The sequence below is a fragment of the Lissotriton helveticus genome, chromosome 12 (assembly GCF_964261635.1).
Source record: "Lissotriton helveticus chromosome 12, aLisHel1.1, whole genome shotgun sequence".
In the NCBI taxonomy this organism is placed as follows: domain Eukaryota; kingdom Metazoa; phylum Chordata; class Amphibia; order Caudata; family Salamandridae; genus Lissotriton; species Lissotriton helveticus.
Genome location: NC_136073.1, coordinates 586464448 through 586752805, shown reverse-complemented (window position 1 = coordinate 586752805; position 288358 = coordinate 586464448). Strand labels below are relative to the sequence as shown.

The following is a 288358-nucleotide window of genomic DNA, read 5'->3' as shown; positions in this document are numbered from 1 at the left end:
TGTGTATAAGTGGCTGCATGGGTTGGTGAGTAGCTACATGTGTATGTATATGGGTTATTAGATGTTTTTCTTAGTATCAGTATGAGTGTTTGTATGGTTTGGTGGGGGTATTACTTAGCACATAGATGCATGAATGACTGACTCTCTCTTTGTATGTGTTTTGAAGACAGCATATGTGCAGGACTGTATGGGTGGATGAGTGTGTATATGTGTGTGTTAGTGAGTGAATGACTGTCTCACTAGTGTCTTTATCAGTAACTACATATGTTTTAATCTAGTATATGTGAATATTGATGTATATAAGTGAGTATATGTGAGAGTGAAGAATTGTAAGAGTTCCTGTTTAAATTAGTATGTGTTTCTATAAGTGATTGTTTAAGAGAGTAAGTATGTGTAAGTTTCATTAGAAGTAAAGTGGTAGTGTGTGTATAGCTGTATATGCAAATAAATGGATGTTCAATAGTTTATTTGCATGTCTGAGTATGTGTGAGAGTATCTTTTGGATGACTGTCGGTGTGTAAGAGGATGTATAGGTGTATCACTACATATGATGAGTAAGTATATGTATGAGTGACTATATAGAACTGTTGGTGAATGAGTGGATGTGTATATAGATGGTGGAATTACTGAATTGGTTGTTGTAACTGGTATGGTATCTCCATTTTTTTAAAAATTTTAGTTTCTATTTTTGAATATGTGTTTCAAGGGTTACATTACAGTGAAAGGAGGTCTGTCACTCTGTCACAAGGATGGTGTCATCAGTGATGTCATGAGTGATGTCACTGACCATGTCATGAGTGATGTAATATGTGACGTCATCAGCAGTGCATTGCACGCGCAAGTTATAGTGAGTCCAACTAACTATAACGTGGGAATTTCATTGGTTTTATGCGAGTAAAATTTCCAGCTAACTATAACTGGTGTGAAGCCTATGGTTTTTTCAGTGAATTTAATAGGTTTTTTAAATGCTAAATCCTAACTATAACTGGTGTGAAACCTATGGTTTTTTCAGTGAATTTCATAGGTTTTTTAATAGCAAATTTCTATTGCTATCAAAAATATATTTTTTTTCAATGAATCCTATATTGTATATTTATGTAATACTATTTTTTAAATGTATATTCTTCTTTTTTTTTTTTTCCCTGGTGCGCTCCCGGGGCGCGTACCCGGGAGCGCCCCGGTCAGCGCAATTTTGCGGCGCGTACCGGGGAGCGTCCCGTTAGCGCTGTTGCCGCGAACGAAAACATCATTGTCACGTATCGCGAAGCCGCATCCGCGTGATACGCATGGCGTAAGCGCGCCCGGAAGCATCCACGCGCATACGAACGCGCTACGTAAGCGCCCCGTCGCGTAGCATAAGCGCGTCGGGTCATGTGACCTGAAATTAACATTTTTTATTAGTTCAGAACAGTTTTGGTTTCCAAATGATGAAGGCCCGAGTCATGTGACCTGAAAATAACACTTTTCATTGGTTCAGGACAGTTTTGTTTTCCAAAGGATGAAAGCCCCCACCTTTTTTCCTTCTTCTCACTTTGTCCTTTGACTGAGGAAGACCTGTTTGGAGAGCTATTCCCAATTTCTATTTTAAAATGGCTTCAGTAGTAGCAGCAGCAGGAGCATCTCAGCCACCACCACCACCACCACCACCAAGAGGACCTCCACAACACCACAGTGGTGGAGCTGAAGAAGAGGAGGAGGAGGAGGAGGAGGAGGAGGGGAGGAGCAGCTTCCTGCCAGAAGATAATACCCCATATAGGCCAAAGCAGCACATTGTTTGGGAGTTTTTTTCCATCCCAAAGGATAAGAAGAAAGTAAATGCGCCAAGGGTTACTTGCCTAATCTGTGGCACTGAACTTTCAAGGGGGAACCCTAACAAAAAATACTCTTTTGGCAACAACACAATGATTAGGCACATGCAACGCCGGCACCCTAATAACTATGCTAGGGCAGAGGTCAGGGAACTGGCCAGAAACCCTGCACAATCTTCTGCCAGCACCTCCCAAAGTAATCAACCCACCCCATCGGGTCCAGAGGCAAGGGAGATGATCCCGAGCATTCAATCAAAATTTTCTAATTTTAAAATCGTTTGCATATTTTGTGGAGTGACAATATGCTATGGTGAACAAAGCATTACACTTATCACCCATGCTTGGGATAACCACAAGTGCCCAAAGCACCCTTAATTTTTCCAGATTTTTTTTTTTGCTCCAGTTGAGCCCTTTACAATTCCCTGTTTTTTGTTTCTCCCCATAAAAAATACAAAAAAAATATAAAAGTGTTCAGAAAAGCCAAAAAAAAGTAAAAAATGTTCAAAAAATCAAAAAAAATATAAAACAACAAAAAGAATAAAAAAACTGTTCTTTTTAGAACTACCTCTAATTTATAAAAAAATGCTACATTTTTAAAAAACTGTCATTCTTTTTTCCCCATGGTACGCTCCCGGGTACGCTCCCCGGTGCGCGTACCGGGCGCTCCCCCCGCGAAAATCGAAAAAAAACCTACATTTTTTTTTTGCCCCGCGGGGCCCTTTTATGGCCCCCACATCAAACCTAGGGGGTCAGAGGGAGTCTACCCTGCCCCCTTATGGTCATTTCCCCCTTTGTTTTTGCCACCTCTTGTGTATCGATCCTACCGAGACACAAGGTGGCGGCCGCTCCGGACAGTTTGGAATGTTGACAGACACCCGAGAGCCAATCAGCATTCCGCGCGCGAACTCGCGTTACGCGCCGGGTGCGCTCCCCGGTACGCGTACCGGGCGCGCTTATATTTTTTTTAACCTAAATTACTCAAAATCCACTGGAGCACATATCTTGAGACATAGCAAAGGCACATCGGGCTACCAGTCCCTACAATTTTGCCAAGTTTGGTGGAAATCCATTCAACCGTTCGGGCTAAAAGTGAGTCCAACCGCCCTATGGAAATTAACATGGGGAAAACACGTTTTGGGACCCACCTTTTATCTCGGCCCCCGCTTGACGAATCCCCCCGAAACTTTCAGGAAAGGAGCGGAGTGCAGCGAGGCAAATTTAAGGAAAATTACAGGCAGATCCCTCAATCTGCGCCAAAGTTATTCCCAATAGAATGTTGCGGATTTCCTATGGAAAACAATCCTAACTATAACTAACTACTGGCGACCGTCAGTAGGTAATATATATATATATATATATATATATATATATATATATATATATATATATATATATATATATATATATATATTTATTTATTGAAGGTACCAGTAGTATAATAAATACATATATTATATATGAATATAGAATTTGAAACATATACATACTAATTTTTCCAATTGTTTTAGTTTCAAACCTCCTTCCCAGCAGTCCCTTCCCCTCACCTGGCATCTTAGAAGTTCATTGTTTGTTTAGTTGAGGAACAAAGGGGTGCCTGGAGGTGGGTCCCATTTTAGCATTGTGTCAATCCTGAGAAGTGTCAGAATCTTTCTTGACAGACTGGACAACAAAGGCCGAAAAAACAAGGCACAAGAAATCTTTCTCCTACTTAATCTGGAAATAGGAAGCCCTTACTTTGGAAGAGGGCATAAGTTATAAAGATCAATATTGATTACAGAGTTTATAGATTCTCACCATGTTAAGAATGGTTATGCCCTGGTCAGGGATACATGAGACTGACACAGTAATAAAGAAATTGTATGGGGAATCCCACCCTAGACCAAAAATGCTGAAACTGTATGCTGCATTCAGAGTCAAAACGAAACACCTTCTGCACATACACTCAAATTATCATTCCCACAGATTAGCACACTTAGCACAAGTCTTCCACGACACCACACTTAGCAATTAATTGCTTCAGCAATGCAGCACCTCCAATCCTGCCAAACACAGTGAAACATTTTTCTGAAAGGAATGGTCTGGAATGAGCACTGGGAATATTCAAAACAAACAAAGTTCAGATGGACACCTCAAATCTTTTGAAGGTTTTCATTGTGAATTTTGTGTGTGCATATCACAGAGGTGGCGCTGTGCCAACCCCATTGTCGGAACTAGGCAATGAAGCAGGGTCTAGTTTTGCCATATAGTGCCCCAGGCCCATTCTCTCCACATCTGAAGCATGAGAGTCTCAAATTTACCTGCCAGCCCATAGACAGGGTAGTGGTAAATTGTCCATACTGCCTTAAGCATTCACTGAGGCAGTAGGCCTCATGCCCTCCTGTAACCTCAGATGTACCTAGCCTATGAAGGCCAATAACCTCAGGTCACTGTCTTTCTGATGAACAAGTCTCTGAGCCCCTGTCCTCTGCATGTTCATTTTTCTAAACATCGAGAAGAGGTAGCAATAACAGGATGCATTTGTCATCTAGAAGAACAAGATGGGCTAAGAGTAGATGTGGGGGCCAACTGGGACTTTCCACAGCTTCTCACCTGATGCTTTGCTAGCTTTGGAAACTAAGTCAGCGACATGGCTTAAAATAAACAATAACCTTTTGATGACCTATGTAACTTATAAGGAGCTTCTGCTTTAAAGCATCAGAGAAGTGACGCAAATTGTTTTCGATAAAATGTTCAGCTTTTGTTATGTTCTGCGGTCAAACACCTGCTAATGTTAGACTTTGCAGTCAACTGTTCCTCATTAAAAATGTATACAAGTCCTGTTCACTGAGCAGCTCATTGATCACGTCTCACAGTGTAAATTCACGATGAGGTGCTCCCAGCTAGCTGGTTTATTTAACATTAGATACGCCCTCATTGTATTTTGATATTCAGTTTCACCCTCTCTCACTCTCTCTTTGAATTTCCGTGATTTCAAACTTGCCAGACTGCATGTTTTTACTCTTGATCATGATGTGTCTTTGACACTTGTTGCTTGCTAGATTGTATAATGTTATTTTTGATTAATGATCTGACTTTGACACCTATTGTTTACTTGTAGTGTCACTACTGAAAACAAATTCAGTGTCAGTTTGTGTGGTGAAAAAAAACAACCTCTAACAGTTGGCCATTACGAAGGGATGTGCAATAAGGACTTCCCGTCTGTGGAGAACAGGACATCCCCCTGTGGCTGCGGCCAGGGTCTGCCCCTCGCCGCCTCTTCCTGCCTGAACCACCAGACACACACAGGTAAGTCAAAGAGTTTTTCTTTTTCTCTTTGTCTTGCCTTAGTGTAGTGTCTGGGTGCGGTTGTCTGGGGCCTGTGGGCGTCATATTCCTGACCTGGTGCCCCCGTCCTCTAACAGACTGTGACCTTGCCATGTCAAAAATGGCTTTCTTAAATAAAGCACACAAGCAGGCACTGAGCCAGGACTTATTTTAGGACCTTGACATTTGAGGCTAGTGGTTTTTGGGCTTCCCGTGCAAGATCTTACTGGACCTTTTAATCTGGTATCATCCTTTCTGTGGATTAACCTACAAAAGTGGCTAAATTATGTAGGAGTAGTTTGAGATCTGTACAGTACCATCATTCAAATTCTATTTTTTACCTGACAATGGAGACACTCAGGTGGAAATGGAAGGATCTGCTCGTGCAAACATTCATGGAGGAAACATGTGCCTCCATGCTAAATCATAAAAGGGAGTAGATGAGGGAATCTAGTCTGAAATTTAGCTTTTCTAAAGTGCTTTGTGAGTGGCATTACACCACTTCAACCTAAGCCCAACTCTTAACTACTGGGTATGTAGTTGGACATAGGTAGACACTATACACATCATGGTCCTGCCCAAAAATCACCATCTATAGGTCTGAGATTTGTGAAGAATGTAAAGTATTATGTGGGTACTCTTACACATTGACCATAGCTATCGTTATAGTAAATGAGGTATCAGAAATCCCAAGGATAACCTCAATCAGAAGGTTGTTTGACCCATCCCTAGCAGTCACAAAGATGTGTAGTCTAGGGAAGTGGAATTCAACACTACCACCAAATACGGACAACTGGTTCAGGGAAATGGTAAACATGGCCAGGAACATCTGATTTATAGGATCAATGATCCATCTGCAGGATTTAGAAAGATCTGGCATTTCCTAGATCAGGAGGGACAGATGGAAAATGGGCCTTTGTTGAATCCTGATTCCTGAGTGATATGACTAGGGAATTTGAGAGACGGGTTATATCTTAGCAGAAACACATTGTGTTCAGAACAGGAGATCGAATCGCCAAGGTTACTCTATACGGAACCTCTCAATTCTGACATTATGGTTCAATAGGTGGCCAAGCCCCATCCTGATATAATAACTGTGACAATTTCTAGGAGAGAAAGAATGACACCGCTTGGTCCTACTGAGAACCCTGTTGGGCGTATTAGTACCTGTGATCCACCCTTGATTCTAATATGGGTACTCTTATCTGCGATACTTTTAGCCTAAACTCTCTATCTGAGGGTAGGGGATCTAACAACATCGTGGGAGGGAATGAGGGAAGGGGTCCAGTCAATAGAAAGGACCTAGGGTATGTGAGACCACTACTGAGGATCGAATGAATGAATGAGTTTAGTTTTGTCAATTACAATTGATACAAGAATTCACTATAAAAATAAAATAAAATCAGTTAACATATGAACACCAGTCCAAAAATACAAGACTATAAAATACTACTCCATTACAAAAGTAAATAATTATGATTTTTAAATGATGGCGGTAAAGATCATGTTAACAAATTTCCCAAAGCATACCAAATACATGTGAACCGTGGTAGACCTACAAAGTTCAAGCACATCCTTACACATGGAGACACTATTCAGCCTGAAAATTGTTTTTTAGTAAAGTGCGTGTGCAGGTAAAAATAGAATTTCAAAAGTCCTTAAGGTTGATGGGTTCAAGAATATTTTTGTCCATATATTGACTATTGTCCTTATCAACAGTTGCTTAGTCTGAAACATTTGGAATCAACAGTATTGATTAGACTGATATGTGTGTAGTATTCTCATAAAAGAGAGACAAAGATTTTAAAATCAATTAAATTAGTGGCCTTCAAAATGAGAGCTCAAGGGCTGACAATGGTTATCTACTTAGAGGACATTGATTTTATGGCCAGAGATTATTTAATTTGTCACCAACAGATTCCCTCAGTAATGCTGTTTCTTTGTGATCAAAACATAGAAATCAGAACATTATTTTATCCAGCCATGATTTCTGGGTTACACTTTTTTAATATATATTTTTATTTTGCCTCATAAACAAACGAAACAGACATATAGGGCACCAGGCGTCCACCCATAAAGAGGTAGCGACATTAAGAACCAAATCACCCTCCCTCCCACAGACATCAATCAGCTGGTATATTTAAAAAAAGAAATAGAAACATCAACAGGAGAATTTCAGAGACAGGTATCCCATTATGACACTGTGGTTGAACAGCCAATGCGTCTTGGCTCTGTCCCGCTCCATCTCCCTTGACACCCAGAGAGTAGTACCTAATCCAGCTACCCCACATATTGTAGAAGTTTCGGGGGCAGCCCCTACTGGCATATGTAACTTTAGTCGGGCTTTCACTCCACTCCCCCTCAGTACCAGACTATATGCCTCTTTGCTACCACCAGGCTGTAGTGTACAATGTATTTCTTTTATGTTTATTGTATTAGGTATTCATGGTCAATGATGGCGTATGTGCACATGCCATCATAGAACGATAAATAAACATGTTTTCTTTTGATTGTAGGCACGAGTTGATGAGCCTGTCCGCTGGAGATCAGAACGCAACTCTCGGCCAGTCTGGCTAATAGCTGTTGGATCCTTACGTGCTAAGACGCACTCCTGTGGGCTCTGCAAGTATTTGGAATAAAGCTTCATAAAGGAAATATACAAATTCCCCTTCAAGTTAATTCAGCTTGAGTTGACCAGAGTCACACGTTTTGTGTGATTTTCGACAGGTTTACTCACTGCATTATTCAACCTTTGGACTTCAGATTGCCTCATATTTGGAAACTTCAACTTCATTGGATCTTCACTCGCTGAATCCATCAAGACCGTCATGGATTTTTTCTTCATTTCTATTGTATGCAGACTTTAAGCACTTTCGCTGCATACTATCCATACTCCAGCCTGTGTACGAGTCCCACCGCCTTGAGACTTTCCCTCCGTCCTTTGAACAGGACACAATGTAAGACAACCAGCAATTGGACCTAAGTCATCCCGACTAGCACGTTTACGGTGTCCAACTTGGATTGGTTTGTTCTGTATTGCTTTCAATCATTTACAATTATTATACTCAGCATTTCAACGGAACAGCCTGTATTTGCACGTCTACATTGCCCAACTACATTATTTAAAGCTAGTTTTCAGCTAAATCTTTTGCTCCAGGATATTTAGTAAGATTTTAATTCTACATTTTTCTTAAAGATGCCTAACTCTCAACAAACAGTTGTTCACTTGGATACATTTCTACCTGATCCTGGTAAATAAAAAACAACATGGAAGATTGGTTTAGCTCTTTGAAAACTTCTTGGTGACAATTGATGCAGAAGTATATTCTCTCAATTCCACCGTCAGGTAATGGGGATGGATGGAATATTTTTACAGAAGCTGCTGCGAGGGTGAACAACATGTTTTTAGAATAGTCGAGTGTCATTTTGGAAAAATTTGATTTCATAAAGAGGAAACAGGAACCGGATGAGACGGTTGAAGAATTTATTTCTGCATTGAGGAATTTAGTTACTAACTGTAATTTTGACGCCTCCCTAGATGTCTACATTAGAGATCAATTTGTCTACAGTTGTCACTCAAAGAAAATTCAGGAAAAGATTTTAAGCTGTAATGGGGATGGATGGAATAATTTTACAGAAACTGTTGCGAGGGTGAACAAAATGTTTTTAAAACAGTCGAGTGTCATTTTGGAAAAAATTGATTTCATAAAGAGGAAACAGGAACCGGATGAGACGGTTGAAGAATTTATTTCTGCATTGAGGAATTTAGTTGCTAACTGTAATTTTGATGCCTCCCTAGATGTCTACATTAGAGATCAATTTGTCTACAGTTGTCACTCAAAGAAAATTCAGGAAAAGATTTTAAGCTGTAGAGACCTTTCACTTTCAGAAGTAATTGACATAGCCAAAAGTATAGAAAGAGCCATTGTATCCTCTAAATGTATTTGACACCATAGTCCATCTAACTCCCTTATTAATTCTGTTCATGATGATGGGTCTGTTAATGCAGTGTCAGTCAGAAACAAAGTTCCCAGGGTCATTCAAAATAAATCTTCTCCAGTGTTCTTTAAGTGTGGTTCTCGAACACATTTAGGTAACAGCCCAACTTGTCCTGCTTTAGATAAAACATGCATTACATTTCAAAGATTTGGTAATTTTCACTCAGTTTGCAGAGGTAAAAGTGTCATACAGGTTAGCAATGTTCAAGCTCAAGAAAACATGAATTTGGGGTGTTGTGAACATAATGATTATTTGCAATGGGAATTCCTGAAACTGGTTTTAACCATTGACTCACCAGTAACTGATCTGGAAAGTCAAAAGGGTAAAGGACCATTTTGTCAAGTAATTTTGGGTCAATTTGTTTTTGTTGTTTTTGACATGATGGCAGATTCTGGAGCTCCGGTAACTATTATTTCCGACACTCTCAACATGAAACACTGATCTTCAAGGGTTACCCTTGAAAAAACTGCCATAATTTCCAAAGACTATGGTGACAAAGAAATTGATATGTTGGGTTATTTTTATGAGAATGATTCTTGTTTGGGTAAGAAGATATACACAAAGATATATGTTGCTATCAAAGGCAAAAGCATTGTTGGCTATGATACCTAGTCAAAATGGACCTCAAACTGGTACCTGCTTCTGAAAATCCGCCACAATTAAATGATGAGAGTGTGGCTTGTGTAACAGATGCAATGGATAACAAGTACTAGCAAACAATTGTATCAACTTTCCCAGAGGTATTTAATAACAATATTGGTAAAATAACCAATTTTCAACATTTGATTACATTGAAAGCCAATGCTGTTCCTGTTACTCATAAGCTCAGACCTATACCTCGAAGTGTAAGGGATGATCTTAAGAAGTTGCTTGATAAATTGGTGTCTGAAGGTAGTATTGAATCAACTGATTCTTCAGAATAGGTCAGTCCCATTGTTGTGGTACGAGAAATGACTGAGGACCTTCGTTTGTGTGCAGATTTGCGCACATTAAATAAAAATCTATTAGTGGATTGTCATCCACTACCAAAAATTCAAGATTCGTTGGCAGATATTGGTGTTGCTCAGTTCTTTAGTCTATCAGATTTACGATCTGCGTATCATTAAATTCCTTTGGCTCATGAACCCACAGACCTCACAACTTTTGTCACTCCATTTGGAGCGTATACATTTTGGAGGTTGCCTTTCGGCTTGGCCTCTGTGTATTTCAGATGTTTATGGATCACTTACTTGCTGGAATCACTGGAGAACAGGCCTATCAAGATGATGTGCTTATATTTTCCAGACCTAAAGCTGAAAAATGATCCTTATTGGAAAGAGTGTTGTGTATTTTTAGGAAAGCTGGAGTCACTTTGGATTTAAATAAATGCAAATTTCCCAGAGACAATCTTGAGTATTTAGGTCACACTATCTCTGCCTCAGGTATTAAGCCGGAGCTGTCCCTGTCACGAGCAATTTCTGAGGTACTTATACCTAAGTACAAGGATACCTTAAATCCTTTTTTTGGCATGACCAAATATTACTCAAGATTTGTCCCAGGATGTGCAATTGTACTGCAACTGTTGCGTTCATTACTCAAGAAGGGCTCATTCTTCAATTGGCATAAAGATGCAGACCAAGCATTCAAGGAGATTACAAATGTAATTGCCAATGCTCCCGTACTCTCCTCATTCACATCTGGGCAGAAATGTTTTCTGACAGTGGATGCCAGCCAACGTGGCTTAGGTGCTGTATTATCCCAATGGATAGATGGTAAGGAACATACCATTGTTTTTTCCTCAAGGGCACTCAACCAAGCGGAAGGTCATTAAAGCACCAAAGAGAGAGAGGCTCTTGCCTGTTGAAAAACGTAAGACCTTTTTTTATGGGGCGCCCATTTTGACGTTTTTAAAGACCACAAACCCCTCTTGCACCTCTTGAATAGTAATGGGGCTGAGAAAGCTTCAGCCAGTTTAGTTTGCATTTTTTCACGCCTGCATTATTATAATTTTGTGATCAAGTACATTGTTGGTGGCCGCAACCTCGGGCAGATTTCCTTCTAGACTTCCTTTGCCCAGCGATCTTGCTGATTTGGATTAAGAAGTTGAATGTGTGGTAGCCAACATAGAAGATATATTTGTGAGAAGTTGGCCTGATATGTGATGTCCACTATTCTAGTGGGCACCTTGTATCAGTCCAAACAACCCTTATGGTGATGGTTGTAAAGTCAACCTTATAGACCAGCTATCCTAGTGGTAGCATGGACAAAGCAGTCTTAGGCTAAACTCAAGAGGGCATGTGAAGCCAGCTGTTTTACCATATGCAATCCCTTTAATACCAAGTGAAAGGACACCACACAGGTTGTATATCAAAATATATATGTATTTATTTCTAACACAATCCTCTGAACTCTTTATGAGGTCAGAGGCACCAGCACAATACAAGATACTTAATTAAAATACGATAAGTTGCACAAAATACAGTAATGCCCTAGGGGCACTTCAAACCATATACTAAAATAGTGGTATAAGAACCACGTCACGAACAAAGGAAAGGCCTAGGGCCTGGAGAATCGCTGGGGCTACACTGTACTACCAATGGATAGAGAGCAGGAGGCCAGCGGGATGCGTGTGCAGTGTCTTTACACGCACGCAAGTTACCATAGAGTTAGAATGGGAACAAAAGAAATGGACACTAGTTCTTTTAGGACACTTCCGGATGGACTAGGGAAAAGTCACTTGAAACTAGGACACTAGGATAGTCAATACCCACAGGAGTACCGAAATACTCTCGTTACCTCACTCACAGGAAGCGGGTGCATAGGTGTCAAAGTGTGTCGGGTTTCGTCGCTGATTCCTATGGAGCCTTGGAGAAAGATGCTGCAGGCGACCTGGAGAGAAGTGTCCGGTGGATCCAAGGGCGGATCGAGGATGAAGAGTACCTGAAAGCAGAGGGGACAGAGTCTGGGTCACTAGCCAGTGACCAGGATGGAACCAGGAAGGAACCAGGCGATGTCGCAAAGCAATCAGGTGATGTTGTGAAGCTTGTCTCTGCAGCCATGTGGACTAGGAGGTGTCGACGACGACCAGGAGCTGGATACGGACTGTCCAACGAAGGATCTCGCTGTCGGCGGTGTCGGCTTCCGGATTGGAGTCAACAAGCCTTGGCAAAGCCAACCCACGCAGAAAAGGAAGATGGCTTCTTAATCAGACCAGCAAGGTCTGATGGGCTGCTCCTTTTCAGGCGAGCAAGGGCCAGTCTGGAGCAACCAGACCAGCATTGGAAATTCAAAGGTTCGTCGTCACAGAGGCCACTAGCCAACGGGCAAGTGACCCGACAGACACGTTGAGCAGGAAAATGCAGAAGGGCCCCACACAGAACTCGTGCAGTGTGGAGGGCTGATCTTCAGTGCAATTGGTGCTCGAGGCTGGGGCTTCTCAATCCCTAATGCACAACTTCGAGGGTGCCTCAGAAGTTGCACGGAAAGCAATTCGCTGGCTTTCCAAGACGGCCGGTCCCACATCTCTCGTCGCCTCCACGGGTCTCAGCTTTGCTGTGGCTGTGGATCGGGCTGTTGGATGTCTGGAAGTCCGGGTCTTGTCAGGCTCTGTGCTCGGGCTCCGGCCTGAGCATCGACAAAGCAAACTGTTGATCGCTTGATGGTGCCTGCTTGTGCAGGGTGGTCACTCCTTGACCACAAGGGAGGTTCTTCAGTCTTCTATGTCGAGTAGGATGTCGAAGGGCCAGAGTTTCGTATCAGAGTTTCAGTCAGGATAAATCTAAAGTCTTGGGACTCAGCTCCTACCTATATAACAAATTTAGGGGCTGGATTACCTGCTAGGTCCCTCCTATGGGTGGGACCCAGGAGGGGGTGGTTACACCCCTTTCCCTTTGTCCAGTTTCGCGCCAGAGCTGGGGCTGGAGTGCCCCAGCACCGGTTTGAACTGGACTATGCATGGGACACCTTGTGTGCCCCAGGCAGTGTCTCATTTCATTCAGCCCTCCCTGCCCCAATACACTATAGCCTGTCTGGGGTGGTGCTAGCACCTCCCTGTGGCAGGAAACCTATTGTCCAAGCCTCCCTCGCTGAAAGGACTCCAAGCAGCAGGAGGTCAGACTTGTGTCTGTGGCAGCAGCATCCATTTTGTGATGCTGAGGCTCTGGTTAACTTTATCCGGGATTAATGGCAGTAACATGTCTTCTCCCTCTAGGAGGGTGGAATGCTACCCCCATCGCCAGAACTGGCGAGGGGTAGTATTCCAAAGCGTATGACACCTTATACAACATGTTTTGATAAAGCCAAACCAGAGTTAGCATTTAACTGCGAGGTTCATAATGCACTTAAGAGTTTATGGTATGGCAATATCCTAGAACAGCTATAAGGACATGGTTCCGAAAGCTGCAGACAGGCTCAGCTCATGCTAGAGCACCATCTCACATAAAACCAAGCACTCTGCCTCTAGGATTGTTAAGGCCTGCCATAGGAGTGACTTATAGGTGCATATGTGTCTAGATATAAGTTTAGACATAGGTATACTATATCTAAGCAAGGGGTGATTACACGACCTTGCCCCAGCTGAGTGATCAGCCAGTTGTGTCAGTTTGGATGGCCAGCCAGGGGTGGCAAAAGATATGCTGCAGCACCTGGTAGGGCTTGGGTGCACCTATGCCCTGGGTACCTATGGAACACTGTACAGGGACTCATAAGAGTGACCCAATTCCCAATTGGTGATGTGCCTAAAGTACATGGTGTGAATTTAGAGAGAGAACAGCAGGGCTGTGGGTCTGATTAGCAGGCCCACAGCCGCATTAAGTCGAAAACCAGTGAAGCAAAAAGCAAAAAATGGGGTGACCATAGGAAAGCAGACCCTACTCTCCTACAATATTCACCTCTCAATGTATTTTGTCTCACAAAGATTGAATTGATGCCACGGTTAAAGATACTCTTGTAGCTGCCACAAATATGGTCGTAAATAGCTGGCCCAAAGAATGGTCCCTTCCTGCTTCAAACCGTTTGCCCAGGTTTCTAGGGATTTGTCTATAGTCGATGATATGCTAGTGATCTCAGATTTATATATTAATCCTCTTTTGTTGCGAAAGATTATTTCAAATGGCTCATGAGGGACATTTAGATTTTGGCTGCACATGCAGGAAATTGAAAGAACACTGTTGGTGGCCTAGCATGGATAATGATGTGTTACACATTTTTTTTTTGTAAAAACATTTTTTATTGGCATTCCAGGTTAGAAAGTACAGTACAGGAAAATAGCAATCTAGGCAGCAGCCGATAATGCAGTATATCAGTACAGTTCCAACAGGACACCTTTTATTGATAACATCCCCCAACAGACCAATCCCACCCCGTACCCCACCCCCTCAGCCAGTGTGTCACAATCCTCCCTCCCAGACATTAACATGGTATCACTTTCTTGTCCTGGACCGGCCCTCAGCAAAGGTAAGTCACGTCTTTCAACGGGATGTTAGGACCTCCCGGTCCGCCATCGATAGGTGTAAGTAGTGTGTGTGCCCTGGTGCGCGCTAGGTATCCCCGTATTCAGCACCCTCAACCTGGTGTCCCTGACTCATCTTCGCTCTGATCATCCTCTGGCTGCTGGAGCGCCACCACTAAGGCCTCCCACGCCCTAGCCGCCTCCAGCGCTTTCTCATTATCTAGGCTCCTAGCCTGCCGCAGCCGCAAGGTACTCTCTGCTCTCGCCCAGCGCTCCAGAGTGGTCTTCCAACGCAAGTAGCTGGGGCCTTGGGTAGATTTCCAGTGCATGGAGATTTCACGTTTGGCCAACACCAAACCCAGGTCACAAAATTTACTGGTAACCCGATTACGGGGGGTGTGAGGGAACCACAATAATAGGCAGGTGCCCATGTCAGTATCGATCTGCCGGTCCGTGACAGCATTCAGGCAGGACATCACCACCTCCCAGTAACCGGCCAGCTTGTGGCAGGTCCAAAACATGTGGGCGAAGTCCGCGTCCGCTGTCCCACATCTAGGACAGAGTGAGGACGCACCTTCGAAGTATTGCGAGATTTTCGTCGGTGTTAGGTATGCGCGGTGCAGGGTAAAAAACTGGGTCAATTGGAACCTGGCGTTCCTGGTGCCCTTCCACGCTCGGCGCAGCAGCTGTGGCCAGGTCGTTTCAGGAATAGACCGCCCAATGTCCCCCTCCCATTTGGCTCGCAGCGCATCCAGGGGTCGCAGGGTGGCAGTCGACAATCGTCGGTAAAGGCATGTGACGGCCTTGTGAGTGCCAGCGGCCATTACCACGTACTGACAGCACTCCGAGGTCGGCGGTTCGGTGAGCCCACTCCTCCAGTAAAGGCGAATACCAGCCACCAACGAAGCGTGTAGCAGATATCCACCTCTCGGCAGATCGTAAGTGTCCTGCAGCTCCTGAAACGGGAGCAGCGAGCCATCCTTATAAAGATCGCCGACCATCTGCAGGCCAAGCTCCTCCCAGGTCGCCAGTGCTGACCAGTCGCCACCGTGTGGAAAGGCCGTGCACATCCCGAGCGGAATTTCAGGGGCGTAGGGGCGAACGACACCCGAGCGCCTGTGGCACCGAAGCCAGCAGCTGCGAATCGTTCGTTCCTCCAAAGTGAGCTGAGCGAGGTCCAATTTCTGGCCCAAGATTATAAAGGAAAGGACGTGTCTCGGGAACACTTTGTCCGCCACTCCCTCCGGGCCTCGGAACTCCAAGGCCACCGCCTGGGTGAGCCACTGCAGCTGCGCCGCCAGGTAGTACCACTCAAAATCCGGTGCCGCAAGACCCCCGTCCGCTCTGGGGCGCATCAGCGTGGCCAGCGCCACCCGTCGCCTACCCGATCCCCAGATGAACCCGGATGTGAGGGAGCGGAGTCTGCTGAAGACTGACGCAGGAATCCAGATCGGCAGGGTGCGAAATAGGTACAACAACCGGGGAAGCGCCACCATTTTCAATAATGCGACTCGTCCCGCGACCGACAGCGGTAGTGTCCGCCAGAAACCCATGCAACCCTGCAGACTCCGAATTGCCCTGTTGATGTTGCCGTCTAAGAGGGTCGCTGGCGAGTGGTATATAAGGGTGCCCAGATAGGGGAGGCAATGGCGCTCCCATCGCAAGGCGCCCCCCGGCTGGGAATCATCAGCCCCCGGGGTCAGCGGGAAGAGGCAAGACTTCCCCCAATTGACTCTCAGTCCCGAGAGCTGGCCAAACTTCGCCAGGAGCCGTTCGGCTCCTCGCAGGGAATCATTCACGTCCGCCAGAAACAACAAACAGTCATCCGCGTAGAGAGAGATGTAGTGGGTGTCGCCTCTCAGTGGCAGTCCCGCATACGCTTGGCCCAGCCGGGCAAGAGCGGCCAGTGGCTCAATAGCCAGTGCAAACAACAGGGGAGAGAGAGAACACCCCTGTCGGGTCCCCCGGCCCACCGCGTAAGGAGCCGAGATGGTGGTTCCAGTCTTGACGCGGGCCGTGGCCGCGGCATAAAGCAAGGCGGTCCATTTCACGAAGCGGTCGCCCAGGCCAAAGGCCTCTAACACGCGAAGCAGGTATGGCCACTCGACGCTATCAAACGCCTTCTCGATGTCAATAGAGAGGACCGCAGCACCCGGACAAGCGGCGGCCTCCTCCCCCCATGACCCTGCGCAACCGGCGCACACAGGTGGCAGTGGTGCGCTGAGGAATAAAGCCCGCCTGGTCACTATGTACCAAAGAGCGCATGTGGGTCAGTAGCCTCGTCGCAAGGACCCTGCTCAGGATCTTGTAGTCCGTGGTGAGCATGGAGAGCGGGCGATATGCCGAGCGGCAGCTCGCGTCTCCCTCTCGCTTTAATAAGGGTATCACCAAAGCCTCGCGTGCAGATGCCGGCAAGCACCCCGATTCCCAGGCCTCTTGGTAAACCGCCCTCAATCTCGGGACCAGCACATCCGCATAGGCCGCATAGAATTCGATCGGGAGCCCGTCCGTACCCGGCGTCTTGCGGCGGGCCATATGTTTGATGGCCACCCTGATCTCTCCTTCGGAGATATCTCCGCCTAACTGTTCCGCATGGTCCGGGTCGAGCCTGGGCAACTGTGCCGCCTCCAGGAACTCCTCCAGCTCCTCGGGAGGATCCGGCATCCTGCTCCGATAAAGGCGCTCATAATACTGAAGGAACTGGTCGTTGATGTCCGACTGCGCATAAACCATGCGCCCGTCTGGAGTGGTGAGCGCCACTATCGGGGATCCACGGGTCCCAGGGTTGGCCAACCACGCCAGTAGCGAACCCACTTTATCACGCTCGGCGTGAGCCCGGACCAGAAACTCCTTATAATCAAAGCAGCGCAGCTTTTCCATGGCCGTCGCCACCATCTCCCGCGCTGCCGAGACCGCTCCGTGAGCCGCAGGGTCCGTGTGGCTGCGTCTTTCCTCAGTGCGCAATCGGTCCTCGCTGCGCTCTACATCCTGCAGGAGAGTCTTACGGACTCCCGCAGTAGCCGAGATGCAGACGCCCCGGATTACCGCCTTAAAGGCGTCCCACTCCAGTGCCCTGCTGGAGGCCGTGCCCTCATTAGCACCAAAGTACTCCTCCACCCCGCTGCGCACCCCGGCTTTAAACGGTGGGTCCTCCAGCATCAGTGGATTCAACCGCCACGTCGGGATAGCTTGGCGTCGCCTCATCCACTGCACCGTCACCAGGCAGGGGTTATGATCAGATACCGTCCTGGTCAGATACTCACTGTGGCGGACCAGGCTCTGGACGTCTAATGAACACAGAATGCTGTCCAGGCGAACATGCAGATCGTGCGGGGATGAGTAAAAGGAAAAGTCCCTGTCCATGGGGTGTTGGGTCCGCCACGCATCGACCAGGCCCCAGCTACTCTGCCACTCCCTCCTGCTCTTCGCTAGCTTGTGAGCTGCCGCTTGCGCCAGTGGTGGGTGAGAACGGTCCCAGTCTACGTCCAGTACAGAGTTAAAATCCCCCCCAAGCAGGACCGTGCCAGCCAGGACAGTCGCCAGCTTCCCAGACAGTCGCGCAAAGAAGGCAGGTTGGTCCACGTTCGGGGCGTACACGCTGCAGAGCGCCACATCCCTCCCGTCCAAACGGCCCTGTACCGCCACAAACCTCCCCTCGGGGTCAACTATCGTCACTAACGGCTGGAAGGGAATCCCTGCTCGCACCCATATCAGAGCCCCCCTAGCAAAGGCCGAGTAGGTTGTGTAAAACATATGTCCCCGCCACCTGCGCTGCAGAGCCCGCCCCTCTAATTGATCAATGTGAGTTTCCTGTAGGAAGGCGACCTGAACCCCCCTGCGGACAAGATGAGCATGAACCCTGTGGCGCTTCAGCATGGAATTCAGACCCCGCACATTCCAGGTCACACACTTCAGGTGAAGGAGGGTCCCCATTCCTGGTAGCAATCACAGTCCCAAAAAAAGCAAGTATCGCGCACACACTGGCTGCACCCCTAGACCAAAACCCCAACATTCCCCAACAATCCCTCGCCCCACCCCTCCCCAGAATAGGCCCCCAACAGCAGAAACCCATCCAAATGATTAATCCCAAAAGGAACAGTCTCTGGCAACTACCAGAGTCCCACAATAGGTGTGGGAAGAGAGGGGGTGGCCTGTCGCCTCTTCCGATAGACCGCGAACAGCACACTCCTCCCAGTCAGACCTCCCCAACGTGCCCCAAGTGCCCCGCGTCCCCTCCTCAATCAAGGCAGCCACCACCCCAGCGGCTAGCCACCGAACACTAGTTCCAGGCCCAATCAGTCAATGCTGCCTCCTACCCAAACCCAGATCAGGCGCACATCAGGTCATACAATACCACTGCAGGGGAGCATCTGCCTTATTCGTCCAACAAACCATCAGCAGTCCCAGGTGTGACATGTGGTGGAGCGGGGCCTCCAGCCGCCGAGTCTTCCGAAGCCCCCTCGTCAGTGCCCTCTCGGGAGCCCGACTCCACTGCTGATGCGGAGCCCTTTGCCTGAGAGATGGTAGACGTCCCTGCGCTCCAGCGCGGTCTGTGAGACCGAAGGTGTCCGAGCGTTCGGCGGCCGTTTCCTGTGTCTCCTACTCCGTCTAGGTCTCGGCGGTGCCTTCCGTCGTTCCTCGGGCACATGAAGTGCATCCGCGCCGGTCTTGTATAACTCCAGCCAGTTCCAGACGTCGTCGGGAGTGTCGTAGAAGGAAGACTTGCCATCCAGCATGATCCACAGGCGGGCTGGAAACAGGAGAGAGTAGCGGACACCCTCCTCCCGAAGTGCCTTCTTGACCGCCAGGAAAGTCGACCGCTGTCTCTGGACTTCCAAGGAGTAGTCCGGATAAATGGAGACCTGGGCGTTGTCCACCCTATAGGGCCCCAGTGCTCGCGCCTTTTGCAGGATGAGGTCTCGATCCCTGTAGTGCAACAGCCGCGCCACCACCGGGCGGGGAGGCCGGCCCTCGGGTGGGGGACGAGCCGGCACTCGGTGAGCCCGCTCCAGGGTATAGAACGGTGATAGCCCTTCCGGAACAACCACATCGCGCAGCCAGGTCTCCAGATAGCCCAACATGTCAGTCCCCTCAATCTTCTCCGGCAGGCCCACCACGCGAATGTTGTTGCGGCGGTTGCGCCCTTCGGCATCCTCCGCCCTCTGCTCCAGCAGTTGTACCCTGTGCTGTAGCTCTCCCAGGAGAGTGTCCGCCGCCTTTGATGTGGGTTCCAGCGCATCTATCCGGCTCTCGGTCTGCTTGACCCGATCTGCCAACTTGCTGTGGTCTGCACGCAATAGGCCCAGGTTTGTGGACACCTGCCCGATGTCGTGGTGCAGGGCCTCCCTGGTGTCAGCGATGGCCTTCAGGATCTGCTCAAGCTGGCTCTGCGGCAGACCCGTCGCCGGGTCGTCATCCAGGGTGGGGCCCCGGCCATCTGTCGCCCCTCCAGCCGCATCCGGGGGTGGTTTCGGGCGTTTCCCCATGGAGGCGGCCAGGTCTCTCCTCCGCAGCAACAGGGTCGGCGTCCCCTACCAAGTCCATCTCCTCAGGTCGGGAGCCCCGGGGTCCCTCTCCGTGCCGCCCTTCCTCCGGTTCCGCCGGCCCACAAACCAACAGCTCCCCAACGGCACCTGGGCCTCGCTCTTCGCTTTACTGTCCACCAATCACAATGAGCCCCCCGGAGTGCGTCGCCTCCGCAAGTGCAGACGTGATGCCCAGCGGTAACAGTTCAGAATGGCGTCTGGGGCGGCGCCTCAAAGTACCAGGCACGTGAGGAATCAGGGCCCCTTGGGCGTCCCCAGTGTCCAGTTCCCAGGCCTTCCTGCGTTTGCGGGGTCCCACGGTGGCAAGCGGCCCGGGGTCAGCGCCGGTCCGTCCACCCCTTGGCAGGCTGCACAGGGTCTGGCCTGACCTCGATCCCAGGATCCGCAGATGGCGCCCAACCAGGCCCCCCGCTGACACGCAGCCAGGGCCAGCGCCGGTCCGTTCTCCCGCCGGTAAGTGGCGCAGGGCTAGGCCTCACCTCAAGCCTGCACTCCGCAGCTGGCACACGGCGGGGTCTCCCAATAATTAGTGGCCAGGGGTCAGCGCCGGTCAGTCGCAATTCCGGCAGGCCGCGCAGGGGCAAGCCCTACCCCAATCTCGCGTTCCTGGTCTGGCGCGCCGCCGGTCCCCCAGGGCCGAGGGTCTCCACTGGTCCGTTCCGCTGCAGGCGTCCCCGCCGCGCCTCTGTGGACACACCTTGGCAAGGCGGTTCGGGCTCCGCCGCCGCGGCGAGCGCGAAATTTCAGGGCACCGGCCCCCACAGCAGCCGGCGGCCGGCCAGGCAGCACCGCAGCTCGGCCCTCCAGCTACTCGAGGCCGGGGATGCGGCCCACCACCCAGGCCGCAAGATGGCCGGCGCCGCTCACCAGACTCCCGGCGCGGCGCTGGTACCGCGCAGCCGGGGATCCGCTCCCACCTTCTCCGTTCGGGCCCCCAGGTGTGCAGGAGGAGGCGCGGGCGAAATCAGGGCTCAAGGGTTTACAGGACAGGAATTGCCAGGATTAATGGGGAGGCTGCTGCGGAGCTCGGCGCTCACGCGTCTGCTTCCATCGGCTGCCAAGCCACGCCCTCCTAATGATGTGTTACACATGATCAGTAATTGTCAAACTTGTCTGTTAAGCACTGGAAAACTATTAAAAGTCCTTAACACGAAGTTCCAGTAATTGAGGAATGCTTGGTTCAAGTTTGCATTGGATTTCACTGGTCCTTTTGAGCTTTTGCTGACTAATAAAAAATACAACATTGTATTGATTGATTATTACTCTAAATGTTATGTTATGTTATGTTATGCGTTTTTATTGGGCGCACAGATGCTCCAGCCAAGGAGCGTCCTGGCGCCAGACAAGGCAGCTGCACAACACAACGAAACAATAATCAAGCACAAGTAAACTAAGGGAATAAAAAGGTTTTCACCGCTCGGCGAAAAGAAAGCAGATCCCCAAGGGCACGAATCGCCGGGGGAAGGGAGTTCCAAAGCACCGCTGCCCGAACTTTAAAGGAGCGCCCGCCAGCTCTACTCCGCTTAAAGCGCGGGACAACAGCCAGTTCTAGATCAGCAGATCTTAAAGCTCGGGCTGGAATGTAATGGGCCAAGAGTGTCGACAGAATCACAGCTGGAGACCCCTTCAGAATCTTGTATGCGACACAGAGGACCTTAAACTGGATCCGCTGGGCCACCGGGAGCCAGTGCAATGAGCGCAGAGTACTGGAAGTGGGGCAAGATCTAGGTAATCCTACCACCGATCTTGCTGCAGCGTTCTGGATCCGTTGCAGACGTCCAATCTCAGCCTGGTTCAAACCTACCAACAGGGAGCTCGCATAATCCAGCCTAGAGATGACAGTGGCTTGGATCATGAGCTGCCTCGTGGAGGCGTCAAAGAACTTAAGCACTGGACGGAGCCCGCGCAGAATACCAAAACAGCAGGCCGCCGTACGCTTGGTATGGCAAGCAAACGTAAGGGACGGGTCCAGCCAGACCCCGAGGTTTTTAAGCTCGGCAACTGGGATGGGAATCGGACCCAGATCCCCTGGCCACCATCTCTCTCCCCAGCGTTCCGGTTGTTTGCCAAAAATCATGACCTCGGTCTTACTAGCGTTCAACTGGAGACAGTTGGACGTCATCCAGCCGGCGACCGCCCGCAGTCCTTGCTGGAACCTGGGGGCATCAACATCGGCATCCCCGCTGATCGTAACCGCTAGCTGGGTGTCATCGGCGTATGACACCATTGTCATACCCCATTGCCTGACAACCTCAGCTAGCGGCCTTACGTAAAGATTGAACAACGTAGGACTCAGCGAGGAGCCTTAAGGAACCCCCAGGTCCAAAGGATGGTATTTGGACTGGTACGGCGGGACGGTCACGCTAAAGGCCCGACTGGCTAAAAAAGACCGGAACCACTGGAGAGCGATGCCGGTGACACCAACTTCCTCTAAGCGCCGCAGAAGGATCGGGTGCGATACGGTGTCAAAGGCGGCGCTCAGATCTAATAGCACCAGCGCCGCCGTTTGACCCGCATCGAGCACGGAGCGAAGATGCTCCACCATATACAGCAGAGCCGTCTCCGTGCTGTGACCGGCCCTAAATCCATTCTGCGTCACATCGAGGACGTCAACATGAAGTAGATGTTCCGAGAGGACCGCGTTGACATGCGCCTCAGTCACCTTCGCAGGCCATGGTAAAAGTGAGATTGGTCGATAACTCTCAGGCTTGCTGCCATCCAAATTAGGTTTTTTAAGGATGGGACGAACCACAGCTTGTTTCCACTTTAATGGAACTACGCCGGAAATGAGCGACGTATTGATCCACGAGCATAACGGTGAGGTGTCATGTACCGCTAAGTCTTTAAACACCGATGAGCAAAGCGGATCCTCAGGGGACCCCGACTTCACTTGGTGAGCCAATTTATCGAGGCTTTCCGGTGTTAAAATGGGAAAGGAAAGCAACTCCTCAGATGTTAATGGCTTAAGAGGTGAATTAGCCGAGGGAGTCGCCAGCGGGAAGGCCCGATAAATGGCGTTGACCTTTTCCAGGAAGAAACCAGCTAGTTTTTCACAGTGCTCATCGGAGCTCTGGTGGCTCGTCGTAACCTTTTTAGCAGTGAGATCTTTCAGCACCTTGAAGATAGCCTTAGACGGGTTAGAACTCGTCCTGAATTGTGCGGCATAGAAGGCGGCGCGGGTTCTGCACACTGCCCGGTGATATAATTTCACCGTAGACAGGTACAAGATTTTAAATGGGTTGAGTATGAATTCACATCCTCTCCCAGTATTATGTCTGTAATAACATTTTTGACTAGAATGTTTAACTCAGAAGGTAGTCGTAAAGAGTTAGTCACAGACAATGCCACACATTTTGTCTCCGCTAAAATGAGGAATTTTCTGGATTCATATCAAATGAATCATCTTAAGGTTGCCTTGTACTCCCCTTCTTCCAATGGTCTTGTTGAAAGAATGAATAGATTTGTCAGGGAGGGGATTCAATCTACTTTAGCTTGCAATGAATCTGTGGATGAGTTTTTGCGCATAAAGATCTGGTCTTATCTAATCACACCACATTCCAAAACAGGGATTTCCCCTTTTCGCGTGTAATGGAAAATGGAACCAAGGGGTAATCTGTGTTCAGATTGGTTGAAATATTTACAGTCAAGAAAATTACCTTGGGTTGCTTGCACTGATAAACAAAGAATGAAGGATGCTGTTTTAGAGCAACAGGATGTCCAGGAGAATTTTTTGGAGTCAAAACATAAAACTGGTATGAAAGATTGTTTTGTTGGTAATTTGGTTCATGTATAAAAAAACACATCAGAGTTAAAAAGGGTGAATCAAAATATACACCTCTTTTACAAGTTTGGTTTTGAAGGTAGCAAAAGGTTCCCTCCTTTTAGCTAAAAAGGGGTGGTGGAGTAAAAGCGCATTTTTAAAAATATTTTTTTTTGTATTGCTTTATTCGGTTTTCATGAAAATACAAAAACCATAAAAGTACATTTTTCTATAAAACCATTATTAAAAATGATTAAAGTTTCATCCTCTATTTATAAAATAGTTTATAAAAAGACTTTTAAACATTCTATCAATAACAGTACATACCAACAATATAAAGTGCCAAAATACCAGATCAATTTTAAAGGACATCGGATGCAACATTAGAGTGAAAAAGCGCAATTTGTTAAATTGGCTAATAATTAGGCACACAACATTTTATCTGGTAAATCTTGTTACAGGCAAGATACAGATAATACTTCTCACATGTTTTGTTATTTTCCTGCTGTTGTTGAGAGATACCGCTATGAATAATATGGTCACTTCACTGGTACCAAATTCAAACAATTCCGAAGCTCAAGGTTTTTATGTGTGAAAGAAAGTAAGATGTGCTTCTTATGGTTACCCCGCTTTTTTTTGTCAAAGTTGTGTTTATTTTTCCAAGTATTAAATTACAAACCTGTTAGAATTGGGGGTCTCTGGTTGGCATAGGTAGGTACTTGTGCCAAGCAGGGACCCTCTTCTCTAGTCAGGGCAGGGGAATTACCCTCTTAAAATAACCCCTGCTCACCCTCTAGGTGGCGTGGCACGAGCAGTCAAGGCTAGTTCAGAGGCGATGTAAGTTAAGCATTTGTGACCACATACAGTAACCCAGTGACAACACTACAAATGGATACCACACAAGGTTTTGTATCAAAAATAAGTTATACTTTATAGAGAGTTACCACAAGACCAATAAATGACAAAAAGAATCCACAGTTCTATCAAATTTCAAGAGTTCTGGTTAAAACGGTGTAAATCAAAGTTCTGTGCGAGTCGGTAGCCTTGTCAGGCTAAAGCATGCTGAAAGAACACAGAGTCTAATAAATCCAGTGGACCGCGACGGTCCCGGCCCACTCAAATGTCGACAGACTCAAACACAGTACCTTTTCCTTGGGGCGGCCGGCACGGAGGTGCGAGCCGGTTCCGGTGATCGTCGCGGTGCAGGAAAAGAAAGCGTTGCAGGTCAGGGTTTTCCTTCCGTCACGGTGCAGGCTACGGCTCATTGACGGCGTCGGTGAGCTCAGAGCTTGCGTTGTTCGGGGCGGACGTTGCTCATCGCGGTGCTTCCAGCTTTACGGTGCAGCGTTCGAGCCGGAGTTCAGGAGCTGGCGTCGGTCAGTCCGGACAGAGGTGTGAGTCGGGCGGTGCGTCGCAAAGTGTGCGAGGCGGTGCACAACTCCGGTGCGGTCAAAGGACTCGAAGTCAGCAGCGGTGACCGCGTCGGTTAGACCAGTTCGATTCGGTGTAGTGAGGCATTGAACGTTGCGGTGTCCTTCCAGTCGCGGTGCAGGCTACGGCTCGTTGACGGCATCGAGACGGAGTCGGTGAGCGCAGAGCTTCCGTTGTTCGAGGCGGACGTTGCTCATTGCGGTGCCAACAGGACACCGGCCCAGTCGTGAGGGTCGGTCACAGCTCCCTGCCTCCGTAGCCACTGGAACAGTAGCAATTCACAAAGGCTGGTGAAGTCCACTGGTCCTGGGACTTCGGTCAGGGGGCAAGCTCTCTTCCAAGCCCTTGGAGATCTTTTTAGCACAAGTTGAAAAGCAAAGGTAAAATCCACAAAGTCCTTTCTCCTCTCTAGGCAGCCAGACAACCACTGCAGGCCAATCCCCCAAGCAGCACTTCAGCTTGGGAATAGTCTCTCCTCAGTTTCTTCAGGTTCCTTCTCCTCAGCAGAGGTTTTTTCTTGTCAGTTCCAGGAGTGATCTAATTTCATGGGCTCAGGGCCCCAATACTTATACCCCAAAATCCTTTGTTCTCTGAGGGGAGAGGCGCCTGTGCCCAGTTCAAGCCAGTTCTGAAGCTCTCTGTTTACCAGACTTCTCCTTTCCTTTCACAGCCCAGGGCAGGCACATCAGACGCCCCACAGGAGGTAGAGACAGCTTTGTGGAAGGCAAGTACAGGCCAGGGGCACTTTGTTGACAGTCTTCCTTCTCTTCTTTCAGTGTGCAGGGCAGAAACATTAGACACACCACAGGGGGTGGAGCCAGCGTTGTAGAGGGAAGGCCCAGCCCTATTCAGGTCCCAGGTGCAACTCCTCCCTCCCATCTTGGATGCAGATCTCCCTATTCACCACCGGGCAGCCCCAGCCTGTCTCCTGGAATTCCCCAGTCCTGTCACACACAAACCCAGACAAGGAATCCACAACCTAGCAGAGGCGGGCTCAAATGGTTAGGCAAGCAAATACCTACTTTCTAAAAGTGGTATTTGCAAACACAGAATATTAAGATAAACTTTACTAAAAGATGTATTTTATTATTCTGAGTCCAGGCATACTAAACTCGAATTTCTACCATGTTTCCTGAGTCTGCTGGGATTATAAACATGTAACAATCCAGCAGCCCATTCTATCCTATGGGGAACAGGTAGCCTTGCAATAGTGAAAAATGAAAATGGCTGTAATTCACTATTAGGACATGCCACACACATCAGGGCTTGTCCTACCTTATACTTACAATGCACCCTGCCCGTGGGCCTCCCATAAGGGTGACTAATATGAAAACAAGGGAAGGTGTAGGGACTGGCAAGTGGGTGCACTTGCCCAGTCAGCATGACAGTACCAGACTGCACGCAGGCTCTGCAATGGCAGACCTGAGACACATTTTACAAGGCTGCTTCTGTGGGTGGCACAACCAGTGCTGCAAGTCCACTAGCCCATTAAACAACAAGGGTTTGGCTTTAGCGCAGTAAGGCTACGCCACTATAGTGATCAACAAAACAAAATGCCAGTACTGCTCAATATTTTCACTAGTTTAGCAGAGCAATGAAAAACACAACTGTCCTGCATGGACCGCTCTTTCAGTCCTGATTTGATCTCAGAAGTTTTTTATTTTCTATATTTGAGTTTCTTTTAAAAAATCAGATGCGTTTGACAATTATTTATAATCAAACAATTAGAACCATAATCTTACAAGGGGAGCTCCTATTTACAAAATCTATGTGAGAGTATGTACAAGAACAGTGAGATAACAGTATTTTACCCAAGAAAAAGACAAGACATGCATTCGATTTCAATCCATAACACTAACATAATGTGTCACATTCATAACAAACATATATGGTACAATATAGAAAAAAGAAAGAAGGAAAGAGAAGAAATCAGTGTGTAGGTGTCCCTCGCCTATTAGTTTTATTTTTTTGTTCAGGTGGGGCAACTATCGGTAGTTAATTGGTCAATGTATCTAATTATCAGACATTCAGCCATCATAAATTCTTTCCAAATACAAAATCTTATAAATGATTAGTATAAAGCTAGGAGCTGAGTCTAGAGACTTTAGATTATCCTGAACTGAAACTCTGAAACGAAACTCCGGACCTTCGACATTCTACTGCAACCAGAAGACTGAAGAATCTCCCTTGTGGTCAAGGAGTGACCACCCTGTGCAAACAGGCACCACTCGTAACTTGCCGGTTGGCTTCGTCGACGCTCCAGCCGAATCCCGAAGCAGCCTCTGGACTTCCAGACTTCTCCGACTCTGACCCACCTCCACAGCAAAGCTGAGACCCATGGCGGACACGAGAGACGTGGGACCGGACACCCTGCAATACCTGCTTTTTGCTAACTGTGCAGCTTCTGAGGCGTCCTCGAAGTTGTGCATTGTGGTTTGAGAAGCCCCAACCCGAGCCGTAAGTGCACCGAAGCTCAGCCCTCCACACTCCACGAGTGCCGCGTGGGACCTGTGCCCTTAATTTCTCCTCGACGCGTCTTCGCGGTTGCTAGCCCGTTGGCTAGTGGCCCTCCTGAAGACACCACTTTGAAACAACACCACTTGCCTGGTTGCTCTGGGCTTGCTCCTGCTTTCCTGTAATGGGGAAGCTCCCCAGACCTTGCTGGTCTGAACAAGAAGCCGATCATCCCTTTCTGCGTGGGTTGCCTTTGCCAAGGCTTGTTGACTCCAATCCGGAGGCCGACACCGCCAACTGCGAGAACCTTCGTGGGACAGTCCGTATCCAGCTCCTGGTCGTCGTCGACGCCTCCTGGTCCACGTGGCTGCAGAGAAAAGCTTTGCATCTTCACCTGATTGCATCTCGACATCGCCTGGTTCCTTCCCTGTCACTGGCTAGTGACCCAGACTCTGTCCCCTCTGCTTTCAGGTTCTTGTCGACTCCGATCCACCCTTGGATCCACCTAGACATCTTCCTCCTGGTCGCCTGCATCATCTTCTTGCAGCTCTCCACAGGATTTAACGACGAAACCGGACACAACTTCACACCTATGCATCCAGCTTCCCTGGGTGAGGTAAATCGAGTACTCCGGTGCTCCCGTGGGTATTAACTATCCAAGTGTCCTAGTTTAACAGGGTTTTTCCGTGGTCCATCCGGAAGTGTCCTAAATCAATTACTTTGTGACTTTTACGTTCCCATTGACTTTCTATGGTAACCCGCGTGTGTGTTTAGACACTGCACACGCGTCCCGTGGGTCTCCTACTCCCAATCCTTTGGTAGTCCTGTGTAGCCCCAGCGATTCTCTAGGCCCTAGGCCTATTCACCTTTCCTAAAGTAGTTCTTATACCACTTCTTTAGTATATGGTTTGTGAGGCCTCTAGGGCAGAATTGTATTTGTGCAACTTATAGTATGCTTTTTGAGTAACTTGTGCTGTATCTCAAACTCTGACCTCATAAAGAGGGCAGAGGGGTTGTGTTAGTAATAAATACATATATATTTGATATATACCTTGTGTGGTGTCCTTTCATTTGGTATTCAAGGGATTATTATTGCTAAAACAATTGGCTTCACATGCTCTCTGAAGTGTTAGCCTAAGACTGCTTTGTCCATGCTACCACTAGGATAGCTGGTCTATAAGGTTGACTTTACAACCATCACCATAAGGGTTGTTTGGACTGGTGCAAGGTGCTCACTAGAATAGTGAACATCATATACCAGGCCAACTTCTCACAGTAGAGTGGTAGAGTGAGGGCGTGATGACGGTAGAGTGGTAGAGTGAGGGCGGTAGAGTGAGGGTGTGAGGGCGGTAGAGTGGTAGAATGGGGGCGGAAGAGTGAGAGTGGTAGAGTGAGGACTGTAGAGTGAAAGCGGTAGAGTGAGGGCGGGAGAGTGGTAGAGTGAGGGCAGGAGAGTGGTAGAGTGAGGGCGGTAGAGTGGTAGAGTGAGGGCGGTAGAGTGGTAGAGTGAGGGCGGTAGAGCAGTAGAGTGAGGGCAGTAGAGTGAGGGCGGTAGAGCGTTAGAGTGAGGGCGGTAGAGTGGTAGAGTGCTACTGTTAAACTGTTAAATGTAAGAAACCATGGAGAAGAATTCTAGAGTCGAAGCCTAACCACCGCCCTTCTCACAGAAATGGGATATTTTATGCAATTTCCAACTCACGTGGATAGCAAGAACGGCAAAGCAAACTCTAGAGTGGAAATGCATGATCAGAGTTAAGCATCTATCAAGTGAGGAAGCAATTAAGTGAAGGTGAGAGGGAGGACGGGGAGGGGAGGTAGGGAGAGAAAGGATGTGAGAACAAATGAGAGAGCATGAAGAGAGTGGAAGGAGTGACTAAGATGTTACATTACCTCACTAAGGCAGCCCAGTGAGGGTGAAATCAGCCTTCCATGGGTGTTTTCTAGCTCAGGGTGGGCATGGCCTGACAATTCATGTTATGCTGTTCATACTGAAGCAGGACCAATACAGATTTGCATATGGCTGCAGAGAACGTTTAATTAGAAAAATAAATTTGTGTGTTTAACATGGACGGGACGCAAATGGAGTAAATGTATTGTATATTCTTAATGACGTTTTAACTTGCCAGAACAAGGCCTCAAGGGAGAGCAATAAAGCAACCAGCTCTCGGCATTGCTGTGGCGGGGAGCGGGGGAGCGCATTCCTTTGAAGTCTGAAGCGGGGTGGGGGCGGGGAAGCACATTCCTTTGAAGTCTGATGCCAAGGCAGATGGTGTTTGATGTGCACGCGCCTGAATCACATGAACTGTACCGAATCCGCAGTTTGGGGAGACTTTTCGGAAGCCTACTATAATCTCGAAGCCTAAAAACCAGGACGTCTGATCACCCTACCTTTGACCTTGAGGCCCGAAAATAGAGCCCTTCGAGGCCCCCAAAAAATAACTGGGGGGGCTCAGACCCCCACAGCCCCCCCCCCGCCCCCTCTTAAAGCCCTGCGTATTGCTTAATGTTTCTGGATTTCTTTACATCACCCAGCCAAAACTATAGACGTTTGGGACATTTTCCAAAACACTGTCTTTCTAGACCCTCTTTGTATTCGGGCACTTCACAGATTTTGAAGATTCAGATGCTTTAATTAGGTGGATAGGAAAGGTTATTGAAGAGACTGAGTGTAAGGGCTCCTCTACCAGACAGAGGGTTGATTTTGGCATTTGTAGATGATTTTAGCTACTTTAGGCCACGCTATGCATTTATGCATTAATCCAAGGGGAACGGTTACAGAAGGGTACATTCCACGGAGAAGAAGTAAACTGTACAAAGGATTCCAAGTACAGGGGTCAAATGGAGGGGTGGGCAGCTGTGGAACAGTCCAAGATTTAATTTAGGGGTCATTGGACAGACTATTCCGTAGTGCAAGGAAGAGTATGTAACGTTTGACGCATGTGGCACTCGCAAACCATCCGGCATTTCCCATCTTTGTAAAATGGAAATAAATCGTTACAGGGGCATTGGAGTGAGTTTGCCCAGGATCCGAGTCCCCGTGGTGAAGATCTCCGCAGGAGAAACTCGGGAGGACGGTGCAATTGCCCGGGCAAGATGGCGGCTGCCTGAAGATCCGAGCGCCGCCCCCGGCGGCTGTGATGCGGAGCAGCGACGCAAAGTGAGGCGTAAGCGGGCCACGGGCCCCTCATCTGGGCACTTGCGGAGAGGAGGGCGATTTCTGCCCCTCCCCCGTCTTCATCGGACGGCCGGCTCTGCCCTTGGAACTTGCAGGTACGGGGGCAGGGAGGAGTGAAGCTTCGATCTGGTGCCTCCTCACCCGATTGGGGCACTTCACCATAAGAGGTCATGGCCATCGCACAACACCCCCCTGGGCTACCTGAGGGGTTACACACTCCGGGAACTGCAAACGCGGTGTCTGTGTGGACCCCCCCTCCCCATCTGCATTTCAGTCCCTCCCCTGAGATGGCCAGTTGGCCAGGGAGTATGCAAGGTTTGTAGGGTCGCCAGGCCAGTACTTATATGTTGGTGCTAGAAATTGCTTTTCATGTAGTATGTTCTCCGCACCCTGTTCTGAGCACCTCTACAGATTGTCTGAAGATGATGATGCTGTTGTGCATACGTAGGCTTTGCTAGTCCCGGACGGCACATTAGCTCTGTTATTCTCACCTTAACATCTGGATTATGTGCCCCCTTTATGCCCTTTTATTTCTCTTCTCCACCGCCCTCCCAATAACACCTTCCTCCTATCCCCCCCCCACCCTTCTCCGTCACATCTTCCCATCATGGCCACCACTCGAGTTAAGGTTGGAGCTAATTGCTTTAAAATCATTTATCCTCCCAGCCTGACTAAAGCTGCAACAAAACGATTGAAGCATAACACTATTGAACGTTTCCCGGATTCCCTTTTTGTTGATCAATATCACAATAGTCGTTTTGGGAGGCTCAAAAATGATTTCATTTTCTTCACTCACGACACCTCCTCTTGGTCCACCAGCTTATACCGTTCCCTTAACGTCACCTCCTCCTCTATCCCTCATGGGAAACAGCAAAAAATCTCCCCCTCCACACGTTTCAACGGCTACCTCACTATCTCACTCTATAACAACGGTACTGTCATGATCCAAGGCAATGACACCTGTCTCTCGCTCTTTGACCACCTCTTCCCCTTTCTACTCCCCTCCGCTGCGACCGGGTTCTCACCCGACTCTTCTTCTAGCTCCACCCATTACTCCCTCTCGCCTCCCTTGTCCCCCCTACACTCCAACTGGCTGCACTCTCAAGAATTACAGGTCGGCCCTCTTCCCGCCCCCTCCCCTGTGACCTCCTCTCCTTTCCCTCCCCCCTCACAATATGCCCCTCCCCACTTCACTCCAGCCTCACCGCTAGCTAATGCGCTCCTCGTCCAATCTGCATCATCCCGGTACACCAATCTTCTCTCCCCCCCCCCATTTTCCATCCAGTCACCCCCCTTTTTATTCCACCTCTCCTCCAACCTTCTCCCCCAGTGAACTTTCTCTATGCTCCCCTTATCCCTTCTTCCATACTTCCTGTCCACCTCCCCTCGTTATTCACCCGGACTTCGCCTCAATCCCACTGCATCTCTCTCCTCCCTCCCACTCCTCCAGCAATGCTTTGCTACTCCCTTTCCCCCCCTGGTAACCCTGTCCATTTCACTCCCTCGGGTCCAACAGTACCACTTCCTTTCCCCAACGTACCTTTCTCTCAACCCCCCCACTCTGCCAGCTGCCCGTTCCCTCACTGCCTCCTCGCCTACCTGACATGCCCTCCACAACTACCTCACCTCTTTTCCTCACAAACCTCCTTCATTCCCATGACTCTACACAGCTCTCCCCTCTCCTTCTACCCTTACGCTGTGTTCCGCACCCTTCTCCCCCTAATATTATCCCTAATTCCTCTCCTTCTTGCAACACCAACAAAGGCAACTCTCCCTTAACCTCCGATTTGTTAACTCCCGCTCTCAACCTCCACCTTTCCCCGCGTTTGAACCTTACACCCCTACTCACCTCCTTTCCCCCCACCTCTCCCTGCCTTCCACCACCAATTCCACCCCCACCTGTGTCCATCGATCCACCCAACCTTCCGTGCTCTGCATTACTCTCGCTGGAAAATAAGCTAGGTTCCCTTATCACTTACATCTCACAACTTACAGATGCAATTTCACTGCTAAGCTCTAAGATTTCCACCTTTCCGTGCACCCCCTCTCCGTCCCAACTTCCTACGAGATGCACCTCGCCCCCTCACCTCAATTTAGCCAAGCTCAATCAGTCGTCAGCAAACTCTGTTAATTCGCACAAGCCTTTGAACGCCGCCCTCCCTCAACCTGCATACCATAGCAACCCTACTATCTACACTATTCCAACCATCTCCTCTGTCAGAACCAAGCAACCACCTAAAACTTCCCGAGCACCCCCACATAAACACAACATCCCGATTACCCTTCAGAGCCCAAGTGCCCCCGTCACCAAAACAGTCCTGACAGAGCTGCGTTGTCTGCTCCACAACTGCAGATCTGCAGTAAAACACAAACTTGAAATCTCGGATACCATCACCCACCACAATATTGACATGCTCTTCCTCACAGAGACCTAGTTCAAAGATACCTCGCATGCTATTTTTGATCTCCTATTACCTACAGGCTATTCTATACTTAAGAATGACAGAACAGAAAACACGGGGGGAGGTGTTGCAGTCATCTTTAGAAACTCCCTTCAACTTAAGGCCTCTCCTATCAGCTCCTTCCTCACCTTTGAATGCCTTTCTTTTGAGTTACAAGTGCATCACCGTTCACCCCTTAGTTTCCATGTCATTTACCGTCCGCCTCGTAGCGGCCCTGCGTTTTTGGAGGAACTCACTGACTTCATCAGTGACCAATACTCGCAAAGTGACAATCAGACTTTCGTAGGTGATTTCAATCTACACTGGGGCTCACCGCAAGACTCTTCCGCAAACTCCCTGGCCACCTTCCTCTCTGATAACGATCTCATCCAACACTGTACAGAATCAACACACTCTAAGGGCTCAATCCTGGACCTTGTTATTTCTAAAGCAGGCATGCTTTCCATCTCTACCCCTATTCACGTAGACTGGTCTGACCACCTCCTCATACCATTCTCTATTCAACTATCACACGCTATTACACTTGGCCAACCCAAGAGGGCTATCTCCTGGTTCCGTGATGTTAAAAATATTGATGTCGGTCCCCTCTGTGAATCAGCTTTGTTATCACTTCCAAGGCTAGACCCGAACCTGGATGTTGACGATCTCACCTCCCAATGTCTCACAGTTCTTGCAGATGAAATCAACAACGTCGCTCCACTCAAAAGCAAAAGGTTAAGGCCCACCCCCTCAGCACCTTGGTTCAACAAATCCCTCTATGAAGAAAGGAAGCAGCTAAGATTCCTGGAGAAACAATGGAGGCAAGTGCCCTCCACCGATAACTTGTCCACGCTTCGCTCCGCAAGATCCAAGTACCACAAACACATCTTCCTTGGGAAAGCGGCACACTTCAAAACCCTCCTTGACTCAGCCAAAAATAGACCCAAAAAACTATTTGATCTCATCAAGTGTCCTGACCCCTCTCCCCCTTCCTCCAAGTTGGAGGACTCTGCAAAGAGAGCAGCGGATTTCGCTTTATTCTTCGACGAAAAAGTGAAATCCCTTGTGGATCAGGTCGCTCATCCTACCCTTCCAGAGGAGTGCAAGTCCTTAGCCGTTTGGCAAAACTTTGACCCCATATCTGAAGATGCCCTTCTCAAGTGCATCCGCGAAACAAAGCCCTCCAACCATCATCTGGACCCCATCCCCAGTGCCATTGCCATTGACTTTTATACCCTTTCCGTCCCCTACTGGTCCACTCTGGTCAACCTCTCCCTCTATCAAGGCTCCCTTCCTGTCTCCTTCAAAACTGGGCAGGTCACCCCGCTTCTTAAACAAGCATTGGAAATGCAATAGGTCTCGCAATAGAATAGTTAGACATTTTTCTTTTTGCAAATGGAAGAGTGGCGTTGCGTGGATGAGTGGCGTTGCGTGGATGAGTGGCGTTGCGTGGATGAGTGGCGTTGCGTGGATGAGTGGTGTGTGTGAGTGGCGTTGCGTGTGTGAGTGGCGTTGCGTGTGTGAGTGGCGTTGCGTATGTGAGTGGCGTAGCGTGTGTGAGTGGCGTAGCGTGTGTGAGTGGCGTTGCATGTGTGAGTGGCGTTGCGTGTGTGAGTGGCGTTGTGTGTGTGAGTGGCGTTGCGTGTGTGAGTGGCGTTGCGTGTGTGAGTGGCGTTGCGTGGATGAGTGGGGTTGGAATGCAATAAGTATCGCATTAGAAAAGTTGTAGTTATTGGTCTTGTAAATGACAATTTTTTTTTTTAGCGATGTTAAAATTGCTATATTGATGGCTTTGTCATTTACAATGCCAATAGTTATAACGTTAGCAAATGTGACACCTATAGCATTTTGAATGCAACATGTTTAGTATTTACGTGACTTATATGGCAGCTCTGGTCGTTATGCTACATCTCTAGATAGCTTTATCTTCTGCAAATGTGACACCTATTGTAACACAATATGTGTTGTGAGGGTGAGTGAGGGTGAGTGAGGGTGATTGAGGGTGAGTGAGGGTGAGGGGTTGAGGGTGAGTGATGGTGAGGGGTTGAGGGTGAGTGAGGGTGAGGGGTTGAGGCTGAGTGAGGGTGAGGGTGATTGAGGGTAAGGGGTTGAGGGTGAGTGAGGGTGAGGGTGAGGGGTTTAGGGTGAGTGAGGGTGAGGTGTTGAGGGTGAGTGAGGGTGAGTGAGGGTGAGTGAGTGAGGGTGAGGGTGAGTGAGGGTGAGTGAGTGTGAGTGAGGGTGGGGGTGAGTGAGGGTGAGTGAGGGTGAGGGGTTGAGGGTGGTTGAGGGATTGAGGGTGAGTGAGGGTGAGGGGTTGAGGGTGAGAGGGTGATGGTGAGGGTGAGTGAGGGTGAGGAGTTGAGTGTGAGTGAGGGTGATTGAGGGTGAGGTGTTGAGGGAGGGTGAGGGTGGGTGAGGGTGAGGTGTTGAGGGTGAGTGAGGGTGAGGGTGAGTGAGGGTGAGGGGTTGAGGGTGGGTGAGGGTGAGTGAGGGTGAGGGGTTGAGGGTGAGTGAGGGTGAGGGTGAGGCTGAGAGGTTGAGGGTAAGTGAGGGTGAGTGATGGTGAGGCTGAGGGGGTGAGGGTAAGTGAGGGTGAGTGAGGGGTTGAGGGTGAACGGTTGAGGGTGAGTGAGGTTGAGGGTGAAGTGTTGAGGGTGAGCGAGGGTGAGGGGTTGAGAGTGAGTGAGGGTGAGGCGTTGAGGGTGAGTGAGGGTGAGGGTGAGTGTGGGTGAGGGTGAGTGAGGGTGAGTGAGGGTGAGGGGTTGAGGGTGAGTGAGGGTGAAGGGTTGAGAGTGATTGAGGATGAGGGGTTGAGGGTGAGTGAGGGTGAGGGGTTGAGGCTGAGTGAGGGTGAGGGTGATTGAGGGTAAGGGGTTGAGGCTGAGTGAGGGTGAGGGTGAGGGTGAGGGGTTGAGTGTGAGTGAGGGTGAGGGTGATTGAGGGTGAGGTGTTGAGGGTGAGTGAGGGTGAGTGAGGGTGAGGGTGATTGAGGGTGAGTGAGGGTGAGGCGTTGAGGGTGATTGAGGGTGACTGAGGGTGAGTGAGAGTGAGGGTGAGTGATGTGTTGAGGGTGAGGGGTTGAGGGTGAGTGAGGGGGAGGCTGAGGGGTTGAGGGTGAGTGATGGTGAGGGGTTGAGGGAGGGTGAGGGTGAGTGAGGGTGAGTGAGGGTGAGGGCTTGAGGGTGAGTGAGGGTGAGGGTGAGTGAGGGTGAGAGGGCGAATGAGTGAGGGTGAGGGTGAGTGAGGGTGATTGAGGGTGAGTGAGGGTGAGTGAGGGTGAGTGAGGGTGAGTGAGGGTGAGGGTGATTGAGGGTGAGTGAGGGTGAGTGTGAGTGAGGGTGAGGGTGAGTGAGGGTGAGGGTGAGTGAGGGTGATTGAGGGTGAGTGAGGGTGAGTGATGGTGATGTGTTGAGGGTGATTGCGAGTTATTGAGGGTGAGGGGTTGAGGTTGAACAATTTTTTTTTTATTAAAATGTCTGACGCAAAGCGCCACCTTAACGCTACCGACATGTACCAGGTTAGCGTTCTAGTTTTTTTTTTCTTTTCCCTACCGTTACGTATTTTTTTTGATGGACATTTTTTTTAGCCAATCGGAGCGCGACGTTTTTGACGTCGCGTTCCGATTTGCATACGTAATCGGTGGAATTCTCCAGAACATGGAGAATAGCCGGATGCGGAAGGCGTGTTCCTGTTCGTGTGCTGTTGGTGCGTCGTATGATAGGTAAGAGATTTCCTCGACGTGTTTTTTTAATATAATTTAAAGTAGTATTGATAGTATGCATAAATTAGTTAATAATTATGAGTGTATTTATATAAATAGTGACATATTTTGTTAGCGATTGTAATTATTTTAGTTATTTATGTAATTTATATGTAAGTAAGTGTTTTTATTTACTACCTATAGTATGTTTAAGTTAATGAATGAATAGGAGTGTATTTTTAATAATGTTGACATTGTATTTTTTTGTTTGTAATATTTCGAAATGAATATTATGTAATGTAATTAAAGTCTTGTTTTTATTATTCGATATGTAATGTATTTATTTTCTTAAAGTGTTATGTAATGTATTATTAGCAGTTGTTTGTTATTTGACGTACAAGAGCTGTTCTTTGAGTTTCTAAGTACTCTTTTCGCCATGAATATTGTACACTTCAAATGTATTAATTGTATTACGAGTTGTTTTGTGAAGCTAAGAGACATATGTAATGTTTATTGATGATGTTAGCGCTGAATCCAAGTTGCGTAATATGTTTTTTATATTTGATGTAATTCCGTGTGATGAACTGCTATTGTTATATGCCTACGGCTTTTTGTGTAACTCATGACAATTGTGTTTAATCCGTCCCATTTACGGGATGAATAGTGCTTGTTTATTACCCAAGTTAAAAATAGGCTGTTTTACTTTTGTGTTTGTACATCCTAGTCCTCGCATCCTGACTGATATTTCTTCGTTCTTTTGTTGGTGTTATTTTGTCCTAATAATTGTTGGTTTGGTGACCTGAAGCTTGATAAACATCATTGCGCGTATTTTTACTTTGGTTGTTATTTTCTAGGATGTCTTTCTGTTGCGTATCTTGAGGGTGTATTTGTAGGGTGAATTAGGCTGTTAGTTTATTAGGGTGAATTAGGACTCAGGATTTCTATCTTGGAGTTAGAGTGTGGATTAGGATAGTTTATTTCTATTCTTCCTTTTGTTGTTGTATGTGTGTGTGTGTGTGTGTGTGAGGGTGAGTGAGGGTGTGTGAAGCTGAGGGTGTGTGACGGTGTGTGAGGGAAGCTTGCACTGCTGCTGTCGGTGCTGTACCTGTTCCATGTGTAAGGGAAGCTTGCACTGCTGCCGCCTGTGCTGTACCTGATGTATGTGTGAGGGAAGCTTGCACTGCTGCCGCCTGTGCTGTACCTGATCTATGTGTGAGGGAAGCTTGCACTGCTGCTGCCTGTGCTGTACCTGCTCTGTGTGTGAGGGAAGCTTGCACTGCTGCTGTCGGTGCTGTACCTGTTCCATGTGTAAGGGAAGCTTGCACTGCTGTTGCCTGTGCTGTACCTGCTCCGTGTTTGAGGGAAGCTTGCATTGCTGTTGCCTGTGCTGTACCTGCTCCGTGTGTGATGGAAGCTTGCACTGTTGCTGCCTGTGCTGTACCTGCTCTGTGTGTGAGGGAAGCTTGCACTGTTGATGCCTGTGCTGTACCTGCTCTGTGTAAGTAAATGGAGAGGAGGGAGAGAGTTGGAAGAGAGAGTGAAAGAGGCCGAAACGTGGAGAGTAAAAGAAAGAGCGAAGGAATATGTAAGCTGAGAGATGTGGCATAACAGAAGGATTGGTAGTGCGGGCACTGCTGCTTAGGGTTTCTGCGAGATTTGTGTAAGTAAATGGAGAGGGGGAGAGAGTTGGAAGAGAGAGTGAAAGAGGCAGAAACGTGGAGAGTAAAAGAAAGAGCGAAGGAATATGTAAGCTGAGAGATGTGGCATAACAGAAGGATTGGTAGTGCGGGCACTGCTGCTTGGGGTATCTGCGAGATTTGTGTAAGTAAATGGAGAGGGGGGAGAGAGTTGGAAGAGAGAGTGAAAGAGGCAGAAACGTGAAGAGTAAAAGAAAGAGCGAAGGAATCTAAGCTGCGAGATGTGGCATAACAGAAGGATTGGTAGTGCGGGCACTGCTGCTTGGGGTATCTGCGAGATTTGTGTAAGTAAATGGAGAGGGGGGATAGAGTTGGAAGAGAGAGTGAAAGAGGCAGAAACGTGGAGAGTAAATGAAAGTGCGAAGGAATCTGTAAACTGAGAGATGTGGCATAACAGAAGGATTGGTAGTGCGGGCACTGCTGCTTGGGGTATCTGCGAGATTTGTGTAAGTAAATGGAGAGGGGGGAGAGAGTTGTAAGAGAGAGTGAAAGAGGCAGAATCGTTGAGAGGAAAAGAAAGTGCGAATCTGTAAGCTGAGAGATGTGGCATAACAGAAGGATTGGTAGTGCGGGCACTGCTGCTTGGGGTATCTGCGAGATTTGTGTAAGTAAATGGAGAGGGGGGAGAGAGTTGGAAGAGAGAGTGAAAGAGGCAGAAACGTGGAGAGTAAAAGAAAGAGCGAAGGAATATGTAAGCTGAGAGATGTGGCATAACAGAAGGATTGGTAGTGCGGGCACTGCTGCTTGGGGTATCTGCGAGATTTGTGTAAGTAAATGGAGAGGGGGGAGAGAGTTGGAAGAGAGAGTGAAAGAGGCAGAAACGTGAAGAGTAAAAGAAAGAGCGAAGGAATCTGTAAGCTGAGAGATGTGGCATAACAGAAGGATTGGTAGTGCGGGCACTGCTGCTTAGGGTTTCTGCGAGATTTGTGTAAGTAAATGGAGAGGGGGGAGAGAGTTGTAAGAGAGAGTGAAAGAGGCAGAATCGTTGAGAGGAAAAGAAAGTGCGAATCTGTAAGCTGAGAGATGTGGCATAACAGAAGGATTGGTAGTGCGGGCACTGCTGCTTGGGGTATCTGCGAGATTTGTGTAAGTAAATGGAGAGGGGGGAGAGAGTTGGAAGAGAGAGTGAAAGAGGCAGAAACGTGGAGAGTAAAAGAAAGAGCGAAGGAATATGTAAGCTGAGAGATGTGCCATAACAGAAGGATTGGTAGTGCGGGCACTGCTCCTTGGGGTATCTGCGAGATTTGTGTAAGTAAATGGAGAGGGGGGAGAGAGTTGGAAGAGAGAGTGAAAGAGGCAGAAACGTGGAGAGTAAAAGAAAGAGCGAAGGAATCTGTAAGCTGAGAGATGTGGCATAACAGAAGGATTAGTAGTGCGGGCACTGCTGCTTGGGGTATCTGCGAGATTTGTGTAAGTAAATGGAGAGGGGGAGAGAGTTGGAAGAGAGAGTGAAAGAGGCAGAAACGTGGAGAGTAAAAGAAAGAGCGAAGGAATATGTAAGCTGAGAGATGTGGCATAACAGAAGGATTGGTAGTGCGGGCACTGCTGCTTGTGGTATCTGCGAGATTTGTGTAAGTAAATGGAGAGGGGGGAGAGAGTTGTAAGAGAGAGTGAAAGAGGCAGAAACGTTGAGAGGAAAAGAAAGTGCAAATCTGTAAGCTGGGAGATGTGGCATAACAGAAGGATTGGTAGTGCGGGCACTGCTGCTTGGGGTATCTGCGAGATTTGTGTAAGTAAATGGAGAGGGGGGAGAGAGTTGGAAGAGAGAGTGAAAGAGGCAGAAACGTGGAGAGTAAAAGAAAGAGCGAAGGAATCTGTAAGCTGAGAGATGTGGCATAACAGAAGGATTGGTAGTGCGGGCACTGCTGCTTGGGGTATCTGCGAGATTTGTGTAAGTAAATGGAGAGGGGGGAGAGAGTTGGAAGAGAGAGTGAAAGAGGCAGAAACGTGAAGAGTAAAAGAAAGAGCGAAGGAATCTGTAAGCTGAGAGATGTGGCATAACAGAAGGCTTGGTAGTGCGGGCACTGCTGCTTGTGGTATCTGCGAGATTTGTGTAAGTAAATGGAGAGGGGGGAGAGAGTTGTAAGAGAGAGTGAAAGAGGCAGAAACGTTGAGAGGAAAAGAAAGTGCAAATCTGTAAGCTGGGAGATGTGGCATAACAGAAGGATTGGTAGTGCGGGCACTGCTGCTTGGGGTATCTGCGAGATTTGTGTAAGTAAATGGAGAGGTGGGAGAGAGTTGGAAGAGAGAGTGAAAGAGGCAGAAACGTGGAGAGTAAAAGAAAGAGCGAAGGAATCTGTAAGCTGAGAGATGTGGCATAACAGAAGGATTGGTAGTGCGGGCACTGCTGCTTGGGGTATCTGCGAGATTTGTGTAAGTAAATGGAGAGGGGGGAGAGAGTTGGAAGAGAGAGTGAAAGAGGCAGAAACGTGGAGAGTAAAAGAAAGAGCGAAGGAATATGTAAGCTGAGAGATGTGGCATAACAGAAGGATTGGTAGTGCGGGCACTGCTGCTTGGGGTATCTGCGAGATTTGTGTAAGTAAATGGAGAGGGGGGAGAGAGTTGGAAGAGAGAGTGAAAGAGGCAGAAACGTGGAGAGTAAAAGAAAGAGCGAAGGAATCTGTAAGCTGAGAGATGTGGCATAACAGAAGGATTGGTAGTGCGGGCACTGCTGCTTGGGGTATCTGCGAGATTTGTGTAAGTAAATGGAGAGGGGGGAGAGAGTTGGAAGAGAGAGTGAAAGAGGCAGAAACGTGGAGAGTAAAAGAAAGAGCGAAGGAATCTGTAAGCTGAGAGATGTGGCATAACAGAAGGATTGGTAGTGCGGGCACTGCTGCTTGGGGTATCTGCGAGATTTGTGTAAGTAAATGGAGAGGGGGGAGAGAGTTGGAAGAGAGAGTGAAAGAGGCAGAAACGTGGAGAGTAAAAGAAAGAGCGAAGGAATATGTAAGCTGAGAGATGTGGCATAACAGAAGGCTTGGTAGTGCGGGCACTGCTGCTTGTGGTATCTGCGAGATTTGTGTAAGTAAATGGAGAGGGGGGAGAGAGTTGTAAGAGAGAGTGAAAGAGGCAGAAACGTTGAGAGGAAAAGAAAGTGCGAATCTGTAAGCTGTGAGATGTGGCATAACAGAAGGATTGGTAGTGCGGGCACTGCTGCTTGGGGTATCTGCGAGATTTGTGTAAGTAAATGGAGAGGGGGGAGAGAGTTGGAAGAGAGAGTGAAAGAGGCAGAAACGTGGAGAGTAAAAGAAAGAGCGAAGGAATATGTAAGCTGAGAGATGTGGCATAACAGAAGGATTGGTAGTGCGGGCACTGCTGCTTGGGGTATCTGCGAGATTTGTGTAAGTAAATGGAGAGGGGGGAGAGAGTTGGAAGAGAGAGTGAAAGAGGCAGAAACGTGGAGAGTAAATGAAAGTGCAAAGGAATCTGTAAACTGAGAGATGTGGCATAACAGAAGGATTGGTAGTGCGGGCACTGCTGCTTGGGGTATCTGCGAGATTTGTGTAAGTAAATGGAGAGGGGGAGAGAGTTGTAAGAGAGAGTGAAAGAGGCAGAATCGTTGAGAGGAAAAGAAAGTGCGAATCTGTAAGCTGAGAGATGTGGCATAACAGAAGGATTGGTAGTGCGGGCACTGCTGCTTGGGGTATCTGCGAGATTTGTGTAAGTAAATGGAGAGGGGGGAGAGAGTTGGAAGAGAGAGTGAAAGAGGCAGAAACGTGGAGAGTAAAAGAAAGAGCGAAGGAATATGTAAGCTGAGAGATGTGGCATAACAGAAGGATTGGTAGTGCGGGCACTGCTGCTTGGGGTATCTGCGAGATTTGTGTAAGTAAATGGAGAGGGGGGAGAGAGTTGGAAGAGAGAGTGAAAGAGGCAGAAACGTGGAGAGTAAAAGAAAGAGCGAAGGAATCTGTAAGCTGAGAGATGTGGCATAACAGAAGGATTGGTAGTGCGGGCACTGCTGCTTGGGGTATCTGCGAGATTTGTGTAAGTAAATGGAGAGGGGGAGAGAGTTGGAAGAGAGAGTGAAAGAGGCAGAAACGTGGAGAGTAAAAGAAAGAGCGAAGGAATATGTAAGCTGAGAGATGTGGCATAACAGAAGGATTGGTAGTGCGGGCACTGCTGCTTAGGGTTTCTGCGAGATTTGTGTAAGTAAATGGAGAGGGGGGAGAGAGTTGGAAGAGAGAGTGAAAGAGGCAGAAACGTGGAGAGTAAAAGAAAGAGCGAAGGAATATGTAAGCTGAGAGATGTGGCATAACAGAAGGATTGGTAGTGCGGGCACTGCTGCTTGGGGTATCTGCGAGATTTGTGTAAGTAAATGGAGAGGGGGGAGAGAGTTGGAAGAGAGAGTGAAAGAGGCAGAAACGTGGAGAGTAAAAGAAAGAGCGAAGGAATCTGTAAGCTGAGAGATGTGGCATAACAGAAGGATTGGTAGTGCGGGCACTGCTGCTTGGGGTATCTTCGAGATTTGTGTAAGTAAATGGAGAGGGGGGAGAGAGTTGGAAGAGAGAGTGAAAGAGGCAGAAACGTGGAGAGTAAATGAAAGTGCGAAGGAATCTGTAAACTGAGAGATGTGGCATAACAGAAGGATTGGTAGTGCGGGCACTGCTGCTCGGGGTATCTGCGAGATTTGTGTAAGTAAATGGAGAGGGGGGAGAGAGTTGGAAGAGAGAGTGAAAGAGGCAGAAACGTGGAGAGTAAAAGAAAGAGCGAAGGAATATGTAAGCTGAGAGATGTGGCATAACAGAAGGATTGGTAGTGCGGGCACTGCTGCTTGGGGTATCTGCGAGATTTGTGTAAGTAAATGGAGAGGGGGGAGAGAGTTGGAAGAGAGAGTGAAAGAGGCAGAAACGTGGAGAGTAAAAGAAAGAGCGAAGGAATCTGTAAGCTGAGAGATGTGGCATAACAGAAGGATTGGTAGTGCGGGCACTGCTGCTTGGGGTATCTGCGAGATTTGTGTAAGTAAATGGAGAGGGGGGAGAGAGTTGGAAGAGAAAGTGAAAGAGGCAGAAACGTGGAGAGTAAAAGAAAGAGCGAAGGAATATGTAAGCTGAGAGATGTGGCATAACAGAAGGATTGGTAGTGCGGGCACTGCTGCTTAGGGTTTCTGCGAGATTTGTGTAAGTAAATGGAGAGGGGGGAGAGAGTTGGAAGAGAGAGTGAAAGAGGCAGAAACGTGGAGAGTAAAAGAAAGAGCGAAGGAATATGTAAGCTGAGAGATGTGGCATAACAGAAGGATTGGTAGTGCGGGCACTGCTGCTTGGGGTATCTGCGAGATTTGTGTAAGTAAATGGAGAGGGGGGAGAGAGTTGGAAGAGAGAGTGAAAGAGGCAGAAACGTGGAGAGTAAAAGAAAGAGCGAAGGAATCTGTAAGCTGAGAGATGTGGCATAACAGAAGGATTGGTAGTGCGGGCACTGCTGCTTGGGGTATCTGCGAGATTTGTGTAAGTAAATGGACAGGGGGGAGAGAGTTGGAAGAGAGAGTGAAAGAGGCAGAAACGTGGAGAGTAAAAGAAAGAGCGAAGGAATCTGTAAGCTGAGAGATGTGGCATAACAGAAGGATTGGTAGTGCGGGCACTGCTGCTTGGGGTATCTGCGAGATTTGTGTAAGTAAATGGAGAGGGGGGAGAGAGTTGGAAGAGAGAGTGAAAGAGGCAGAAACTTGGAGAGTTTGGAAGGGAGGTTGGGAGGCAGTGAAGTGAAATGTGAGGAGGCACTCCGATTACCTCTTCAAATTGTAAAATAGACGGAGGGCATTGCTGTGGGGAGGGGGTGTAGGAGAAATGCACACGGCGGGCAGGGGAGGGGGCGGAGCGGGGAGAGCGCCATGTGGGTGTCAAGAAGCCGGGGCCTTTGAAGTGAAGATAAGCTTCACTTCAAAAGGTGTCGGAGGAATGCGGGTGAGGGAACAGAAGGCAATTGCGGCTGAGGGAACTGATGTGCACGCGCTTTTAAGCTCAATGCACATGCGCATTGAGCGTAAAAGTCACGGGCACTGCAAGGAATCGCCACGATTCCTTGCTTCTTAGTTAAAGGTTGTTTAAGCCGCAATAGGCTCGCAGGCTCGATGCGCATGCGCATCGACAGGCGAGACCTAAAAACTAACTGCTGATGAGTCCGACCTCAACAACTTCCGCCCCTTCACTAACTTACCCTTTCTTGCGAAGGTTACAGATAGATGTGTAGCAAAACAACTCTCTCGTCATATCAAGGACAATGATCTTCTTGACAATTTCCAGTCGGGCTTCATTCAAAACTGCAGCACTGAAACAGCCCTACTGCAAGTGGTTGATGACGCTCTGAGGATCCTCGACTCGGGGGTCCTGTCTTTTAATTCTCCTTGACCTTTCTGCAGCCTTTGACACTGTCAATCACAACACCCTCCTCAACATTCTTAAACAGAGAATGGGCATGGAGGGCACTGTACTTAAATGGTTTGCCTCCTTCCTCTCTCATAGATCACAAATGATCAAAATAGCGAACAGTCTTTCATCCCCTGTGGCGGTAGGTCAAGGTGTTCCTCAAGGCTCTATACTTGCACCCACATTGTTCAACCTCTATTTAGAACCACTAGGAAATCTCCTAAGTAAATCCGGGATCCACTATCATCTCTATGCTGACGATACTCAAATCTACCTCAAGGTTGCCTCTACTCACGATCTCTCGATCCTAAGCTCTACTCTTGACTCCATTCATAACTGGATGTCAACTCATCAACTGATTCTGAATCCCTCCAAAACTGAATTCCTCCTCTTCAATCTCTCCTCCCCCGGTGCAATCTTGGATGGATCAGCTGAATCTACTGAACACTAAACCCATCATTGCCGACAGCGCAAAATCCCTGGGTGTTATCCTCGACAAAAAACTCAATCTAACCCCCCACATCAATTCCATTGCAAAGTCTGCTCGTTACCATCTGCGCCTTCTTTGGGAATCCGTCACTTCTTCCCGGAGCAGGACCTTATAACCCTGGTGCAATCGCTTGTCCTCTCCAGACTTGATTACTGCAATTCTCTTCTTACTGGCCTCCCCAAATCCCACCTGTCCCCCCTTAAATCTGTTCTCCATTCAGCAGCTCGTTTCATTTATGGGGCCAAAAGAAGCGACCACATCACACCAATGTTATCCACCCTCCGCTGGCTTCCAATCGAGGCCAGAGCCATCTACAAGACTGCTTGTATCACCCACAAAGCCTTGCACTCCTCCTCTCCTCGCTACCTGGTGAATAAACTGAAACTCTCTGGAGGCTCTAGACCATCACGTAATGCGGAAAATCTTCTGCTTGAACCTCCCACTTTCAAGAAGGAAAGAACGATGGCACAATCCTTTTCGGGCAATGCGGTGAGAATCTGGAACTCCCTTCCACCGCAGCTCCGGACCAACACCTCCTCCCAGGCCTTCAAAACTGACCTCAAAGCTCTCCTCCTTCAAAGACACTTCCAAATGTAACTCATGCCCTCTCTATTATCCGAAGGAAGCCCTTCCATTATAGAAAAATCTACTTTACATGACTATGGAAGTGTCTTCCCAGTGTGTTCTTGTGGTCTGAGAGTCTGCCATTTTGTGCAGTATTATCTTTCTACCTGTGTTTGGTACTCATGTGTAACTTGCACCCGTCACTTTCTCTTGTAACACACTGTTTTCTACCTCCTACATTTGTTTATTTTCGATACCTGCACAAGTGCCACCATTCCCTACGTAACGTTTGTTCTTGTGCTTGAGTGCCCTCCATATATTGCAGTATTATACCTTTATGATTACCTTGTATGCTTTGCACACGTCACTTTTTCCTCCTGTAATGCACCGTTTGCTACCTCTTTTATTTTGTTGGTTCACGATTGTCACTTTTGTAATTCACTGTTTGCTACCTCTTGTATTTTGCTGGCTCACGATTGTCATTTTTGCTTCATTTAATGTAACGTTTGCCTTTTTATTTGGTTCACTTGTAATGTTCTCATGTAGCAGTTCAAAATGCACAAATAAATAAATAAATACTACGGCCAAAAATCTTAATCGTCTCCAGGTATTGCAAAATGCCACAGCCCGCCTGGTGCTGAGGCTTCCCAGGAGAGCACCATCCAAAGCTGCCCTAAAGTCCCTCCACTGGCTTCCAATCCGTGAAAGGATTACTTTTAAAGCCTTAGGCATGTGTCATCGCATCCTTGGAGGGAGAGCACCCAGCCCTCTGAACAGCCTCATCACCCTTTATAGACCAGAGCGAATGCTCCGATCTTCGGGCACGGGTCTGGCTGTTGTCCCCAAAATACACAAAGCCCGAATGGGGGGCAGATCATTCAGGCTCCTAGCAGCCAAGAACTGGAATATGCTGCCCTCCGAACTACGGCTTGAACCCTCGGAAACCAAATTCCGTAAAGCCCTTAAGACCCATCTCTTCCGCCAAGCACTGCTGTAAACTATCGTCTTCTTACCTGTAGACTCTTAGCGCGGGGACACGCCGGTGCGCGTAACCATGCGCTCTATAAATTTCCTAAATAAAAAATAAATAAATAAATAAATAAATAAATAAATAAAATGCTTACTGGGATACTATGTCCTTTAGATCAGAAGGCTCGAGTAGAATTCCAGTGCTGGCTAAAAACATCTTGATGCAAGGAACTGTACAGCTATTCTTTGTTCAGCCTTCAGATATTGCTTTAAAAATAAAAACTAGGGGAGCTGCAGCGGAGATTCACACGACATATAACAATTTCGAGTAATTTGCTTGCTATTGGTCATTTAATATATTTTCGCGACGTTCATGCTTATGTGGGTGGCAAACCGTTCTCATTGCCAGCCTACCAGGCCTTGCTGACGTCGTAGGACAAAGATAACAGACCGTCCGCCATGTTGAGGTCAGTCAAACCGACGCTACAGACAAATCATCAAAAGTGGCGGTCTCTCATTTTCTGGATGCAGATTAAAGACGCGCAAGGTCCCGTGGCGCATGCGCGTACGCTTAATCGGGGCGGAGAGACAAGTCACCGTGGACGGTACTGGGAGTTGTAGTTCACACTGCCATCTTTCTGAAGGCGACCATTCTCGGGAAACTAACATCGCTCTCTAGGGGACTGAATGAGATCTATACTTTACTGACACTGGGTCTTGAAGAGCCTGGGGGAACCTACGACGTTCACAACAAGTGGAGGCGTAAGTCGTTGAGACCTGTGCAGGCCCGACGCCCGGGCTATCACACCGGGCCTTGCATGCACTGAGGTCTCTTCGATATGTCTCTGGTAGCCTATGCCAGTAGCGAGGACAGTGACTCGGAACCTGAACCGCCCGGGACAGAGAAGCAGCGGGGCGGTGGACTGTTCTCGAGTCTGCCACCTCCCCGTAACATCGTGCCCACTCGCTTCACGTTGGTGGACGCCGCAGAGGCAGACCTTCCTGCCACTCATCGGACTGCGCCCCCGACAAATGCACCCCCTACAGAATCCAGGTTAGGGCTGCCCCCTCCCAAGGGAAGCGGTCTGAACCTGCCTGCCCCCACCGGCGATACTTCTACCGTCCCCGGTGCCAAGAAGAGGGCGGAGCCTGTAAGGATCAGCGCCCCCCAGCTGCATGGACATGATGTGAGTAACGCTAATATAGGGGAGATAGCTGCGCCCTTTGCATGATTAACCGGCATGTGCTGGGGTGTTGTGCGAGTAATGAGCTGTATCATCATTATACTGCGACCAACATTTTATGTCCAGGCGTATACATTACAAGGATACTGAGGTGTGAATTATTTGTGATACATTTAGGGCACAAATCTAAATAAGCATTTACAATGCAACGGTCTCGCCTTTGCAAAAGTTAGAGCTATTGGCATTGTAAATGACAACATTTTTATTTATGTGTTGGTTTTGAAAACACATAAGTAAATGGCATTATCATTTACAATGCCAATAGCTTAATCTCTCGCAAATGCCGGTATATCCCACGTACATTTGGTATAATCCCGGGTGCCGCGATTATACCAAAATGAAAGAAATAGAAAAAACATCTATTTCTTTCATTTGGAGTGAATACCGGGCTGTACATGGAGGAGGAATGTGGCCAGAATAGCAATGAAATTACATGATAAAACATAATACACATATATTTGAGAATAAAATTTTAATATTGGAATAATGATGAATGATAATGAATATCAAAAAAGTAATAATTATACCGGTAGCAGTAATTATAGTATTGTTGTAATTTAATAAGTAGAGGTTAAGTTAAGTAGAGAGTAAAAGGTTTCTTTTCCAAGGTCTGTGTGTGGACTTTTTGCGCTCAGCCTCTGGCCTCCGCCGAATTCTTATCACGTCAGAATTAGAGCGGATTCCACTTCCTGGCCCTGACTCATAAAGTCAATATAACATGGCATAGTGTGGGATAGGTAGTTCTGAAGACTTCTCAGGACTCTGTGAAGAATAGAGTAATTATATATAAGGCTCATGATTTAATTCGAAGACGGAAGGGCCTGCCCTTCATTCTTCAGAAGACGTTACATTGAGTAGCATATAGTTGAATAACAGCAGCACTCGTTACCCACAGCGCCAGGAATCCCCAAGACTGACAGCAAGAAAGATGTGACCATAAAAAAGATAAACAATATACCTATGTTCGCCCCTGTGGTTGATGATTTGACTGTGATGTGTATCTATCTGTACTTAAAGTGCACGGCCCACAGGAATGTCGTGTGTTAGTTGAGTAGGTCAACAACTGAAGACGAGCTGTCAGACGGAGTGCGCGCTGCATTCTTGCAGCAAGTGCAGCTGTGAATGCGGGGAGGTTGTCAACAAGTTCCACATTTTATCTCTGCAGGATGTGCAAGCCGCACAGCTGTTCTTAATCGGGAAGTGTCGCTTTAATTCGAAAGTCAGGGCATCACGGGAAGGAATGTCTTTGAGTCGGGGCAGCTGTGGAAACATGCCCCCTGCTGCCAGTGTCACGCGGTCCAGTCATATCGGACGGGCCTTGAAAGAGGCGCGTTTTTTATGACCCTGGCGGAGACACACACACCTTTCTTCCCTGCGTCATTGCTCGGCGTGGTGGGGTGGGCGATAACCAGCCACTGGGTGCAGGCGCTTGCAGCCCAGAGGCAGAGCGTTACCAGCAGCGGCCTGCAGCCTACTTCCTGGGTGGCTGGCTGGCAGTAGGGCAAGGCTGACAAACACCCCGAGTGTGTTGTTTCGCAACCTAAATTGCGCCCTATTCAGCTAACACAAAAAATTTTGCATTTGTTACTATATATGCAGGTATAAAAAAAAAAAAAAAGGACGGGAACCGTAGATCTGTAGCTCGGGCCAGGACAAGAGATGTGTTCTTTGAACCCACGCTGAAAGCCTTTCCATTTCAAGAGTTTTCATTTCACAACATCTCTTCTTCCCGCAGCCCCTGTCGAATTTAGCATTAGACGTACCCTGTTACATCGATATTCTATTGATCAGCCACCGTCTGTGTATCCGTGAGTGTTGTATGCATCTGCCTTTCCACCCCTCCTGTCCCGTCCTGTCCCCGTACCCCCCTCAGTATCTCCACACCCTTTGGATGCTGTGTATTTATTTGGAAGGTTTTATATAGCGCGGACATTACCGAACTTTGATAGAGTGCTTTACATTAGAAATAAGACATCACAATAGAATTATAAACTACACCACTCGAACGTAAACAGGTAAGATGCTAAAGAGGGTTTCACACATTAATAACCATGTGTGCAGATGAGGCAGGCGCAGCCTTTGAGAGGCCCGTATAAAGCTGTGGAAAGCTCCGTGGAGCATGTAGTAAACACTTTAGTGGGAGTGTCGTGCGCAAAACCTGTCCCCTTGCACAAGCTGCTGCGAGGTGCTACCAGAGCCCCGACCCCAGTGATCTCCAGGGAGCGCTGCTGCCTTGGCTGCAGCTCCAGCAGGCAGGGCAGGCACCTCTGTCCAGAGCAGCAGGGCCTCTTCAGACGAAGGAGCTTGGTTCCCTGCTCCCAGCTCTCACATCACTCCACCTTCCCTAATTTCGTAGCTCCCGGCCCGCCTCCAGTCCCACCTCTAGTCCCACCTCTACGCAGAGCCCCAGCCCTCCTCCTAAGACTCCTCCTCTTTGCTCCAAGTCCTCCTCATCTCCGAAAGAAAACTGGGAGCCAATGAGCAAACCACTTCAAGCATAACTTCTCACTTTCTATTTTCAGTCCGCACCTTCCTCTGCAAATACCGCTCCAACGCTGGCTACATCAAGCGCAATTCAAGAGATGGCGATTTGCAACTCCTCAGTTAAAGTAAACGCCGCCAGTAAACATATTCAAAGCAAAAAATAAAGCGGCGGGATCTCTCGAGTCCCGGCGTGTACCTCCTCATGTAATACCACCGATTAATGGGCAGCTCCAGGCACTACTCTGATCGGGGCTTTAGCGCACAGAGTCCTGACCCCGGGTTACAATCACGCAGCGGAACCTGGACGTCAGCAAGCGCGGGGAGGGGGAAACAGAGTTCTCGCAAGGAGGGAGCGTTGGGGCCCGACTTACTGCTGTAGTAAAAGGTTCCTTATCTTCTTTATGGGGCGAAACAGATGGCCCCATAAAGAAGATAAGAAAGCTTTTACCGCAGCAATAAGTCAAGTACGCCAGTCTGAAAAGGATGGGGCTTACAGAGAAAGAAGAACGTCACTAGGACCTCTTCTCAAATGGCTGGCCACTGTTTAGCATGAACGGTGACGCCAGCCAATGGAAAAGAGGGGCGGGCTTAACCTCTCTAGTGAAAAATACCCTACCTCATTAAATCTCGCCAGCTCGACTGCGCATCTGCGCTGTCTTTCGCAGGCCGAGACCTAAAAAGAAGTGGGGGGACTGGCCAAGTTAGGCAGCATGCAAGTGACATCATGGCGCGTGACATCCCAGTGCATGACATCACGTGACATTGCATGTGACATCTCAACCCATGACCTCACAGGAAGTGACGTCATATCTTAAGACCTCACACATATGTGTAGCAGGTCTTTTATGAGTACATTTGAGAGCATTGCAGTATTTAACAAATTAGATTTTGTGTCTGGGTTGTGCCAAGAAAGTGACGAAACCCCAACGGAAAATCTGGGCCTCAGTTTATACAATTATTTTTTAAAACCCTGCCACACATAAATTAGCAACAAGGAGACAAGTGGCAGTAAATCTGTTCTGCTTAACTTTTTGCAAAGTCTGCATTTGTACAAATCTTATGGGGTTAAGACGTTTGCTACAGAGATCTTTATATTCCAACTTAATCACGGAATAATAATGGTAAGATAACTCTGGAGTTTAACATATTTGCTGGAGATATGTGTTTTGGCTAGTCCCTGTTTTTAATCAAAATAGCATAGAGGGTCAGTATGTCTCCTGCAAAGCACATTAGGTATCCCACAAACAATAGATTTTCATTTGATGTAAATGGGTAAGTGGGTTACTGCTTTTGACACAGAGATCCTTTTGTTACGTGAAGTTCCTAAATTTTAGTCCTTCTAATATAGTGCAGTGAGCTACGAAGGACATGTAGCTCCTACACCTTGAAAGCCTCACTGTCTTATGCAATAATACATCATGCACATTGATTTATACATATATGATTTATTGTCCATGAATAATGTGTACATGTGATGTAAAGTGCCCTGACAACCTGCAATGGGATGAGCAGCACTATAGCGCTACAAAAGAAATAAAACAAAAAGTGGTATTTAAATGTATTTGTGTAAATAGTGGGATCGACCAACACATCTTACATTCTTACAGTGCATGCATATCTCTTGTATACAGGGACTGAAGAGAATCAGAAATGTGCCCCTCACAAATATCTGTGAGGGGATGAGCTGTGTGCCTTTGTTTCCCCTCCATTACATTTAGGTGTGAGGCTCCCAATCGCTCCCATCCAGGTTACTCCAACAAAAGGAGGCCTGGCGGCCCCTTAATTTCAGCCTTTGTTACGGGCCTTGCTGGAATCCAATAAGCCCCTTCTCTGCTTGCACTTTGCTGCTCTGAACGAAAGCATACAACATGCAGGTGCCACTAAATGTGTCCTGGTGTCTGAAAATTACACCGGGACAAGTTTAGCATATTTCTCTGAGGCCCAACTTCTTGGCAGGGTAGACTGTGTCCATCCTGTGACAAGAGTGGGTAGACGCCGTTCATCCGTGTGTGACCTGGACTTGTGCCCTGGATACATTAAAAACAATCATGACGTAGCCTGTATATTTGCCCATGGTAAACTGGTGTTGTGGCAATTTTTTCATTGTAAGCCACAAAAATAAAAGCAGGAAATTGCAAAGCCACTCCGTCTCAGATTTAAATAACAAAGCTGTTGGCTCTGCCAGTATATGTTTAGGTTGCTATGTGTCAAGGCCCATGCCTTGCAATCTTGGAATGGATTTCCTGTTAAGGCAGATCCCCCTCCAGGATTTTGTGAATTGTTTTGCCAAATTTTGAGGCCTCAAAATAAAAAAGCAACGGCCCAAAAAAGCAAAAATTGATTTATTTTCGAATCTGGAGCTAAACATGTCTGTCACACGGAAACATGTCCCAGATGTGGGGCCAGAAAACGGCACTGTACAGAGCACGGCAGACAAATGTTTGGTGCCCGCAGAGCGAAGATTTACATTTTAAAGTTGCACTCTCTCTGTCACCACTCTGCCATCATGCTTCCCAGCATCAAATAAATGGTACTGGAGGGAAACTGTTACTTTAGTCCCCTGTACTCACCTCCCACCTTAAATTAAGGTGTGAGGCGGGATATATGATGATACATCGCAAACGCTCACATCGCATGCTTTTACATCGTAATTTATACATCGCATATGCCCTTACATCGTGAGTAAACACATCACATACCATTACGTCGCATTCGTATAGGCATGCATGTGAAATACAGTTACATCGCATACAGACACCCCGCATATTATTATATAGCAATTTTAAGCCGTATGCTCATTTCCCTTCACCCGACCCTAAACCCTAATCCTTGAACCATGAAACAGTACCCTACAATATGGCACGCTAACACTGTCCTAAGCCCTAAACAGACCCCCCAGGATATAGCGGCATGGATTAGCAAATTTAGCGGCACAAAAATGGAAATTTAGCGGCACAAATATGGAAATTTAGCGGCAATTTTGCGGCATTTTATTTGGCCATTTTTCCTACAACAAAACACATACTTTTTAGTTTTTTTTAGTTATTTAACAACATGAAGCTATGTATGTTATGTTATGTTAAATGGAGTTTTGTAAAGCGCTCAGCTACTCAGACAGAGTGTCCCGGTGCTGACAGACCCAAAGAAAATAGCACAGAACAGGGACATGGGGGAATTATTGGCAGAACAGCCATGTCTTGAGTTCTTTTCTAAATGACATTAAGTTGTCCATCTTCCTTAACAACACTGGAAGAGCGTTCCAAGCCTTAGGCGCCAGATGTTTAAAGGAACGGCCTCCGATCCGGGCCCGTCTAACGGCCAGAGTCATAGCTAACGACCAAGAAGCTGAGCGCAAGGCTCTGGCGGGGTGGTGGAAGCCAATCCTGCTCCTCAGATATCGTGCGCCCTTGCCATGCAGTGCCTTGAAAGCGATTTATAAGAGTCTTAAAGACAATACGCTTTCGTATTGGCAACCAGTGAAGGGAATTCATGAGCCCCGTAGCATGGGATCTCCGTCCGAGACCGAAAATTGCCCGCTCCGCAGAGTTCTGCACCACCTGCAGGCGGGACAGAAGGCAGTCCGGGAGGCCAAGGTAGAGCACATTCGCATAATCCAGCCTGGACCCAACCAGAGCCTGGACAATCGTCCTCCTGTGAGAGATGGAAAGGAGTGGCAGGAATTTTCTCAACATTTTGAGCAAGCCAAAACATTGCCCGACCAGGCCCAAAATCTGAGGCTTAAAGGTGAGACCATTATCCATCTTTATTCCGAGATTTTTCGCAGCTGAAGTGTCCGAGTCCGGAGGAAACATGTCAGCCGGCCACCATGATTTCCAGCCAGGGTCAGGATGACAGCCGAAAAACAGGACCTCTGATTTATCGGAATTACACTTCAATTGGTTAAGTTGGAACCAGGCAAAGACCGTATCCAGGCAGTTCTTAATCCGCTCTCCATCAAACTCCCTGTTCTTATCACAGGTGAAAAGGAGCTGGGTGTCATCTGCATAAGAGACGATCTGGGCGCCGCAAGACTCAGCCAGCGCCGCCAGAGGGGCCATATCAATATTAAACAGAGTGGGGCTCAGAATGGAACCCTGAGAAACCCCCACCTCCAAAGGCGGCACAACGGCTGAGTACGGAGGGGCCCAGACCGTCTGTCGGCGGTCCGAAAGGAAGCACTTAAACCATCTGAACACCGTCCCCTCCACCCCAATCTCCGAGAGTCTTGCGAGGAGACGGCTGTGGGGGATGGTGTCAAACGCCGCCGAGAGATCCAACATCACCAGCAATGCCTTTCCCCCACCATCAAGGACCTCCCTGACTGCCTCCGAGACCTCCAGCAATGCCGTTTCAGTGCTCATATTAGCCCTGAATCCCGACTGAGTTTGATGGAGGGCACCATGAGTCTCGACAAAGTCCGACAGGACAATTTGTACATGCTTTTCCGCGACCTTGGCCAGGACCGGGAGCAGAGAGATGGGCCGATAATTAGCATGGCTCTTAGGGTCCAGGGACGTTTTTTTAGTAGCGGTAGAACCAGTGCCTGTTTCCACGCTGACGGCACCACCCCACCTGTAGAGAACAATTCAACATAGGATTAATAATGGGGTTCAAGGCCTGGGCCATCTTAGCTAAAAACGTGGCGGGACAGGGGTCCAGCGGAGAACCAGATTTCATTTTGGACAAGAAATCCAGTGAATTCCAGATCAATGGAGGGAAACTCAGACAGTATGGGTCTATCCACTTTGGGTCTTTGGTTTATTTACAATGTAGACACTTTGTTTGGCTTCAAGGCTACATATAGGACATAAACATGTTAATGAATAAATGCCCCAAAAGCAATGCTCCCCAGGGACCGCCACACACTGGGCACGCAGAAACACACTGTGAGGTAGTGGTATTCAGTAGTATTCAGGGGGCAGACGTTTAAAGCATGTCTTTGATTGGCAGCATGCAAGATTAACATTTGTTGTCAGGGCTGGCTTTAGGGTATTGCGGCCAGTGCCAATTCAGTGGTGGTGCACCCTGGGACCACGAGTCCCACCAGGGCGATGCGGCGAGCACAGCAGGTTCACTCAAAAAGCAAAAGACTGCCCGTCAGCAGCCCAGAGCAGCAAAACAGCGTTACAGGCGTCCCGCTCTGCTTCGGGCAAGGCGGCGCTTTATAGCGTGGTGTCAGTGTCTCCCGAATGCAGCAGCTGTGCCCAATTCATTGGTGGTGCACCCTGGGACCACGAATCCCACCCGTGCGATGCGGCGAGCACAGCAGGTTCCCTCGAAAAGCTAAAGACTGCCGTCAGCAGCCCAAAGCAGCAAAACAGCGTTACAGGCGTATTTATTACGCCTTTGTTGATGTATTGTAAATATTAGTGATACACAACCCTCTCCCCAAAGAACAGCAAGCACTGTCCATAACATAGTAAAACATGCCTTGGCAAAGCCAAAGGCTTGGCTTTGACTACAAACTTTTGGATTTACCAATGTTTGTGAAAAAAATGTAACACTGCATAAGGAGACTTATTTTTGTGCGTATCTATACATTGTGCAAGAGCAGATTGCCATCAGTCACAGAGAGGTAAGCCATTGGAAAAGTGGGCTGAAACTATACTCAATCGTGTATGTGCTGGTGGCAGAACAAAAATGTTAATGACATAATGACAGACCAATAGATGAAGAGAGCTGAGAGAAAGCCCTTATAAGTATATTTATTTTATATATGATTTTTAAATAATCAAAAGATCTTGGCTACCCCAGAGCAAAAAACAATACAACTTGACACAGATATAAAAAACTTACCAAGAAGCTGAGATCAAAGAGTTGATCTACGTATGTGATTAGACTCTGTCATTCTCGCCTTTGATTTTGCTGGGGTGTGAATAAGACTTTCCTGTGCCAGGGGATAGGCCCACCCACATATGTGGGGTATTGTTTTATTAGAAGAAGTGTGAGAATGCTTGGAGGCAGGGATTTTGTGGATCCCCACAGTTTCCGGAAGTAACCCTCAAAGAAATGTAAAGAAAACGTATGATTCTGGCCAAAGTGTGAGGTTTGCAGAGCATTCTTATTAAGAAGAGGTATCCATGCAAACACATCTACACAAGTCACACAACCCTGTGCTCCACTGGGCATCACGTCTTTAGAAATATCTGAATTTTGTATTTTCCCCTGTGTGGTGACTGAGCCCAGCCCAGCCCAAAAACCACAGCTACCCACATCGCCAAAATGGGTCGTTTATCCGGACAAAGTTTAGTGTCACCATGTCGCATTTTGAGACCTTTCCTTCTGTCTACCCTCCAACACAAGTGGTGTACTGTTTTTATCAGAAGTGTGGCAATTCAACATAGAATTTTTTTATTAAATGTAAGCCAATGTTCAAGAAAGAACACATTTTGCATAATGCCCTCTGGATCATATGATTGTATGGGTAAGGTAACCCAAAAGTTGTACAAATAACGACTATTCATAAACTCAGTATATTTAACACATTAACCCCTTCCCTGCTTATGACGGAACCACGCCTGGCATGAGCCACGGGCGGCGTGTGCTCATGACGGCGTGGTTCCGTCATGCTGAGGCCGCTTCGCCCACTCGGCACTGATACCCCGCCTGTGCAGGCGAATTAGTGAGTGGGCGGAGTCGTGATGGAACCACGCCGTCATGAGCACAGCTTGCCCGTGACTCATGACGGTGGAGTTCCGTCACGAGCATGGCGGCGCCGCGCTCACTCCCCCACCCCCTAGCGCCGCAGCAGAATTATCGCCGCGGCCAAGGGGTTAAAAAATGCATTGGTTTCGTTCAAACTCATTTTTCATTCATTAGATTTTACTATATGAATTGCTGCATGGTAGGTACACAGTACAATATAATTATAAGTTGCAGCCAGATTGTTCTGGGCATCAGTAGCTAAGGGGTTAACTAAGAATGTAAAAAGGCAAGTTTTTATGAAGTCGCATTAAAAGTCCGAGAAGCTGCAGCATGTGCCATTTTCATGAACACCTGCTTCAAGTGTTGGAGAAGTAATTTAGGAACTATGGCACTGTACTTGTCAGTTTGTCAAGTCAGTTTGGGAGAATGATCAAGGCCCTTGATCTAGAAAATTGCATGCAAGCCTCATGTTCAATTTACACTATGTGGCTGCAAATGACTGGAGACAATAGTTGTATTCTCTCATTACAGCTTGGTATCTTTCATTGACTTTAAGATACCATAGAACCCTTAAAAATTTACCTATACCCTCGACTACGGTAATGTGTGGTTACAAAAACAAAAGGTATTCTGCGATAGACAGATAGACGCAGATTCACACATTTCAATGAATTCGTTCAGTTAACATGCACAAAAGCATGCACTTACGATCTAAAATACCATCCCACAGATACAACTACTATTCCGTAGGCATGTAAATACAGAGCTATGTTATGTTATATTTTTATGTATCTGCACACCAGAGTTTACAGGCACCATAGAGAAAAATCAAATTACTAAAAGATGCAGCGCAACAAATAACAGGTTAAAAAGAGAAGTGCACACCGCACGCTTCGCCAGGGCTGAGGCAATACCAGCCAACGTCCGTTCCGCTCTCCTCCCATCCACATCTGCCAAGATCCCCAGGAGCCTCACCCTGGGTGTCAGATCAGTGTGCCTCCTCAGCACCCGCGTTCTAAGACACATTTTAACGTTGTTTTTGCATTAATCAGACCCCCCCCCCCCCCAGGATATAGCGGCATGGATTAGCTTTTGTAAAAATGCCACAATTTCTACAAAAGTGCAGATTTCGCGGGCACTTTTGAAAAAATCTTGGCATTTTTACAAAAGTGCCGATTTCGCGGCAAACCGCGAAATCCTGGAGGGTCTGCCTAAACAGTAAATCAAGCCTACACTACGACCTCAACCCTAAACCCCAAAGGCCAAAACAGTCTCTATACTGCAAGTAGCCCTAAGCCCTATGGAAACCCCAAAACAGTACCAATAGTACACGAAGCCCTAAGCCCTAACGCAACCCCAAAACAGCACCCACTCTATTAGTAGTCCTAACGTAACCCCAAAACAGCACCCATTCTATAAGTAGCCCTAGTAGCCCTAACGCAACCCCAAAACAGCACCCATTCTATAAGTAGCCCTGGTAGCCCTAACGCAACCCCAAAACAGCACCCATTCTACTAGTAGCCCTATACTGCAACTAGCCCTAAACCCTAACGCAACCCCAAAACAGCACCTCTTTACCTGTCTCTTGTTGTTGTTCCAGCGTTGTCTCCCTGTCGTCTGTGTCCCCCGGAGGCCGTCTCTGCGCGCGCCCATTACATCCCATGTGTTGGGAATGCATGCGTTCTAAATGCGCATGCGACATAATGGCGTGCGTAGACAACACACGCGTCGTACCGTCGCGTGCGTTGTAAGTGCACACGATGTCAACGTATGCGTCGTAACGTATTTGTTGAGATGGTTGTTTCCCGTGAGGAGGGCGGACAGAGCTATTGTAACAGCTCCCCTCCTGCAGCATGTATTTCACACTAATTGTGTGTGTGATGGGGGCTCTGGGGTAAGGGTGAGGGGAGTAGCTATCACAGGATGGGGTGAGTACAGATAAGTGCCACAATGGGTTATGTAGGGGCCAAAGACTGCCAAAGGAGGCTGATACATTAACATACTTGTTGAGACCCTGTCTCTTGCATTCTTTTGTTGTGCTTTGTTATGGAGGCAGAGGGAGTAGCAAAACACCTCTCTCCTGCCAAGCCTCCTTTTACTGGCCCAGCGCAGAGCCAATAAAAAGAGGTTTAAAGAAATGGCTTACTGCAGATTTTGAGGGGGCTTTTGTAAAAATCGTGGCATTTTTTTGAAAGTCCAGATTTTGCAGTTTTTTTGCAAATCGCAAAATCCTGAAGGGTCTGTTAAGGGCAACTCATTGCAAGATGGCAGCTAGCCATTATGATTTGTGTGCACACACACACCATGATGTACGTATGCATTATTTATGACGCAGCTAACATTTTGTTCGTTTTTTTCTTTTTTTAATTTACCTTTCCATGGTGGCGGGTTCCCATATAGGAGCAAAAAATAAAATTAAAATAAGTGCTAAAAAGAAAATTGATTGTAAAGTAATGCCCCCCCCCCACCACACACCTGGCAATGAAGTGCGCCTCATTTTAGGATGTGCACATGAACTCTTACAATATGCTGTCTTGATATAACACAGGAAAGAGATAGAAGGTGCTTACAGAGTATAGGGCTGCATAAGCTGGAATTACTGATTGTACAAAAAAGCCACCTCACAATCTCTGAACCTGTACCCAGGCGAGTGTGCTCAATCCGAATGGAAGAATATTCTCTTACTTTCTTACCGGAACACCTTAATTACTAAGGGGCTTCACATAGGTAGATTTCTCTGCACTACTGCCTTCCCGTACAAATAATAACAAAGTGTACTGTGTATTTAGTGTAGGAAGAGGGACATGGTCCTGGTGAATGCTATGCATCTTCAAAGCCATTTACAAATAAATTGACCAAATGGGGAAGCGCTTTGACTTTTCTCACTTTAGTATTTTAATCTTGTTAGATGGAAACATCAATCAAACTGGTCTAGCTGTAGGCAATGTCAACCCCTTTTAGGCTTTTCCACCCCAGTATTTAGCCTTTTCTTGGTTTATTGGGGTACTTCGCACTTAAGTCACCGTAAGCTCTTTTCCACATAAAACCTTCATGCCAAATATACATATTTTTTTCCCCAACATCGTAGGGATTTTAAAGGTACCCAGCGAGGATTCCCCCTGGATGGGACCTAGGAAATATCGAAAATATAGCTTGTTTTTTGGTGGAAAAATGTGAGGGAGGAGTGCCCCGCAAAAAATATATATTTTCCCTAAGAATGGCACCAACATAAGGTTTGCTATGCTAAAATGACCATTTTCTCGGCTTTGAGAAACATGCAGAGCTGTATCCCAAAATAATATTTTACCACTATAATTGCATTTTTTAAAGATGTTGCCCATTTACCCTAATTTTTGGGTTTCAATCTACTTCCAGTTTGTGGTGGAAACAGGTGTGAAACCCATGGGTAAGCTATACATTTCTGAAAAGTGGACAACATTCTTAATTCAGCACAATGTCATTAGTGTAGATCCACTAAGGCATCCTAATAAAATTAACCGTTGTGCCCAGACAGGAAAATGCGCAAAACGCAACATGGACAGATCAAATATTTCCACTAACAACCCTTTTTAGGTCTCGACGTGCCAATGCGCTTGCGCATTGCAGCTCGAGACCTATAGAGAGAGGTGCATCAGGAAAGCTTACCAAGAGGGCTTTGGCAGGCGGATTACGCACAGTGCATGTGCTCCGTGCGCGCGCTTGCCATTTGCTCCCCGAGCCTCGGCATCACATCGCACACCCACACCATTGCCAGCCACATCCCACACCATTTGTCTGAGCCTCCCCCGCCCCCACCACGCAATGCAGAGAGCACTTTCAGTTTCCTTCCTCCCCTCCCCCGTCGGCTCCACGGAGCATTGTAGCCGTGTCCACTCAGCATTTGTTCACAGTCCACACCATTTGTCTGAGCCTCCCCCGCCCCCACCACGCAATGCCGAGAGCACTTTCAGGCATGTCTCTCTCTTACTTTTAGCGGTGGCTTTTGAATTTTTATCCGTTTTCCATTTCACTTTTGCGGCCTGCCACTATGTCCGGCGCCAGTTTACCGTGGTATTTGCCTATTTCCTGCATGCCTTTTCCATGTTTGTTGCTGTCCTGCCCCTCCCACCACCTCGCTCTTGTCCCTGCATGCCCCGTCACTAGATGCCTACCTCCATCCCTGGGAGGACGTGGAACGCTCTACATGAGCGCCAGTTACATTACACAAGAACATAATCATTTTTACAGGCGCTGGGAGGTTAAGTGAATTGCCCAGAATCACAGTATGCTAAGCCAGGGCTGAGAAGCTAACATGGTTCCCCAGCCCCAAAGTCAGCAGCTCTGGCCATAACGCCACAGCCTCTCCATGCTCAGTATTCCAGCTAGTTACACTTCAACACACTGATAAATCTAATGGCCTTTCGTTCATGAATATAAGCTGCATCATTATTATTAAAGATAACAATTTTAACTTGTTTGTACATGCATAGCTTGAAGTTAGGGAAAAAAGCTATGATGCGGTAAGGCTGCGTCACATCACTTTATATGTTTTACTTTAAACTTTGTAGCACAGCAGCTCACACTGCTCAGCAACATTTAAAAAAAATTGACAAAGCCAATAGTTCTCGTTTAGGCAAAACATGTTGGCTTTGCAAGTGCTTATTTTATTATTTGCAGCCACTTCGAGCTGTACTAGAATTGGTTTAACATAGTTATTGCTCAAAAACATAGAAAAAAGCTGCCTGAAGATAGTTTCAAAATAATGGAGGCGTTTGTCCTGTACAATGTCATACATATTTGCATTTTTGTTTGTGAATAACCAGAAAATTAGGTGTTGCTGAACGCACATTGTATTTCATAGGACACTGCCCTAGCAGCGCAGAGCGATCTGTGGCATGGTGCGTATATCATACATATTGGTAGATTACAACCACAACCACACACAACCACAAGCACACACACAAGCACACACACAACCACAAGCACACACACAACCACAAGCACACACACAACCACACACAAAACCACAAACACACCACACACAACCACACACACACAACCACCCACACAACCACACACACTCAACCACACACACAACACCACACACACCACACACACACACCACACACACACACCCACACACACACACAACCACACACAAACACAACCACACACACACAACCACAACCACACATACAACCACACACACAACGACACCGTCAGTGCACACTTTCACCAGGCACAGACACCATCAGTCGTCAGTGCACGCTTTCACCGGGCACAAACACCACCAGCCGTCAGTGCACGCTTTCACTGGGCACAAACACTACCAGCCGTCAGTGCACGCTTCCACCAGGCACACACCACCAGACATCAGTGCACGCTTTCACCAGGCACACACACACCACCAGCCGTCAGTGCACACTTTCACCAGACACACACACAACCCCCCCACACACAACCCCCACACACACACAACCCCCCCACACACAACCCCCCCACACCCCCACACACACCCAACGCAACACACACACACAATCCCCCCACACACACAACCCCCACACAACTCCAACCACCCCACGCACCCACAACCCCCCATACACACACAACCCCACACACACACACCATCTATCTATCGCTAACTCTATCTATATATCGCCCTCCCTCTATCTGTCTATCTATCGCCCTCACTCTATCTATATATCACCTTCACTCTATCTGTCTATCGCCCTCACTCTATCCCCCTCACTCTATCTATCTAACCCCCTCACTCTATCTATCTATCACCCTCACTCTATCTATCTATCGCCCTCACTCCTATCTATCTATCGCCCTCACTCTATCGCCCTCACTCTATCTATCTATCGCCCTCACTCTAACTATCACCCTCACTCTATCTATCTATCTGTCGCCTTCACTCTATTTATCTATCGCCTTCACTCTATTTATCTATCGCCCTCACTCTATTTATCTATCGCCCTCACTCTATCTATCTATCGCCCTCACTCTATCGCCCTCACTCTATCTATCGCCCTCACTCTATCTATCGATAGTTCGCCCTCACTCTGTCTATCTATCGCCCTTCCTCTATCTATCACCCTCACTCTATCTATCTATCGCACCACCACAGCATCACTCAGGGGCACCACAGTATCACTCAGGGGCACCACAACATCACTATGCACTACCACAGCATCACTGAACACCACAGCATCACTCGTCGCCACCACAACATCACTCAGCGCCACCACAGCATCAATCTGTGCAACCATTCAACAACAACTGGTTCAAATATGTTCTCTCAATGTTTCAAGCTTTATTACAAATGTCACAAAAAGATGTTAATATTTCACTTCTGTTCTTGGATTTTAGTCACAATAAAATACACTGAACATAATCTTCACAAAAGTTATTTACAAAAGTTTAAGCTATTGCCATTATAAATTACAATCACTTTTATTTAAGTATTAATTATTTAAAAAAATTAAAAGCCATTGTTCTTTGTAATCTCAATACTTTTAAGTCACGTAAATACAAAACATGTTGCGTTACAAATGCTATAGTTTCACATTTGCAAAAGGTAAAAGTATTGGCATTGTAAATGACAAAGCTATTAATTTCGCTATTTTTAAAACCAACACATAAATACAAAATTTGTCATTTACAAGACCAATAGCTCAAACTTTCCTAATGCGAGACCTATTGCATTGCAAATGCTTGTTTGTCTGTGTTGGTGACTGTGGAATTTGGGCCCTAGCACAGCTGGCGCCAAAGGAAACTTACTAGGTGTCTGATGGTTACCGTTCCCTATAACTGTAAAGCTCTCTGATATCCTTCGGGATCTAGTCTGCGCTATTTACAACTTTATAAATAAATAAATAGGTTAAAACTACATATTTTACCCACATCTGTGGGATGGTACGTTTTAGAATCGCCACGTTGGCTAAAACACCAGTTTGTGAGGACTCCCATTGACCATGGTTTGTTTTGTTCCTGTCGTGGGCACATGGCCCAGCCACCCAAGTGGGGCAGCATTTTAATCCGTACAAATGGGATAATGCTTGGTGATAGGAATTTTGTGGATTCCCGCGGAGTCTGAAAGTTTCCATCACGGAAGTGTAAGGTAAATGAATGATTTTAGACAAAATTTGAGTTTTGCAGAGCATTATGAGTAAGAAAACAGTGTAGGATGCAAGGCTCACCTCCCCGGAATCCTCTGGGTGTCTTGTTTTAAAACGTTTCAGTGGGTGGTAGGTTTCCATGGGTGGCGGATGAACCCAGCCCCAAATTCCATATCTACACCTCCCACTTCACTTGTGGATTTAAAGAAATTTTCTAGCCTCGTGCTCAAAATAGGGAGAGTGCACAAACCAAGCATACTGGTTGTCATACTGGTATACTCTCACAGTTAGGATTACCCTGTGCTCTGCAGCGGTCATGAACAGAGACCTCTTTTAGCGATTGCAGCGCATGCTACATTTGAATGATAATTCTGCTGCATTGCCCCGGAATCATCCAGACCACAACAGGTTGTATAAAACTAGGCCTGGTGTAGGACATTTGTCTACCAAGTTGCCAGAGATTTATACTCCTAGAAATGAATATATCCATCGATGAGTCCTTGATCCTCTAGAAAGGGCATTTGCTGTTCAGTCATTGCATACCGATCAAAGAAGTTATTGCATCAAAATGTACGTTGTTTGTTAGAGCTCTACAGGTTATGTATATAGCCTGAGAGTGTTTAAAAGGTAGAAATCCTCTCTAAATCCTGTAGGTTGTACTTCCACACTACGAATCACTGCAAATATCTTATGGGAGTTTCTACACCCACTCTTTCATAAAGGTTAGAACCTTTATACGGACAACTTCTATATTATAGTAGATCTGTTCAGTGAGCTGTACAAAGATGGCACTGTGGCATGCGGTACAGTTCTATGTCGGCGCAAAGTATTCCAACAGGAGCTTGTTTATAAGAAGTTCCAAAAATCCAAGAACACTGTGTTGCGTGCTAAGGAACTGCTCGAAATCAAATTCACTGCAGTCCATGATGAAAGCATTTCCCCTGTCACGATTTGGGTCAGTTTGCTGAAGTGTACAAGCCTGCCTTTCTTCTTAATTACAACAGGAACATGGGCAGAGTGGATTAGAATGACCATGTACCTCAGCCATACAATGCAAATCGTAAAACTTGCACATGGTATGAGAAGCAGTTTACCCACCTGATCCATTTGGTAACATACAATGCATATATTGTTAACGTCAGACCACCATAGTAAGACCAGTGCTTTCTTTGATACTTTTAGTGGACCGTCATTGAAAGCCTTTCTGCTGAAGGAATGGTACTGCTGCAGGATCTGCACCCTGTCGACCGTATTCATGCAAATAACAAGAAAGACTCCACCATATCTTTGCTGCAGTGTCTGCTTTAAGCAAGGAAAGAGGTAGGAGACTTCTTTCTACTGTCGCCAGTGCCATTTTCACCCAGGCCTGTGTGTTCTAATTGCTTTACTTTGTACCAATTTCCCGGGGGGGCTTACCCACTCCCCAAAAAACGGAACTCCAAAAAAAAAGCAATTCCAAAAAAAAGGAAATGATGACACTACCATTTTGTATTCCCTCGGGAATGGAGAGTAGAGGTTGCCCAAAAAAAGATAATCCAGGGTGTATAGTGGGGTTTCGGCTTGTGCATTGCGGCACCTCCACAATCAATAAGCAGGAAATCGCTTGAGGGAGTCATTGCTGGAAAGAAGAGACTCTCCCCTTTCCAAGGATGCTTAACTCAAACGTGAGGAGGCATCATGGGTTTTGAAAACCCCACCGGACACTGGAGCAGACCACTCGCCTTCTCCCTCTCTCCGCTCTGGTGAGTATCGTGATCTCAGCATAGATCGTAGTGCACTGATGTCACAGATGAGCGGGAGGAGGGGCGATGGCAGAAGTGGAAGCAATTTGGCTTCTCCCGGAGCCAGGGGTTTTAATAAAGGAAACCTCTGGTGCTACTACTGACGGTTCCTTTAAATTCCTCCATGTGTTAGCCAGTGGCCGATGGACACACTGGGGAGGGAGGGAGTGCATGCATATGCCGGTTACCGATGCCCCCACTACTAGAATTAATAGTTTTTCATTAGCTACTTTTAGGCATGCAGTAGAACTGGATTAGAAGTAGATTACCTTGCTTATCTGTTTTAGGTCAAGAAGGTTCGACAAGGTGGGTGAGCCACCTGTGTAGTCTATGATTACACCACACCAGTGAGGAGCTACTCGCTGATGAAGCATGCTACCTATAGATAGGTGAGGGCAAACTGTTCTTTTCACGTGGGATTGTTCGGCCCAGGTGCACCATAGTGAAACAGAATAATGAGCCAAGGATAATAGACATCTGTAGGTTTTCCGTGGAATTTTTTGTCGTTTCATTAATTCTAGGGGGGGGGGGTAAACTGTAGAATAACTTTACTTTTCAGTTCCCATGAGTGAATGAGTAAAATGATGAAACTCGCATTGCAAGGCAGTGAGTGGCTGAAGTGGGCTGACCCATTTCTCCATGCTTTATGCTCTGGTGGGGGTAAGCAAAATGTCAATGACAATTGGTCAGACCAATGGACTAAGAAGCCTGACTAAAAGGCCCTCATATATATGTATGCCTTATCTATTTTTTGGACTACTTGAGGCTTAAAGCAGAATAGTTTTCCACAGTTTTTTTTCTTTCTGATTTTTAAATGTTGGTATGCTTCAACCATGTTCTATTAAATGGTGCCTTTGAGAAATTCTAAGAAATTGGATTAATATTTGGGGTGGGTGACCCACCTCAGGGTATAATTCCTTAAGGTGGGTAGTCGCCCACCAAGGGTGAACTCTCCAAGTCACTAAATTGATCTGAGCTCAACCACTATGATGTAGAGCCTACAGGCTTAGCGTAGGGCAATGAATAAAGTATTTATACAGTACTAAAACAATAACAAAGTCAAAATGTAAAACCATTAAAATCTCTAATTTGAAAAATGGAGGCAAATTTAAACAAGCATTGGCATAGCCAATAGGTCTCGCCGTTTTGGACCTTATAAGTGTTTAGCCATGCAACAGTTGATGTTGTTGCACCAAGGATTTTGTGCTGCATAACTAAATATTTATAAGTTCCCAAAAGTGAGACCTATTGGCTATACCAATGCTTGTTGATAATTGGCAACCTTATACAATTTATACAATTTGTTGTGGTTCAAGGTACTCCTAAGGGTAGTATATCGAAGGCATAGTTGGACCATGGTAAGACTGTCATTGTAATGCTTTCAATCCTACTCCATAGGGAGAGTTGCAATTTTTACTATTTCACTAGAATAGTTATTTCTGCAATGGTTTAAGGTTATTTGTAATCATCTCATGTATATTCCTGCTGGTTAAAATGCCTTGATAATTCAATTTCTTTGTAATCCACTTGACATGTAGTCTTCTATAGAGTGGGCAGTCCTATATTTAGACATGGACATTGAGTTGCACTTTGGCCAGTTTATTGTATATCATGAGAACCTTGAATTCTGTAACCACTTGTGATAAATTTGAAATTGACATGCAGGGCGATAAGTGAGTTAGTAGGATGTTGTTGGCATAAGGCTTCAGTTTCATGGTTGACTGCGAAATGCATTTCCTTTAAAAAAAACAATTGAATATTTGAATTGACCGACTTGAGATGCGTGTTGCGCCTTTAAGTACAAAACATTTTACAGTGTAGAGCAAATAGCGCTTTGAACAAGGATTAAAACAGTTAAAAATGTATGGAGGAGTCTTTCATCTTTGCCACTTTATTACGAAGGGGAGAAAGAAGAAAAGAAGCAGCAAGCAGGAAGGGGGTTCGGGCACGAACAGGCGGTCTCGGAAAGCATCTGACTTTTGAACTCTGTCTTTGCCTGCATTTGTATTTGCAATGCAATAGGTCTCGTATTTGCGAGATTTTGAGAGCTACTGGCATTCTAAATGACAATGCCTTTAATTTATGTGTTTTGACAACCTGCAAGCGGTGCATAAAACACGCCCTTTCTACTTGTAGTCCTTGTTGACTTAATAGCACCAAGAGATTTTGTTTTGGTAGTGTTTGTTAACGCTATACGAATGTTCATTTAAAAATAATTGCATTAATAATGATTATAATTATTAATATGAAGGAGGCTCTTCCTGTACTGAGACTAATGGAAGCTTGTCTGCTACGGTTTGTGCTGTATCCTGGTGTGTGAGAGAAACAAGCAGTGCTGCTGTCAGTGCTGGAATATTCGACGTGAGGGAAGCTTGCACAGCTGCTGCCTGTGTTGTAACTGTTCTCTATGCAGGGGATGGTGTTGGGGTGGGGGGAGTGTGTGTGTGTGTGTGCGCGCGCACCCTGCTGCTGCCTGTGCTGCACCGGTTATGCAAGGGATGCTTGCACTGATGCTGCCTTGTCATGTATTCCTATAGGTTCTGAATCGATCCCCCTATTCCTGACCCTATTCTAGTTAGACAAACCAACAAGTTAACTAGCAGTCAGCCCATGAGGAAGGATGCAGATACCGTTATCTGACGCAGTCACACTACGGCACAGGAACGTGTTATCTGATTAGGTCATAACGCTTGCGATCTAATTAGACAAGCGATATTCCTCCAGCCCCTGATAAGGCATACGGAGTTCTCATAACAAATCAAACCTATGACAACCTGGAAAAACCGTGCGGCCATTGTTTTGATTTCACAGAGAACTTCAGTAAAAGAATGTGCTAACGAGCAAGTCGTATGACATCTTTATTGACGTATCTATGTCCATCCTTACGTCAATCTCGGCACCTTAAAGGTATAAATATTACCGATCTTGCCCTATGCAAACACACGCTTGGTGACGAGACGGAGCAGCCATACTTGCCGAAGCCCAGAGCAGAGCAGACCCCGCTGGCAGCAGCCCCGCCTTCCTGACGCGCTGAGAGACGCGCTGCTTTCTCCTGCCGAGAATCCAGCACCGGCGTTTCTGGGTAGCCCTCGCAGGCAGCCTGGAATATCGAGACCAGAGAGAGAGATACCATTCCTCATTCATCCTAACTTCCATGTACAGAACTGAATAACCCCTCACAGAGAATTCTTTAGTTATCCACTTGGCAAAATCAAACTTAACTTAAACTGTAACTTTCTATTCCCGCCCACGTATTAGGCTTAGGTCAGGTACACGGGGTAGGCGTATTTAGAAACACCAGTTGAGTACGTTTAGTCAAATGTAAATGTGTATGTAATATATTTTATTCATTTTAAACCTTCATATGGCTTAGAAACCATATAAATGTTTTTACAATATTATTTTATACTTCTGCTTCTAATGTATGCACTTTACTTAACTATAAGTATTGCAATAATATCGATCCATTTCTCATGTATGAGAAAAGAGACTGATCAATAAATACCATCTTTTTATTGAACACGCCCGTCTCTTCCTTTTCTCTACAATCTGATGAGACTAAGAATGCACGTACTGACTGAGTAAAATAATTGCCTTTTGTTCACACGACTCTCGAGATTTACTCTTGATTAGGGGAGAGCAAAGTTGTCATGTTCTATGGTTGTCAGAAACTAAATCCCTTCTTGTCTAATCAGGGAAGTTACTTCTTTCCTGAACATTCGAGAAAGTTTCTAGTGAACTCTGAGCTAAGCTGGCAAACCCAAAACTTTAAGTCTAGTATCGACAGTAGTAGACCTAGTTAACGTCTGGCCTAGGTCTTTACTGCTGTAGGTATTATTCCAATGCGCAGAGCCTATTGGGAAGATAGGAACTACACTACATGGCGCCCAACGCGTTTGGAAAGGGCGATAAAACTAACGTAAGACATTTAGAGTAACTCAGTCGTGCTTTCTCACTCAGACCCCTTTTCCCATTATACTCCAAAGACGTCTGGAGTGGGTGAAAGGTTATATCCTCCAAAACCTCGCAGGGGGGAACTCCTATGTATGGTTCTTGGTATAGTCAACGTTGAAGGATACACTGTTCCAAAATATTGTGCATCTAATCTTTGTTTCCATAAGAAACCTGATCTGCAAACAAACAAAATAACCTTCAGGACAGTAAAATGTCAGACAATGAAGAAGAAAGAGAGGCAGTTAGATTAGCAGCTGAAATCGCAGCAGCTGATACTGCACTACAAGACGCTGACCCGGAGATAATACTCATCCCGGTCATCAAAAGGAAATCTATAACCTTAAAACTTATAGAAAATGGACTGACACCTAGAGGTGGCACAGTCATATTTGTAATTGAAGCACACGAATATCAGCAGACAGAGGTATATTATTCATGGATACATTTTCCAGCAGCTAATGCTGTAACAAAGTACTTCCACTATTACAAAATAGAGGAACCTCCTAATGAGTACACTCCTTTCGAGGAGGTGGAAGTACCACTCAAATTCCAAGAGCATTTGCTCTTATTTGATGGCGCCCTAAAACATAACAATCACATCACCAGGCTCGGTCCTTTAGGTAGACCAGGAGCAACGTGGCCGGTACTAGCCGGATACACACCACATCCAGACTTCGAAAGAATGCCTGCAGCAGATCTTTTAGTACAACTAAAACAATTAATAAAAATACATAGACAATTAGTCCAGTATGTGATGCGGACTTCAACAATTCAGCCAGCGATTAAACTTCCACAGCTGACCCCTCACCAGGGGAACACAAATAAAATTACACCACAGAACATCCAATCCTGCCTAGGTAAAGTACCGGCTAAACGGGAACAAATACCATTCTGGTTGGCACAGAAAATCACCCAAATAGAGGCGGTGTTTCCTGACACCACCCCATTAGAAAAACACAGGATTCTGACTATCTGTCTCCCAATGGGAATCGCACCACACATTGAGGACTGTGACACTTGGGGTACAGTCTTTGCTTCCATCTACACAAAAACGCACGGTGTTCCATCTATTTCGGTAATACCAGATGTGCTAAAACAAATTCAAGATGAATACGGTCCAGAACCCGCTTTAACTCTTGGTATGAAATTACTAAAAGACTTCAAGCAGGTCTCGGCTATATTATTAGCCAACATAAAAGGTGAAGCAGCAAACGTAGCGATCCGCCAGAGGTTAAAAGAAACAGATATAGCAGACCAACCAGCTGAAATTGCCAGAATCATAGAAAAATCCTATGAGGAACTAGGTAGAGATAGTTTAGGTGGGATACCAGTAAAACCGCAACTAATTGAAAGTCCTGAAAATATATTTTATAATAATAAATCTACATCACCAAAAAAGAACTGGGATGGAAACAAACAATCCAATCCTAAAGAAAAGAAATTCCAGTCCAGAGGAAGATCTCCTAGGCGAAGAGAAAAATCTCCGAACCAGAGACACAGGTCACCACAAAGTGACCCCTCTGGGAATAGATATAACCTTAGAAATAGGGATAATATAAAAAAGCCTGATAGATATCAAGACATTGATACACGTCCCTCTCAATCTTTTCAGAATTCCTCGCAGAAATCGGAAAGAAGAGGACGATCAGAACAAAGAGAAGAGCACGCCAAGTCCAAAGACAAGGAACCTGCTCAGCTAAAAAAGAAATTACAATTTCCAAAAAAGAAGGTAGCCAGTATCAAGGTAGTTAACAATGCCGAGAATACTGAGGACACAACTGAAAAACGGAGAATGGGCTCAGACAATGCTAGACAGCGCAGCAGAAGTGAGCATAGCTCGCAAAGTCCTTATGAATCATCTGGAGACAGTGGACACGAATGAATATCTTCAAGTGGAAACTGCAGACACCAGGGTTAGCAAACCCCACAAAATATACGAACTAACATTACGTATAGAGGGGGATAAGACTAGAAAAATAAGGGGACTATTTTGGGATAATCTCTCCAAGGGCTATGATATCCTTCTAGCTGAAAAAGACTGGCCACCAGAGTTTGTCAGGGAGTGCCCTCATGGCGAAGAAATAATTATGCCTGCCTTCTCAAATCATATCCCAATTCATAAAAAATACACACTTGCTAGAAAGTGGGCAGTGGCTCTAGTCCTGCCTTATATAAAAATCACGTGGGATGGGATGAGGACTCTCCTCCTCACAAAATCCAGTTAAAATCACAACCTACTGCACAAAGGCAGTACCCAATTAAGCAAGAAGCTAAAAAACAGGTAAATGAAATACTAGATCAGCTAGAATACCAGGGGGTGATTGAAACTTGCACCTCACAAATGAACAACCCTTTGTTTCCGGTCTCCAAACCAGACAATTCATATCGTCTAGTTTTGGATTACCGACACCTTAACACATGTTGCAAAACTTTTGCACTGCAAAACTCACACAGTGCTGCACTAATGAATAACATAGTGCGCAAAAAATACAAAACAACATTAGACATCTCTAATGGATTCTTTTGTCAAAACATAGCACCAGAGAGCAGATATTTAACAGCGTTCTCAATAAATGGCACTCAAAAACAATTCTGTCGGTTAGCCCAAGGGGTACAAGAACAGCCCGGGGGTATTCTCAGCGAGAGTAACAGAATTACTACAAATATATGATGATGAAGCATTATCTTATGTCGATGACATTTACTTAACAGATGATGACTTGGAGACTCACTTGAAAAGAGTGAACACCATAATACTTGGGTTCGCTGCAGAAGGTTACAAATTCAACTTTAAAAAATCCAGAATTGCCCATCTGACAGTCCTGTTCGTAGGATATGAATTATCAAATATAGCCTGGCTGACAATTTTCTAGAACTAGAAGAATTAAAAAATCTAGAATATGAAAAAACATATCCTCTGCCAATCGACATTCTGCCTTTACGACATTACGCCTGTGTAATCTATACAGACGGACATGCTCAACCCCCCGTTTGGGGAGAACAAGCATACAACCCCACATGTGGGATTACAAAAGAAGTGTGGCGCGGAGGTAAACTAAGACCTCTATTAACAAAAACACACTCAGTAGAAACTAATTCGGAACAACAAACTGAGATAGTAGCTTTGAAAATGGCGCTAGATAATGCGGATCGCGAATTCCCGACACTTATAGTGTCAGATTCATATTACTGCGTCAAATCATATAACAAGGATTTGCAGACATGGATTCAAAGCGGTTACAAAGATAACACAGATGCACCAATAAAGCAGAAACTGCTCTGGGAACAAATAGCTCTTTTGAAAAAAGAACTACCAAAGACTCACGTGACACACTCACTGAGTCATCAGCGTGATGGCGTTCACGTTGCAGGGAATTCATTGGCTGAAACAGCCACATCGGCTGCCACTAAATCGGCACCCGTAGTTCGAAAAAAGCGTACATTAAAATACATTGACGGTGAAACAATGCTGGCGGTGAAAACGTCATCAAAAGGCGACTGCTCAGCATTACCGATCAACTATCCACTCAATTACACATACATAATCGATGCAAACTCCGTCCCTTTTGCTCGAATCCCTGGAGTGGGGGATAGAGTGATTCCAAACATGGACAGGAGAAACTTGTTAATCGCAGACGCACATATGGGCGAGGGTCTCAGACACCTCAAACTAAAAGATTCTCTGGAAGAATTACAATCACGGTACTGGTGGCCAGGCATGAGCCTACATCATACCATGTTTGTAAAAAACTGCCCAAACTGCAACAGAAATCGCAGTGGGGAGAGGAAAAGTATAATACGGTGGAATCTGACTGCAGATAATATCACCAATAAAGAGCAAGGCTTGCGATTAACATATACAGGCTAGTTACCACTTATAATGTAGATCACCAGCACTCGGCTGACGTCAGAACTGTTATAAAAGATTTGCGAGTCTTTATCGGCACATACGCAATTGGCATGCTGCATTCGGACAATGGTCCTGCTTTTAGCTCTAGAGCTTATAAGGAGGCCATGGTCGGAATGGGCGTGAATTTGCGGTACTCTTGTCCATTTCACCCTGAGGGGAACGGAATTGTTGAAAGAAAAAACCGTGACATAAAGCAATCTATAACGGCAAAGGTATTAGGTTCGGGAGCTGGGTGGGTCAAACATCTAATAAGTGTCCAACGTAGTCTAAATAACTTGCCAAGAAATTCTCTGAAGGGATTCAGTCCGTACGAATTATTATTCGGAACTAGGATGATTATCTCTGACCTTGACAGTCAGACTTCAGTGGTGAAAGAAAAAAGCTTTGATATCAAAGACCGTTTGGCTATTTTGCAGGACTTAAACAAAACAAGAAAAGACCTGAGCAACATAAAGTTGAAACAACAGCCAACAACCACTGAAGAACCATCACCTGTCCCAGCAAGACCTGTCTGGATTCCAAAAGTCGGGGATCTAGTCAGAGAAAAGATCGCGGTAAAGAAGGAATTTGGGCCTTCTTACAGAAAAGCAGTTCCTGTCTTGTCTGTCAACGGGACAAGATCAGTTGTACTACCGCCACTTGCTGGTAAAAAGGAGAACCGAGTTGTATCCATCGACCTGGTAAAACCACAATCATGTGGCCGATAACAAACAGTAGGCCAAGTGGACTCCCAATAAGTAGCAGAACACCAAGGTTTGCTACCAGTACAGAGGTCCTAACGAAGAGGCTCATCACATTCGAAACGCCTACAGAAGAACAACAAGGACTATGCAACAATGCAATGGAACTTAGACCTCTGAAAACCCAAATAAAAACGTTTAGCAAAGACACACCAATCTATAATGAAGTACCAAGTGAAAATGCGAGAAACAGAAATCCTGAACCAATTGGAACAATTGACAGAACTGCATCCGGCTACTTCATAAACTTCGATGATTCCTCTGAAGGCTTCACTGAATCAAAAACACAGCCATCATCAAAAAACTTTAAAGATAAAGCTAAAGAACTTTTGAAACAACTGAAAGAAACATATCTGATTTCTCCATGGATTGAATTTTGGGTGGGTTTTGGTGCATTTATCCTCATACTTTGGCTCATCATGGTACTTACTTTGGGACGCTTCATTGAGGGAAAATATGCTAAATTGGACACAGCAAGTCAGAAAATCAACTTGATCCTCAAGCCACAAACATCTTCACACATCGAGAAAAGAGAACTTTCTTCAGCCAACTTCACAGCCAATCCAATACCTGGTGGGGTAGCCTGGGACAACACTGACTATGAAATTTATGGTCCGGTCGAGATCCTGAAATATCCACACCAAATTAAGATCTCCTTGAGTGACTTTGTAAAACCAAACTCATTCGCTGATGATTGGGACTTCGAAAGCATTAATTATATGATGTCTGACTTAGTAATGTCTGCTAAATTTACCAAACATGATTATTTGCAGGGTTCTACCAATTATGATAGTATGTATTGCTATAACTACTATGGTAACCATTTTCTACATAAATCTGCACAACCTAGAAATGTTTTAAATTATAATCAATGGGAACATTGTGCAACACCTCCAAAAGGGAGCTCAAGAACCGTTTATGACAAATATTCATACTTTTCTGGTTTTAACACAAGTAATGCTGAAACATTTTATTTCAAATTGTCAAACAAAACAGGGACCAAGACCATGATAACCAACACAAAATTGATTTATTCAGACTCATTTTTTGAACAAATGAATACTTTTGGATTTGATTATTGGGACAAAAATGTTGAATTGAAAAGTGTTTGGGGTACAAAAGAATGGCAAGTACAGGGTATAGAAGATTTGTTTAGAGCCTGCATGATCCCAGAACAAATGATATTTTTAAATGACACTGTTCAACAAACCACCTGTCTTGGCCTAGCGAAAATCAAAGATTTAAATAAACCGTCTATTCCAAAGCCAACAATGTTTAGCAACACTTCTACAGATGATACAGAGATAGACGTAAACCTTATATTAAACCAAAACAGAACACATCCTGATTGGAAACAGTGGTTGATCTGGCCCACAGAAAATACGGGAAATTGACCGTATTAATTTGGAAAAATCACTTTCTGTAGTGGACAATGGGTTAATGACTCTGTCCTCCAGAATTTTTTCTTTGAACAGCATTGTGTCTTCAGCAATCGACATATTATCGCACGACTTACTGTTATTACAACACGGTCAGTCTCAATTGCGTTCTATTGTACAGCTTGGCTGGACGTTACAAAATCTGCGTTCAGGCTATGTGCCTTGGCGTTTAATCAACACAACGTCACTATTCCAAATCTTTAACCTTACTGATAGACAAATCAGTATGGCACAAAAGGGTGCTGATTATACAATCTTGAGCATTGAAAAACTAGAAAGATTACCAGTGACAATGTCAGAACGACCTGTCAGTGAATGGATAATACATGGGATAATAAATATTCCAATCTCAACCTTCAGGTTTCAATACTGCCAAAACTATATACAGGCTGGCATGTACGAGAAATTGGGGAAGGGGTACCTTAAAACAACATGGAACCTGCCCTATTCACATGCATGTGTCAGTAATAAAGGCCAGAAAGTGTTTCTTAGTGGCAACAATTGTGCGATGTCACTAAGTGGCACACTTCTGTGTAACGGAATTAGTTTGCATGGAGCCTGTGAAGGGAATTCATACAACCTTTCATGTCACCAGCAAGGCGCACCTGCAACAGAAATAGAACCATTCTTTCAAAGACTCTATAATGGGAGTTACATTCTTATTGTAGACCGCAGATGTTGTAGTCTTATGCCCGGGACTCCTTATCTAGTAACTACGACTGCGAAGGTCAAGTGCTGTGGACGCTTATTGTTCCCCAGCTCCTTTCCAGACAGGGAGGCAAGGGCATGGCCCGATTTGAAAATTACTTCTATTCGAATAGATACTTTAAGCAGAATGAAAACAGTGCTTCTTCAGACGCCTACAAGGCTCACGTCATCAAAAGAAACGTATGATCTACAAGTCGCAAGGACGACTGCAGAGATACATACATTATTATCAACTAATTCCCCCGTACATTTCGCGGAAATCCTGAACGAAATCTTAAATATTTCTGATACCAATGGGATCTCAGGGGTATTTAAGACAGTATTTTTGATGGCATTAACACCATTCAAAGCCATACTGGGTATTTTTCCAGATTTCGTCCATTCGATTTTTGGCGGACTTCCCCTGATCTTGGGACTAATTGCAGGAATCCTATTCTTAGTCCTTATTTTTCGTTATGGCAACCCATGTCACAGACAAAACTCTAGCGACAAGGGAAGAAACAATCCTAGCCATTGGATACCGGGACCGGATATCAAAGATCCTGGGACTCTCCCGGCTTAGAGACCTGAACATGACTTGGTTTCTATCATTTCGACCAATGTGGCAAAGATGTGTTTTACCTGTACTAAGGTGTCTGCTATGCGGAGAAGAATGCGTGTTAGACACCTGTCTGACGCTACAATCGGATGCGCCAATGGATGCAGAAACATTGTTGAGCCCGATCAAGGTTCATGCTTTGTGCTGCCCTCAAAGGCTACCAATCCTGATGACGGCATTCGTGGCAGCTTCACCACTACGATTGATGGGTAGTGAAGTTCAAGATGAAAGCAGCATCGAACAGGTACGACCTTCTGTCAGCAATGCGAATCAGAATGTCAATGGAGACAATCATGCGCACGAATGCATGATTACACCTATTTCCGAGTTAGTGGAACTTTCCCAGGAAGCTGTTGACAGCTTTTTCGAAAGCCTGAATGATATGATGTTCTCACCCGAACAGAAATAGAGACTTTTGAGCAAGCTCGCACACGGCGTTCCCTGAATTCGGCCTTCAACTTTAAAAATAAAGTCACATGAACAGATTTTCCCTCCAGTTCACGGACAGCAATTTTTCAGCAGCCCCAAATATTTTTGCATATTTTCGGGACACTATCTTCTGCTTAAAGTAAGAACTATTCTTAAAGAACTAAGGTTTCTAAATTTTAGATAGCTTATAGACATTATCTGCCCGCTGATATGTTCACAAATATTTTATTCTGTGATGGAATGGTCTCGAAACTTTTTTTCTGTATTTCAAGAAACCATTTCATGTGTAATTCTCATATACAAAATAAGCAATAATGTATACAAATGCGTGATTACTTTGGCATTCTTCTACAGCTTGAGTGCATACAATATATATGTCTGCAATTTTTCCGTATATTTGAAATAATTTCAAAATGCATTTATGTATTTTGGGGTGGTATGGTATACACACTACTCTATAGTATGTTGTACTATGTTATACTATGCCTAGATTAGTAAATATGACCATAGTTAGCGTGGAGTGGGTGTCATGTATTCCTATAGGTTCTGAATCGATCCCCCTATTCCTGACCCTATTCTAGTTAGACAAACCAACAAGTTAACTAGCAGTCAGCCCATGAGGAAGGAAAACCCCCATGATGCAGATACCTTTATCTGACGCAGTCACACTACGGCACAGGAACGTGTTATCTGATTAGGTAATAACGCTTGCGATCTAATTAGACAAGCGATATTCCTCCAGCCCCTGATAAGGCATACGGAGTTCTCATAACAAATCAAACCTATGACAACCTGGAAAAACCGTGCGGCCATTGTTTTGATTTCACAGAGAACTTCAGTAAAAGAATGTGCTAACGAGCAAGTCGTATGACATCTTTATTGACGTATCTATGTCCATCCTTACGTCAATCTCGGCACCTTAAAGGTATAAATATTACCGATCTTGCCCTATGCAAACACACGCGTGGTGACGAGACGGAGCAGCCATACTTGCCGAAGCCCAGAGCAGAGCAGACCCCGCTGGCAGCAGCCCCGCCTTCCTGACGCGCTGAGAGACGCGCTGCTTTCTCCTGCCGAGAATCCAGCACCGGCGTTTCTGGGTAGCCCTCGCAGGCAGCCTGGAATATCGAGACCAGAGAGAGAGATACCATTCCTCATTCATCCTAACTTCCAGGTACAGAACTGAATAACCCCTCACAGAGAATTCTTTAGTTATCCACTTGGCAAAAACAAACTTAACTTAAACTGTAACTTTCTATTCCCGCCCACGTATTAGGCTTAGGTCAGGTACACGGGGTAGGCGTATTTAGAAACACCAGTTGAGTACGTTTAGTCAAATGTAAATGTGTATGTAATATATTTTATTCATTTTAAACCTTCATATGGCTTAGAAACCATATAAATGTTTTTACAATATTATTTTATACTTCTGCTTCTAATGTATGCACTTTACTTAACTATAAGTATTGCAATAATATCGATCCATTTCTCATGTATGAGAAAAGAGACTGATCAATAAATACCACCTTTTTATTGAACACGCCCGTCTCTTCCTTTTCTCTACAATCTGATGAGACTAAGAATGCACGTACTGACTGAGTAAAATAATTGCCTTTTGTTCACACGACTCTCGAGATTTACTCTTGATTAGGGGAGAGCAAAGTTGTCATGTTCTATGGTTGTCAGAAACTAAATCCCTTCTTGTCTAATCAGGGAAGTTACTTCTTTCCTGAACATTCGAGAAAGTTTCTAGTGAACTCTGAGCTAAGCTGGCAAACCCAAAACTTTAAGTCTAGTATCGACAGTAGTAGACCTAGTTAACGTCTGGCCTTTACTGCTGTAGGTATTATTCCAATGCGCAGAGCCTATTGGGAAGATAGGAACTACACTACAGCCTGTGCTATATCTGTGCATGTGTGTGTGTGTGTGTGTGAGTGTGAGAGAGAAGAAACAAGTAGAACTTCTGTCTGAGCTTTACATGTTTTATGTGTGAGGGAAGCTTGCACTGCTGCTGCCTGTGCTGTACCTGTTCCATGTGTGAGGGAAGCTTGCACTGCTGCTGCTTGTGCTGTACCTGCTCCGTGTGTCAGGGAAGCTTGCACTGCTGCCGCCTGTGCTGTACCTGCTCTGTGTGTGAGGGAAGCTTGCACTGCTGCTGCCTGTGCTGTACCTGTTCCATGTGTGAGAGAAGCTTGCACTGCTGCTGCTTGTGCTGTACCTGCTCCGTGTGTGAGGGAAGCTTGCACTGCTGCTGCCTGTGCTGTACCTGTTCCATGTGTGAGGGAAGCTTGCACTGCTGCTGCCTGTGCTGTACCTGCTCCGTGTGTCAGGGAAGCTTGCACTGCTGCCGCCTGTGCTGTACCTGCTCTGTGTGTGAGGGAAGCTTGCACTGCTCCTCCCTGTGCTGTACCTGCTCTGTGTGTGAGGGAAGCTTGCACTGCTCCTCCCTGTGCTGTACCTGTTCCGTGTGTGAGGGAAGTTTGCACTGCTGCTGCCTGTGCTGTACCTGTTCTGTGTGTGAGGGAAGCTTGCACTGATGCTGCCTGTGCTGTACCTGTTCTATGAGCGAGGGAAGCTTGCTCTGCTGCTGCCTGTGCTGTACCTGCTGCGTGTGTGAGGGAAGCTTGCACTGCTCCTGCCTGTGCTGTACCTGCTCTGTGTGTGAGGGAAGCTTGCACTGCTGCTGCCTGTGCTGTACGTGTTCTATGTGTGATGGAAGCTTGCACTGCTGCTGCCTGAGATGTACCTGCTCTGTGTGTGAGGGAAGCTTGCACTGCTGATGCCTGTGCTGTACTTGCTCTGTGTGTGAGGGAAGCTTGCACTGCTGCTGCCTGTGCTGTACCTGCTCTGTCTGTGAGGGAAGCTTGCACTGCTGCTGCCTGTGCTGTACCTGTTCTATGTGTGAGGGAAGCTTGCACTGCTGCTGCCTGTGTTGTACCTGTTCTATGTGTGTTGGAAGCTTGCACTGCTGCTGCCTGTGTTGTACCTGCTCTGTGTGTGAGGGAAGCTTGCACTGCTGCTGCCTGTGCTGTACCTGTTCCGTGTGTGAGGGAAGCTTGCACTGCTGCTGCCTGTGCTGTGCCTGCTCTGTGTGTGAGGGAAGCTTGCACTGCTGCTGCCTGTGCTCTACCTGCTCTGTGTGTGAGGGAAGCTTGCACTGCTGCCGCCTGTGCTGTACCTGCTCTGTGTGTGAGGGAAGCTTGCACTGCTGCCGCCTTTGCTGTACCTGCTCTGTGTGTGAGGGAAGCTTGCACTGCTCCTCCCTGTGCTGTACCTGCTTTCTCATGTATGAGAAAAGAGACTGATCAATAAATACCACCTTTTTATTGAACACGCCCGTCTCTTCCTTTTCTCTACAATCTGATGAGACTAAGAATGCACGTACTGACTGAGTAAAATAATTGCCTTTTGTTCACACGACTCTCGAGATTTACTCTTGATTAGGGGAGAGCAAAGTTGTCATGTTCTATGGTTGTCAGAAACTAAATCCCTTCTTGTCTAATCAGGGAAGTTACTTCTTTCCTGAACATTCGAGAAAGTTTCTAGTGAACTCTGAGCTAAGCTGGCAAACCCAAAACTTTAAGTCTAGTATCGACAGTAGTAGACCTAGTTAACGTCTGGCCTAGGCCTTTACTGCTGTAGGTATTATTCCAATGCGCAGAGCCTATTGGGAAGATAGGAACTACACTACAGCCTGTGCTATATCTGTGCATGTGTGTGTGTGTGTGTGTGAGTGTGAGAGAGAAGAAACAAGTAGAACTTCTGTCTGAGCTTTACATGTTTTATGTGTGAGGGAAGCTTGCACTGCTGCTGCCTGTGCTGTACCTGTTCCATGTGTGAGGGAAGCTTGCACTGCTGCTGCTTGTGCTGTACCTGCTCCGTGTGTCAGGGAAGCTTGCACTGCTGCCGCCTGTGCTGTACCTGCTCTGTGTGTGAGGGAAGCTTGAACTGCTGCTGCCTGTGCTGTACCTGTTCCATGTGTGAGGGAAGCTTGCACTGCTGCTGCTTGTGCTGTACCTGCTCCGTGTGTGAGGGAAGCTTGCACTGCTGCTGCCTGTGCTGTACCTGTTCCATGTGTGAGGGAAGCTTGCACTGCTGCTGCTTGTGCTGTACCTGCTCCGTGTGTCAGGGAAGCTTGCACTGCTGCCGCCTGTGCTGTACCTGCTCTGTGTGTGAGGGAAGCTTGCACTGCTCCTCCCTGTGCTGTACCTGCTCTGTGTGTGAGGGAAGCTTGCACTGCTCCTCCCTGTGCTGTACCTGTTCCGTGTGTGAGGGAAGTTTGCACTGCTGCTGCCTGTGCTGTACCTGTTCTGTGTGTGAGGGAAGCTTGCACTGATGCTGCCTGTGCTGTACCTGTTCTATGAGCGAGGGAAGCTTGCTCTGCTGCTGCCTGTGCTGTACCTGCTGCGTGTGTGAGGGAAGCTTGCACTGCTCCTGCCTGTGCTGTACCTGTTCCGTGTGTGAGGGAAGCTTGCACTGCTGCTGGTGCTGTACCTGCTCCGTGTGTGAGAGAAGCTTGCACTGCTGCTGCCTGTGCTGTGCCTGCTCTGTGTGTGAGGGAAGCTTGCACTGCTGATGCCTGTGCTGTACCTGCTCTGTGTGTGAGGAAAGCTTGCACTGCTGCTGCCTGTGCTGTACGTGTTCTATGTGTGATGGAAGCTTGCACTGCTGCTGCCTGAGATGTACCTGCTCCGTGTGTGAGGGAAGCTTGCACTGCTGATGCCTGTGCTGTACTTGCTCTGTGTGTGAGGGAAGCTTGCACTGCTGCTGCCTGTGCTGTACCTGCTCTGTGTGTGAGGGAAGCTTGCACTGCTGCTGCCTGTGCTCTACCTGTTCTATGTGTGAGGGAAGCTTGCACTGCTGCTGCCTGTGTTGTACCTGTTCTATGTGTGTTGGAAGCTTGCACTGCTGCTGCCTGTGTTGTACCTGCTCTGTGTGTGAGGGAAGCTTGCACTGCTGCTGCCTGTGCTGTACCTGTTCCGTGTGTGAGGGAAGCTTGCACTGCTGCTTCCTGTGCTGTGCCTGCTCTGTGTGTGAGGGAAGCTTGCACTGCTGCTGCCTGTGCTCTACCTGCTCTGTGTGTGAGGGAAGCTTGCACTGCTGCCGCCTGTGCTGTACCTGCTCTGTGTGTGAGGGAAGCTTGCACTGCTGCCGCCTTTGCTGTACCTGCTCTGTGTGTGAGGGAAGCTTGCACTGCTCCTCCCTGTGCTGTACCTGCTCTGTGTGTGAGGGAAGCTTGCACTGCTGCTGCCGGTGCTGTACCTGTTCTGTGTGTGAGGGAAGCTTGCACTGCTGCTGCCTGTGCTGTACCTGTTCTATGTGTGAGAGAAGCTTGCACTGCTGCTGCCTGTGCTGTACCTGTTCTGTGTGTGAGGGAAGCTTGCACTGCTCCTCCCTGTGCTGTACCTGTTCCGTGTGTGAGGGAAATTTGCACTGCTGCTGCCTGTGCTGTACCTGTTCTGTGTGTGAGGGAAGCTTGCACTGATGCTGCCTGTGCTGTACCTGTTCTATGAGCGAGGGAAGCTTGCACTGCTGCTGCCTGTGCTGTACCTGCTGCGTGTGTGAGGGAAGCTTGCACTGCTCCTGCCTCTGCTGTACCTGTTCCGTGTGTGAGGGAAGCTTGCACTGCTGCTGGTGCTGTACCTGCTCCGTGTGTGAGAGAAGCTTGCACTGATGCTGCCTGTGCTGTGCCTGCTCTGTGTGTGAGGGAAGCTTGCACTGCTGCTGCCTGTGCTGTGCCTGCTCTGTGTGTGAGGGAAGCTTGCACTGCTGATGCCTGTGCTGTACCTGCTCTGTGTGTGAGGGAAGCTTGCACTGCTGCTGCCTGTGCTGTGCCTGCTCTGTGTGTGAGGGAAGCTTGCACTGCTGCTGCCTGTGCTGTGCCTGCTCTGTGTGTGAGGGAAGCTTGCACTGCTGATGCCTGTGCTGTACCTGCTCTGTGTGTGAGGGAAGCTTGCACTGCTGCTGCCTGTGCTGTACGTGTTCTATGTGTGATGGAAGCTTGCACTGCTGCTGCCGGAGATGTATCTGCTCCGTGTGTGAGGGAAGCTTGCACTGCTGCTGCCTGTGCTGTGCCTGCTCTGTGTGTGAGGGAAGCTTGCACTGCTGATGCCTGTGCTGTACCTGCTCTGTGTGTGAGGGAAGCTTGCACTGCTGCTGCCTGTGCTGTACCTGTTCTATGTGTGAGGGAAGCTTGCACTGCTGCTGCCTGTGTTGTACCTGTTCTATGTGTGTTGGAAGCTTGCACTGCTGCTGCCTGTGTTGTACCTGCTCTGTGTGTGGGGGAAGCTTGCACTGCTGCTGCCTGTGCTGTACCTGTTCCGTGTGTGAGGGAAGCTTGCACTGCTGCTGCCTGTGCTGTGCCTGCTCTGTGTGTGAGGGAAGCTTGCACTGCTGCTGCCTGTGCTCTACCTGCTCTGTGTGTGAGGGAAGCTTGCACTGATGCTGCCTGTGCTGTACCTGTTCTATGAGCGAGGGAAGCTTGCACTGCTGCTGCCTGTGCTGTACCTGCTGCGTGTGTGAGGGAAGCTTGCACTGCTCCTGCCTGTGCTGTACCTGTTCCGTGTGTGAGGGAAGCTTGCACTGCTGCTGGTGCTGTACCTGCTCCGTGTGTGAGAGAAGCTTGCACTGCTGCTGCCTGTGCTGTGCCTGCTCTGTGTGTGAGGGAAGCTTGCACTGCTGCTACCTGTGCTGTGCCTGCTCTGTGTGTGAGGGAAGCTTGCACTGCTGATGCCTGTGCTGTACCTGCTCTGTGTGTGAGGGAAGCTTGCACTGCTGCTGCCTGTGCTGTACGTGTTCTATGTGTGATGGAAGCTTGCACTGCTGCTGCCTGAGATGTATCTGCTCCGTGTGTGAGGGAAGCTTGCACTGCTGATGCCTGTGCTGTACCTGCTCTGTGTGTGAGGGAAGCTTGCACTGCTGCTGCCTGTGCTGTACCTGCTCTGTGTGTGAGGGAAGCTTGCACTGCTGATGCCTGTGCTGTACCTGCTCTGTGTGTGAGGGAAGCTTGCACTGCTGCTGCCTGTGATGTGCCTGCTCTGTGTGTGAGGGAAGCTTGCACTGCTGATGCCTGTGCTGTACCTGCTCTGTGTGTGAGGGAAGCTTGCACTGCTGCTGCCTGTGCTGTACCTGTTCTATGTGTGAGGGAAGCTTGCACTGCTGCTGCCTGTGTTGTACCTGTTCTATGTGTGTTGGAATCTTGCACTGCTGCTGCCTGTGTTGTACCTCCTCTGTGTGTGAGGGAAGCTTGCACTGCTGCTGCCTGTGCTGTACCTGTTCCGTGTGTGAGGGAAGCTTGCACTGCTGCTGCCTGTGCTGTGCCTGCTCTGTGTGTGAGGGAAGCTTGCACTGCTGCTGTCTGTGCTCTACCTGCTCTGTGTGTGAGGGAAGCTTGCACTGATGCTGCCTGTGCTGTACCTGTTCTATGAGCGAGGGAAGCTTGCACTGCTGCTGCCTGTGCTGTACCTGCTGCGTGTGTGAGGGAAGCTTGCACTGCTCCTGCCTGTGCTGTACCTGTTCCGTGTGTGAGGGAAGCTTGCACTGGTGCTGGTGCTGTACCTGCTCCGTGTGTGAGAGAAGCTTGCACTGCTGCTGCCTGTGCTGTGCCTGCTCTGTGTGTGAGGGAAGCTTGCACTGCTGCTGCCTGTGCTGTGCCTGCTCTGTGTGTGAGGGAAGCTTGCACTGCTGATGCCTGTGCTGTACCTGCTCTGTGTGTGAGGGAAGCTTGCACTGCTGCTGCCTGTGCTGTACGTGTTCTATGTGTGATGGAAGCTTGCACTGCTGCTGCCTGAGATGTATCTGCTCCGTGTGTGAGGGAAGCTTGCACTGCTGATGCCTGTGCTGTACCTGCTCTGTGTGTGAGGGAAGCTTGTACTGCTGCTGCCTGTGCTGTACCTGCTCTGTGTGTGAGGGAAGCTTGCACTGCTGCTGCCTGTGCTGTACCTGTTCTATGTGTGAGGGAAGCTTGCACTGCTGCTGCCTGTGTTGTACCTGTTCTATGTGTGTTGGAAGCTTGCACTGCTGCTGCCTGTGTTGTACCTGCTCTGTGTGTGAGGGAAGCTTGCACTGCTGCTGCCTGTGCTGTACCTGTTCCGTGTGTGAGGGAAGCTTGCACTGCTGCTGCCTGTGCTGTGCCTGCTCTGTGTGTGAGGGAAGCTTGCACTGCTTCTGCCTGTGCTCTACCTGCTCTGTGTGTGAGGGAAGCTTGCACTGCTGCCGCCTGTGCTGTACCTGCTCTGTGTGTGTGGGAAGCTTGCACTGCTGCTGCCTGTGTGTGCTGTACCTGCTCTGTGTGTGAGGGAAGCTTGCACTGCTGCTGCCGGTGCTGTACCTGTTCTGTATGTGAGGGAAGCTTGCACTGCTGCTGCCTGTGCTGTACCTGTTCTATGTGTGAGAGAAGCTTGCACTGCTGCTGCCTGTGCTGTACCTGTTCTGTGTGTGAGGGAAGCTTGCACTGCTCCTCCCTGTGCTGTACCTGCTCCGTGATGAGGGAAGCTTGCACTGCTGCTGCCTGTGCTGTACGTGTTCTATGTGTGAGGGAAGCTTGCATTGCTGTTCCCTGTGCTGTACCTGCACTGTGTGTGAGGGAAGCTTGCACTGCTGCCACCTGTGCTGTACCTGCTCTGTGTGTGAGGGAAGCTTGCACTGTTGCTGCCTGTGCTGTACCTGTTCTATGTGTGTTGGAAGCTTGCACTGCTGCTGCCTGTGCTGTACCTGCTCTGTGTGTGAGGGACGCTTGCATTGCTGCTGCCTGTGCTGTACCTGCTCCGTGTGTATCCGTGAATTCTAAAGTAAATGCCAACAGCTAGGTGCGTTTTGTTAGAAAAGCCCAAAAATATATATATTCCTAATACAGACAACTAGAAAATCGAGAGAAACGTTGTGTGTGTAAACTAAACATGCCATCAGCTCACAAAGCCAACAAGAGCGGCCGGGAAACACAAGTACGGCCGGCCACATAATTAGGGGAGGAGAAGCCCTTTGATGTGCTGTGCGGCCGCGATGCGCGCTCTGTGCTGGGGGAGGGCCATTAGCCTGAACTCGCGGCAAGATCAAACGAAGGGTGGGAGGGACATTGAGGAACAGATGGCCATGAAAGTGTATGGGCCAAAAGCGCGTGCCTGTACGTGCACTCGAAGAAAACGCCACGAAAAAAAGCGGTGGTTTCACGATCATTTCGAGCACTTGAATTCTCGCCATTTCCCATTCCTTCGGAATGGTAAAGGCGAGCCCTAAAAACAAAATGCCAAAAATACAATGAGAGGACCTGGAAATCTACATTTTAAAAAGAAATAGCTCCAAACAGTACAAAGTTCCAATGATAGACAATGGTTACAGTAGACCCGGATCTAGGTGCAATTTGAGGCTGGCCGCAATGGAGTGCAGGTCGAATATACTAAGCAGCTTTGCCTATGTCAAAAATTGTACCCTTTAGTTTTAATTCACTACAGCAGTACTCTTATAAAGGCCCACATGACCTCAGGGGAGGCACCTAAAGACTCATGGTGTGTCAGGCAGAGGTAAACAGCAGGGTCCAGTTGCCAGTGGTCAGCTGGGTGCATCCAAGAAAAGGCCTCTTGTAGCTTGCTAAATCCCTGGAACGTGAACAGAGGGTCAGCCTATGTCCCTTGGAATCCACTTCTTTGTCCTGTGTACAAAAGGTGCAGGCGCAGTCCTTCAGGGTTCCTCTCCGGTCACAAACAGCATGACCAACCCTCTTTTGATCTTCCTCAGGTTCAAGGATTATTCTGAAGGGGGGGGTCCCTGGAGGCTCCATATTTATTTGTGGCACTAGCTAGTCGGTGGAAATGACTCCTGGGCTCACCCTAACCAATGGGGTAAAAATGTTTCTGGGGCCAGCCCTACCCATTGTGGCCATTTTCAAGATGGCAGTAGTGTTCGGACACACTAAACTTTGGCTCTGATGGCTGAGGTGTGTGTGAGCAGTGTGCTACGATAATCCCAGTGTCCTCCCACATCAAACACTAAAATCCAGTTTGAGACATTCCCTGTACCTACCATTATTCAGAGACAGTATTTTGTTAGCACATAAGCAGTCTTTCAGCATCCAGACAGTGGAGTCACAAGAATGTCACAAGAATTGTCTTGGCATCCTGTTCTCTCTCCTTTCAAGTGTGCCCCAAGTATTGTATGTGAACCAAGCAGTATTTGGCTTTCAAGCAGGATTTGACACAGAGGTGTCAAAAGGATGCCCACAACCTGCACCCTTCATATTCTGAGTTCAGAGGAGTCCTCTCTGCCCATTCAGGCCACCCCACTGTTTGCTCCTCGAAGGTATTTCACATCTATTCAAGGCTAATTATTGTCTGGGAGCAGCTGGAGAGAAAATGAATGTATCCGCCAGGAACTTCAGGCAGGGAAAAGGTAACTTAAAAGTTACTCCCCCATAATATTTATTAAAAAAAAAAAAACACTCTGCCACAGAATTTTATTTTTAATAACTATTAAAAATAGCAATTTAATCATTTTTCTAGCTGGTCGCTTTCCCATGGTACAGTATTAATATTTGGTATAGATTTCCAGTGTTTCTTTATGGGCCAGCCTTCCTAGAGTTAAAATATCTTTTGGGTGCTAGACACTGTAAGGTCATGTTAACATTACATTTCTACATATACTACTTTTAAAAACAATGCACCCTTCCTTGTAGGCTATGCGGCCTACACAGTGGTAACTTACTAATATTTAACAAGCATTTGCAAAGCCAATAGATCTATCCTATACAATAGCGTTTAGCTTCGGCAATGTGTTTTTGACGTGTTGTACACCATTGTGGCTGCTGTTCAAGCATGTCTTCAAGTTAGTGGGAGGAGGGTCCTAGACTGGAGTGGGAGGAGTAGAGTGTCGTAGACTGGATTTGTTTATTTATTTTATTTATTAGTATAAGGGAGTAGAGTTCAGTGGCAGTAAGTATCGTAAAGTTCAGTGGGGTGGAGTGGATTGAGGTAGTGGGGTGGATTGGATTGGGGTAGATTGGATTAGGGTAGAGTGGGTTGGATTTAGTGAGATGGGTTGGAGTGGGTGGGGTGGATTGAAATGGGGTTAGGTGTATTGGAGTGGTATGGATTATATTGATTTTGGTGGATTGGATTAGAGTAACGTGGTTAAGATTGGGGTGAATTAAAGTGGAGTGGAGAGGGTGGATTGGATTGGAGTAGGGTTGATTGGAGTGTGGTGCGCTGGATGGATTGGATTGAGTGAGGTGGGGTGGGCTGAACTGTGGTGGGTGGATTAGATTAGAGTGGTGGATTGGAGTTGGGTGGGCGGATTGGACTGCAGTGGGGTGGATTGGACTGCAGTGGGGTGGACTGGATGGGGTGGATTAAAATGTGGTGGTGTGGATTAGAATAGTGTGGTGGGTTGTAGTGGAGTAGATTGATTGCAGTGGGTGGATTCGATTAGGGTGGATTAGAATTGGGTGGATTGGAATAGGGTAGATTGGGATGGATTGGATTGAGGTGGATTGGTTTGGGGTGAACTGGATTGAGGTAGATTGGATTGTGGTTGGTTGTGGTCAGGTGGATTGGAGTGGAGCATATTGTTTTGGATGGGAGTGGGGCATGGATGGGAGTGGGGCATATTGTTTTGGATGGGAGTGGGGCATATTGTTTTGGATGGGAGTGGGGCATATTGTTTTGGATGGGAGTGGGGCATATTGTTTTGGATGGGAGTGGGGCATATTGTTTTGGATGGGAGTGGGGCATATTGTTTTGGATGGGAGTGGGGCATATTGTATGGATGGGAGTGGGGCGTATTGTTTTAGATGGGATTGGGGCATATTGTTTTGGATGGGAGTGGGGCATATTGTTTTGGATGGGAGTGGGGCATATTGTTTTGGATGGGAGTGGGGCATATTGTTTTGGATGGGAGTGGGGCATATTGTTTTGGATGGGAGTGGGGCATATAGTTTTGGATGGGAGTGGGGCATATTGTTTTGGATGGGAGTGGGGCATATTGTTTTGGAATGGAGTGGAGCCGACTGGAGTTGGGCAGACTGTTTTGGATTGAGGTAGTGGGGTGGATTGGAGTGGATTGGAGTAACATTGGGTTGGTTTGAATTAGGGTAGAGTGGGTTGGATGGACTGGAGTTGGGGGGACTGGATGGGGTGAATTGGAGTGGGGTGGGGTGAAATGGATTGGATTGGGGTGAGGTGGATTAGATTGGTTTGGGATGAGGCGGATTGGATTAGAGTAGGGTGGTTAAGATTAGGGTGAATTAAAGTGTAGTGAAGGGGGGAATTGACTTGGAGTGGGGCGGATTGGACTGCAGTGGAGTGGAGGATTCGAGTAGAGTGGACTGGATGGCTGGATTGGACTGGAGTGGGGTAGCATGGAATGGAATAGGGTGAATTGGGGTGGGGTGGGGTGGAGGGGAGAAGATTGAAGTGGGGTAGATTTATTGCAGGGGTGGATTGGAGTGGGTGGATTGGAGTGGGTGGATTGGATTGAGGTGGATTTGACTAAGGTGAACTGGATCAGGGTGATTGGAGTACGTTTGGGATGGATTCGATTAGGGTAGAGTGGACTGGATTGAGTGGAGTGGAGTGGAGTGGAGTGGGGTGGATTGGAGTGGGTGGACTGGATGGGGTGAATTTGATTGGAGTGGGGTGGAGTGAGGTGTATTGGATTGGAGTGGATTAGATTGATTTGGGATTGGGTGGATTAGATTGGGATGTACTAGTTTAGAGTAGGGTGGTTTAGATTGGGGTGAATTAAAGTGGAGTGGAGGATTTGACTGGAATGGAGGAGGTGGTTTAGACTGGACTGGAGTGGGGTGGATTGGACTGGACTGGAGTGGGGTGGATTGGATTGGAGTGTGGTGGGCTGCATGGATTGTATTGAGTGGGTTAGACTAAACTGGTGGGGGTGGTGTGGATTGGGTTTCAGTGGGGTGGGTTGGATTGGAGTCTGGTAGGTTAGATTGGAGTGGTTCGATTAGATTTGATTGGAGTGGGGTGAATTGGATTGCAAGAGTGGATTGGATCGGAGTGGGGCAGCTTGTTTTGGATTGGAGCAGTATTTACAGTGCTATTGCCAGGCTTCAGTGGTAGTCCTGATGCCATGTTTGCACTGCTACTGTAGTGTATGTAGTGTAAGATACAATAGGTGCTGCAGTCCACTGGTGGCATCTAACTCCCAGGCCCTGGGTACATTTTTTTACTAAATGCCAGGGACTTGCAGACACGTTATATACACCAAATAATATTGCCGTTTGCAATGACAGGGCGGGAGCACGGCTCCCACCCTGTTATTACAAACACTGCTTTGCTGAAACCTGCTCTCGCATCCACAAAGCAATGCAGATTACTTTTGGACAAAGGGGGCTGCATGTCAGCAGCTCCCCTTGTCCAAAAGCAGTGCTGGCTCCTGCAGGAGGCAGGGAGCCGGCAGGGGCAGCGGGGCACTGGGGCTCCCCCGCGTTCCCCAACGTTGAGGCCAAGCCCCGGGGGATGGTGTCCCCGGAGCCAGAAGTGGCCGCCGAGGGGGGCCACTTGGCCCCCTCCCTTTTTGTTCTGTAAACGGAAGGCCAGTCCCTGGGGATGGGGTCCCCGGGGCTATAATTAGCTTGAGGAGGGGGCCACGCGGCCCCCTCTAAATTGATTAATAAAGGCTGGCCAGGCCCCGGGGGATGGGGTCCCGGGGCCAGAAATGGCCCAAGGAAGGGTGGCCATGCGGCCACCCTCCCATAATTAAAAAACAAAAAATGAGGCATGGCCAGTGGGATTGGGTCCCCGGGGCCAATAGTGGCCAAGTGAAGGGGGGCCTCGTGGCCCCCCTCCTGTATTAAAAAACAGAAATTAAAAAAATGAGGTCCTGCCCTGGGGGATGGGGTCACCAGGCCGAAATCAGCCTGGGGAGGAGGGGGGGGGGTTGGTTTAATGGGTCAGGCCCTGGGGATGGTGTCCCCAGGGCCTACAAAATGATAAGAGAAGAGGGGGGGGCACACAGTCCCCCCTTATAAAAAAAAAAAAAAAAAAAAGAAATGCCGTAATCTTGCCGTTGGCCCCGTCCCCTCCTTGCACCACTCTGCAAATGCGCCTCCTGGTGCGTTCTACGTTGGGGGATTAAGTCCCCTTGAATCCAGAGAGTCCCTGGGGGCCAACTAGCCCACCAGGTTCCTCCAGTAAGCCCCACACTGTGGGATTCCTGAGAGGTGGTCTGAGGCCTTGCCCCTTTTCACACGACTCTGCAAACGCGCTTCTTGGGGCATTGCTGGTGGGGCGAAGGGATCATCTTGTGTCCTGATGACCTCAGGACTAAAGTGGACCTCATCCCCCGGGCAGCAGTGCGCCAGGAGGCTTGTTTGCAGAGTGGTTAAAAAGGGGGCATCGCCTCAGACCACTCTCAGCAATCCAGCTGTGTGGGGCTTACTGGAGGTACCTGGTGGGCTAGTTGGTCCCCAGGGACTCAGGATTCAAGGGGACTTAATCCACCAACCCAGAACGAGCCAGGAGGCGTGTTTGCAGAGTGGTGGTAAAAGGAGGCGTGGCCTATGTCTACCTGCCAGCTATCCCACTATCCGGGGCATACTGGAGGTATCGGGTAGGCTAGTTACCCCTAGGGACCCCTAGCAGGAAAGGGGACTTTAATCCCTATCCAAGAGCGTGCCCGGAGGTGCGTTTGCAGAGTAGTGGGGAAAGGGGGCGTTGCCTGCTATGAGAACTTAGAAATCCTGCTGTGTGGGACTTACTGGAGGTAATAGGAGGGGTAGTTGGCCCCCAAGGTTGACCTTCGGGGCCAACTGCCCCTCCTGTTACATCCTGTAAGTCCCACACAATGGGATTGCTAAGAGGTCTTCGGAGGTCACACACACCTTTCTCCACCACTCTGCAAATGCGCCTCCTTGCACAGTACTGGTTGAGGGAATGAAGTCCACTTTTTTTCCTAAGAGACTTTTGCTGGCAAGTAACCCTCCTGGTACCTCCTATAAGTCATATGCAGCGAAATTCCTGAGCGCTGGTTGGAGGCCCAGGCCTGTTTCTGCACCACTCTGCAAATGCAACTTCTACTAGTTAGAAAATAGCATTTAAAAAACCTTTGAAATTCATTGAAAAAAACATAGGTTTCAGGGACGTTATAGTTAGTAATTAGCATTTAAAAACCCTTGGAGATTCACTGAAAAAAAATCACAGGGTTCAGGGACTTTATAGTTAATTCGACATTTCACTTGTACAGAAATTCTGCCCTTATAGTTAGTTGAGCTAACAATAACTCACGACCCCGCAATGCACTGCTGATGATGTCACATATTACCTCACTGAGGAAATGGTCAGTGACATCACTGATGACATCTTCCACTTAATATCTGATGCACCTCATCACACCTTAATATAACCTTTCATACACCTACTCAAAATACAGACTACCATTCTCGGAACCATAGACACACCAATACCAGTTAGTACATACCCACTGACTGATTCATAGGTCTACACCCACATCCACTCACCCTTACAGTCACTTATACATTCAGTCATTCATCTTGTGCTTCAGACCGAGCGAGAACGGAAAAGGTAAAAAAAAAAGATTAAAAACAAGAAAAGGGGGCAGGGTAAAACACCCTGACCCCCCAGGCCTGCTGGGGGGGGCTCCTGCTCCCCCCCCCCCCACATTGCCCCAGGGACCACCACCTCCCGGGGCACTCTTTAATTAAATATGGGGGTCCCTTGCGGACTTCCGAGCCCTGAAGCCCACCACCTCCACAGGGCTTTAAACAGTAAGGGAGGGGGCCATGCGGCCCCCCTCCTGGATCCCTTGATGTCCCTGGGGACCGCCAATCCCCAGGCCCGCATTCTTCTTTTTTTTTTTTTTACTTTTTTTTTGCATATCCTTTAAAACACTTTTTTTTTCTCTGCAAGTACTTTCAGAATCTCCCCCTTCTTCCACCCCTGCCTTACTTCATTTGCACTTCGTATTGTTCACACACCTTTACTTGTTGCTAAATGTTCTGATAAGCCTAAATAAAACATGTTACCATCCCAAAGGACATTAACATTTTCCGCAATTGACAATTAATTAGCTCGTTTTGATGATGACTAAGAAGACATGGTAATGCTTGTTGCCTTTATACTAAATTAACAGTGCTGGAACTGTAGCTGGCTGATTGGACTGAAAACAAAGCCATTTACATACATGGTCTGAGCTGTGGCTGTAATGAACATTAAAGAAGAAGACTGACACCAGATTTGGAATAAGATGCTTTATTTAATAGTTGTCCTGTACACTGTTTGATTTTGCTCGGGATAAATCCTATGCAATTGAGCTGTGGCTGAGCAGCTGCTGGAAAAAGTAAAGACATTACCAGCTAAGGCTGCCTGATTGGCTCCCCCCCCTGTATTTACCATAAGAGCTGCATAAATGTGGTGATCATTGACGCATTTACTGCACACAGATGATATGGGTGACATGCCGATGGGGTGGTGGGCCCAGAGCTGATGTTTTTCTTTTGAATTATGGCTATTAAAATAACTTGCTGAAATCATGAGGTACATCAGAATCACAAGTATCCTGGCTGGGCAAACCCTTGATTAAAATGCAATTTGAATTATTACTATAGTAATACCAATAAATAAAGTATATAATAGCTAAAACAAAGCCAGACAAACTAAAGGGCCCATATCTGAAAACTCAAGTAAGCATTTAAAATTAACTTCATTTACTATAATGCTAAGGGGTGAACTGTGCTTGGAGGTGAAGCAGTGTGCTCCCATCCCCCCTCGGCCCCTATATAATCCCAATATCCATTTTTCGAAGAAGTATTGCTACCTGGACAAATGCATTAAAAAACTCATTTAAAATTCCAACTTAAAATCACACTATCAAAATTCTGGAGAGACAGTTTAAAGAAACAAACATAAAAATATTAATATTGAGTAGTCTTTGTGAGCTATTGATTTTTTGCCCTATTCAATGTAATAGGTGAGATCTTTAGGATATACTTTTGGTTTTTTAGTGATATATAAATTTCACAAAAAAACCAAAGGTTGCAGGGATGTTATAGTTGGGTTCAAATTTAAATGCACAAAACCATAGAAATTCAGCTTTTATAGTTGGTTATTTCAAGTAACTATAACCCATGCCCTATGGTAACTATAACCCACCCCCTCGCCATGCACAGTTTTCTCATAAATAATTTTACAGCAAGTGTTATTGTGATATCAATGATGTCATAGAAGATGTCATGAGTGATGTAATATCTGGGGTAATTTGCAGTGCATGGCGAGGGTGCAAGTTATAGTTACCATACGACACAAGTTATAGCTACTTGAAATTACTAACTAAAAGCTGAATTTCTCTGCGTTTGTGCGTTTAAAATCTGAGCTAACTATAACATCCCTGTAACCTTTGCTGTTTTAGTGAATTTCTAATATTTAAAAAAAATATACTATTTCCTAACTATTACGTCCCTGTAACCTTTTTTTTTTTCCAGTGAATGTCTGTTTTTTGTAACGTTCAGTAAGATGCCCATTGCAATGCACGGGGTGGGATTAGACGCAGGGCGAGGCATGGCATTGTGCTGCCCCACCCAAGATTGCTACTCCTGCCCCCTCCTTGCCATCCATTGTCCAAGTCCCTCTTTCCTCATTACTGCCATGTGTGGTTGGTTTTCTGCCACTGCCCTTCCCAGTTGCCCATACAGTTAGCTTGCTGTTCCATCTTCCACCTTCCTTCCCTCTGTTGTCCAAGTCCATGCACCAGCCCCCTCCCTTCTGCCCTGCATGGTTCGATGTGCAGCCACTGCCCTCCATTGAGCTTGATGTCTTGCGCACTCCTCCTGCCCTCCGTTGCTCAATTCTATGGCCAGTCATTGTCCTCCTGCTTAGCTTCTGTGCTTAGCTTGTCGCACCTAAACTCCTTCCCCCTGCCCTCCAATGTCTGTGCGCATGCCCCTGCTCCATCCTTTAATGTCCACCATGTTTCATGGACATGCTACTGCCCATCCTATCTGTTCTGAGTGTTCTGTTGAACTGGGAGTGCCCCTCCTGCCTGCCTAGCATTGTTAGATGGCTGCCACTTGTCACTGCCACCTCCACAGTGCCTGTCTGAGTTCCATGCCCCGATCCTCTTCCCGCCTGCCGTCCATGGTTCATTTTACTGCCACTCCCTTCTGTCCTTGATGCTCTGTTCTGCTATAACTGCTCCTCCTGCCTGCCTTGCTGTTGGAAAGTCGGATCTGTTCTACGGTTACCCCCACTTTTTGCTTGATGGGATGCTGTTTTTGACTAGTCTTACTGAGATCCTGCTAATCAGGACCCCAATCTATCTGCTTTCTCCCTAAATTGTTTTTGTTCAGTACTTGGGAATACCCCAGATTGGATCCTGGGGTACCCTTATAAGTCCCTAGTATATGATACCTAGGGCATAGGTACCCCAGATATCTCCCATGGGCTAAAGCATGTACTAGGCCAACAATGAGAGACCATTGAAATGGAACTTCAGGCTTGACATTGCAGTTTGTATAAGTTGGTGCTTACACCACCTACTAAAGATATAGGTTTCCTATATCTGGGGTAGCTGCACTTAAAACCTATAAGTCACCCTTATAGCAGGCCTTTGCAATCCTGAAGGCAGGGTGCTTGGTTCTAAATGAAAGGGTGCCCCTGCATGAGCATGACACCTCTGCAGCCCACAAAGTCCATTCTCCCGGGTTGTCAGTGAAGCAGCCATATACTATATAGAGGGGCAAAGTGTGATTACGCGATGACCATCTCGAAAACGGCTACAACAAATCCTATCATGTTTGGTATCAAACATGTTGGAATCAGAGGTATGATTCCAACCACTGGAAGAGCCCTCCGTTAGGCTCTCAGTGTTCCCAGTAGCAGCCTTCTTGACCCGGACAACACAAAGTGGTTGTGTTGTGTAGCATTTTAGGACCCTATTGTAATTTTCCCGATTATTGCCCTTCTATAGGTATAAATCACCATATCCTTATATAGGCATAGGAATCATAACCATATTTAGACATAGCTCATACAGTCCAAATACGGCATGGCTACTTCCACTAGTTCCGAAAATCTACAACGGTTTCTTGGAAAAACTCAGCTTCAGCAGCTAGGGACTTCCCCTTGCCTGAATATTGATTTGTCCAAGAACTCATGGAGTTTTCAAAGAACTGAGACTCTTTGATGACATTATTATTATTATGTCCAACTGTACGTCAAACTCGGCACCTTCAAGGTATAAATATGCCCACACTTGCCCAAGCAAACACACGGTGGTTTAGAGCAGTTCCACTATCTACTTGCCCGACGCATCTCACTGCAGCAAGTGCCGAAGGAAGCCGACCCTCCAGCAGACGCACTGAGAGAGACGCTGTCTTTTCTCCTGCCGAGAAATCCAGCTCCAGTTTTTCCAAGCTACCCTTGCCGGTTGCTGGGAAATCGAGTGCTGAACCTGATCTTCTTCGTTCCAAATCAAGGTACGGAGCTGATTAGACCCTAAGAGAAATCTTGGACAGATTCTTGGCAACAGAATATTATATTTACTCTACACCTCACTTACTTCTTCCCTCGTACTAAGCTTAGGTTAGGTACATCGGGGTAGGCGTATTTTAGAAGCACCAGTTGAGTACTTTTTAGCCTCTGTTATTTATGTATGTATTTATTTATGGTTTAGGAACCATACCATGCTCTTACAGTATTATTTTATTCTACTCTTTTTACTGTAAGCATTATACTTTGCAACCAGTTTTACGATTGTAGCAGTTCATTTCTTATGCTTGAGAAAGAAGACTGTTCAATAAATCCTTTTATTGAAAACACCCGTCCATCTATTTCTCTGCAACTCTGATGAAACGAAGCATGCACGAATGACTGAGTAAATTGTTTCCACGACTCGTTTTATCTTGGGAAACAAAGTTGTCATGTTTATGCGGTTGTCAGAAACAAATCCCTTCTTGTTTATTCGAGAAAGTTTCTAGTGACCTCTGAGCTAGCAGGCACTCACAATTAAGTCTAATATATTCGATAGAGACCTAGTCGACCTAAGTCCTACGTCAATACTATAGGATATATTATTCCAATGCGCAGAGCCTATAGGGAATATAGGGACTACACTACAGTTGCTGCCGACCAGAGACACATTTCTGCCCTCCTGCTGCTGAGCCAAGCTCGAGCAGGGGAAGGCAGAACAATAGGCATCCTGTCACAGGGAGGTGTGACTACCTCCCAGACAGGATTTAATGTATTGGGACCAGGTGGGTGCGCTTGCCAGCACCAGAAAGTCTGCATGAGGGGCACATTTGGTGTCCCTGTGCATAGTCCAATTCAAACCAGTCCTGGGAGCTGTTGGCTCCCACTCTGGTGCGAAATAGACAAAGGACATAGGAGTAACATTCCCCCTGTCCAGACCCTCCCCTGGGAGAGTCCTCTAAATCTTCCCAACCCTTTCCCTTGGGTACTTAAGGGCTTAGCTGGGTGTAGGTCCCTAGATTCGTTGTGGATTAAAATTCATATCAGACACCACTGCTCTTCTACCGTCTGGGCTCTCTGGACTTCGTTTGGGCCTGACTTTGTCTCCCTTCCAGTCTGCTGCATCGTCTGTGCATCAAACAGGAACCTTGCAAGGCCTGTGAAGCATCAAATACACCTGAAAAAAATCTCCCTTGGAGTGAGGGAGTCACTCACCTGCATTCGCAGGCACCGCAACTAAGTCGACTGGTCTGCAGATCCTGAGCTCCTCCGGACTCCGTGGGCTCTGCACACAGGTGGTGGTTTTCCACAGCTCTCAAGGCCTACCCTGCCCTCTCAGCAAGTTTAAGGCCAGTATCCCTCGTGGGGGGTTTTAATAACTGAACCCATCTGCACTGCGTCCACCTTGCAGTTGCAAAAGGCTTCTTGGTATCTTCCCAAGAAGATCTTCGGGCTCCAAGAAGCCCCAACCTTGAGCACCTCCTGTGACCAGAATCTTCAGCCACACCACATTGTGTGCATCGTGGCCTGCATCTTTTGGTGAGCTGCTTAAGACCCTCGCTCGACTCCAGTGCCCCCAGCCTGTGGGTCCACTTGAGGATCACACTTGTTTCTTTTGGGCTCCCCTGATTGTTTGGGGCCTGCCCTGACTCCCCTGCCTTTGGTGAGTCCCTTGGACCTTGCTGGTCCCGACGCTGCTCCTTCTTTGATTCGTGCACAGGTTGCCTTTGCCAAGGCTTGTTGGTGCTCCCGCCGGACATCGACTCCCCTCAGTACTCGACATCCTTCGTGGGACAGCTCGTACACGGCTCCCGGTCCTTCTCAGGGTCGCCTGGTCCTCACAGCTGCAGAGTCAAGGTCCTCGTCATCCATCTTACAACACCAGATATCGGAGGACATTTGTCTTTCAAGTCTCCTGGTCACCCCTGAGTGACATAGACTCTGTACCCTTTGCTTACAGGTACCTCTCATCCAGAATCAGACCTCGGATACCACCGGACACTTATTCCTTCCTCCACAGCGGCACTTTCCTGAAGTCCTCCATTCGGTTTGATGGCGGTTGTCGACACCACGTCACACGTATGCACCCGGCTTCCCTGGTGTAGGTAACATGGGTACTAAGGTATCCACAGGTGGGGTGGCCCTCCAACCTTCTGTCTTCCACGGGTTTCTTCAGGGTCCACTGGGAAGGGTCTTTAAAAATCCGACTGCGACTTGCACATAGATTTGTACGGAGCACGAGTCGTGTTCCCACACTGCACACGCCCTAACCACTTACCTTGGGTGGTTCTGTAGGTCCCCAGCAATTCAACGTCCTCTCAACATCGTCCTGACTCGAGTTGTGGTTTATATACCACTTTCTTAGTATATGGTTTGGTCCCCTCTTGGGGCCACTGTGTATATTGTGCTATTTGCTGTGTTTCTTTGCTAAAGTATTGTGTGCATTGTGCATATCTCCGGATAGGAGATATTTCTATGTGTTAGAGAGTGTTATATAAGACATATTTTTATAAATACTTTGTGTGGTTCTTCTTCACTTAATCTATACTATAAGATTGTATTCTGGCAAAACAAGCTGCTTTACACTCCTTCTGTACAAAGCCTGAAGGCTGCTCTCCACAGCTACCACTTAGAGAGCTTTCTAAGGTTGTCTAATCCCTCTTAAATCACCATAAGGGTTGTCTGGACTGGTTCAAAGTGTCCACTTACATAAGTGTACATCATATACAAGGCCAGCTGCTCACATCTGCGTAGTCTGTTGTGAAGCCCCTTCCCTTGTCCTCTCCTGTCTGTGTCCAGCCCCTAGCCCTCCCTTCTTTCCTCCACGATCCTTTGTGCATGCGCCTGCCCCCTCCCTCACCATGGCAGTGGTGCTGCCACTAAACCACCTGCTTGCCATGCCTGGTCTTCTGTGCTACCACAGCCTCTCCCTCCTGCTTTGTGTGGTCAACTTGCCACCCTTGACCCCCATCTTCCCTCCGTAGTCTCCCCCCGTAGTCTGTGTGAATGCCATCATAGTCTCATTGTTGACCTCCGTGGTGTGTTGTGCTTGCCCTCCATGGTCGGCTTGCTGCTCCTGCTGTGCCCCCTTGCTCCTACCCTCAGTTTTCCATGTGCAAGCCCCTATCCCCTTCCTCTTGCCTTGTTTGATCCGTTGTTGTGTCCCTGCCCCCTCGCTCCTACCCTTCATGGTCTGTTATGCTGAAACTGCCCCTCCTTTCTGATAGGGTCAGTTTGCTATCCTTGCATCTTTCCCCTCTGCTCTCTGTTGTCCATGCGCATGGCCCTGTCCCCTCCCTATTACTTTCCATGGTGTGTTGTGCTGCACTGCCGTCCCGCTTACCCTCTTTGGTGAATTGTGCAGCTGCAACCCTGACTCCTGCCCTTGAAGGTCAGTTTAGTACCCCTGCCCATCTCCCTCCTGCCCTCTGTTATCAGAGGCCATGCCCTACCCCATTCCTTTTGACCTCCGTTATCCAATGTGCCTTACTTGCCAACATTTTGAACTTGGTAAGAGGGGAATTTGGGGGGGAAAACCTGGGGAATTGATTTTCCCCATTGACTTACATTGAAAAAGAGCAGATGTTAGGCAGGAGACATAAAATAAAGCCCTTTTGGGCTTAACACATTGGGAGTCTTCTGCCTGAATCTGGTCTGTTGGCATGTATAGTTGTACTGCCACTGTCTCTTCCTTCTGCCCTCAATGGTCGTTATAGTGCTACAGCCTCTCTTGTCTGTCCTGCATGGTTGATTTGCTGCCCTTGCCCCATTTCCCCTGCCCTCCATCGTCTGTTGTGCTGTCACTGCCCCTCCCGTATGTACAGCGAGGTCAACAGTTGCCTCTGCACTCTCCTCCCTGCCCTCAATTATCCAAGTCTGTGCGTCTGACCTCTGCCACCCCACAGTATTCTAATGAACTACTAAATTGCTAGCATTCTATATTTATTACAAAAGTGTGGCATCCTGATGTCATCTTGATGTAATCAAAACTGTAATACCTAAAGCATTTCCTTTAGAAGTTATAACAAGCATTGGCATAGCCAATAGGTCTCGCTTTTGGGACCTTATAAGTATTTAGTTATGCAGCACAATATCCTTGGTGCAACAACATTAACTGTTGCATGGTTAAACACTTATAAAGTCCCAAAGGCGAGAACTATTGGCTATGCCAATGCTTGATGTGCATGAAAATAGTGCTAGGTGAGTGTGTGTAAGAAACAGCAAAAGGTCTGCAACTTAAAGAATGCGTCCTTCCTCTGTGCAGCATGCTGGTACCTGTGCATTTCACACCACTAAAGGTAGGCAAGTGAAAAGGCATTAAAAAGGCAACTCACAGACAATATTCCCTACATCCTTTACGTAGTGCCGTACCCCTACAGATCAGCATAATTCTGAAGTTGCTTGAACGTTCCATTATTAAAGGGTCAATGTGCAAAACATCGAGTGTTGCCTCTGGGTACTTGTTTCAAAACCAGAAGGGTCACGGGGGCTCCATTCATGCTTACGCACTCGGAAGGCAGTCTGTGAAATGTTACTGTTTCACAAGCGAAGTTACACTGTAAGGGATTAAACTGATGGCAAAACAGCAACTGCCTGCTATAGCAATTGATATCTTGAAACTTCTCACAAGGGAGGGGTAAAGGGTAACCGGGAAGAGCTGGTTACACATTCGTATGCGAGAGGATGCCGCTCAAACCCGTCTTGCCCAGGATTTCCAAACAAAGGCTACAATTACGAAAGCTTTGGGGGCTTCTTAAATATTTGGACATCACCTGGCAATTCCACTTTAAAAACGCGAGTTAGTAGGTGAAACTCAAGTTGCAGTGTTACTCTCACAGTCTATGTTCCCACAAGGGACTGTGTGTTGGCGTCATTTGCTGCTCGCTCTCGATGGCTTTGTCCTGGGGCGTAGATGGTGCTCTGACACCGAAGTCTGGCCGGAGCATACAATACTAAAAGATAAGGTGGCCATAAAGCGTGCAACGTAAGCAAACGGTAACATGAGCTGGGTCCATGGAACTAATGAAAACAGCAACACGCACCAGAAAATGTCTAGTGTCTGAGGCGGCATTGGCTTAGTCGGAAGTGAATTGCTCCTTGAAGAATTCACATCAGATGCTTCCGAAGTTAAGAATAACAAGCTAACGAGGAGGGAGGGCGAGAAGGGAGGGGGGGAAAGGGAGGGGGGTAGTGAGAGCAGGCAGCAAGGGGGTGGAGGAGCATGATTCATGCGCTGGAAGGCTTAATGAGCCATGACAAAAAGGCAGATGGCGGCTGCGCGCGTGCACAGCTTTAGGCCACCAAAAGCCTCTGGTGGCACTTTTAAAAGCCACTTACTAAGTGTCTCGAAGAGACAGCATGCGCTGTCTTAGGCGAGACTCAAAAATTAGAGGGTCTTCTTCCCATAGAAATTATTATTAGTGCGCTAAAAAACTAAAATGAGTACATTTTTTCTGAGTTCTCAAATAGCAGCAAATCATGAGGTTTTTTCATCCAGCTGATCGCTTGATTATATGTAGGGCTCCCGGTTTGCCGTTTTTACGGATTTTTACATATAAATACAGACGGAAAAGTATTTTTTCTTTGTCTGTATTCATATGTAAAAACGGCAAAATACGAGTAATTTTTTCTGCGCTGCCTTGGTTCTGAGTTGCCCTCCCACGCCCCTGTTCCAGTGCTGGGAATTCCTTCCAGTGATGTACTGTGGTTCAGGGTCTTGAAGTGACCCTGAGCCAATCGTTGTTGTTTCCAAGCGTCACAGTGTGGGCGTGCTAAGACGCCTTCCTGTTTGGCATTTCCAGGGATCCAGGACTCCGCCGCCCAAGTTAGCCTGCTCCAGCCCGCCGCCAATTGTGCTTCCAAAGTACGTGTATGTGCCCCATGTATGTGGCCTCAGGGGACAGGTCGATCCACCTTTAAAGCCGCTCCAGCCTCTCTCTGTCCCTCTGCAGCCTTGGGCTCCTGCCCTCACACGTATGAAGTGGCAGCAGCAGCTGTTCGCATTCTCGTGTCCATTTTCGTTTTTAGGTTTCGCCTGGCGATCCGCTGCGCAGCAGCGTTCGCGCAGGCGAAATCTTTTGAGAATAGTATGTGGCTTTGTCCCGCCTCTGTCTTCCATTGGCTAGCTCCATAAATGGATGCTAGCCATTGGAAGAGAGAGGCGTCCGTCATTGTGCGAGGCGATTCGTGGGCGTGCCGTCGAATTTTTCTCATCCCGCCCCTTTGTGACGTCATTCCGGCGGTAGGTGGATGTTATTTTTTTTTTTGTCTCGTCATGTTTGTTTCATTTCCAACGTGTGCTTTGCAGGGTGGGCTGCACGATTTCACTTTCCTTGAGTTGCTAGCAGGTAAGCGGCATATTTTAATACTTTTTTTTATCCCGTTCCCGCCCCCCTCCTGCTGTCCGTGAGCCCGTTCACGCCCCCCTCCCGCTGTCCGTGTGTCCGTTAACCCGCCCCCCTCCTGCTGTCCGTGTGCCCTTTAACCTGCCCCCCCTCCCGCTGTCCGTGTGCCCGTTAACCCGCCCCCCTCCCGCTGTCCGTGAGCCCGTCCCCCCTCCCGCTGTCCATGAGCCCATCCCCCCTCCCGCTGTCCGTGAGCCCGTCCCCCCTCCCGCTGTCCGTGTGCACGTGCTTCTTGTTTGGGTAATGTTCTGGTAGTGGAAGGCATTGCTCAAATCTGCCGGCGACGCTGCTCTGCTGTTCTCTGTTCGCAGACCTCACTGGCGGGGTTTTGTACTATTAACAATCGTTTTTTGTTCTTCAGGGCACCGAAATCCTAGTAGACCTGTATAGTAGCAGAAGTGGTTATTGCGTTGGGATATTATCTTTGTTTTTGTAAGTGGCGCTGGCGCTTCATTACCCACAGCAAAAAAACGGGATGAACAGGGATGTTTTGTTAGCTTCGCCGACGCTATTTTATCTGGGGAAAAGTGTAACTGATGGCATCAGTATTCTAAATATCTTAAGCTGCCAATATGAATAAAACGCATCTATTTTAATACTTTTTGTAGCCCGTTCCCGCCCCCCGCAGTCCGTGAGCCCGTTCCCGCCCCCCCTCCCGCTGTCCGTGTGCCCGTTAACCCGCCCCCCCTCCCGCTGTCCGTGTGCCCGTTAACCCGCCACCCCCCCCCCCCCCCCCGCTGTCCTTGTGCACGTGCTTCTTGTTTGGGTAATGTTCTGGTAGTGGAAGGCATTGCTCAAATCTGCCAGCGACGCTGCTCTGCTGTTCTTGGTTCGCAGACCTCACTGGCGGGGTTTTGTACTATTGACAGTGGGTTTTTTTTGTTCTTCAGGGCACCGAAATCCTAGTAGACCTGTATAGTAGCATATGTGGTTATTGCGTTGTGTTTGTAAGTGGCGCTGGCGCTTCATTACCCACAGCAAAAAAACGGGATGAACAGGGATGTTTTGTTAGCGTCGCCTACGCTATTTTTTCTGGGGAAAAGTGTAACTGATGGCATCGGTATTCTAAATATCTTAAGATGGCAATATGAATAAAACGCATCTGCCGCCAAGGCAAACAATATCGACAAGTCTGAAGGTTTTTTTTTTTGGCACGAATGGTAGCATTATGCATGTTTTGCATGCTTTGGTTCACGGAGTACAGTACGATGTATGCACGGTTGCCATGATGCAAGCATTTCTCACACACAGCATTGCGCTTTTGCTCACAAGTCTAGAGGACTATCATGTTTATTTTACATGTTTAATGTTTAACGTGCCCTGCATTACTTGGAGTATATAAAACAAGAGCTTTTCAAAATCACTAACAGGTACTTCGTGCCGTACATACTACCACAGAAACGGACACACGACAGAGTTGTGGGTAGGGAGAGGATATATTTATCAAGTGCAGTATTTTTTTTATCATCTAGGAGCTGGAACAAACCAGTGGCCATTTAGCTGAGTCATCTTGTCCCGAGGCATCTTTTGTTTATTCCATTCTTCTGCCCTGTTAGCTACTCTGGCGTTCTCCAATTACTGGTGAATATTTAGCAAGGCCACCCCCACCTATTTGAACTTGCTGTCCTCATTCACCCAGCTTGAATGGCCCATTACCCTCCTTGCACACTCAAACCCCTCTCCGGTCCTTATACTTTCCCCAGCCAACTTGAATCAACTCTCTCCATCGTGGTCTGGCAACCACCCTCCTCACCTGAACCCACTCCCGCGCGTGGTGGCCGGTGTGGATCGTCTCTTTTCCTTTTTAGGTTTCGCCTGGCGTCCGCTGCGCAGCAGTGGCATTTGCGAGAGATTAAGCCATTTATTTATCTATTTTCAAAACCAACACAAAAATAAAAATGTTCTCGTTTACAATGCCAATAGCTCAAACTTTTGCAAAGGTGAAACCGTTGCATTGTAAATGCTTGTTTCTTGTGCTCTGCATGGTGCCGCACTGTAACCCCTGCTGGAAAAAAGCACTCTTTGCTGTAGAATTTTTAGAGTCCTACCCGAGGTTGTGCAAAAGTATGCGAGTAAGTGTTTGTGTGTGTGGGGGCGTGGGGGCAGGGCAAGGGGTCTAAGTCTGCCAGCACACATACGAGTACAGCCCCCCCTAATTCTGGGGCTTAATCACTGACCTCTCTCTGTTCGCATCCTCCTGTTTATTTTCGTTTTTTTCTTGTGCTCTGCTTGGCTGCCGCACCATAACCCCTGCTGGAAAAAAAGCACTTTATGTGTTATTTATTGCATTATGTTATGATTTGGAAAATTCATGTTGGACTGCCACATGGTACACGCAGATGCTCTTTCACATATCGGGCACGGCCACAACCATGGAATAGTTCAGCCCAATTCCTCAGCTTCATTTCATACACGAGTGCATTGTTTGTGTCTTGACTAAGCAATGGCAAAGCACATGCCCAGTTTCTTCATTATATATTCCTGTTGCTGTTTACTAGCAAGCCAGATGTAAATCAGACGCTCTCACTGTGCACATCGTACTAACAAATGGGTAAATACTGCTTGTCCTTACGGCACTCCCAAGTGTATGTAATTGGAATTGGTTTAATGATGTATCCAATGTAAACTGAGTGGGTGGTTGTAGAGCTGGCCTTTTAATGCTCAGATAAGGTGAAGTAGAATCGGCTGTTCAGAAAGTTGAGGGAGCTCTTTGTGACTGAGTGAAACTTATTGGCCTGCCAAAGCCACATAGGCTGGTACATCTGATCCAAGGCCAGTAAATTATCATGGAGATTCCAGTTTTTAGGTTTCGCTGGAGGGCGGAGCTCTTAGCTCCGCCTCCAGAGAAATCTCTTGATATTAGTAAGGACTCTGGAATACGCCCCCCTGTCCCATTGGCTAGCTCCATAAATGGAGGCTAGCCATTGGAACAGAGATCTGTCCGTCAAGGCCGGACCAGATTCGGGGGCGTTCCCGAGATTTTTTCCCAGGGCGGAGTTACGTTTTTTCCCGTTCCCTCCCCTTTCACTGAAAGTCTGTCCATTCCCGCCCCCTCCGTGTGCCTTTCCGCCCCCCCCCTCGCTGTCCTGTGCACGTTTCCCGCCGTCCGTGTCCTCTCCCGCCCCCTCCCGCCGTCCGTGTCCTCTCCCGCCCCCTCCCGCCGTCCGTGTCCTCTCCCGCCGTCCGTGTCCTCTCCCGCCCCCTCCCGCCGTCCGTGTCCTCTCCCGCCCCCTCCCGCCCCAGAGACAGATCGTGCTTCACAGTGTAATGGGTGATTTTGCTTCCACCCCTTTATTTGACCCCGAGGGTCAGTCCATGTGCTTGCCCCAGGTGCCTGCGTGTGAGAAGGCTGGGGCAGTGTCCGGGCGAGCTGTGCAGATGCAGGCGCCAGATGTGGAGTTTCTTCCAGGAGAGGCAGGCGGTGCGCGGGCTCAGCAGGCAGGGCGCCCGGAGCAGGCAGGCAGGCGGCTCTTTGGAGACGCTCCCTGGGAGGAGGGGCCTGCATGAGCATTCCGAGCCGGGAGGGGAGGGCGGTGTGTGGGAGGGAGCGAGCCCGCCCGTCTGCTTGGAAAGCAGCGCTGGAACGAGGACGGAGCCGGTGCTGGAAGAGGCTGGAGCGACCAGTGACCACGAGGAGAGGGGGACGACGGAGCCTCCGGCACAAAGAGGCCAAGTGTCGCACCGAGGGAGAGGCTCCGAGGCCCGCAGGACCGGGGGAGGTACCTCTGCAGGCACGGCACCGCCGTGGCCCCGGGAAGCATGCGAGAGAGCTGCCGGGGAGCTTCTGTGGGGCTGGACGGGCCGCCCGGCGGGGACCGACCGGAGGGGCTGCGGAAAACAGAGATTAAGCTTTTGGCATTGTAAATGGCAATGCCATTTATTTATCTGTTTTCAAAACCAACACATAAATAAAAAAATTGTCATTTACAATGCCAATAGCTCTAACTTTTACAAAGGCGAAACCGTTGCATTGTAAATGCTTGTTCTGCAGCTGTACTGGGTTTCTCTTCAACATTTCTCACATGCATATTTTGGAAGTGAATTATAACAATATTAAGTGTAATCTCAACATCTAATTCTCACTCTTGATGCTGCGCTTCTACTGAATAAATACTGCTGCTAATTTTTTTCTTGTGCCAGTAGATTTTCTTTAGGATAGTTCTTCGGTTTCATTAGAGGTGGTCCTAGTACAGAAGTTGTAGTGTAGCATTGGAATTCTAGCATGCATGGGAGAACATGTTTCCCTATGCCTACATACATACCATGAGTTACATCAGTGGAGCAACATCTCAAATTACGAAGTAGGAGTGAAGCAAATCGCAGGAAAAGGGTACTATGTTGGTTCATTTGTGTAGATCCAAGATTTTAAACTCCAAGGGCAGGGGTTAAAGAGTTGGGCATGGATGACATTTCCATTTCTCCTGCGTAATCTTGCATACTTTCATATTACACTTATAATACATTTCAGAAATTATGCTAGTACTCCACATTGTTTAGTTATGCGCTGCTCGAAACAAAATAAAGCACACAGGAACAATGAGAATGGCCAGAATGCTGAGGGCTGCTGGTTATAGCGCTTACGTTTTTTTCCGCTATTCTTTAGTGCAAAATGTGTTCTCATAACCAAACTATGCAAGGACACATTTCACTCTGAAATATAGCACCAAATGTCATGTAATTATTATTAGTATTAGCACACTGTTCAAAAGAGAGGTTGCCAATTTTGAATCAGAGGGCCCACTTGGCCTTTCATCCTTATCAGGTCGATAAAACACCTAGTTTTAAGTCAGTATGGTGTATGCCTACGGTGAGGGTAACTGTTCAGAGAAAAAGCACATCATAAAACAACAAAAACCACCATTTGTCTAACTGTCTCCCCACTGGCAAAATTAGAATTTTAAACCTTAAATAAAGCTTTTTTTAACTCAGGAAATCCGGAACAATAAGGCAACCACTGCACTTCATTAACAAACCAGAAAGAGCCTCAAAGTCTCTTCAAGTGCACATGTGCTTGTACTACAATGGCAAAGTTTTCATATGAATGTATTGTGTTGAGCAATAACAACCGGGCTCAGGTGTGCCTTGTCAATTTAAATAAATGTGGAAAAATACTAGCTGTAGCGTTGTCTTTTGCTTGAGGCATAAATAAATGCGGATAAATACAGAAAAAATTGCCAAAAATAAATATGGATAAATACAGACGGAAATGGCAAAAAAATCAATACCATAAAATCGGAAGCCCTAATTATATGTTACATGTACGGGAGAGGATGTGGCATTAAGGCCGGAGCAGCAGACTTTGCAACTTGGTAAGCAGGTTTGAGTTTTGGGGTCACCTCGACATCCTGTGATCCTGAGCAAATGACTTAATCTCCCCATGCCTAAAACCAAAATGAATGTGTCCTTGTGTAATGTAACTGATACTCATGTAAAGCATTCCAATATCTTCGGGTCAAGTCTGTGCTATATAAAACTGCTAAAAGGACAAATTAAGTGTTTTGCATACGTCTGTCATTGGGCTATACTTAGGCTACATTTGGGTGATATTTGGGCTTCGTTTGGCATCTTTTCTTCTCTGGTGGCCATCTTGGGAGACTTATTTGTTATGAAGTTCCCTAATGCCCTGATTTATTGCAGTATCCTTAGTAGAAAATGCTTTCAGTTTTCCACTTTGATTTCATCAAGATGGCGTTCAGATGTGCCACAACGTTTGGCATAAAATCACAATGTTAGCACTCTAGTTGCTCATCAGAACACTGTAGTAATGCTGCTGATCACCAGGGAGTTAACTGGCAGTCTGCTGCTGGTAGTGAAAAATGCATTTTTCAGTTTGCATGTCAGAATGTTTTAATGGAATAGAAAGGGAAGATATTTGAGAACTCACTTAAAATATATCATAATTGTTCTTCCTACAGCGCTAACCATAATTTCTATGACATAACGAACCCCCTCATTTTGTTTTTTTCTAATTTGAATATTTTAAGTTTTGCCTGTTTGATTAAATCAAGATGGCTTCAGGTGTGCCATACGTTTGACATAAGTAAGACTGTTAGCGCTCGAGTATTTCTTTAGAACAATCTGGGAGGGTACAGTAGCACACAAGGAAATCAACTGACAGGCTGCTCCTGTTGTAAGTACATATATTTCTGAGAATGTCAGACTTCATTCTCATATGGCTGAGAAAGAGTGTGTGGTTTTACAGAAAACATGCTCCCATTTTAGCTTCTGGAGCACTTTACTTCACCTCTATGGGAAAACCATGAGAAATCTGTTCTCTGTCAACAAGATTCATGAAATCCCAGCAGAAGGCTTTTTCTCAGGGTAAAATCACCTTAGAACGCACCACAATTCCTAAAACTAAAATGGTACCATCAACAAATGATTTATATTGTAACTAAAATCTGTTACCACCCTTTATACGTTCTCCTTTTTGTGACCCTCAAAACTTGCCATTCATTACAATGCATTTCAATGGGGACCATGCCTCAGCGTCCTGTAAGTGATGCCATAGCATATTGTGGCCTGACAATTAAGGGGGGTGCATTTGGGACCCCCATATATGCCTTTTGGGGTCTCTGTGTGCTCACCCCGCCAACTTACATATTTATTTTTATTTCATAATCAGGACAAAGGGAACAAGTCTCTGAGTTTTGCAATGGCTGCCAAAGCATATTGTTCAGGTTGTCACCAAAGTATCAGGATTGACTAGTCTCCTTTAAATTAGCCATACTCTAGCTATTTTGTTGACCACTTTTTACCCGGTATTCGTGGATAATTGGACATATTCACAGCAAGTGAAAAAATGAACCCTCTTGTCCGCATGTTCGTTGGCAGTATATTGTGGTTTCTGATAGATACATCTGCCGTGTGGATTCCTCACCTTGTGAATATCCCCCTTGCGTCAGCAACATTCGGAAATTCTTTTCGTAGCCTCGCGCCGACGTGGACTTGGACGTCACAGAGACACGGCCTCGCACGCGACTCTGCTGACGTCACCGACGCCTATAACAGGCCCACGCCGGCGTGATGACATCAGTTCCCTTTTTTCCACGTCGTCGACGCTAACGGTTATCGGGAATCTCAGTAGCCAACTGATACTTTGTTGTCTGTTTGTTGCAATTTTCTGCTTCTCTGTATCCTGTCTCTTCGACAATGTCTTCAAAGAAGACCGGCTTCAAGCCCTGCAGGGAATGCGGTAAAATGATGTCCATTACCGACCCTCACAGCGACTGCATCTGGTGTTTAAGTTCTGACCATGATGTGGATGATTGTTCGTGTAAGAAGATGAACCCGAAGGCCCTGAGGGAGAGAGAGGCTAAGCTCCTGGTGGCTAAGCTGAAAGCTGGAAAGGAGAAATCGTCGAGGTCTCGTTCTCGAAGGGCGAGGTCAAGATCAAGGTCGAGGTCTGGATCTCGAGGGAGGTCGTCTTCGAAGTCTGCTTCGGATCATGTTTCGAAGAAGAAGAAACATAAGAAGAGGAGACATGAGTCCCGGCATCGTTCCGGTAAGGAGTCGGGGTCGAGGTCGAGATCACCGAAGAAGGTACGTTCGAAGGTGGTTACTCTTAATGTTTCGGATCCTGAACCTGAAGGTGAGGCCTCACCATCGGAATCGCGGGTGCGATCTCCGACTCCGAATCCGTCTCCGAATCTGTCTCCGGCGCCGTCCCCGGCCCGAGAAGAGGAGGAGGTTCGGGAGGATGTGGATTCCGCGCCTATCGAACAGCCGAATCCGAGCACTCCTCAAGACCAGCCTGAGGGTTTTCAACCACCCTTTCCAACCCCAGGCCAGGACCCATCTGCGTTTTTAAACGCTATGTATGGCGTCTTTTCAAGGGCGTGGTACCCCTCTGGAGCACCTTCGGGTCCCATGGGTCCTCTGGCTTTTAGTCTGGGAGTTCCTCAATCCTATCCTCCGGCTCCGTTTATGCCTTACATGCCGGCTCCGACGCCGCCTTGGCATTTTCCGGCTCCACCGAAGCCATCGACGCCGATTCCGATGTCGCCTGCTCCGAGTCGTCCTCGAGCACATCCCTCCGAGCCATCGAGTTCGATTCCGACGTCGATACCGAATCCGTCGGAGCCGGTGGTGGATCCGGTTGCAAGACGTGTCAAGGTGAGATCCAGAAGGGAGGCTCAACGCCTTTTAGAAGAGAGGAGATACTTGGATTCACATTCTGATATGGAAGAAGGTGAATTGGATGAGGATTGTTTTGAGGAGTTGGCAGACACAGGAAGCCTGGATTTCTCTCCAGAGTGGGAATTGCCCTCAGGCTCTAGTACGTCTTCTAAGGATGTTCAACCCTATCATTTAGTCATGAGGAAGGCTGCTGATCTCCTTAAATTGACTTTGCCAACTGCGGAGTTTAAATCTAATATTCTGACTGAAGTCTTGCATTCTCCAAGTTCAGTGGTGGAACCTCTTCTTCCTTTTAATGATGCTCTGACAGAACCCATTTTGGAGATATGGAAGAAACCATTGTCAGCTCCTGCTGTTTCTAAGAGTGTCCAAAGACTATTATTTACATTATATCCATTAAATTGATGAGAGTAGATTGTTATACTCTAACCATAAGTTTTGAAATTATTGACTAACTGTGACATCGTAAATAATAGTCTTTGGACCATTGTTTTATAATATCATTGATCACCCAGGTCCTAGATCATTTGGGTTACCCCATTTTCATTAATGGTTTCTAAGAGTGTAGCCAGGAGGTACAGGGTTGCCCCTGAGGACCCTGCCTTTTTGACCTCTCACCCTTCACCGGAGAGCTTAGTCATTCAGGCTGCATGTTCCAAGAAGAATGTTAATGCTTTTCCCCAGGTTCCTTGTGAAAAGGAGGCAAAGAAGCAGGATCAGTTGGCAAAAAAGACCTTCTCCTCTGCTAGTATAGCATTAAAGTCTACAAATGCCACTTGTCTGATGGGGAGGTATATGCATGCCCTTATGGACTCTTTGCGTGTTCTTGCTCCAAAGGTTCCTGATGCCAGCAGGAAGGACTTTGAGGAGGTGATCTCAGACGCTCAGGCAGCAGCTCGCCAGGTCATTCAAAGTGGTCTGGACACTGCAGACTCTGTGGCGCGCATCATGGGCACTGCTGTCGCTACTAGGAGGTCCGCCTGGTTAAAATCCTCGGACTTTTCGGCGGATGTTCAGGCAACTTTATTGGATCTTCCCTTCGATGGGTCTGGCCTCTTTGGGAAGAAGGCTGATGCGGCCCTTGAGAGATTTAAGGACAGTAGAGCAACTGCCAAGTCTTTAGGTCTTCAGATAAGAGGTTCTTCAACTGGCAGAAGATTCAGGGGTTTTGGTCGCTCTTCCTTTCGGAATTTCCGGCAAGGCCAGCAGCAGCAGCAACAACAGCAGCAGCAAAATTCCTTATACAGATCATATAGGGGAAAGCAGAGAGCACGTCCTCGTGGGCGTCAGGCCTCTTCCTCCTCCACCTCCTCCAACCCCCCTACCCCAGAAAAGCAGCCCTAGATCCGCCATTCAGGATCATGTGGGTCCGGTTGGGGGACGGCTTACCCATTTTCTACAGGATTGGGAATCGGTTACATCAGATCTTTGGGTTCTCAATCTTGTAGAGAATGGGTATGCCCTTCCCTTTCGGGAGTTCCCTCCCAATTACCCGCCTTGTCAGGGTTTTTGCACCGAGGAACACCTGTTGCTTCTACAGGAGGAAGTACAGGCTCTGATAAGAAAGGGTGCGATAGAGGTGGTCCCAGAGCAGGAAAGGGGTCAGGGATGCTACTCCCGGTATTTCCTGATTCCAAAGAAGGATGGCAGACTTCGTCCAATCCTGGATCTCAGGATCTTGAATCTCTATCTGAAGCAGGAGAAATTCAAGATGCTCACCCTTGCTCAGGTTCTTCAAGCGCTGCAAGAAGAAGACTGGATGGTGTCGCTCGACTTGCAGGATGCTTACTTTCACATCTCAATCCTGAAGTCGCACAGGAGGTATCTCCGTTTTACGGTGGGATCGCAGCACTACCAGTTTGAGGTCCTTCCGTTTGGACTTACTACTGCGCCTCGAGTCTTCACCAAGGTGATGGCAGTGGTGGCGGCGCATCTCAGGAGATCAGGGATTCCAGTATTCCCTTATTTGGACGATTGGCTGATCAAAGCGGAGTCGTCAGAGAGAGTGCTCCATCATCTGCGAGAGACAACCCAGTTGTTGTACAGGTTGGGTTTTTCGATAAATGTACCCAAGTCTCACCTGGTGCCCTCCCAGCGCAACCTGTTTATAGGTGCTGTGCTGGACACAACTGTATGTCGTGCATTCCCTCCTCCTCAAAGGATTCGCGACATACAGGAGATGATTCCTTTATTTTACAATGGAGCGGTCGTTCCAGTCCTGAAGGTCCTTCGCCTGCTCGGTCTGTTGGCTTCATGCATTCTGTTGGTCAACCATGCACGCTGGCACATGAGGGCGCTCCAGTGGTGCCTCCGCAGGCAGTGGTATCAGCACAACGGAGATCTCAGGGAGTCAGTGAGGATCTCCAGAGAAGCTGCGGCGGATCTGTCTTGGTGGGGCGTGGAAGGCAATCTGTCTCAAGGAAAGCCTTTTCAGCTGCCTCCATCGGTGGCCACAGTGATATGAATGGATGCATCCACTCTCGGGTGGGGTGCTCATCTGGGGGATCTGGAGGTAAAAGGCCTTTGGTCTCCGGAGGAAAGGTTACTTCACATCAACCTTCTAGAATTGCGGGCGATACGTTTAGCGCTCAAGGCCTTCCTCCCTTCCCTTCGCGGTCAGTCGGTTCAAGTCCTGACGGACAACACGACCGCGATGTGGTATATCAACAAGCAGGGAGGAGTAGGGTCGCAGTGTCTCTGCAGAGAGGCTCTGCGGCTCTGGTCCTGGGTTCAGGACCAGAGCCGCAGAGCCATCAGATTTGTCTAATGGCGAATCATCTGGCCGGAGTTCTGAACGTTCGTGCAGACAGTCTCAGTCGGCAGTTCTCTGCCGACCACGAGTGGAGGCTTCACCCGGAGGTGGTTCACGACATCTTTCAGATGTGGGGGACTCCTCGGGTGGACCTGTTCGCCACTCGCGAGAATCCGCACTGCCTGTCATTCTGCAGTCTCATGTTTCCGATGCAAGGAGGGGGACGCGTTTCAGTTGAGTTGGAGAAGTCAACTCCTTTACGTGTTTCCTCCCATACCCTTGATTCCTCGGGTTCTGAGGAAGATTCGCCAAGACCGGGCCCAAGTCATATTGGTCGCCCCGGACTGGCCAAGAAGGGTGTGGTATACAGATCTTCTCCACCTCTCCTCTCACCCGCCGCTCCGTCTCCCTCTCAGGGCAGACCTCCTCTCTCAGATGGAGGGGCAGGTTCTACACCCCCACCTCCAGACATTGCACCTTCATGCCTGGAGATTGAACGGGGCAACCTGAATTCCTTTTCCCTCCCGCCTGACGTTGTGGATGTCATCTTGTCAGCCAGGCGTGACTCCACTAAGTCCATCTATTCTTATAGATGGTCGAAATTTGTCACGTGGTGTGGGGAAAAGTCTATTGACCCTTTGAGAGCCCATTTGTCTGACGTTCTCCAGTTTGCCCTTTCTCTGGCGCAGCAGGGACTTGCGGTTGCCACGGTGAAGGGTTACCTTTCAGCGCTGTCAGCATTTCTCGGTTTGCCTGACCAGCCTTCTCTTTTCAAGTCTCCTGTGGTTTTAAGGTTTTTGAAGGGCCTCACTAATAAGTTCCCTCCTTCACCTTTTATTGTGCCTCAGTGGGATTTAAATCTTGTATTGACCTTTTTGATGGGTGCTCCCTTTGAGCCTCTTCACAAATGTCCCATTAGGCTTCTTACCCTTAAAACAGTCTTCCTCGTTGCAATAACCTCGGCAAGGAGGGTTAGTGAGCTCCAAGCTCTTAGTTTTAAGCCCCCTTTCTTGACCATTCATGCTGATCAAATGGTTCTCAGGACCAGCGCTGCTTTTCTGCCTAAGGTGGTGACTCCCTTCCATCTAGGACAGTCCATTACCTTACCTACCTTCTATCCTCCCCCTTCTAAGGAGGAAGAGAGACTACACCGTCTGGACCCTAAGAGGGCGGTGTCTTTTTACTTGGACAGATCCAAGGACTTTCGTTTGGAAGACCAGCTTTTCATTGGTTTTGCTGGCTGCAAGAAAGGAAGAGCGGTCCATAAAAGAACTTTATCAAGATGGATCGTCCTCTGCATAAAGATCTGCTACTCTTTGGCCGGTAAGGAACCACCAGAGGGTATAAGGGCTCATTCTACAAGGGCTAAGTCTTCGACCTCAGCATTGGCTAGAGGTGTACCTGTTGAGGATATTTGTAGAGCGGCAACTTGGTCTTCCCTCCACACTTTCGCGAAGCATTACTGCTTGGATTCCGAAGTGAGGAGGGACGGTCATTTTGCACGCTCTGTCCTTCAGGATTTCCTGGTTTAGAAGAGTGGACACCCTCCTCCGGGAGTGGGGACTGCTGTGGGACTCTATTCACAAGGTGAGGAATCCACACGGCAGATGTATCTATCAGAAGAACAAGTTACTTACCTTCGGTAACGCTTTTTCTGGTAGATACAATATCTGCCTGTGGATTCCTCACTGACCCGCCCGCCTCCCCGTTGTCCACTCTTCTATGCCAGAGTTACTGTATTGTATTTATTTTGTTGTCAAGGAGATGCTTCAACTGCTTTCCCGCATTTGCTTTACACTGTGTGTTTTGCCTTGACTATTGTGTACTGTGTATACTATGTACATTTCTACTGTCATTGGTCCGTCCGTGTGCCTCGATGGCACGGAAAAAAGGGCGGAACTGATGTCATCACGCCGGCGTGGGCCTGATATAGGCGTCGGTGACGTCAGCGGAGTCGCGTGCGAGGCCGTGTCTCTGTGATGTCCAAGTCCACGTCGGCGCGAGGCTACGAAAAGAATTTCCGAATGTTGCTGACGCAAGGGGGATATTCACAAGGTGAGGAATCCACAGGCAGATATTGTATCTACCAGAAAAAGCGTTACCGAAGGTAAGTAACTTGTTCTTTTCTACCCATTTTGACCAATGTGGCTCTGGGGAGGTAAACTCTGTTCAGGATCTTGAGTTGGATACGGCTTCATCTAGTGGAGATGGCAACTTCTCCAGGGGATTCAAGGGCTTCCTGCCAGTCCTCGTCTCCCAGATCACTGTTCCAATATCCACAGTCTCTGTAGGGGGTCAGGGGAATAATGTAATGGTTTTTGGTATGTCAGGGAGATAGCTTTACGATCCATAAAGTCAGTGAAAAGCCTGTCCTCTAACGGTGAGGCTTCTGGGGGGAAGTCTGTCATTAGGGCATGTGTGACTTGTAAGAATCTAAAGGTTTCTGTGGGAGCCATCTTCCAACGTCCAGTATCACATGTACGCAGATGATACTCAATTATATTTAAAGATCCACTCTCTAGAGGACATCAAATCTCTGAACTTAACACTACAAAAAACTTAAACTTGGCTGGCCGAAAACCATCTGAAACTAAACACCCTCAAAACTTAATTTCTCCTTATCGCACCTCCCAACCAATCAACCATCATTCAAGAATAGATGAAACATTTAACAGCACTCAACAGCCAACCTCTTATTGTCGACTCTGCGAAATCACTGGGAGTAACTCTTGACCGAAATCTTAACATGCAGAAACCCATTAGCGCCGCAACAAAAGGAGCACATTTTCAGATGAACACCTTGAAAAAATGTAAACCCTTCCTTCCAGCAAATGACTTTCAAACTGGCAGTTCAAGCACTAGTAATCCCAAGAGTGGAATATGGAAGTGTCTCTCTCTACGGTCTTCCCCGATCGACGACAGCTCCTCTAAGAGCATCAATCAACGCAGCAGCCAGACTTATCACAGGCTCTAAAAGAAACTGTCACATCTCCCCTGACCATAGAGCTCTCAACTGGCTACCTTTCGAAGCCAGAATTCAACTAAAAATCATCGCATGCATGACTCACAAGGCCATACATCACAACACTCTGAGCTACCTGGCCCAGAAACTGGTGCTTTCCTGTGGTAACAGATCCTCCAGGAGCTCCAGTAACCTACTGAAACCACAACGATTTGCCAAGCAAAAAAACATACAACTGTGCATTCTCGGGGATTGCTCCCAGTATTTGGAATGCCAAATGAATCCATCTACTGCATCTTTCTAAAAAAAAAAAAAAAAGTGAGATCTCTTCTCGTGTCCAAATTCACATGAACTATGTATATAACTCGTAATACGACTGTTGTTCTGTATAGTACATATCTACATTGCCTGTTTCAAATATCTCCCCTTGTAAAGCGCTCTGATACCCGTAAGGGTCATGTTTGCGCCAAATAAAACCTTCAAAATAAATAAATAAACCAGAGCATATCTGAACATCAACTGTCCAGATATAAGATGTCTTTGTCCTTTAACCCCTTCCATGCTCATGACGAGCTCAGCTCGTCATGGCATATACCTCTCAGGTGCTCATGACGAGCTCAGCTCTTCATTACCACACCCGTTTTTATCGCTGTCCAGCACAGCAGGGGAAACTCTCTAGCAGCGATGAGGTTAATATCTCAAACACTACTGAACTGATTTACATCACATAACAAAAAGTGTGCTTTCTGGACCAAGAGCTACCTTGCTGCTCAATTTGGTGTACTTCTGTACAGCGGTTCTTGCTGTAGCCCTATTTAAAATCTCTATGGGAATTAACATGAGAAATGCACTTTTTGTTACACCCCCCCCCCCTTTTTTTTCCAGACTCCCGCTTGATGGATCACCCCAAAACTTTCCTTGCACAATAACACCCTGCGGCACAGTTTTTAAAGAAAATTTCATGAAGATTCATCAACCAGCACCAAACGTATAGTCAAGTAAAAAAATAACGCTTTTCCTATGGAAACATGGTCCTAACTAGAACTAACTACTGGTGACTGCCAGTAGGTAATGTATATTAAATGGGTTACAGGATTGGACATTTCCAAAATTATCCTAACTGTTTAGTATTGCAAAGACTAGCTGAGAAACATACTCGTAAAAAGGATTCAATCATGTACAGCTTTATTACATAATGCAACTGCTTTTGATCTTGTCATTCAACAGCGCCAATAACAAAGTTGCCAAACCAGAAGATGATTACCCCACTTCTTAACAAAATTAACCTGTTGTAGACCGATACTGTGATGTGGATTCAGACTGGCAATGGTTGGGGCGAAGTATGAAGATCTGTTTGAAAACATAGGTTTAGCAGAGTTTTAACCGCATGCGCGCTAGCGGTTTTCCCGCTGCGCGCTGCGATTCGCAAAAACCCTCGTTACGTGACAAGGTCAGCTCGTCACACGCGCAGCGCAGGTAACGCCCATGATGAGCTGACCTTGTCACGCGCGTCGAAAGGGTTAATATCCGCTCCCTTTTTTAGGGCTCGGCTGAACGCGCGGAAGCGCGTCTCCGCCGAGGCTCTTTTGTCGGCGTGTGTGCTTCCCAGGAGACAATCCTGGCCGCGCGATCGCCTTGGAGGCGATTTGAAACTGGCACGCGCCGACTGGCACGCGCCGCGCTTGGCCTGGCTGTCTCCTGGGAAGCGCAAACATACACAGGCACACCTCCCCCTGCATGCATGCGGCCACACACACACGAGCGCACATGCACGCAGACAGAGAAACTCCCCCCTCCCCCCGCCGTCGCACACAGACACACAGGAGCGCACATACACGCACACATACAGAGACACATGTACACACATCCACACCGTGATGCCTTTGAAATGTGACGCGCATGCCCCTTGCGGTGCAGTTTACCCTATATCCAGACGCGGCTCGCACCCATCCATGCCCGGTCGCCCGGCGCCCTCTCCCGGTCCCTCCTCCGGGTCTTGCTCTGCTTCCCGCGGGTCTCCGGCTGCAGCTCGCCCGGATCTCCCCTCTGCGGGTCCCCGTCCTCCGTAGCTCTCCAGAGCGACCCCTGGCGGAGAGTGTGTGTCCGTGGCCGCTACCTCCGGCTACGCTGGGCAGCCCCGCACTCCTCGCTGCTGCTTGATCTGGGAGTCCTTGGGGCCGCCCCGACACCCTGTTGGTCCTGAGTTCTCGCCGCGCTCCGGGCTCCTCTCTGCGGCTGCAGCTCTCTGCCCCTGACCTCGGCCTCCCTCGGCTCGCACACTCTCCGATCCCTCTCTCAGACCCCGGAAGTCTCCGCTCCTCCTCCTTCTCCCGGCCCGCACTTCCCTCCTCCACAACTCATCCTCCTCTCCCCCTCCCCTGTTTTGGACGTCCTTTTCCAGGACCCCCCTCCCCTGCACCTCCTCCTCCTTCTCTCGGTCTCACAGTCGCCTGCTGGGCAGCCTCGGGCCCTTCATGCAGCTGTTACTGGAGTTTGTGACCGCAACCTGTGAATGCGCTGGGGTGGAGGGGTCTAGGATGTCAAGGGGTAACACCTCAACATACGGGCATTACCAACGTCAGAACACCCCCTCGTCACACTCACCGTTTTGTGACGGGACCCTTGCCCACTGCTCTGCAATGAACCTCGGTGCCGCTGAGAGACCCGCAAACTCCAACCGCCCTTTGACACCCCTCATCCAAAGCTACTTGTAATGGCAGATTTACCCCCCCCCCCCCACACCACCAGTAATCCTGCGAGAGGGCAGGTAAATAATGGCATAGTGAGTTGTACATGGTCTTTGCAGAGATGAGAGCAACTCCGGCTGCGGAGATGGGCCTCAGAGGAGCTCAAATCGTCCCCTTACTCCCTCGCCCCATGTCTTTATTACCCGGGTGCGAGGGGGCCCCAGAATGCCTTGCTGGGTGTATGTTTGGGAATCTGTTATCCGATAAAAACCCTTCAGAGGTTAGGGAACATGAGCCACCTGAGAGACTCCGCTACACCGCCCACCTCCACCTGTGGTGAAAGGGGTGGGCAAGAATGCCCTTTGACCCCGGCTCCACCGGTAATGCCTGGAATATAAAAAAGGAGACTTTTCAATTAAATGTTGAAATAATGTTGTCTAAGAGTAAATCACTCGGTGTTTCCTGCATTCCGCGCATTCCTGCAGCCGAATCCCTCCTGTAACCCAATTTCTCTTGGATAGAAGCAAGTGGGAGAGAGGGGGGGAGGGGGCGATGGCTGGAAAGGAGGGAGCCATCGAGGTTGGGGGGGGGGCTCTGGCAGGGAGACGTTGGGCTAGCTCTGGTTTGTGGGCCTGCAGGGTGATGAGAAGGGGGTTCCGAGAAAGCTAAAGCGTGCAGCCCAAGAGTGCCCCTCTCCCCATAACCAGGACACAGGAATGTCACTTGCAAACCGCACAGAAGGTCGGTTCCAGTAACAAAATGCCCAAATTTACAGGGCTTGGAAACGGCATGAACCGCTGCATTAGGAGCTATGCAAAAGCACATTGTATTATTATAAAACTACAGCATTCTCACCTAAATACGGTGCGTGTACACTGAAGAAACCTCAATAAACCTGGTACACGAGTGCCAGATAGAAGGCAAGGTACGCGACCAGAAGGCGCTACAGCATCACACAAACAACGGTATTGTTCTATACACATGTTGCTAACAACACAAATAATACTGCTTAAATAGTGTACAATAATGACGGAGTTCATTTATCCAAAACGTGAACATAAGATTAGAATTCGGAAAACTTTGGACACCGTCTGGAAACCACAATAACTGCATGGCATGGAACGCTTATAAACCCGCCATGAAAATGAAACTGGGACGGTCACCTCCAGGCAGGCGGTGTGCAGCCTACACAGGAGAAGGTAGCGCCCAAACTGCAGATGCAAGGCACGGACCCCTTGGCTTCCATCTCTAAAGCTCCCCCGGAGCCTCGTAATGTCGTGCAGCATGGTGGTCTGCCACTGAGTGCTGCGCCATCACCAGAACATCCTCACCCATCACGTCCTCTCCTGCAGCACACGCCTGTCCAGAGAGCAAGGGTGCCTTCCCGGCATTGCTTTCTTGGATTACAGTCCAGGACTCGGGACCGATTTTCCCGGCCGCCAAGAAAGGCTTGCAGCTTGCCTGGAGCATTCCAGCTTCGAAGAGATGATAGTCGTGCCCAGGTCTCCATTTCCTCCACGAAGCACAGTGTCCTTCCTGAGGCAGGCAGGGAACCTTAATTTTACCAAAGCTACATTTTTGGGACCCGAGACTGCCCTATGAACATGACACTGTCCTTTAAATTGGTGTCCTTTCATGGGACACAACCCTATCCTGAAAGCAAGCCTTTCTTTGCCGGAGCACAGGACCATATCCAAAGCATATCTTTCGTCTGGGACCACATCTTCTTTTTTTTAACCTTGGGTTACGTTTCTGGAGCGTAGTTCCGTTTTCAGAACATTGTTTGTCCTGGGGCATTGCTTGCTTTCCTTGAGCACAGGACAAGGTCCGAGCGTGGCTTCTCTTTCCGGGAGCACATCTTTTCCAGGGGCCAAGAACCTGTACATCATCTCTGTTAAAGGAATAAAGAGTCGCTTGAACAGATTGCCATCGGCGGGTGTTGTTGACATAGTGATGACGACAGTGAAGAACAGAAAACCAGAACTCAGAATAAAGGGTGAGTACACAGTAGTGTATGTCACAACTGTCAGACCTTGCTCGCACCCCTTTTATTAAAACACTTGTTTTCGAGCATGTGATTGGTAAACTGCACACTGACCATTTGCAAGAGATTAAGCTATTGGCATTGTAAATGACAATGCCATTTATTTATCTGTTTTCAAAACCAATACATAAATAAAAAAATTGTCATTTACAATGCCAATAGCTCTAACTTTTGCAAAGGCGAGCCCGTTGCATTGTAAATGCTTGTGTTTGCAAGTTAACGTGTTCTACTGTCACTACCAAGCTCAAGCCTGGATTTGGGTTGTAGGGTTTTATGACCCTAAACTGTTTGCTTTGCCTCCTGTCAGGTGTAGGGGTTTGAGCTTGGATGGTAGCAGGGAAACCTTGACTGCTGCTTTTGACCTAGCATCAGTTACTGTGACAACCCCTCCATGAATAGTGTCTCTTACCCAGACCATGCCCAAATCAGGTAATTTGGCTATGTGATGATTTCTAGTACTGCGGTTGCAGAATCGGATGCGCAACAAGGACTTATTTCAACTGGTTTATTACAATGTCTCTGTTGTGAAGGGTTCTGTGCAGCATTGCCAAAGGGATACATTGTGGAACAACCAGCTTAAGGGTGTCTCAAGCAGAAGAGCAATTCATGGTGGTATTGGCTAGTTTGGGGCGTTTGTAGCAGAAGCACAGTTGTGCCTTTAAGAGAACTCCCAAAGAACTCTAGGTTTTGTGTGAATGGCCGTTAAGATCAACAGCAGTAATCTAGGCTGATAAAAAAATTGCATAACACTTTTTTAAATTTCAAAGTACTTTATTGTATTTTATACAAAAACCAAAGTTGTCATGATACAGTAATGCAGAACACATGTTGGAAAAGGCAGGCAACGTGAATTAATCTCTTGTACAACAAGCATTTGCAATGCAATAGGTCTCGTATTTGCGAGATTTTGAGAGCTACTGGCATTCTAAATGACAATGCCTTTAATTTATGTGTTTTGACAACCTGCAAGCGGTGCATAAAACACGCCCTTTCTACTTGTAGTCCTTGTTGACTTAATAGCACCAAGAGATTTTGTTTTGGTAGTTTTTGTTAACGCTATACGAATGTTCATTTAAAAATAATTGCATTAATAATGATTATAATTATTAATATGAAGGAGGCTCTTCCTGTACTGAGACTAATGGAAGCTTGTCTGCTACGGTTTGTGCTGTATCCTGGTGTGTGAGAGAAACAAGCAGTGCTGCTGTCAGTGCTGGAATATTCGACGTGAGGAAAGCTTGCACAGCTGCTGCCTGTGTTGTAACTGTTCTCTATGCAGGGGATGGTGTTGGGGTGGGGGGAGTGTGTGTGTGTGTGTGTGTGCGCGCGCATCCTGCTGCTGCCTGTGCTGCACCGGTTATGCAAGGGATGCTTGCACTGATGCTGCCTGTGCTATATCTGTGCATGTGTGTGTGTGTGTGTGTGTGTGTGTGTGTGTGTGTGTGAGAGAGAAGAAACAAGTAGAACTTCTGTCTGAGCTTTACATGTTTTATGTGTGAGGGAAGCTTGCACTGCTGCTGCCTGTGCTGTACCTGTTCCATGTGTGAGGGAAGCTTGCACTGCTGCTGCTTGTGCTGTACCTGCTCCGTGTGTGAGGGAAGCTTGCACTGCTGCCGCCTGTGCTGTACCTGCTCTGTGTGTGAGGGAAGCTTGCACTGCTCCTCCCTGTGCTGTACCTGCTTTGTGTGTGAGGGAAGCTTGCACTGCTCCTCCCTGTGCTGTACCTGCTCTGTGTGTGAGGGAAGCTTGCACTGCTCCTCCCTGTGCTGTACCTGTTCCGTGTGTGAGGGAAGTTTGCACTGCTGCTGCCTGTGCTGTACCTGTTCTGTGTGTGAGGGAAGCTTGCACTGATGCTGCCTGTGCTGTACCTGTTCTATGAGCGAGGGAAGCTTGCACTGCTGCTGCCTGTGCTGTACCTGCTGCGTGTGTGAGGGAAGCTTGCACTGCTCCTGCCTGTGCTGTACCTGTTCCGTGTGTGAGGGAAGCTTGCACTGCTGCTGGTGCTGTACCTGCTCCGTGTGTGAGAGAAGCTTGCACTGCTGCTGCCTGTGCTGTGCCTGCTCTGTGTGTGAGGGAAGCTTGCACTGCTGCTGCCTGTGCTGTGCCTGCTCTGTGTGTGAGGGAAGCTTGCACTGCTGATGCCTGTGCTGTACCTGCTGTGTGTGAGGGAAGCTTACACTGCTGCTGCCTGTGCTGTACGTGTTCTATGTGTGATGGAAGCTTGCACTGCTGCTGCCTGAGATGTACCTGCTCCGTGTGTGAGGGAAGCTTGCACTGCTGATGTATGTGCTGTACCTGCTCTGTGTGTGAGGGAAGCTTGCACTGCTGCTGCCTGTGCTGTACCTGCTCTGTGTGTGAGGGAAGCTTGCACTGCTGCTGCCTGTGCTGTACCTGTTCTATGTGTAAGGGAAGCTTGCACTGCTGCTGCCTGTGTTGTACCTGTTCTATGTGTGTTGGAAGCTTGCACTGCTGCTGCCTGTGTTGTACCTGCTCTGTGTGTGAGGGAAGCTTGCACTGCTGCTGCCTGTGTGGTACCTGTTCCGTGTGTGAGGGAAGCTTGCACTGCTGCTGCCTGTGCTGTGCCTGCTCTGTGTGTGAGGGAAGCTTGCACTGCTGATGCCTGTGCTGTACCTGCTCTGTGTGTGAGGGAAGCTTGCACAGCTTGCACTGCTGCTGCCTGTGCTGTACCTGCTCTGTGTGTGAGGGAAGCTTGCACTGCTGCTGCCTGTGCTGTACCTGTTCTATGTGTGAGGGAAGCTTGCACTGCTGCTGCCTGTGTTGTACCTGTTCTATGTGTGTTGGAAGCTTGCACTGCTGCTGCCTGTGTTGTACCTGCTCTGTGTGTGAGGGAAGCTTGCACTGCTTCTGCCTGTGCTGTACCTGTTCCGTGTGTGAGGGAAGCTTGCACTGCTGCCGCCTGTGCTGTACATGCTCTGTGTGAGGGAAGCTTGCACTGCTGCCACCTGTGCTGTACCTGCTCTGTGTGTGAGGGAAGCTTGCACTGCTGCCGCCTGTGCTGTCCCTGCTCTGTGTGTGAGGGAAGCTTGCACTGCTGCCGCCTGTGCTGTACTTGCTCTGTGTGTGAGGGAAGCTTGCACTGCTGCCGCCTGTGCTGTACCTGCTCTGTGTGTGAGGGAAGCTTGCACTGCTGCTGCCTGTGCTCTACCTGCTCTGTGTGTGAGGGAAGCTTGCACTGCTGCCGCCTGTGCTGTACCTGCTCTGTGTGTGAGGGAAGCTTGCACTGCTGCCGCCTGTGCTGTACCTGCTCTGTGTGTGAGGGAAGCTTGCACTGCTCCTCCCTGTGCTGTACCTGCTCTGTGTGTGAGGGAAGCTTGCACTGCTGCTGCCGGTGCTGTACCTGTTCTGTGTGTGAGGGAAGCTTGCACTGCTGCTGCCTGTGCTGTACCTGTTCTATGTGTGAGAGAAGCTTGCACTGCTGCTGCCTGTGCTGTACCTGTTCTGTGTGTGAGGGAAGCTTGCACTGCTCCTCCCTGTGCTGTACCTGCTCCGTGATGAGGGAAGCTTGCACTGCTGCTGCCTGTGCTGTACGTGTTCTATGTGTGAGGGAAGCTTGCACTGCTGTTCCCTGTGCTGTACCTGCACTGTGTGTGAGGGAAGCTTGCACTGCTGCCACCTGTGCTGTACCTGCTCTGTGTGTGAGGGAAGCTTGCACTGCTCCTCCCTGTGCTGTACCTGCTCTGTGTGTGAGGGAAGCTTGCACTGCTGCTGCCGGTGCTGTACCTGTTCTGTGTGTGAGGGAAGGTTGCACTGCTGCTGCCTCTGCTGTACCTGTTCTATGTTTGAGGGAAGCTTGCACTGCTGCCGCCTGTGCTGTACCTGTTCTATGTGTGAGAGAAGCTTGCACTGCTGCTGCCTGTGCTTTACCTGCTCTATGTGTGAGGGAAGCTTGCACTGCTCCTCCCTGTGCTGTACCTGCTCCGTGTGTGAGGGAAGCTTGCACTGCTGCTGCCTGTGCTGTACCTGTTCTGTGTGTGAGGGAAGCTTGCACTGCTGCTGCCTGTGCTGTACGTGTTCTATGTGTGAGGGAAGCTTGCACTGCTGTTCCCTGTGCTGTACCTGTTCTATGTGTGAGGGAAGCTTGCACTGCTGTTCCCTGTGCTGTACCTGTTCTATGTGTGAGGGAAGCTTGCACTGCTGTTCCCTGTGCTGTACCTGCTCTGTGTGTGAGGGACGCTTGCATTGCTCCTCCCTGTGCTGTACCTGCTCCGTGTGTGAGGGAAGCTTGCACTGCTGCTGCCTGTGCTGTACCTGCTCCGTGTGGGAGGGAAGCTTGCCCTGCTCCTCCCTGTGCTGTACCTGCTCCGTGTGTGAGGGAAGCTTGCACTGCTGCTGCCTGTGCTGTACCTGTCCTATGCGTGAGGGAAGCTTGCACTGCTGCTGCCTGTGCTGTACCTGCTAGACGTTGACAGCTGTTGAAAGGGAGAATAGATTTGATTAATTTTTTTATTTACTTTATGCGTTTTTATATAGCGCGGACTTTACCCGAAGGTGTCAAAGCGCTTCACAATGGGAACAGTAGCGTTACATGAGGAGAAAATTACAAGTGGACGTGTTACAAAAGCAAACGTTACATTGCATGAGGCAAAGATGACAATTGTGCATGTGCCAAAAGCAAACAAAATACAAGAGGTAGCAAGCGATACGTTACAAGAGGAAAAAGTGACATGTGTGCAATTACAAGTAGAGGTAAAAAAAAAAGGCAGATAACAAGACCAGGGAGACATGGACGAGAAGGAAGACACTGGAGAAGAGATGGAGCAAGAAAAGTCAAGGCAGGAGCTGTACGAGGTTGTTCTAAAAAACAAATCTTCTGGTCGTGACGTGCGATCATTGGAGGGGGTGCAAGGGATGAGGGAACACGGCCTGGGGGAAGCTGGCTGGGGAGGGGGAGGAGAAATGCAAGGAAGTTAGGGGAGGAGAAGCCGAGAAGCCGCAGAGCGCACGCTGGGCGAAGCCCTTTGATGTGCTGTGCGGCAAATGGAGGGAGGCTGATGCGCGTTCATGTTTGAACACGTGGTTCACATGAACTGCATGAAAACGCCATCAAAAAGCTGGTGGTTTCATGAGCATTTTGAGCACTTGAATTCTCGTTCCTCAATGCGCTTGCGCGCATTTAAGGTCACGAGACCTAAAAATGCTTAACTCAGTATAAATGAAAGAAGGCGAAAATAAAGCTTAAGGTTAAAAAAACATGAAAATCATACAAAGCATAAGGATTAAAAAAAGCAAGTCAAGATATCACAATAGTAGGCATAACAATCCAGGAACTGGAAGTGGCAGCATACCCATTTTTAGCGAGACACCAGTACCAGCACCACATATCTGCTCATCCGATTGTGTCAAACCTTGTCAGATATAAAGGGAAGTGTTGTCTTAACTAGTATCCCCACTCCTCGTGACCCTGTCGGAAACCCTGCATGTGCCATTAGTTTATATCCTTATCTCTCTAGAGCTTTACAACTGTACAATTGTTGCCCTTTAGGTGGGCCTCCTGTAATAGAACTATACCTGGTGCATGTCTGCGCGGATATGGAACACCGTTGTATGCTTTATTTTGTTATCAAGACCATTTACTTTCTAGGTCATGATTCTCAGATCTGCACATTTATGTGTTTGTGTGTGTGTAGGGAGTAGATCTGGAAAGTTCACCCCACTAGACAAATTAGTCATTTAGATTGTCTTGATGGAAGTTTGGGCTGTGCCCGGCTGCCTCAGTGGTAATGGTTGGAGTCGTTCCCCTCCCTCCTCACCATCCCAATCCCCAGGGTGTGCCAAGCTAAGCTTCTTATGTAACACTACAACTGTGCCATCTTGAAGGTTCTAATCCAACCCCCTAACATGCAACTCCCCCCTTCCTGCTACCCTGAAGTGTGGGCATAAAACCTCCCACCACCCTAATTCACAGAGTGCCTGTCGCCCCATAACAATCATACCACAAGTCGGATGGGCTTAAGCTGTGTGAAAGCGCCCCCCCCCCCCAAGCCCACCTTCATGCATAGGATAGGTGCAATATTAACAGTAGCAAATACAAATAGAGATCGCGTTAATTATGAAAAATTCAAGTCTAGAAAGTGAATTCTTAGCTGTGTATTCAGCCCCAATCCGTGGTTCCACCACGCCAGGTGATACCATCACCCCAGTCCAATAAGTCTGCCTGATTTGCCCAGTCTCCCGGTAGTCTTTCAGTGAAGTTCCAGGCTGCATGCTCACTCCCTTCGGATTATAGAACGATCTGTATGGTGAGGAAGTCCTTCTCCATTGTCCGCTGTTGGTCCTGCCTCTGTGGTCTCCGATGTTGCTCTGCTTCTAATCTTATGCCGTTTTCGTCCCGCCGTCCTCCAGCCAGCCCCACACGTTCTCCGGAGTGGGAAACCGCCATACCTTGCCATCCGCCGCAATTGAGTGTTGCAGGGAAAAGCACTGAGTATTTTATTTCCTTTACCTGAAGAGCTTTTTTCACCTCAAGGAAACTGTCTTTTCTGTTGTACCTCTAGGATAAAGTCTGGGAAGAAGGTGATATCAGAAATTTTGTATTCAAGTGGCGGGGCGTTCTCGGCAGCTTGTAGGATTACTTCCCGTTCAGGATAGTTAAATATTCTCGCTATTATGAGGCGGGGTTGGGCACCTGGCCGTGGCAGGGTGCCGGGTATTCCTGCTCCACAGAGAAGTAGTTAGACAGGCCTCGGGGCTAGAGCATATTAGTTATTATATCCTCCATGAATAGGTCCACTACTGGCGCCTATGCTTTTTTCCCGCACCCAGATTATTTGGACGTTATTGTGTCAGCAGCGGCCCTCCTGATCTTCCAGCCTGGCTGCTAGCAGTAGGGCCTTAATTGTTTATGGTTAGTTCATGAACCTGTTTCTGGGGAGCTTTCATGTCTGTTACCAGGCCAGTCGTGACCCCCTGAGAATTTCAGGAAAGAGCTTGCCCCCTTGGCAAATCTTCCTAACGTTATGTATAGATGGGCAAATGCTGAAATTAGAGTCAGGACAATAAAGAGTTTATGAACTAATGAGGCCATTGCTTGCTTAGAGCTTTGTGAGAGAAGCATATCATTTTGAACACAAATCCTAAAATGACTCACCATTACACTGCTCCATTACATGCTGAAAATTTAAATACCTGTTGAAATATATATTTACATTTTTTTTCTAAACATGTTTCGTATAATCAACACGTAGAGTAGTTGATATTTTTGTTTTCTTATACTTATTACAGTTGCATTTGAAAGTTTAAAAAAAAAATCAATTAAGAGGTATAAGCAACCAGACTAATCTTTAAAATCCTCCATTGATTATTGCTCCCAGCTCTGATCTGATATTGTTTCTCTCTCTCAGTCAGATTCAGAGGAAGAGGAACCTGCAAAGAAGAAAAAAATTCACCAAGTAAGTCCTGTAGTATGTTTTTATCTAAGTTTATATAAAATGAATTTGTCAATTATTTATGATTCTTTGTTTTTGAGCCGTACCAAAAGAAAGTAATTGTTCATCACATACAATATGAATGGCATTGATGGGCAATTTATAGCGGCCAACTAGCTACAAAGTATGTAGCCTACTGTACAAAGATTGGCTAGAGAATTTTCTAGATATACTTTGAGTGTTTCCTGTTGCTGTATTAGGAAACGAAGTGGATGGCTGTCATCTGCCTTGTAAAACATTGTACAGAAGAGTGTTTTGTTTAAACAACTTGCATACTAACATTTTTAAGACAAAATTATCTGCTTCTTTTGGGGTAAGAGTTAAAGTCTTGAATATAAATGTAGACTGAAAGGATAACTTTATTTTCAAATTAAAAACTTTTCTTTATCCTGTTCTCACAAAAGTCCTACTGAAAATGTTGAAAATGTTGAGGCTGTTTTGTTGAACACATATGAACCAGAAACAAGAAATTTAATCTGAGGGCTTAATTGTGCCCACATAACTGATATTTAAATTATACTCAAATGGGTAAAAATGCCTCCAAGGGAGTTTGATGAAAAAAGTATTGGATGTTTAGGGAGTGATTTAGGAAAGGCTATTTAATAGTCCTAATTGAGTTTAGTTCAAATAGTATTGTGCAACAAAGTTTTCAGACTTAACAAACATAAATTACAATTAACATAAAACAAAAGACATGTGTATAGGCAAAATAGTAGACTTTATCAAAGAAATCTCAAGGGATTATAAAATACAAATATACAAACAGGAATACAGGAAAAATTATATTAAAAATGAAGTCAATTTCTCTGTAAAACCTGTAAACACCTATCCAAAACACAAATGATCTAATTCTTATTGGATAAAGGTAATGGTCGACGTTTCGGTCTCCTATGTGTAAATCCTTGAGTCCATCATCAGGACTGGTTAGTGGATATTTGTAAAGCCCTTATTCTAGCGATCGACAAGGTGGCCAACACGATACTGGATAGAATGGAATAATCTGTCACAAGCCGGTATTAAGGATTATTGAGCCTTGAATGTGGCAATTTAGAACATGATGATACAAATGTGTGTTCAACTGTCTTATAGTGAACTGCACATGCTCTTTATTGACAAATGACTTTTTGCATATATTTTAACAGACTGTAAACCTCAAATGTGACCAATATGTTTTGACAGCAAGGGTGTAAATACTTTGGGATTGTCTAATTTATTTCTTATTGAACAGCAGATAAGCAGAGATGGATCAGGATTGTCAGCTTTGCTTCCGCAACCCAAGAACTTGTCTGGAAAAGAGTCACAGCGCCAGCTTCTACCATACTCATTCACCAAAAAAGCTGCAGACAAAAATGAAAACCCTATAAAGACTGCTTCCTCTTCAAATGCAAATCCAAAACCTGTGTCCAAGTCGGAAATACATACAACTCTCTCACCATCTCTAATCAAAGCTGCGGCTAAGTGTGCCAGCCTTCAGATTACCAAACAGATAACTCAGGAGGAAGAGGACAGTGATGATGAGGTGAAGCATGGCAACTTCTTTTCTTTGTCAGATAATAGTGACTCTCCTGTTGTCCGAACTGAATCCTTTACGTACACAGCCCCCATTGTGACAGAAAGTTCATTGCCAGAAACTGTTCATTTGGTAGATAGTTCCTCCAATGACCCTTTGGAGTTCAAGTCAGAAGAGGATCCAGAGACACCACCACCGCCACCACCACCCGGGACGTCTGATAATTGGGAGACCAAACCAGGAGTGGACTTCCAAGTAGAGTCTTATAACCAGTACACAGAGTACAGTGGTTCTGGTGCTGTTCCTGCTGCATCTGGAGATCCTTACTATCAGGTTTGTGCACTTCATGTATACGTATAAATGAAGTGGCTGCATGTTTTATGAAATGCTACTGTTCTGGCTTGGCTAACAATCGGGAAAACGTTTAGCTGCGTGAGAAAGATTCAAAGAGAAGCCTTGCAAATCTGGTAGAAGAGTGCACCACATCATTGGGTATAAAGAAGCTCTAAGACAAGTGATGATTAGCCCTTTTCCTAGAATATAAGCAGACAGAAACCAAGTTCTTATATTGTCTAAAAAAGAAATACTCTTTCACGTATTTCTTCTGTAAATGATAATTGGTAATATGGTAAGAGGTCTAATTCTGTCGCAGTGGCCTGAATCTGGTGGATTCAGTGGGCAACAGGACGGGCCTGGGAGTGTGCACTTGGATCTGCTTTTTTATGCTGTTTTCTTTGCCTTCCAAGGTTTCTACTTTCATTGTCAAGACCTCCACTTTTATTACCAAGGCCAACAGTTCAACATACTCCATTGGTTGGAGAGGAAAATTCAGAATTGCCTCCACTGAGTGAGAACAAAAGCAAAACAAAATTAGTTTTTCAGTCGAGTCCCACCTTACCTCAGTGAGAGGGAGAGAGTCCTGTCCTGTGCCATGGCATGTTTTTTTAAATCTCTGTTGATGTGTCTCTGTCCTAGCACTTTTCTGTGTGGTAGACGTTGAACCAGTACTGAAACCTCGTATTTGATTTGTTGCAAGATTTATTATCCAAGCTGTGATGGCTGTGACTGCAGAAAGTCAGAAGCAAGTACCTATCCCCGAATGACAGGCCAATCCTCCTCCTCCGCCTTCTTCCCATTTCCAACATAGGGCAAGAATTATGCAGCCAAGTGACCAATCTGTTACACGTTGATCAACCAGTCATTGTAGGAAGACACCTCTCACTTGCTGTTTTTTGCATTTATATGCAAGAACTTCTGTCTTGCTTTGTATCTCTGCACCCAGATGGCCCACGAAAATGTATATTTTGGTCTTCTTTTAAATGACCATTCTCTTATCGGAGTGTTGTAAGAACAATATCACAATCTTATTAATATTGTTAAAAAGAAAGTTCACAATTTTTCTGCAGTTTTTATATGTCACAATCTGAGAGATCAAATGAATTCTGTAGGGTACACAGAATTAAAATTATGGGCCTTAAAACTCAGTTAAAGTTGCTTATTCAATTGCTTTCCTGTGCTGCACCACAATTATCGCCTGTAGGATACGCTAACATTTTTTAAAACCTATTCATGAGTGGTATCAACACACTTGAGAGACCTAGTTGAAAATGCATGTAGGTTCACCTGAGGACATGTTCCTGTGGAAGGAATCCATAAAAATCTATCAGTTTTTATTTAAAAAAAAAAATGTTCATGGAAAAGATAACATGGTAGCAACTCAGGATGAAGGCTTCCTACCACCTTTTTGTTGATTGTTTGAGTTATGACAGGGCTAAATATTTTAACTTGGACACCTCTGTCCTTATTACCAAGAGGTGGATTTATATGTTGGCAGAAAGGGTACCCTATCCACCATCATAATGATCCTGTTTGACAAATATGTACGAGTGGACCTTTGGTATAATGGCGCTAAACTTCACTGTGGTTACACCCCTCCGATGAGTAAAGGTTATTGGTAGTTAACCTTTATGTCCACCCACCGAATTAAGATGTGTGAACATAGAGGTCAGTTTTCACTGCCTTTCTGCGAACGAAAACCTTGGTGGTAAGTGGCAGTGAAACCTGTAAAATGCCCTCCTCGCCATGGGACATGACTCCCATGGCAAGGGGGCATTTCTCAAATTTCCAAATACAAAATCCCTCTTTGTGGTTTTGTTTTGGAAAATAAATAATTGTAGCCTTGGCGTAGGTTTCTGTCATGTTTGAAGGAACCGTATGGCAAAGTTACAATGTATTGGCAGGAACTGCTTTTTTTCAAACCGTTAAATGCTTCTTTTGGCCTGTTGCTCACTAATTTCTTTACTCATTTTATGCTTCCTTTTCCTTCTGCCTTTCCCTATATACTTTATTCTCTCTTCTTCTTTTCGTCATCCTTCTCTTATCTCCTTCCTATTATTTCTACATTCCATTCTTTCACACTTTCGTCCACCTGCTTCTTTTCTCGTCTGTTTTCTCACTGTTTACAAAATTTGTGTTCCATATTGGTGAGCAGGATCACAAGGGTAAGAGGGATGGGAGCCTCTAACTTTGAAGAGCATAATCCATACTGCTTGGTTTAAAGAGCAATTTAAACATTTTAGCAGAACCTCTAACCACTGTGATCATGGGTCTCCTCAGATAAATCTAGCCAAATAGAGATCTCAGTGAACCAAAGAATTTTCATCCAATATTTGCTCATTCCTATTTTGGGAAAGTAATTGAAGCTTTAGCTAGTGCTCAGCTGCATGATTTTTTAAAACGGACAGCCCTGTCAATCTGAGTTCCAACCATAGAGCAATGCAAAGTCAGTTAACGTTATTGGGGACAGAGAGGGCGTTTGACCCGAGGGACACAGTAAGATCCACAACTCTGTCAACTACATTTGACTTAAAGGACCACTTCATAGTCCTTGATTCTTTGTTGATCTTGATTGGTTTGATCAGTTCTTCAGCATTAGTATCAGATATTGGCCCTGTCCTTTCTTACCATCAAAAGCCAGCAAGTGCAATAGGTTAATTATAGTCCTACCTCTAAGTTCTTGTTGTGCAGGGCCCCATAGCTGTCCACTCACTTCCTTATTTCTGTTTTAGTCATATATGCTGCATTTGGCTCAGCTGGTTGAGAAGCGTAGTCCACAATGGTAGCTATACTCTGACAGTACCCAGAAACTGCAAGATCAGGGATTTGGGCGATGATGTTGATGTGGTGTTGGCTCACCTGTCCTCCGTTTACTGCTGGCTGCAAGATAATTGGCTCTAGTTGATTGGGCACCTGGATGAAGTCCTGCTCCTTGCCTGAAATGCCCCTTGTCCTTGGCAGGGTTATCTGGGTGTAGTCTCTGCAGAGCTGGGAGGGTGTTAATCTCGGGCTGATGCACTGTCTAAAATTTCACATGATCTTTTTTTCCTCATTTCCTAAATGTTACCCTCATTGTTCGATTAGAAACAGGATACTTCTTCTATAGGTAACTGTTCACACATTCGAAGTATTGTAAGATATTATTTCTGAATATGCCTGCAATGTTACTGGGAAAACTGCAGGATGTCCAGAACTCATTCGTTAAGTGGTCATATGTCCTGAAGACATGTAGTTGCCTGGTACCTTCGCTAGTTAAGTTTCAAACCCCATATTGATCACTGAGTTCTTAAGTTTATCTGAAAACTGATAAGTGACCACTCTTCTCGTTATCTCTCTCACCTGATGAGAAGTGCTGAAGGAGGGCACTAACTTGTTGATGCACTCACCCACACAGGCTCCACACAAATTGGTGAGCACCTATTCAAATTCAGTTCACTGCAACAAGCAACTGGTTTAATGGTCTTCATCTATATTATATTAACTAAAATGTGTTAGGTTATGTCAGTTGGGTCATACCAGACACAAACAACAAAATAACTTTTATTACCATTGTATGTCCATCTCACTACAGTAAGATGGATTTCCTTAGTCCAGCATCTTCAGATTTCTTATATCCTGTGCACTTCCAAAATGTGGCACACGGGAATGAACATTTGTGAGAAGTTGGCCTGGTATATGATGTCCACAGTTCTGTGGGCACCTTGTATCAGTCCAAACAATCCCTTATGGTGGTGGTTGTAAGTCAACCTTATAGACAAGCTAGCCTAGTGGTAGCATGGACTAAGCAGCCTAAAGGCTTAACTCAAGAGGACATGTGAAGCCAGCTGTTTTACCATATACAATCCTGTAATACCAAATGAAAGGACACCACACAAGTTATATATTATCAAAATATATGTATTTATTCTTAGAATAATCCCCACTACTCTTTATGAGCAATGAAGCACAAGCGTTTAAATAAAAGCACAGTATAACATAGACAAGTTGCACGTTTTGGATGAGGCCGGTGGCCACTCAAACCATATATCAATAAAGTGGTATAACAATCACTAATCGATCGGGGGTAAGGCCTAGGGCCTTGTGAATCGCTTGGACTACACTGGACTAACAGCAGTTAGGACGGGAGTAGCCCACGGGATTCGGGTGCAGTGCCTAAAGCACAAGCTTGCACCAATGTAAAGTCAATGGTGCGTAAAAGTTATCGAGTTACAGTTTTAAGAGTCTTCCGACTGGACTAGAAGGACAAAACTTTAGAGCTAGACACTAGAGGTGTATACCTCTACAGGAGCACCGGTGTTCAAGTGTTACCTCACCCACAGAAAGCGGGTGCACAGGTGCGAAGATGTGTCGGGTTTCGTCCCGAAGATCTAGGGTGCCTGGAGATGAAGATGCTGCAGGCGTCCAGAAGAGAAGTGTCCGGTGCGATCCAAGGGTGGATCCAAGTTGAAGAGTACCTGAAAGCAGAGGGGACAGAGTCTGGGTCACTAGCCAGTGACCAGGAAGGAACCAGGAAGGAACCAGGCAATGTCGGGCGCAATCAGGTCGATGTCGAGTAGCTTCTCTCCGCTGCCACGTGGTCTCTGGGGCACCGAGGATGTCTTGGAGTGAATCACGAGCTGTCCCACGAAGGCTCTTGCTGTCGGCGGTGTCGGCTTCAAGATCGGAGTCAACAAGCCTTGGCAAAGGCAACCCACGCAGGATTCGAAGATGGCTTAACACTCGGAGCAGCAAGGTCAGAGCGGGTGCTCCTTTTCAGGGGAGCGAGGGCCAGTCTGGAGCAACCAGACTAGCTGTGTAAATTTGTAGGTTCGTCGGTTCTGGGGCCACTAGCCAAGGGGCAAGCGACCGGACCACACACACTCGTCGAGTGTGGAGGGGTGAGCTTCGGTGCACAAGCTGCTCGGGGCTGGAGCTTCTCAGACTCCAATGCACAGCTTCGAGGGAGCCTCGGATGCTGCACGGTCAGCGCTTCGTTGTTCCTCCAAGATGGCCGCTCCCACGCTTCAGGTCGCCTCCACAGGTCTCAGCTTTGCATAGACTGTGGATCGGGCTTTTAGAAGGCAGGCACGCTGGGTCTTGTCGATCTCTGTCGCTCGAGTTCCGGCGGGAACTGCAACAAAGCAAACGTCGAGGTGCTGGAGGGTGCCTGTTTGCACAGGGTGGTCACTCCTTGACCACAAGGGAGATTCTTCAGTCTTCTACGTCGAGTAGGATGTCGAAGTGTCCAGAGTTTCGTTTCATAAGTTTCAGTCAGGATAATCTGATGTGCATTGGCACTGCTCCCACCTATATTCCAATCTGGGGGGCTGGATTACCTGCTAGGTCCCTCCTATGGGTGGGACCCAGGAAGGGGGTGGTTACACCCCTTTCCTTTGTCCAGTTTGCCGCCAGGACTGGGGCTGGATGGCCCCAGAACCGGTTTGACTGGAATCTGCCCAGGGACACCTTGTGTGCCCCAGGCAGTGTCTAGTTTCTTTCAACCCTCCCTGCTACAATCCACTATCTCCTGTCTGGGGTGGTGTGACACCTCCCTGTGACAGGAGATCCTTTGATCAAGCATCCTCTGCCGAGTTTCGGTCAGCAGCAGGAGGCCAGACTCGTGTCTGTGGCAGCAGCATCCATTTTGTGATGCTGGGGCTCTGGTTAGGATTAACCGAGTTTTCAGTAAAGTAACATGTCTTCTCCCTCTAGAAGGGTGGAATGCTACCCCCGTCGCCAGAACTGGCGAGGGGGTAGTATTCCAAAGTGTATGACACCAAACACGACATGTTTTGATAAAGCCAAACCAAAGTTAGCATTAACCGCGAGGATTATAATGCACTTAAGAGTATATGGTATGGCAGTATCACTGGAACAGCTGCACGGAAATGGTTCCGACCTCTGCAGACAGGCTCAGCTCATGCTAGAGCACCATCTCACATAAAACCAAGCACTCTGCCTCCAGGATTGTAAAGGCCTGCCATAGGAGTGACTTATAGGTATATATGTGTCCAGATATAGGTTTAGATATAGGTATACTATATCTAAGCAAGGGGTGATTACACCACCTTGCCCCAGCTGTGTGAACAGCCAGTTGTGTCGATTTAAGTACCAGCCAGGGGTGGCAAAAGATATGCTGCAGCCCCTGGTAGGCCTTGGATGCACCTATGCCCTGAGCACCTATAGTGCATGGTACAGGGGCTGACAAGGTGTCCAGTACCAAATTAGTGATGTACCTATAATACATGAAGTCCATTTACAGAGAGAGCAGATAGCCTGGGGCCCTGATTAGCAGGATCCCATGCCAACTAAGTCGAAAACCAGCTAAACACAAGGCAAAAAAATCTGGGGTAACCATAGTCGGGTATCCACCTTCCTACAACATTTTACACCAGTCAACAGCTATTCTCATTACCCACTTCACATCAATATCAGCCTTGCAGATCATAATCTGTTATTAGTGTTTGTTGAATGTAGGAAGGGGCCATGGTTCACAAGAGGAAAGCCTTTATTCGGTCATGATCAGCACACACTCCCTCAAAACGGTAATGAATAGCGTATTGTACTCTATGCATCTACCTATATGATTTATGGTATGCCGTTTTATGTTTATTTGTATAAATATGGTAATTAACCAAAACCAGGAGACAAGGAGTGAACTTAACACAGTATTGTAAGATCACCTCGAAGAAGCCTCATGACTATCGGAAGAGTTGTTTTACCTTTGTAAAGTAATTAAAACATGCAGTCATTGGGCAGTAACAGTGTTTTTTTAGCCTTTTTCACTGTATTGTGGAAAAGAAACTGGAAATTCCCCTTTGCACTGTAGTAATAAGTGTGCGAAAGTATATTTATAAGTACAGTTGCTCTAAACAATGTGTTACTGAGCCACATTTATTTTCACTGCAGAGGTATAAATAAGTGTGTGTGTACAAATATGGTCACTGAAAAGAAACACAGTTAAAAGTTCAGTTCTAGTTCTGGCTCCAACACAACCACTGATGGGGAGTGTGAAGTAGCAATGGAAGAGCGGGTTGCAGCGGAAGAGCTGTGTGTAGCCTTAAGTGGTGCTGAGGTTTTCTTCACAGTGTTGAGTCCTTTTCAGGCCGAAACCTGCCACACAGTGCCAGGGTACATTGGGGACATGGCTTATTGCTGTTACATTTCTGCCTGTTTGTATACCATTAGTCTTGTGTTTAGTCATTTTTCTTTAGCGCTCTACTTGCTGGTTTACCTGGAAGAGTCACGCTGAAATCTAACACCCATTTAATGGCTGCAGAGGTGCAGACGGACGCAGCAGGCATGTTACTGATGCACCAAAGGCAAGCCAATCTGTGCCCGGATCATGGCCAGCTCCAATGACTTTACATGTTTTGCCTCCCAAGGTGAGGCTTTGCTACAACAGAGTAGACTTTGACGTGTTGTAGGGTAATACATGTAAAATCACCCGCTTTAAGTTGTGGGAAGAACAGAATGGGGTTACCTGTCAAAGTTGCCTGCTAAACATAATACCCTATAACAGGATGCCTTGCATATATCTTACTGGCACAGAAGGGGTGAAGGACTTAACTTCTAAGTCTGTGCTGGGCAACCCTTATAAGGCTTGCATTGTGAAGGCCTGCCTGATCAATGCAAGATAATTACCCAAGCATAAAATGGGTATCTCTGGCTCGTTGGAGGAGGATTTATGGTACATGCTGTTAGTTATAGGGACATGAATGAATAATTCATTGGGGCCTCTTATCACCTTAGCTATGGCCAATGGCTATTCTATTCATCTTGATCGCGAAAATCAAATTGTTGGTGTGGTGGTGGTGATTTATTGCTCTAAGAACACCAGAAAAAAATGCTAGATGGACTGGGTAAGGTGTAAGGCCCCTTTTTCAATCTAAAGCTATCTGATAATTTCTCCTTTTTGGGTGCGATAATTTATCATCAAATTCGAGGAGTTGCTTGCAACAGTGGTGGCCCGCTACAAATACAGTATGCTGATGTTAAAGTCCAGGGGGACTTTCATTTTCATATAGATGGCCCGGAGTGTAAAGGGGCATCTGTTGTTCGGAGCATTGGCGGATTTGAATCTCCAACAATCATTTTGTGGTCCTACCTGTAGTAAGGAGGAATACATTGACCTTATTGTTTCCTGCCTGTCTTCTCTTGTTCCAGATAATTCCTATTCCGTAACTTGGTCCGATCACTTTCCAGTCCCCTTTTAATTGATTTACCAGTGGCCTTTCTGGAAAAAGATTAGGTAAGACCAAGCGGAGGCCTTTGCCAAACAAATTGAAAAAGCAGGTCATTCTACTAAAATTATATTTTAGATTGTTTTTTTCCCCTGATTGTACTAAACAAGCTCCAACGGCTTCTCAAACCCTATGCAACAACCTTTCTAATTATTTTCATGATCAAGTTGCCTGTATTTATTCGAGACTGGTTCCGGATATTGAAGTGTCCGCCCACTGCCTTTTTTCTGGTGATGCACTAAACGCAGTAGGTGAGGAGGTTGCAAGACTTGAAGAGCTCTCCGGTGTATCTCAGAAGTGATCATTCTGTTGGCCAGATCTGGCTTCCCTCTTGACGCTTGTCTGCCCAGAATTATCACGTGCAGTACTATTTTAAATGAACAGATACATTATTTATTCAACTGCTCTTTTAATACAGGTATCAGAAAAAGCCTTAGTGCTTCTCCTACTAAAAACAACCCAATGCAGATCCTGGATGTTTGAGTAACTATAGACCCATCTCCCTGATCTGGGGAAAATGTTGGAGAAGCTGGTTAATAAACTGCTATCCCAATTTATTGAGAGGAAATGGATTTTGCACTGTACTTCATATGGCTTCAGAGAAGGCTTCAGCCCGGAGTATGCTCTTTTAAAGGTCACAGAGTTCGTTAAAACCAAGCAATATATCTGGAAAAAAACAGTGGTTATTCTCCTTGATCTTTCGGCGGCCTTCATCTCCCATGAAATCATACTAATGTGTCTGGTGGAGGCTGGGATAACTGGGGTAGAAATCACTGGCTTAAGTCTTTTTTTTATCTGAGAGGGAGCAAGCTGTCTGTCTCCCAACTGTAACATCAAGCTTCAAATAGCTGAGAATAGTGTCCCTCAGGGATCTGTGTTGAGTCCTACATTGTTTAATATTTATATGCCCCCCCTCGGGGAAGGCCATTGAACAATGGGGTTTCAACTTGGTTTCCTACTCAGCTGATGCTGTCATTTCAGCAAATAGAGAACACCGTGGGGGAGAGCTTCCAAGGCTGCCTGGCCACAGTGGCTAATTAGATGTAACATAGCTATCTGAAAGTTTATTCATATTAATCTGAAATCTTTTTTTTGATGAATCCACTCCCCTAGATTCTATGCCCAAAAGATCTTGATGATCCATTACCCCCCCCCCCAAACCTGAAGCGAGAAATCGGAGTATTAAATATGACAAAGATTTAAATATGACAAAGATTTAGCTTTTGAACCTATTACACCTGTTTTGCGAGGCTCGGTTCATTGAAAAAAGACTTTGAATTCACTTCCTGGACACAGCCGGAAAGTATTGGTGCATTCCCTGGCTACTTCAATGTCGGACTACGCAAATGTGCTTTCCTTAGAACTTCCAGCTGGGCATTTGAACAAGCTTCAGACAGTACAACATTCTGCAGCCTGATTGATTCTGAACTACCCTAAGAGGCAATCCACTAGAGGAAACCTGAAGCAATTGCACTGCCTTCAACAAACCAACAAATCATATATAAGGTCATATTAATTTAGTTTTGAGTATTTTTCATAAAGGGCCTTTGTTTGGCAGAGAAGATTCAAGATCTACAACATTCGTTCCTCAAATCAAAGATAGGATTACATTCGTAGATTTTTCTCCTCTCTGACCCATAATTGTGAAACTTACTGCCGAAAGCTCTGAGACTACTTTATCCTGAGCAGGCTTTTAAATGTGGATTGAAAACTTTCTGGATGCCTGTTTATAATGTTCTCTTAGTTTTCCCGCTGGTATGAGCGCCAGGGCACTTCTTAGCGGGGCAGCTGTGCTCTTTACAAATGGCTCTTTATTCGTTCATTCATTCATGAATTAATCAATGATGGTTTAATGCTTTCTCTGATCCTGAATGCAATTGCTAATGTCTCTATTAAAAAGGTAAATACGTGCAGGATATAGGACATCCATGCCTGGTGCTCTTCTAACTTTAATCTCTTCTCTTTGAATAGAGTTGAAAAGAATTGTCACTTCGAAGCCCAAATGTTCCCAAGATGTGTTATAAATGGGATTCCTGGTTGGCTGAGGTTTGCACCCAGGCCAGGCAGGAACCACCACTCTAGTCAGGGTAAGCTGGATACACACTAAAAGATAACCTCTGTTCACCTTCTAGTAGCTTGACACAGAGCAGTCCGGCTGATCTAAAGAGGCAATGTGTAAAGTATTTGCACAACATATACACAGTAACACAATGAATACACCACAAAAAGACTCAAAACAGTTTAGAAAAAATGAGAATATTCGTCTGAGCAAAATAAGATCAACGTGCCAAAAGTCCAATCAGTAGATGTTGAGATATTAATTTTTAAAGATTAAATCAAAAATAGTGCTTAGAAGATACTAGCTGTCAAAAGGTTACTTGAGATCCTGAGGGACCGGTGCAAATCCAAAGTTTAGGTCGACCGGGATGAAGGGCAGGCCGGCTACAGGACCTAAACAGGGCCTGCCCAGAAAGTACCTTGGATGGAGCAAAGTGTTGACGCTTAGGGCTCGGTGCGTCGAACTTTTCCACGCAGTTGGGTTGCTGCGTCGTTGTCAAGCTTCGCTGAAGTGAAGGAAGTGTGTCGTCATCGAGCAGTGCAGAGCGTCGTCATCAGGCTGCGCAGGATTTTGAACTGCTGTTGTTGAACAGTCTGCTCATTGGCATCGAAGAGTGATGCATCTGCTCTGACTGGCGCACTGGTGATGATGCCTCTTATGTAGAAAACAGCTGCAGAACCCACTCTGAGGCCCAGAACTTGGAGGGGGTCACCTCAGGCAAGGGTGAGACTCACAGAAGGCAGAGACCAGCAACGCCAGCAGAATTGCAGGAAGTCGTTTGTATCCCTGAGACTTCAGAATTCCGGATGCAAGCCAGCAAATCCTTGGAGATCACTCAGAGGGAAGGTAGAGTCCAGCTCTCCTTGAGCAGAGTCAGGGAGCAGCAGGTCAATAAGCAGAAAAGCAGTCCAGTTGAGTCCTTTAAGCAGCACAACAGTCCTTCAGAGGTTCAGTTCAAGGTCCAGAAGTGTCTGATTTGAGGGTCTCAGAGACCCAGTAGTTATACCCAAAAGTGCCTTTGATGTAAGGGGGGGCCTCAAAGCAGCTTCCTGAAGTGCACAAGGACGTTTCCTCATGGCAATGAGGTCTCTCACTCCTCCGACGGGCTCCGCGGCGCCTTCGGGCCCAGCGGACCCGTCTAGGGGCCCTAGCGGGTCGGGGGCTTTGGCCCCGACGCCGTCGGGTGCTTCGGCCTAGACGCCGCCGGCGCCTTCGGGCTCGGCGCCGCAGGGCCCCTCTGGATCCGGGTCGTCGCTGGTTGACCTAACGTCCTCACCGGCGCCGGTCCCTCAGGTGTCACCTCCGGCGCCGTCTTCGGGCGGCGCCGTCCCCGATGCCTCCCTCGATCCGGTTCCGGTGCCGGAGCGGCGCCGTTTGGAGAGTTCTACTTCAATGAGCCGGCCCCATAATTTGACACCCCTGAGTACCAGGAGATGGGTGATGAGGAGAATTGGGAGGGGTCTGAGGACCCTCTGACACAGGAGTGTCAGTCCCAGGAGGACTGGTCAGGTGGACTTGGGGATGCCAGTGGTCTGGACACCTCGCCAGACACTGGTTTTGTCTCACCGCCTACCGTGGCTACAGAGGAGGGGGCAACCTACAGTGTGGTGCTGACGCGGGCGGCCAAGGCCTTGGGCCTTGAACTCCCCGTCGTGGCCGTGAGGACTAACCTCCTCAATGGGGTCCTTAAACCGCAGTCGAGCTCAGCTGAGCCTCTGCTGCCGTTTAATGAGGCCTTGACCGACGTTCTTTTGGGCACTTGGTCCAGGCCCGCTACAGGTTCGCCTGTAGATCGGAACGTGGCCAGACGCCACCGCCCGGCCCCGGTCGACCCTTGTTTCCTGTCCACCCACCCCACCCCTGAGAGCCTGGTGATCCAGGCCTCCAATTCCCAGACCGCATTCCCGTCGGCTCCGCCTGACAGGGAATCCAAGAGGTATGAGAAATACAGCAAAAAGGTATTCTCCTCCCTGAGTCTAGGACTGCGGTCTTCCAACACCGCATGCCTTTTGGGCCGCTACACCCACTCTCTGTGGGATATGGTCGCGGACGTGCTGCCAGAATGCCCGTTGGAGGTACGGGCTAAACTCGGCCAGGCCCTTGTGGAAGGCAGAGATGCGGCACGGTATTCTATCCGGTGTGGGCTGGATACCACTGACTCACTGGGCAGAGCGATGGCAACGACGGTTGCGATTCGTCGCCACGGCTGGTTGACGTCCGCCAACTTCTCGGCCGATGTCCAGAATACACTCATGGACATGCCGTTTGATGGCCGTCGCCTTTTTGGCGACAAGGCAGACCATGCGCTTGAGCGCTTTTAGGACTCCAGGGGTACGGCCAGGTCCTTGGGCCTCTCTGCCCCGCGCCAGCAAATGGGTGCCTTTTGCTCCTTTCGTGGCCAAGGAAGGGGCGTGCCCACACGTGCTGCCAGCCACGCACCGCAGGGTAATATCCAACGCAGTGGCAGCCGTGGAAACGGCCGTGGTGGTGGTAGGGGGCAACGGCGAGGTCAGTCCACACCTTCCCCCGCAGCATCCGCCTCAAAACTCTCCTAGTCCGTGCTTTCAGGCCCATGTGACGCCAGTGGGTGGCAGGGTTCGCCATCACCTCCTCCACTGGCGCACTGTCACAAGTGGGTGCTGCAAATCGTACGAAGGGGCTACTCCCTCCCCTTCGAGGCGACCCCTCCAGCCATGCCACCGCAATACCACCGCGTATCGGGGGATCATTTGCGACTTCTGCAGGAGGAAGTTACGGCCCTCTTGGCCAAGGGGGCCATCGAGCGCGTTCCTGGGCCAGAAGTAGGCTGTGGTTGCTACTCCCACTGCTTTCTGGTACCCAAGAAGGGCAAAGGGGGCCTACGCCCTATCTTGGATCTACGGAACGTCAACGGCTTCCTCCGGAAGGAGTGGTTCAAAATGCTGACACTGGCTCAGGTCTTGGCTGCCCTGGACCCAGGAGACTGGATGGTAGCGTTGGACTTGCAGGACGCTTATTTCCACATCCCCGTCCTGCGGGCCCACCGGCGCTACCTGCGGATCACGGTTGGCCCGAGCACTTTCAGTTTACCGTGCTCCCATTCGGCCTTACCAGTGCCCCACGGGTGTTCACAAAGGTGATGGCGGTGGTCGCAGCTCATCTGCGCAGGTTAGGGGTTTCAGTCTTCCCCTACCTCGATGGTTGTTGAAGGCGGGCTCGCCCCAGACAGTCGTCAGCCACCTCCAGACGATGGCAGACCTCCTGCACCAGCTGGGGTTTTCCATCAATGTGCTTAAGTCACACCTGTGCCCCTCTCAGAAGCTCCTCTTCATCGGAGCGGTTCTCGACTCGGCGCAGTTTCGGGTTTATCCTCCCGAACAGCGGGTCCGGGATATTCAGGCTCTGATTCCACTCTTTCAGCCTTTCTCCCGGGTCTCGGTCAGGTTGATGCTGCGGCTTCTGGGGCTGATGGCCTCCTGCATCCTTCTGGTGCATCACTCCCGGTGGCGGATGCGGGCTCTGCAGTGGGACCTGAAGTTTCAGTGGGCCCAGCATCAGGGCAACCTGTCCGACCATGTCCTGATCTCGGAGGGCACTGCGAGACAGCTGCAGTGGTGGCTCACGGACCGCGATTGGGTCAGCGGCAGATCCCTCTCCCTTCCCCAGCCGGAGCACGTAGTTGTGACGGACGCGTCCCTCCAGGGCTGGGGAGGCCCCATGGAAGAGACGGAGATCCGAGGCCTCTGGTCTCCGGCGGAGTCCCGGCTCCATATCAACCTTTTGGAGCTGCGGGCGATTCCTCTAACACTGAAGGCATTCCTCCCCTCTGTCCGGGGGAGTGTAGTGCAAGTGTTCACGGACAACACCACCGCCATGTGGTACTGCAACAAATAGGGCGGGGTGGGGTCGTGGACCCTTTGCCAGGAGGCTCTGCGCCTCTGGCAGTGGCTGGAACATCAGGGCGTGACCCTGGTGGTTCAACACTTGGCAGGTTCTCTGAACGCCAGGGCGGACGAACTCAGCCGTCGGTGCATGATGGATAACGAATGGCCTCTGAACTCGGACGTGGCGCAAGGCCTCTTTCAGCAGTGGGGAGAGCCTTGGTTAGATCTATTCGCCACCGAAGGGAACGCGCAATATCATCAGTTCTGCGCATTGGAATTTCCAAGGCGGCACTCGCTCGGCGACGCTTTTCGTCGCGAGTGGAGTTGCGGTCTGTTGTACGCCTTTCCGCCTATACCACTTCTGCCCAGAGTGCTGAAGAAGATCAAACGCGACCGGGCCCAAGTCATCCTTGTGGCTCCAGACTGGGCACGAAGGTACTGGTATCCCGAGCTACTCAGTATGTCAGTCGATCCCCCGGTTCGTTTGCCTCTTCAGGAGGACCTTCTGTCGCAGCAGCAGGGGATGGTCCTCCACCCGAACCTGTCCAGTCTCCACCTCCATGCTTGGAGATTGAGCGGCAACAGTTGAGGCCATTTGACTTGCCTCCTGAAGTCTGTAATGTCGTTCTGGCAGCCAGGCGTCCCTCCACAAAATCAGTATACGCCTGCAGGTGGAATACATTTGTGTCATGGTGCACAGCAAAGGCTGTGGATCCACTTTCTGCCCCTCTTTTTGAGGTTCTTCTCTTCCTTCTTTTTCTTGCCCAGCAGGGCTCTGCTCTGGGCACTATCAAGGGCTACCTTTCTGCCCTTTCAGCCTTTCTAAGGCTGCCTGATCAACCTTCTTTGTTCAAGTCCCCCATTGTAACTCGTTTTCTGAAGGGCATCACACACATGTTCCCCCCTGTTCCATTTGAACCTTGTTCTTACCTTTCTGATGTGCGCTCCCTTTGAGCCAGTTCACAACTTTCCTCTCCGCCTTCTTACTCTGAAGACTGCTTTCCTGGTTGCCATCACCTCTGCCAGGAGAGTGAGTGAGCTCCAGGCTCTTTCATCCAAACCCCCTTTCCTGTCTGTTCATCCGGACAAGGTTGTGTTGCGGACTAAGCCATCTTTCCTCCCAAGGTTGTCACGGCCTTCCATATCGGGCAGTCTATCTCCTTGCCCACCTTCTTTCCGCCACCGCATCCCTCTAAAGAGGAAGAGCGGCTCCACCGTCTGGACCCAAAACGTGCGCTTTCATTCTATTTGGATCGCACACGCCAGTTCCGGGTGGATGACCAACTCTTTGTTGGTTACGTGGGCGCTAAGAAGGGACGGGCGGTGCACAAGAGGACCATCTCTCGGTGGGTCGTCTTGTGTACCAAGGCATGTTACTCCTTGGCGAAGAAGGAACCTCCTGTTGGACTGAGAGCCCATTCCACTCGGGCCACGGCGGCTGCAGTGCCCTGGGCCGGGAGTCCCCCTGCAGGACATCTGTCAGGCAGCTACGTGGGCATCGCTGCGCACGTTTGCAAGACACTACTGCCTGGACAGCCAAGTCCGGAGGGATGGCTTCTTTGGCCGTTCTGTCCTCCAGGACTTTCTGGTGTGATTATTGGTTCGCAGACCCACCACCGGGGTTGGTATTGCTGGGGTATCTATTCTAAGGTAAGGAATCTAATACTAACCTGTTTCTTTCAGATGAACAAGTTACTTACCTTCGGTAACGATATATCTGTAAGAAACAGTAGTTAGTATTAGATTCCTTACCGCCCCACCCATCCTCCCCGTTCTGCAAACAGATATCTAGGGTTAAGGTCATCCCCTTTCAGGGCCCTAGTTTCAATGGCACCAGTGTTGGTTTTTAACATGGCTCTGCGATTTTGGAGCGGAAAAGCTGTGTCTAAGAACTGACGTCAGCACGCGGAGGCGGCGTCTAAGTACTCGGACGACGTCATCACGGCGCCCACGACCACGGACGCGGAGCCGCAGACGACGCCTACCGACGCGCAAGGGTACTGCTACGCAAAAATTTCCTTATCCAGTCTGACGCCTGGGGATATTCTGAGGTAAGGAATCTAATACTAACTACTGTTTCTTACAGATATATCGTTACCGAAGGTAAGTAACTTGTTCATTTGGTGCTTTGGAGTGTTTGTTTGGTTTTAAAAAACGTACTATTATTGCAGTGTCAAATGAATGCTGAATGCTTCCCCCTCCTAAAATACTATTTGATTATTCTGTGATATATTTTGTGAGGTGGTTTGCAAATTTCTCAAGGTTCATTTGATGAGCTATTGAACAAACAAATATCCCATCCAGAGCCAGCATGGCTCCTTTGGAAGGTCATAGGTGGGGGACCACTGGTACGACAAATGACAGCGCACCCACTGTTATGGGTGGGAAGGGAAATTGACCCTTTTCTTTATATAACCCTTATCCACTCTAATACTGGCATTATTCATCATCTGGTTCACCCTAACTTCTAAAGGTCAGGGTGGGCTTGACCATATTCCAGGGAGCACTTATGAGGATAGGGTGTAAGGGGTTGTACCTTTAAAGATAAAATTCCTCCCCACTCTAAAAGTATCCTTTATTAGAAGAGTGTGAGGGAAGATAAAAATATGTCTATGTAGTGATATAAGGGTGTGATGGTCCTATGGCCCTAGAACACAGGGTGTCAAACTAATTCTATTTCTAAACAATGCCCAAGTAAAATATGTTGCCTGCTAGTCCGTTTCCCACAATACACGTCACCTTCACAAATCCGGTTAGAATTTGGGCTTCACAAGCAAGGTCTAGCACAGCAAAGCGCCCTTCTCAAGTACTTAACATCTGTTAGAATAGGCCCTCCGAATAGTCTAAAAGCATTAATCTGGAAGGAGATTCAGAATAAGAGTCAAGCAAATTGCTGGGCCAAGGTGAGACATGAGGCTTTAGAGGTGCTGGCCTCACAACAGCTGTGGGAAGCACGTTCACCACATCACTATTTTAATCTTGCAGTGAGCAAACAAACAAGAATTATCCTTTTACGCAATCTGTTTAATGCTAACGGAGCAAATACGTGCCGCAAAACATTGCTGTTCTGCTTGCAAGGTCGGAGGCCGTAAGCAATATCTTGCCTGGTAAAATTTACTACCAGTGTGGAACAACAATACAGTGGCCACACAATCAAATGCAGGAACTTTGTCCTAAGGCTTTTCCCCTTTTCATCAGTGCTTACAATGAACCAACTATGTGTTCGTCCGTTTCAACTAAGGAGACTTAATGAAGCGTCCTTTAGCGATTAGCAACCAAATTGCACTCTTTCATTGTTTTATTCTGTTAAAATGCAACCTTTTCCTTCAGTTTTATCTACTGTGCATTAGCTTTTTAGGTAGCATTGTGGTCAAATAGCTCCTGCATTAGCACTCTATCTAGTGTAAACGTGAATTAAGACATTTGCTGAAGTGACCTTATGTTTTAGCATTATTCTTTTATCACTGATTGTGTTCTTATATCATGTAAAGGTTTTAATGAGCTAAATCACGATTAATACATTTACTTTAAGCTTATCTAGAAAGTACTCGGACCTAAATCTACATTTGCTTTTGTAACATTCATTTTGTTATAATGATAAACCTTTATTTCTTGGATTTCCCTTCATTCCTTGGTTTTATTTTTTTATTATTGGATGGCAAGTGTACTGTTATTATTTCATCCTTTTATACTTTTTGCTTAGCCATCCATGCCAGGTATTCGCCCGTGAATCAACTCTCTTCATATTTAGCCTGCACGTCTGTATTACTGTGGTTCTGTGCTTCTTCAGAGGTATAGTTCTTCAAATCCTCTTTGCCTTTCACACATTTTGTATATTTAATTTCTCAAATTTATTACGAGCTGTTGCTCAGTATTGAACATAGTACAGTTTTGATTCAAGTTTTTCAACAAATACTTTTGTTTCCTTTTTTTAACTTCTTATGTTATTATTCTCCCTTAATGTCACTTTGAATGCATCTTAAACTGTTGCTAATTCCGTAATTCCTATGTTTCTATCAAAGAATTCCTTTAGAAAGTTTGATAATCTCTCATCTATATCTTATCTTTTAATAGTATCCTATTAAAGTCCCATTTTTTTTTTTGCTTGTCTAGTTTTGGAATATATCCCCAGAGAAAACATTTGGGCACTTAATAAATTACTATTTTGTAGAGGTTTCGAAAAAAGAATGAGGAGAAACAGAGTACCCTTGTGAATTTTTTTAATCAGGGTTACTCTTTATCAAAAGATCATGCAAATCAACAACTGGTATATTTTTTCTAAATATGTTGGCTGTGTGAATTGTGTTATGTTTACGATATGGATTACGTGATTTTGAAATCTGAACAAAATTAAAACCTCTCCCTGCCAATATTGGGTTATTTACTGGAGCTAATGAAAGTAAGACCTTCTCATAAAAAATATTATTGTCTACAATGGGGACATATATATATTATCAATTTCATACAGTCTATCCATAGCCATCGATCATCAATATCTGTCTCATAAGTTATGTATATTTAATTCTCTGTTTGGGTCAAAGCCTACCAGTAGCACAGCTGTCTGGTTTGCTAACAACTTCTTGGGGACATTCTAAAAGCTTACTTTGCAATGTATTCCGCCCATTGCTTGTCATTGGGTTTGTGGTTTGTAACTCAAATTTGATTGCTTTCTATTTGCTAGCTTTATTTGGTTTAGGCTGTCCAGCTAGAGTTCAACCCTCCCATGGAGCAAAAAGCAAAAATGGCAGCTGGCCTCATTTCCATGGACCAGATGGAACCAACAAACGTGTCCAGGGCAATGTCTGCTAGTGTTGCTGACCTTTCTAGGGTCGCAGCTCAAATTGTTGACTTGATAGTGGCCTGAAGGTTGTCAATAGCTTAACTCAGTCGGACTTTCTACCTCGTCCAACCTTTGAAAGAGGCTTGTATACCCGTAATATTGATTATATCCTTCTGGATAGAAGCCTATGGACCTGTTTAATTGATATGGAGGTCGTCTCCAGAAATGATAGTGATCATGAAGCACTGAGCTCCCATTTTTCTGCTGCACCCCTCTCAAATTTATGGCTACCATGCAAAATCACCATATGCATGGTTGAAACCTGTAATGATAGAAAGAATGTGAAATGGGCAGCAATAGCAGATAATTCTGCAGTACAGCTTCAAATGTTCAATCTTTTTGTTGAGGAAATTGCCCCTTTAGAATCAATTGACACAAGCATGATACACTTTGTGAACCACAATTATGAGCTTATGGGGCAGCTGAAACATCTCTTTACCTAGGAGGCGTGGAGTGGTCATATGCTAATCAATCTTCCTGGGTGGTATTCCCGTGACTGTAGACATTCTAAAACATTATTAATTGAAGCTGCAAAAAAAGGTGACCCTAGGGAGATCACTGGTGCCATAAGAGCCTATAAGGCACTCCTGATTAAGTCTAAAAGGGTATGGGAGTTAGAGCAGTGGGAAGAACTTACTGAATCCCTTTATAAAAGGAATGCTACGGTCTTCTGGAAACTCGTAGCGTCTGTGTCGTACTATAGAAAACTACCTCAGCGCTGTGGGTCAGCCTGAGGCATGGGTAGCCAATTGTGTTGAACGGTGAACTTCATAGGGTGTGGGCCAAAGATAAAGTCACCCTTAATGAGGACTGTATAGTAGCCTATATAGAGCATAAGGATGGGCATGAGCTGGAGCCACTACTGAATTTTGAATAACCAAAACAGCACATTGTGCTTCCCAGGTGATTTATATGTGTTTTAACTAGAAATCTGGGTGCCCTTTCTGAATGCCCTAGGAAACGCTATGGAAGAGGTGAGGATATACCTCCTTCCTCGCACGGAGTTACCATTGTCCCTATTTATAACCAGCATTGGCATAGCCAATAGGTCTCGCTTTTTGGACCCTATAAGTATTTACTTATGCAGCAGAATATCCTTGGAGCAACAACACCAACTGTTGCATGGCTAAACACTTATAAGGCCCCAAATGCGAGACCTATTGGCTATGCCAATGCTTGTTGCTATGAGAATCTGGTCACCCTACCTTGTGCCAAGTCCAGGCTATAGAAACATCACAAATAAATAAATACACATAGCTATGGAGAAATCAGATAACCCAAGAACCACAAAGAAGTTCATACAGGGGTCTCTGTGACAGTGACAAACCTCTGCACCTCCCAGGCTAGTGTTTTACGGTGCCACTCTGAAACAAGACCATGCAAACGTCACCCGATGTAAAATAAAACAGTTAAACGAGGCTAATACCAGAAGCTAAGAGTTCTCAAGCTCACAGAGAATGGTAAAACACGTACCAGAGCAGATCTACCGGAGGCTGCTCACTGGAAATGAAAAGGAGAGAAACACAGAGTAGCCATGATTAATGACAGCGGGCTAGAGGAGAGCTGGGACGAAGCCTCCACATTTATCATCCACCCCATCAGTCACCGCCCCTCCCATGGCCCTCTACGCGCAGGCACCAGTAAAAATACCATGTGTGCTTCAGACTGAAATGCGGTTAATTAAATAATGGAGCATGGCGAACGCTGCTCAACGCTGTTTGGAAGGTGGGAACGGTGTTCTTTGCAGGCAAGGTAAAAAATCCATGCGGGTGCTGTCAATAAATAAAGGCGCGTGGCGAGCACTTCCGGATGCTGTGTTGGAGGCGGGAGTGGTGTGCTTTTGAGGCAAGGCAAGAAAAAAGAGCATCCCGGCCCTTTACTAAATAAATGCCACGTCAATAGATGATTATTGTGAGGTTGGAGGGATATTCTTTGCACCAAACAAAGAAGAAAAAAATCATACGGGCGCTGTTAATATATAAATAGATATAAACATTTCACGTGTGTGTTCTGGGAAGTAAACGCTTGTGACGGGCGGGTGAGAGGCCAGGGAGAGGGTGGAACAAATGGCTGAGTTTAGCGAGGTGGGAGGGAACGAAGCACACGGAAAACAAGTGGCGTGACACAAGAATACAAGAGCGGCCGGGAAACTGAAAGTACGATGGGGGCGGGAGAGCCTGGTGGGGGGGCGGGAATGCGAGCGAGGGGAGGAGAAGTGTGGCAGGCGCGGCTGTAAATAAATAAAGGCGCGTGGCGAGCACTTCCGGATGCTGTGTTGGAGGCGGGAGTGGTGTGCTTTTGAGGCAAGGCAAGAAAAAAGAGCATCCCGGCCCTTTACTAAATAAATGCCACGTCGATAGATGATTTTTGTGAGGTTGGAGGGATATTCTTCGCACCAAACAAAGAAAAAAAAATCATACGGGCGCTGTTAATATATAAATAGATATAAACATTTCACGTGTGTGTTCTGGGAAGTAAACGCTTGTGACGGGCGGGTGAGAGGCCAGGGAGGGGGTGGAACAAATGGCTGAGTTTAGCGAGGTGGGAGGGAACGAAGCACACGGAAAACAAGTAGCGTGACACAAGAATACAAGAGCGGCCGGGAAACTGAAAGTACGATGGGGACGGGAGAGCCTGGTGGGGGGGCGGGAATGCGAGCGAGGGGAGGAGAAGTGTGGCAGGCGCGCGGAGGGAAGCCGGATGGGGAGGGGGAGGAGAAATCCAAGTAAGGCTGTGTGCGGGGAGAGAGAGGGGAGGTGCTGGAGCTGGGGAACAGATGGCCGTGAAAGTTTATGGCCCAAAAGCGCGTGCCTGTGGCCACGTGAACTCGAAGAAAACCGCACCAAAAAACCCTTGGTTTGACGAGTATTTTGAGCACTTGAATTCTCTCCATTTTCCATTCCTTCGGAATGGAAAAGGCGAGACCTAAAAAGGGGAGGAGGTTTGACCCATCCAGTTACAGACCTATCAGTCTGAATGACATTAGACAGAAAATATTTGCCAGGCAGATATTATTTAGACTACAATCGTGGATAACAAACCATCCCATCCTATCAGATAGCCAAGCGAGGTTCAAGGCTAAGGTCAGTACCCTCAAACAGGTGTTCCGCTTCAGGACGTTTTGTAGGAAGTACGTCGCCCTAGGGCGGGACCACCTTTATGTTGCCTTCATAGATCTAAGGGCAGCTTTTGACCTGGTTCTGTGAAAAAACTCATTGAGGGTGTTGGAGTCATATGGCATACCAGGCGATCTCCTAAGGATCCTGAAACCCCTACTTTCTGAAACATATGCACAGGTAAGGTGGACCTCTGAAGGAGATCTCACATCCAGGATAACCATAAAACATGGGGTCAGGCAATGCTGCGTGCATGCCCCCACGCTTTTTAGCTATATTAATGGAGCATTAGATTGGTTGGCAAAATACAACCACAATGCCTCTAAATCTGCGGGCATTAACAGCCCCATCCTCATGTTTGCGAACAATACACTCCTAATATTCTGAACCCCACATGGCCTCCCAGCTCTGTTGACTTGCTTTGCATCGTTCTGCCTTACAAGGGCCACTGAGATAAATCCTGCAAAGTTGAAATTCATGAGACTGAATCCCCACTGTCCTTTAGAGGCAGGATGAGGGTAGAGGGGGCACCTCTGAAGCAACTCAAATGTATAGATTATCTGGGTGTAAGACCAGTGCTTAATTTGTAAAATATTAAGTGCCAGTGCTCTGACCGGGAGGCCACTGCAGATTGCACCATCCATCGCCCTTGTCATCGCTGCCAAAACAACTACTAATCATCTCTCTCGCATGTAAATGTGTGACAGTTCAGATTATCCCGGTCCCTAAAGCTGAAGGAATGGCTGGGAGGCAGGTATTTGCAATTTTAATGCATATTGTATTTCTAAACAACCCTTGTTCTGCTCATCTCTAAATTAGATGAGCAGCGCCACCATGTGGTAGACTGTTCTATCTATGGTGTTGACAATTAGGTGCCGAGCACCGGAAACCAATTAATTGCCGGTGCTTAGCACCGGAAAGCCCCAGCTCAAATTAAGCACTTCCGAAAACATGTCTTAGGTCCCACAGATGGGGAAAAGCAGAACCACCCTGCTCCAAAGGACGACGACTAGAGGAAGGAAATATAAGGCCACTACCAGCGGAGCAGTAACGCTGGCTCTTGAAGTATGCAGGGCCATAGCTATGTCAGGGGCGGCATATGGTGCAAACCTTTGGGGATGTGCTGATGTGTCTTCGCTTACCCAAACTGAAAACCAGTTTATCAGAACAATATTCAATCTGCCTGGAGGCACCCTTCTCACACCCATATCATTTAATCTAGTCCTAAAGATAATTGATCAGGTGATACTACTAAAACTTATGATCTACTGGGTGAGTCTTTGGGCGACAAAGGGATTGGAGCCCTGCAGAAAAGCTTTGTTGGAGATAGGCACTATTGACAAAGGAGTTCGCATCCCATGGCTTAGTAAAATAAAAGTATTGTGTGAATTTGTTTAAATGGCGGAAGTATGACACGCCCTCTGCTTCAATGACAAAAGTTACCTGTATAAAATTGAAGCAAGCTTATTGGGATTTCATGTTGGAACATACTTAGAAAGACCAAAAAGCGGGGAATACACAAGAAATTCTTAGCCACAAATGCTTGTGTAGTTTCAAACCATACTTAGACAGGATCCGGCCCTCCAAAGCGAAAAGCTTGTATATAAAGTTTAGAATTGGCATTCTGCTGCTAAAATCTTTTACATGCAAATGGAAAAAAGCTGCTGTCTTCCCATTGACCTTTCTGCCCGCAGACGAAAGAGTCCGTGAACCATTTCCTCTAAAGTTATTCCCTGCCCTGAAAAATATGTATTGATTATTCCAGTGTGTGCAAGCTAATGGGCACAGCCATTATTTGGAAGCGTCTACTTCTTACTTTACTTGGTTGTGACACAAAGGATTACTTTGTGTTTGCTGTCTCTAGATTTCTAGCGTAGGCATGGAGAATCAGATCAAATAAGCTATCTGTGCTAACATAGCTGGAGGCCTCTCTAGTCATAATGTGTGCGATTACATTAGAAGCTGTATTTGTATCTCCAATATTGCTGCTGCCAGTTATACCTTTTATTTAATAATAATACAAAAAAAGTATGCATAATTATATATATGATTAACTCTCTCAAAGCCACTCCACGCCACTTTACTCCACTCCACTCTGACACACTACTCCACACTCCTCCACTCTACTTTACTCCACAACACTCTTCTTCACTCTATGCCACACCACACACTTTACGATATTCCACTCCACGGCACCATACCCGACTCTGGCAAACCATGACAATGTACTCTATGCAACTCCGTCTACACCATTCCTCACCACTATACTCCACTCTATGACCCTCTACTCTATTTACGACAATCTACGCCACTCTGTGAAACTCTTCGCCACTTTGTGAAACTCTTCGCCAGTCTGCGAAACTCTTTGCCACTCTGCCAAACTCTTTGCCACTCTGCCAAACTCTTTGCCACTCTGCCAAACTCTTTGCCACTCTGCCAAACTCTTTGCCACTCTGCCAAACTCTTTGCCACTCTGCCAAACTCTTTGCCACTCTGCCAAACTCTTTGTCACTCTGCCAAACTCTTTGCCACTCCGTGAAACTCTGTCACTCCGCCAAACTCTTCCTCTCCGCTAAACTCTACTCTACTGCAATCTACTCTACTTCACTGTACGCAACTGCCTATTTGCCACTCCATACCACTTTACTCTCCTCTATGCTACTCCACTCTGTGCCACTCCACTTCACGAGACCCTACTCCAATCTACATCGTTCCACTCTATGCCTTTACACTCTACTCCACTTCACTCTATTCCCTTCATGATACTCCATGCCACCCCACTCTGACACGCCACTTGGCGACACTACGCTACTCCACTGTACTCTACTCAAATCCATTTGACTCCTCTCTAGTCCATGCCACTCCACTCTATGCCACTTCGCTCATGCCACTTCACTCAACTCTATGCCACTCCATGACACTTCGGGTCACTCTCCTCTGCATAACTTTTAGCCATGCTGAACAGCAGCCACACTCGTGTACAACATGGCTAAACATATTGGCAAAGCCAATAGCTCTTGCGTGGGCGAGACCTATTGGCTTTGCAGTGTTTGTTTTAGACAGAAAAATGCTGCCACCCCTCAATGGGCTGCTGTGACTGAACTAAAAAAAACTTGCTGTTGAGCCCAGTTTTTAAACATTCTACACTCTTTAAACCGCGTTAATAGTGTTAAATAGTAGCTAGTAAATGTGTTTCCTGAAGTAGTACAGCATCAGGGTTATGTATTTAAATTAAGGATTACATTTCTTTTAGTCTGATTGTTGAACTGATTAAAGTTAAGAGATTTTTATTTTTAGCTCTGGTGACCTCAAATCTTTGTTTGTTGGCAGTGCTCATTATATTTAAGTATGGGCGGATCTAGCGGATCTCGCGTACGCGAACTTGCGGATTTACGGATTCGCAATCCGCAAAGATCCGCGAACTCTAGCGGATTTGCGGATTTTTCCGTTTTTTGTGTTGGCGCGTGTTCGCGCCGATTTTGGGACAAGTTCGCAATTGCGAACTTACTTTTCGGCTCGCAACGGCCGCGACTATGTTGTTTCTACGTCTGGTTTATCATCACAGGTTCACAGCACCCTCTGTTTCACCACTGCCACCCTCTGGGACACCCATGCCACCCTCTGGTACATCCTCACTGGCACCTATTAGGTTTATTTATCACTGTAGATTATGGTGGTTGAAAAAAGCAAGCACACCTGCCCTTCTTTAACTGCCATCAATTAATTTGTGTTTCATTAATGTGTCAGTAATTTTGAAAGTTCCAGTCTGGCTGGCACCTGCTTCCTTCCTTATCTGTAATTTGCTTTTTGTTGCAGTGAAATTTTTTTTTCACAGGACCTTTATGGTCTACTTGTAGCTATTCTATGAGCCTGCTGTTTGGGTCATAGCAGGGTCATAGAATAGTTGCAAACTCTGGAGGGGCCCATCAGGAAGCACTACCTTGAATGTTACTAATGTTAAGTTTGAACTTTTGCACCTGCTCATTGCTTTCAGTTTAGCTAAAATCGTTTTTTCTGCAATTTCGCGCATTTTTTGGGGCGCGAATCCGTGCGAGATCGATTTCGGAAGCCGCGAATACGTGCGAATACAAAATTGTTTTTTTTGCGACGTGTATGTTCGCGTGATCTTGCGCGTGTTCGCGAGGCGCTTCTAGCTATACGTTTGCCAAGTTACCCTATCGGTCGTACACGGGCGCGGCCATCTTGTTGGCGTGACGTAATTCCGTTTCCGCCCGCTATGTGTAATCTCGCAAAGTGTGCTGCTCGCTAGTACAATTTCGCGCGTACTCGCAAGGAAAATCTCGCCCGAACTTACCCACGCGGTCGTGAACGGGCGCGGCCATCTTGTTTCTCATTCATTGCTATGGTTCTGGGCATGCTTTCTCTATCCTCTCTCAATCTCTGCCATCCTTTGCTTGTTTGAAGTTTTTTTGATCTAATTTTACTTATTATCTATCCCTCTATTTTTCTACCTCTATATTTTTGTGTTTTCTGCAGCTTTTAGTTACTTTTAAACTACTTTTTTAAACTCTTTTCTTTTCTTCTTCACTATTCTATTTCTTCTTTATCATTTAAGTTTATTTCTGCCCAGACCATGGTAAAGGGAGCCGGGAAGCACCCTGAGAAGGGGAAGGGTCCCGCACCCCGTGCCCGGCTCCCGTGCGGGCGTTTAAGGGGGGAGCAAGTGGTCCCGAGGGAGATCTTCAGCGCGGAGGAAGTGGCGGCACTGATCTTCCACGTCCAGCGCCGCCTCCCCAAGACGATCCTGGGAGGCGGCAAGATCGCGACCGGCTATGGCATCCGGGAGCGTCGCAAGCGGTGGGAGAAGGTGTGCCGGGCCATGTACAAGATCTCTGGGGTCCGGCGCACATATAACCAGGCCACCCACCGCTGGACCGATGTCATGGACCGGGAGCGGGACTTGCTGGACGCGCTCGGGGTAGAGGTCCCCGGGCTTGGTGAGTAGTAGTAGTAGTACATTTACTACTCTGTTTTATCCTGCTCTGTTATTTGCAAATCTTTGTTCTTTACCAAGAGCAATAATGCTGCCGATTACATTGAGGTAAATTATATTTCAAAATCTTCTATGCATTTCAGGTGCACTGCTCTCCTTCTCAGTAGCCTTGCTTGCTACTATGCTTCTTTGTTTTGTATGTTGTGTTCAGAAGCATTTCATTGGCCTGAGAAATTATGTATGAGTGTACTGTAAAGAAAAGAACTGCGTAATGCTAGACAGTAAGGGTCATATTTTCAATTACCGGCGCATCCCTGCAAAGTAGCAGGGATGCGGCAGTAATTGTGTGCCATGCCACCACCACCCATTGGCCCAAAACGTCACAGAAGCCTTACGCATCTGTGCCGTAAAGGTAGCGCATTGCTGGAGTTGCGTGCCAACGATGGCGCAGCTCCAGCAATGCTCTGGGGTACCCTATCTCCCCAATGCTGCATCAAGCCGTACGTCGGCTTCAAGCGCGCAGGGTTTGAGTCATGCATCATTGTCCTAAAAGTGACTGATTGACATCTTGTAGATTTCCCTCAGCCACTTTTAGGATTCGTTCCTGCGCAGGTACGCCCTCCCTTGCGCCGGAACGCCCCCTGATGGCGCAGGGCTTTACAACGTGATGCATCGCCCATATGCCCATATGTGTTTTTTTTTTAATATATACGCCGCACCAACACCATGGCGAGTCTTTTGTTCTGCCGCTGCGTCAGAAAAGGCACGCAACAATGGAGGAAAATGAGCCGCAACTTCCGCAAGGGACTTCTAAATCAGCCCCAACAGACTGAAGTCCAGTCCTTCCTTTGGACACATGGCTATAAGAAGAAATAGTGGCGGTGGTGGCGGGTGGATTGATAGTTTGAGTATTCACTGATCTGCAAGCAGGATGGACTTTGTCTGTCACGTGTTGCGCACTGCTGCCTGCAGTGCCAGGCCTAGGCAAACCTCTTTAGTAGTCTGTTTATTGAGTTACATAGGAACTTTCTAAGTCAACGTTCCGCAAATCAGGCAATACGAATAACGTAGTATACCACATGAGATAGATCCCGTGGAATAGTTGTCTATCTATTTGCTATTTTTCCAAAATATGTTGTTATTGTTCTTTTGAAATGTTTGATTTGGTTGAAAAATCTCATCCATGTTTTCTGGTTTTTCTTTCTTTCATGTTGTACATCAGCTCCCCCCAAGGGCAAGAGGACACAGGAGGAGGGTGCTGAGGATGCAGGCCAGGATCGGGCAGGCGAGGGCTCCTTTGCTGGCCCCAGTAAGTTTACATTTTAATAAACAGTACCTATTTTTTCCTAGCGTTCCTCATTCGATTTTTTCTAAATCGTCTTTGATCTTCTTGTAGACTGGATATAAATTCTTATCCTGCCTCGAATATGACTCCCTGTGGTATTACTAGACTATTCTTATTAGTCTGTCTGTGTAGCTAACTAAGATTGGACATTTGGCAATTCCATTGGACTCCCATTATATTCAGCAATACCTCTATGCACTGTCTCCTTACTGACTAGATAGTGTGGCAGAGTCATTCAGCTCCCGAAGTCACCGATTATAGATCCCCAATGATCTCTAGATTATCGTACGCAGGACAAGAGAGTAGTACGGAGTCACAGCACAGTCAAGAAGTGTCAGAGGCACTCATGCTTGCAAAAATTCCAAAACCTTTAGCTCATCCACTCTAGTCTAGAGGAACAAAAACCACAGAGTCTATTTAAGTTTAAAAGCTTTATTAAAAGTAAACACATTTATTAAAATCTACTTTGTCATAAAACTATTTAACTGTAAACGGAAAAGTGGTTAGTGCTGACGATTAATTGGACACATTTCTTGTGGTCGAGCCGAACTCTCACCTGGTTTGAACTTGATCCTGGTCGTGTTCTTAGGACTCAGGAGTCAAGCTTCTGTCTGTTAGGAGAAAAAGTGGTGCGTGTTAAAAATCAAAAGCAAGCATTCATCAGTTGTGCATAAAAGTGCAGCAAGACAACAGCCTTCCCTGGAAAATGGGACATTTTTACTATGGAGTAGACAGTCACAAATTATTACATTGTATTCTGTTTTTTTAACATTTCTCCTAGACCAAATATTATATAGTAGTGAGTGGTGTATTCTAACATTCTTAAATGTACTTTGTAGGTGTAACATCTGGTGACGGGGCCAGCGCGGAGGTGGCTGTGTTGGACCAGGACTCGGAGGCCTCTGGGGAGGAGGCGGCGGTAGAAGAGCTGGCGGACGTTCCTGTGGGGGATCAAACGGTGGTGGCGGAAACAGGTAAGCTATATATTCCTTACTTATTGAGATTGAAGACTGCATAGTGTGCTTTCTGCACGGGTGTATTACAATTACAAATCAACCAGGTAGTAGCCTCCTCGAAATGTACTTCGACTTAGCTGTGAAGTTTTTGGTGAGAAGAATCCCAATAAGTTCTTAGACGAACGTGATGGATGGGATGAACGAAAAGCGAAAGAAGGGTGTAAGTAAGTGGGACGCGAACTTGTATGATGGCTGGCAAAGAAGAACGATATGTGTTTGCTTGGCCCCCGAGGTGGCTGGGAAGGAAAGAATATGGTATGGTGCATGGCTGGGTCAATGATGAAGCAAGGATGGGTGGAAGGACAGCAGCCTGGGTGGGTGAAACAGAAACTGTATGTGTGCGTATACTTTGACTGAATGGATGCCTGGAGCATGGTATTCTCTGACTCTTAGATAGCACATGTGTATCTAGAGAGAGTAGATGGTCGCCAGGTGAAGTAAGTGTTACCTTGAAGAGCATGTACCACCGCACCCGCACGTCCGTTCCAGTGCAGGGAAGGCAAGGAAAAGAAATTGTAAATGTGTCCAATACTACCATGAATAGTAGCAGTACTTTGTATTGCGTTTGCATTCACAGCATATATCTGGTTATTACGGTGGACACTCCGTACCTCTCTTAATAACTTTAGTTTACTTGTAGTACGTCATTCATGTGTGGGTGTATCACTGTTCACTCAATATTAAGCAAAGCACCTAAAGTCATCTCATCTGTCATTAAATACGTCCCATGTGAAGTGATAGATAATCAAATTAGTTAGCTTCTTCATTTTCCTTTTCTAGTACTCATTTGCACTGTAGGGTGAAAGGTAAATTAATTAAGCAGTAGCCCTTGTAACAGAGTATTCTCAGTGCCACCCGTAATAGAAAAGTAATAGCTTCACCACCTGCATGTACTGGACCGGTACAGTAACGCAAGTCTGTCTCACTCATCATGGTGTGCAACTTTTTTTCTCGGGTGCAAGTTCACTGTGCTGTGTCCATGTCATTCTGCCGGCTTGCATAAGATAACGTACCCATTTCCCTAAACAAGAGAGAAGAAGAAGAATAAGACTGGTGTACTGTCATAGTCGACTGTAATGGAAGTCCATAGTGGTCGTAGAATTAGTTCATTAAACTACCACTACTGTTAGAGCAAGGATGCAGAAGTGGGAGGTTACATAGATACTGTCCTCAATAGTTATGTACTGTGCTTTCAATTTGCTACTTGTACTCTGTGACCCAACTTTCGGCTCAATCACTTTGTGTTATTAATAAGGAGCATTGGTTACAGACTATGTCTTTCTTTCTTCATATAGTTGCTCCTTCCAAATCAACAACAAGGAGGGAGCAGGCTAGATTGGCCCGGCAACGGAGGCTGGAGGCCACAGTCGCCGAATATCGGCGGCTGGTGGCCCTGGAGGAGGAGGAGGACACGCAGTCGAGCGGGGCAACATCCGCGACTGTGACCACTGCATCCTCCTCCGTGACTAAGCCAGCGGGACCGAGCCGGGCTAAGAAAGACGACCGCCACCGCCAAGCAACCGAAATACCAGCTGCCCCCCACAGGAGCTGCAAGGAACGCCAACGCCGCCTACGAGTCCGCATGTCCAACCTGGAGCAGGAGGTCCTGAGGTATAAGAACTTGGTTAAGGGCCTCCGCTCCGAGCTTGCCACCCTCCGCAAGGAGTATGATGCCCATGCAGCATCATGCACCAGCACCAGCACCCTCCAGTAGTGGAGTGTCCCTTGCCCTTTTTTTATAGACTTTTGGGGGGTGGGATTTGGGAGTTGGGATCATTTTGGGACGTTTCAGAGACAATCGTTGGGGTTAGGGTGGGTGAGGGAGATTATTTTGTTAGGGCTAAATAAATATATTTTTCAACTTTATCTGACCATACCTGTTTTTTACTGCTTTTCAGTCTGGTGGGTGGGGGGCGGGGGTGTAACAGTAACTTTGTTTTCCTGAACAGTCGTAGGACTTTAGTAGTACAACCGTCAATCTCTTGTCTACTCCGAAATAATACTCCATTATACTACCTCCCACCAAACGCTTATCTTACCTGTAATTTGTGTTAGAAATTAGGGCTAGGCCCAGGGCTGGCTCCAGGTGAAATGGGGATTAACGTTGTCAATCCTGGGCGGGTGACATTTCCTCATTGCGGTGGTACTAGTGGTGTGACACAGTGGCAGTTGCATGCCTATGGAAAAAAAGAAAACGAAACCTTGTTTGTCCTCCTTACTGTAGCATTACAACGGTTACGGTACGATCGAGAAAATAGCAGGTGACAGTACACTAGAACAGTGCCATAATGTAGCCTAACAAATGGTAAAGTATTTGCTTGCAAGTATAACTAGTACTTGCGTTGAATTTATTTGACATTGGCTACTACTACTAGAAGATATAGTACTGAAGCTGAGTAAGTCTAGAAGATATCCTCGTATTCCTTCACCAGCCTGTTGCTGCTATGACCTTATCCTCCCCAGCAAGTGTGTGGAATTATTGATGTCATTTTAGTCAGACATCAAGCAAAACAACACAGCCCTGGGGAAGAGGGTTAGGGTTTGTAAAATGGATGGGAATGGGGGTTTCTTTTTGGGTAGGTTTTGTTGAGAGAAGAAAAAAAAAGCAGAGCATGGACAAACAATAATTGAAGATACAGACAATCTTTGGTTACAAACTAAAGGTAAGCACATGCAGTCACACTCATAGAATAAAAGACAACAATGGATACTGTATCTGTATTGCGTATGTTGTTGGAGTTGTCCTGTTGAATTTGGTAAGTAATAAGCATGCAGCAAACAATTCCTCTTATTGGCGGCACTCCTCCATTCCAGCTGACGCTTCGTCCATCAATGTGGTGACCACTGACAGAAGACACCCTGTCCACTGCCTGCCTGGCGGATGTTGACTGAAACCCGGCCTGTAATTATTGAACGGAAAACAGGAAGTGCTATTACAATACCACTGATAAATAAATAAAAGGTATGTACGCTGTGTGGTGCAAAAAGTCACACTTTGATTTCCCTAATAGACAGTACAATATTTTAGAAATTGCGTGCTCTGTCTGAGTCACCTTTTTAAGGATCAATAAGTATGGCCAAAATATTATAGCGGATCTTTCCCCTCAAGGTAGGTGTACTACTGTGTTTTAGAACAAAATTTGACCTTGAAAAAAAGGCTGTTCCTTATGGATTTTGTCCAAAACACTTCTATCCGGTATTAGACCTTCCCAGGAATGCCCCAGGCAAGACCCGCCGGCGCCAACCCACCCGCAAAAAACCACCCGACAACACCCCCAAACAGCGAAAAAGCTAAATCTCATACTTACAATATCTCTCGGCCTTCGGTCCAAATGCGGCGCTGTTCAGCTAGGTCATCATCATCATCAATCATCATAACTCCTGTTTTCCACCACGGATTTCCTGAAAAGCAAATGCAATCAAGATTAGACTGTCGCAGCAGTGCTTCGACAGAGACCCCGGCCGCAACCCACCCACGAACAGCAGGAAGCCCCCCAAAACGCTACATTGAGCAAGATGTCAGAAGAAATAGCAAAAAAAAGGCTGTTCCTTATGGATTTTGTCCAAAACACTTCTATCCGGTATTAGACCTTCCCAGGAATGCCCCAGGCAAGACCCGCCAACCCACCCGCAAAAAAACAACCGACAACACCCCCAAACAGCGAAAAAGCTAAATCTCATACTTACAATATCTCTCGGCCTTCGGTCCAAATGCGGCGCTGTTCAGCTAGGTCATCATCATCAATCATCATAACTCCTGTTTTCCACCACGGATTTCCTGAAAAGCAAATGCAATCAAGATTAGACTGTCGCAGCAGTGCTTCGACAGACACCAAAAATTACCCACAAACCCCCGGAACCCCGCCAAAGAGCACCTCAAAGGCAAGCAAGTCAGCAAAAACGGCAAGAAATTTCCACCTCATATTTGGTCCAAAACACTTTTGTCCATTATTAGAGCTTCACAGCAATGGGCCCAAATCCGTCAACTCACCCGCAAAGAAGTACAACACCCCCACAAGTGCTGAGTCTTTCTTCATTGGGCGTAATCCAGCACTCTGCTTGGAGGGAAATCGCAGTCTGGAGGAGGAGGATAGAGGAGCATGTTCTTCGGAACTTGTGAACCTGAGGAATGTAGACTGCGGCACCTTCAAAGCAATAAGCAAACAAGTGAAGACAGTTCTGATGATGGTCTTGTTTTTGGGATTAGGTGATTAAAGTTTGAATTAAATTAACTGTGCAAAACAAAGAAAGAGAGACACAAAGCACACAGGAATAAAAGGGAATAAGGACGAAAAAGAAAGTTCTTGATTGATTGTCTCATTTTCAGTGCTCGGTGTCAGGGAATAAGAACAAGATTTCGTCATCATACTCTGCGAATTCAGGCTGGATGAGGTCAGTGCCACCGAACAGAGAAAAAATCCCCTCATCTACGTTGCCGTCCTCCTCGTCTTCATGCGGCGTGCTTTCTCGTACTTTGTAATCAGGTGGTATGAGGTGCTGATTCATCTTGATCATTGTCAGCCGCTCCACATTTTTGGGCGAGAGGCGGCTCCGTTTGGGAGTTACAATGCCACCAGCAGCACTGAAAACACGTTCAGAAGACACACTTGCGAGTGGGCAAGACAAATAGTTTATAGCCAGGTTGTAGAGCTGTGGCCACAATAGTTTTTTGCCATGCCAATACTGCAATGGCTCCTCATTAAGAAAGACCACTGTTGAGTCATTCATATAGTCCTGCACCATCGACTCAAGGTCATCAACGGTTCCTCCACTTTGCTTACTTTTTGCTGTGGCTGTGACATTTTTTCGAGAACCATACCCCATCAAACTTAGCCAATCCTCCTCCGCAGCCACTGTTAGTGTTGTCATTGTGTGTGGTGCAGATGATCCAGTTGCCGCCGCCGGTGTCTTTAACGGCTGAGAGGTCACTTGTGCCCCAGCCACAGGTGCAGAAGTGGATTCTTGTGACTGGGGATGGCCTGCTGATGCTGATGTACTGGCTTCTCCTTCAATAACCTGCCGTTCTTTTTCAAACCTCTTGGCTGACCAGGCTAACCAATGTTTGTACTTTTGAACATCTGCATCATCAAAAGGAAAGAATGCTTCGTCTGCCAGCGCCTTTTTGTAGCGTGGATCCAGAATAGTAGCACAAATGTAATGCTGATCGGACTTGATCTTTTGAAGACGTTCATCACCACGTAGGCGCTCTAATAATTTCTCTGACAAAATGAAATGTTTTTTTTTTCTTCATCTTCTTTTTCAAACTCAGAAGACACCGCCATCAGTTGGTGCTCCAGCATGCACAACAATGGGATAGCTTTTCCCAAATTACAGTCCTCCTGGCTGACTGCACGCGTGAAGAACTCAAAAGGACGAAGCATGTCTGTCAGGCTTTTAACTATGTCCCATTGCGCCGCAGTCATCCGCAGGTCCTCCTTCTGAGATTTACCCTCTGTGAAGAAATAGTGATCGAGTACCGTATACTGCTCATACAGACGCTCAAGCATGTAGAAGGTTGAGTTCCAACGTGTTGCCACCTCCTGGATGAGTGCTTTCACTGGCATTCTACGTTGAAGTAGCAGTCTCCGCAGATGCTTCCGGGCCTTAAAAGAATGGCTGAAATGGTTGGACATTTTGCGGCAGGTGGCCATTACCGCGAACGCTGCACTGTCTCTATCACTCAAGAATTTTTGAACTACCAGGTTGATACAGTGCGCCAAACATGGCACTCTGAAATAGCCACCCTCCGACATGGCCTTAACTACATTGGAGCCATTATCCATGGAAACATAACCAATCTTGCGTTTTAGGGGGGATAGCATTGTCAAGACCTTTTTGTTAAACTCTTGCAAAAGGTTTTCTGCTGTGTGACTTTTCTCCAAGCCAAACATGGCTAGTGTTGCATGTTTCCGAGCAGCTTTGAAAACTTTGTCCGGGTCAACACCTGCGTTTAGCTTTGCTTTAACACCTGAAAAAGAGACCCAGTGTGCAGTGATGCACATGTAATCATGGCCTGGGCCACTGGTCCACATGTCTGTTGTCAGATGTATTGTGTGAACAGCACTCTTCTGCAAAGCTGCCCCAATCGCCTGCAGCACATCTTCATGTAGTGCTGGAACCGCAACTCTGGCAAAATAGAACCGGCTCGGAACTTTCCATTTAGGGCAGAGCGTTGCCACTAATTCAAGAAAACCTACCGCTTCTACAAAAGAAAAAGGTAGAAGGTCCACAGCTAGCATTTTAGCCAGCTTAGTGTTATACAGACGCGTCAGTGGGTGGTTGCGTTCATATGGCACGTCTGAAGTAAGCATTGTTCTAATGTTGCCCAGGACCAAGCATTTACGGGCTGATAATGACTTCGTTGACCCAATTTTGCTCGCTGGTGAACTTTTGTGCGTTGGTGTCTCACTCGCTCCAACACTCTTAGTGTGCCTCACATTGGGTGTGCTGCTGACAGGGGTACTGGGTGTAAGGGAAGTTTTTGACACGTCTTCTTCCTGCTCGTCATCATCAGATGAAACATCAACGTTTCCTTGAATTTGGCCTTTCTTGATCGCATCTAGGTGCGCAAACCATTTGACAGTGTGCTGTCTCCTAAGATGACCTCTCTGGCCTCCGGTACCATAGTTGGTACCTGGCTTACCACGACTAACTGCTTGCTTACAAATGGTACAAATGGCAAACTTTGGATTTTTTGGACAAACAGTAAAGAAGTCCCAAACTGGGGACTTGAAGTGTCTGTGGGACATGGAGGAGGCGGCGATACTGGTGGTGGTGGTCATGAAGCTAATGCCAGATGAAGTGGAGGATGTGGATTGCCCAACTTTTGTACGTTTTGCACTTTCACCGCCACTAATTAAGGTCGAGGTTGACGGAGGTCTCTTCTTGCCAGAAAGAAATATGGAAGCGGGACGAGTTGGTGTACTACTTAACTCCAATGATTGTGGTGTTTCCACTGCCTCCTCATCGACAACATCATCATCACGCTCAGCAGCTCTTCGGGCTAGGGTCAAAATGTCTGTTTGCTGCATGCCCGCTGGGGCTGCAGTGACCTTTATGATGACTGGGTCGTCGTTGGCAGAGTCTTCATCAGCAGCAGTATCCGCCACTTCTTGTTGAGACTCATCACACTCCATAACTCTGAGACTTTGGACGAGCTTCCTTTTACGCTTAACTACCTTTGTTTGTTCCCAAGTTTGATCCGTATCATCAGAAGGAGGTGTGCTTGAAGAGGATGTAGACACCACCCTTGATCTCTTCCTTGCTAGGGGTGTGGAAGACAATGAAGGATCATCAGGAGGAGTGGCTTCCTCAAATGATACCTCGCCTTGATTGTCGATTTCCTGATGTGCCCCTACTTCGGGAGGAACAACTATTGTGGGCACTTGTTGTGACCCTCCATGCACCTCTGCTTGCGCATCTCCTTGCGCTGCCTCTCCTTCCACATGTACTTGGGCTTGTACTTGCACATGTGATTGTTGTTGCGGCTGTGGTTGTTCAACACTCGTCAGATGAGCTACAACAACCTGTGTTGATTGAGGGACATTGCTGCTGCTTTCTTGCGATGAGCCAACATCACTGGTCGATGGTGATTGAAGAAGTATACTGGCTGCCTCTGCAGCACTCAAGGGCTTGGACTTAAGTTGGCGTGGTGGTGGTGGTGGCACTGAGCCCAATGGAGCGGGGGTGCTGCTGCCAGCTTGGTCCCCAGCAGATCCCGCTGCAGCTGCTGCAGGCATACTTTTTTTTTTACTCCCAAAAAAAGGGGCGGGCGGCACACCAGTGTCCTTGGTAACTTGCTTCTTCTGCTCCTTACTGGCACCTTTCTTGCTAGAGGAGCTACGGGTTACTTTTTTTGGGGCCATCTTCTTCAGAGCAGGTCAGCAGGCAGCAGTTGCACGAGTTGCAGAGGGTTCTGTGTCCAGACGTGACGTCGCGTGACGTTATGCTGCACACACCGCTGCAGGACTTCTTCCTGGCACTGGTGGTTCTATTGAGTCTTCTTGTGCACCTAAAAGCAATGGAAGACAGAGGAACATCAGTTCAGTTATACACCCCAAAAAATCGACAAAACACAGAAAAATGAGCACAATCCCATGCCATCCATGATGTTTACATTGAAGACACCCCACAGAAAGACTAGGGACATGCAAGTATGCAACACTCACTACCCCTGGGCATAAGGGATGAAAAGTAGGCAAAATAAGTGCAGGCCTCAGACACTGCCTCTCCTCAAAATGGCCCCCTTACACCCCAAGCACATGTTGCCTGTACCAGCCAGCACTCAAGATGGCCACCACCACCACCCACATGGCCAGTCCACATCAACAGTACACCCCCAAAAAACAGAAAAACAGCCAGAAATCACCACAATCCAATGCCATCCATGATGTTTACATCAAAGAGAGTGAGACCACACCACAGGCACACTCAGTCCATGCACCAGCACCACCCCTGGGCAAGGAAAAGGCCACACCAGCAGCCCCCCAAAAACGACAAAAAACAATACAATCTGCACAATCCCAGCCCATCCATGGCCTCAATGGTGTTTAAATTCAAGAAGACACCCCACAGAAAGACTAGGCCCATGCAACACTCACCACCCCTGGGCAAAGGGCCACACCAGCAGGCCCAAAAAAACGACAAAAAACAATAAAATCTGCACAATCCCAGCCCATCCATGGCCTCAATGGTGTTTAAATTCAAGAAGACACCCCTCAGAAACACTAGGCCCATGCAACACTCACTACCCCTGGGCATAAGGGATGAAAAGTAGGCAAAATAAGTGCAGGCCTCAGACACTGCCTCTCCTCAAAATGGCCCCCTTACACCCCAAGCACATGTTGCCTGTACCAGCCAGCACTCAAGATGGCCACCACCACCACCCACATGGCCAGTCCACATCAACAGTACACCCCCAAAAAACAGAAAAACAGCCAGAAATCACCACAATCCAATGCCATCCATGATGTTTACATCAAAGAGAGTGAGACCACACCACAGGCACACTCAGTCCATGCACCACCACCACCCCTGGGCAAGCAAAAGGCCACACCAGCAGCCCCCCAAAAACGACAAAAAACAATAAAATCTGCACAATCCCAGCCCATCCATGGCCTCAATGGTGTTTAAATTCAAGAAGACACCCCACAGAAAGACTAGGCCCATGCAACACTCACCACCCCTGGGCAAAGGGCCACACCAGCAGGCCCAAAAAAACGACAAAAAACAATAAAATCTGCACAATCCCAGCCCATCCATGGCCTCAATGGTGTTTAAATTCAAGAAGACACCCCTCAGAAACACTAGGCCCATGCAACACTCACTACCCCTGGGCATAAGGGATGAAAAGTAGGCAAAATAAGTGCAGGCCTCAGACACTGCCTCTCCTCAAAATGGCCCCCTTACACCCCAAGCACATGTTGCCTGTACCAGCCAGCACTCAAGATGGCCACCACCACCACCCACATGGCCAGTCCACATCAACAGTACACCCCCAAAAAACAGAAAAACAGCCAGAAATCACCACAATCCAATGCCATCCATGATGTTTACATCAAAGAGAGTGAGACCACACCACAGGCACACTCAGTCCATGCACCAGCACCACCCCTGGGCAAGGAAAAGGCCACACCAGCAGCCCCCCAAAAACGACAAAAAACAATACAATCTGCACAATCCCAGCCCATCCATGGCCTCAATGGTGTTTAAATTCAAGAAGACACCCCACAGAAAGACTAGGCCCATGCAACACTCACCACCCCTGGGCAAAGGGCCACACCAGCAGGCCCAAAAAAACGACAAAAAACAATAAAATCTGCACAATCCCAGCCCATCCATGGCCTCAATGGTGTTTAAATTCAAGAAGACACCCCTCAGAAACACTAGGCCCATGCAACACTCACTACCCCTGGGCATAAGGGATGAAAAGTAGGCAAAATAAGTGCAGGCCTCAGACACTGCCTCTCCTCAAAATGGCCCCCTTACACCCCAAGCACATGTTGCCTGTACCAGCCAGCACTCAAGATGGCCACCACCACCACCCACATGGCCAGTCCACATCAACAGTACACCCCCAAAAAACAGAAAAACAGCCAGAAATCACCACAATCCAATGCCATCCATGATGTTTACATCAAAGAGAGTGAGACCACACCACAGGCACACTCAGTCCATGCACCACCACCACCCCTGGGCAAGCAAAAGGCCACACCAGCAGCCCCCCAAAAACGACAAAAAACAATAAAATCTGCACAATCCCAGCCCATCCATGGCCTCAATGGTGTTTAAATTCAAGAAGACACCCCACAGAAAGACTAGGCCCATGCAACACTCACCACCCCTGGGCAAAGGGCCACACCAGCAGGCCCAAAAAAACGACAAAAAACAATAAAATCTGCACAATCCCAGCCCATCCATGGCCTCAATGGTGTTTAAATTCAAGAAGACACCCCTCAGAAACACTAGGCCCATGCAACACTCACTACCCCTGGGCATAAGGGATGAAAAGTAGGCAAAATAAGTGCAGGCCTCAGACACTGCCTCTCCTCAAAATGGCCCCCTTACACCCCAAGCACATGTTGCCTGTACCAGCCAGCACTCAAGATGGCCACCACCACCACCCACATGGCCAGTCCACATCAACAGTACACCCCCAAAAAACAGAAAAACAGCCAGAAATCACCACAATCCAATGCCATCCATGATGTTTACATCAAAGAGAGTGAGACCACACCACAGGCACACTCAGTCCATGCACCAGCACCACCCCTGGGCAAGGAAAAGGCCACACCAGCAGCCCCCCAAAACGACAAAAAACAATAAAATCTGCACAATCCCAGCCCATCCATGGCCTCAATGGTGTTTAAATTCAAGAAGACACCCCACAGAAAGACTAGGCCCATGCAACACTCACCACCCCTGGGCAAAGGGCCACACCAGCAGGCCCAAAAAAACGACAAAAAACAATAAAATCTGCACAATCCCAGCCCATCCATGGCCTCAATGGTGTTTAAATTCAAGAAGACACCCCTCAGAAACACTAGGCCCATGCAACACTCACTACCCCTGGGCATAAGGGATGAAAAGTAGGCAAAATAAGTGCAGGCCTCAGACACTGCCTCTCCTCAAAATGGCCCCCTTACACCCCAAGCACATGTTGCCTGTACCAGCCAGCACTCAAGATGGCCACCACCACCACCCACATGGCCAGTCCACATCAACAGTACACCCCCAAAAAACAGAAAAACAGCCAGAAATCACCACAATCCAATGCCATCCATGATGTTTACATCAAAGAGAGTGAGACCACACCACAGGCACACTCAGTCCATGCACCACCACCACCCCTGGGCAAGCAAAAGGCCACACCAGCAGCCCCCCAAAAACGACAAAAAACAATAAAATCTGCACAATCCCAGCCCATCCATGGCCTCAATGGTGTTTAAATTCAAGAAGACACCCCACAGAAAGACTAGGCCCATGCAACACTCACCACCCCTGGGCAAAGGGCCACACCAGCAGGCCCAAAAAAACGACAAAAAACAATAAAATCTGCACAATCCCAGCCCATCCATGGCCTCAATGGTGTTTAAATTCAACAAAACAGTTGTATCATGCACCCATAACCAACCCTGGTCCTACTGGATACTGTGGCTACCCACAATATAATTTATTTAATTTTCTGAAAAAGTTCCAAAATTGTACTTGCAGCAACTGTAATGCCCCAAACAAACTTACTTGTGAAAGTTGATTTCTAATCCAAAAGTGATCCAAAGACAGTCAAAAAGGCCTCAAATCCAAATATCCAGCAGCACCCACAAAAAGTAATCCTTCCAGCTCCAGATCCAAATGAAAGTGACCAGGAGATGGACAAAGCACTGGGAGGAGCCTGCTGGACAGGAACAGGAAGTTGGAGACTGTGGGGCACTTCCTTCCTCCCCCCCCCAAAATGGACTCCTTGCAAAAAAAAAGGCCATGCAAATGTCAACCTGAGGAGTGATTCTGATAAAAATCATAATTTTCTGAAGGTTTATCCTGTTTGCTGGTGATTTTCTTGTGCGAAATTGCAAAATCTCTATTTCGCAAGTGCGAGATTGTTCCTTTCCGCCGCAACTACGTGTTCGCAATTGCGAACTCTCGCGAGGTGTGCTGTGCAAGGTGGCAAGCCGCGAGTACGTATTCGCGGGCGACAAACTCCCGCGGGAACACGCAGCAAGATCTAAAATGGCGCGTCACTCGCAAAGAAAAACAACTCGGCAAACGCTAAAATGACGGAAAGTGAACGCCGCGCGCCGCAACCAAGCAAAAAATCCGCCGCGAGCGGATTCACGGATTTTCGACAAATTCGCGAGCGTTCGCGGATTGCGAATTTGCCGAAAATCCGAAAAATCCGCGAGCGGAGCGGATTTTACGCCCATGCTTAATTATATTCAGTTTTTAGGTCGAGCCTATGGCAGCGCGCATGCGTTGCATAGGAAATCGACCTCTTGGAATCACTTCAGCTTGTGTGGAAGCTCGTGCTTGTGGTGCTCACATGCGATTGGCCTTTGCGTCTGGCTTTAGTACACAATTGGCCAAAGGCGTGTGTAGGTCCCAGCTTCTTGTGACCTGTTTACTCCCAGAGCGTTTTGCTCTCGGGAGCCAGCAGGGGCGCGCAGGGATGCCATCTGGTTTTAATTAGCGTGCCTGCGCTTGTCTCCCACGCAGTGTCTGTTCCCTCTCGTGCAGGCCGTGGTTCTCGGACTTTGACTTGCGACGGTACTGACAGAATAAGATAGTGCTCTGTGGACATCTAGTGGCCATTGTAAACGGTATTTATATGGCACCCAGTTCATTCAGGGAAGTTTCCACTCTCCTAAACCAACTGTATCAAATTACTAAACAACAGTGATTGTTAGAACGTTAAGATGGAATGGAATATAGTGTTTCTGATGACATTTACCATATCTGGTGACCAACCATACCCGGTAATTGTTTTTTTCTTAACTCATTACACTTTGACTAGTGTTACTGGCCTGTTTTGCTTACAAATGCATCTTGTACTAATGCAGTATCTCCCTAAATCCCCTTCGAGAAGTCATGCCTTCCCCACCCCACAAAGTACCAAGACTTTTAATTTGTCTCCTCCTACCTCAAGCCCCCCCACACACTTTTACGCATGCCATGTTCGCTACAACCCTGGAATAATGCCCAAAATTGCAAGTGTGGACCCACGCTCATTGATTGTGGATGGGTCCTGCAGTTCATCGCCGCATCAGACACTCTTCAAACAAAAATACAATTTCCCAGTGAACGTAACGTAAATGAACGGGTGATGTTGCCAGCTGGCGTTGTTTGAGGCCAGTTTATGAGGTGAAATGGGATTAGCAGGACAGTACCTTCAACTCCTGTTAGACCCCTTCCCACAGTCTGTCCCCCCCTTTTGTAGAAGCCTCCGTGAAATCTTGGTGGGGTAGACAGTGGTTGCGTCACTTCTTCCTGTTCCCTTTGGAGACCCATCTGTCCTGTTAGCGCTATATTCCTGCATCTATTCTAGGAGCATCTTTCAGACCTCCCGCAGGACACTCAGGTGAAGCATCATTTGAATGCCTCATTCCAGTCTTCATTGACTATTGAAATGGACTACAAGTAATGCAAGCGAACGACAAAGGGAAATCAGGAAAATGGATCTGGTCCATTCACAAAGTCCTTTTGTCGCCTCTAGTTCATCTCTGGCTCATTCTTACCGTCTCCATTACTAAGGGTCAGTTGCACCTCTCCCTTACACCCCAAGTTCTGCTCTTAACTTCTTACCCCTCACTGGGTGCTGCCCATCTATCACCTTCCAGCACAGAAATCCTTAATTTCATCTGATCACACTTTTCCTTTGACCACAATGAATCTTTTCATTGGCAAAAAGCTGCTTCTAGTTCCTTGAGGCCCCCCTTCATGCTGAGCACAGGGGAGCAGTGATGCTCAGGTCGAAGGGTGAATCTGGAGATGAACGGTATTTCTCTTTGTATTCTTGACATGATACTTTTCTTAGGCATGGCACTTCTCCTCCGCATCCTCCTCCTCCTCCTCGGCATGGTACTGCCCCTGCCAGCCAGCCCTTTTAAAATGTAGTGCCTCTTCTTTTATCACACCCTACACAAGTCCGACCACAGACCGTGCTCTGTCCAGAGGTCTTTATAGCGAGGTCCCTGACCAGCAAGAAATGCTACTCGCGGGGAAACCTCTTTTTCACCTGTGTTAACTCTCCACCCTTCAAGATTTTAAACCCACCATTATTATGGTCATGTTAATTCTGTCTGTCTTGCTAGGGTGGGAAGAGTGACACCAGGAAGTTGTTTACTTTCCTGACGATTTAATTGCTACAGGAGTTTTGCCAGCAAGTGTAAGTTTGGCAAATATGCCTTTAATCTGACTGTTAAATGGCCTCTTAAAAAGCTCTTGTCCTGCCAAGTACTGGTGATGTTTATGTCCAGTGACAATGGCTGGTATAGGCCTAGATGGGTTGGGCATAAGATAGATGTTGGGGAGGTGGACAGGTCAGAGCTCAGGAGGATACAGGCCACGGGAAAAGCTCGATCAAACACTTACACTCTGGATTGATTCCTGCTTCTGGAAATCGATCAGCTGGACCAGTGCTGGGTTGCCAATGTGTAGAGGGGAAAGATCTGCTTAAGAGAGATTGGGGTAAATTATGGCGTAGGTTACTCAAAACCTAATGGTCTCATCTCTTGTGTCATGAAATGACCAACACCCTCTAAAGGCTGTGCAGTGGAAATGCCTGCTGCTTCTGGAGGTACTGACCCCACGTCAGTGTGGTTAACGCATGTAGTGATTGACGCCCACTCATTTGTCATGCCAGTTACATCATGTGTGAGCTACCACATAGCCCGTTGCATTGATCTTGGTTCAGTTTCATGTCATTTTACTTACTGTGATGATGTTATCATGCCAAAGGTCATGTGCACATAGTCCATTCCATTCATCTTCGTGTTGTGTAACTTCCTGAGGTGCGTTATCATACCAATGGTCATGTGATGTTCTTTCCGGTGATGTTATCTATCAGTGAGGTCACAGAGTGTTGGCAAGCATGAGTGAGTTACTGACGTGTGTTGGTCACTACATCTCACTACAAGCATTGGCATAACCAATAGGTCTCACCTTTGGGACCTTATAAGTGTTTAGCCATGCAGCAGTTGATGTTGTTGCACCAAGGATATTGTGCTGGATAACTAAACACTTATAAGTTCCAAAATGCGAGACCTATTGGCTATGCCAGTGCTTGTTTGTAACTGTTACTGGGTCACTTCTAGCAAACCACTTTTATATTTTTATATCACTTGTATTTGGAAGCCTGTGGCTTTGTGTATATTGTTTGTGTTATTTATGCTTGTTCTCCTTTTTGTTTATTCCTACCACCCTTGAGACACTTCCTCTTTAGTCTTCTTCTGCCCATTGTTCCTCTGACTTAGCAGATCTATGCAAACAGTATCCTATCTTCTTTTGGGTGAGCTTGCTCGGCACCTATGACTATCCAGAGCTAAATCTGTATTTTACCTCTACGATTTCAGCTTATTTTTATCTAGAGTCTCGAATAGTGGTCAGAAATGATTTGTGTGCACCTGCGGATCTGCAACTTGCACATTCGGCCAGTCGGGGTCCTATATCTGTAACAGGTATGCTTCCTGTTGCAGCATCTAAAGATTTAAATTCACAGAACCCAAATACTGGGACCTTCACTGCTGTAAATCATATTTTATTGCCAGTGAACAACCCTTCTTCAGCAAATGCTGTGCCTTACAACTTAGAACTCCCTCCAGCTGCCACAACTTACGTTAATATTTGGTAATGATCCTTTGTTGCTGCTGAATGCTGTTGAAAATTATAGACAGCTTAAAAACAAAGTGTTTAATTGGTTGCATAAACGTTTGGGTTGTAGTTTACCATTCTTCTCAACCTAAGATTTTAGATAGTAACTGCGTAGTAGTTCACTTTGATAACATGCACTTAGCTGGGTATTTATTATCCCAGTTATCATTTAGTACTGAGTCTACTGCAGGTACTTTTGTGTTTCCTTTAGTTTTTTTTTATATAAGCCCCCTTGTCCTTGTTTTGAGGAGTCCAATGTTTCTCCAGCTCTTCCTGCAAGTCCTTCGTCTCCATCCCATGGCCTTTGCTTGAGGTTAATATCTGAAGAAACAGGTAGCTATAGATTTCTTACCTTAGAATTACCCCCAGGTGTCAGACTGGATCCGGATTTTCTTTTGTCAGCAGTACCCCTGCGCGTCGGAAGGTGGCGTTGGTCGACTCCGCCTTGGTCGTTGGCGTCGCGGTCGCTGGGATGACGTTGCGGTAGCTACATAGACGCCGCCCTCACGCGCTGACGTCCATTATTTCTTTTTCCGGGCCGGCATGCGCATATCCGGAGAGAGCGGTACCCCCAATCACTTTTTGACTGACTTTTTCTCGACCTTTGTCAACATCGTTTTTTGAGTCCATCGTCTCCTGGTGCACGAGGGCTGCCCGGCTTCAAGTCTTGTGGTTCCTGTAGCCGCTGATGTCAGTGTCTAATACGCACCGCTTGTACCTCTTCTGCCTGGAGCACGACTACGACTTGGGGTTGTGCTCCGACTGCCGGACCATGAATCCGAAGTCTTTGTGGGAGCGGTCCCGAAAGCTTCTCGAAGGCCCGGCAGTCAGCTCCGCGCCGTTCGAAGGCCCGGTCGTGTAGGAGGTCGAGGGATCGGTCGCCGAGCCATCATCACTCTTCATCCAAGTCTTTGCACTTGGGTTCAGGTAAGTCGAAGCACAGGAAGAAGTCGAAGAAGCATAGTCGCTCTTCGACTTCTCCCTGTCTGTCGGCCGACGTGACGAGGGATGCAGGTGGTGCCCCTCCTGCGGCTCTGCGTGCAGAGCCCGCAGGGCCGACTCCGGGCTTCCCTCTCTTCCTGGAGCGACCCCCGCCCATCTTTGTCAATTTTACGAAGCAATGCATGCCATCTTCGGGCAGCCCGACTCCGCCGGTGTGCCTTTGGGCCCCTCAGACTTGGCTGGGGACCCTGGGCCTCCGCCTGCGGGTCTGACCTCGGCCCCGCAGGGCCCCCTTGGATCCAGGCCTGGATACAGATTGGTGCTGGTCGACCTTGTGACACCTCCAGCGCCGATTCCACCGGCACCACTTCCGTGACCGGCTGTGTCCCCAGCCAACCCTGGCCTCCTCCTCGAGGTAGACATGGAGCGGAACCGGCAATGACCAACGCCGTTTCCGGCGCCGTGTACATTTGTGCCCCTGTTCTACCCTGGCTCTTTGAGACCAGATTGGCAGCCAGGAAAGAGTGAGGAGGGCTGGGAGGGGTCTGGAGACCCTTTAACCGACCAGTTAGGGTATGAACTGGACTGGAGAGAGGAACTGGGGGAAGCCAGTGCCTGGAGACCTCACCAGACCTTGACATGTTGTCTCCTCCTACAGTGGCTACGGAGTAGGGAGCGTCGTACGCAGTGGTGTTTCATAGGGCAACCAAGGCTCTCCACCACGAGCTACCTACGGTGGCAGTCAGAACTAACCTCCTGACAGAGGTGCTTCAACCGGCAGCGAGCTCATCGGAGCCCCTGCTGCCGTTTAATGAAGCCCTAACAGACATCCTTCTGGGCACCTGATCCAGGCCCAACACGGGATCTCCTGTGGATAGGATGATTGCCCGACGCCACCGAGCGACCCCCACTTTCCACTTCCAACACGCCACCTCTGAGAGCTTGGTGGTCCAAGCCTCCACCTCCAAGGGCGCATGCCTTACCGCTCCACCTGACAGGGACCGTACTCTCTCAGGCAGTTGCCGAATTGAGAGATACAGCAAAGTTTACCATCCACTGTGGGCTGGATACTGCCGACTCACTAGGGAGGATGATTTCCAGGGGAGGTCCAATCCACTCCTATGGCCATGCCCTTTGATGGCCGTCAGCTATTTGGCGACAAGGCAGACAACGTGCTGGAGCGCTTTAAGGACTCTCGGGCTACGGCCAGGTCCTTGGGCCACTCCACCACCTGCCCTGTGTAGTCTGCCTTTCAAGGCTATGGAAGTGGGGCCCCGCCACATCCCGCCCAGAGCCTCAGGCCAGCGCAAGCTGTTTAGCCCCTGCGCAGCCGGGGACGTGGAAACCACCACCGTGGTTCTGGGGGCCAGCGGGCTGGCCAGTCCACCACAGCCCCTCTGCAGCAGCCTCCAAACCTTCCTAGTCCGACCTTTTAGGGCCACCAAACGCCAGTGGGTGGCAAGATCCGCCACTGGTGCACCATCACGTCGGACAGGTGGGTTTTGCAAATAGTCCGAAGGGGCTTCTCCCTCCTCTTCGAGACTACCCCTCCTGCCATGCCGCCTCAGTACCATCGCATGCCGGAGGATCATCTGGCCCTTCTCCAGCAGGAACTTCGGCACTCTTGGCCAATGGGGCAATCAAGCGAGTTCCTGCCCCAGAAGTAGGTTGAGGTTGCTATTCCCACTACGTTCTGTTGCCAAGAAGGACAAAGGCCTGCGTCCTATCTTGGATCTCGGGAACATCAACCGCTTTCTCCAGAATGAGTAGTTCAAAATGTTGACGCTAGCTCAGGTCTTGTCTACCCTAGACCCTGGAGACTGGATGGTAGCTTTGGGCTTGCAGGACGCTTATTTTCACATCCCCGTCCTGCCGACCCACCGGTGTTACCTGCGGTTCACGGTAGGCCACCAGCACTTTCAGTTTACCTTGCTCCCGTTTGGCTTTACCAGCGCCCTTCGGGTGTTCACAAAAGTGATGGCGGTGGTCGCAGCTTATCTGCGCAGATCAGGGGTTCCAGTCTTACCATATCTCGAAGACTCACTGTTTAAGGCGTGCTCGTCCCAGGCTGTCGCCTCCCACCTCCAGACTACAGCCGACCTCCTGCATTTGCTGGGGTTTTCCATCGATGTGCCGAAGGCACACCTGATTCCCTCTCAGAAGCTCCTCTTCATCGGAGTGGTTCTGGACACGATGCAACTTTGGATCTATTCTTCCGAAAAGCGATTCCGGGATATTTGGGCTATGATTCCGATCTTTCAGCCTCTATCCTGGGTTTCAGTCAGGATGACTCTCCGGCTACTGGGCATGATGGGTCTCCTGCATCCTGCTGGTGGACCATATCAGATGGCATATGCGGGCTCTGCAGTGGGACCTGAAGTTCCAGTGGGCACAATATCAGGGGAGCAAGGCAGATCCCTCTCCCTTTCTCAATCAGAGTTCACAGTGGGGATCGATGCATCACTTCTGGGATGGGGCGGCCATATGGGAGAGGCAGAGATCAGAGGCCTCTGGTTTCTGGCGGAGTCCGTGCTCCACATTAACCTTCCGGGGCTTCGGGCTAGTCCTCTTGCACTCAAATCATTCCTTCCCTCTGTCCAGGGAAGAGTAGTGCAGGTGTTCACGACAACACCACCGCCTGATTAATGCTAGGTCACTGGTCAAGCATGCAGCAGACATTTTTGAACTGTTGCTTGAGAATCAGCTGGACCTACTTTTCATTACTGAAACCTGGCTTAATGACACATGTGCCCCATCAGTCGAGCTTGCCATCCCACGGGGTTTTAAAATCACAAGAACTGACCGCCCGCTTGGTAGAGGTGGCGGTATTGCTATGGTTTATAGGGAGCAATGGGTCCTCTCCCTCGACCCCCAGGATCAGCTGGCTGACGCCGAGGTGCTCCACTTCTCCCTAGCATTTAGTTCTCACCTGACCGTAGGTGGTACACTGGTGTACCGGCCTCCGGGACACGTTGGGAATTTTGTGGGGGCACTGGAAGAGGTTATAATCCCACAGGCACTAAGATACTCAAGGTATCTCCTCCTGGGGGATTTTAACATCCATGTGGATAGCCTGGACTCTCCGGAGGCCATTCGCCTAAACGAAGTTCTTTCCATGGCTCAGCTCAAACAGTGGGTTGCGGCACCCACTCACACGGGAGGACATGTCCTTGATTTGGTTTGCTCCAACTTCGATATTCTTATGGCCTGTCCTGAGATAGTGACTTGGTCGGACCATAAGCTGATTAGGTTTTCCTGGTCTCTGGCTATTGCCGTGGAGAGCGGTCCCCCAGTCACTCACGCACAGAAGATCAATCTAGACATCTTGCCAGATTGCCTCGCTGCAACCCGTCCATTACTGCCCCCAGAAATTGAGGCGGCAGTTAGTTTTTTTAATACATGGGTTGAACACGGGACCGCTGCCGCCATTAAAAAAGGCGGGGTGCGTAGACTACGTACTACCCCCTCCAAACCCTGGTTTTCACACACTCTTCGTGAACTTAAATCAGGCTGCAAGAAACTTGAACGGGTATGGAGAAAAGCATACCTACCTGAGGCAAAGAAGGATCTTCGGGTGGCGCAAAAAATTATTATGCGGCCATCAGATCTGCCAAGAGCTGTTATTATTCAGGACGAATTAATAAAGCTAATAACAATAGCAAGGAATTTTTTTCAATCGTAAAAAGCTTTGTTTCACCATGTGCCGCACAACCTTTGTTGCCCTCATCTGAGCAATGGTGTGAAGAGCTTTCTTTGTTTTTTGTTGATAAAATTACCAAAATTCAGGATGACCTGCTCGCTGTCTGTAACAACTTTCCCTCCCCCCCTGTATTTCCCCCCTCTACGATGCCGGAACCTGCAGAACAGTTTGCTAACTTTGCTCTGTCCTCCAGGTCTGACATCATTGCTGTCCTTGCGGCCTTGAAATCGGGGTCCCCCTCTGACCCCTGCCCTGCTAGAGTCCTCGGGGGACTAGCGGAAACAGTTGGAAATGAGGTCACTCAGATCATTAACCTTTCTTTTCTCACTGCAACCGTCCCGGCTTGTTGGAAGCAAGCAAAATTGCTTCCACTTTTGAAAAAAAACGGGCTGGATTCTGCCGTTCCCTCCAACTATCGGCCTATATCCTTATTGCCAGCTCTTGCCAAAGTTTGCGAGAAGATCGCTTTTAAACAGCTGGACAATTTTGTCGAAACCTCTCAGGCACTACACCCAGCACAGTCAGGATTCAGGGCTGCCTACAGCACTGAAACAGCCCTAGTTGAAATATCTGAGGCTATCCGGGAGTGTTTGGACGGAGGTGGCAGAGCGGCTCTGATTTTATTAGACCTCTCTGCCGCCTTCGACACGGTACCCCACTCCCTCCTTCTTACCAGATTAGCCACTATTGGCATCACCGGCCCTGCACTGGACTGGCTGACGTCTTTTTTAGATAACAGGACGCAACAAGTTTGGATGCCTCCCTTCGCTTCCTCTCCAAAGAAGCTCAATACTGGGGTCCCACAGGGTTCCACTTTGAGCCCTTTGCTTTTTAACGTTTATCTTACCCCTTTAATTTACCTAGCAGAACAGCTTGGGGCAAAAATTATGGCCTACGCCGACGATACCCAACTTCTGTTTACCTGGCCTAAGGACAATTTGGATACGTCGGCGGCCCAACTTTGCCTATCATCAGTTTTCCGATGGCTAACACTTGCCCAGTTAAAATGCAACGAAGGCAAGTCCGAGGTTCTGTTTAATGGTTCCTTCCCTGACAATTTTACCGACCTTCTTTGGCCCACTGATTTGCCCTGTCCAAAATCTATTGGCGGCCCAGCTAAAAATCTAGGAGTCTGGTTTGGAAAGGACCTCAAATTTGAGGACCACATAAAAAAACTTACAGGGGTCTGTTTCTCTACCTTGAAAACCCTACGCAGGTTCTTTCCCCTCCTCCCTCGAGAGGCTAAAGAGACTGGTACACGCGCTCTAATACTCTCCCGGTTAGATTACGCAAATGGCCTGTTTTGCGGGCTACCGGCCTATCTGATCCATCGTCTTCAGGTCATACAAAATGCCGCCGTAAGACTCCTGTTCAATATACCCAAGAGTTCTAGTGTGCGCCTCCTACTTCGCAGCCTCCACTGGCTCCCAGTTGCCCATAGGATCATGTTTAAAACTCTTGTCCTCTCCTATCGCGCTGTCCATCAAATTGGCCCTGTCTACTTGAGGAAAAGGTTCACCCTTTATGTTCCTAACCGATCCCTCCGGTCTGCCAATCAGTGCCAACTGACCGTGCCTAAATTTAAGTACTGTAGATTAGGCGGCCAATCCATCGCGGTTAAAACCGCGAAGGCCTGGAATGCACTCACCCTTCACATCAAGACCGCTCCCACCATCATGGCTTTTAAGAAAGGACTGAAAACCCACCTATTTAACATCACTCTGTAAATTGCCTCCCCTCTGTCCTTTCATGAACCCTATGCTTCGCTCTCACCTTCTCGCGCCAGGATACTATTTTTTAGTAATAGAGCGCGCTACAAAAGCCTTTATATCATATCATTATCATGTGGTACTGCAACAAACAAGGCAGGGTGGGGTCATGGACCCAAAGTCAGGAGGCACTCCGCCTCTGGACATGGCTGGAACTTCAGAGTATATCCCTGGTGGTTCAACATCTGGCAGGTTCCCTGAACGCCAGGGCAGACAAACTCAGCAACAGGTGCATGATGGATCACAAATGGTGTGTTCACTCGGAGGTGGTGCAAGGTCTCTTTCAGCAGTGGGGAGAGCCTTGGTTAGATCTATTCGCCACCGAAGAGAACGTGCAATGTCAGCAGTTCTGCACATTGGAATTTCCAAGGTGGCACTCACTAGACGACGCATTTCGTCGTGAGTGGAGTTGCGGTTGTCTATATGCCATTCCGCCTATACCACTTCTGCCTAGAGTGCTGAAGAAGATCAAGCGTGACCGGGCCCAAGTCATTCTTGTGGCTCCAGCCTGGGCACGAAGAGTCTGGTATCCCGAGCTGCTTAACATGGCCATCGATCCTCTAATCGAACTGCCTCTTCGGGAGGATCCTCTGTAGCAACAGCAGGGGGCGGTCTTCCACCTGAGCCTGTCCAGCCTCCACCTCCTTGCGTGGAGATTGAGCGGCGGCAGTTGACGTCGTGTGACCTGCCTCCCGAAGTCTGCGATAGTTATCTTGGCTGCCAGGCGTTCCTCCACTAAGACGGTATATGCCTGCAGATGGAACAAATTTGTGACATGGTGCACAGCAAAGACTGTGGATCTCCTTTCTGCCCCTATTTCTGAGGTTCACTTCTTCCTCCTTTCTTTGACCTAGCAGGACTCTGCTCTGGGCACTCTAAAAGGTTACCTCTCAGCCATTTCAGCCTTCCTTAGGCTTCCTGATCAGCCTTCTCTTTTCAAGTCCCCTGTTGTAAATCGCTTTCTTAGGGGCATTACTTCTCTTTTTCCTCCTATTCCCTTCGTAATGCCCCAGTGGGACTTGGACTTGGTTCTTACATATCTTATGTGTGCTCCCTTTGAGCAATTATATAACTGTCCTCTCAGGCTTCTCACTTTGAAAACTGCCTTTCTGGTGGCCATCACCTCTGCACGCAGGGTGAGTGGGCTACAAGCTGTTTCTTCCAAGCCTCCTGAAGAACCGTGCATACCCACTTACTGGGTCTCAGCGGCGGGGGAACCGCCAAGTCTTCCATACCCTCCTTATATAAAAAAAGGAGACCCAGGAGCCTTCGTCTGCAGGAGGAACCAAGTTTTATTCGAATAGCCCGGGCTATGGAACAGAGTCCCAAGCTCATTAGAAACAAGACCGAGGAGGCTGCTGCTTTACTCCACAGCTTACAGGCCTTATATACACATTTCACACCTTGAGAAACCAGTTAGGATGGGGGCCTGGCGCCCCCGAGTCAGAATATAGTTACGCCATTCTTTGTTCAGGCAGGACGGTGCTGCAACAGATGGTGCAAAAGATTACGGACAGGTCTTGCAAAACAGGATATGCACTTGAGAGAACAGACAGATCTTGAACAGCAGGATATATGTGAAAGAAACAAGTTTTGGGACAGTGGTGTGACCAAGTCTTGCGAAACAGGTTGGGTGTGTGCAGGAGTTCAGTCCGAGGGTGGTGAGGTCAATTCTTTGTTCCCTTTTTCGAAATTGGCTCAACCACAAGGAGCAGGAAGGACAGGGTGGTGGTGACAGTTAGAGTTTCATCAGACATCAGCAGAAATTACCAGGAGGGTAGTACAGAGGTGTTTGACACAAAATGGCAATGCATAATGGAGTCCTAACACAAGATAAATGCCGACAAGAAGGACACTTTTCCTCACTCCCTTTCTGGCTGTCCATCCGGACAAGGTCGTCCTTAGAACTAGACCTTCCTTTCTTCCCAAGGTGGTTACTTCTTTCCACATTGGCCACACTATCACTTTTCCCACCTTCTTTCCGCCTCTGCATTCTTCCAAAAAGGAGAAGAGGCTCCACTGTCTGGATCCAAACATGCTCTTTCCTTCTACTTGGATCGCACCAAACAATTCCGGGTAAACGACCAGCTCTTTGTCGGTTACGTGGGTGCTAAGAAAGGTCTGGCCGTGCACAAACTGACCATCTCCAGGTGGGTCATTCTGTGCATCAAGGCTTGCTATTCTTTGGCAAAGAAGGGGCCTCCAGTGGGACTGCGCGCCCATTCCACCAGGGCGACGGCAGCCACCACTGCTTTGGGACGGGGAGTCCCCCTTAACCCTTTGGATGCGTCGGACGGCTCCCGGCCGTCCGATGCAACGGGTGGCGTGTGCCCAGAACCTTCCGAATTGCGCACGCGTGAAATTTTTCTGCACTGTGGGAAATTTCGCGCGCATCCAAGGGGTTACACCTTGTACCTAACTACCTCAACTACTACTCTATCACCCCCTTGTACTTGTAAAGCGCTCTGATATCTGCAAAGATCTTGTTCGCGCTATATAAAACTTTCAAAATAAAATAAAATAAATCCAAGGGGTTAATGACATCTGTCAGGCAGCTATGTGGGCATCTCTGCACACGTTCACCAGACACTACTGCCTGGACAGCCAAGTCCGGAGAGACAGCTTCTTTGGCTGTTCTGTTTTCCAGGACTTTCTGGAGTGAACTTGGTTCGCAGACCCACCTCAGGGGCTGGTATTGCAGGGATATCTATTCTAAGGTAAGGATTCTATAACTAACTGTTTTTTTCAGATTAACAAGTTACTTCCCTTCGGTAACAATATATCTGTAAGAAACATAGGTTAGTTATAGATTCCTTACCGCCCCACCCATCCTCCCCGTTCTGCAAACTAAGGACTTCCTTTCAGGGCCCTAGTCTTATGCACCAGTGGTCAGTGTCTTGCATGGCTCTGCGCTTTTGGCGTGGAAATTCGTGTATAGAACTGATGTCAGGGCCGGACCAGATTCGGGGGCCTTCCCGCGATTTTTTCGCTCTCCGCCTCTGCGATGTCGTCATCGCGGCCGTGGGCGGGGTTTATTTTTTTTTGTAGTCTGTTAGTTTTCTTCCCATTCCGCGGACGACCGCCGCCGGAAGAAGTCCAGGTGAGTGCTTTTTTTTGTGCCGTTTGCCGTCCCCCCCCTCTCGCTGTCCGTTCCTGCCCACCCTCCCGCTGTTCGTGTTCCCGCCCCCCCTCCCGCTGTCCGTTCCGCCCCCCCTCCCGCTGTCCGTGTGCCCGTAGGTTTAAATATTGCTTTCCGTCATTGCTGCTTGTTTAAATGTTGCTTTCCCAGCATGTTTTGCTTCCCCGTTCTGCTTCCTCGTGACCCCCCATCCTCTGAGCACAAACGCAGCGTTTTCCTACATCAGAAGGTTCGTCAGTTGGGCTCAGCACACCATGGATAAGGTGCTTCCTCGCAAAGATTATGGCCGCCCGCATATATAAATGAGGTGCCTCCCCTGCAACATTTAGACACGCCCGCATACTCCCCCCCTCACGGACACAGAAGGCCATCTCAGCTTGGGCATCTCACATCCGCATCTCGCCAACCCCCCTTCAGCACTCCCCCCTTCGCACACAGACATCATAGATAAGGTGCCACTCCTACAAAGATGAGGGCCGTCTGCATACTCCCAACCTGAAGGGCACGGAGGCCCTAAGTGCGGCTGCAGGCGTGTCTGGCCCAAATTCACCATTGGACCATGGACACCTCTTCATTGAGGCCCCCTTCCTTTGGCCATTGCAGCTGGGGACATCTTACGGCCTTATCTCGCATACCTCCTTCAGCGCAACCCCAGATGCCGCATCTCCAGTCGCAAACCCCCCTTCAGCGCGGCGCCCCCCTTCAGCGCGGCGCCCCACTTCGCTCACGGGACTGTGCCGTGTTTGAAGTCATGTAACTTCAAAACCTCAAACCAAGTAGCCTCCGTGCAACGCCGCGGCTAACCTCATTTGAGGGTCGTAAAAAAACAGAAGCAGTCCTGATGAGTGCACACCATTTGCTACAGCTAGAAGGGATACAATCAAGTGTTTGTCAATGTTTGTACCATTAATATTAGTCTGGGTCAAATAGGGAGTTCTGACTGGTGCAGGATGCCATGACTTTACAATACAGCACACGTGTTTGACCTAATCGGGATTACTTTTGTACTCCGCCATAATTTAACAATCAGGAAAGTATAGTAATAGAAATAAATACGTCTTCCCTGACCTTAAGAAGACCGCTTCACAGGACCCAATTCTCATGACCTACATTAATTGTAAATGTGTACAGGTGTAGTTGTAAGCTTGTGTTTTGTTATATGTGATGTAGAAATGTGATTAAGGGTTCCTGTCTTGTGTGTGAGCCTCTTTTAGCACGTTCGTGTGATTGCTACTGTTACATTTTCTGCTAAATAGTGACCGTTACAATCAGAATGGTCACAAAACAGGACTGAGATACAATTTAAAGTTGGCATTGTGGCTTGAATTGCGCTGCATTGTGTTTACCGTTGCCGTGCTGTATTGTTGGTTTGAGTAGAGTAGGTGCTCGGGGAGGGCACACAGACACAAACCTTCATTTCTCTTCTGATAGGCAGATTTTTCGATATCCGTAAAAGTAACATTCAGGCAGTACTTTAAACAACTCGGCTCCAGGGTCTGCTTGTCTTTTTTTTTTTTTTAACGGCCACCCACCGTTTCAAAAGATCTGAAATTACCCAAACTGTCGCTCTGTCTGGAGTTAGAGATTTGACACATTTTCCACCACGCAAGCATAGCCACTGTGAGGAGAAGTAAAATGCAGCGTTAGCTTTCAGCCACTTGGGTCCACATGTACTAACATTAGGAATACTGATTTCCTAATTGCGATCAATTCCAAATTGCAATTAGGAAATCAGTATTTCTAATGTGTGAAATTGTTTTGCGTTTCATTGAAACGTACTGGGTCGCAAATAGATTTATCGCCTGCATATTAATGAGGTACGTGGCAATTTGTGACCTATTGGGAATCGCAGCCATCACAAGAATGGTGGCCTGCTTGGGTCAGCAGACCACCATGCCTGGGAGGGCTTTTGAATTAAGCAATATTATCTATATATCTATCCCCCTTTCCTTAAAGGAAACCAATTTTAAAGAGAAAGAAATGAAACGTTTAAGTTTCATTTTTTATAAGAGCAGACAGTGGTCGGACAACTGCCTGCTCTTATACAAAATATTTTTTCAACATTCTCAACTGTGAAGTGATCCATTTGGACCTCTTCCCATTTTGTGAATAGGTTACCACCATTAAAATGATCATAAAGTATTACAGTTCGGGACTGGAAGTTGGTTACAAAATAGTAATACATACAGAACTGAGTCAGTATTTGGAAGAGGCGCCCCAAACACACCCCTTCCAAATACAGAATCACTGCTAGCAGGCCTTTCTATAGACCTTGTTAACCTTAAACATGCATCGAAAGTAATTTGCGCAAACAGGATTGTATAAAATATATATCTAATATTAATCGTGGCTGAGTGAAGGCAAGCGCGATAATGGTTTTCTCTCCCTCCCCTGCACTGTTTACCTATTTTTCATGACGTATTTTTTTTAATCTGTTTTGCTTCCTTACCTCTTGTGTGTATGTAAAGCGCTCTGATACCCACGGGTCAAGCTAGCGCTATATTAAACTTTAAAAAGAAAAAAAGGGCACCTTTTGAAGAGCGATTTAACGCTGCCAGTGCATGGCTGCATGTTTCCATGCTTCCTCAAGATATGCTGGTGGCAAAACAAAGGCCCGGGGGGTCCCTGCATGGATGCATGTGCAGACGGGTGTTACTTGCTGTGTTCTCGCTCTGCTGGGGTCTATCGCTGTCACGTGCTTGGCTTAAGGTATTTCAAGGTGTTTTGCATTTTTGTTGATTTGATACCATTCTATATGCACCCGCCATCTGCATTTGAATACTGTATTTATTGGTATTGCTCTGACGCGTTCTCATCTGCGCCCTTTTTTTTTTTTTTGAGCGAATGAGTGACTTGGCATGTTTATGACCGTACTACAAGGTGGTGCAAGCACTGCTGCTAAAGGCATTACATGTTCAGTATTATCAATGGAGACTAGGCAAGAGATTTTTCTGGCAAAAGGTTTTAATTTGTGGTTGCGGGTGATGGGCACCAGCGTTTTTGAGCACCAAGAATATATAATTTTTATAATCAATCTATGACCTTCAACAGGTGCTTTACTTCAGGTATTGCAATGAGTTTTTCCCCTTATGTGGATTTGTGTGACGACTAGGTGGTATTTGGTGAAGTGCTATTGTAAAGGTATCGCTTGCACTTTTTCGTGTTTTGTGCCGTTCTGCCCTCTGTTACAATCATCCCCCCCTCGTTTTTGTGTCCTTCTGCCCTCTGTCTGCCTCGTGATTTGTGCCGTTCTGCCCTCCGTTAGAATCATCCCCCCCCTCGTTTTTGTGTCCTTCTTCCCTCTGTCTGCCTAGTTTTTTTGTGCCAATCTGCCCTCAGTTATAATTGTTTCCCCTCGTTTTTGTGTCCTTCTGCCCTCTGTCTGCCTGGTGTTTTGTGCAGTTCCTCCACCTGAACTGAGCCCTTTAAAATAAGGCCATGCTCCAAAAAGTACCGCAGCCCCCTGCCCTGAACCATAAAAAACTGCCCCCTACCTCCGTGAAGTACTCTGACTCAGCTCCCTACCCTCCCTTGGCGCCTAAAACTGTCCCCTGCCATGCACCCTACAAAGCCTCGACTTAGTAAACTGTCCCTTCTCTGTGTGCTTCGAGGCCGTAAAATGTAAGCCTAGGCACAAATGTAAGCCTAGGCACAAATGGATGGTTGGATTTGTGGGGTAAAGTTTTCTTTAATGTGATTTTATGTAGCGCAAACTTTACCCGAAGGTGTCAGAGCGCTTTACATAAGAACCAGTTGCCAAACCTAAGGACTTTGATTTACATGCGTTAAGTAAAAGATACAAACAGGAAAACAATTGAAATGTACTAGATGTAGTCACACAAAGAAGAGACTGTTGATTCTCGTTATATTTCTATATACATATGGAAGGGATATGAATAGATGTACTGCAATAGTCACATAGGAATGTTAGAGTAGAAAGGCCTACTGCATATACTAGTGAATACAGTCATCTCTATATACAGAAAAAATGAGTTATATTTAGAGGGGTCGGAGTGGGACGCAGTGGGTGGATGGATGCATGATGGATGGATCTATGCATGATGCATGGATGTATGGGTGGATGCATGGATGGGTTGTTGGTTGGATGGGTTGGTGGATTGCATAAATTGAGGGATTGGCTGTATATATGCATCTATCCATCCACCCATCCATGCATCTATCCATACACCCATCCATGCATGCACCCATCCATGCATCCACCAACTCATCCATGCAAGCATTACAACAACAGCCCGCAGCTCTCCTTCGTCTCTCCTCGCCCCCCTTCCCTGAGCCCGCAGCTCTCCTTTGTCTCTCCTCGCCCCCCCTTCCCTGTGCCCTGCTATTGTAAATGACAATGCCATTTATTTATGTTAAAAAAACATAAATAAAAATAATGTCAAGAGCAATGCCAATAGCTCTAACTTTAACAAAGGCAAAACCATTGCATTGTAAATGCTTGTTCCCTGCTCCAGACGACTTTTTAAAATTGAACTGTATCTTATCGATTTCTTTAGATACATTTCACATTAAATTCCTTTCATCAGCTGTTAGCTGTGCCTAGAGGTAGTTCATTTGGTTCTGCTTTTTCCCCAAGTAGATAGGATAACATTTCAGGACATGTTGCACTTTATAATGCTTTGCACTTTTTACCAAAGTTTTTACGACAGTGGTCGGGCAGCATTCTTGGTGCTGCTCGACATGTCGGCCGCGTTCGACACGGTCAGCCATCCCACCCTGATTTCTAGACTGGAGGAATGCGGGGTCAGGGACAAGGCCAGGGATTGGTTAATCTCCTACTTGGACTGCCGTCAGCAACGGGTTTCGTTACCCCCCTTCAGTTCAGAGGAGCGGAGAGTGGGACAAGGAGTACCTCAGGGCTCGGCCATCAGCCCCATACTCTTTAATGTCTACCTCCGCCCCCTAGTCCAGCTCATTAAAATCTTCGGTATCTCTGCATTTAATTATGCAGATGATACCCAGCTGGTCTTCTCTCTGGAGGGACAGGATGCAGTCACACTGGAGACCTTTCATCGGTGCATGCAGGCGACAGCGGAATGGCTCCGGTTGAACTCGTTACAGTTCAACGGAACAAAGACGGAGGTTTTACACTGTTCCACTGATCGAGTTCCTCGCGACCTCCCAGTAGACTTCTGGCCTCCGTCCTTCTCAGAGACGGTGTCTGCGGCACAATCAGCGCGCAATTTAGGCGTCACTTTTGGGCCTAACCTGCAGTTGGATCTACATGTGAATAAGATCTCTTCAACATGTATGATGCTGATTCGTATGCTGCGCAAGGTCCTTCCTCTCCTCCCTGCGCAAGCCAGACCAGAAGTAGTGCGTTGTACCATCCTAAGTCGACTTGACTATTGTAACGCACTACTTCTGGAGGCCCCGGTAACACTCTTGGGCAAGTTGCAAAGGGTGCAAAATATCGCTGCTAAACTCGCCCTTTCTCGCCCCTATCACAGTTCTTCTACGGCAGCACTGCAAGAACTTCATTGGCTGCCAGTTCATCTACGGGTGCGCTACAAAGCAGCGTGTATTGTGTTTAGGGCTATTCATGACCTGGGCCCCATTCCTTTGCGGCGAATGTTTGCCTGGTATTGTCCATCTAGAGCTTTACGCTCCTCGTCTTCCAGGCTACTGGTAGTCCCACGATTCCAGAGAGTGAGGATGGGGGGCCGCTCTTTCAGAGTAGCGGCAGCCAAACTCTGGAACTCTCTGCCTATATCCTTGAGAAGCCTTGGAGATCTTTTATCTTTTAGAAAGGCTCTAAAAACTCATCTTTTTCCCAGGATAGGCTGAGCTACTGTTTTCATTGAGTACGGGTCAAAGCGCCAGGATGCCCTTGGTGGTGACAGGTTGCGCTATATAAGTATGCCACAATACAATACAAAGATTACGTAAGTCTTTTATTGTAACCCTATTTGCTGACATGCGTTTTGCACAAGTTCGACCTGCTCTGTTAATTTTAAACCAGATATATTTACTTGATTTAATATAGCTAACTTTTTGTCAGGCTCTGTTTGTTTGCGAAAGACTTTATTTAATGCATGATGTGCTTTTTTGTATTTTCACTTAGTGTTGATATTGTAAACGTTTTTAATTCTATTTTAGATGTTTTTAATGTATTTATCTATGTGGACTTTTATCAGTTTTTTTGTTGTAAATATATAGATACACTGGTCAGAAATGTTTCCGATACTTCTTTTAGCATTTGAAAACAACCCGACCTTAAAACCTTTAATCTGACCGGATGTTGAATTTTCGTTTGAGAAGCAAGCACGATGAATTTTTCAGAGACTTGTTTGAATTCCCAGCGTCTTTGCAAAGGCTCTAAAAGACTTTTGGGAAGATTTTGAAAGAAAAATCTCCTGTATCAATGGATTTTAGTTGAATTGCCTTATGTACAATCTTTTCTTCAATACTGGTCTTGCTTTTGTGCATGGTTTGTCTCTATCTTTAGCTGCGTGAATTGCACGTTGTGCTCTATAGCAATGGTAAGATCAGTATGTCAGTCTTTGAAGAATGTACTGTAAATGGGTTTTGTGAATTCTTCAATTATATAGACCCTGTTCACATATGTTTCTGCCACCCTCCCCCCACTCCAGTCTCAAGTTTGATCGGAGTGGTTTTCCAAGTCTTCCAATTTGAATTTAGTTTAAATCCTCTTTTACTGTAGCTCAAGCATAGACTTTTATTATGGTTGCATGAGAATCGCCTGCAGCTGAAATTCTTTGTTCTAATTTCTCACATCTGTCTCCTAGCCATGGCATTTTCTTTTAATAGTATCCAATAGGAGACTGCTTGTCTGACTAATTAGACCTGATACTGATTAGACAGCCCATCGCTCGGTTTCGTAACGAGAAAAGGGAATTAGTTTATTCTTGAAAGAAAATAATTCATGTAGTCCTATATCATAAGTCTAAGTGGTAGAATGATAGGTGTGAGGAATGAAAATTTGCCTAACAACATGAAGGTAAATTTCAGTTCTATTAAGGACACAGATCCGAGGATTATGCTTTATTTTCCTTCACTTTAATATCCTTAAAAGAGCAGCCATTTTAACATTCCAGAAACAATTATTTTCTCATGAACACCAGGAAAACATCAACAGATTATCAGTACTTCTTCATTGTCCATGAGTCCCATATAGTCCTTCCTCATTTCTGGGCTCCCTCTTTCGCATCACGCGTCCTGTTTTGATCCATTGTTTCCTGCAAAGACACACCATGTCAGAAAAGCTCTGATCGAATTTCCTCCAAACACTTCAGAAAACAATGCACACTTTTATTAGGCGGAGAACATGAACACAATGACAGCAATACATTCCATTGTAATCATTGTAATGATAACAGCCTTACTTTCTCCAATACGGGGAGGGTCTGCATCAAGACTAATGCCCAGTGGGATAATCCTCGCCTCCATGTCCTTAATAAAATTGAAAGTTACCCTCACGTTGTTAGTCAAATGTTCATTCTATGTCCAGACTGGAGGCGAGGATTATGCTAGTTCGAAGCTTACTCCACACCATCTGCGCAACCTCCACCACTGGCTTGAAATGGGAATTGTTGATGTCCAGTTGGAGGACCAGTCTGCCACTCGTATCAGGGCCTCCTTACACCCCCCCAGACCAAAAGCTTTCAAGGCCGTAGCTCCCCTTACGGAATGTGCCCAAACTTCTTAGTGTCTATGCCGGCTTCTTGCACTACCCAACGGACCCACAGAGCTATGGTGGGAGAAGAAACCGCCTTATATGGCTATTTTAAAGCAATGAGTAGCTGTCTTTCGCCCGGAGGGTGGACCTCTTGAGTCATTTCTTCATAGGCCCTCTGGCAGCGTGCAGCGCATATCTTGGGAGAGTCCAGGAATGAAGGGTAAGCGATTGTACGCATATTCAACTTGACATACGGTAAAGACTACCCCTTCTGGGGAAAACACTTGCAGAAATGTCTACGGCTCGCACACTTGAGATCTGCCTACAGGAGAGCAAGTAAAGCAGCATAGCCAATTTTGCCAAAAGTTCCTTTGGGGATAGGTACCTGTACGATTGCTTGGACTGAAAATGTTCAGGACTAAATTTACATCCCTCAGAACTGAATAGCGTGGCTCAGGAGGAAGGGAAAGACTGATTCTGCGCAACAGCCGACAAAGAAAGGGCTGTTTCCACACCATGGTTCCATATATTGGAGCATGCCCTGCTGAAATGGCAGATCCAATTGCTTGGATCGAGCGGTAGGCCAAGCCATCCGATGCCAGGTCGGACAAGAAATGTAATACCTGCACTATATCAGTGACCACCGGATCCAGGTTCCGTCGAATACACCATAAAAGCCATCTAGTCCAGGCAGAGTGGTAACGTTTGTTGGTACTGTCCGCCCATGCCTTGAACAGAGTGGCCCGGGAGCGACCAGCGTTGCCTGTAATCCGTCAATCCATTAATTGGAGGGAACCCTTTGATACTAGGAGATGCGGACCTGGTCCGGATTCAACAGAATAAGGAAGGAGGGGTAGTCGGATTGGAGAATCCCAAGAAAGTTCCTGAAGAACCGGAAACTAAACTGGCGACCTCCACGAGGTCGTTACCTTGTCCATGTCTGCTGCCTGCTAGTGGATCACAGCTGATGACTGAGTGATCATCGAGAATGGTGGAAAGGCATAGCCCCTTTCATGGCTCCAGTCCTGGAGAAACGTGTCCATGGCCACTCCCTGTGGGTTTGGTCTCCAACTGAAGAACCGGGGACGCTGGTGGTCCAAACGAGACGCAAACAAGTCGATCAAAAATGGGCCCCACTAGGCTAAGAGCCACCTGAAGGCTTGAAGATCCAGCTACCACAGGTTGGAATCGTGAAGGAGTCACGAGTGCCAATCAGCCACTTGATTGGCTTGACCTGGGAGATATTACACATGACAGAGATATAATGCTCCAGGCAGAGGTTCGAGAACTCCTTCGACAAGTCCGCCAGATCCTAGGATCTAGTACCCCCTAGGTGGTTGATATATCTCACCGCCGAGACATTGTCCATCTTTAGGAGGACACAGGATTGGATCCCGTCCTTGGTCCAACAGTGTACTGCGAACGACCCCGCCAAGAGCTTTAGACATTTTATGTGTAGACTCTGTTTCTTCTAATTACCAACTTCCTACTGTGGAGAATTTCCCACAACGTGCACCCCAGACCGACCTGCTGAGATTCGATGACCTGATCGGGAACGGAACCGAATATCGCTCTTCCGTTCCACGCCTCCATATGGTTTAACCACCATGCGATCTCCTCTCTAGCCTCCTATGTTAGGTGTATCGATTGGGTGTACGGCAAGCCCCTCTACAGGTGGTGTGTCTTTAGGCGTTGCAAGGCCCGGTAATGAAGCGGGCCTGAAAAAATTGCCTGGATGGAGGAGGAGAGGATGCCTACCAGGCGAGCGATTTTTCAGAGAGACGTCTAAGGTCTGACCAGCGTCTGACGCAATTTGTGACATCATCTTCCAAGAAGGAAGGCTCAGCAATGACGACATGGAGTCCACAACAAACCCCAAGAAAGTTGCCCTCTGGGAGGGAGGAGTGACTTTTTTTCTCGTTGGTCACACACCCCAGGCTTTGCAGAAGATCTACTGATATCTGAAGTCAGGCAACCAACTTCCTGGGGCATTGGACCATGAGTAACATGTCATCCAGGTAAACAATTAGGCGAATGACCTGTGCCCTGAGAAACTCTATTGCTGGCTTGAGTACCTTGGTAAAGCACCACGGCGCCGAGGACCAGCCAGGAGGGAGCCTAGTGAACTTGAAGATCTGTTTGCGCCATCGGAATTGCAGGAACCTGTGATGGGGAGGGGAAGTTGTAATGAGCGGGCAGTCGTGCTTCAAATCGAGGCACACCATCCAATCCGATGGAAGCAGGACATCTCTGAGTAGGTAAACTCCCTCCATTTTGAAGTGTTGGTACACCAGCCACTTGTTGAAGTCTTGGAGGTTGATGAATGGGTGGCGGCTGCCGTTGGACTTGTCAACCAAAAAGATGTTGCGTAAGAAACCATTGGGGTGTAGGACCGAGCAACAAATGGCTCCTTTGTGCTGAAGCGCTGCGTCGTGAGTGGAGAAACAAATTGGACGAGGGTGTGAAACCCGAAAAAGGCAATTGTAGAATTCTATATGAAAGCCCTGCACCGTCTGCAATACCTACGTATCCGAGGTGATGGAGGCACAGGCCGCATGGAAATCCGCCAAGTGCCCCTAACCTGGAACTGAGCAGAGGGAAGAACACGCACCATTGGAGTTGGCACCACCTGGCTGATGAGGGGTGTTACCTTGAAACCGGTCCCAGGATACTTGTTCCCGGTCCGGTTCAGGCAAGACATGGCTTGGCAGTTTCGGCTGGACCGTTCCCATGACACACAGGGTCAAGACTGATTTGAATATAGCTGTGTCTGAACTGGGGTGGCGAAGTGAGCTAAAGAATGAGGATGGATTCAACCCAGATCTGTGACTGGGGGTGAGTGTTTGAAAAGTTTCAGCACTCCGTCCATCATCTCCTTATGTTTGCTTTGTCCTCTGTATCCACCTCGACCTCTAAAGCGTTGGCCGTACCCGGAGCCTTGTCCCTGGGGAGGGGTTTGGTATGAAGGGCAGTTGGATGAGATGCCCCTGCTTCGGTCAGCCCCCTGGAAAACCCACGGTTTACAATTCTTTTGATATTGGATTGCACCTTATCTGGCGCGGTGAAGGTCGCCACACACTTTCCAAGGTCCTTGACGAAGGGGTCTACAAAGAGACCCCCTAGTGCCCCCTCTCCCACCTCCAAGGAGGACAGATGTCCTAATTTGGGAATGAGCTTAATGAGTAAGGAGAGCCGACGCTCCGTTGAAGGGGCGCATTTGGCATTACCCACAAAAATTACGGCATGCAGCTCCCAGTCGGAGAGAATCTCTGGGGAGATTAAAGCTCTTGAAATGTTGGCCATGGGACCTATGGCCTCTAGTAACTTATCTTGGCATGAGCTCCATGACCTGTCTATGCCCTTTTTTGGATCCTTCATGTACTTCGATAGAAAGGTGGCCATTTTAGAATCAATGTCTGGGGTAAGGGTCGCCTTGCTCTTCAGAATAGGGCATGGGCACTCTACCTTGAGTCATTTTCTGGCTTCCTTTTCTAAAGGCTTGTGGAGGCGACTGGTGACGAACTTAGCCACTTTGTCACCCGGGGGCCCACACCGCAGACCGCCGGTGAATAATGTTGTCTGGATCCAACATATTCAAATCTCATGCCTGCTGTGGGGAAGGCGCCAAGGTCGGGCGCCAGGGTCTTGAAGAGCCAGCTTCATTCTCAGAGTCCCCAAGGGAATGGTCAACCGTGGGTTTGGAGGCGTGAGGGCGAGGGAACTCGGGAGGGTGAGGAGGGGACCCGGGGGTGTGGACTTCTGTGGGACAGATTTGGCTAGAAAGGCCCTTTTGAGATGCACAAAAGCGTCCCAGTCCACCCCCTCTTCACAATCCTTTTTTATGGGTCAGGGAAACATCCCTTGGGGCGTCCACAGGGGTGGGATGTTTGCATTGACCGTATCTGGGCCTGGAGCTTTGCACACTCCTGTGCAATCTTATCCGAGAGGCGCTGCTCCATAGGCCCCACTAGGTCATTTACATTCCTATAAATTGAGCTATCCACTACCTCTTAAAAATCCTTGTCCCATTGCAGATAATCAAGCGAATCCTCCACCTCATATGTGTTATCAGTTGTCTCTGTGTCAGATTAACCTCATGCGCGTGGCGGTTTTTCCCCCTGCGCGCTGAAGTTTTAAAAACCCCGCGGTTCATGACGAGCTCAGCTCGTCATGAGCGCACGGCAGGTAAAACTCATGACGAGCTGAGCTCGTCATCAGCCTCGAAGGGGTTAAGGACCTTTCACAGTGAGAAAGTCAGTGGACAGACACATGAGGTGTTGATTTGAGGCAACACAGGCACTTGTGCAGGATTTGGAGCTGGGGAGACCCAGACTGTGGGTGGGCCTGAGCACACAATTGGGATGTATCGATCTCCAGACACGCACCTGCCCTTTTATTTCAATTGGGCTCAGCTGTCAGGACTTGTCGGAAACCTGAGAGGAAATACACAGTGCAATGGTGCCTTAATGGCCGTCTACGCGAGCGGTGCTTGCACTTACAGACTCCTGCTGAGGTACTAGAAGTCAGATGCGGGAAAGATACAGACCCAGTTGACTGGCTGTAACCCTTGGCAGCGGGGAACAAGGCTCTGTGGCTCGTGGCTCGGGCAACACGGTCCCCTGCTGTGAAGAAGGGAATGAGACGCGCCCTGGCCGCATGAGGTTTGCAATAGCGGTCATGCTGCCAGATCGGAGCTCTGAAAAGAGAATAAAATAGTAACAGCGGTACAGACTGAAGGTGGAACTTTCAAAATTACACTTTGCACGGTATTAGAGGATTAAACATAGCCTGAAAAACAACCGATGAGAATAAATCCCCCCAGAGAAACAGGAAGAGCACTTAACTGGCTGCTGAGCAGCGAAGAAAGAGGGAGCCCAGGCAGTAAGGAAGGACTATATGGGACCCTGAGTTATGGACAATGAAGGACTCTTGAACGGTTGATGTTTTCCTGGTGTTCATGGGAAAAGTGTTTTCTGGAATGTTAAAATGGCTGCTGTTTTGAGAAATTATATTAAAGTGAAGGAAGATAAAGCATAATCCTCGCCTCCAGTCCTGACAAAAAATTGGCATATCACTAACTGACTACATAGCTGAGGCAAATCTCCTTTACAAATCTCCTGACAAGCAGGCACACTGGAGGCATCGGTTGCTATCCACAAAGCAAGAAAGGTGTTCTCAGAACTGGAAAGGGCCAAAACTCGGGGAGCTTATAGGCTCCCTATAGAATTTTACACAATTTACATGAACTTGCTGGCTCCCACGGTGGGAACATATATGTAAAAGCTATAGAAAATGGACATTTACTATGACTATTCAATATTCAATTGTTCACCCTAGAGCTACCCAATCCTAGCAGGTATCCACTTGATTGGACATACCAGCAGCCCCTGTCACTACTGAATACTAATTATAAACTTTTGAGTAAAATAGCAAATTGCATGATGGTATTTTGCCTTCAATAATTCATCCTGACCCAAAGTGGGGGGGCAAATATATCCTCCAATATTACGCGACAGTTTCACGTCCTTGAAACAACATCCTATTAGTGCTCTGTATTAATACTAAACCTAGAGAAAGCATTTGGCTCCAACAAATCGGAATTCTTGTTTGCTGTATTGAGACACATGGGCTTTTAAGATAATACAATGAAGTGGATCACTCTACAGTACACCCCCTTATGTCTGTGACTGTCTGCAGAGGTGACTGCCCCGATCTGCGAGTTCAAAGTGAGTTCAGAGTCAATATGAATACCTAGGCTCTTAATCGAGGTCTTAGGGCCGGGCGCCAGTCCCATTTCTTCGGGCCAATGAGTAGGGGTCCAATGCTGAAGTTTATTGTTTGGGATAATGATTTCGGTTTTATCCGAATTAAGTTTTAGCTGCTTTTTGTTCATCCAGTTCCTGATGAGAAGCATGGTGTTCTTGAGGAACTCCTTGGATTGTATGGAATCCTCTATAGAGAAAATCAGCTGAATATCATCGGCACAGTTATATATTTGTACCCCCATCTGACGGAGCTTTGTTATGAAGGGTCGGATAAATACATTGAAGAGCTGCGGCAAAAGTGAAGAACCCTGCAAAACTCCACAATTGAGGTTGCAAGTGTCGGATTTATAGGGTGATGGCCACACTGATTGTCTTCGATTTACTAAGAAGGATTAAAAAAACCTTAGGGCTGCTTCTCTGAGACCTACTGCGGCTAGCCGTTCCATCAATATTGCGTGATTAACGGTATTGAACACCGCTGACAAATCCAGGAGGATCAGGGCTTCAGTGCAGTCAACATCGGCTATTTCTTTTAAACCATCCATGACGGATAGAATGACAGATTTGATAGAATGGGAAGAGCGGAAGCCTGCCTGATGAGGGTCTAAGAATTTGGTGTTTTCTATGAAGGTGCTAACAGGTTTAGCTATGTGTGCCTCTAATACCTTGGCTAGGAGTGGCAGAAGTGATATTGGCCGATAGTTATCCAACCTCTGCGGATCAAGCCCTTGTTTTTTCTGGAGCGGGATAATTACTGCTTCTTTGAAGGCTAGTGGGACTGTCCCTTGACTAAGGGATAGGTTCAGTAGGTAGAGGTTATTTCCTGGAAATACTGAGTAAATGACTTTTTGTATGTGAGGGGGACAGATGTCATTTGGGGAGCCTGATTTAACTTTCTTAAGAAGTTCCAAGAACTGTTCATTGCTCAGGCAGGAGAGGGTGGCCATGGAGGAGGTGTTGTTGATTCCAGGTGGTTTCATCACATTCCTTTTGTTAGGGTCAAAGGAGTCCTGAATGTTCTTAATTTTTTCAAAGAAAAAATAATTTAGTTCCTTACATAGCTTCTGTGTGGCAGGGATAGGGGGTCACACACTCTGGGTTTGCTAGCTCTCTTACAGTGTTGAAGATGTCTTTAGTGTTGTTGTTTGAGTTTAGCATTTTGTTAGAGAATAACATCTTTTTAGCTTCTAGAATGGCTTTTTTATAGGTCACAACTTTAGTGTGTTCTATAAAATGACCTAATGACCTTCAGGGTGCTACAAAAACTGCTGGTTTACCTAATATGGAAGACAGGATGATATCGGGTGTCACCCATGAAGCTTATGTTGCCCTCTGCTGAACTATGTTTTGAAGCACAGTTGCAGTGGATGGTTAGCTGACACCTGTCTGTAGAAGCAGACTTTGCCCTGCCAGATGTTGGGAGGAACGTAGTTATTATGGCTTTAAAAATGTAACCAAAAAGTCTGATCGGTATGCTACATCGACTACTGCCAGTGGCCACCTAGTGCTTGGAATGTTGCTAAGAGAAGACTCTAACTAAAGCGCTATATGCCTCTAGCCTCCCAGTTGGTAGAAGTTAGAGATCATGGAGGGGTTGCAAGATGCCCATTCTTGTCCCCTTTATATTTGTCTCGAATCAGGACTTAGCAAAATATAAACGAAATAACAGGCATTAAGTGGTCCACTGCACAGATTCTGACCACTGAGAGCACACAAAAAGACATGATGTAGGCCGACCTTCACATTAATTTAGGGTCTCTCAAGGGTTCGTTGATTATCCCTCGGAATGTTTTATCTACTTTGTTTTTATTATTCCTCACGTTATTTAGTTGATTGGCTGATTTTATGTAGGTATTTCTGAAACATTTATTTCATGTACCCATAAAGCCTCTCCGGCAATCCGGCAGAGTGTCAGGTAAACTTGTAACATTTGCTGGAAAGAAGTTTGGACATGTCATGTAAGTCGCACGAGTAAGCGAAACGCATTGGAGACCGAGAAAGACAAGCAACTGCTGGCTGTGGGATGATAACAGTGACATAATCCTCCAGACCTTTCGCAAAATGACGCATTTACTGAATATGCATACAGATTTGGTTGTAACATTGTGCATATAATATTAATTGTTTCTTCTGTAAAAATCTGTATTGTGAGGTAGTAGTGCAAAATTGAAAAATCATTGAAACCTTTTTAAAAAAGTAAACAAAAACTCAGAACAGAGCGAAAGACTGATCATATTTTATGGAGAAAAGTAAACGAAGGCAAAGACAAAAATACAATTTGGAATAATGGTGTTGCTCAGTATTGAGTGGCGTGCATGTTGATTGTTTTTAATCTGGTCTTTACACGTGCTAGCAATAGGTTAAGCAACCACGATTATTTTGACAGTAATACTAATATTGTGGGGCACTTTAGGAGATATGCACATATTTATTTTATTTTACCGTTATGTTCTTTGTGCCGTAATAACATTTTTTGGTATGGCTCAGATCTTGACCGCAAAAGTCTGCTTCAAGTTTGCGTTCAACTTTTGTTTCTTTAACTGATGTGTTACTTTTATCACTTTATAGGACTACTATGCTGAAGGTTATTATGGTGAGTCGGATCCAGTCGTATCATCACCTACTGAAAGTGTCACTGAACCATCAACTTTTATAGACGATGAAGCGGTAAGGCGAATGATCATTTCAACACAATTTTGTGCAATAGGTAGCATTCCCATTTTGCCACACTGCTGTTTTCAAGCATTAACATTGCTAATGGTTAATTCTATTGTAGCGGTATCCATAAAAAGCTGTATGAAACTTTTGCTATGTGCCAGGAGTCGATACCTACCTTATAATGTAAGTGATGCTAAAAAAAGACCTCTCCAAAATGTCTTTTTGAGAACTCCTTGTGAGCAGCATGACTGTTTCGGTTATTTTTTCACTAATATTGCCAAAATTGTCACCTGTTAATAAATAGCAAGGAGTCTCCCCATATTTTGACAGCTGTTCTTCTGGTAGACGGCTGACATATCCTGACATATCCTGGTGAATGTTATAACCAGGAAGTCCACTTCGTGGTTCAGATTTGTTAATCCCCTGAAGACAGGGTCCCAAGCGGGGGTACCACAGGGGCAGGTATTGAAAAAGTTTGGTGACACAGCAGGCCTTAACTGAGGTCCTCCATTTGTTTTAATTGCTGGTCTGCAAAGTTGCAGGTTTGGCTGAGTAGTAGGCACCTGCAGAGTGAGCTTTTAAGGAGAACGGTCCAGTCCCTTTGACTCCTCTGAAGGAGTTTCACAAAAGTTTTTAAAGTAAAGTGTGACTTACTACCTGAAATGTGTATAATGTTTATTTCGGGGGAAACCCACATAAAACATACATAGAATACATTTACAGCAACATTTCATCATTTCAGTATACCATTTTAAATCAAAAACATTGTACATTTTTATACATAAAATCTTTAAAATGTAAAGTTCTTCAGTTGCTCTCTGTATTACCTGTCAAGCAGGGAATACATATTTTGACACAGAAGAAACAATTTAGTCAGTATTATCTGATCCTAAAATCCGTAGAGCATCACAGTATGTAATTAAAACTATTCTGTAAATGATAAATAAATACACTGGAAATGTCCTTCTATATAAGGCCATAATCTGCAGGAGAAGCAAAGGCATCAACAATCTGCAGGAGCTCGGCATTTATTGCAAAACCTATTCACTAGTTAAATCCCATGCCTGAATTATACTTAAATTGATCTTGCTTGTATTGGTTCTGTACAATTCAAGAACTTCTTGATGACCAAAGTGAATTTAAAATGGAAAATCTTCTAGTCAATTATTATTTCTGAGCCGGTATTGACAGTGTTCTAATCGCACCCCTAAATAATCAGCCGTTTACTTGTTCTAGAACAGAGATCCCCAGCTTCACCGCCCCCCTACCAAAAAATACACTCACCCACTAAAAGACATGTGAGGGTGAAAAGCCACAGATTTGGGTTTTATGACATTTATTTCTAGGCCATACTGTTAATAGGTAATGGAGAAACTATCAAATTTTGGAGGCCCATGGTAGACTTCAATATTATTAGCGTGTCGTTCACAAAGAGTGGAACACGAATTTTCTGACCTTCCCCATTTGGGAGAATCATTGTTACAACCAGAATGCATATAATTCACCCTCTTTATATATATATATATATATATGTAATGAAGTAGGGTTAATACTATTCCTTGTTGGACATCCCCCCCCCCAGTACGATGCTAATGTGATCCATTAATTTCCCCTTTCTGCCCCATCTTACTTGTGCGTAATCAGCACTATAAGGATGTATTATTCTGACACTAAGATAGCATTCCCAAGTCTGAGTACAGACCATCATTATACCCAAGGTATCATGTCAAACACTGCCCTTAGGACAACAAACACAACATACAGAGATGGCCCATGATCATTACAACTACTTCCCATAATATTAGAATAAATCTAAAGACCCGGCAAATAGTACTCGAGTGAGTTCTAACGATTGCCTGAAGGTGTGATAACACATTTTCCCTTCATCCGCTCTTGCACTTTAGCCAATACTTGCATACTAATTATCTTTTGAGCGTTATCAATCAGGCTTATTGGCCTGTAGTTGGTGTGGTTATCCTTGTCTTCTTTCTTATAGATCGTTTTTATTTTTGTACTCCTCTATGACTTGGGTATCTCCTTTCCCCTACCAAAAGCATAGATAGCACATTCAAGAGAAACCCCGATACATCCACCTCACCTGCATACTCTTGTCTTACCCTGCAAAGTATAAAGATTTGTAATTGTTATGAGACCTCGGGTTTAATATAAAAGGTTTCATCCCTTGTTGTTTTAGAAGTGTCTTGTGTGATCGTATGCTAAAATGCCTTGTTGGCCTTCATTCTTTCAGCGGCGACCAGATCAAGGCAATTTACTTCCTCCAATTTCCTTTTGGCTATAATCTTGGCTAATCTACACTCTTCCTGACTGCAGTTATCAAATATTTGTTGCCATACCTGTTAGCTGTAATCAGTTTTAATGTGGCTTGTCTACATGTTTTATCATAACAGGCTTATAGGCTCGTAGCTGTATACTTTAATAGAAGAACCTCATGAGAACTTCAATTAAGGAATTAAAGATGTTTATATTTGGGGCTCCTCCAAGGGCTACCTTCATAAGGATCAAGGCATCAATGACTAAGGAATAAATGTTAGCAATTGTGGTCAAATTTGTCATGATGGTGAGCCACTTGGCACATCATCTATTGTTGGAAAAATATATTGGAGCCTCCTGCGTGTAATTTGCTTTCATACTGTTAACTAGAGGGATGTTCCTCGGAGAGCGGGACAAAGCATTGTGATCTCTATCACTTCTGTTTACTACCATCATGTCATACATATTTCTCCATAGCTGTAGATCAAGTAGTATTTAGTCAATTTTGCTCTCATACATTGCCCTTCTAAAGGTGTATGCAGCTCCCCTATCTGACGAGGGGCAACCGGTCAAAGCCAGCAAGCCCAGAAACAACTTGAGATGCTACCGTTGTCCACTTTTTTAAAGGTGGTAGAGTTAGCATAGGAATGCCCCTGTGCCTATTTATGGTACCACCCTGAAATGTTGAGGTAACTTGCACTTACTAACATAACAAAAACATTGTGAATCGGGTTTTTAGCAAGATGCTAATTTTATGTAAAATGTACTATGAGTCTACGGATTGGATAAAAGGTGTTGTAGAATTCTACTCGCCACTCACTTCTTGCATGGAGACATCTCTCTGGTTGTTTGAGGTTTTACTAGCCACTTCAGCCGTTACTGCATCCATGTTAGATTTACAGATGAAAGATGAAAGTGAGGGATGCTATCTGCACTTGTCTATTTCCTTGAATAGACAAGTGCCCCAAGCAGAGCGAAACCTATTTTGGGTTTCTTGTGTTCTGGTTCAGCGCAGTCCTGACTTGGCAGCTCAAGTTGTATTGTTCCTACTGGAGCAGGGTCAAGACCGATTTGCATATGGCTGGGTCCAAACTGAGGTGGCATGATTGTCAAAAGAAAGATCAGTTGGACTGCGACCATGAGCAATTGCCTGTGGTTAAGACTTATTGCCAGTACTCCTCCCATGACTTTTTGTGTCTTTGCCAAAATGCTTGTGGCCAAGTCTGTTTTCTCCTCCTGCTAGTATATCACTTGGCCTCAGGCATTTTCTTACTAGGAAAATTCATAAGGGTTTTCGTAGCAGTCAAAACCTCCAAATTCCTTGAGCCTTAATTGTAGCCCTGAAACCCTCTTGTGCCCCCTCAGTTCTAGAATATGTTCATGTAAATGATCAGGCTTGCTGGGCACTTTGATTAGCTTTGATGCATAGCTCTTGCACGGACCCCTTTTCTGGGCACTGGATGGTGGTGTGACCAGGTTACTAAGTATTCAGCTTGATTAGAGGGCACCTATCGCAACTCTGGGTGAGAGTAAAAGAGAAGTGAGGCCACCCTGTCCCCTTTACATGTTCCCCTGCATACGAAATGGTATTAAGGCAAAGCCTGTCCAGGAAGCTGTTGGGGGAGGAGAAGAGTCTGCCATGGTGAAGTGGCTGGGTTCCTGAGTGGTGTCTCTGCCATCTCCACAGCTGAGGTCCAATGGGTTTGCTGGCTCATTTTGGCAAGGAAGAGCTTTAGGTGTAAGCTTACAAATAATCAGTGCTGTGGACAAAGCCGTCTTCATGCCCTAATATGCCCCATTCAGCATTGTGAGCATGGATCCGCTAGAGTCTAGGTGTTTGCTAGGAGCACACTGAATTTAGTAGTAGTAGTCATAGAAGATACCTTATTCGGTTTTAAATACCCATCAAAGTGTACACAATATAAAAATGCATTGGTACAATATACAACATGTATGATAGTCACTCATGTATAAAAATAATTATTATATAATACACAAGACCCTAAAATCATAAGATAAAAAGGACATAATTACCAAAGCATATACATAAAACTAAGTTGCTAAAATGCGTAATTCATAAGAACAGTAAATATACTAAACGTAATATATACCGTATTTTCTGGCTTATAAGACGACTGGGCGTATAAGATGACCCCTACTTTTCCTGTTAAAATATAGGGTTTGGGCTATATTCGCCAGCTTATAAAATGACCCCGGCGTATAAGACGACCCCCGACTTTTGAAAAGATTTTCAAGGGTTAAAAAGTAGTCTTATACGCCAGAAAATATGGTAATTTATAAATCCTAGATGTTCTTCCTTGATCTAATCGGCATTCTGAGGTAAATGGCATCTATTTTCAACTAAAATAATTCCAGAGGTATTGGTATGAGGTGGAACAGTAAAACCTTAGTGACCGTGCATAGTGCAAAAAACTGATGTGCAAAAAGCAATCTGACTAAAAAAGATACAAAATATTAGGTAGCCTAGATTTACCACGTCCTCAAACAAGCTGTTTTAAAATCTTAATTCTCCTGAACCAAACAACTTGCAGGTATTTGCTAACCACACATTTTGTGGATATGTCACTTTTTAGAATCCTAAAGGCTGCCAAATGGCTTCTTGTGCCCATATTGCAACAGATGGGCACAATCCATTTGCGGCGTAGGTTACTGTACTCGGAGCAGAAGAGCATTACATGCATCTCGTCCTCTTTGCTTAACCACACGCAGAGCATGTTGCAAGATCTTGATTTGAACGCCATTTGCTTGTGAAAGATAGTAGAGGAAGAGATCCATGTCAAAAGCGTAAAAATAGGCTCCTTGATAGGGGCGGGGATATAAGATCCAAAAACGGCTCAAATATTGGAAATGACTTAAAATCAGAAAACATGTCTGTCAAAGACCCGCTAGGGCTGATTGTTAAATACCTCTCATTTATAAAAGTCCAATAGCGAGCTTTTATCATCTTGAGATCATTTTTACGAATTGCAGTTGGCTCATCTCAATAGCTCTGCATGCAGAGTTTACTCAACCAATCTCAAATAAATGTAACCCAAGGTATATTCCTTGCTCCTGGGATTTTTAATAAGTCTATTAGAGAGACTCTATTAGTTCTGAGTTCTGGTGTAGTCCATAGTTGGATCCAATAGGTTATAGTTTTTAAAACAACCAGATCAGCAATTCTTTTCATTCCTACATCAAAAAACATAGGAGTAAGGGGTGTGCGCGATGGGAGGTCGAGCAATTTCCTAATAAATTTATTTTCCGCTGATGTCTACAGGTGAGTCAACGTATTCCCAGATCTCGGCCCCATATAGTGCTGCGCCCTGGGCTTTTGCTCGATAGACTTCCAGGGTGGGTGAGACTACTCGTGGTGTTCGGTTATAAAAATCTTACAATGGCATTCGATCTATGCTCAATTGTTGAAACACTTTTCTTCAACTGGCTTGTCCACGTGAGGTTATCCATTAGTCTTGCACCCAAATAATCAAAGGTATGTACTCTTTCTATAATCTCTCTACCTGCACTAACAGAGCAACATTTCTTTTTGATCTTCTCATAGACCATATACTTGGTTTTATTTACATTCAGCTCTAATCCTCTAGAGTTACAGAAACTTACAAACTTGTCAATTAAAATCTGGAGACCCATGGGTGTTTTAGAGATTAAAAGAGAGGAATCTTCTTGCCGTTCAGGGCTGGTGAGTCATTCACACATTGCTCTAAAATTGCTACCACGTCATTAATATATATAGAGAATAAAGCGGGTGCCTGAACACAGCCCTGTTGGACTCCTCTTTTAATGGGAATACGTTCTGTCAATTCTCCCTTCGGGCCCCAGCGGACTTGTGCATAATTATTTGTGTGTAGTTTGTTCATTAAATATACTAAATAACTGGGGCCCCCTTTCAATCAAAGTCTGCCATAATCTTTGTCTAGGAATGAAATTGAACGCTGCTCTAAGATCAATAAAAGCCACATAAAGTTTTTGATTTTGTAGAAGAACATATTTCCAATAGAAAATCTAAAAATCTGAACTATTGTGCTAACCTTTATCCTAAAACCAGCCTGGAGGGGAGACAATATTTCATTTGAATTTAGCCAATCGAAAAGTCTTTCCATAATCTGTTTAGAACATTTTTGAGGGGCATTATCGATAAGGCTAATGGGCTTATAATTTGATGGGTTGCTCGCGTCTCCCTTTTTGTGTATTGCTATGATTTCAGCCCCAAGCCAGGAGACCGGTACCATACCCCGCTGCTATTGCATTAGACGGTAGATTTATATATACCGAGCAAATGGTTCTGATTTATATAAGTCTCCCGGAATGTCATCTGGACCAGGAGCTTTAGCAGATTTTAGGGAATTGATCGCTCTACTAGGGTCATCAAGACTAAAAGTAATCGGGGTAATGGGATCCAAGGCTATAGAGGCATCAACACTATAAGTACTAGTACATGGATCATGCAAATCCCCAGACACGTAAAAGGTAGAGAAATGTGACACCCATTTATCAGGTAAGATATTGTATTTGTGTAATTTAAACTTATCTGCATTTGATTCAGTCACAAGGTGCCAAAATAATTTAATGTCATTAATCTTACTGGCATCCAAGATTTTCTGCCAAAGATTATTATCCAACTTCTCTTTACCTTTGTCAGGGCTCCCTTGTAGGTAGATCTTGTTTCACTAATCTTAGCCCGGTAACCCTAATTATAGCCTTTCTTAGCGATGTTTTGGTTATTTTACACCTTTCATCGCACCATTTTTCTTCCTTAATAGGGTTCAAATTCACACTGGCCACCTTCTTATACAGGGCCGCTCTCAGCCCTTCAAATAAGTGTATATATTAAAAATAGGAATTTCTTCCTTGCCGATTACCACATATCCTTCCAAATGCTTAGTGACAAGTCTATAAATCTGCCTATATCGTTCTTGATTAGACATTACGTTTGGCCATGAGACGTATCGGCGATTGTTTGTTACAAGGGGAGAAGGTACAATAGTTGTACAGAAATTTGCTCCTTGTTTCAACAAATCACCCGCCATAGTCGTTTTCAAGGAGTTATGGTCAACATCCGGATGCGTTGCAACTGACATATCAACCAGACGTGGCCATAATCTCAAATCAACACGTATATAATCAATTATACTAGTACAATTTCCTCTTTTGAATGTTACAGATCTGTTGACGTCAGAAACAGTGCACCCTGTACATGCTCTAAACCCCTACTAATTGTTAATGATGCAAATTGTAATGCAAGATTAGAGGGTTTTTTCTTAGGTTCGCCTGCTAATGTGGGCACACCCCATATTTCATCTTCTATCTTGTAATCTCGTTTAGATCCTCAGAAGGCTCAAAAGAGGTTTTAAAATATGCTGCAACAATGGTTTCTGACTTCGCTTGTACTTTATCCATAACATCTTCTAGAAGTGACAAAGTAGGGGATTTGTCAGAGCCCCTTACAGTTCTAACATAAATATTAAAAATAGCTATACTAAATCCTGTTGAAAAGGTGATAGTAACCCCCAGTAAATCACGACTATCAATAATCATTTGTTTAAATGTACTAATGCATCCGTTTCTAGTTAAAAACAAAAGGCCACCAATCGCTCTCCCAAAATATTCTGCTGGTTTTGCATCTATACTGAGAGTGGTATACCCATTTAAAAATACCTTTTCTGTTGCCCAAGTTTCTTGAAGTAAACCGATGTCATATTTTGATATATAGGACAACCATTCCTGGTCAACAAACTTGTGTCCAAGCCCGGCTACATTCCAAGATAATAGTCAAATAGTTGATGGAGAGCAATTTGATCCGCTACACCCGCCATCTAATACACATGTTGGTATTACATTTGGGCCTACCTTCTCACATATGTTAGTTACACCCCCCACCCCCCCTGATTTCTCAATGTGTTAACTATAATCATCCTAGCACAATCCCTATGCTCAGTGGTGGCGTCACAACTCCTCTCTAAATAAGGTATATTGGTTCTAGTTGCCTTAGCACCATCTACGAATTCAATGTTGTTGTCTGTGAGATAATTTACACATGATTCATTTACCCCATTAGCAGTTGTATTGAACCCTTCGTTAACCCCCTGCATGCACCCCACTTCCAGTACATTCTAGTGCAAATCAGAAATTTCATCTGGTGCACATGGGGGAGGCTGACATGGGATCATTTGGGGATTATACAATAGTCAGTCAACCTCTACCAGATTATTTTGATCCGGTACAGACTCCCTGTGGGTCTCAGTTGACGGTGTGATGCCTTCAGTCTTATTCCCAATAGTGTGTTCCCTTAAAGGTGGCCTGTACGCAGTTCAAAGTTGAGCCTTTTGGTCAAGAAAAGTGACTTTACAACAACTTGTATATGATCAGTACACTCTTAATTGAGTACTTGGTGAACTCCAGCACAAGTGTGTGTTTCTAGTTTACCTATACACTGGTAGTGGGTTAAGCCGTTGAGCGTAAGTCCAAACCTGACAGGTACAAGAAAGATTTTTTTATGCTGAGCCATTCTGTGCCTTGCGGGTATAAAGGTTTGGTGAAAAGCACTGATGACTCATGTGGCTGAAAAAGAGAATGCAATAGCTTCAGCTCCTTAAAAAATAAATGAATGGTACGGGCTTGGTGAAGCCTCTGTCTGGCTACCAGCTAAACTAAAAAAACTAAAAGTATTTTTGGAGGACTCTGTCTGGGCCGGTGTTTCCTGGAGTCTTTGAAGTGTAAGAGGTTAAATGAGAAGAACAGTCCAGTAACCTAAGTTCTTCCATGTATCTCCACAGCACTTTTGAAGTTTTGCAGTGAATTTTTACTTCAACGCCCAATGTACTTTTAAACAGGGAGCCGTTTCCAGTGAACTACCGTGTTTTATGGGTATTTCTTCTGTGAGGGGGAGGCAATTTGGAAGGTTGACCTCGAACACAAGCAACCCAATTAAGCCAGAACCGGTCTGGAGTTGCACATGTTCTGTTTCACAGAGGACCTGTCTTAGTAGTTTGTACTGTCCTGTTTCTGTTGGAACAGGACCAAGGTTGATTTGGATATGGCTGGATCCTGAGTAATTTCCAATGGCTGAGGTCAGTTCAAGCATTCCACCTATCACTTTTTTGTATTCCTTAATGAAGTGTCGTAAGTGCGGTGGGAATTGCGTCCCATGCTCACTGTGCCACTGGAGCAAAGCTGCCCTACTAAGCAACCCAGATAGGCCAAAACAGGTCTGAGGGTGCTGTTCTGTTTCAAAATAGACCTGGCTTTGCAATTCGGACTCAACTGTTCCCATTGAGGAAGTACCAGGGCTGATGGGCACATGACTTGGGCCTGTCTGAGGTGGTATGATGGGCAAAAAAAACGAAGGACTGGGGTGGGGCCCCGAGTAAGAATCAATGGTTGAGATGAATTCAAGCATTCTACCATCACTTTTTTGTATTACTTATAGATGAAGCTAAGGCTTTTAAATCCTTTTAATACCAAACAGATAAACTGACTATGAAAATGAATGTGCCAGGTACATTACATTACTAGGCCCAACTGGTGATGTCTGTATTGGCCCACCTGACTACACAAAGTTGTTTCAAGAGGTCATTTAGTGGGGGTTTGAGGAAGATACAGGAGGTCGCGAGGAGTGCTTATATAGGAGCTGTTCTTGGTAATTCATGTCGACAAAGAAAGATGGCGCTAGTCAACTTAAAGGCAGGGATTCAGAAGAATTGTCTACAGTGCATAGGACAATCAACTTAATTTATTTTGAGACACACACAAAGCAGGCTACTTCTTCAACAGCATCTGGTCCAATTAAGAGCAAATCTGTCAAGTCAAAAGGAAGAACAAGACCACTCAAAACCCTATTTGTATCAGAGTGTTTGTAGTGCATTGTTACTGCATTGTTGGAGGTTTTGCCTCTAGACATCGAACGACCGGAGGTTTTCGGCAGTAGGATAGCCCCATGGGTGCCATGGCTTGGTGTATTTCTAAAACACAGCTTGTTTTGATTGCTGCGTGTGTATGGAGATATAGGAGCTGCTCCGTGTGATTCCAGAACAGCAGAGGAGAGTTCTGGAGGTAATCGGGGAAGAGAAAGTTGAGCTTTAGATGCGGCAGACACAACTTTGAGGTAGATTAATGTTGATCTGATCCAGGGCTTTGAATTTCGAGATTCCAACCGGAAGTCCAACAACATCTACTTAAAATGGCATTTGATCCAAATATTTCGTTGGCCCAAGGTTGATGCGATTTTAGCTAACATGTAAAAAGTTCACAAAACAGAAACGTCCATATGTGTGTTACATCAGCACTGCCGTTATTACAAATGATTCAAAACCCATGTCCAGCAAGAAAGAACCACCCTCTTCGTACTTGAAAAGACAACCATAGTAGCTAAGGCTTCTGAGACACAACAGATGGGAAAGGCAACTGATGGTCAGTACTGACCAAGGGCAACTCTCTCAACCTTGTTTTTGAAATGACCAAAACCATTCAGCCGTAACCACCGAGGTCACCCTGTCAAGAAGAGTAAGATGGTCCTTGGCATCGGTGCCACTGAGTGGTCCAGTGTAGCTAAAGGTAGTCTGCGCCATCGTCTGAAGCCTTTGACGCTTTTTACAGGGCAAACCTTTTGTAGACATTCGCCAGCAGGACGCCTTTATCCAGTATTTGGGTGTCTTTCATAGATTCACATGCCTGAATCATTCCCCGTCGTCGAGACGGGAGCCTCCGGTATATAAAAAAGTAATGTCATAGAGACATACATAGAAAAGAATAGGCCTAAAGGTCTCACCTTAGTAGCCTATCCACGTCCTTTTGCAGGAAGGACCAAACAGAGCAGGCCCCAAGGGTCCCACCTTGGTGGCCTATCTGGGTCCTTATGTGAAAAAGGACCAAATAAAGCAAAACAGCCAATCAGCTACTACCTCCTTCTAGAACCTTCCTGCCAGGAGCCCAAGTCTCTCAGATTTTCTACCGCACGTTGTGCTAGGGAGTCTCCACCTGAGTTCTCCTCAGGAATTTCTCTTTTTCTTCAAAAAAACAACTTTAATTGTCTTCTACAGTTATGTCGGATAGTCAGAAAAGAGGTCTTTTCAGGGCTTGTTCCTCCTGCAGCAAGAAGAAACTTCATGTTGAGGATAAACATGAGACATGTTTATATTGCCTCTACCCTCACCACCAGGCAAAGGACTGCAAAATATGTCGGACCTTCTCCAACAAGACCCTCAAGGACCGAGAAGGTCGACTCCTGTTGTGGCTCAACAGGCTCAAGACCAAGACTGATGACTTGGTGTCCGAAGGTGAGAGTGTGTCTGGAGTGTCGCAATTTTCCTTGAAGAGGCCAAGGGTTTCTTCCCCTAGCCCAACAGACACCCCTCCTATGAAGACTCCTAAAAAGTCTCCAGAGGGCAAGCCATCCGTGTCTGGCAAGGACCTGCCTGTCCCCAGGAAGCAGCCGCTAGTCCCGGCGACGACGACAGCGTCGATGGTGCATTCCGCACAGAAAACCGTCTCGACGTCGACGACGACAGTGTCGACGACGACGGCATCATCGGCTTCCTCCTCGACGACGAGGACGACGCCTTCATCGTCGGCGAGTAGACCTACGCCGTCGACCATCCCGGTCACTCCATCGACGACGAAGATATCGTCGTCGACGACGAGACCCTCGTTGAAGACACCGTCGACGAAGTCTACCTCGTCGACGAAGATCACCCCGTCGACGGTGGGAAAGCCGTCGACGACGAATTCATCGTCGACGGTGGGGATTTTACCGTCGACGAAAATGACGTCGATGAAGACACTGTCGTCGCAGCCACCGTCGACGACGAATAAATTACCGTCGACGAAAATACCTACCACGACACCGTCGCTTTCCGCGTCGACGTCTACAGGACCCTGGAAGGAGTCTGCACTCCTGTCCCACGCCATGGATGCCTTTCCACCGCAAGTGAGCCATGTCACAGTGAAAATTACTAAACGGCCTATTACGCCGCAGCAGACCTCGCCCGGTAGGATACAACAACTTCTTCCTCAAACTGACCTGACCGGACCGTTGCCGTGGAACTGATCTGACCGCTGCTGCCCGTTTGAACACAGAGCCTCGCTTCTGCTTTCACCCGGCCTCCCCGTGTCCCAGGTGGGATTGACCGCCCTCCCGCTAAAACAACTTGCAGCACCCGCTTCGCGGGCGCTGCTGCGCGGTGAGTGGCGTGGGGTCGAGGCTGGGGGGGTAGTCGCACTGAAGAGCCTGTCCCAGGAGGAGGGAGCACCGAGGAAACTGCGAGGGAGCGCGCCGCAGGGACTCGTAAGACCAGGAGTCCCTGCGCTGCACAGGTGTGCACGGGCGCGCCCCCAGGAAGACACGCCCCCTGCTTGCAATACCATCTTATTTGGAACAATCTACCGCTCAGCGGGACGCGAGCGGGACGCCGAGCGAAGCCCGGGCAAAGGGCGGGCCCTCTGTGGCCCTCAGGGGCCAGAAGAGGCCGGGCTGGGCCAGTCCCCTAAAAAGTGCCCCCCCAAAAATCTCACAACCGGCTACTACCATCTAACACAGCACCCCCTGCAATGAGGAAAACCGCAAAGAAGACCAGGATGCCCACTCTAAGATCGAGCACAAAAGCTAAATCGGATCAACCACCATCCCTTCCGACCTTAACTGCCATTGATAAAATGCTTAAACAGACTATAGGGGCGGTTTCCGACGCCATAGCTAACACCGAGAGGAGATTATCTTTACCACCTGTAACCATTATCCAAGATACTCAGGAACTACTCCTCAACTTGTCAGAAGAAACTGAGAACTCGGTAGAGGAGACCTACATCAGCCGGCCTATAACTCCACCATCTTTCGCCGACCTCCCCTGTGCCCAGGCCGTCGCTGAAACCAGCAGGGACAGTCCTGGCGCACAATTAAGCAACCAAATAACCACAAAGGACTCAGACGCACACACGGAGGATAAAATGTTGCACAGGGATGGCCGTAAACAAGGGAGGAAAAAAGGTCATGTAAAGTCCAGCAACCATAATCTGGTCACACCCATTACCCCACCTACACCAGGAATTCCATGCTGGATAACCAACATGGTGGTGGATTTGAAATCTGACCTAGAGCATTCCATCACGGTACTGTTAAAGCCCCTTATAGCAAAAATAGACAGATTAACATCATTGGTCAATAACAAGGGGATAAACTTGAAACCTCATCCCGTGCAGGAACGAGACGTGACAAACCCCAAGGCCCCCGCTACAACAAATTTACCGAATGATAAGGCCCCACTAGTGCAAAATGGTGCCCCCAAAAACAACAATGCTAACAACACCAGCGTCACGCAGAAAGGAGCCAAGGAATTTCAGAAGGCCGCCTCCACCCCACAAGCAGGTAAAAATAAAAATAAAAATCAATCATTAAGCGGTAACAGTAAACGTTTACCTAGCTCCTCATTAACACTTGAAGAAAACAAGGCCCAAACCCCGAAGGCAGACCCCAAGACCCTCCCCACTCCTACTGTGGAAACCAACAACGAAAAGAAAACAGCCACACGCTTTCGGACAATTAATCTCCCACCTGAGGCACTACCATTTGTGGTTGTCCTAACTGGAGTGCCCCCATTAAAGGAGGGCCAAAGAGAATCACAAATTGAACTAAAAAACAAATGCGCTCAGTGGCTGCAAACTCACAGGCCCTTACCCCCAAACATCTATGGGGAAATCCTCTCAGTGAGAAGGGGCGAGTGGATTGGCAAAGGCACCAAGACCATCGCTGGAGACATCATTACGGTGAACTTCAGAGACATGACAGCAGTCAACTTCATCTGCAATGTCCCCCCGAGCTATACCCGCTCACAAATCCACCCGGTCCACTTATCGTATTTTTATCCCCTGGCATCCCAAAGGCCCAGGCAGAATTTCATTCAGAACAGAACATCTCATCCGGGCTTCCAATATGGCCCCCCCCAATGGCAAAGGCCAAATCCTGTATTCCCAGTATTTCCTACTTATGATTCCTCTTTGATGCAGTACAACCATTGGAACAGGTTTAGTACTCTCGAAGGGGTGGACTGACAGAGAATGACTTGCTTCCCAACAGCAAATCAAAGCAGGAACGAGCCAAACCTCACATCATTAGGGGATAAAGAGGGAGCAACCCACAGTCAATCTGATCTCATGGACCCTGCGAACATCACAGAAGGCAGGAGTATACCACCAACCAGTACCCGGGGCACAGGGGAGGGGACATACTACGAGAACAAAATCGTCAACACCCCCGGCCTGCAACTAAGCAGGGCCGTCGCACCCATTAAGGATAAACAACTAAGACCACCGAAAGGCGAAGGTAGAGGGATACTCAAGGCAACAACATATGATAACCTACTTATAGCTACCTGGAATATCGCAGGGCTTGCGACAAAGTTCATATCTCAGGACTGGTTCAGCTACATAAGGAAATTCCACATCTTGTGCCTCCAAGAGACCTGGGCTACTGAACCGCACGAATATAGCATGGAGGGCTATAAAAGCTTTTTCGTACCCGCAAAAAAAGCTACCTCAGGAAGAGCGAGCGGGGGGCTTGCGATTTATGTCCATCTAGACATTGAGGGTACCTGGTCCAATACCAAATGGGTCACACGTAACCTTCAGGTACTAAGGTTTACTTCGTCAAGCCTAACCTTCTTGTTAATGAATTGGTATAACACACCGGCCATAACGGAGAAGGGAGCAGCTATAAAAGAACTTGAGACTTGCCTAAACTTTTTATCCAAGACACCAGAACCCATGAATTTAATTTTAATGGGAGATTTTAATTGTCACCTCTGTGAAAATCTGTTACCTGCCAATAATGTCTGGTCAAATTGTACAATCATGAAAGGCCCACACTTCACCCATTCATCAGAGGGCTGGGACCTTGAGAGATTAATGAAAAGGAACAATCTCGCCCACACCATGGATCTTGCCACCTTAAATGAGAGAGGAGAACTTACCCCGACATTCAAAGGCAGAGGCTGCTATTCTTATATTGACTTTGTACTAGTCTCTGTCTATCTAAAAAGATTTATCAGCACACACCTCATAGAGGCTAGTAGCTTCAGCGATCACAATCCGGTGATCATCAAAATGGAAGGATTCCTCTTCACAGCGGCTAAGGGAAAGGTCGCATTGGAAAGAGTGGTAGACCAGGGTAGAAGAATCAAATGGGCCAAAATTGATGGGAACTGTTTCTATAAAAAACTGCTATGTGACGCCTCAGTACCGATCGACAAATGTCTCGACCCCTGCGTAATTGGAGGTGCGGTGGTGAAAGCATTTGAAGAAATCGCGCAGGTAGTAAATAATTCCCTTCGAACCAAGGGAGGGAATAATAACATCTCTTCAAATCCCCGCTGGTTCGACTCTAAATGCACAAAGGCGCTGAAAAACCTTAAGGACAGCCTACATGCCCTACCAAGGGACAAAATAAAGGTGATAAGGAACAGAGCCGAATACAAAAAAGCCGTGAAGGCACGAAAACAGAGTATACAAAACCAGGCCTGGGTAGATTTAAGGGACGCCGCAGAGAGAAAGGACGCTACTGCCTTTTGGAAAGTGATCAATGCCCCATGTTTTCAGGACCAAAGTGCCCCAAAAATTTTGAATACCATCTTACCGGAGCAATGGCAGAAACACTTCCACAGCCTGTACAACCATTCAAATCATACACCCCAAGAGGAGTTTCTGAAGGTCCATCAGCCAACTAAACCAAATTTCACCTTAAAGGAGGTTGAATTGGGAATAACCGGACTAAGTAAAAACAAGGCGCCGGGCCCGGACGGAATACCACCAGACTTATTCCTAAGCAAACCAGAGCTATGGGCCCCGTTACTTACGAGGGTGTTAAATGAGGCAGCGGAGGTAGGCCTCCCCCAGTCCTGGTCAACGGCGACCATAGTCCCTATTTACAAAAAAGGCAACCGGGACGACCCCCAATGCTATCGACCCATCTCACTCATTGATGTGACAGCAAAGGTCTTGGGTCGGGTCATCCTATCAAGATTGCAAGATTGGGCAGAGGAGCACCAAATCCTATCTGAAACCCAATACGGCTTCAGGAAAGGCAGATCCACCACCGACCAATGCCTAAATCTATATCTCCTGATCGCAAAATATACCATCGCCGGGAGGGGGTCGATACATATGGGGTTCATGGACCTCTCCGCGGCTTTCGACCGCGTAAACAGGAAAAAACTCTGGGCCATGCTAATGGATCTAGGCGTGGACCACTCACTAGTTGATACCTTACAAAATTTACACCGTAACACCTCAGCATGCGTGAGATACAGTCAGGAAGGAAAAAAGACCGATTCCTTTAGTTGCAATAGCGGAGTAAGACAGGGGTGTATCCTCGCCCCATTTCTTTTCTCCATTTATATCAACGCATTGGAACAGGACCTTCTTAAACTTAAAGTTGACTCACCCCAAATCGGTCATCGAGCAGTACCTGTACTACTTTATGCCGATGACGCGGTTTTGCTCTCGAGAACACCTCTGGGTCTACAAAGATTAATCGATGGGTTCGTTAAATTTATGGACAAACTGGACCTGGCAACAAACCTGGAAAAGTCCTTTATCATGACATCAGGGAAACCTACAAAAGGATCTTTTTCTTATAACATCGGGTCACACAAAATAGACCAGGTCAAGTCCTTCACATATCTGGGGGTATTATTCGACCACGACTTATCGTTTAAACCCCTGATTGAGAAACACTCGACCAAACTGGCGGCCGCAGTAGGAGCAATTATGGGGTTCGGGAAGAGACTAGGGAAATGGTCCCCGGAACAAATCATGACCTTATACAGATCCATTTGCTGTGCAAAAGTAAGCTATGGAGCGGAAGTGTGGGGCTTTTTGGGGAAAAAAATCCAGCCACTCCAGACGGAAGAAAATAAATTCCTACGAAGAATACTAAAAGTCCCACAGAGTGTCGCGGCCCACATTATACACGAAGAGCTGGGAGAACTCTTCCTGGAGGATAAAATTAAAATTAAACCCCTTCTGGCTTGGGTGAAGGTATGGACCAACCCAGAGGCGGCCCTAACTAGACAAATTATCGAGGATTGCCTCAAAAGAGACAAGGGCTATGCAATCCCCTGGCTGAAATTTGTTAAAGATTCGCTAACAGAGATCGGTTGCTCTGAATATTTTTTTGCCCCCGACTCTTTAACTCCGGAGTGCAAAACCTCGATCAAAAAACTTTTGCTCGCACAGCTGAAATCGACAAGGGCAGAAAAAGAGAGGCTCAAAGCTACCAACCTCGCTTACAACAACCTTACCCCGAAGCAAGGTATGGAACCTTATCTAAGGGTCATGCACAATGCGCAGGATCGCTACCTCATAACCCGATTTAGAATCAATATGCTACATCACATCCTTGCAGTACCATCTGGATTTACTCGCACAGTGGAGGAGAAGGGTACCTGCGGCTGCGATCATAGATCTCCGCAGGATACCCTTCATTTTGTCCTACTGTGCCCACTCTACGCGATACCAAGACGTAAGTTCCTGGTGGGTATTTTGAAGGAGCAAAGATTTAAGCAAGCGAAACGGGCGTTGAGATTCCTAATGGAAGCAGAGGACGCTTATACTTTATTCTGCACGATAAATTTCATTCGGATCGCAACAAGACTGAGGACCACCAGAGACATTGTCCCTTAAAAAATTGCATTGAACATTTAAATTCACTAAAATTATCCTGTTCCTCCCATTAAGTATATAAAATCTTAAACATTTATATCTTTTAGACTAAATATTTTTTAAAAACATTGTTTTAATTTGTGAACGTTGTATTTGTGCTTTTATGGTGTCTTTTTAAGAACCGAATAAAGTTTATAAATTGAACTTCTTCCGACCTGTCTACTACAAGGTCAGGAGTCGGACGAGGATTCATTTACGCAGGCTACTAGTCCATCGGACCTAGTCCTGAAATGCCAAACCACAGACGAGGAGGAACACCTTCTACAACAATCGGTTCAACCTCCATCCCAGACACAGATTACTCCTATGGTGTGTCTCCCCGCTTCCATCGTCTCGGACCTACAATTCCTCATTAAGGATTATAAGGAAAGGTTCCCGGAGAAACACTCTGCGCCCGCACTTCCAGCAGCACAGGCGCCAGTTCCTTCATCTCGCCATAGACCCACTCCCCTGGTCATTGAAAAGACACAGGTACCAATTCGGGACGCTCCCTCATCTGACGAAGAGGAGAGGGAACAGGAGGAAGGTGAAGTCGATGACGACCAGTCGGACCCGGATGCGGACCAGGACTATGTGGCACATTCTCCAGCCTCTCCGGATCCACAGACCTCGGAGTCTCCACCCGCAGACATTGGTGGATTCCACAACATCATTGAGCGGGCTGCCAAGAGGTTCCATATGTCCATGGAAACCCAGGAAACTGAATGCTTCCTTTATGACTTCAAGGAGCCCACTAGGAAGACGTCCAGGTCAATCCCCATAATTGATTATATCTGGAAGCAGGGCAAACAAATCATGCAAGCACCTGCCTCTATACAGGTGGTAGTGCCCAGGCTTGATAAGAAATACAAGGCCACCTCCACAGCGCCGGCATGCCTGACAGGTCACCCCAAACCAGATTCCGTGGTGACTCAAGCGGCGCAGAAGAACTCACGAAATCCAGCCTCGCCTCTATCGACGCCACCCGACAAGGAGGGCAGAAAACTGGATGCCGTTGGCAAACGCTTTACTACCACTTCGGCCATGACGGTAAAAGTGGCTAACTCAATAGCTCTACTAGGCCGTTACAATTGCCAACTTTGGGCGGACATTGCACCCTATCTTTCAAATCTGCCGGAGGATGTCAGAGAGGAGGCACATTCACTTCTCTTGGAAGGACAGACCTCTGCCTCAGAGCTCATCGATTGTGCCATTGATGCCGCCATGACTGGTTTCCGGCAACTGGCAGGGGCTGCCGTCCTGAGGCGACAGGGCTGGCTCAAGGCCACCACTTTCCGCCAGGAGGTGCAAACCAGGATCTTGGATATGCCCTACGATGGCCAGCATCTGTTTGGTGAACAGATTGACGCGGCCCTTACCACCATCAAAAAGGACACGGATACCGCCAAGGCGCTGGGTACATTACAATTCCGGACCCAGTCCTTTCGTGGCAACAGGGGAAGAGGCCAACCTGCATACAGAGGTGCCTATCAAAATAGGTCTTCATACTCATATTCCCAGTCCAAGCCGCAGTTTCAACAGCGACAACCCCAACAGGGAAGACAGTCTTCCTACGGCAAATCCAATTATCGAGGAAAGGGACAAAAACGACCTGCTGGCAACAGACAATGACTTGTCTCCCTGGCTAGCCCCTCCACCACTACATTCTTTCAGACTTGGAGGGAAACTGAAATACTTCCATCAAAATTGGCACGCTATCACAACAGATCGGTGGGTGCTCCAACTCATTCGATTTGGACATTCCCTAGAATTCACCTCTATCCCCCCAACAACACCTCCGTGCCAACGATCACACAGGCACCTACGATTACTTCTTCAGGAAATAGCTTCCATGCTGCAGAAGGCAGCGATAGAGAGAGTTCCACGGGCCCACAGGAATCAAGGTTTCTACTCTCACTTCTTCCTACTCCATCAAAAAGGAAAGAAGTGGCGACCTATCCTGGATCTCAGGGCACTCAACGTGTTCCTAAAGAAACAATCGTTTCGTATGGTGACTCTGCAAGAAATCCTTGGTCTTCTGGAGAAAGGGGACTACATGACGTCCTTAGACCTTCAGGACGCCTACTACCATATACCTATTCTCAAAGGGCACAGGAAGTTCCTCAGGTTTGCGGTGGCAGGACAGCACTACCAATTTCGTGTCCTTCCATTTGGCCTCAAATCGGCCCCGAGGATATTTACCAAATGCCTATCTCCAGTGGCGGCATTTCTTCGTCAACAAGGCCACCAGGTGTTTCCATACCTGGACGACTGGTTGGTGAAGGCACCGACAGCGGCCTCCGCAGCCTCATCCTCCAGCGCCTGTCTGGATATTTTCCACTGCCTGGGACTGACTCTCAACACCGCAAAGTCGACTCTGGAACCCACCAAGGTCATTACGTTCCTTGGAGCGACTCTGGACACGGAGCGTGTCAAGGCTTTCCCCTCTCAGGAGAGAAAACTCAAAATCATCTCATTGGCCAAGGCAGTGGCTTCGAAGAAGAATCTTCCGGTCCGCACGTTCAAGTCCCTCCTTGGCATGATGTCTTCGTGCATACTGCTCATTCCACACTGCCGCCTGAAAATGCGTCCGCTTCAGGAGGCACTGACAAAGCAGTGGACCCAAGCAACAGGTTCTTTCGAGGACCGCATACGAGTCACTCGACCCATTGTCAACCATTTGCAATGGTGGACATCACTCCACCATCTGTCAAAGGGTCTGCCGTTCCTGCTCCCAGCAGAGCCACACGTAATAACTACGGATGCGTCCCTGGAAGGCTGGGGAGCAGTTCTCCAGGAACTTCAGATCAATGGCAAATGGACGACACAGGAAACAAAGCTCCATATCAATCTGTTGGAGTTAAGAGCGGTCTTCCTAGCTCTACAGGCGTTTCTTCCACGCATTCGTCATTCCCCAGTGCTCGTCAGGACGGACAACACCACGACGATGCACTACCTGAACAAACAGGGGGAGACACGTTCGATCTCGTTATCACGAGAATCGCAAAATATCTGGAACTGGCTTCTGGAACATGGAATAGCGTTGAAAGCGGAGTACGTCCCGGGCAAGGACAACGTCTTGGCGGACGCACTAAGCAGGGAGAAGTCTCCTTCCCACGAATGGGAACTGGACATGGAGGTGCTGGACCGTATCTTCGAGGAGTGGGGCACACCGAACATAGACCTCTTTGCCACCAGAGAGAACGCCAAATGCCCAAGCTTCGCAAGCAGGCATCACCACTCAGGAACCCTCGGGAATGCATTTTCCATCGCATGGCGCAACGTCTTTGCGTACGCCTTTCCGCCATTCCCACTGATACTCAGGGTTCTCAGGAAGATGAAATCGGAACCCTGCACTCTGATCATCATTGCTCCGTCCTGGCCGAGGCAGCACTGGTTCACGGAGCTTCATCGCCTCTCTGCCCGGCCCCCTCTTCGCCTGCAGCAGTTTCCGGCCCTGATCACGATGTCTCAAGGGCAGGTTCTCCACCCGAACCTGAGCTCTCTGAAGTTGTCAGCCTGGCTCCTGAATACCGCGAATTCAGCCACCTGAACATCCCGCAGGATTGCAGAGATGTCCTTGCGAAGCCTAGGGCTGTCAGCACTAACAAAACCTACTCACTAAAATGGAAGCGATTCTGTTCCTGGTGTGTGGATCATGGCTTGCACCCCTTCCATGCCACTCCACAGCAGCTGCTGCCATACTTGTTACATCTTGCGCAATCAGGCCTTGCGCACACATCCATCAAAGTGCATCTAGCGGCGATTTCAAGGTTCACAAGGACGGCTACAGGCCCATCTTTGTGGGCGGACAGACTCATCAAACAATTCCTAAAAGGCCTATTCAGGTCCTTTCCACGACCGAGACCTATTCCTCCATCGTGGCACCTCAATGTGGTTCTTCATCAGCTCATGAAGCATCCCTTCGAACCCATCCATAAGGCTGAGATCAAGTTCCTCTCTTGGAAAACGGCCCTCCTCCTGGCACTCACCTCTGCCAGAAGGGTCAGTGAATTGCAGGCTCTATCCATTCAGGATCCTTTTCTTCAATTCAGAGAGGACAGAGTCATTCTGAGGACTAACCCTCGCTTCATTCCAAAAGTCCCCTCGGACTTCCATCTTAACGAGCCAGTGGTGCTTAGATCGTTCTTTCCGAATCCTACCACGGCAGCTGAAAGAACTCTACATTCTCTAGATCTACAGAGATGTCTTAAATTCTACATTGATAAGACAAAACACTTTCGAAAGTCATCCCAGCTCTTTATTGCCTTTAGTAGACCAAGACTGGGCATGCCCCTGACAAAGCAGAGCATCTCAAGATGGATCTCTTCTGCGATCACCTTTTGTCACGACAAGGCCGGACGGCCTTTAGACTCACGAGTCAAAGCTCATTCGACTAGAGCCATGCCCACGTCTGCGGCGCTGTTCGCTGGAGTGCCGATATTGGACATCTGCAGAGCGGCGACATGGAAGTCCCCGCACACCTTCACCAGGCACTACTGCCTGGATACTGAGCTGATGAAGGATGCAGCAGTGGGCCGAGCAGTGCTTCGCCATCTATTCCAGTGAGGTGAGCCCTACTACATCCCTCCATCCTTTACGGGTATGCACATTCTCTTGTATTTCTATGACATTGCATTTTGTGATTTATAGTCATGTGATATGTATTATCTACATGCTCGTACCTGATGTTCATACAGAATGTGCATTATGTATTGCTCGCTACTCTGATTCAGGCATGTGAATCTATGAAAGACACCCAAATACTGGATAAGAAATGCGTTACTTACCTGTAACTGCAGTTATCCAGTATTAGTGTCTTTCATAGATTCACATGCACCCTCCCGCCTCCCCTGGCAGGGCTCACCTTTCTCTCTAATGAGTTTACGCCTACTAGCTTGGTGCGTACGAAAATCTGAGAGACTTGGGCTCCTGGCAGGAAGGTTCTAGAAGGAGGTAGTAGCTGATTGGCTGTTTTGCTTTATTTGGTCCTTTTTCACATAAGGACCCAGATAGGCCACCAAGGTGGGACCCTTGGGGCCTGCTCTGTTTGGTCCTTCCTGCAAAAGGACGTGGATAGGCTACTAAGGTGAGACCTTTAGGCCTATTCTTTTCTATGTATGTCTCTATGACATTACTTTTTTATATACCGGAGGCTCCCGTCTCGACGACGGGGAATGATTCAGGCATGTGAATCTATGAAAGACACTAATACTGGATAACTGCAGTTACAGGTAAGTAACGCATTTCTTATGTCTGATCCATCCCGCATGAGATGTGGAGCAGACAAGACGGGTTTAGCATTAAAAGGCAAGTGGCCACCGAGGAAGCCTAAGCAGCATCGATCCTACTAGAATGAGAACGCAGCTTTTTGTGGGACTGTTACAAACTCACATGGTGCACACTGGGAGTTGCCAGGTGACCAGGCAAATGCATTGAAATGTGTTTTGTGCCATTCAGTTGTATACTCCAGGGTATACTGCACCCTTGCCTACATTCCAAGAAGGGAGTGACAATGGTGTGTCAGATACGTGGGAGTGTGCTAAGCATCCGTCCGATCATTCCCTAGACATTACTCCATGTTTATGCAAGCAAAAGAGGACAGAGCGGTCTCGTTTCCTATCTATTTTCTGCCAGGTACGGGATTAGTGGAATAAGTGGAATAAGAAGCGTTATCAGTATAGTGTGCATGTGAATCCACAACATACATGTTGTATACGGAAAAAGTTATTTCCCTGAGACAATTGATTTGCAGCACGTGTTAATGATTCACATTGCACCATATGACTTGGTTTAGAATCTGCACGCTGCATTCCGAAACGGAAAGGGAAGCGAGCGCATAACCTAAACGGATGTTTTTTTTGGTTTTTTTAATTTTATTAATGGTTTTTTATAATTACTCACATAAGGAGTTTCTGTGGATGTGGTCGTGCGTAACCTAGAGACTTGGCAAAGGAAAACCAAATAGCATATTCCAAACAAACCACTAGATGGCAGGACAGTGCTTAGCATGGAAAAATGTAACATGCTGTAAAATAGGTGGTTAACGGGCAAAAAAACTGTTCCTTCTTGTCATCCTAAAACTGTGGCGCGCGACTTATTTTGGGTACACGTTGCGTTTGGAGAACTTTGTTCTCCAACAGAACAGAAGCATATCGAACCTTCCTTTCTTTGAGAAACAGCAAAAACTCCTGTTCTCTTCTCAAGTGGTCTTCAATCCTTTCCTCACATACCCTGAGGCCTGATCCACCTTGTTAACTCCCATTAAGCTCTGCTTAGCACTTGTACCTTTTGACTGACGATTTTGGAATTGAATGTAACTTTGTCTCTTAACTATGTTGCAAACGCTTGTTGCAGTAAGACACGACCCATGTGGCGCCGGCACTATACAAAGAATACATTTATTAGCATTACACCTTCGTTGTACGTTTAAAAAAATATAAAATAAATAAAGATTATAAACTAATTGCAACCTATATTGTGCACATTAATTTCTGGCATTGTATCCTAGACACAACATTTTAACCACAGTTATAGGGAAAATGAAACTATAGTTTACATTGTTTGAAGTCATTCTCTTCTTTTTCTGCAGTTTAAGCGACTACAGGGGAAGCGAAACAGAGGCAGGGAAGAGATAAATTTTCTGGAGATTAAAGGAGACGACCAGTTGAGTGGCAACCAGCAGTGGCTCACCAAATCTCTGACTGAAGAGAAAAACATGAAATCCTTCAGCAAGGTATGTGGATTGTTCCTTATGGCACGCGCTAGCAACATTAGTTTGTTTCAGACTATTGAGTTTCACTTAAATAGAAAAAACTACTTGCTAATATCTTCTTCTTTTTAATGTACAACATAAAAACTAACAACGTTAAATCAAGTGTTCATTTTCTTTGCTGAAATCATCTTGTGAGACTGATAGAACCTGGTTCCTGCCCACCAGGGTAATCAAAGACTACTGGGCTCCAATTGAATCTATTACAAGCATTTAACAGTGGTATCCTGAGTCCCCAGTAGTATTGGACCCCAAACCGGATAGATCGGGGTAGCGAAGTAGAGTGGTCCAAATCTTATTCAGGGAGTAGATTATACTCAGTGCAATAGGACTCTGTAATACCCCTAACAACTGACTGTTCAGGTTTGTTTTTTTACACAAAAAAAGTACTTTTAATAGCAGGGCAAATTACGTTGAAAGAAAACCGGAAATAATTATCTCTTTCCTAGCCACAGATCTGAACCCGAATTCTACATGCTAAGTGCTATGTTTTTGTTCTTGTTTGCTCTTCAGCATGCCTCATCCCGCAGCTTGGAATGGTCTTGTCCGTTCCTTTCGAGCTTTGGACTCTGTTACGCAACGAGCGAGGGGGGCTATGTTGGCAAATGGCTTTTGTGTATGAGCTATGATCTTTCAATAAAAAGATTTAATACTAAACAGCAAAAGCAAAAAAAAATTATTTCGGCGATTGGCAAAAAAGCACTTGCGATATTGTACATGTATCCAGTAAGTCCTTAAATCCACACTAGAGTTGATCTAAAAGGAATAAAAGAAGGCCAAAAAAGGGAGGATAAAACAAACATACATGCGCTATACAAAGGCAGGAGGAGGCATACAAGAGGTAACAACAATTCCCTTAGGTTGGGAGGGTAGGTGTACCAAGGACAGTACTTTTCAGTCGACATTTCCACATTGAGAGGAAAAAGTGTGAGGCAGCGAAAGCAATCAATTGGGAGGGATTGGACTGGAGTATCTTTAAAGCAATTTTGAAGTCTCTTAACGCCCAAGTTGCTGCGCAATGGCAAGATCCATGGCCTCCTATAGCCATGATATTGCGGACAGAAGTATAATAAATGATCAAAACATTCCCTGGTCTCAGGAAAAAATGGGCAACCCATATCCGCTTCAGAAAAGGGGCGACACCACTTCTCAGTAAAGGTGTGGAGTGGCAACGTCCTGATCTGAAATGTAATGGACAGAGACCTGGTAAGCAGGGGCTCAATGAGGTCCATGTAGGTTTCCAAGCAGTGAGCATCCGTGAATTCCCCAAAAAACTGCAGTCAGGGTACCCACCTTCACAGATCTGTGGAGCCCTCCATCCACAGAGTTCCAGTACATCCTTGTGAGTGGGAGCTTGCAGACACTGCATGCAGACTCCGGATGCTCCCAAAGGTTCACACATCTCATTTCTGTTAGACAGCATTTGAAATAGCACAACCATGGAATCCCACTGGCCCCTGGGCTCTCGAGGATTTAGTCAAGGCTCAAACGAAAGGACACCAATGCCCAAGGACCTGATACTCCCCCATTACAACAGGGGTCTGAGTCTAACTTTGTGAACGAGCAATCTGATACTAAGATCTGAACGGGGGGACTTGTGGCGTGCTGGGAGGGAGATTGGTGAGCACTCGCAAAACACGGTTCTCCACCAGTTCCAGATCGCTAATGTTCTCATGTCTCCAGAGTTCCGCTCTATATAAAGACCCCACCCCCAGAGCTTGTAAGCTGTACATTTGCAGTGCAGGGGATATGGGACAAAAGCGGAAGCTCTGGTGGGCCCTCAGGATACCATGTGAATAGTATTTCAGCCTAAGTTTACATTTCTGGATCTGGGGTGACCAACCAAAGTGTTCATTAAGGGTGAACCCTAGATAATCAAATGTTCAAAACCTCTCCAGAGGAACACTGTTGAGGACTGGTGGTGATCGAGTTGAATGGCAGTGATTCAAGACCGTGTACTTCATTTTGCTAAGATTGATCTCCAGCCCACACTGCCTGCAGAAGACAGCAAACTGGTCCAAAGTGTTGTGGATGCCCATAGGGGACTTCAAGAACAGCAGCTTTTCATCCTCAAACAGCAATGCACAGACCTTGCTCTTGGCCTGAGACAGGGCATCATGAATACATTGCTCTACGTGCACCACCAGATCATTGATAAAGAACAGGAACAGTTTTGGTGCTAAGACAAACCCCTGCCTAACATCCCTGGATACTGGGATGGGATTTGTCAGCTTCCCAAGAGGACCACATCTGACATGGGCGTAGTTATTCAGATGAAACCTGCAGAAGATATCAACTAGATATTTTGGAAGTTCCATGTCAGTCAGTACTTTCCATCAGTAGCGCTGCTACCGAACTGGGGTGGAAGGAATGTGAGAGAGTGATACCAAAAAATAATGAAAACGCTTACCTTGGTGCCACCGGCTGCCTCCTCTTTTCCGTCCTCTTACAGCAGGAAACACACAGCTTCCCCGAATCCCCTAGCCAATCATGACGCTGCCTTACATCAGCGATGTGATTGGTCTGAGCACTGTGGTTCGCCGCTCAGATAGGGGCTGGGAGGCTGTACATGTTCTCCACCCAGGCTGTACATTACAGCTTGGTGGAGAACATGCAAAGTGCGCATGACTGTTTGCCCGGTGCCAGAGGTCCAGCCAAACAGTCATGCGCATTTACAGAGTGCAATCCACTCCCCCGCTCTGAGATGGGCAACCGAGCCCCGTCCCCATACCAACTTAGCCAAGACGGTTAAATAAAATGATAATGTTGCGTTATTATAATTTCATTTTTCTGTTTTGAACTGCTCCATGAGCAGTAGGGCGACGCTCCACCGGCCGCTGCTACTTTCCACAGGGCCTCCCTTGTGACAAGATTAAAGGCAGACCGGAGGTCAACAAAAATGAGGATGTAGAGACGATCCACACCCTAAGGGACGTATTTCCAATTGGAGGTCTTGCTCAATTGCGCTGGTCCCATTTCTAAACCCAGCTTGCAAGGATGTCAGCACCGCTGTGACCTCCATCCAGTCTTGTAGTCTGCTCAACAGGATTCTTTGGATAATTAGATGGGAGGGATCTTGAGCCCTTTTTTGTAGATTGGGTTGATCTCAGCCCCTGCCCACTTCTGCGGCGTGGATAACCCATTCAAGATGCTGTTATAGTACAGAACAAAATAGAGGCTCCAGATCTCCTTCTCAGCTTTAAACAAGTCCCTTGTAACCTTGTCCAGCCCTGGGGCTTTCCCAGGGGTAATCCTATTATTAGCGAGGGCCACTTCATTTACGGTGATGGGGGTGACAGTACTGTCTACCAGACTAAACGACACTGATTCGAGGGTGGGGCTCATAGCGAGTCCGTCCTCTGCCCAATTAACTGAACCAGCCATGTCACATGTCCAACTCTGCAGGAGTACTGCACCAAGTGCCCCTCTAGCGGGGCATACTGGGCGCTCATCCATTAATGAGTTGTCCGTTACGTTCTCCCCCTATTAACATTGGAGTCTCTGGCCCGTGTTAACCTTGGGGGGTGTTCATAGACCCAAGCTCACAATCTGAGGACTTTCTGTTGCACAATAGTGATATTGAGTTAAGAACTCAGGGTTTAGGATTTCCTGGGAGAAGCAGTGTGAAGTGTATCTAGTCCCATAGGTGCATAAAAGATACTCTCTAAAGTGATAAAGGTCCATCTGTTCAAGAGGAGTGTAACTTTCTGCACAGCACTGAATTGGGTTTGAGGTACTGCTGCACATATGTCTAATGTTTTGGTAAACCTGCTGCATAACCTACTCTGGGACTTCAGAACTACCTGCTAACCCCTTTACAAAGCACAGAGTGCTTATCCACAATATTGGTGCACTAAATAGTTGCTTCTAAGGGATACTGGTAGAGGGCTTCAGGGAGCAATCATGCTTGAGTTAGACGAAGGTGGAGTAGTAGATTTTTTAGTCATGAGGAGTCTAAAATAACTCTTACGAAGAAGAGCTTATAAGTTCAATAAGAGACTAGACAGTGCTTTCCGGAAAAGATGAGCGGGCACGAGGCACTGGATACTGTTTAGGGGAGAGAGAGAAGCTGTGTTGTCCACATAATATGTATGAAAGGTTGCAATTTAGCATATAGGCATGGTAAGCTTTCTTTTTGTACACAGTGAAACTTTTAAAAGAGTTGCAGTTATGCAATAGTAGTGGAGTTCATGTTCTCAGATTCTTAGTGCTGATCTAAATATACTTTCTTATCAATGGATTGGCTGCCACTGCTCATCTCAAAGTTTTTGTTATGCAAGGGCTACTCAGAGTCTGCTATACAATTTTTTTGTATTTTGCAGACTAACGCTGGGCATGCTAACATGATGGACTGGTACAAGGGATCAGTTGATCTTCTGGGGTAACCTTTCCTACCACATGTTTAAAAATAGTAAAAAAGCCCCCCCCCCCCCCCCGAATGGTGTTTAAAAAAATATGTATGTGTATATATATATATATATATATATATATATATATATATATATATATATATATATATATATATATATATATATATATATATATATAGAGAGAGAGAGACACACACACACACATTTATATATAGATCACAAACATAGGAAATAGAGTGGGCAGATATGAGCACGTAATGACTTTAACTCTTTGCATGAAATTGAGTGAATTACCTGCTGAGTGGAGAGAATGAATAAGCATATAGCAAAATTCTCTCTCCGTCTATCCGAGAATCAACAGTAGGAGAAAATACAAGGGATAATGTTGTTTTTTTAAAATTTTATTTTTATTGTCTCCGTATTTTTATAATACATTAGGATTTTAGTGTAAATGGTTAAAGCTGTTATTTTTATGCCCCCGATGAATTTTGTATATCGAATGTCTAAAAGGTCAGGCATCTCTGACGTTGTTAAGTCTGTTTACCATATCTATTGCAACTGTGTGTCATGTGATGTTAAACCCTGCTTTTTTAATGGTGGAGAAATGTTAACGCTGTGTTGTGTGAGCAAGGCAGGAAGTACCGAAACACGCAACAGGTGAAACTATAATAAACAGGAAACTGATCGAGCTCCTGTGTCGGTGTCCCGTTCTTATATACTCTCCATATTGGGGAAGAATATGTTCCTAATTTTTTTCTTTAACCTAGTGAAATCTGTGTGAACTTGGCTCTTATTTCATTATGTTCATTGGACTGCAAACTATTTTGTATATTAAAAAATAAATGCTGGCTCCCTCTGGCTAGCAGGTTTGAATAAGGTTTGTCCTGTAAAACAAGAAATTTTACTTTAGATAAATGCCCAGCTGATATGCCTGTAAATGAATATTTTGTTTTATTCTTTTTTTTTCTTTAGAAAAAAGGAGATCAACCCACTGGGCAACAGAGAAGAAAACACCAGATTACATATTTGATCCATCAGGTGAGTAGTCATTCAAGTTTGAATCACATCCGGTGGCTGGTATTTCATCATTCCCTACAGCCTTGAAGATGTTTGGGGATTAAAGGGTTCTAGTCCATGCTATCCCTGCTTTAAGTGTCAAGTATTTTTCTTCTCTTCCTGTCTGAAAGAGATTTTTTTGTTGCAAGTGATAGAAATGCCTTTTACTGGAAAAATGTCTTGGAGAAGGATTTTATTTCTGTGTTTCGCTGAATAACGTGACCACCTGCATTTCCCTTATGAACTCTGATAGCATAATCATTATAGAATTACTAAAATCACAGGAGTGTGTGCAGGTACCTGTCTTTTCCACAACTCACTAAGCTGTTTGCTAGGCTATTGTCTCTCACCTCTGTCTAGAATTGACAACTTCTTTGGATTGAAGCCTTACTCTTGGTCTATTTAACTAGCATATTTTCTATTAAATTAGAGGCAGGGTTTGGACCCCTGGGCACCCACAGTTCCGGCACTAAGTAAAGAAAACGACCTACCTCATTTCGAACATTTTTCACCTTCCAAATTATTACCTTATTCCCATTTACTTGCCCTTGTACATCCTGTCTTCTTTCGGGCATCTTAAGGTGGGAGCAAATAGGCTTTCAGCACCAAGCCAGAACACATTAAATCAGCCCAAACTTCAGCCAATGAGATGTAAGTTGCAGATCTCCTATTACCTTTAGAGACCACCATAGCTCAGATTTCTAATTCATTACATATGTGAGGAGGTCCCCAGGCAGAACTCTGCTCTAACCTTTGACTGGCCTTAAACCTATTGCTTTCCTGGTCTACGCGTTCTTGGTGTACCCTGGGACTGAACCAGTCATATCTTCAGCTGCCACAGTGCTGTGTGTTGATTTGATGAAAATACAAATTCCTGGGCCAGGGAGTTCTTAGGTGCTTTATTCTGCCAACTGTCAGATAGTACAAAACTCCCTTCAAATCCAGTTCCACCCTGTGGACAGAAGTTGATTTACACCGATAAGCCTCACAGTGCATTTACCCCACTCACAAGGTTTCGCACTGTGATATATGTAAGACATTTCCCACAAAAACCCTAAAAGACAGAGAGAGGAGTTTGGCAGTATGTTTACTGGGCAATCAAAAATTCCCTGCTTCTAAGGGGCTGCCTCCTATGGGGAAGATACTGTGAAGTGCGCCCCATTAAGTATTTCCATGTAGACACCTCAAAAAAGACATGTTCGTTTTCCTGAATTCGATCTATTTCATAAAGCCCTTTTAGTCCCCTCCTCCTAGGTTATCTGAGGTTCACTAAGGAAAACACTACAGGAAAGAAGATTCTGTCTGTTCAAAAACATTCCTATGATGAGCAACCTTCATCTAAGAAAAAAGTCTTACTGTCAGTGACGAACCCAACTGAAATGTTATTGTCGATGAATACTCCAATGCTGGTGATGGCCCCTGTGACATTAACGGTTTTGACTGAGACATTGACAGCAGTGTCTACGACAGTGACAGTTCTTACTGTACCTACCTTATTACCATTTTAGGTGACAGCCACTTTACCATAAAACATTCTGGGCTCGGAGCTGGAAGAGAATATCAGGGGGTTTGTTTCAGACAATGCATACAGTCCAATGTGATTGGTTGTACGTTATGTCCCACATTTTGAGGAAATCATGAAAGAGGAACAATCTTACCAAGAATGTGCATATCAAGATTTTAGCCCTAACAATCCTATGTACCGCCTCGAAATAATAGAGAGACAGAGGTTGTGCTGATACCTATAGGATTTCTGTCCACATTACAGCAGTTGATGGACACTTTTCAACTGTTGCTACCACAGTACCCTGTTGGTCACCCGCCGGAGCCAGCAATAACTGCTGTACCCATCCTACCACCTCCACCATCTGCCCTCTTCCTATTGACACCTCCACCATCTCTTCTACCTACAAAGGCGCCCTCTCACAGAGTAATCAATACACCTCTTTCCCCACCAACCTCTGAGGACATGGATGATGAGGATTAAGTTAATACTATATATCCAGAACAGACTAATCTATAATCAGATATAGATAATCAGATATATCAGATATAATCAGATATAGGTAATATATCAGATAATAATCAGAATAGGATCTACATGTGTTATTTTTCAACTAGCTTTAAGTTTTTCGCAGAGTAAAGTTATACTTTATATATAACACATGTGTTACTGTATAGTTATCGTTCAGCCGCACTTGCCATACAAAAGGCATTTTTTGATTTGCTTAGCTCTTTGGTCCCTATAAACACATATACACCAAAAATGTCACTTGGTCGAGAGAGTTAGTCAACTATAGTCCTGCATGCCACCTTCCATCCGGTTCCGTGCAGGGGAGAAAGTTAGAGTGGTAGGTGGTGTAAAACGGATGTGTGATCACATTTATCTTGTATAGGAAATGTTGCTTGCACCAACATCCCAAACCACTGAGTGAGTTTACACCAGACGTTGCATGAATGTACACCTTTACTTTAAAAGCATGTTTTTGTTGGTTTGATGTCAACCCTTTCAGTAGTTTGTTGAGATATTAGTATTTGAAAAAGGTGCTGTGTATGTTAACACTTTTGTTGATCTTAACAAGTGACAGCCATTTGTTGATCTGCTCATAACTTTGCCACCATTTAATGAATATGTGTACGACTAGTCAGTCACTTAGTATGTTGAGATTACTCTTAGTATTTTTTAAGATCATGCTCTTACGCCAAGAAGGGTTTATTTAAAAAGGGTGCTAAAAATGTTTTTTACTAATAATTTCAAACTGTATGCTGAATCTGCACCAAGTTTGACAGTCTTAGAGACATATGTTTTTATATTAGTCCGTGAAGTTTTATGCCGATCCGTCAAAGGAGGGCAAAGTTAAAGGAGAAGGATTCAAAAATATTTTTGGTTCATTAATAACTTTGGAATAGTTTGATAGATCTGTGTGAGATTCGGCAGAGACCTAACAACTTTGCCTCCTCTATGAATTTTTACGTTCATGCTGATCCATATAGTTGATGGGCAAAGAAGTGTTACTCTACTAATAATTTTGGTACAGTGTGACAAATCCGCCCAATATTTGGCAGAAGTTAAAAAAAATATATATATTCATGTGGGAAGTTTTCTGTCAGTTGCTGGGTGGCACAGATAAAGGAAGGTACATTTTCTATTCACTGATTATTCTGTTCTAATATGTTTCATTATGTACATACAGTAGATCATCTTATTGATTACACTGCAGATGGATTAGCCCAATGTGTTTCTATCATTGGCTACATTTTTATATTAATAGCACTATATTCCCACAGTGTTCTCTCTGTGTCACACCTCCTCTCAGTCACTCCTATATACTTTACTCACCTTTATTCATGTATCTGCACCACAACTTAATTAACATTGCAAAAAAGATGATTTCTCGTTTATATTCTGGATCATGCTAATTTCTGGCTTTATTTGTTTACATTGATATTTGCTGAATTTGACGCTTTCACATGTACCCGTTACCTTTATTGTACTTAGTTTATTTGCATGTTCATAATATCAGCCCTTCTTTTAAGTCTAGATGTGCCATTTGAGCCATCTTTAACAACCTCTTGTTTTTTGGTTTTTATTGATCAGTGAGATTTAAACGACTCTGTTTGGTGTTCCCATTTTTTAAAATATTTATTAATACCATTATACAGAATATTGTAGTAGGTAATGTTTTCAACAAGCTTGTTTGTACCCAAGTGGCTGAGACACCATGGTCATTTGGGATAAGTGTAGGGATTGTAGATGACGCCAGTTTGTATATATTACTAATACTGATGCGTAGGTCATCCAATTATTTTCCATCTTCTATCGCATTTAGCAAAAAAAATAAATATATATATATATATATATTCCAACCAACTGCAGAGACCCATTTAGATGCAGCCACACACAAACTCAATTCTGAACTCCTTTATTCAACAGCCTGCCAGCAGGTTTACAAAGGTGACGCTCTTCAGGTAATCAGATGCCAAATGCATTTCGAGAGTCTCCGCTCTCTTCCTCAGTGGCAAGGTCATCATGTGCTGGCCCACTCCCTTTTTCCTTGTATTAAGTCCCCGCCTCTTGGGCGTTAGCAGTCAGAGGCGTTTCTGGGATCCGTAGTTTTTATGTTGAATGGAGTGATCCCCAGCGAAATGGATGCAAATATTAAAACCAAGTGGGTTGAAGGCACATCTCGTTTGCTTGCCTGCCATGCTTTGTTGCCATTGATGGAGCGTTTTTAGGGGATACCTCTGCAGTACTCCTCAAAACGTTTGTGTCCGCTTTTCCCTCCGTGGTATAGAGGGCTGGCTCTGTCGTAACAGCGGGCTGCAGTCCACGACCGGGCGGCCGTTACTTATTCCAACCAACTGCAGAGACCCATTTAGATGCAGCCACACACAAACTCAATTCTGAACTCCTTTATTCAACAGCCTGCCAGCAGGTTTACAAAGGTGACGCTCTTCAGGTAATCAGATGCCAAATGCATTTCGAGAGTCTCCGCTCTCTTCCTCAGTGGCAAGGTCATCATGTGCTGGCCCACTCCCTTTTTCCTTGTATTAAGTCCCCGCCTCTTGGGCGTTAGCAGTCAGAGGCGTTTCTGGGATCCGTAGTTTTTATGTTGAATGGAGTGATCCCCAGCGAAATGGATGCAAATATTAAAACCAAGTGGGTTGAAGGCACATCTCGTTTGCTTGCCTGCCATGCTTTGTTGCCATTGATGGAGCGTTTTTAGGGGATACCTCTGCAGTACTCCTCAAAACGTTTGTGTCCGCTTTTCCCTCCGTGGTATAGAGGGCTGGCTCTGTCGTAACAGCGGGCTGCAGTCCACGACCGGGCGGCCGTTACTTATTCCAACCAACTGCAGAGACCCATTTAGATGCAGCCACACACAAACTCAATTCTGAACTCCTTTATTCAACAGCCTGCCAGCAGGTTTACAAAGGTGACGCTCTTCAGGTAATCAGATGCCAAATGCATTTCGAGAGTCTCCGCTCTCTTCCTCAGTGGCAAGGTCATCATGTGCTGGCCCACTCCCTTTTTCCTTGTATTAAGTCCCCGCCTCTTGGGCGTTAGCAGTCAGAGGCGTTTCTGGGATCCGTAGTTTTTATGTTGAATGGAGTGATCCCCAGCGAAATGGATGCAAATATTAAAACCAAGTGGGTTGAAGGCACATCTCGTTTGCTTGCCTGCCATGCTTTGTTGCCATTGATGGAGCGTTTTTAGGGGATACCTCTGCAGTACTCCTCAAAACGTTTGTGTCCGCTTTTCCCTCCGTGGTATAGAGGGCTGGCTCTGTCGTAACAGCGGGCTGCAGTCCACGACCGGGCGGCCGTTACTTATTCCAACCAACTGCAGAGACCCATTTAGATGCAGCCACACACAAACTCAATTCTGAACTCCTTTATTCAACAGCCTGCCAGCAGGTTTACAAAGGTGACGCTCTTCAGGTAATCAGATGCCAAATGCATTTCGAGAGTCTCCGCTCTCTTCCTCAGTGGCAAGGTCATCATGTGCTGGCCCACTCCCTTTTTCCTTGTATTAAGTCCCCGCCTCTTGGGCGTTAGCAGTCAGAGGCGTTTCTGGGATCCGTAGTTTTTATGTTGAATGGAGTGATCCCCAGCGAAATGGATGCAAATATTAAAACCAAGTGGGTTGAAGGCACATCTCGTTTGCTTGCCTGCCATGCTTTGTTGCCATTGATGGAGCGTTTTTAGGGGATACCTCTGCAGTACTCCTCAAAACGTTTGTGTCCGCTTTTCCCTCCGTGGTATAGAGGGCTGGCTCTGTCGTAACAGCGGGCTGCAGTCCACGACCGGGCGGCCGTTACTTATTCCAACCAACTGCAGAGACCCATTTAGATGCAGCCACACACAAACTCAATTCTGAACTCCTTTATTCAACAGCCTGCCAGCAGGTTTACAAAGGTGACGCTCTTCAGGTAATCAGATGCCAAATGCATTTCGAGAGTCTCCGCTCTCTTCCTCAGTGGCAAGGTCATCATGTGCTGGCCCACTCCCTTTTTCCTTGTATTAAGTCCCCGCCTCTTGGGCGTTAGCAGTCAGAGGCGTTTCTGGGATCCGTAGTTTTTATGTTGAATGGAGTGATCCCCAGCGAAATGGATGCAAATATTAAAACCAAGTGGGTTGAAGGCACATCTCGTTTGCTTGCCTGCCATGCTTTGTTGCCATTGATGGAGCGTTTTTAGGGGATACCTCTGCAGTACTCCTCAAAACGTTTGTGTCCGCTTTTCCCTCCGTGGTATAGAGGGCTGGCTCTGTCGTAACAGCGGGCTGCAGTCCACGACCGGGCGCGTCTGGCGAACATTTTTATGATGTGACCTGCTGCCCCTTTGCCTGCCTGCAAGCTGTCATTAAAACGTGTGAGCAAATATTAACTTTCTGTGGCCTCTTCAATTGGGTTTCCTGTTTCGTTGGATGTTATTCGGCTGTTCCCGGTCGAGAAGTAAGGCCCGCCGCCGGTGTGCGGACCCTGAGCCTTGGACCACTGTGTGCAAGACACGAAGGGAAGAAAGAGATTTGGCACCTTGCAGGGTGGTGCCTGATCGCTCCTATGGCAGTTGTAAAGCGAGGCAGACAATCGGCAAAAAGTGCATCAACCCACTTGGGAATTAATTTGTGTTATTTTGGGGAACTTGAACAGCACGCCCACTGTGGAGAGACTATTACGCACTACAACACCCAGGAGGCTATGCATTTGGCCACGCCCACCATGGCAGGTGTTGAAAATCAAGGTGTGTAATTTGAACAGTGCTTCCTGTCCCTCTGTTGATCCAAGCCACTGAAGAAGGGAAAATTAACTCCCGGAAACGCGTCTGGCGAACATTTTTATGATGTGACCTGCTGCCCCTTTGCCTGCCTGCAAGCTGTCATTAAAACGTGTGAGCAAATATTAACTTTCTGTGGCCTCTTCAATTGGGTTTCCTGTTTCGTTGGATGTTATTCGGCTGTTCCCGGTCGAGAAGTAAGGCCCGCCGCCGGTGTGCGGACCCTGAGCCTTGGACCACTGTGTGCAAGACACGAAGGGAAGAAAGAGATTTGGCACCTTGCAGGGTGGTGCCTGATCGCTCCTATGGCAGTTGTAAAGCGAGGCAGACAATCGGCAAAAAGTGCATCAACCCACTTGGGAATTAATTTGTGTTATTTTGGGGAACTTGAACAGCACGCCCACTGTGGAGAGACTATTACGCACTACAACACCCAGGAGGCTATGCATTTGGCCACGCCCACCATGGCAGGTGTTGAAAATCAAGGTGTGTAATTTGAACAGTGCTTCCTGTCCCTCTGTTGATCCAAGCCACTGAAGAAGGGAAAATTAACTCCCGGAAACGCGTCTGGCGAACATTTTTATGATGTGACCTGCTGCCCCTTTGCCTGCCTGCAAGCTGTCATTAAAACGTGTGAGCAAATATTAACTTTCTGTGGCCTCTTCAATTGGGTTTCCTGTTTCGTTGGATATATATATATATATATATATATATTCCAACACAATCGACTCGGTTGAGTCAAAAACGGCAAGCACTCAGGTGTCCATTTCACAGATGGTTTATTGCAAACCCCTCACCCCCGACAGACGCGTTTCGCCTTGCGGCTCAAAAAAAATATATATATGTATATATATATACACACAATATATTGCTAGTTTTATTCAATTGTGGAGCTCTTGGCATCACCCCCTGGTCGCATTCAGTACATCATATTCTTAACTGTTTGAGGTCATTTTTGTGTTAGATTTGTAAGAGCTTTGTGCAATCCAACCTTTTGGTTCTTATCAAGAATGGGATTCTGCTTTCGGGGAATTGGTTAGCTTTAAGGTAATGAGACTAATTTTCCAATTACACTCATGCGGCTTCCACCCCAATAATGTTTTCATCTCTGCATTGCTCTAATTTTAACGGATCAAAGATAATTATTAAGCCGGACCCCCACTACTCTCCTTTGTGATTTCTGTATTTTCCTGTATTACAAATGCACATCTCTGCATTTCTGATTTGAGTTTTGACTCGCTCTTTTTCCGTTGTAATTCCCAATTCCCCCCCTGTTGAATGTTTCTTTGTATGCTTAATGCCATAATATATCAAGTCCTAAGGTCTCTATAATATTTGTCCCAGGAGCTCTTTGCCATAGGAAAATTGAGATCATTATTCCTTATTGCTCCAAGGTGTTGTAATATTCACAATTTCAGTTACTTGGCTGTCCATTTTTTGTCTGGCAAGGGCATTCAATTAAATAAATCATTTATCCTGTGTCTCTGATGATCCATTCATTTAATTTCTTATTTTTATCATCAAACATTTCATATTCAGTCTTTTTATGCAGTGAGCACGTGACTTGCATCCCTACATTTCCGAACTCCATTTCTCTCTGCATTCCGCAATTGCTGCCTTTTCATGGTATAAGACTCCTAGTTGGTATATCCTTCAATGATGCCAGACTTGTATACTCCATACAGGAATGTGGCTCTAAATGTTCATCTACCCAGAGCAGATTCCAATTCTTTCACAATATTCTTTTCATTTGTCGATGAGCCATATTAAACTCCACGAAGTACCTGCATTTATTTATTCCATTTCCTCCTCACAGAATGTTTGAATCATACACATTGCTTCCTGAATCAAATGTCCTCAGTGGAACAATTCTTTCATGCTCGCAATAGTTTTCCATAAGGAATTCTTCATTTTAGTTTTTCCATGAGCACTGTTTGCATGTAGGATACTGTTGTGGCTTGTTGCCTTTTTGGGTTTCGCCTGCCGAAAGGCTGCGCTCTGCGCAGCCTTTCAGCGCAGGTGAAATCCTATGTCGACACTAAGCAGTTCGGGAACGTCCCACGGCTCTCATTGGCTAGCTCCATAAATGGAGGCTAGCCATTGGGTGCCGGATCTGTCCGTCAAGGCCGGACCAGATTCGGGGGCGTTCCCGAGATTTTTTCCCAGGGCGGAGTTACGTTTTTTCCCGTTCCCTCCCCTTTCACTGAAAGTGAATTCAGATGCGCTGTCCATTCCCGCCCCCTCCGTGTGCCTTTCCGCCCCCCTCGCTGTCCTGTGCACGTTTCCCGCCGTCCGTGTCCTCTCCCGCCCCCTCCCGCCGTCCGTGTCCTCTCCCGCCCCCTCCCGCCGTCCGTGTCCTCTCCCGCCCCCTCCCGCCGTCCGTGTCCTCTCCCGCCCCCCTCCCGCCGTTCGTGTCCTCTCCCGCCCTCCTCCCGCCGCCCGTGTCCTCTCCCGCCCCCTGTGTCCTCGTAGGTGCTTGTTCTTTAGTGCCTACGAAGACACCCATCGTTGAAATGCTGGTGCGGTTTAGAAAACATGTTGATGAATGAATGATTGCAGAATGTACAAAGGCCGCAGGAAATCGGCAGACTTTCCTCGAGCTAGTCCAATAGGAGAGAGGGCACACACGTTAGAGGAAGATGGAAGATGGAAGAGACGTGTTTGCATTAAATGTCGACATTCTGGTGCAAAATTGACATCTTATGAAGTGCTGGGCCTGTGTACTTTTTATCATGCATATTCGTGATATTTGTATGGTTCGTGTTTCTTAAGATGTATATTTGTTTTTCCTTCGCGCTTGACTGCAGTGACGTCAGCCGGCTCTGATTCGCTGACCATATCACCTGATTTCCTGTAACCGTGACTACGGATTTCTCTCCTCCCCCGGCCCCCTCCCTATTCACCCCGCCCTGCCATGGCCTCATTCTGTGAGACAAAGGGAGGGGAGAGGTGGGGCCAGGAAAGAGCTTTAACGAAAACAAACCCCATGAAGGGAAAAAAAACACATAGCTGACACCGTGCAGCTGGCCCATCTGTCCTTCCGTGGATTGCTTATTGTGCTAAACCTTCCCCTCGCCCCCTCTCATCCCTCCCCAGGGAAGGTGCCGCTGCCTGCCAGCAGCCTGGGAATAGCGCCCTTCGTGTGGGCTGGTCCTGATTGCGTTTCAAGGAGAGTGCGGCATGCGTCTGCATTTTTGTTGTATTTTAAGCAATACTAGGCAGCGGTCGAGGTGCATTTCATTTTGCAACACACTCAAGTCCCGTATAAGCACACATATGTGCCAGATAGTGGCGTGTGCTGCAGTGCACCCCCCCCCCTGTTTTTTCTTATCGCACATACCACGCCCTGAGCACGCACTATGCCGTAGCTTTACAAATGGAGAATTATGTGTATGAAGAACGATTGATCGAGCGTTGGGGACCCTCGGCAGCGGATGTATATATGATCACACATTTTATATCATGGTTGCAAACATGCTATTAAACCCGAGTCGGGAGGGATACGACCGATTTTTGAAGCCAAACGTCTGTATTTTGGTGTCTCCCTCCTCAGATTGCTGCTGCTTCCATACAAGTCAATAAGGAAAATACATTCTCCCGATTATTGCGTTTCTTACTACGCTTTTCCTCTTCTAAAATGTTGGCATGTATGTGGTTTCATTCCTTGCTCGTTCAGTGTTTTCGACCACTCTCATTGACATGGCCGAACAGGAGGTGATTAGATACACGTCGTTTCCTTTGAGGTTCACATTACAGCGACAGCGCGGCAGCTGCTGCTAATGCAACAAAGTGAAATGAATAAAGTCACTTACATCCTTTGCTTACTTTAGGCGTCCGTGTGCGCTGCTTTCTTTCTGTTAATTTAATGGTTTTATTTTTCTTTGCACGTGCAGTTTCAATGAGAGGTTTTTCCATTATGCAGCTGGTCCCCTGATTCTGGACTGAGGAGTAAATCGAGGCTTTGGACATCAAAGGTGCTAATTGGTGGATGGGTCAGTGATATTCTAGTTCCTAATCCTGCGTTCCTCCTGGGCAAGGTTAAGCTAATGGCAATGTAAATGACAATGCCCATTTATTTATCTGTTTTCAAAACCAACACATAAATACAAATTTTGTCATTTACAATGCCAATAGCTCAAACTTTTCCAAAGGCGAAACCATTGCATTGTAAATGCTTGTTGTATATTTTACTGTAGGTTTCGTTCTTAAATATATTGGACCATCAAGAAAATCAATTCTCTCAGCTTGTCAGTTGTATATTACAAGTGCTGTAATTCAGTTTAATTAGAAATGTTCAAGCAATTTATCCTTCTCATACTAGGAATAGGTTGTCAATAAATCTCATCTATAAAACCACACAGTCCATCATGTTTTTTTCAATTCTTAACTGACCTGCAGTTTCATTTTCCCAACACCCAATGACGAGATTAGCATACTTGTTTTCATGTTTTTATTGCAAAAAAACAGCCTTGGAAAAAGCCATATATCACAGGAACCTTGGAATATGGAAAGTATTTCATAGTCGCATGCAAAATATGGATTTTGTCATCATAATGACATCTCTCAAACCTCTATGCAAAGCTTTAACTTCATCAGGGCTTCCAGGATTATGCAATGTGGAGGACCACATTATGCGGCTAGGTTATCTACATTAAGGGGCCAAAATTATGTCAATCTATTCGAGCTAGAAGCTACATTTTTGGTGAAATCTGCAAATTTTGCAATTATGTGGCAAATCCAGTAAATCCATATTTGTGTGGTAAAAAATGCAGCAAAAGAATCTCTTAAATCAACTGACCTTGCTATTGCCCAATTTTTATTATCAATATATTTGTCAAGTGTAAACCAATCCCAAAAATAATGATTCCAATTAGTATCCATGTTTACCAGCACTTTGAAGAAAACACATTTTTCAAGCTAACTACCCCAAATTAAGAATGTACTATTAAATATCCATAACAGGGTACCGTGTGCGAAATGGTTCTATATTGCCATCGTTGGATTCTAGTAACACAAACCACTCTACCTTCGGCTTTATGTTTTGCGATGTCACTGGAGCCTCTCGTTCAGCTGCACTTTCCATTGAAAAGGCATTTTGCTTATGTTTTAACGTTCTACACCGAGGATAGATTTGCTTTTAATTTAGCAGTCTCCTTTACAGTCATCGAATTACAAAGGAGGCCTAGACCTTGAACACTGCACCTATCACACAGTGGGAATAATATCAAAAGTGATGCTATGATCGTGGGAAAAAGCCTCGTTTGTCGATCTCCTATAGTAATTTAATAGGTAAAGTGGGAGCCCACTTTTGTAAGAAGCAACCGGAAAAATCCCGCCCTAACGGTACCAAACCAAATAGTAATCCATGGTATACGAGTAATTGTAGAAGTAAAAGGGAAGCAATTACTAAAGCAATACGTAGTAAGGACTCTGTGGCCGTCCGGTTAGCCAGGAAAGATTATGCGTGCAGTATAAAATCTGCCAAAAGAGAATGGGAGGAAGAGCATTGGCAACAGTTGAAAGAAGCAGCTCGTGGTAAAAATACTGTTGCCTTTTGGAAATTAATTAATGCTCTAGATAGAAAGGGAGTAGGTCCCATTTTAAATCATATTACGGATCAGGAATGGTATTCTCATTTTTTTAAACTATATTGTGAGGAGAACGTGGATAGCTTGACATTATTATCAGCTAATATCCCCGAAAGTACGCCTCGTGGTAATTTTATTTACAACACAGATCCATTTTCCCAGAGAGAAGTACTAGATGCTATCTCTAAATTATTGCCTGGGAAGGCCCCAGGCCAAGATGGTCTTCCAGGGGACTTGTTAAAGTACGAACCGAATGTGTGGGCTAGATACATATCTAATCTGATGAATTTGATACAAGCTGGTCATCCTGTTCCCGATTCCTGGAAAGGTGCTGAGGTAATAACCATTTACAAAAAGGGCGATAGGGACGACCCTTCCAATTACAGACCGATAAGTCTGATAGACATTATTCAGAAGGTGGTTGGAAGGGTGATCATAAACCGTACAGAAGTATGGCTTGTGGATAAGAGTATTTTGTCCCATTTCCAGGCCGGGTTTAGAAGCAATATAGGTGCAATAGACCAGGTATTTAGATTCTGTGCAGTCTGTTGGAAGTCAGTGTTAATTACTAAGGGTAGTCTATACCTGGCTTTCATAGACTTAAAGACAGCTTTTGATGTGATTCCACGGAATAAGCTCTGGTCGGTCCTATCCGATATGGGTTTCCCTAGTTACCTCCTACAATTCATTATTAAACTCCATGAGGGGAATTACGCCAGGATCCGTTGGGGATCCCAGGGTCAACTGACAGAGAAGATCCCGGTAAATAGGGGAGTAAGGCAAGGGTGTGTGATGGCCCCAACCTTGTTCTCCCTCTTTATTAATGGGGTTGTAGCCCATTTGAGGGAGGATCCTGCTGATGCCCCCGTCCTTGCAGGAGAGAAAACACCCACTCTCCTCTTTGCCGACGATACTCTGCTCATGTCAAAATCCCCCATGGGTTTGCAAAAACTACTCGATCGTTTTTGCAGTTTTTGTATAGATAGAGGGTTGTCAATAAACATTTCAAAAACAAAGCTGATGGTGTTATCTAATAAAAAGAAACATAGGAAGGTAAACCTCAGGCTGAATGACACCCCGTTGGAGGTGGTAGAGGAATTTGATTACCTTGGGGTGAGACTTTGTAATAAGTTGAGCTGGTCAGCCCATATCGCCAAAATGGTTTTAAATCTCAAAAGGGTTGCAGGAGTAATTCTTAAGAACCAGCGTCGATCTTTCAGTCGTCCCATAGCCCCCACCCTGGCAATTTATGAAGGGAAAGCATTGGCAGCGGCAGTTTATGGTTCAGAACTTTGGGGGGCGGAAAATACAAAAGGTTTAGCGGTGGCCGAGAATAAGTTTATTAGAGATATGGTCTCGCTACCCTTATCGTCCCCTCTGAAACCTCTTTTTCTTGACATGGGTAAAAAATCGGTTGTTGATCTAGTGCAAATTCGCCCCTTGTTATTCTGGGTTCGTCTTAGAAGGACCCCAGAACTTTATAATTATGCTCAGGTTCTGGATGAGCTGATTAGTCTAAACGTAGCAAACAAAATCAAATGGCTCAACAATTTAAAGAGGCTTGTAAAATCAATAGGTCTGGAGGAGAGTTGGATCTCGCAACTGCCACCCCCAAAAGCAATTGTCAAAAAACTTTATTGGGATTGGGTTGTTGCCAAAGAACACATGAATCCAAACTGGGGTCATTTAACTAGTACCTTCCTTGATCACAAGCCCCTTAGGAAGTTAGAGCCCTTCTTGGATTTTATCCAGGTCCCTCGTGATAGAACACTGTTCCTGAAACTCCGATATGGTATTCTACCCCTTAACACATTCAAGGCAGGTTGGAAGGGATATAGAGGAACAGAGTACAAATGCCCAGGTTGTTCCTGCCCAAAAGAATCCTTGGGCCACTTCCTATTTGCATGTGTAGCCTACAAAATACCTAGAGGAAGGTGGTTGAAACCTGTCTGTAGGAACCTAGGGGTGAGGGATCATAGATTAGCTATGCGTATTTTTTTAACAGATGTTTCTTCAATGTATATGGTCTGTGGGGTGGCTAAATATGTGGCGAATGCTTGGCTCATTAGGTCAAAACTTGTACCCATTGTCTGAATTGTTTTATGATTTGTTTTATGTACAGTTTATTATGGATTTACTATGGATACTGTATATGTACTTTTATGAAATTTTGTTTCGAATAAAGTATTTTCAAAGTAAATGCTTGTTGTATATTTTACTGTAGGTTTCGTTCTTAAATATATTGGACCATCAAGAAAATCAATTCTCTCAGCTTGTCAGTTGTATATTACAAGTGCTGTAATTCAGTTTAATTAGAAATGTTCAAGCAATTTATCCTTCTCATACTAGGAATAGGTTGTCAATAAATCTCATCTATAAAACCACACAGTCCATCATGTTTTTTTCAATTCTTAACTGACCTGCAGTTTCATTTTCCCAACACCCAATGACGAGATTAGCATACTTGTTTTCATGTTTTTATTGCAAAAAAACAGCCTTGGAAAAAGCCATATATCACAGGAACCTTGGAATATGGAAAGTATTTCATAGTCGCATGCAAAATATGGATTTTGTCATCATAATGACATCTCTCAAACCTCTATGCAAAGCTTTAACTTCATCAGGGCTTCCAGGATTATGCAATGTGGAGGACCACATTATGCGGCTAGGTTATCTACATTAAGGGGCCAAAATTATGTCAATCTATTCGAGCTAGAAGCTACATTTTTGGTGAAATCTGCAAATTTTGCAATTATGTGGCAAATCCAGTAAATCCATATTTGTGTGGTAAAAAATGCAGCAAAAGAATCTCTTAAATCAACTGACCTTGCTATTGCCCAATTTTTATTATCAATATATTTGTCAAGTGTAAACCAAACCCAAAAATAATGATTCCAATTAGTATCCATGTTTACCAGCACTTTGAAGAAAACACATTTTTCAAGCTAACTACCCCAAATTAAGAATGTACTATTAAATATCCATAACAGGGTACCGTGTGCGAAATGGTTCTATATTGCCATCGTTGGATTCTAGTAACACAAACCACTCTACCTTCGGCTTTATGTTTTGCGATGTCACTGGAGCCTCTCGTTCAGCTGCACTTTCCATTGAAAAGGCATTTTGCTTATGTTTTAACGTTCTACACCGAGGATAGATTTGCTTTTAATTTAGCAGTCTCCTTTACAGTCATCGAATTACAAAGGAGGCCTAGACCTTGAACACTGCACCTATCACACAGTGGGAATAATATCAAAAGTGATGCTATGATCGGGGGAAAAAGCCTCGTAATCATCAATAACGTGGAGACTATCCACGCATTTAGAAACAAAAAAGATCAGCACGCACTATTATAGATTCTCTCTAGTCATATATCCTGATTAATGCAGATTTTCGAGATATCAGTTTGAAAGAACATGTTATATATCAAATAGATTAAAATTCACATTATATAGATCTCAATCAAACATATAGAGGCGCATTGTTGATGGTGAAATCCTTTATTCTTGTTAATGCAAAACTGTTCATGCAAAACTGTTCATCCAAAAGTAGCCAATGCGTTTAGTCCCTTCTTGGGCCTTCTTCAGGGCTTAGTTCTAGTGTACTTGTTTCCTTATTTTAATCATATATCTCTAGGATTCCCAAGACAGAAATTAACCTTAATAATTTAACAGTTTTTCACTGGTCCTAGGCAGCAATCTTATTCATCAGAGGTAAGTTCTGGCCCATGTTGGCTGCCACACCTGTGGTATTTGGTCACCCAGTGACTGTTCTGCCAGCTTTCTCTCTTTTGTGGCACACACCGCGTCTCCCCTGGAAGCCGGTTCTTCCATGGAATGACGAACTGGAAATTATCCTAATCACTCCCCAACCCCTTTTGGGGAGGGGGCGGGCGCAGCCACCCTTCCCCGAGCTCTTAAGGCTCCTTCCCTGGTGCTGGGTTCACTGTGGTGCCCTGGGAAGCCCACCTCCTGGACACTGATTCCCTGCCCATGAGTCCGCGAGCAGGGAAAACTTGTCTGCACCCACTTGGCAGGACCTGCAAAAATGCTCCCTTTGGGTGGGAGCAGACATTTGTTTCCCTGCCCACGCTCTTGCAGGTAGAGGAATTTGAATAGTCCGGTGTGAGTATGCAAAAACACCTGCGCCTACTGGGTGGGACCAATGGTGACTTGTTGCACGTGGAGTCCGCTGGGGCTTTGGGGCTCCCCAACATTATTGTGGGTGCCAAATATGGGCACCCACATTCGACGGATGAGTTCCCCAGGAACCCCATAATGGTGTGGGGAGGGGTGGGGGAGGTCCCCCCCACACTCTCCCCCTGATCTCCAGAAAAAATCACATTCTGTGGGATGCGTCTCCGGCCAGTAGATACTCAGGGAGGAGGGCTGTATCATTATAGTTATGTGAACGTTTCAGTGACGGCTTAACTTTTCAAACAAAAAAAACACAGAAATTCACCAGTTATAGTTAATCTCTAGTAACTACAGTTTGTGCCCTAAAGTAACTGTAACTCATGCGCTCCCATGCACTGCTAACTACTGCTCATATTGCATCACTCAACGTGGTCTATGACATCATTGATAGCATGACAGCAACATCTAAAATGACATCATTGATGACAATGCTATGCATGCCTGGGACTTGCATTGGTTTCAATGGCACAGTTCGAAGCATCTCAGAAAATGCGAACCGTGGGTATGGGAAATAACTGCTCTGACCGCCACAGGAGGAATTCTGCAGGGCTCTAGTTTGACCTCCATGTTTTATTTACACAAGGAGCTGCTGAGTATTTATGGTGAAATTTGTTGTGTGCATCCACCAGTTTGCTGATAGAAAATATCTATAGATGAAAACGTCTTCAGTCACAGGTATTATCACTTGCAAAACTTGTCTAAAAAACTTTCAGAAATAGTCTCTAGCTGTTAAATCCAGAAAAGACTGCATTGCTCCCCATTGCACGAGACCAACTAAAATTCACTACAGATTGTCTTGAGAGTCTGAAAATTGACAGATTACCTGGTGTTTGGATCAAATCAAATCTGTCAATGAAAACACTCATGGAGCACATAAGCAAATCAACCTGAGGAGCTCTCCTTGCCTTCAAAAGGCCCTGCCAGACCAAATGGATTTATGTGTTACAAGAAGACATTGCAGTTCCTTTTTTTGTTCTGTTGTCTCCCCATTATCAGCATACTGCGAGTGCAAAGTAACTCTATCTGTTGCTTTTCTCAAAATAAAGACTAGACAGTTCTATTACAGTTTGAAATGTTGATAATTGCAAGTTTATTAAGGAAAATCAATGAAAAAAATAGTCTTGCGAGTTCCATCAGTAAAACTTAAATTTCAGGTCACTGATTTGAAGATGTAAGTGCGTATTGCCTACATATATATCTGTTGTTCATCTCTGACCGTAGCATTTTATTGCTTTACACCTTCCCCACGCGCAGATGAAGGACAAATCGGCATCTTTACAGTAGAATTTCTAACTTATTTATGCTTCTCTACCCACTTTTACCTTCTCTTTTCTAAACGGAGCCTGAACCATTTTTTTCCTATGCCTGAACGTATTTCAGAACTCTGTCTCATGTTCTGTGTCTTACAAGTAAAGCACATTGACACTCATTTAGTAAGAGTAGTAATATATAAAAATCATAACTGCCTTTAAAGCTAATTTTTATCAAAAAACTGTTTAGAGAGATTTTCTGAATGAAGTCACTATTGGAGTGCAAATGGATTTTCCCTCTTTTTCATGAAGGTGGGTTCAGTTTTTCAGCTATATCGTAGCGTCACTTCGCCCCGGTTATATCACTGTATTGAGTCTTTAACAAGTGTCTATTATCTGGTGATAGAAATTCCTCGAAAGAATAACCTAGTTTGTGCTTTATCTGAGCTACATACTACATACTATCACTGGTTGCTGAGTTAGGAGATGCCACACTGGGACTGAAGGACAGGGAGAAAAGGAGCAAGCCTGAAAGCTATGCTGAGCCTTCTGAGTAAAGGTCTTGAACCCACATTACAGGAGTACCACCTCAGTGAAAGTCCAAAGGGATGAAGCAAGTATACCTTAAAAATGTGGGGACCCCTTACCACTGTAACACATAAAGATGTAACAAAAAGTAGCAGCACAATCCCTGTCCTTCTGCTTATGGATAGTAACAAAGACAAGTTGATCATACAGGCAACCACTTGTGGACCTACTCAATTTCAAGGCACCTCATTGAGGGTGCCACCGATACTGAGATATTTGTTGTCATAAAACTCAGCATGCAATGTTTGTGTTCAGTTCTTAGCCAGGACATGTCTAGGTTAAATCAGAACATCTGGGAAGTGGAAACCTCCCATGCGTGGAACACTGCTTATCACCCTCATGTCTTCTACACAAGACAGTGATAAAACACAAAATGATGGGGCCCCCTGCAAAATTGGTGAGGGGCCCCTAAGTCTCGTACATCTCTCAGATCTTCTTTGGCCTTTTATCGAATCATTGCCCCCTCAAGAGATGCCTGACCTCCTGCACTGCAGGGGCTTGCTATAAGCTCCTAACATGAAAATGTAGAGAATCCTTTATGGAAAGGTTTCGAATGGTACCAGAGCCATACACCACCACAATGCCTTTAAGATAGATGGCACTTTCCCCTTGTTGAGGCACCTGAGCTGCGAGAGAGGCCTAGACACGTCTTAACTCAAAGCACGAAAACTCTCCTCAGCGGCCATGCCAGGTCTCCTAGCTATTACAAAAGACAAGGGTCCAAAGCTTAAAGGGATAGTGTACTTAGATTATATAGACCACAATAGGCTACTATATGTTTTCCACACCCAGCCGGGTAGGAAGTTTATTTATAAGTGTCTCCTAGCTATAACCGTACATCAGATGGAAATGTAGATTTAGACTGATTGCATATCCCTCATTCACTGGATTTCGTCCATAGTCTATTTCGAGTTGAAGATTACATTTTATATGCTCGTTAATAGATCTGCATGGAAGTAATAGCACAGCACTTAGGAAGTATGGAACCTTTTTTGAAACAAAATAACAAAAAACTCTGAAAAGCTTCTGGATTGAATTGTAATGGACATGTTTCAGTCCGCATGATACCTTTCCTATACTCTCTTGGGTTAGGCCACAGAAAGGAAGCATGAAAAGATATTCTCTACTGCAAGTGAACACAGACCTCCAGACTTGCTTGCAGACACCTGCATGTAAAAGGTTCATCTGGATCTGCATCTTCAGCTCCACCTGACAAAGCGAGTGAACCAACGGTTTACTTTCTTAAAAAAAGCCATAAACATCCAAATTCAACCCATGATCTGTGTTTTATTGTTGCATTTTCAATCAAATTTCTTTGGTTTTCAAAACAAAATTCTTAAAAGGCAGTTATTTCCTTAAACCGAAGGTGTGATGTTTCACTGAGCATTTCCCAAATACGTTGTGCAAATTGCACACTAGCTTTCTGCGACCATCCCATGTAATGTTCCATTGCAAAATGGAAAGCCGAAACAGGTCACAAACACTCCTGATTCATGAATATAAATGAGTTGTGTAGTTGGGTTTTGTGACCAACTACGAATGACGGGACATAGTTATGGAAGGCTGTTAAAGACAGGAGACGTCAGTCCCTACATTGATTCCTCAAGAGTGAACAGTTTTTAAGTTGCGGCTAGACAGCGCATGTGCTGTCTGGAAGCTTCAGAATCGCTCTCATTTGTTTTGATACCATTCGTAATGCCTTTTTTTTGTGTTTGGTCCTCCCATAGAGCATGAACCAAGTAAATGTCTCCTTCCACTGCTCCTGGTTTTTGGAGCTATTGTTTTGTCTTTAACACCTTAACCGCGGTCAGATTTACCGCGGTGCGCTGAAGATTACGAAAACCCGCGGTTCATGACGAGCTCAGCTCGTCATGAGTGTACGAGAGGTGTACCTCATGACGAGCTGAGCTCGTCATGAGCGTCAGAAGGGTTAAGCACTGCACAGTAGTGCTCATGTTTTCACTTGCTCGGTTCCCACTAACCCTCCATTCATGTTGCTTCTTTCCTCCTCCCACTCGCTCCCAGTGCTAGACGCTGTTAATTGCAGTGTTCTATCCACTATGATGTGTTCTGATTACCTTACGGAATGCTGGAGCGTCTAGAACGGACTTGAATGAATGAATGAATATAAGCTTTGTAAAGCCCAAACTAAGCCCAGGGGCGTCAAGGGACTGTGGAAAGGGGTCAGGATACAGAGGTGCCCATAAATAAAAGGCTTACAGATTTTAAATAGTGAAGAGCCAGGTCTTCAAGGCCTTACGGAACAGAAACTGGGTTTCCAGAGCCATGATTGAAAGAGGAAAGGAGTTCCAGAGTTTAGCCGCAGCCAGCGAGAAGGCCCTACCCCTCTCCCCCCAATCTGGCTTTCCTAAACCTAGGGACTTTCAGAAGGTTCTTCCTAGCAGATCTTAGCTGCTTCACGGGGACATATCTCCGAAAGAGTTTTTTAATGCCTTCTGACCCCATATTGTAGAAAGCCATTTGTACCAAGCAAAGGACTTTGAATACAATTCTCTGACCCAGAGGACGCCAGTGCAGATTGCTGATAGTGCTCGAGACAGAGTGATTTTAGGGAAGGCTTCTGACTAGTTTGTTGGTACAAAGATGAATCGTAGGCAAGGTAAGTTGCAACTCTTTATCACCGGGCTCCTCTCCCCCAAGAATGCAGCAACTGCCACACAATGAACATTCTAAGGAAGCCTTCCGAAGGTGGGGAGGGAACAGGAGCATTCCAAATAAAACATAAGAAACATTAAGAACAAATATACATGAATTACATCTTCCGCCCTAAACAATAAAATAAGAAGTGATTATAACATTTGTCTATGAAACCTTTTGGTCGCCTAGTTATACTTCTATCACATGTCTTCTTTCGGTGGCCATGCACATGCATTAACCCTCTAGACTCCAAGCTAGGCTGTGGCAGAATCAACGTTAAGGTTCACCCGAAAAGCAAGTCCATTTTTTTTTGTGTGCAGTTTTTTCATAGTGCTAACTCGACCCAAAGGGATTGAAGTGTTTTACATGATCACCAGTTACATTAAACAAGGATACGTTCATTTCTTGGTAGTCCGGGGAGATAAAGTGATTTGCCCAGAATCAGTTTGTTGAACCTGGTTCCCCAACTCCAAAGTCGACAACAGTGGGCATTCTGCCATCTCCTCTCCAGTCTGTTGATGGCTATTCATTCAGTTTAGAAAACTTATTGTGGTGGGAACAGAAAAGTGCCGCATTTTGGGGCGCGCAAGTGCTCTCTTTTTACTTTTTTGACGTGTTTTACAATACCGAAAGGTTACTCTGTTATAACTTATAGTTCTCAGTGTATCTTTTCTTTTCTTATGCTCTTCCACAGTTTACCCTGTAAAGGCGGCATGTAGCAAAATAGATTGCTATGCATCATTTGTGTGAGCCTGTTTACCTTGTGTGGTGCCTTTGTGTACATCAATTGCAGTCTGCAATGCAATTAAGAAACTTCCCATTTATGGTTTAGATTTAACTTAGATCCATGCGATAGTGGCACATTTTAGATGTTAAACGAGCGTCACACCGAGGGGGTGCGATGTACAAATGCAGAGATGCCTTTACAAAATGTTGTGGCTTAAAACAAGTGGGAGTGAATGTGCGTGTAGGAGAGAGCATCAGCAGAGGAAGTGATAACAGGTGAAGTTCTGGTGCCAAGTATCATGTGGTTTCAGCATTGCCGACTGGAGCGGGGATTTCTCTGCCATATTCAGTCTTGCTTGGTGAAGTAATCCAGAAGACAATTTACTAGTAAGAACTAGTTTATTAAGAGCAGACAGCTTAAACATCCACAAAGTACAGTAGTCCAAGTCTCTCTGACCAACCACCACTATTAGAACACTCAGTGACATAGATAACATAACAATTCCATAAGAGTGTTCTAACAGGGAATACTACACACCTTCCCCCTTTGGGGGGAAAAAATAAAAAAAGAGAAAAGAACCCCTCCCCACACCCCCCCCCCCCCCAAAAAAAAATTAACGTACAAAGTCATGCAATTTGACAGGAGTATGTTTGATGCGAGAACTTTTCCTCAAAACAGGACTATGCAAATGTATATCATTCTCTACATCAACATTACCAGAAACATTACCAGAAATAGGAGCGTTGGTACTGCTCACACTCGAAGGAATAGGCACATTGGTGTTGAAACATTGTGGGTCACATCCAAAAGTATCCAGCAAAGCAGAGGAACTTTCGTTTTCTGCAAAAACCCTATGAGCGCGAACTTGAGGGGATAGTCTAGATTCCGTAGACTTACATAGAGAAACACGTCTAAAGTTCCATATTTTGCCATCTTCAACTCTCACAGCTTTGCTGAATAATTCCACAACCTTACAAGGATCTGACCATTTCCCCCATTTGTTACCACAAAACTTGCCAAACTTGACTCTTACAAAATCTCCCACCTTGATTTTAGGACAGGGGTTAGCTTTCTGAGAAGAAACTCCTTTCATTTTCCCTTGATACTTTGAGACTTTCTCCTGAACTTTAGAGTAATCAGAACTATGAGATAACTTAACCTTCATCCACCGAGGAAGAAGCTTTGATCCAGGCTTCCTACCACGTAACATTTCAAACGGAGAAAGACCAGTGACAGAATTAGGAGAAGTACGGTAAGATAATAAGGTTGCACGTAAAGCTTTTCTCCAATCCATGTGACTCTTAAGTGCCAACTGAATAGACTCTTTGATAACTCTATTAAAGCGTTCAATCTGACCATTAGCTTGAGGATTGTAATTAGATACACGCTTATGTACTATGCCACGCCTTTCAATGAATGAAGAAAACTCCTTACTAATAAACTGAGGACCATTGTCCGAAATAATTTCAGCAGGGATACCCTCTCTACAAAAGATCCCATCCAAGAATTCAATAACTTGTGTAGAAGTGATTCTCTCAACCATTTTCAACTCAGGCCACTTGGAATGATAATCAATCAAAACCAATCCAAACACTTCTTTATCAGAAGACAAGTTAAGAGGACCAATAATGTCGACCCCAAGTTTTTTCCAAGGACATGAAACAAAATCGACAGGAGACACACTAACATCAAGAGGTTTAACAGACTTATCACTTTTTGCACAAGGGGAACAAGAACTCACCCATTTGTCAACCATTCTATCCACACCAGGCCACCAGTAAAATTCCCTAATGCGTCTTTTGGTGCTAGACATCCCCATGTGTCCTTCATGAGCCATGGAAACAATCTTTTCTCTTAGCTTGAAAGGAGGCACTATCTTGTCACCTCTAGTAACAAAACCATGATCAAACATAAGTTCTTCTTTAATCTTGTAAAAGGAAGATACCTCACCAGAAAGTTTTCTCTCTTCAGGCCACCCATTCTGCAAAAACTCAACAACATCGGACAAAATGCAGTCCTCACACATAGTATCTCTCCATTCTGCCTCGGAAATAGCATCCAAACCACTTTTGAAATTCTCACTATTTACATCATCAATAGAGAAAACTACATCGGAATCATTATCAATACTATTAATAAGACAGTTGTTAGGTAAAGGCAATCTTGACATGCAATCAGCGTGCACATTTAATCGACCAGGAATATACTCAATGGCACACTGAAATTCCTGCAATTTAGCCGCTAAACGCGCTAAACGGGCAGTCAAAGTCCTACCACCTACAGCTTCTAGCATGTTAATTAACGGTTTGTGGTCAGTCCTTAACCCCTTCGACGCTCATGACGAGCTGGGCTCGTCATGAGGTAGCCTCCTCGCACGCTCATGACGAGCCCAGCTCGTCATGAATAAAGGGAATATACAATTCTCAGCACAGGAGGGGAATACCATAAGCATTCATGTGGTTAAACAAAATTTTGTGCCCCACAAGAATTGTCTAAAATGTTGTGCTGCCCATGTACAGGCTAATAGTTCTTTTTCGATGGTAGAGTAGTTGTATTCAGCACCTCTGAGAGTTCTAGAAGCATAAGAAACTACATACTCCTCGCCCATATTCTTTTGCAACAGTACAGATCCCAATCCAACATTGCTTGCATCGACAGCTACTATACAATCTTTACCTACTTCAAATGGTCTTAAGAAAGGAGCATTCACAATTTCATTCTTAAGAAGTTCGAATGCACATTGTTGTTCTTTGTTCCAAACAATTTTTTCATTTTTCTTCAACAGAAACCTTAAAGAATGAACTTTTGAGGCGTAATCCTTTACAAATTTGCTGTAGAACTCTGTGAGGCCTAAAAATGATACCAATTGTTCTTTTGTGGTTGGAGCAGGAGCATTAGATATACTCTTTATGTGATTAAATTTAGGTTTGATGCCTTGTGCAGAGATCTCATGGCCCAAATATTCCACACTACTTTGTCTAAATTTACATTTAGCAAAGTTTAAGGTTAAACCCTTATCTTGTACACATTGCAACACTTTTTCCAAATTCTTGTCATGGTCCTCAAAATCCTTTCCAAATACTAGAATATCATCCTGGAAGGCAATAGCACTAGAACAACCCTCCAGGACCTCCTTCATGAGTCTTTGGAAAACAGAGGCCGCACTAGCCAGTCCGAAAGGCATGCGACGAAAACGAAACATGCCCTCAGGAGTAATAAACGTTGTTAAAAACCTTGATTCCTCATGTAAGACAACCTGGTGGTAAGCGCTAGCCAAATCAATGGTGGAGAAAACACAAGCACCAGATAGTGTAGATATGAGTTCGTGAATGTGTGGTAATGGATGCCTATCGATCCAAATTTCTTTATTTAGACTGCGAAGGTCCACACATAAACGAAGCTCACCATTACTCTTAAGGGATAAAACTACTGGCGAAACCCAGGGAGACGATTCAGTAGGTTCAATTATGTTTCTGGTTACCAAATCTGAAAGAATTACTTTCAGTTTGTCACGATAAGCCAACGGTACATTTCTAACTCTATGTCTGATAGGAGTGGCGCCATCCTTTAAAATTATTCTGTGTTGAAAATTAGTAAACTCACCAAGAGTGTCACTAAAAATGGACGGAAACTTATTCCTTATTTTAACAGTGAAAGCGTTATCTTCACAAGGTACTACATAAACAGGAGGTGATGCATTGGGATCAAGCTTGATACCTAATTCATGCTGGTGTGGCGAACCAAGAATAGATGCACCCTTAGTAGAGACATACACTTTCCCTATAGTTTTCCTATTCTTATATTCAATGTCCGACCACATAAAACCATCAAGACTGATTTTATACCCTGAATAGCCACCAGGACGGACATCAGGTGGTAAAAGTTTGGTAGAATTCCAGAATTTATCAAACACGTCTCTGCCAATGATGCTGTACCATGCACATGAATCGATCAACATGGACATTTCCTTCCCATCTATTAAGATGTTATCACTGGGAAAGCCTTTGCACTTATTATCATCAACACACAGTAAAGTATTGATTTCAGAAATCTGATCGGAATTCTCTTCTTCATCACAACTTACTAAATTTACTCTCTGGGAAGATCTGCACATTTTGCTGAAATGACCAGACCTTTTATATTTAATGCATATCTTGTTCCAAGCAGGACAACCCCTATAGCTGCCTACATGATCAGTCCCACCACATCTGTAACACACTACTTGGTTTTTCTTACCAAGAAAACGGTTATCTTTTCCAAAACTCTCTTTTTTATTAAAAGTAAATGGAGGTTTCTTAAAATTTTGAGAATCTTTTACTAAGGCTACTTAAGGAACAAATTCTTTACTTTTAGTATCCTTCCCTCTAATTTCACTAACAAAAATGTCAGATTGTTCGATGCCTTTGGCAATATTTAATACTGCACTAAGGGGGGATTCTGTGCCCATCCATAAACGTTCCTGGATCTTTTTACTTTTAGTTTTCATCATAATTTGATCTCTTAATACTTGTTCAAAATTAATAGTTTCAAAAGAGCAAGAGCCAGCTAAAGTACGAAGAGCAGCAACATAGTTCTCGATGGATTCATCTTCCTTTTGAGCACGGGAATAAAATTTAAACCTCTCCATCACTGTATTAATTTTCTACCAAATCTAGTACTCATTTGTTTAATTACCACTTCAAATATATTAAAATCACCCGCACCTTCTATTGCAGGTAAATTTTCTAATTCTTTTAACCCTGCTCCACCTAAACAATTTTTAAGTAAGGCTAATTTCCTTTTAGGGGAACAACCATCCTCTTCAATCACATCAACATACGCTAAGAACATGGGATACCAGAGATCCCATTCCATTTTTGGTTCACCTGCAGAAGGAAGAAAATGAGGTGGTGTGTTTATGTTGCTAGACATTCTTATCTACTAATACAGGTATAACATAAATCCAATAAATATTCTTAAAAAAAATAAAGAATTAAAATAAAGAAAATAGACACCGATGTCTGTAGCGGGCAAACATTGCTGGAAAGAAAAAAAATAATAAAAGTAGTCACCGATGTCTGGGTAGGCAGGCGAGCGTTGCTGGAGTATTACATGTGAGGCAAATTAGTTCAAGTAGAAACTTCGCGGTATGTAAAATCGTCAGGTTCTATAGCTCCGGTGAAAATCAGTGCATTGTTTTCAGTCGCGGTGAAATTGATGAAATAAGATGGCCGCCATGCGTCTGACGTCACTTGATGCGTGGCGTCAAGACGCGATGCTGTGAAGCGTCAAGGCGCGATGCCGTGATTATATGATTAGCGTCACCTTCAATCAACAAAGAAGAACGTTCGCAGCACGCTCCAGGGTTAGGTAAGCGTTTAAAAAATGCACGATGAGTTCTTTCTTTAAAAAACTGCACCTTTCATGGTATGAGCGCTTCCGAAATGTGATCGAGAATCCTTCCAAAATTAAGCCCAATGGGGCGAAGAAACGAGAAAAAAAAAATTAGTCCTTGAAACTGAAATGCAAACGCTACGCTCCAATTTACACGCAGTGCACACAAGTACCAATAAAGTCCAAAAAGCAGATGGACCAAAGCAAAAAAAATCAATATTTGACTGTAAGGAAACTCCCGCTGGTGCAGTCCAAGCACATATGAAACAATCAGCCGCAGGTGCAATCAACACACTGATAAATACCTTTTTGAAAAACGAGTGAACGCTGTCTTGTAACTGGATAAAAAGTAAACTTATTTTCTTGAGATGGATCCTTCGTTGTTAGTAGCTCCCGATCGTCGCCAAATTTATGAAGTAATCCAGAAAGACCATTTACTAGTAAGAACTAGTTTATTAAGAGCAGACAGCTTAAACATCCACAAAGTACAGTAGTCCAAGTCTCTCTGACCAACCACCACTGTTAGAACACTCAGTGACATAGATAACATAACAATTCCATAAGAGTGTTCTAACAGGGAATACTACACTTGGCAGGAACCACGATATCCTTTTTTTTGGTTTCAGAGACGTCTTTGTTTTGGCTGTGCGTGCAAGGGCCAGTATTTTATTTGCTCTGTCTGTGGCTTGCATTTGTCATTTTTCAACTCCAACTCTTGGCGCATACATTCTTTAGTCGTCACTGTAATTAAGGTGCTGAGCTCGTTTTTTTTATTAGACCCACAATTGCTTCACGGAAAGGATTGCTACTTGCTGCAAGACCTTTGTGAGCGGGACAGGTTGCTTCTGATTCACTAGGCATTACTTGATTCTTTAAGCGTTGAGACCCTATGACTGTATGGGACTTCTTTCAGTCGCCCCCCTACTTCCAGCTCTCAACCAGTTGTGTGATCTTATTACGCTTTAAAAATACAGAGATATGAGTTACAGGTTTATTGTGGGCACCTACTAATTTTTCTTTTCTTCTAACGAAGCATGTACGCTGGAGTGTGCTTGCAAAAGGCCGCTGCAAGTACTCAGGGTTGGATTGGGATCACAATTTGGCCCGGGCACTGACAAAAAAAGTGGCCCACATTCGCAGGGCGTGGCCCACATTTACGGGGCGTGGCCCACATTCACGGGGCGTGGCCCACATTCGCAGGTGCGCCCTTCATGAAATACATAAGGAATGTAAGTGGGAGATATTGTTCTTGGGAAGGGCACAGGGCTAAGGTGACAATGTCCTACAAGCTGAGCAACTGAAAAACAGCGAGGCCCCTTTCTATTAAAAAATAATTCCTCAGCCCTACAGCGCAGGAACACCTGAAAAGCAACGAGGCCCCTTTCTATTACAAAATTATTCCCCTCCCCTCCAGCGCAGGAGCATCTGAAAACAGCGAGGCCCCTTTCTATTACAAAATTATTCCCCAGCCCTCGAGCGCAGGAGCATCTGAAAACAGCGAGGCCCCTTTCTATTACAAAATTATTCTCCTGCCCTCCAGCACAGGAGCACCTGAAAAACAGTGAGGGCCCTTTCTATTACAAAATGATTCCCCAGCCCTCGAGCGCAGGAGCACCTGAAAAGTAGCGAGGCCCCTTTCTATTAGAAAATTATTCCTCAGCCCTCCAGTGCAGGAGCACCTGAAAAACAGTGAGGCCCCAGATATTTGTAAATTACTCAGCCTTCCCCAGGAATTCACTGCCTCAGGGCAATGGCCTGGCAGGAGAGGGGATAGAGCAACAAACACAGCTGCTGGGCCATCCATGGGAAGGGGGAGGAGCTAAGGTGAAGATGGTGCGAGTTCCCAACATCACCTGGCCCCCACAGTGAGACCCATTCTTCCTCGCCCACTATGCCCTGAATGACAAGGGCTGTGGGTAAGGTGTTAATGCAAACACTGTTCAGGGCTGCATCGGCCCCAGGGGGGCCGAGTTGGTCCTTACATGGCTTGGTGGCTACCCCACAACAGTGTTCTTGTGAAACAACTATTTCTAACTCAAGGTTTTGCATTTCGTGACAGCATCCGTTCTCCCTAATTCCCTGATGTGGGTCACTTTAATAGGCCCCCTGCAGTGGATGTGGTATGGACAAGTGCTTCTTTCCTCCTCCCACTCGTCCCCACTGCTAGACACTGTTCATTGGAGTATTATATCTCTCCGCTATGATATATGATGATTACCTAACTCTTTTTTTCCTTAAGACGGAATTTATGCTGGCTAGTATCTTTGGTCGTAACTACGTCGTTCTTGTGATGAATGGAAAATCCAGCCAGTCAGAGATGGCCGCTACATTCAGTAATCGCGATCTGCACTTTTGTCAACTGCCTGCACATCAAAGCTTCCATTGCAACCCTACAGGCTACTACAGGAAACGATCTAAAAGACACTCACATTGGCATAGGCATTGCCGAGACCTATTGGCTTTGCCAGTGCATGTTTTTTTGTTTTTTTTTAAAGTCCATGTTCCTTAAAGAGACAAGTGCTGCTTCAAAACAAATCCGTGACACAGAAGGAAAACATCTGTGGAAGCATGCCCTGCTCCTCTGGACCGTATGCTTTCTTTCAGGTCATACGGCATGATTCTGAAAGTAGGAGCATTCCCATTGTAGATCATTTTCCACCTCAATTCAGGATGCAGTAACTGATCAGATTTCAAACACATTTACAGTCACAACACATTGATAAATTGCATGCCCTCTCCATTTCGTAATGAGCTGCCAAACCCCTTCCGCACGTCAAAAAAGTTTTTTCTTTCTAACAAAAATGGTTTCGTTTTTTGAAAAAAGTATTTTTGTGGTTGCAAGCCCTGAGATCTTGTACATTGCTGGGTTTGCAATCGCAAAATTATGTACATGAGGCCCTAACTCCCTAAGTTCAAAAAGATAACTTAGCTTGGCTTTACAATTGCTTCTTATTTTTTGGCCATACTACTAGTTATCAGTTACCTGGTGCTGCTAGAATTTGGCCTCACTCTCCCAAGAGCTTGCCTATTTATCGACTCATGCCCAAAATTTCATTTTGATACCTTGGATGCAGGGAACTACATTTGGACATGGATGTGTCCATGTTTTCTACACAGTTATAATTAAAACAAAGTCAATAATTTTACACGGTTGTTGAAGGCCAGCCTAAACATTGTGTGCCAGAAGGATTGCAACCAAATCACTTTAGCAGCCCATCAAATAGGTCAATGTTTGTAAAAGGATCTTTTTTAATGTATTTGTCTTGCTTGCTCTGTATTTTCTGCACCGTCGCTAGCTTGTCTTTGACAGAATATGAATGTATTGTTTATAGTAGGTGCTGCATTCCTTTGTCACATTATACATTATTCATGTATTTTGACACATTAGGTTTATAACCCATACATGAGAAATCTAGGAATTTACTTCTAAAACCTGGTGACTTTTGAGCTCCTTCCCCATTATACTAGAAACGTGTTAACTTTGAATGAAAACAAGTACTCGTTGGTGTATGTGTTTTAATGAACTATTTTCAATTGATTGCAGAACTTTAAAAAACATGTACATTCTGGCCTTTCTTTTGTCTTGTTTTAGGCTAAGGAGCGAGAATTGGAACTGAAAAATGCTTGGTCAGACAACAAACTTAGCAGGCGCCAGACTCAAGCCAAGTATGGATTTTAGCCTCTACCTTTCTTGAGGGTGGAATTGGTGTAGATGACCCAACCCAGGCATGCCCAATGGACTTGACTGTTCCAGCTGCGAGTTTCCAGATGCCTACGTTCAAACGTTTCCTTAGATGTGTGATGTGTGCTGGGATAATCTTTTTCTCCAAAAACTGCTTAAAAGAAACGGATTCTTTCATCTTCTGGTCAAACCATGTTGCAAGACATTGATACTGAAAATTATTTGGCACTGTGAAAACCTTTTTGTATATAAAATTGAAACTTGGATTTATATATTGGAATTCCAGGATCAGTTTGATACGGAACCTGTCTAAAAGCATCAAAGATGACTACAGTGATTGCTTGACACCACCGCTCCCTCCACCCTTACAATAGACTACCACTATTCTATTATGCTTTGTTTTAGATGCCCATTTTCTTTTAAGTTTAGTCTTTAACTATGTTGATGAAACAACAGAGTGCTGCATCCCATCTTTCCTTTAACATTGTGTTAGCAGGTGCTATTTTTTCATTAATTCTTTTTGCCATCCCTTTATCCTACCATCAAAAATTTCTTTTTTTATTAAAATTTTAAAAAAACGACTTCTTGTTTTTAGACAGGAGTAATACAGCTATTTGGATTGAGTTTTTTTAACGCTTGAATCCACTCCTAATGACTGCTTCTGTACTTTGTGGCTTTAATCCTGATCATCAAAGGAAAGCAGTCTGTTTTTCTAAAAGGGTATTATTGTCCATTCAGAAAAAAAGTCGCAATAAAAAGATAAAATTACTAGTCTGTGTCAAAATGTTTAAATATATTTTTTATTGGTATGAGCAGGAAAGAACGGAACAACCATGATAACACAAATCGACGCATCACAAAGAAAGAAATTCTCTGACATTTTAAACCAGCACAAAAAATGGAAACCCCATACTTTTATCCTTTGTGAAGTCTCAACTCAATAGATGAACGTCTGCTTCTCCATTTTGGAATTCAGTGGCTACGGAAAGGTGAGGAGGAAAGCAGACGAGGCAAGGAGAGAGAGCAGGTAGTCATCCCAATGAATTCAAACCAGAACAGGGGATTAAGGCTGCTCTGCCCGCACTGGTGATGACGTCCCTAAAGTATAAGAGTGTGTAGGTGCTGGAGGTCTGGGACACAATCCCCTAGATCCCAATAATAGAAAGCCAAGAAACTTGGTTTTCAAGTCAAGTTGCACAAAAGTGACCCCTCACCCTTCAACAGTTAATATGATGATAATAATACAGTTTCAGTAGTGTTATTCACATAGTTCAATTAACTTTCTAGTCGTTCTCACAAAAATTCCAAAGTCAGGTTCTTCAGCAAAAACCAGATGTCTACATGCTTCACTACACGCCGACACTCTTTTTACGGCCTTTACTTTTTTTATAACCATCAAAAAATGGGAACTTCTTATACCATGGAATTATGATTACTTATTGTTCCTTGAAATTAACTGAACCTCAAGTGTGAAGACTAATGAGAAGCCTTGATATATAGAGAATTTTGACAAGCCCTGAAGAAGTCCGGTTTCGGACGAAACACGTTGGCTATTGGTTTTAATCATCATTTGTGAATAAAGAACCTCTTTTTGCTGAAGAACCTGACTTTAGAATTTTTGGGAAAACGACTAGAAAGTTAATTGAACTATGTGAATAACACTACTGAAACTGTATTATTATCATATTAACTATTGAAGGGTGCGGGGTCACTTTTGTGCAAGTCATCCCAATGAAATTGACATTGTAGCAGTGGAACATACTTGGTTTTCCCACTGATAAATCACGGGTCATGGGAATTCTAATTGGGATCAAGTAACTTAACATTTACAATTAAACAGTCAAGACCTGTTTCATCATCTGGACTTTCTCGGTGCTTGGAATTATTTTTATTTAAAATAAACTGTTGATTGAAGTACTGTGACCTTTTCATCTTGTGATTCCTGAGTGAAGGTCAAAAACCCTGTATCTGATAGAGACTTCTAGCCACAGATTCCTTACCGTAGAATGTTTCCCAGTCAGACTGGATACAGACATTTTTATGTGAGCAGTACTCCTGTGCCACCGATAGGTCGTGTCGTTTGGCTCCGCTTGGCATTGTCTGTGCCGGAAGGGACTTTTGCAGTGCATATGTAGGTGCCAACCAGGCACGCTGACGTCAGTTCTTTTCTTTCCGCGCCAGCCAGCATAGATCCGGGAAGAGCTACCCCGTGGCCACTTTTTGACTAAGTTTTTCTCATGTTTTGTCAAAGCCTTTTTTGAGGTTTACCTCCTGGTGTGTCAAGGATATCATCGAAGGAAGGCCGACTTCAAGCCATGCAGTGCCTGTCAACGACAGATGTCGGTGACTGACCAGCACTGTATGCCTTTGGTGCCTTGAGCTGGACCCCGACCTGAAGGACTGCTCTGACTGCCACGCCATGCATCCAAAGGCCTTGAGGGAGCGATCTGTCAAGCTGTTGGCAGCCCGACGTGCGACGCTGCAACAATAGGGAGGTCCGGGGAGCGGTCGCAGTGTCAGAGGTTGTCGTCGCATTTCAATTCGTCGAGCCATTTGGGTAAGTCCAAGTCCCACAAAAAGAAAAAAAGTCAAAGCGTGCTTCGACTTGTTCGGCCGATGAGACGAGAGAGCATCACCTCTTGAGACCTGAGCAACCACTATCCAATTTCCTGGATTTTTTATGAAGCCATGCACCTCATCTTTGGGTGGCCCATTCCCCCTCGTGTTTGTGAGGGGCCCTTACTGGATCGACGACGGCGGCACCAGGGCCAATTAGACTCCAGGGATCCATGGATGGATCCAGATCGGGGCCGGTCGTGCAACCTCGACCTTCCAAGGCGCCCCCAGTCAGTGCCATCACAATTCTCATCCCCGACATGGAGCTGGAGGGGCGTTGTCTGACCAGAACCTGAGCCTTATTCTTATGTGCTAGGACTCGTGGAGTATTGAGAGGGGTCGCTGGACCCTGAAGAATAACAGCCATATGAGGAACAGCTGGACTTGGCTGAGGATATGGGTGAAGCCAGTGGAGTGGCTACTTCTCCAGATACTTGCATGCTTTCTCCCTCTACCATGGCTACGAAGGAGGAAGCTTCTTTTGCAATGGTGGTGCGGAGGTCCTGGACCTTAGCTTGCCCTCAGTGGCAGTCAAGACTAATGTCTTGACTGAAGTGCTTCAGCCGGAAGTGTCCTCTTCAGAACTGCTTCTCCTTTTAGTGAGGCACTTACTGATGTTCTGCTTGGGACTAGGTCCAAGCTCAACACAGGCTCCTGTGAACAGTACAATTTCCCACTGCCACCAGAGACCTACATTTCCTCACCCGGCACCCTACCCCGGAGAGCTTGGTGGTCAAAGCCTCCACGTCCCACCCAAATCCTGGCACATTCTCCAAAGCACTCATGGTTAGGGAATTCAAAAGGCTGGACAATCTTGGAAAGAAGATGTTTTCTTCCACCAGCCTGGCACTGCAGTCTGTGAACACTGCGTGTCTTTTGGACCACTATTCTTATGCACTGTGAGATACAGTTGCGCAGTTGCTTCCAATAGCCCTGGAGGAGGCCCGGGCTGCTCTCTCACAGGCTGTTGCCAATGGGAGAAATGCAGCGATGCTCACCATCCGTTGTGGGCTTGACACCACTGACTCACTAGACAGATTGGTTTCGTTGACTGCCCCTGTGACGCCACACCTGGTTGAGGACTACTGACTTTTCTGGGGCTGTCCAGTCCTCACTCATAGACATGCACTTTGATATCTCCCATCTCTTTGCAGACAAGGCAGATTCAGTGGTAGACCGCTTTAAGGACAGCAGGGCTACGACCAGTCCTTGTACATTTCTATGGCCCCTTGTCTTCCTCAATCGACTTTTCGCTTTGCTTGTGGCCACGGAAGGGGTGGGCAATGGTGTCTTTACCTGTCCAGCAGCTGGGTGCCTAAGCTCCCCAGCATCTGTGTGGCTGCGGATGCAGTTTCTACTGGCTCCATGGGTCGGGTGGCCAGCAGCCAGGTCAATCCACCATCCCCCCTCCAGCCGCTGCCTCCAAACCCTCCTAGTCTGCCCACATATCATGTGCACCCAGTCAGTGGGTGGGTTCGCCATCCACCACCTGCCCCGCTGGTGGTCCATAACATTGGACTGGTGGGTTTTGCAGATTGTCCGAAGGGCTACTCCATCCTCTTCGAGACTACCCCGCCCTCTGTGCCATCCACTTATGACATGCTGACAGAGGACCACCTATCTCTTCTCCGCTAGGAAGTGACAACTCTTTTGGCCAAAGGAGCCATGGAGTGAGTGCAGGTACCAGAAGTAGGTTGTGGTTGCTATTCCTGCTACTTTCTGGTGCCAAAGAGGGACGAAGGCCTTTGTCTTAATCTCGACCTACGCTCTCTCAATTTCTTCCTCAAGAAGGAGAAATCCAGAATGCTCACTCTGGCTCAGGTCCTGTCTGCCCTGGACCCTGGAGACTGGATGCAAGCATTGAACTTGCAGAACACCTATTGTCACATTCCCATCCTGCCTGCCCAGAGGCACTTCCGGCGGTTTACTGTGGGCCACCAGCATTTTCAGTTTTCTGTGCTCCCTTTGGGCCTCACCAGTGCCCCTCAGGTGTTTACCAAGGTGTTGGTGGTGGTTGCAGCTCATCTCCGTAGATCTGGGGTGCCGGTCTTCCCCTATCTGTCCAACTGGCTGTTGAAAGTGAGCTCGCCTCAGGCTGTTGTCTGCCAACTCCAACGCATTCACTGGGGTTCACTATCAACGTGCTGAAGTCACACCTGACTCTCTTTCAGACGCTGCCTTTCATCTGAACAGTTCTGGACACTGATTTTTGGGCCTATCCTTTCGAACGGCGAGTCCAAGATATTTAGGCTATGATACCAGTGTTTCAGCCTCTATCCTGGATTTTGCTGAGGCTGCTGGGCATCATGATCTCCTGCATCCTGCTTGTGAAGCATGCCTGTTGGCTCTGCAAAGAGATCTGAAATTCCAGTGGGCGCAGCATCAGAATCTCTCTGACATGGTCCAGATCTCAGAGGGAACTGCGAAGACCTGCAGTGGTGGTTACAAACCACGATGGGGTCAGCGGCAGACCCTCTCCCTTCCCAACCCAGATGTCACAGTGGTGGCAGATGTGTCACTCCTGGGATGGGGTGGCCATCTGGGAGAGGTGGAGATCAGAGAACTCTGGTCTCTAGCAGAATCCGGATTCAACATCAACCTTTTGGAGCTCTGAGCGATACGATTGGCATTGACAGCCTTTTTACCCTCCATCTTGGGAAGGTATTCATGGAAAACTCCACCATATGGCACTGCAACAAGCAGGGCGGGTGGGGTTGTAGACCCTTTGTCAAGAGGCCCTGAGTATCTGGACTTGGCTGGAACAGTAGGGCATATCCCTGGTGGTTCAATATCTGGCTGTTTATCACTCAAACTCAGCCGAAGGTGCCTAGCGGATCACAGATGGTGTCTCCATCTGGGGGTGATGCAAGGTCTGTTTCAGCAATGTAGAGCCTTGGTTCGATCTGTTCACCACCATCACAATGTGCAATATCAGCAGTTCTGCACATTCGCGTTACCAAGGCGGCTCTTGCTAGGAGGCGCTTTTCGTCTTGGGCGAAGCTCAGTCCTCCTGTATGCCTTTCCGCCCATACCACTCCTACCCAGAGTTCTCAAGAAGATCAGGAATGACCGGGCCCAAGTCATTCTTGTGGCTCTGGACTGGGCACAAAGAGTCTAGTATCCCGACCTGTTGAGCATGTCCATTGATCCTCTGATCAGGCTGCCCCTTCGGGAGGATCTTCTGGCACAGCAGTAGGGGAGGGTTCTCCACCCGAACCGGTCAATGCTCTGCCTTCTTACGTGGTGAATGAGTGGCAACAGTTGACAGCTTACGACCTTCCGCCTGAAGTCTGTAACGTTGTTTTGGCAGCCAGGTGTTTGTCTGACAATGCAGTTTATGCCTGCCGTTGGCTACATTTGTGGCATAGTGTTCAGAAAGACACAATGTGCTCCTTTCTGCCCCCCCCCCTTCTCAGGTTCTCCTGTTCAGTATTTCCTTTGCCCAGGAGTGCTCTAGGCACTAAGGGATATCTATCTGCTATTTCTGCTTTTCTTCGGTTGTCTGACTAACCTTCCCTTTTCCAGTCCCCTATTGTACATAGCTCTTTGAAATGTTTGCAACATATTTTCCCTCTCCCTCCCTTTGTTATGCCCCAGTGGGATCTCAATCTCTTCCTCACCTTCCTTATGTGTGCTCCCCTTGAGCCTCTGACAATTTTCCACTCCAGCTCCTTACCACCAAGACAGCCTTTCTCGTGGTGATAACATCTGCCCGGAGGGTCATTGAGCTTCAGGCCTTATCTTAACATCTACCCAGACAAACTGGTGCTTCGTATGAGAGCTTCATTTCGTCCAAAAGTGGTCACTCCATTTCGCGAAATGGCCAAACCATCACCGCCTATATCTTCACACTGTGTCTCATCCCTCCAATGAAGAGCAACAACTTCACCATCTAGGCACAAAAAGAGCGTTGTTGTTCTACCTTGCCTGCACAAGAGCGTTCCTGGTGGAGAACCAACTCTTCGTCTCAGCAAAGAAAGGTCGTGCTGGGCAGAAGCGGACCATCTCCGGATGGATCGTGCTCTGCATCAAAATCTGCTATACACTGGCCAATAAGCAACCCCCTGAGGGTTTGCCTGCTGAGTCCACCAAAGCTAAAGCTCCAGTAACTGCCTTAGCTCGCGGAGTTCCAGTCTTGGATATCTGCCAGGCAGCAATGTGGGCCTCCTTCCACACGTTCACCAAACATTAGTGTCTGAACAATCAGATCCGTAGAAAAGGGCATTTTGCATGTTCGGTCCTGCAGGACTTCCTTGTTTTTAAATGAGTTCGCAGACCTAGCTCTGGGGAGGTATTGCTTGGGTATCTATTCTAATTTCAGGAGTCAGCAGCTAGATGTCTCTATCAGATGAACACGTTACTTACCTTCGGTAATGCCTTAACTGGTAGAGGCTCTATCTAGTTGCAGATTCTTTACTGACCCACCCATCTTGCAGTCTCTGCGAACGGGTTTCTAGGGGCAGGGCACTACCCTTTCAGGGCTGTAGATTTCCACACTAATGGTCAGTGTACTTTGTCACTCTTCGCTTCTGGCATGGACATTCGCAAAAAGTAACTGACATTAGCACATCTAGGTGGTCCTATATAGGCACAGCTACGTCATTTGTGGCGCAGACAATGCCACATAGAACCAAATGATGCCACCTACCGACGCGCAGGGATACTGTTCATAAAAAAGTTCCTAGTGTGGTCACGCGTGGGGAATATTTTAAGCTTAGAAATCTGCGGCTAGATAGTCTATATCAGATATGGCGCTATCGAAGGGAAGTTAGTTGTTTGTTAGACTTGTAGAGGGTCACACTTGGAAATCAGGAAAATAAATACTTTTGAATAAAAGCAAGAACCGTTTATCCCGGTTATCACACTTCTATAACAAAAGCCAGTCTTAGGCTTAGTGAGAATGAGCTAATGGTTTTAGGGTGCAGCTACACATATTATGATATATCCGACTATAGGGGTTTAACTTTGGTTGCTACCAGATGCCTTCAGGCATTGCACCCAAACTTCAATATTTGTTGTTTGTACTAAACTATGGTGTATATTATAGTTCTTAGTGTGTAAGCCTTTGTCTTAATTAGTCACACTTCGTTAGTATATTTTACAATTTTTATATCGCATAATTCACCACGCACTGAGTGGCAGTGCGTTTTACAATTAAAGCACTGGAGAGACGATCGAGCAGTATTATAGTAGAAGATAAAGGAAGAGGTTAAGAGATGAGTGGAGAAGAGAATAAAGAACAAAGGGGCAATGAACAGGAGAGTCTAAATCAAAGGTGAGAAACGTAATGCGATAATCGGACACATGGGAATGAGTGTCATCAGGTGACCAGAAAAGACGAGATATGCAACTGAGAGAGAGTAAAGGACGAGATGGAAATGGAAGACAAATGCTGAAATAGAAGAGCGTTTTTCAGATCGTGGTAAAGCATAAACAGGTGTGTTTTTTACATTTTTAACAGAACTTAAGATAGTCCATATATCGCTAGAGCTGTTAAGGTAAGGTGTTCCAAAGAGATCTGCCTACGCTAGAGAGATTGAGTTGCAGCAAGGTGTGTTCTTTGTACTGCAGACCTGTAATACATGACCCTCAATGAACAAGATGGCCACAAACAATGTGCATTATTTGTATGGAAATGTCTCTAGGGTTCTAATCAAATCAACATAAAATATTTTTGTATACAGGTGATTTACCCCTTCCTTTTCTTTACCTATATTTCCTTCTAGGCTTGCTCAATTTCTACAAATGCTTGATTTTTCCCTGTGTTTTGATTAGGCAGGCTTAGCGCTTCTGGGCTTAGACCGCTCTCCTCTTGAGTGTTGCCTGATAGTATTTGTCTTCTTTGTGGGGATTGGATGGTGTGGTCCCTGATTATGAGAAGAGTGGAGTAGATCAGTGAGGGAGAGATTAAACTGGGGAGTGTCCTTGTTAGGACTTCTTTCTCTGTGTATCCCATCTGGTGCTTTTCTTTCCCAGTTACACTCAGCAGTCTTTGGCATGATGGTGCCGTTCCTTAAATGATGCTTTGGACTCCTTGCACACAAGCTGCATTGGTTCCTTGTGCAGTGAGGCTCATCTCTGGTGCTACATCTTTTGGTGGGAGAGGGTTGGGGTGAGATTGGGAGAGACTCTGGCTGGGAGTCTAGCAATAGGCATATGTGGTGGAGTGTGAAAGGGCCGAGTTGGGGCAGAGGTGTGTGGGTGGGTTAGAAGGATGTTGCTTTGGATTACATAATTTAGTAGGTTTTGTAGGAAGTGTAGAATTTTATTATTGCCAACCAAAAGTGAATGTTTTAAGTAGTACCATATTCAAGTCGCTAACAATCATAACCATGGCATCACTAGGATGTACATTACACATACCTTGGCCAGATGATGGCCTTTTATTTGTATAAAGAACAATTAATGGACAAAATGCAGACCAATGTCATACATCCACCCCAGTTCAGAGATCTGGGCCTAAATCCATCGTTTTTTTTGCTTACCGTGCTATTCCAGTTTGAACCCAGCCATATGCAAATCAGTCTTCTTGACCCTGTGCCTCACGAGAACAGTCCAGCCCGAACTGCCAAGCCAGGTCCTCCTGGACTGGAAACAAGCATCCTAGGACCCGTTTCGGGGTTTCACCCCCCATCAGCCAGGAGAGCTTGACTCCAGGGGCATGGAGAGCAAGGGACCAAAGTTTCAGCGCTCCGTCCATCTCCTTTTGTTTGCTTTGTTCACCCTAAGTTTGCAGGGTATGCCCAGACGTGGGTCTCTTGCTCACTTTGCCTCTGGATTCAAGCTAGCCTGGGTGATAAGGCATGTTACCCTGAAACCGGTCCCAGGATGCTTTTTTCCAGTTCAGGGAAGAACTGGCTTGGCAGTTCGGGCTGGACTGTTCACAATAGGGGTAAAGTAATACATTATATAGAATCATAATTACATAAAAAGTGTATACATGTATAAGGAAGATATTATTTCGAAATGTAAGGTTGTATATACTCATACTTTCAAGTGTTGATGTATTTGAATGCATTTGTGTATTTTTATAACTATTTTTATTTTTACATTTTTTTTTTGTTTTGTTATAATTTTATATTTTACTCAATATATTTCATTAGAGAAGCACTTGTAGATAAAATAGTTTTGATATTAACATATTGTCATAAGTAAAACCGAGACCCATAAGCATCTAATCAAATAACTTGTTTGAATTCTAGGCAGTGACCTATATACATGTTAATGAACAACAGAGTGCCAGTACTGTCAAAAATTATTCTTCTTAAATTGTCAAACCATAGGATTTTTGCACCATGGTGAATTAACACCCAAATGTCTGATTAAATCTCTTGTTTTATTATTAAAATTTTCAAACAAGGATTATTGGTTATTATTTCACCAATTCATCTTACATTAACAAGACCTCATAAACATGTATGTGTTTACACAATATTCACAAAATATATACAATATCAACAATGTCAGCAATATCAAAGTTATCAAAAATATCAAAACAATCATACCCTTACATGGTCACAACCATTCACATCATCATTCACACCACCTGGAATCAAAATATTCACAGTAAGCCATATACATTCAATTTTTATCAATGGAAGATATTTTGGTAAACTGCTCCTTTGTTTAGATGGCGTATATTGTCTACGTGTTTCGAACTCACACCATTCGAGGAGTTCTCATCAGGACAGAAAAAAGCTCTGCAATTTCAAGAGCGGTCTAGGGTACACCCGTCGAGGCAACAAGTTAATCCAATCTATACTTCAATTTGTATTAAAGGGATGAGGTCACTGGGGGGGAAGCCCAAGCGCGGTCACTCTTGTCAGCGTGTTGCTGCTGGCCCCACAAGTTGTTAACCGGAAGCGGGTACTCACTATTTCGGTCTGGCGGTTAGCTTTCCCGCGAGTTGGGATCGACGCAGGAAAGGACCGCGGCACGGAATCAACAAACGGGCTCTGAATAATGTGGAGACCTGCCTCCCCGTGAGGACAGTGGCCCCGCGGTCCATGTGAACCAAGTCACGTCACCGGCAATTTCAATTAACGAGACGAAAATACACATTCAGAATGAAGCGGGAAAGCTAACCGCCAGACCGAAATAGTGAGTACCCGCTTCCGGTTAACAACTTGTGGGGCCAGCAGCAACACGCTGACAAGAGTGACCGCGCTTGGGCTTCCCCCCCCAGTGACCTCATCCCTTTAATACAAATTGAAGTATAGATTGGATTAACTTGTTGCCTCGACGGGTGTACCCTAGACAGCTCTTGAAATTGCAGAGCTTTTTTCTGTCCTGATGAGAACTCCTCGAAGGGTGTGAGTTCGAAACGCGTAGACAATATACGCCATCTAAACAAAGGAGCAGTTTACCAAAATATCTTCCATTGATAAAAATTGAATGTATATGGCTTACTGTGAATATTTTTATTCCAGGTGGTGTGAATGATGATGTGAATGGTTGTGAATGGGTAAGGGTATGATTGTTTTGATATTTTTGATAACTTTGATATTGCTGACATTGTTGATATTGTATATATTTTGTGAATATTGTGTAAACACATACATGTTTATGAGGTCTTGTTAATGTAAGATGAATTGGTGAAATAATAACCAATAATCCTTGTTTGAAAAATTTAATAATAAAACAAAAGATTTAATCAGACATTTGGGTGTTAATTCACCATGGTGCAAAAATCCTATGGTTTGACAATTTAAGAAGAATAATTTCTGACGGTACTGGCACTCTGTTGTTCATTGGTATTTCGTGGGTCAGCCTTACTGTTGGGGGCCCAGACCCAGTGGGGATTTTTTTGTCTATATACATGTTAAGCATAGAATGATATCTGGACAGTTCACTCGTACAAAACCATTGAAATTCCACCGTTCTAGTTAGTTAAGCTAACTATAACTCGCACGCCCGCAATGCACTGCTGATGACATCACGTATTACATCACTCATGACATGGTCAGTGACATCAATCATGACATCACTGATGACATCATCCAGTGAATGTGTGTCTTCCTGAAAATTAAATCTTTTTTATTTATGTATATCACATGGTCGATGGAAGAATAAATGGGTAAATAAGAGTCTAAATGGATGTTATTTTTTGTAAAATTGTATAACTGACTGATTAAGTGTATCTTAGTGAATACATGGGTTAGCGAGTAATGTTTAAATATGTAAATATTTTTATCAGTCTCTTTGTGTATAAGTGGCTGCATGGGTTGGTGAGTAGCTACATGAGTGTCTATAGGGTTATATGGTTCGGTGGGGGGTATTACTTAGCACATAGATGCATGAATGAGTGACTCACTGTATGTGTTGGAGATAGCATGTGTGCAGGACTGCATGGGTAGATGAGTGTGTATGGGTGTGTTAGTGAGTCAATGACTGTCTCAATAGTGTCTTTATGAGTAACTACATATGTTTTAAATTAGTATATGTGAGTAATGGTGTGTATATGTGAGAGTGAGAGATTGGAAGAGTTCCTGTATAAATAATTGTGTTTCTATAAGTGATTGTTTAAGAGAGTAAGTATGTGTACGTTTCTGTAGAAGTAAGTGTAGTGGTGTGTGTATAACTGTATATGCAAGTAAATGGATGTTTGATTCTTTATTAGCATGAGTGAGTATGTGTGGGAGTAACTATGAATGAGTGGCGGTGTGTAACGGGATGTATAGGTGTATGAGTACATATGAAGAGTGAGTACATGTATGAGTGACTATATAGGACAGTTGGTGAATGAGTGGATGTATATGTAGATCTTCGAATTACTGAATAGGTTGTAACTGGTATTGGTATGTACATTTTTTTGAAAATTGTAGTTTCTATTTTTCAATGTGTATCAAAGGTTATATTCGGGTGAGAGGAGGCCTGCCACTATCACAAGGATGATGTCATCAGTGATGTAATTGAGATGTCACCAGTGATGTCACTGACCATGTCATGAGTGATGTAATATGTGACGTCATCAGCAGTGCATTGCGGCCGCGCAAGTTATAGTTAGCTGAACTAACTATAATGGTGGAATTTCAATGGTTTTGTACGGGTGAAATGTCCAGCTAACTATAACACCCCTGAAACCTATGGTTTTTTCTGTGAATTTCTAAGGTTTTTTAAATGCTAATTCCTAACTATAACGTGCCTGAAACCTATGGTTTTTTTCCAAAGGTTTTTTTAAATGCTAATTTCTAACTTTAACGTAACTGAAACCTATGGTTTTTTAAGTGAATTTCAAAGCTTTTTTAAATGCTAGTTTCTAACTATGCCTACAGAGGTAGGACATGTAAAGAAAGAAGAAAAAACACACAGAACGAAGAAAAAGAAATGCAGAAAGAAGCAACAGAAGTCCTCAAAGACGAAAAATAGTGCAGGAAGAGGGAAGACGTGCAGAAAGAACAAAAAAAGGAGCAGGAAGAGGCTCTTTTGCAAAATCATCCTGTACCCTCATCTTTTTCAGATGGATACTACTGGTAACTGACTCTGACTAACCAGTCCTAGAGCCAGTGCTATGCTAAAAGGCACTTAGAATACAGTTAAAACACCTACATACACTAGGGAACACTATGCGTTGGGGTACCCCTTTTATTAGCATGACCTCCTCTGTAAGCCCCTAGTATATAATAGGGCAGGGGGATTAAAACTACCTCTTAAAACGCTCCACAGGGCACGTTTGCACACTGGTGAAGGGAGGGGGGTGCTGAGCTGACGTGTGCAAACACACCCTGTGGCCATTTTAATTTGGGAGATAACGTCCCTTTGAATCCTGAGTGTCCCTTGGGTACAACTAGCCCATCAGGTATCTCTACTTAGCAACACAGAGCTGCGTTGCAGAGAAAATGGGCACGGCCTGGGCCTCCTCTCTGCAACACAGCACAGTGGCATTTACTGGAAGCACCTGGTGGACAAGTTTGCCCCCATGGGCTCTCAGGATTGAAGAGGAATTATTTCTCCAACTTAAAACACGCCATAGGGCGTGTTTGCGGACGTCACCTCAGGCCCCGTCCCCTCCCTTCTCCACTGTGTAAACACACCCTCTGGCCGTTTTAAGTTGGGAGATTAACTCCCCTTGAATCCTGAGGGTCCCTAGGGGAAAATTAGCCCACTAAGTAAATCCAGTAAGCACCATTGCAGAGAGGTGTAAAAAGGGGCACAGCCTGCACCCCCTCTCTACAATGCAGCACAGTGGCGCTTACTGGAAGCACCTGGTGGGCCAGTTGGCCACCAGGGTCCCTCAGGATTGAAGGGGAATTATTTCCCCAACTTAACACGCTCCACAGGGCATGTTTGCAACATCACCTCAGGCCCGTCCCCTCCCTTCACCACTGTGTAAACGCGCCCTGTAGCCATTCTAAGTTGAGAGATTAAGTCCCCTTGAATCCTAAGGGTCCCTAGGGTCAAATTAGCCCACTAGGTACCTCCAGTAAGCGCCACAGAGGTGCGTTCCCGAGAGGTGTAAAAAGGGGCGTGGCCTCTGAACACCTGTCTGCAACGCAGCTCCCTGGCGCATACTGAAGATACCTGTTGGGCTAGTTGGCCCTCGGGGACCCTCAGTATTAATAGAGAGGTAATCCCCCAACTTGAAACGCGCCACAGGCGCGTTTGCACAGTGGTGAAGGGGGAGGGGGGGGGCTTGTGTTGACATGTGTGCAAACACACCCTGTGGCACGGTTTAAGTTGGGGAATTAATTCCTCTTCAATCCTGAGGGTCCCTGGGGGCCCACCAGGTACCTCCAGTATGCGCCAAAGAGCTGCTTGTGAACACAAAATGGTGGCTGGGGGTGCACTGTTTTAGCACACAGTCTAAGCACAGAGCAAAGGAGAAATTTGATCACATCATTACGCACCGCAACATCGCTTGTTCGCACCTGTGCACTCAGGCTGATGCACCCCACCTCTACCGCAGCACTGCGCTCAACACGTGTTGGGAAACATCCTTTTCCTCGCAACCATTACAACGCGTAATGGTTACATCGTGGTTTTAACAACGCAAGTCATTACGTCGACTTGCACTGGAGGGTGCTCTAGACTAAGGAATAGTGTGAATTACTATTCCAACACTTTCCCTACTGTACGTAGACTGGAGTTGGAATAGTAATTCACAATATTCCTAAATCCAGCGCCCTCCAACGCAAGTCGATGCAACGACTTGCGTTGTCAAAACCGCAATGTAAAATACCGCGTTGTATGGTATGCGTGGTATCAACATACATTCCGCGTGTCTGTAGGGCAGCGCTGCCCGCTGGCTCAGGCCTACAGTACGGTCCAGCAGGTCTTTAAAATGCGACAGAGATGTGACTGAATGAGGTCAGAGATCACATCATTACGTAGGGCAACTTCGCTTGTTCGCACCTGCGCACTCAGGCTGATGCAGCCCATCCCTCCCGCAGCACCGCTCTGTTGGAGCCGCTGTGCACCTAGGCCCCACTGCTCACCTGCTGTCATTGTTGTGTGTGCAAACACTACGGGTAGCAGTGTTCACAATTCAGTTGCAGTGTTTATTGCAGGATGGTGTAAACCTCATGGATCCCTTTCGAAACACAACGGGCAGTAGGGTTCGCAATTTAGAGCCAGTGTTGATTGTCAGGATGGTGTACACCTCATGGATCCCTTGTTTTTTATTGCGCATTGTGATATGCGAGGTGGATGCGGCCATATCACCTGAATCAGTATGGAAGAACTGGGACATGTGGCGTTGTAGTTATCCTATTTATACGTACGCAAAGTGGGCTGGGCTTGTGTACGCCAGCGTAGGGGTGTGAATAATTGTTCCGGGGATCTGGGCGTTGTTCAGTTCCTGCCTGGCCAGGAAGTGTACTTATATGTGTTTCTTTTGCAGTTTTGATGTCGCAGAATGCGCAATTTACATTAATGTAGCATGTGCCGGGAGGGCGGCAACTATCGATAATGAGATGCTGTTCGAAAACATTGAATGGCCAACACCACATGTCGTCAAGCTTGTGGATTTGCGCAGACACGCATGTCAATGCTGTGCGGTATTATTGAAAGTGTTGCTATTGCAAAGCTCACACATATGAATGTGCTCGGATGGAGGCAGGATCAGCAGTGAGGCTACGTCATACACAGTGATACCGCTCATTACCGTCAAGCAATGTATGTCAAACATGAATCTGAAAGTCTCACATATAACACACTACTATATTGGTAAAGCACGACAACAGAGCGTACAGCAATACAAATCTACACATCTAGGATGTGCACTCTGCCCGTGGCTGATGATACTTCTTAGAACCACCAATACCCAGGCCGAAAGACAGCACAATAATGTGCACACACACACACCAGGGGCATTGTGTAACACACATTTGTTTTTTGATGTAACGTTTGAGATGCATGGCCATCACACGTGGAAGGCTAATGTACAGACCATGAATATTGATCAAGATGATCGTTGCATGTTGTGTGTAGTATAAGATATCTGTATGCAGCAAAAAACTTGTCAAAAAAGCTCTCTAAGCAGAAGGGGTGTGTCTCATCAAACGCCGCGGAGAGAATGACTAAAATGGGTGGTGTTGTCCCACTGTTACAATGGGAAATGTTTTGAAGCAATCAAATGCTTTTTTTTAAAGGTCACATGGCAATCGCGCACCGAGCGTATAAGGAGGCCGCACCCGACGCGATTTTGAGAAAATATATTTATCATAATATAAGTTTATTACAGTTAGAAATATATAAATGTTTAAAATATTTTAGATTATCGCTTGCTCTCATATACTGTTTAAAGTTATTTAGATATTCTTTTGAGACAAAAAAAAGGAGGGAATGGCGTACCCGGCGCGACACCATATGTCTGTGACGTAACACAGGGCTTGGAGGTGTGCACTCGTGGCATACGCAACGCGCAGTGGGCGCGACCCCATACATACATGACGTAACACGTGGCTTGGTACTACATACCCATCGGATACCAAAGTAGCAGTTGGGGCGACTTCATGTGTATATGATGTTACGCGGGACGCGGTACCACGAACCCGTCGGATACGAAATGCGCATCATTTACGAGTTTAGCAATATGGTGGATCGGATTCGCGTGGTGATTGAGCTTGGTACGCTACCGGTATGGGAGTGCAGTTTTCTCCAAAAAAAAAGAGATGCATATTTTTGGGGGAAGATATAAAACATTACATAATTTTTAAAGTAAAAAAAAAGAAGTATAATAGAGTTCCAAAATATTAAAAAATATAATAGAAAAAATATAGGTTTTATAAACATTAAAATATGAAATTAACATTTAAAAAACCTTTGAAATTCACTACATTATTACTTATGGTTAATTATATACACACACACACATATATATATATATATATATATATATATTCACTGGAAAAAAAATAGGTTTTACAGACGTTATAGTTAGGAATTAGCATTTAAAAAACCTTGGAAATGCGCAAAAAAAAACATAGGTTTTAGGGACATTAGTGATGTCACTGACCATGTCATGAGTGATGTAATATGTGACATTACCAGTGCATTGCGGGTGCACGAGTTATAGTTCGCTCAACTAACTATAACAGGCGAATTTATCTGGTTTTATACGAGTCAAATTTTCCCACTAATTATAACGTCCCTGAAACCTATGGTTTTTTAAATGCTAATTCCTAACTGTAACGTCTGTAAAACCTATGGTTTTTTCAGTGAATATATATATATATATATGTGTGTGTGTGTATAAGTAACCATAAATAATAATGAAGATCAAAATATTAAAGCCCCTTTCCAGTAGTTTTGCAAGCAGCATGAGTAGTGGGATTGGACAATAACTGGCCATGAGCTTTAGGTCTGCTGATGTGTTTTTTCAATAGAGGAAGAATTCTAGCATGTGGTTCCAGAGAAGCAGAACAGGCCCAACTTCAGTGGAGGCCTTGCACAAAGTAGTCTGAGTGAGCAGGGCCATCATAGGCTTTGCAGCAAGAGAAACAAGTCAATATGTAGTGCCTACAGAAGGTATTGTCTTTTTTGTTAATGCTTTTAACAATGTTGCATAGCAGCGGGTTGAAAGTGAAAAAAAAAATGTTTTAAACGATATGATGCAGTTATTGCTGGCTGCGTCATACCTGTTTTGTTTTTTTAATGCTGGTGGGACGGCGGGGTGGGAGGGAGGACATGGGGGAGCATCACGGACAATGAAGGGCATGGGGAGAAAAACACTGATGCAACCAGCCCTGTCTGCGTCACCCACTTTGTATTTCTTTTGCTCTGAAGGTTGCGAGGCAGCACGGACAATGGAGTGAGGGCAGGTGACAGGGGCAAAACAGGCAATAGAGGTGGGAAGGGTGGGTGTGAGGGGCAACATGGAGAACAGATGAAGGATGGGTAGTGGGGGCAACACAAACCATGTATGGGCAATACGGACAACGAACAGGGCTGTTAGGGGAGTACATTGACAACAGAGGGATGGCAGGTGGGGGGGAATGCAACAGACAGTGGAGGTCAGCAGGTGGGAGTAATACAGAGGGGAGAAAAGTACATGAAGGAGACAGCTGAAAAGACACACTGGTAGAGTGCAAAAAATCACAGAAAAAGTAGTGCCTAAAAAAATGCAGTGGTAGGACTCGTAATGCATTCCTTCTACAGGTGAGGGACAAGCATACGAAGAGGATGAAAGGCTACTGCAGTCAACCAGTAAAAAGCAAGCACGTAAGTGATTGCATGGGCTGTCTTAGGAAAAATCAAGGTGGACAAGGTTCTAGCAGAGAACTAGATTAAATTGTAAGAAGATTAGATTGTGTTTCTCTCTCAACGAGAGGAAGAAAAGCAGGCAGAGAAGCACTACTGGGGCAGACGAGCCAGCATCCTAGCATTAGAGGAAAGTTACTACAAATGTTATACATGTTATATCGAAGGTAAGAAAAAAGAATGTTGTAGAGTACTTGCGTAGGAATATTAGGCTGAGAAACATCAGCAAGATGTAAAAAGGTTTTGACAATGTTAAAAATGTCCTGCCCAGCGATGTCCACTCAAACTATTTTATAAATTAAATAGCAGCAACCTGCATCACAAATCCGCTTATGGTATTGTTTGGTAGCTGCTCCACAGACCTTTTTTTCTGGATGATAGAAAGGTCTCCATTTGCTTTCTAAAACCTTGCAGTGGATCTTGTCTGCATGCAGCACATCCGTGTTCAGCTGTGGACTCTTAGCCGTATTCCAGTCTGGGTCTTACGATGCAAGGGTGATTGTTTCTGTAAACCACAATGTCACCACACTCTGTAATATGTGGTAGGCAAGTGCCCTCGATAATAGTGACTTTCTCAGTTGGAAACAGCCAAAGATGTAGAACACCTCCTTCCTGAACAAAGACTTCAGAGTTTTGAAGAAAACGGTAATCCAGAATCCAATGGTGGAAGTGTTCAGGAATGAGGAGTCTGTATCAGCAAGTGCTGGGCACGAGAAAACAAGCGAAGAAATACAGCTTTGTGGCGACCATTTCTCCAACTAGACCGAAGCCTTTATATGGTAAAAGCAAATTACATCAAACATCACACAAGAGACACTGTGGTTGCAACAGTATACCCTACTCCTGAGGCCACAGGCTTGTCTGGAAAGGCCAGAAAGAAAACCTGCCGAACCAATCTAGAGACATGGACTGAAGAGGCATGAACCAAAGAATGCTCACTAACTAGGTAGCCCTTCCAGTAAATGAAGAAATGTAAGTAGCCTCTGAAAATCCAGGAATCACAGATCTCACTTAATTCATATTCTAGTTTTCCATCTACAATAACTGGAGTGGAGTAAGCACTCTGACAAAAAGTATTGGCCACAAAACACTACATCTCGAAGACATGAAAAGTAGAAAGAGTCTTCCAAGACTTAGGAAGATGGCGTCTAAAGGTAACAGGATTTATTTGTTTGGTTATGACAAAGGTACCAAGCAAAATAGAGTACAAAACAAGACTGGCAATTTTTGAGGTGGCGAGAACCTGGAAGACAGCCAAACCTCGTCTCCCATTGTAAAGTTTTGGACCAGTTTTCTTAGTCTATCGGTTCTAGCCTTCTTGCAGGTTCATAATCGTGTAAATTTTGGGCAATCACTATTCGTTCTGTCAAGTCTCTCTAGGTAATCAGCTGCAGCAGGACCGAGAAGAGTGGGCAATGGAGAGGATGGGAAGGAAAGATGATGGAGCCCTTGGATACAATTGAACAGAGAAACCTTAGTAGCAAATTTGTTATACAAGATCTCTGCTAAGTGTAAGAATTCTGTCCAGTTGTTTTGATTGGCATTGAAGAAACACCTCAGATACCTTTCAAGACTCTGGTTGACCCTCTCAGTCTGTCCAATAGATTACAAATGGGAACCTGAGAATAGGGCTTGATAGATGCCCGTGGTAGAGCAAATTGAACACAAGAACCTAGAAATATACTGAGAGCCTCTGGTTGACAATACATTGTCAGGAATCAAATGCCACCGGAATATTTCAGTCAGAAATGTCCTTGCCATCATGCAGGAAGATGGAAGCCCCTAGATAAAAAGAAAAGATCAATTTTAGAAAAGAGGTCGATACTGACCATGATCGCTAATTTTCTTGCCGAAATGAGTAAGTCCACAATAAAGTTGTTAGAAATTGTGTGCCCTTGATGAGGAGGAACATGCAAAGGCTGAAGATGTTAAAATGCTTATCATGGACTGCCTTGGATTGTGATACATCGTTGCAAACAGTAGGCCACCAAAATTAATGTAGGATTAGTTCTAAGGTTGACTTACCTGTGCGATGACCTGCTACTGCAATGTTGTGACACAGTTCAAAACCTCAGTTGGTAGGGCCTTAGTAGGGATCCACAGTGCCTGCTGAAAAATATTGATTTTGATGCGAGGCCAAGGGTACTTGACGGCAGAGCATCATTCTTTCAGAGAGATATCAGCGTGAGCATGCCTCACCTGCTGTAAAAAAGGACCTTGCTAGCCAACTTTGTCAGGAAGCAAAATGATAGACTTTGAATATTGAACCAATATGTTTTGGCTAGACAAAGCATCAGTAATACTTTTCTGTGTGGCAGGGATTATAGTAAAATATAAATCATATTGGGAAATTAAATAGTCCCAAGGAGTCTGCAGTTTCTACATAGCATGCTTTCCAGAAACTGGAGGTATGATGGTCCATCCGAATGGTAAAAGGTTTGACTGCTCCTATTAAAAGTTGCCATCATTCCCTACAAAGCAAATACAAGGAGATGATGGATGGAGCGCTGAAACTTTTCAGACACTCACCCCAGTCACAAATCTTGGTTGAATCCATAATCATTCTTTAGCTCTTTGATGTCTATGACGAAGCCTAGATTGCGAATATGGCCAGAAGGTTCAGGGACAGCACCCATTTCATTGGGCCAATGTTGGGGCCCCAAAGATATTTATGCTTCCCCTGGATCAAGACCTCCGTTTTCTCCCCATTACGTTTAAGAAAATTAGCCTGCATCCAAGATGCATTGTATCCTATGAAATTGCCTATCTTTGATCTCCAATAAAAACTGTTGACACAAGATGCAATATTACACAAATCAATCTGGGCCCAGTGCCTTATGGGAACAGTTTAGCCCAAACTGCCAAGCCATGTCTTCCCTGGACCTGAAACAAGCATTCTGGGACTGGTTATGAGGTAACACCCCTCTTCAGCCAGGCTAGCTTGAATCCTGTGTCAAAGTGAACAAGGGACCCATATCTGGGCATACCCTGCCAACTTGGGGCGGACAAAGCAAACACAAGGAGATGATGGATGGAGCGCTGAAACTTTTCGAACACTCACCCTAGTCACAGAAATGGGTTGAATCAATCATCATTCTTTAGCTCACTTCGCCACCCCAGTTCAGACACAGCTATATGCAAATTAGTCTTGGCCCTGTGCCTCATGGGAACAGTCCAGCCCGAACTGCCAAGCCATGTCTTCCCTGGACCAGAAAAAGCATCCTGGGACCGGTTTTGGGGTAACATCCCTCTTCAGCCAGGCTAGCTTGAATCTAGAGGCAAAGTGAGCAAGGGACCTACGTCTGGGCATACCCTGCCAACTTAGGGCAAACAAAGCAAACACAAGGAGATGATCTTTTTGCATTGGTTTCCCCGAGTGGGACAGGTATGCCCAGACGTGGGTCCCGTGCTCTCCATACCACTGGAGTCAAGCTATCCTAGCTGATGAGGGGTGAAACCCCAAAACCGGTCCTAGAATGCTTGTTTCCAGTCCAGGGAGGACCTGGCCTGGCAATTCGGGCTGGACAAAAAAACCATGGATTTAGGCCCAGATCTCTGTACTGGGGTGAATGTATGACATTGTTCTGCATTCTGTCCATCAACTGTTGTTTTTGCATTTGTCACCCCGAGTGAGACGGGTATGCTCAGACGTGAGTCCCGTGCTCTCCACACCACTGGAGTCAAGCTATCCTGGCTGAAGACGGCTGATAGCCAGAAACCGGTCCTAGGATGCTTGATTCCGGTCCAAGGAAGACATGGCTTGGCAGTTCGGGCTGGACTGTTCCCATGAGGCACAGGGTCTAGGCGGATTTGCATATGGCCATGTCTGAATTGGGGTGGTGTGGTGAGCAAAAAAACGATGGATTTAGGCCCAGATCTCTGTACTGGGGTGAATGTATGACATTGTTCTGCATTCTGTCCATCAACTGTTGTTTTTGCATTTGTCACCCCGAGTGAGACGGGTATGCTCAGACGTGAGTCCCGTGCTCTCCACACCACTGGAGTCAAGCTATCCTGGCTGAAGACGGCTGATAGCCAGAAACCGGTCCTAGGATGCTTGATTCCAGTCCAAGGAAGACATGGCTTGGCAGTTCGGGCTGGACTGTTCCAATGAGGCACAGGGTCAAGGCTGATTTGCATATGGCCATGTCTGAATTGGGGTGGTGTGGTGAGCAAAAAACCGATGGATTTAGGCCCAGATCTCTGTACTGGGGTGAATGTATGACATTGTTCTGCATTCTGTCCATCAACTGTTGTTTTTGCATTAGTCACCCCGAGTGAGACGGGTATGCTCAGACGTGAATCCCGTGCTCTCCACACCACTGGAGTCAAGCTATCCTGGCTGAAGACGGCTGATAGCCAGAAACCGGTCCTAGGATGCTTGATTCCGGTCCAAGGAAGACCTGGCTTGGCAGTTCAGGCTGAACTGTTCCCATGAGGCACAGGGTCAAGGCTGATCTGCATATGGCCATGTCTGAATTGGGGTGGTGTGGTGAGCAAAAAAACGATGGATTTAGGCCCAGATCTCTGTACTGGGGTGAATGTATGACATTGTTCTGCATTCTGTCCATCAACTGTTGTTTTTGCATTTGTCACCCCGAGTGAGACGGGAATGCTCAGACGTGAGTCCCGTGCTCTCCACACCACTGGAGTCAAGCTATCCTGGCTGAAGACGGCTGACAGCCAGAAACCGGTCCTGGGATGCTTGATTCCGGTCCAAGGAAGACATGGCTTGTCAGTTCGGGCTGGACTGTTCCCATGAGGCACAGGGTCAAGGTTGATTTGCATATGGCCATGTCTGAATTGGGGTGGTGTGGTGAGCAAAAAAACGATGGATTTAGGCCCAGATCTCTGTACTGGGGTGAATGTATGACATTGTTCTGCATTCTGTCCATCAACTGTTGTTTTTGCATTTGAAACCCCGAGTGGGACGGGTATGCCCAGACGTGGGTCCCGTGCTCTCCATGCCACTGGAGTCAAGCTATCCTGGCTGATGAGGGGTGAAACCTCGAAAATCGTCCTATGATGCTTGTTTCCAGTCCAGGGAGCACCTGGCCTGGCAGTTCGGGCTGGACTTTTCCCATTGGGCACAGGGTCAAGACTGATTTGCATATGGCTGGGTCCAAACTGGCATGGCATGGTGAGCAAACAACAATGGATTTAGGCCCAGATCTCTGTACTGGGGTGAATGTATGATATTGTTCTGCATTCTGTCCATCAATTGTTCTTTTTGCATCATTCCATGAAAGCATGCTTAAGGGCTATGAGCTCCTGTTCCAGATTGAATACCAATAACCACAATAAATGTCCTGGATGTGTCTTGCTGCCGACATTAGGTGTTTGAGGGGAGACTCTTCTTGAAATTGACGAAGGTCCCCTGGGCTGTGATTTTTTTACCTTGTTTTGCTTCCTCCTGCTGTGCCTGGTCCTGGAGGGGACTACAACAACCGGCCTGCCTCCTGATTACGGCCGCCACGTAACCCATTAGCACCGGGGGCGCTTCAAAAGCACATGCTGACTCCCGCAGCGTGGGTGTGATTTTTACCTTGTTTTGTTTCCTCCTGCTGTGCCCGGTCCCGGAGGGGACTACAACGACCGGCCTGCCTCCTGATTATGGCCGCAACGTAACCCATTAGCGCCGAGGGGCGCTTCAAAAGCACACGCTGAACAGGACCAAGGACGGACAATGCGAAGGTATCAACCCAGGCCAAATTACAAGACAAACACTGGCTATTTAAAGACAAAAATTATGCAAAAAACTATGAACTATAACACAGCAAAATATACTGTTATAAAAAGGTTTTTTAATTATATTGATAAAAATAGATTAAACACATACATCACGTATACATGATAAATTGATACAATAAAAAGATTTTTGTTAATGATAAAAATGAAACATTTTTTTTAAAAAGGCTCGAGGGACAATATTGTGGTTCTATATGTTATTGGCGTGGCTGTAGTCTGTCAACGCGTTTCGACACGTCGTAGTGTCTTCCTCAGGACAATATTTTTTGCAGCCAAATTTTCATTGTCTATAGGATGAACTCAAAATCACTTAGATAGCTGTAATTTCTGTGATATCAGGTTAAAAATCAGTCGATATTCATCGGGCCTGGAGTGGCTTCTTATATGCCATTCAGTCTTCACAGTAACCACGAAGAATGAGGCACCTCAAAAGACTCTTTATTTCGGTATGTGAAATCTTTTTCTGAGGATTTCACTGCTCACTTCTCATTCTTCGTTTCAGAGAT

The 288358-nt window shown here is 46.2% G+C and overlaps 1 protein-coding gene across 2 annotated transcripts; it reads left to right on the top strand.

Moving 5' to 3' along the window:
* The first annotated feature begins 47722 nt into the window (after positions 1-47722).
* PRCC (proline rich mitotic checkpoint control factor) lies at positions 47723-264557 on the top strand. Of its 2 annotated transcripts, none has more exons than XM_078668317.1 (7): positions 47723-48311; positions 129936-129983; positions 131248-131862; positions 202685-202783; positions 227343-227486; positions 232865-232930; positions 263700-264557. In XM_078668317.1, the coding sequence occupies exons 1-7, from the start codon at positions 47964-47966 to the stop codon at positions 263784-263786; spliced, it is 1407 nt and encodes a 468-aa protein (XP_078524443.1). In that variant the 5' UTR covers positions 47723-47963; the 3' UTR covers positions 263787-264557. The 2 variants fall into 2 exon arrangements, with proteins under 2 accessions (XP_078524443.1, XP_078524444.1); XM_078668318.1 differs by having other exon boundaries at positions 47742-48311; positions 131251-131862.
* The last annotated feature ends 23801 nt before the right edge of the window (positions 264558-288358 follow it).

Excerpts from the sequence above, each read along its gene's own strand:
- PRCC (XM_078668317.1), top strand. The coding sequence starts at position 47,964 with ATGTCTCTGGTAGCCTATGCCAGTAGCGAGGACAGTGACTCGGAACCT. Across the intron at positions 202,784-227,342 it reads CTTTTATAGACGATGAAGCG|TTTAAGCGACTACAGGGGAA; the intron begins GTAAGGCGAATG and ends CTTTTTCTGCAG. Across the intron at positions 227,487-232,864 it reads ACATGAAATCCTTCAGCAAG|AAAAAAGGAGATCAACCCAC; the intron begins GTATGTGGATTG and ends TTTTTTCTTTAG.